This window comes from Hemitrygon akajei, chromosome 1 (genome assembly GCF_048418815.1).
Source record: "Hemitrygon akajei chromosome 1, sHemAka1.3, whole genome shotgun sequence".
In the NCBI taxonomy this organism is placed as follows: Eukaryota; Metazoa; Chordata; class Chondrichthyes; order Myliobatiformes; family Dasyatidae; genus Hemitrygon; species Hemitrygon akajei.
The window spans coordinates 24,199,778-24,486,401 of NC_133124.1; the positions used below are offsets into that span (position 1 = coordinate 24,199,778).

Below are 286,624 nucleotides of genomic sequence, written 5' to 3' on the forward strand. Positions count from 1 at the left end.
TGTGAGAATGCACAAAAAATCTCTTTCCAGGAATGTTGATTAGGGGCTAAGTACCAACCAGGATAATTCCTTAACTGAAGTGAGAAATTGGAATTGAAATTATTTCAAATAAACACAACAAAAAGCTCAGCAAGTCAACTTCAAGTGTAACCATTTAGGAAGTAGATTTACTCAGTTCACACAGATGATTGTGCTCTTCTTCTGTCTGATGTTGAGTAATCAACCGAAGAGTCCGCACATTGTCGAATAGTCCCGTTTACCTGCATTTGGACCATAAACCCTTTCCTAAACACATACCAGTCCAAGTATCTTGTAAATGTTTTTATTGTATCTGTCTCAACCACATCCTCTGGCAACTTGTTTCATACACTGACCACCCTCTCACCTCAAACCTGTGCCCTCGAGTTTTTTGATCCCCTTTCCCTGTGGATACATCTTATCCATATCCATGCACTTCTATAAAGTAACCTGAAGTTTCCTGCGCTCCAGTAAATAACATCCTAGCCTACCCACTCTCTCTTCATAACTCGGGTTCTCAAGCTCTCACTACTTTATCACAAATCTTCATTGTGCTCTTACCAACTTACTTACGTCTTTCTTATAACAGGGTAGTCAAAACTGTACAATAGGTATTGTCTCACCAATGCCTGGTAAAACTGAAAGACCATATGACCATAAGACAATAGAGCACAATTAGGCCGTTCGGCTCCGCCACTCAATCATGGCTGATTTATGGTTCCTCTCAACCTCATTCTCCTGCCTTCTCCCCATAACTTTTGATGCCCTTACTAATCAAGAACCTATCAACCTTAAATATACTCAACTTGATCTCCAAAGCTACCTGTGGCAATAAGTCCCACAGATTCACCACCCTCTAGTGAAAGAAATTCCTCCTCATCTCTTTCTAAAGGGATGACCTTCTATCCTGAGGACATGTTTTCTGGTCCTAGACCACCCCCCACCCCCAAATAAGAATCATCTCCTCCATGTCCACTCTATCTAGGACTTTCAAAATACTCGATAGGTTTTAATGAGATTCCCTCCTTCATTCCTCTAAACGCCAGCGAGTACAGGCCCAAAACCATCAAACACTCCTCATATGTTACCTGTTTTATTCCTGGGATCATTTTTGTGAACCTCCTCTGGACCCTCTCCAATGCCAGCACATAAGGACCCAAAACTGTTCACAATACTCTAAGTGCAACCTGGCCAATGCTTATAAAGCCTTAGCATTATATCCTTGAAACATAACGTTCCTTAAACTCGTGGCCTGACGAGTCAACATGTCAAGGGCAATGCGCCAAATGCCTTCTTCACTTCCTTGTCTACCTCTGATGTCACTTTCAGGGAACAATGTATCTCTTCTTCTGGGTCCCTCAATTCTATAACATTTTCCATGGCCCTATTGTTTGTGAAAGTCCTACCCTGCTTTGACTTCTCAAAATGCAATATCTCACATCTACATGGATTGAAGGCCATTTGCTATGCCTCAACCCACTTAACTGGCTGACCAAGATTTCCCAGTAATTTTTGATAATCTTATTCACTATTTATATACCACATATCATCTGCAAACTTACTATCTACGCCTCATACATTCACATCTGAATCATTTATATTAATGATGAACAACCTTCTATTCCTGGAGCTGGATAAAAAGGTAAGAGGGAAAACATTGAGTGAACAAGGGCTTTTCTCTTTGGAGAAGAGGAGGATGAGAGGTGACTTGATAGAGGTATTCAAAATGACAAGAGGCATAGATCGAGTGGATAGCCAGAGACTTTTTTTGCAGGGCAGAAGTGACTAATATGAGGGGGCAAAATTGTAAGGTGATTGGAGGAAAGTATAAGAAAGATGTCAGAGGTAAGTTTTTTTACACAGAGAATGGTGATGACATGGAACGCCCTGCAGGATGGTGGTAGAGACAAATACATTAGGAGCATTTAAGAAATCCTTAGATAGGCTCATGGATGATAGACAAATGGAGGGCTCTGTAGGAGGGAAGGGTTAGATTGATCTTGCGGTAGGATAAAAGGTCAGCACAAACATGATGAGCTGAATGGCCTGTACTGTGCAATAATATCAAACCACAAGCAAGAGAAAATCTGTGATGCCATGTCTATCCATGGCCTCCTGAACTGTCGTTATGAGGCCACACTTAGGGTGGAGGAACACCACCTTATATTCCACTTGGGTAGCCTCCAATATGATGGCATGAACTTTCGGTAATGTCCCCCAATCACCCCTCTCACCTCTCCATTTCGCATCCCCTTTTCCCTTTCTCACCAATCAACTTCCCAGCTCTTTACTTCATCCCTCCCCCTTCAGGTTTCACCTATCACCTGGTGGTTCCTTCTACTCTCCCCACCACCTTTTAAATCTTTACTCAGCTTTTCTTCTCCAGTCCTGCTGAAGGGTTTCAACCCGCAATGTTGACTGTACTTTTTCCCATAGATGCTGCCTGGCCTGCTGAGTTCCTCCAGCATTTTGTGTGTGTTGCCGTGCTATAATATTCTATGCCCTAGGTATCCAGGACATCTTCAAGGAGTGGTGCCTCAAAAAGGCCGTGCCCATCATTAAAGAACCACATCACCCATATCCTCTTCTCATTGTTACCATCAGGAAAGAGGTACAGAAGCTTGAAGGCACACACTCAATAATTCAGGAACGGCTTCTACCCTTCTGCTGTCCAATTTCTGAATGGACATCCAACGTATGAACACGACCTTGCTGCTTTTTTATTTCCATTTTTTTGTGATAAACTTACTGCAATTTACAGACTTTTTCTCTATCGCTATGTATTACATTGTACTGCTGCCACAAAGTTAACAAATTTCATGACATATGCTGGTGTTATTAAACTGATTCTAGATACTAAAACAAGTTGAGGTAATAGTATGGATGACTGATACAGAGAGGGAAATCAAGATATCCGAAGTTGTGTAAGTCAATGTTGAGTCCAGACGGCTGCGATACGCCCAGCTGGAAAACGTGGTGCTTATTTCTCAGTCTTGCTTTGGGCCTCATGAGGAGTACAGGAGCCATGGGCAGGGTAAGTCCAGGCCCTGTGATCTAAACATGTGTTCAGCAAAGCGATCACCCAATCTGCACTTGGTTTCCCTGATATAGAGGATAGCACATTGTGAGCTTCAAATGCAGTGTACAGGAATGGTATTTTCAATTTCATGCTTATCTCAGTCTCCAAGTTCATTCTCAAGGTTCCACTGATAGTTTGTAAATTTCAAATCCGTTTTTAAATTCATCAAACTTCACCTTATCACTGCAGATTTACCAGTACAAGGCTTCACTCCATAAAGATAAAACTAGTCAAACCAGAGAATCTTGTCTTTTCTAACATTAATATAATAGAATCACAAGTAGGCCGTTCAGCCCCTCATTCCTCTTCACCCATTCAATAGATCATGGCTGATCAGTGCCATTTTCATGCACTGACCTCATATCATTTGCTCCCCTTTAATACCCCTCATTGTGTTCCTGTTGGCATGAGTAACCTTGACTGAACTTCATCCGAATGGCAAGTTGTTTAAAACATGATAGTATCGGCTTGCTAAAATGGATACCTGGATTGGCGAATCAGTGTCATAGCTGAGACATTTTTTTATTTACAGATACAACCGTAGCCTATTCATGCAACAATTTACAATGGCCAATTAGCCTACTCATTGATACTGTGGGAGGAAACCAACAGGACTCCTTACAGAGTTCTGACTAACTCAGACAGGAGAGCTCCAAACACTGTGGTCCAAGTGGTCCCGCCCAGACTTTCAGACTAAAAAGTCTTAACACTTATGTAAGTTTAATTAAAGCAATTAAATGGCTTGACTATTCAGCAACTAATTTCTCCTGCATATCAGGAAAGTCAAAAAACAAGAGCAAGTGAACAGCGTTCCCCAAAGCACAGCTTCCAAACAGGATATCGAAATCAGAAGTACCCTGATAGTCACTTTTCAAACTACGGCCTGCTTTTGGACGTCTCTTTTTCTTCTGGACATTCCCAGTTCATTGGTATGTCCGAGCGCAGTGAACATCAGTGAGAAGTTGCTCCTAAAGTTAGTGACTGCTTCAGTGGCAGAATAACTTTGACAGCTGGTGAGGCCCTGACCCTGGGCTTTAAATTGTCAAAACTTCCACTGTTACTGAACGTCTGCTCAGCCACTGATGTTCACAAACTTTCAAAATCATTTGGAACCAGCTAAAAATAAAATTAGTGTAATAAAAGATAAGATTAGCTGGCAGACTTCTCATCACCAGTCAAGGTGACGTCCTCATTGTCCAGCTGTTGGTGTTTCTCTCTGGGAGTGCTCAGAGTGAAACACCAACAGCTGTGCACTGAGGACGTCACCTCCACTGGTGATGGAATGTCTACAAGCCAATTGCCAAGCTCGGCAAACACAGCAACATCAAATGCCTCAACCCGAGCTGCAATATTCACCACCATCCTAAGATAAGATTACGCAAATATCCTCAAAAAATATACAAGCACTCTCACACACACTCAAATTATAGATGCTTATGTTCGTTTAATTGAAACAGGTAAGTGGTTCAACTACTCAATGTCCAATTTCTCTCTCTCATTTTGATGGACTTGCTGCGCTGGATCTAGGTTAGCCTGACATGGACTGAGCTGCCAGTTCTCCCCATCCAGGAGCTTAAAAACCTACAAAGGCTGGTGTTGACCTGATGTGTTCAGCAGTGCGCTGCAGGTATCACCGAGGATTTGCTCTGCTAGGCAGGGAACCGAGAAGCCTGTTTGCAGATTGTGATCAAGAAGAGCTCAGTTACAGCCTTACCTGCTCATGGATCCAGAGAGATCTCAGTGAAAGATTTCTGACTGAGGTGTCAAAATGGGGAAAGGAATGGGGAAAGGTCAAAGAAAATTTCTTGGGACAGGATGTAGAGATGGGCTGAGAAGTGGCAGATGGAGTTCAACCCAGAAAATTGTGAAGTGATTCATTTTGACCATAAAACCACAAGAGATAAGAGCTGAAGTGGGTCATTTGGTCCATTGAGTCTTCTCCCTGTTATCCCTTCTCACCCTGACTAATCAAGAATCTATCAACCTCTGCCTTAAATATACCCAATGACTTGGCCTCCACAGACACCTGTGGCAACAAATATCCACAGATTCACTACTCTCTGGCTAAAGTAATTCCTCCTCATCTCCATTCTAAAAGAACACCCTCTATTATGAGGCTGTGTCCTCTAGTCCTAGACTCCCCCATCCATCTCCACATCCACTCTATGGAGGCCCTTCAACTTTTGATAGGTTTCAAAGAGGTTACCCATCAATCTTCTGAATTCCAGTGAGTACAGAGCACAGAGTCATAAAATGCTCTTCATATAACAAGCCTGAAATCTGGAATTTGGGAGGCAGAATACAGGGTTAATGGTAGGATTCTTGGTAATGTGGAGGAACAGGCATCTTGGGATCCATGTACATAGATCCCTCAAAGTTGCCACATGAGTTGATAGGGTTTAAGGAATGTGTATGGTGTGTTGGCCTTCATTAGTCATGGGATTGAGTTCAAGAGCCGCAAGGCAATTTTTTGCAGGTCTTTTGTATCCCAGTTAGGCCACTCTTGGAGTACTGGTGACCAGTTCTGGTCACCTCAATATAGGAAAGATGTGGAAGCTTTAGAGAAGGCGCAGAAGAGACTTACCAAGATGCTGCCTGAACGTGAAGGCATGTCTTGTGAAGACTGATATGTGAGAAAGGGAGCAACAAGAGAACAAGAGTGAAAGATGACTTGATAGAGGAGTTTCAGATAATAAGAGGCATAGATCGAATGGATCTTTGCTCCAGGCTGGAGATGACTGATTGAAGGGCCTGTAATGTTAGGGTGACTGGAGGGAAGAATGGGGGGGGGGGATATCAGAGGTAAGTTCTTTACACAGAGAGTGATGGGTGCATGGGAAGCCCTGCCAGGGGTGGTGGTAGAGGCATTAGGGACATTTAAGAAACTCTTAGATAGACACATGGATGTTAGAAAAATGGAGGGCTATATGAGAGGGAAGGTCTAAATTGATCTTAGAGTAGGTTTAAAGATTGGCACAACATCTTGGGGTGAAGGGCCTGTACTGTACGGTAATGTCTGTGTTCTAGATTTTAAAGTACGTAAATGTCACCATGAGATGAATTCTCTTGCAGGCATTCACAGGAAAATGAGGAAGTACAATGAAACACCATGCACAAATAAAGACTGACAAATAACAAATGTGCAAATGAAGACAAATTGTGCAAATAAATTCTATATAAATAACACAGAGTATGTGAGTTTCAGTGTCCTTGGGAATTCTATGGAATTGGGTCAGAGTTGAGGTGAGTGAAGTTATTTGTGCTGGTTCAGGAGCCTGATGGTTGAACTGTTTCTGAACCTGGTGGTCTGGGGCCTCAGATGCCGGCACCTCCTTACTGATGGTCGTAGCATGAAGCAAACGTGGCCTGGGTAGTTGGAGTACTTGATGGATGCTGCTTTCTAATGACAGTGCTGCACATGAGCATGCTCAATGGTGGAGAGTGCTTTGCCTGTGATGGATGATAGTTAATGGAGCATTTGTGTTTCCAATAGTAATTACATTCTGTCATCTCTAAACAGTGCCAGAACTTTGACACTACAGCTTGACAGTCCAAAAATTGTTAATTCAATTCCAGATTGTTTAATATCATTTCCTGTACACAAGTGTAAAGGAGAATGAAATAATTGTTACTCTGGATCTGATGCAGCATAAAAAAAGCACAGAAGATATAAAAAGCACATAAGATAGCTTATATACATAGATTAATTGTATGTCCATAAAGTGACACTAACATGTACATAAGGTTGGGTACGTAACCCAATTTCCCTCGGGATGAATAAAGTATGTCTGTCTGTCTGTTGACAAACAGAAAATAATAAAGTCGTGGTGGAGTTAGTGGGTTTGATATTTGACATGTTGTTCATTTCATGTTTGCTGTAAGCTAATGCTGCACTTTATCTCTTATGTAATTTTTTCTGAGATTACAGAGGCTTGGACTGATTTTCCAAGCCAACATTGTTCAGGATCTATACCTGTTGTCAATACCTGCTCAGCTTCCATCTGGAGACAGAGCTAACCTCAAAATCTATGACTGCAAGCCCAGGGAAGCAGGGGCCTTAGATCTCATCCGAAGATAAAGGAAGTTAACAGTGAGAGTGGCTGGTGTGAGGCTGAGGTCAGCCATGGGTCATCCTGAGGAGCATACGTGCATTGTGAATGCTCATTTGTCAGAAGCAATGGGGACCACCACCTTGTAGCCAACGTACAGGAGTGACCTGCTTCTTGAACAGTGAAGGTGTTTGTCAAGGACAGTTTACACACACACACACACACACACACACACACACACACACACACACACACACACACACACACACACACACACACACACACACACACACACACACACACACACACACACACACACACACACACACACACACACACACACACACACACACACACACCACCACCACCACCACCACCACCAAACAATTGCCAAATTACAAAGGTTGCCTTTAGATACATGGGTCGATTATTCATGACCAGTGTGAGCAAACATGGCAGAATACAAAAACTACTGTTAAAACATCTAAAGACATTGTCTGCTGGTTACAGTTTTCTATGTTAACCTGGTACCAAATGTTGTCCCAGCAAATGAGTCTATCACAAGTGCATGTATGAGAGGGCTCTGGGTCTCAATAGGGCTTTTGTTTATCCAAACAACTCGAATATAATTGGAGTCATTCAAACTGGCAGAGGGCAGGTCCAGAGATAAATAAGGCAAACTGTTCAGCTGTAGAATGGGAACAAAGTTCTTTCTTTGATTTCTTTTTGACCACATTAGGGTACAAGACAAAATCAGGTAAAGCTGCAGAATATTCTGATAAGGAGATTGCTAGCTTGTTTTAAGGTTGTTGAACTAACCAGTGCCCTAATTCAGGAGTAATCATCTCCTGTTTTAAACGCAACATGAAAGTGGCCCTGTGACTCTCTGCCCAAAAGGATCAGGGTGGACTGGCTCTGTGCCCTGCAGTCACAAACGACACCGTACTAAATTGAACTGAACTAAGCTAAACTGACCATTTCAATGAACTTGTTGTTTGATATTTTATATTATGTATTTTTCATTTGTTTTTTTTTGCTGTTTGCACTATCTGTTCTTTTTTTTGTGTGCGTTGGGTGTTTGATGTTTTCTTTGAACTGGTTCCATGATGCTTCTTTGTTCCATGGCTGCCAGTGGGAAGATGAATCTCAGGGTTGTATACTGTGTACATACTTTGATAGTGAATGTACTTCGTATCTTTGTATTACCTCGTTGTATTGACGTGATGAAATTATCTGTTTGAATGCCATTCAAAATATTTCTCAATGAAAGTCAGTGCATGCAACAATAACAATAAAGACTACTGATTTAATAAACAAACTAATGGCATTTCGGTTGATTTTTTCAGTTATAGATGAGGAATTCCCAGAAAATTGTTTCTTCTGAGGAGACGAGGAAAAGGAAAGGCATTATTTCACTGGTTGGGTCAGGTAGTGATGTTATAATTTCTTTCAGTCCATAGGCAGTCCCTTGGGGTCAGGGATGACCTGTTTCCATTCTGGTTTTGTGGGTTGTGAAGTGGCCATTAAGGCCAGTGTTGGATCTCCAGGTTCTTCTAAAGAGGTAACTGACAGGAATGTTGTCATTTTACCTGCCTCTACCATTTCCAACAGCAGCTTATTCTATATACAGAATGGCAGGGAGGCCAATCATAAGGCTTAGGAAAATAAAATCCAAATCATGTGGGATCGAGGATAACATCCCAATCACCATCAGTATAACTTACCCTGATCGATACTGTTTACATTAATCTGCATAGAACAAAGAGCTGTAGAAAGGATATTTTTCTATATCTAGTGGAATTCAACCCACTTAATGATTTAGCACAACTTTCTTTCTCTTGTTCATGTTTCACTTCCAATTTTTTTCTGGTTCTGCTGATTAACGTGTGTTTTACAAAATAGAGATTTTTTTTAAAAATTGTAGTTTTGATTTATTGTGGCATAATGTTTGAAAAATTGCTTTTATTTGATGACCTCATAATTCAAATTGTTGGCACAGAGTTCAGAATTTGTTTGATTATTTACTTATTTTAATTGGAAATTATTTAGAAATTCAAGAATTCAATGGCAAGCAGCCATTGTTATAATAACTTATGAACTAATGACAATCTATTGTTATTCAATGCTGGCTTTCCCTTCTAAAAATCTAGTGAAAAATCATCTACAATAGGGGTCTGTAGACAGCCCCTGAGAACTGGACAGGAACAGCACAAGGTAACCAATTTTCCCTGTGATGTTGTTCCTGGTTACTTCATACAGGTTACCATGTGTCCTTGCACAGGGCAGTTCATGGAGAGTGAAGAGTTGGCACATGGGGGTGGGGAGTGCAGGAGTGAGGTTAGGGGAGAGGAAAAATGCACAGAGGCACCCGATGCACAAGATTGTAAACTACTGCAGAAGGTTGTAATCTCAAACTGCTCCATCATGGACACCAGCCTCCCCACCATCAAAGCCATATTCTAAAGGCAATCCAATCCCTCAGAAAGGCAGGACCCATTACTAAGCACCCTCACCACCCAGCACATGCCCTCTCCTCACTGCTATCATCAGGTAGGAGGTGAAGAGGCAAACACAGGTTACTGGCATCTTAAAAGCAGTTGCATTGGGCTATACCCACTCACAGGGAAAGATTCAGGAGTGAACCCTGAATGAAAAATCTGGAGCTGGAGTCCCTAAGACAGGCCTATGATGAGCTGAACACTGACCTGCAACTTCTGCAATGCTGCTGGTGCCAAACTGTATCGGTCTCTGCCGGAAAAAAGGAGAAAAGCTTCAAAAAGGCAGCACCCTTCATTAAGGACTCCCATCACCCAGGTCATGCCTTGTTTCCATCAGGAAGGAGGTACAGGACACACTTAACAATTCAGGAATAGCCTCTTCCCCTCTGCCATCTGATTTCTGAATGAACATTGAACCCATGAACACTACCTCACTACTTTTTTCTTTATATTTTTGCACTACTTATTTAGTTGAACTATTTAATTGTATGTGTGTGTATATATATATATATATATATATACATACACTTACTGTAATTCATGTTTGTTTCTATTATTATGCATCTTATGGTGCTGCTGCCACAAAGATAACTAATTTCATGACTTATTGCAGTGATACTAAACCAGATTCTGATTCTGATTATTGTTACTCAGAAAAGAGTCTGCAAGGATATTTGTGCCATAACTGATACCCAGGACTGATGGACTAACAATGCCTAAACTGTTTTGTTTGCGAGGGAGAATGTCTGCAGCAGAACATCTGGAATTACTCATTCCCAATAATTCTCCCTCAACCACAAGTGGTATCTGGGAATGTTTTATTAGTTGGCAACACCAGTGTTTAAATTTGGAAAACAATTAGGAACTTGGGTGTAAAAGCCTTAAATAAACTTTGTTTTAGATATGGTGATTGCATTCTTCCCTCTTCAGACAAATTCATCACTGCCAAAGCAATTGCGGTGACAGTCGAGCATGATCATTAACCAATAACGAAGTGCCAATCAGACAGGCAGACAAAACATAAACTGCTCAGGCAAGACCAACCAGAGTGCATGCTCACCCCAAGCTAACCCATGCTCTATGGGATCGTCAAATGTGACTCTCTTGGTAATGCTTAATGATGCTGCTGTCCCTAACGACAGTCTGCTTCAGGAGCACAGACTACGCGAAGGGCAGTATGTTAGCGGAGCATTTAGTTTAACGCTGTTCCAGCGCCAGCGAACTGGCTTGTACGTTTTCCCCTCGATCACATGGGTTTCCTCTGGGTGCCCTGGTTTCCTCCCACGTCGCAGATTAGTAGAGTAATTGGTAACTGGATGGCACGGAGTCATTGGACTGGAAGGCCCTATCACCATGCTGCATCTCTAAATAATAAATAATTACACACAGCTGGACCACATTAATGGGATTTGTTAGGGCCAGGTATGTATCAAAAAATGGATTGTGGAATGCCTCAGGGTTGCTTGCAATTGCTTTTACTGCTTTGTCACGACCACAATGGGAAGCTCGTCCAAGTATGCAAAAAGTCCAAAATAAACACCACTGATTTCGGTCAGCAAAGTGCTACCAGGTCTAAGGCATTTCAGAATCAGAATCAGCTTTAATATCTCCAGCGTATATTGTGAAATTTGTTAACAAGCAGTACAATGACATACATCATAAATATAGAGAAAAAAACTGTGTACATTAAGTATATATATATATCTATAAAATAGTTAAATTAGAATATGTAGTGCAAAAATAACAGAAATAAAAAAAGTAGAGAGGTAGTGTTCGTGGGTTCAATGTCCATTTATGAATTGTATTGCAGAGCGGAGGAAGCTGTTCCTGAATCAGTAAATGTGTGTCTTCAGGCTTCTGTACCTCCTACCTGATGGTAATAGTGTGAAGAGGGCATGTCCTGGATGGAGGGGAACCTTTTAATGATGGACGCCACCTTCCTAAGGCACTGTCCCTTGAAGATATCTTGGATACTGCGGAGGCTGGTAAGCATGATGGAGCTGTCTAGTTTTACAAGTTTCTGTAACTTACTTCGATCTTGTGCAGTAGTCCCCACCCTCCCCACTATACCAGATAGTGATGCAGCCAGTCATTGCCTATAATTAATTACCAGCAGAAACAGAATTAAATGCTTGTTAGGAAACGTAAATTATAATGAGCAATTCACATTCATTTCAATTAAAAAAAATTGTATTTGTAATGAAATAATATTTGAACTATTCATGTTGCAATTTGACTATGAACTATAACTTTTCCATTGAATTATTCTGTAGATTTCAGTCCTAAGTGTATGTCAATTGTATGTCATTTAGTAAGAATGACATAAAAGTAGAAATTAAGTCTTTATTTCTATTGGTTTCATTTTTCTAATGTTACATGCATACTTTAGGATTTTACTACATGGAGTAGGAGACGTGACTCTACGATACACAACAGTTGTCTCAGAAGCATAAGACTTCATGGAGCTAATCTAAAGTCTATGATTTAGGGGAATTCAATGTAGGAAAGTTTGAAGTTTATGTTGAGGTAGTGCTAATCACTATCACTTTTCTTTAAAACCTCAGTCGGAGGAGTCTTGGAGCAAAGTTTGACTAGCCATAAAATCTTATCAGATTCAGTTTGAGGCCCAGATCATTTGAGGTGCCGAGATCTATTTTCATTTGATTGGCTGAATGGAATTGGGTCAGGAATGGGAGTCATTTTTAATGTGGATTTCCGCTTGGGCGACCTGAATCCCATGAAACCTGAACACATCTACTACAGGTCTTGCAACTGCTTGAGGGTTACCACTGAGTCACTGAGGGATCAGTCTCCCCCAGGCCTTCCTTTCCTCATGCGTCTCTGGAAGAGCCAGGGACAAGAAAAGATTCCTAGTTTTCAGACCCGAGAAATAAATTCCCGTTCCCACACCAGACATGCATGGGGAGAGGTGGTGACAGTCAAATTCCAGAAGCAATAATCCAGAATCTGGTTGAAAAATAGAATCTCTTCCTTGGCCAGTAAAGCTAAGTGCAGTTCTCTGCACCTTCCTTTCTCCCATCAACCCCAGGCCCCAGCCTTCCTTCGCAGTCGTCAAAATGGCGTCCATGAGTCAATGCAGCCTTCTGTGTTCCAGTGCCCAGAGAATTCTAGAAACTTAAGTTTTGCCTACAACCCATGTGGAGTGCCAGACTCCTGAAGGAGAAAGTCTCCCTGGTCAAGTTGCAGATTGAATAGTTTTGGACTTTATTCCTTGGAGCGTAGAAGATTGAGGGGAAATTTGATAGAGTTATAGAAAGTAATGAGGGGTACAGATAGGTTAAATGCAGGCAGGCTTTTTCCACTGACAACACACACTAAATGCTGGAGGAACTCAATAGGACAGGCAGCACCAATGGAAAAAAGTACAGTTGACATTTCAGGCCAAAACCCTTCAGCAGGACTGGGGTTGGGTGGGACTACAACCGGAGGTCATGGGTTAAAGGCGAAAGTTGAAAAGTTTAAGGGGCTGATGAGGGAAACCCTCTTCACTTAGAGGGTCTTGAGAGTGTGAAGTAAGCTGCCAGCACATGCAAGCTCGATGTCAATGTTTAAGAGAAGTTTGGTTAGGTTCATGAATGGGAGAGGTATGGAGGATTATGATCTGGGTGCAGATTGATGGGATGAGGCAGTTTGAGTGGTTCAGCATGGTACAGATTGGCCAAAGAGCCTTTCTCTCTGTGCTGTAATTTTCTGCCACTCCATGACTACAGAACATTTCAACTTTGAAGTTAGGACAAAGAAGGTGGAATTCTTTGAGCATGAAATGCTGAAAAGGAACTGATAGGTCATGACTGGTTTAGGTAAGTAACTGGAGGGAGACCGCTGCTATTAGCCATAGCACAATGGATAGGAGACACAGACTCTAAATCTGGGGCACACATACAAGGAGCATATTACAAAAACTCCTTTACTCAGAACAATGAAAATCTGTAATCCATGGCCTGTTAAGGTCGTAGGCACATTATCTTCAAAAGAGAAATGGAAGGATGCTTGTGACAGCATAATTTGGAGTGAAATGGAAGTGATGGGAGCTGACAAGCACTGAATGAGCCCAATGGCTTCCTTCAATACTGTCACTATTTCGTGAGTTTACCTTTACTTTTTCATGAGTTTTATGAGTACATCGTATGGTTAAGGAACCGTGCCAACAACTGAGGCAATAGTTGAGTGAAACACCTTATGCAAATAGAAGGGAGAGTAGAATTGCAGTAAACCAGAGTGCCACCTATGAGGAGAAAATAGGAATAACAAAATAATTCATTTGTTTTGTGCCATGACATATGATGTGGGTGATCACGATCTCCATAACCAGGATTGTTCTTGGCCAATTTTTTGACAGAAGTGTTTGCCATTGCCTTCTACTGGACAGTGTCTTTACAAGACGGGTGACCCCAACCATTATCAATACACTTCAAAGATTATCCACCTGGCGTCAGTGGTCACATATCCAGGACGTGATATGCAGCAGCTGCTTTATACAACCATCCACCAACTGCGCCCATGGCTTCACATCACCCTGATCGGGGCGGTCAAATTTCCAAAATTTTATACCATGCAAAAACAGTGGCTGCTACTTATGTTATTAATTTATGGAATGCAAATAAAATTTCAACAATATACGAGAATGTTCACAATTAGAAGCAACTTTTCAATATGGGTTGGTAATTGGTTGGGAGGTAAGGTTTAGGGTTAGAATGTTCTCTGACGGTCTTTGACAATATTGGTAACTTGCTATAGATGTCGGAATGGAAAGCTGGATGTGTAAGTTCTTCTGGCTCTTCTGGTCCAACATCTAGCAATCCACCTATTTTGCTGTGAAACGGAGACTCTTCTTTCTCCCTTATTAGGGAGAGGGAGAGCCTGGAGTATGTCGAATGTCGGGTGAACAAGTAGTCTTTGGGGTAACTGCAAGTCTGTGTCTTTGCTGTTGCTTTGTTCACGGTTGAATACTCGGTGGTGGGCGCCAATGCTTTTTTGCTGGTGGGGGGGGAGAGGGTTTGTTGCTCACTGCCACTCTCATGCAGGAGGGAGGGTAGCTGGGGGGGTACCTTGGGGTTCTAACTTTAGCTGTCTTTCATTCTTTGGGGCCACTCTGTCTTTTGGGGATGTTACAAAGAAAAAGCATTTCAGGTTGTATATTCTATACATTTCTCTGACATTAAGTGTACCTTTGAAACCTTTGATTTAACTGGCTCTAGCCTAATCACAGGACAATTTACAATGAGCAATTAACGTACTGACTGGTATGTCTTTGGACTATGGGAAGAAACTGGAAAACCCAGTCTCATGGCGAGAACGGACAAACTCCTTACACATAGCACCAGAATTGCACTCGGATCACTGACGCCCCAAGCTTTAATAGTGTCACACTACCCACTACACTACTGTGGTGGTCAAAATTGCAATTCTATGGCAGGCTGTAACAAGTAAGGTCTTAGCTCCATCTGCTTTCACTCATCATATTCATTCCGGAGTCATCTTGTCCAAGAGACTCATCTCCTGCTCTCTCTTAGCTCAGTTCCTGCAAACTGATGACAACCTATGCGGTGGCACTATTCTCATTCAGTCCTCTCACCTTCATTACTGTTCTCCCTCCATTTCAAATCCTCCTTCTTAAAACAAACCTCCTGTATGCCATGCCTTATCTTCATTCTCTCTCTTCCTGCCAAAGCAAATGTACTGTTGACCTTGAGCTCAGAGCATATTTTTCCAGAACTTTCTCTCTGCATCTCTCCCACCATGTTTTTGTCTTTGTCATTCTGCTGAAGTGGACCTCAGGAAAGTTACTTTATGACTGTGATCATAAACTATCCCTTCTTTCTTCATCTGCCTATATTCTTTGACACAGTTGACCACAGCACGAGTGTTCATTCTTCTGCCGAGCTTGCTGGCTCCATTTGTCTCGATTTCCTCTCTTTGTACCCTGGGTGCATTACACTAGAACCTGGTGGCTCTCATTTTTCTCATCAATCTCCTTCCACGTTGCAGGCAGAAAGTATGCTGGATTTCACCTGTAAGCTGACAAGACTCAGCACTACCTTAGCACCTTCCATTTCTCAGATTTATCACACTAGATATCCAACATGAACAGAAATTTCCTCCAGGTAAAAACTAGACAGGGAATTAAAAAACAACTGTATTTCATCTCCCAACACAAACTCGCTTAAATTTCCACCATCTCCAGTCTTCATTCGGCAACTGTATAAAGTTAAACAGAAACCATTTGCATCCTTGACGTTACTTTTGATCCCTGGATAAGATTTGACGATGTATATACTTGAACACCAAGACCGACATTGCCTCTGCCTTAGCTCACACGCTGCTTGTTCATGCTTGTATTGCCTCTGGATTTGAAGTATTTTGTTCTCCTGCTGGGTCTCAATCTTCTGTCCCTCACCTACCGGACTTCCTCCAAAACTTTGTGGCTCTTTTCGCAAGTTTCAAAATCTCACTTATGTTTACACTCCCATCTTTGCTCACCTTCACTAGATCCCAGTCTGGCGACAGGTAGGCTTTGACATCTTCATCTTTGTCCGCAGCTCCTCCAAGGATAGGAGGATTGCCTTGGAAGGGGGTGGTGTACAAGTTCCTGTCTATACCAACGCTGTTTAGATTGAGACAATAGACAATAGGTGCAGAAGTAGACCAGTTGGCCCTTCAAGCCTGCACCGCCATTCTGAGATCATGGCTGATCATCTACTATCAATACCCGGTTCCTGCCTTGTCCCCATATCCCTTGATTCCCCTATCCATAAGATACCTATCTAGCTCCTTCTTGAAAGCATCCAGAGAACTGGCCTCCACTGCCTTCCAAGGCAGTGCAGTCCAGACCCCCACAATTCTCTGGGAGAAGAAGTTTTTCCTTAACTCTGTCCTTATTCTCAAACCATGCCCTCTGGTACTGGACTCTCCCAGCATCTGGAACATATTTCCTGCCTCTATCTTGTCCAATCCCTTAATAATCTTATATGTTTCAATCAGATCCCCTCTCAATCTCCTTAATTCCAGCGTGTACAAGCCCAGTCTCTCTAACTTCTCTGCGTAAGACAGTCCGGACATCCCAGGAATTAACCTTGTGAATCTACACTGCACTTCCTCTACAGCCAGGATGTCCTTCCTTAACCCTGGAGACCAAAACTGTACACAATACTCCAGGTGTGGTCTCACCAGGGCCCTGTACAAATGCAAAAGGATTTCCTTGCTCTTGTACTCAACTCCCTTTGTAATAAAGGCCAACATTCCATTAGCCTTCTTCACTGCCTGCTGCACTTGCTCATTCACCTTCAGTGACTGATGAACAAGGACTCCTAGATCTCTTTGTATTTCTCCCTTACCTAACTCTACACCGTTCAGATAATAATCTGCCTTCCTGTTCTTACTCCCAAAGTGGAGTTACTTACTCCCAAAGAACCGTCCCAAAGACAGTTGAAAGCTTCAAGTTCCCAGGAGTGAGCATCACCAGAAGCCTGTCCTGATCTAGCTACATAGACACTACGGCCAAGAAAGCGTACTTACACCTCTTGAGGCCAAAGAAATTTGGCATGACCCATCAACCCTTATCAGTTTTCATCATTGCACCTCAGAAAGCCATCCTAACTGGTTGCCATGGCAACTGCTCTACATATAACTTCAAGAAACTGCAGAGTGGCGGAAACATCTCAGCATATCATGGAAATCAACCTTCCCTCTACTATCTACAGTTCTCACTGCCTCAGTAAAGCAGCCAGCATAGTGAAAACCCCACCCTGCCCAGATACTATCACTTCTCTGCCCTCCCATAGGGCAGAGGATATAAAAGCCTCACTACCAAGCTCATGGACAGCTTTATCTCACTGTTGTAAAACTATTAACTTGTTCTCTAGTCCAATAAGATAAATTCTTGACCTCACAATCAACCTCGTTATAATCTTGCACCAATATTTTCTTGCACTACACTTTCTCTGTAGCTGTTACACTCTATTCCGCGTTGTTATTGTTTTACCTTGTTCTCCCTCAATGCACTGTGTAATGATCTGATCTGTATGGGCAGCTTTTCACTGTACATGTAGCATTAATAAACCAGCGCCAATACCAATTCCTTACCTCTGCAACGACCTCCAGCTCTGTAGCCCTCCAAGGTCACTTCTTCTTCTTCTTGGACCCTTAGCTCCCCGTAGACCATAGAACATTAATAAACTCCCATCTCCATTGTCCAAACTTGATGGTAAAAATCAGAATCAGGTTTATTATCACCGGCATGGGACGTGAAATTTGTTAACTTAGCAGTAGCAGTTCAATGCGATACATAATCTAACAGTGAAATAATAATAGTAATAAATAAAACATAATAATAAATAAACAAGTAAATCAATTACGTATATTGAATAGATTAAAAAACAGAAATACTGTATAATTTTTAAAAAAGTGAGGTAGTGTCCAAAGGTTCAGTGTCCATTTAGGAATCAGATGGCATAGGGGACAAAGCTGTTCCTGAATCACTGAGTGTGTGCCTTCAGGATTCTGTGCCTCCTGCCTGATGGTAACAGTGAGAAAAGGGCATGTCAATAATGTGCAGGAGGTCCTTAATAATGGACGCTGCCTTTCTGAGACACCGCTCCCTGAAGATGTCCTGGGTACTCTGTAGGCTAGTACCCAAGATGGAGCTGACTAGATTTACAGCCTCCTGCAGCTTCTTTCAGTCCTGTGCAGTAGCCCCTCCATACCAGACAGTGATGCAGCCTGTCAGAATGCTCTCCACAGTACAACTATAGAAGTTTTTGAGTGTATTTCTTGACATGCCAAATCTCTTCAAATTTCTAATAAAGTATAGCCACTGTCTTGCCTTCTTTATAACTACATCGATATGTTGGGACCAGGTTAGATCCTCAGACATCTTGACACCCAGGAACTTGAAGCTGCTCTCTCTCTCCACTTCTGATCCCTCTATGAGGATTGGTATGTGTTCCTTCATCTTACCCTTCCTGAAGTCCACAATCAGCTCTTTCGTCTTACTGACGTTGAGTGCCAGGTTGTTGCTGCAAAGCCACTCCACTAGTTGGCATATCTCACTCCTGTACACCCTCTCCTCACCACCGGAGATTCTGCCAACAATGATTGTATTATCTGCAAATTTATAGATGGTATTTGAGCTATGCCTAGCCACACAGTCATGGGTATATCGAGAGTAGAACAGTGGGCTAAGCACACACCCCTGAGGTGCACCAGTGTTGATCGTCTCCAAGGAGGAGATGTTATCACCAAACCACACAGATTGTGGTCTTCTGGTTAGGAAGTCAAGATCCAATAGCAGAAGGAGGTACAGAGGCCCAGGTTCTGCAATTTCTCAATCAGGATTGTGGGAATGATGGTATTAAATGCTGAGCTATAGTCGATGAACAGCATCCTGACATAGGTGTATGTGTTGGCCAGGTGGTCTAAAGCTGTGTGAAGAACCATTGAGATTGCGTCTGCCATTGACCTGTTGTGGCGATAGGCAAACTGCAAAGGGTCCAGGTCCTTGCTGAGGCAGGAGTTTAGTCTAGTCATGACTAAACTCTCAAAGCACTGTCGATGTGAGTGAATAATAGAAGCAAGAAATAATAGAAGAGCAGATTATTATTTAAATGGTGAAAGATTGCAGCATGCTGTTGTGCAGAGTGACTTGGGAGTGCTTGTGCATGAATCGCAAAAAGTTGGCTTGCAGGTGCGACAGGTTATTAAGAAGGCAAACCGAATGTTGGCCATTGCTAGAGGGATTGAATTCATAGAAACATAGAATCTAGATCATAAGAGCATAAGGCATAGGAGCAGAATTAGGTCATTGAGTCTGCTGCACCATTCCATCATGGCTGATTTATTATCCCTCTTAACCCCAATCTCCTGCCTTCTCCCCATAACTTTTGATGTCCTTGATTCAAGTGCTCATCCAGTAACTTTCTAAAACATTGAGAGCCTTTGCCTTCACCACTCTCTCATGCAATAATTTTAATGTTATTATTTTAATTCCCACAATCCTGATTGAGAAGTTAGGATCCCTCTGCAGTTGGATCCTCGACTTCCTAACCGGAAGACCACAGTCTGTGCGGATTGGTGATAACATATCCTCCTCACTGACGATCAACACTGGCACACCTCAGGGGTGTGTGCTTAGCCCACTGCTCTACTCTCTATATACACATGACTGTGTGACTAGGCATAGCTCAAATACCATCTACAAATTTGCTGACGATACAACCATTGTTGGTAGAATCTCAGGTGGTGACGAGAGGATGTACAGGACTGAGATATGCCAACTAGTGGAATGGTGCTGCAGCAACAACCTGGCACTCAACGTCAGTAAGACAAAAGAGCTGATTGTGGACTTCAGGAAGGGTAAGATGAAGGAACACAGACCAATCCTCATAAAGGGAACAGAAGTGGAGATAGTGAGCAGTTTCAAGTTCCTGGGTGTCAAGATCTCTGAGGATCTAACCTGGTCCCTACATATCAATGTAGTTACAAAGAAGGCAAGATAGTGACTATACTTAATTAGCAGTTTGAAGAGATTTGGCATGTCAAGAAATACACTCAAAAACTTCTATAGTTGTACTGTCGAGAGCATTCTGACAGGCTGCATCACTGTCTGGTATGGAGGGGCTACTGCACAGGACTGAAAGAAGCTGCAGAAGGTTGTAAATCTAGTCAGCTCCATCTTGGGCACCAGCTTACAAAGACATCTTTAGGGAGCGGTTTCTCAGAAAGCCAGCGTCCATTATTAAAGACCTCCAGCACCCAGGGCATGCCCTTTTCTCACTGTTACCATCAGGCAGGAGATACAGAAGTCTGAAGGCACACACTCAGCGATTCAGGAACAGCTTCTTCCCCTCTGCCATCCAATTCCTTAATGGACTTTGAAGCTTTTGACACTACCTCATTTTTTTAATATACAGTATTTCTGTTTTTGCACATTTTTAAAATCTATTCAATATATGTAATTGATTTACTTGTTTATTTATTATTATGTTTTATTTTTTTTCACTCTCTGCTGGATTATATATTGCATTGAACTGCTGTTGCTAAGTTAACAACTTTCATGTCACATGCCAGTGATAATAAACCTGATTCTGATAGATTTGGCCTCTAATTTGGCCTGGATGTTTATCATTTCTGCAGAAAGGGTTTTCATGAAAGTTAGAGTGAGACAGCAGTTCTGTCCAAGGACAGTATTACAATGCTACACAAGAGCTACACTAGAAAAATAGGGAAGAATATAAAACTGACAAAAAAAAGTGAGAAAATGGACGAAAATCAAAGGCACAGATAGATTGGAAGCAAAATGAAAGGGACCCAAAGATCCCCCAAAAGCATAAATCAGTAAAAGTTCTGTACAATTGGGATTGAATAAGTATCAAATTGATGATTTGTTGATGAAGGCAAATAGCACACAAAAGCAAACGAATTAGAAGGTATACAAGGAAAAAAACTTGATGCTATGCATTTGCAAAGCACTGCCTGTTAACGTGGTGGTAGCAGGGTTCATTAGTAGATTTTGACGGAATTGGAAAAACACTCCAAGAGAGAAAAAAAAAATTGCAGGGCATGCGGAAACACACAGAGTCAAATTAGTTCTATTCAAAAACAAATTACTGGAAACCTGATATAAAAATTAAACCAGAAAATGTTCCCTGGGTCAGGCATCATCTGGGAGATGAGAAACAGTGTCAACTTTTCAAGTTGATGACAATTCATCAAAACCAGATTGCTTTCTGAGGGAGCTGCTACAAAAACAATGGGCTGACTGATTGTGCTCAGCACAGCAGAACTTTCCTCTCTACACTTTGCACGTCCATTAAAATTACATTTCATTTCATAGTGGATTCCTATGTCAACATTGCTTTAATAAAAAGAATCCATTATTTGCTCCATGTACGTTTATTGTTTACTTCATCTCATTGCTGCTTTCTTTTATTATTCAAATAATAGATTAGGTCAGTAACTATTCTAAAATAGTGCAGGTAGACAGTTTTTGATAGCTATCAGACTGAAAGGTAATCAAATAATGTGACAGGTAGCAGTGTTGATCAAGTTTTGTTTGTGAATGGCGCCATTGCACTGACATTATAAGTTAACACTTAACAGGCCACATGCAAGAGAAGGGCAGAAGAATAGACAATCCTTCCCGGCGTCAAGTGAAAATCTTGAGAAAAGAACATTTTCACAGAAACATTTTACTCAAAAGAAATGGTGACAGCAAATGAAATTAACTTAAACTGTTGTACTTTGCTTCTAAAGCACATTTTCCCCAGGTTAAAAAAAGAGCTTAAATCTTTCCATTCCCAAAATGCAATGCAAAAATGAACTATTAACCTTGACGTGCCCACTTTAAAGTTGACACATCATCATTGGAGTTTCAACAAAAAAAATCAATAATGCTGATTTAAGGATTTGTGGGAGCTTTTAACATAACCTATGAGAAACAAACAAATGACCTCCAGAAAAAGTTAATAAGTAACATATTTATCAAATTTTATAGCCATGGGGTTATACCAAATCAATAGTCATTCTACAAATACCTGAGTGGTGTTGGTATTAAACTTTAAAGGGTCAGTAAAGTTGCTTTTCCAAAAATAAGAAAATAAAGTAGCTCTGATAAGAATGTTTTATATCGTAGTTTGTATTGGCTTTTCTCTGTGCCCTCAATAATATATTATGCATATCTTTAAAATGATATTATGTTCATATACACCTTTATGAAATTCAAAGTTTACAAATAGTTAGGCATCGAAGCCAACAATAAAATAAAAAATATTGTACAGAAGATTTATTGCCATAAGATCTATGTTTTCTGCCTTAATATTTTAAAAGATTATTTATGAAGCTTCTGATTTCCAAGTTTGTTCATTTTTGTGAATGTTAGACATATAATATAAAGGTACAAGAAGGTGTCAAACTCGGTGCTGTTTCCTCCACAGTGGAAAAGATTTCTCTGTCCCCTGTTGTTAAATTCACTTAACTTGAGCAACCTTGCTCATTATATTTAACTGAAGGATTAGCTACATGTGAAAATGCATGTCCATACTATTTCCATTATGCTGTGCAATCTCTGAAAGTTATACCTTGCCAACAGGAGATAAGGCATTAGTTAATTTTAAACATGTGGCAATAATACTTGATTAAACCCTTCAGCGTTTCCTATGACAGTTGCCAAATTGCTTTAAGGTAAAAGCCATGTGATACTGACTTCAGCTTCGAGAAGGTTATGAGACGAGTGGTCCACATTACTGTTACAGTGCCCATGGAAGTCAAGAAAAACACATCGAAAATGGAGCCCAAATTGAACTTTTTAAAATGTTATACATTCAATTCCACAAACATTTGCTCTCACTTCCACCCCGTGGTTGATTAAGATTCAACATTGTTAGTATACGAGTGTAAAGAAGATAAAAATTATTGTTATCCTGGATCCAAAGCAGCATAAGAAATACAATAAGCCCAAAGGACACAATAGAAAATTGAAAATAGATATAAAAGCAATCCAATTTCTGAATGAACATTGAACCCATGAACTACTTCTTTAACTTCTATTTTTGCACTACTTATTTAACTATTTAATATATAGATACTTTCTGTAATTCATGTTTTTTCTCTATTATTATGTATTATTGTGTACTGCTGAGGCAAAGTCAAGTTTCATAACGTATTCTGATGGTACCGAACCTGATTCTGAATATACAATATAACTGCTAAATCGATCCTTTCTATTCTTCCTCCTCCTCCTCCCTTGCTCTCCCATTCAAGGATCAAGGATCAACTTGATTAGCATCTATGTGTATTAGGAATTTGCTGGGGTGTGTTGGTGTGCGACATGCAACAAAAACAGTAAGATTCAACAGTTATAAAGAATAAAGAATTATATAAAATGTATTTAAAACACTAGGGATTAAAGTATGGATATTAAATTAAATGTGCACAAATACATAAATACCAGTGTAAGCAGCATTATAAAAAGTGGTTTAAAGTGTTTGCACCGCAGTGACTGAAGTGACTGATAGGGGACGTGGTAGCTAGAGTGGTTGATGAGACTAACTGACCAGAAGTTTTTAAGATGGCGTCAAGTTTTAGGTTTAATAGCCCTATAGCACTTTCCAGAGGGAAGCTTTTGCCAAAGGCAATTTGCAGGATGGCTAGTGTCTGTAATGATTTTTCCCGTCCACTGCATTGTCCTGGACACATGCAAGTCCTGCGGTGATGGTAGACAGCAGCCAATGACCTTTTCTGCTGACCTGACAGATCTTCATGCTCCCTAAGGCTTACGTTGGCTTTGGTCACTGTAAAACTAAGACTTAAATCAAAATAAGGGCACTGTTCACCAGTAACAACCCTTATTTGGCAGCACCGATATGTAATACAATCTCAACACACACTCTTTTTTTTAAACAGCTCCTGTTTAGAAATCTTACTGAACAGGCTTATGAAATGGGCACAGAGTGAAAAATTAATTAAGGGAAGCGACAGAATTTCCCCACAATCTTTATGCTAAGGATCTGGAATCAAAGGTGAACCTGTTAGTGTAGAGCACAGACAAGACTGAAAGTCTGGAAGTTCACAGCAGGAAAGCAGAATGCAACGTCTTAGTATTCAGGTCCAATAAAGATAAGAATGATAACAGCAACTTGCTAGCTTATACTGCATAATAGCAAACTATCAACTGAACTCTGAGCAACCATGGTGAACCTTGATGAAAATTTCACCTATATTAACCTTGGTTTCCAAATGCCTGAAGGCAATGAACCAACCTGTCCATCACCCTTCAGCATCAAATATTACCTGATAGTGTATAGGAACTAAAATTATAGAATGAGGAATGGTCTCACCTCTAAGTTAATTAACTCATTAATCTGTAAAATTTGACATCTCACGAGGGGTGATTGATAAGTTCATGGCCTAAGGTAGAAGGAGTCAATTTTAGAAAACGTAGCACATTTATTTTTCAACGTAGTCCCCTCCTACATTTACACACTTAGTCCAGCAGTTGTGGAGCATACGGATCTTGGACCTCCAGGAAGTGTCCACAGCAGGGGTGATTGATAAGTTTGTGGCCTAAGGTAGAAGGAGATGAGTTATTAACTTCAAACTTTCTGCATTTTCACTCAAAGAGTTGAACTGCATGTGCATATAACAAGAGCTGTATAACTCATCTCCTTCTACCTTAGGCCATGAACCTATCAATCACCCATCTGTGGAAAATTCCTGGAGGTCCAAGATCCGTATGCTCCACGACCGCAGGACTAAGTGTGTAAATGTAGGAGGGGACTATGTTGAAAAATAAATGTGCTAGGTTTTTCTAAAATTGACGCCTTCTGCCTTAGGCCACAAACTTATCAATCATCCCTTGTACCTTGGCCAAAGATTGCAAATTTAAAATAGAACTCTGAACCTGGAGTTGAAAAGGAATATTTTATATCCATGAGTTGAATAAGAGAATCAACTCCCTGAAGTTAGATGTCTGGGTAGATTCTCTGGTCTATAACGTGATAATATAAAGGGGTGCCACAGTGGAGTAGTCGTTAGCAGAACTCTTTACGGCATCAGCAACCTGGGTTCAATTCCCACCGCTCATTCCAATCTGTTAGATTTACAGAAATTAGCATTCCTGTTTATTTTACTAATTTCCATTGTGGACATAATTAATTTTCATTTTATTTACCTCTCCTTGCTGTGTCCTTCAGCATTCATGTCAAATTGACTCTTTTGATATAAAGCATCATGAAAATTACAAGTTCAATTGTCATTCAAATGAAACAGTGTTCCTCTGGGGCCTAGGTACAAAACACACCACCAGCAGTCACACACAGCACATATGGTTATGATAGCAGAAAACATACAGTCACAACAAAACATAACCCAATCCCTGAGTGACGTGTCCTGAAGATTGATGATGCATGGGATGCTGGCCCGGAGCCACTTTTCTGTAAGAGCAAGCGTGCAGCCGTTCCTTATCATGTGCTAACGAAGCCACAAATGAGCACAAACTCCGAAGGGCAGCAGCATTGAGAGGAGGCAGTCTCCAGTCCAGCACGGACTCCGGCACACCCGCTACGCCTCTGCTCTCTCCGGGGCAGCTGCAACAGGTGACACCCGTGAGGGCGTGGTCCGCACATCAGCTGAGGCTGAGCAGCTCGCCCGCTGTTGGTCTCGTCAGTGAATCAATGAATCGGACTCGTAATGTCCAACAGGGCCTTGCGATCACAAGAGAAACATCCAGAACAACCACTTGCACCAGCCCTGAAGCCTCCTTCCCGGGTGACTGTAGCGGACATAACAAGCCCTGCACAGCTCCACACTTATCCAGAAACTCACTAGTGGGGTAGACCTGCAGTTCTCAAATCCAGCAGGGTCTTGGCAATCGTAAGGAAAACGCAAAGGATGAACAATTTGCAATGCTGGATAGATCCACTTTCCATGAGCCCTCTCAAAGTTTATGGAGAGCATTGGCTCTAACCTGCAGAAACAGTACGAAAAATGGCAGCCAAGGGTGGCTTTTCAGTCCTGTGAATATGTTTAGCTGATTGGTGTGAAAAAACAAAAATCAAAAAAAGAAACCTGCAGATGCTGGGAATCCGAAATAAAGACGCTAGAAATGCTCAGGCAGCATCTGTGGAGAGAGCAGTTATTTACAGATCCTGCCCGACCTGCCGAGTTTTCCCACCATTTTCTATTTTTATTTATGGTTTTACTGAACGTGCTTTAAAAGTTAGAGTGCAGAAATGAAAGTTAATTTCTGCTAAATGAAAATGAATGTTTCATGAAGCAGGCATGCCACTACTGTATTTTCTGCATATCTGAAAGTTACCGGAGTGTGATGTTCTTGAGAAGCCTGTAACACATGCTACCAGAAAATACAAAAACTGATTTTTAATCTTTGTATTTTCGTGCTTGATTTCACAAATATTTGCATCATTCCGCTATATCCTGTTTCCAATGCAGAATTCCTTTCCTTTTGTTTCCAGGCATATACATTTTGTTTGCTTGCTTAAAAACTGGGGTTGAGAAGGATAATCAAAGTTCAAAGTATATTTATTATCAAAGTACGTATGCAGTATACCACCCTGAGATTTGTCTTCTCCACACAGCCACGAAACAAAGAAAACCATGGAAGCTGCCCAAAGAAAAACATCACCCCTCCCATGCATAAACAAAAATAAATTGCACAAACAATACCAAGAACATCATACCCCCACGTACAAATCAGCCATGGTGGAATGGTGGACCATTTGATGGGCCAAATGGACTAATTCTGCTCCTAAGCCTTATGGTCTAGTTACACCATCAGCTGGACCAGGAGAGACCACTGAAACCAAACACCTCACTACCTTACCAGATCTACAGTACGGTATATCCAGCGACGTCAAATAATACCAGCCAGGCTTGCTTATATCATTGATTGATCAGCAGAACATCACTGTAAGTTATTCAACAAATATATGAAAATAATTATACATTATTCAAATTGTAGAGACTATTAATGGAAAATAAAATATTCTGTTTTAGTTTCAAAAAAACATTTTGAGGGCTCTTAATGAGATCTACTTTGAATGAATGCATTATTTATCAAATCTATAAAAAACATCTGAGCCACTTTTATTAATTTCCCTAGCTACTTCATGTATGTGCATCTGTCCAAACTTCAGCGGAAAGCATTTGGTAAATTGGTTTATTATAGTGACGTGTATTGGGAAAACTTGTCTTGCACACTGCCCATACAGATCAATTCATTACAGCGGTGCACTGAGCTAGTACAAGGTAAAACAATAGGAGAGTGCAGAATAAAGTGTTACAGTACAAAGAAAGTGCAGTGCAGATAGACAGTAAGAAAGGCGTTCTTTAAGAATATGAAGAATTCAACCTCAAGTCTCATCACTTCTGAACTGGTTGCAGACTTAATACCCAACATCTCTCAGCAGTTTCATAATGGGAGTGTTTCGCAGAGTCACTATCACTGTTTGTTCTGTGTTTAGCCATCAAGTTCCATAATACAAAAGCAGACATTGAACTGTAATTTATGTCTTTGCCCAAGAAGGATTGCGCAGGATTGCAAAGTGCCCCATCTAGTGGTCAAACAGAGAACTGCTAAAGCTCATGGACTGATCACTGAATTCACAGGCAGGTTATTCTTCAGGTCTTAGTACATTCATCTGGAAAAACCTTACCCAAATTTCACATCTCGTTTGCTTTTTGTTCATCAAAGGTTTCCTGCTGTTGGTGTAAAGGAACAGTGTCCTTACCACTCCTGTGTCCTGTGGCATTTGTTCCATTTGACTTTTAATGATACAGTCGTAATTCTGAATTATATTCTAGGCTGACCAAACACAATTTCATTTGCTAGTATTGGTATATGTTATTTCAATAAGATTTCAGACAAATAGCCAGTTTTAACAAATTGACAATTGAATGTAGTCCTATGAAGGTGCAAGAAACTTTCCAGCAAATGCTTTTTGTTCAGGTACAGTGTTTTAGTACAGGCTTTCAATTTTAATAATTGCAAATTATATGAATAAGCAGCCAAGTGTAATTTGGGCAGGTGTTTGATGGGTCAAGTTGGAAACAGCCTTTTGCCTTTTATCTCGATAACGTAACTAGTCTCCTCAATTGTCTCTGAGTTCACAGGCTGAGGAAAATTTCACCACTTACACTGGCAAAAAAATTTTTGGAAGTGCTGCTTCCTCAGAATTTTTTTTGTTTATGATTCTCCTATTGAAGCTGAATAGAAATACAACTTCAGACTACTTGTATCTTGGAGAAACAAGAAATTAACTTTTATTGAATATAATGCGTTTAATTGCATAAAAGTGCTGATGCTTTGCAATAGTTCAACTAAGCTAAGAATGTTTTGTTGATGATTTTCATTTGTACTCAGTGTCTGATGCTTCTCACTCAAGTGGCCAATAATGATCAGCCAGCATTGATGGATTCCAGTTGCCCTGATTCCGTTTCTTCATGACCACAATGTCCTGGTGAAACCGTTCACCATTCTCATCACTGACGGTGCCAAGATTTGCAGGGAAGAAGTCCAAATGGGAATGTAAAAAATGAATCATTAGTGACATGTTGCACTTCATGATTTTGTATGCTTTTGTCAACCAGCTGCATGTAGTTTGACCAAGAAAATTTTCAACAACATCTTTGAATGCCTTCCATGCAATTTTCTTCGGTCCCACGAGAAATACTTCAAATTACCTGTCATTCATGACCTGTTTGATATGTAGAGCAACAAAAATGGCTTTTTTAATCTTGGCATCAGTTATTCTGACTTGAATTATGAATTGTAGTAACAGATTTAGGTGATTTCAAAACATGGTGTGTAATAGGGAATTACATGGTGATTTTCATGAACAGCAGCGCAAAGTCCAGAAGATACACCCAGAAGTATTCAGGAAACAAAATCTTTGTCGTTCGCTGTTATAATTTCATAGACCAGAAAAACTATCCAGACAGCTAACTCCAGGAAGAATTGTATGTTTTGTTTATTTGGGTCATTGAGATCTCTACAACAGCTCTGACTGAGCAGTTTTTGACTCTTGGAAGCCCATTTTCCACAGAGCATAGGATGAATCTTTCTCTCTATCTCTCTTCAGAGCATACGCATTCACAGAGCCCAGGTTATCTAAGAGCAGATTCAGAATCAGAATCGGGTTTATTATCACTGGCATGTGACATGAAGTTTGTTAACTTCGCAGCAGCAGTTCAATGCAATACATAATCTAGCAGAGAAAATAATAATAAATAAAATAAAAATAATAAACAAACAAGTAAGTCAATTATGTATATTGAATAGATTAAAAAAACATGCAAAAACAGAAATACTGTTTATTAAAAAAAGTGAGGTTGTGTCCAAAAATTCAATGTCCATTTAGGAATCGGATGGCAGAAGCTATTCCTGAATCGCTGAGTGGGTGCCTTCAGGCTTCTGTACCTCCTACCTGATGGTAACAGTGAGAAAAGGGCATGCCCTGGGTGCTGGAGGTCCTTAATAATGGACGTTGCCTTTCTGAGACACCACTTCCTGAAGATGTCCTGGGTACTTTGTAGGCTAGTACCCAAGTTGGAGCTGACTAGATTTACAACCCTATACAGCTTCTTTCGGTCCTGTGCAGTAGCCCCTCCATACCAGACAGTGATGCAGCCTGTCAGAACACTCTCCACGGTACAAATATAGAAGTTTTTAAGCGTATTTGTTGACGTGCCAACTCTCCTCATACTCCTAATAAAGTACAGCCGCTGTCTTGCCTTCTTTATAACAACATCGATACATTGGGATCAGGTTAGATCCAGGCAGAGTAAGGTATTACAACAATTTTGGTCGATTTCTGGAATTGTGGAGCACAAGCTGTGTCTTATTGTGCAGGCACCCTGAGATTCACCCATCCCAGTTCACATTGGTGCAGCCATCCATTCTTCTAGCAAGTATCGCTACACTTGTGCTGTCAGTGTTGGTGAGACCGCACTGTGCAGAAAATGACGGTTATGTTCACCAAGATCAAAATGACTATGTAGTATGCTAGTACAGCACCCGTTGCAGTATCGTCCCAGTTTTTCTGTTCTAATTCTGTTCTTTCTTGGATAATTTTGTATAATTTATGTTTGATTTTTGCTTTTCTGGTAAATGTGGTGTCTCTGATCCTAGGTGATGTAAGTATGTTGGCAGCACAGTTGTACAGAGGCTGCACAGTAGTACAGCAGTTCCCACAGCACTTTACAGAGCCAGCTGTAAGTTCAGGCTTCGATTCCTGCCTCTATCTGTAAGGAGTTCACATGTCCTCCTCATGACTGTGGGTTAACCCCCGGGTGTCTGGCTTCCCCCCACATTTCTCAGATGTATTATTAGTGTTACTGAGCTACGGGCATGCTCTGCTGGTGTGGAGAACATGCAAACTCCTTACGGACCGTGGCCAGAATCACGGAGACTCAAAGAACATTTATTATCAAAGTATGTATGCCCTGAGATTCGTCTTCCCCATGGACAGTCAGAAAACAAAGCAACGCCGTGGAACACTTGCAAAGAAGTACACCAGCCACCCACCCCCACGGCAACAAAAAAAGAGAGTGAAAAACACAGCACTTCAAACACAAAATCGAAAAAAAGTCCAGGTATATTCAGTTCGGCTCAGTGCTCGTCATCTGCCGGCTGGCCTGATCAAAACTGCCCAAAACAGCGACAAAAAAAAGCAGCCAGAAATGCATCATAATGCGAACCATACAGTCCACCCACAAGCCGCACTGGGTAAACCTTGCTCAAGATCCAGAGGCCTGGCACCATCATCTGATAACATCAAGGGAGAGGGAGAGAGATCATTCGAACGCAGGGACCTTCCTTCGAGAGTAGCGAGGGAGAGGGACAGAGAAACCTTCACATGCAGACACCTTAATCGCAGGCCGCCGTAAGATCAAAGCCCAATCTTACAGCTGGTCCTGTAAATGCTGCTCTGACCGCTATGCTACCATCTATCTGCCCTTTAGGATCCATATCATTATACTTTAATATCTATATCATTAATACATAGTGTTACAAAAGCAAGGAATGAAGCATTGAATCCCACTGATCATTGGCCTCCCAGTTACAAACACCCATCAATCATAACTCTTCTTCTTACCATTGAACCAAATTTGGATCCAATTTGCACTTTCCTTCAATACTATTTTGAACAGATTGCCATGTGGAACCTAACTAAAAGCCTTACTAAAGTCCATGTAGACAATGTTAAACCCACTGCTTTTATATATGTCTTAGTAGCTTCCCAAAAACATACAATCACATTAGTCAGACACAGCCTCCCCTCTACAGAAGCCTGAAGGCACACACTCAGCGATTCAGGAACAGCTTCTTCCCCTCTGCCATCCAATTTCTAAATAGATATTGAACCCATGAACACCACCTCATTTTTAAATTATTTCTGTTTTGCACTATTTTTAATTTAACTATTTAATATACATATATATTTCTACTGTAAATGATTTACTTATTTATCTTTTTTCGAAATGATCATGTATTGCATTGTACTGCTGCTGCCACGTTAACAAATTTCACGACATATGCCAGTGATATTAAACCTGATTCTGATTTGGATTCTGACTTATTCTGATTAAGCTGTGTGCTTCTGAATTAATATTTAAAATGTCTCTTAAAATGGATTCAAAAAGTTTGCTAACCACCAACCTTTCTGCTAATATTTTTTTACAGCTGGGCGGATCAACGATTGCTCTGAGCAGAAAATTTGTAAACAGCCTGAAAACGGCACGGCACTTTAAATATTTTTTTTGTAATATTCAAACCGTGAATATTTAGCATGAAAATTGAGAAATCAGATACTTTTGATTTTACTTATTAATTGAAGGATATTTTGAAATACAGTAAAACAAAGAAAATCTTTCATGTTTCATAAACTTTTTCTGGTCTATCTTTACTCCAGCTGCACGCCAACAGGGGCTTCCGCGTGGGAGCATTTCAATTACTGTGCAGCCACACACCCACGCCGCTCAGCGGGAACCGTGCTAACCACCTAAGTTTTGGGGTTCGCCTGAACAAAATATAAATGACCTTCACATTCATTCTGATTGCCAGTTTAACTTTTCCTGCAAAAAAGTTGTTTACCATTGCTTGAGACATTCCTTAAGCATTTGTCTACATCTAGGCATTAGACTTCTTCTCATAGTATCACCTCAAGTTATTCAGTGTCACATTTTATTTGGAAACACTCCTGTAAAACATTGAAATTTCTGTCACGTTGAAAGTGCCGATAAGTGTAAAACTGCTTCATCCTTGTTAATAACTCTTATATCTGTTCAAATTTGTCTATTAACAATCTTAACTTTTATAACTTTCATTCATAAATAGATTTTACAGTGTTTTGAGCACTCACATGTTCAAAATGAAGATTTACAAAACTAACCAGGAACTAAACCAAACTTTGGGGAATGAAGCAGTGGAACTGAATTTCAGCTGCAAAAGCAAACTTTTTTTTGTATCAGCCTTCATGGTCGAATTAGCAACAACTGTTCTGGACAATAATAACAATGGACAATGAAGACAGAATCCAAAAGATGATCAATCAAGAATACGTGCATTTGATAAAAGAAATTCCTGACTGGAGACTGTGTAATCAGAGACAGAAGAAACCACCACAACCCCTGGAATTAGGTTCACCTAGGGTCGGAGATAAAAATTGCTTTCATTTCCTGCTCCCAGAGTTTCCCAAGCAATATGAAGGGCAACCAGGCCAAGGAATAAGGAAAGAACTGCCAACTCTAGGCCAGGAAAAGAGGTGTGGCCATTCTGAAAAGTCTTCAATTTGTCCTGTCAACTCTCAGGTTGTCTTCCTGGGCCATGGGTCTCACAAGTGAGCTTTCCTAAAAAACTTCCAGGAAAGACAACCGACGGATCCGGAGGAATTGCTTGTGTTGAGGGCTCAGGAAGCACTCATTGTTTTTCCAGGACTCTTATCTGGTATAAATTTCTACTAAATAACCAGTATTGAAATCGTGCACAATTAACTACTTTACTTTTAGGATTGAGTGTCAGAACACGGGAGTGAAGAGAGTGTATGTGACATGGCTGGCTGTCGTCTTTGTGGATGGAATAAGAGATGCTGTTGCCTGTTCGCATCACAGCAGAGCAATTTATAAACTGACCAAAACAAATTAGAAAGTCACTTACTTAAATCAATTCTGTTTTACGATGAGAATTTCATGATGATTTCTATTTAGAAGTGCAGAAGTATGCAATTGAAAGTGTCATTAAATTTCAAGCTGCTAACAGACACAGATGAATTTTCCAGACCATCGCTGTTTAAGTCCAGTCAAGGTAAAACAGTTAGAGTTTAAATAAATCAGAGGCTCAAGGGGAGTGATGTGTGTGTCAATACAAGACACATCCACTCACTATAGTGAAAATATCAGACATGCTCTAACACTAAATCAGTTCTTAAGTCCAGCATCTTATAGAAAATGCTATTAAAGAAAGGCTGTCTTAACATGTTGCATTGTGCCAGGAGTTACATAATATTAAAATACAGTACTGTGCAAAATTCTTAGGCACATATATATAGCTAGAGTGCCCAAGACTTTTGCACAGTGAATGGTGGCATCCATCGGTCTTGAGAGACCATGGATCTGCGCCTGGAGTTTCCAGGGTGCAGGCCTGGGCAGGGTTGTATGGGAGACCGGCAGCTGCCCAAGCTGCAGGCCTTCCCCTCTCCTCGCCACCGATGTTGTCCAAGGGAAGGGCACTAGGACCCATGCAGCTTGGCACCGGTGACGTCGCAGAGCAATGTGTTGTTAAGTGCCTTGCTCAAGGACACATCGTGTTGTCTCAGCTGAGGCTCGAACCAGTGACCTTCAAGTCACTAGTCTGATGCCTTGCCCACTAGGCCACGCGCCAACACAGTAATTTTATATATGACACTGTACCATTGCTGCAAAATATTTCATGACATATGTGAGTGATGATAAACTTGATTTTGATATGGGTCTCGGTTGTGGACTGAGAGTGGAAAGGGGGCAGGGAGAGGGGAATCATGGCTGGGAAAAGGAGAAGCAGGAGGGCTGGGAGCAGGCAGCACCAGCGAGCCATTCTGTAACGTTCAATAAACCAACTGTCTGGAATGAAATGAACTTGCCTGGGATCTCAGGCTGGTCTGGGTATGTTTGCACCCAGGCCATCCCTCCCCCAGCACTTCCTCTGCTACCTGTCCCCACAACCCTCCTACGAAGCTCCAACCTCACCACTTCCATCAGATTCACAAACTCCCTCTCTGCTCCATGTTGATAAATACAGCAAATAGGTCAAGAGGTTGAGAATACAAGAGCACGGCTGTGATGCTGAGGCTTTATAAGGTACTGGTGAGGCTTCACTTGAGTATTGTGAACAGTTTTGGGGTTCTCATCTGAGAAAAGATGTACTGGCAATGGAGAGAGTTCAGAAGAGGTTCACATGGATGAAATGAAAGGGCTACCATACGAGGAATGTTCAATAGGTCTGGGTCGGTACTCTCCGGAATTTGGAAGGATGGGGGGTGGTGGAATCTCATTGAAACTTTTTGAATGTTGAAAGGCCTAGACAGAGTAGATGTGGAAAGGATGTTTCCCATGGTGGGGGAGTCCAGGACGAGAGGGATAGAGGGCGTACGTTTAAAACAGAGATGTGGAGAGATTTCTTTAGCCAGTGGGTGGTGAATTTGTGAAATTTATTACCACAGGCAGCTGTGGAGGCCAGGTCGCTGGGGTATACTTACAGCAGAGCTTGATTAGGTTCTTGATTGGACATGGTATCAAATGTTACAGGGAGAGGGCCGGGGAGTGGGGCTGAGGAGAGGAAAATTGGATCAGCCATGATGAAATGGCAGAGCAGGCTCAATGGGCCAAATGGCCTAATTCTGCTCCTATGTCTTTCGGTCTATGGCCAAAATACAAAAAAGTCTTAGGCATTCTTGCTATATATGTCTCATGGCTGAAAAGTCGAATGGCGCCACCAGTTCTAGGCTGCCATTTGTCAGGTTTCTTCTGCACTTCCTCATCCCCTACCATCAGGATATCCTGCGGCCCCTTACTGCCTGATTTACTTCCCGACTCACTTTAACTGTAACTATTTGCTGCAACAACTCCATATCCAGTGAATTATATTCTTAATCAAAATAAACAATTTTCATAATAAAAAATCATTTACGGGAATAAACTGTGTAATGCCTTTTCATTCTTACATTTGCAGACAATACGTTAAGTAGTATCCTGTTACATTTCTTAACACCAGCACTTTTGCCTCTCGCTGGGCTGATACATGGCTACAATAATTCAGGGGCTTCCTCACCCATCCCAGCCAAATCCCTGTTAGTTAAAGAAATTTGTCCTAATTGCATTATAGTGTGTCACTACACATATATTTATCTATGAGTCTTTATTCTGAATTCTCTTACAAGTTGCAATGTTTCAATTCTTCACTTTTATGATGTTATCAATGTAAAGTCATCCTCCATTCTTCCCATTTATAATCTCCCAAACCTGTTCAATCTTTCCTGATGGTTATAACCTCCCCTTTGTTGCATAATGTTTATCGATCAATCAATATGCTGAAACACTACAGGTGATTAGTTCTTTCTTTGTAAAGACGATAGGCATTGTAATCTGCCTATCTACTTCTGTGTATGCACAGAAAATATATTGAACGCTGTCAGAGTTAGTTAGTGGTCAGGACATTTCTAGGCTTTATGTAGCCTCCAAGCTGAGATGCAGTGTTACATATTTAATAAATTTACTATGTAGCACTACATTGGTGTTAATCCCATATAGGTTCACATTTATAATAGTTAAGATAATGGCTTATTCATAATTAGCTTATGCTTTAAATGTTTTTTCTGTCAAAGCTCAGTCCCCACATCACTTGGTGACTTTGATATCGGAATATCACCCTTTTTTTTTCATGTAAACACGAGAAAATCTGCCGATGTTGGAAATCCAAATCAACACACACAAAATGCTGGAGGAACTCAGCAGGTCGGGTAGCATTATGGAAAAGAGTGAACTGTTTCAGGCTGAGACCCTTCATCATTTTTCTTGAGCCGTATCTGTGCAGCGTGTAGCATTTTAGAATCAGAATCAGGTTTATTAACAACAACAAACATCACGGCCAGTGATAATAAACCTGATTCTCATTTTCATTCTGATTGCCCACAAAACTTGGTGACGTTGACCAAACCGGTTTTGGTAACAGTGCCATGGCTATCTGCATCCAGAAACATGCATTAAGAAGGGCTGGGGATGGCTCCTCATACAATTAAGCACGTAAGGAAATAGTTAAAGGCACACTTGCCTGGCAGGCAGATAGCTGGGACAAACAATATATTAAAGCTGCAATGGAGAGAGAGAAGGAGGAGAGAGAGGAGTGGAGGGGGGTGGAGAGAGGGGAAGAGAGGAAAGATGGCGATCAAAATCCTCCTGGCAAAGACAGAGGCATATAAAGAGCATAGCAGGAGCTGGCCAGAATAACTACCTCAACGAGTGAGATCCCTCAACAGAAGAGCAAGTTGAGAAGCAATTTCATGATCTCACAAGAAGATAGGGGAGCTTCAAACCAAAAGAAATGCTGATCTCTCATTATGCTACTACTCAGGCACCAATAATGATAGCATTATTAACACGCCACCAATAACTTCGACATTAGAGTCTTAACAACTCTCATACAAAGGTCATGCTTCCGTCCAAGTCTTCTACCTCCTCCATTTAGGCAAAGACAGGCCATTTGCCTTTGAGGATTCCCTTGTGAATTCAGTGCTCATTCATATAAGTCCATAAGACAAAGGACCAGAATTAAGCCATTCAGCCGATCAAGCCTGCTCCCTCAATCCATCATGGTCTTTCAGTTTGAGAGGTTTCAATGTGATCGTTTCCCCCCCATTCTTCTAAACTCCAGCAAGTACAGGCCCAGAGACATAAAGTGCTCCTCCTATGTTAAGCCTTTAATTCCCGGAATCGGTCTCATCAATTTCCTTTGAATTCCCTCCAATGCCAGCACATCTTTTCATAGATAAGGTGCCCAAAACTGCTGGCAATACTCCAAGTGTGGTCTGGTCAATGCCTTATCAGAATCAGAATCAGAATCAGACTTTAATCGCCAAGTACCTGTGCACATACAAGGAATTTACTTCCGGCAGATGTTGTCTGTCTGCTCATAACAATAATAATGATAAATATAAATGAAAATATAGATTATACATACAGGTAGTGCAATCCAAGTAATAGTTAGCCGACAGTTAACCGGCAGTTAACTGTTCAGCAAAGTGACCGCAGTAGGGAAAAAACTTCTCCAGTGCCTATTAGTCTTAGTCTGGAGGGATCTGAAGCGCCTACCAGACGGAAGCAGATCAAACAGTCCGTGCGCAGGATGGGAGGAGTCCTTTATGATGTTCCCCGCCCTCTTCTTCAACCTGGAAGAGTACAGGTCCACAATAGAGGGCAGGGAGGCTCCAATGATGCGCTCGGCAGTCCTCACTGTGCGCTGTAGTCTGGTTCTATCCTGCTTGGTGGCAGCTCCAAACCACACAATGATGGAGGTGCACAGGACAGACTCAATGACTCAGTATTATAAAGACTCAGTATTACATCCTTGCTCTTGTATTCAATCAGTGAGAGGGAGTACGTAAACACAGCTACCTTTTCCATCGGGTCCACAATCAAGGTCTAGAAGGCTGTGCTTCGGGGCAGTTTCTCCGAGTTAGACTGTGACCAGTCAACGAGAGGGATTCATTTGACAGGGTGAGGTGCAAATGAGGTGGCCATTCTTTAGAGTGGGCCATTCTTTAGAGTGGCTTTGGCTCATCAGCCCTAGGTGAGAGCAGAATCAGGTTTATTATCACCGGCCTGTGACGTGAAATTTGTTAACTTAGCAGCAACAGTTCAATGCAATACATAATATAGAAAAAAAAATAATAAATAAGTAAATCTTATTCACTATACTTTATACAGTATATGTATATTGAATAGATTAAAACTCATGCAAAAAACAGAAAAACTATATATCAAAAAAGGTGAGGTAGTGTTCAAGAGTTCAAAGTCCATTTAGGATTCGGATGGCAGAGGGGAAGAAGCTGTTCCTGAATCATTGAGTGTGTGCCTTCAGGCTTCTGTACCTCCTACCTGATGGTAACAGTGAGAAAAGGACATGTCCTGGGTGCTGGAGGTCCTTAATAATGGACGCTGGCTTTCTGAGACAGCGCTCCCTGCAGATGAGTCTTCAGCTTCCGCTTGATCAGGCTGGAGCAAGGTAAAGTATTTGTTAAGTTTCTTTTTGTTCTAATTTGTTCATTCTTCGTTTGTTAGGGCATAGTAGATTAGTGAGAGTGGCTCCAGGGGCAGTGTTTTGTCCTGTGTGTGGGAGATGAGGGAAGTCTGAGAGACCTTCAGCCTCCCAGATACCCACATCTGCACCTTGGTGCACCTCCTGAGAGAATGTATTACGGAACTGGAGCTGCAGCTCGATGACCTTCAGGAGAATGAGCAGGTGATAGACAGGAGCTACAGGGAGGTAGTCACCCCTAGAATGCTGGAGGCAGGTAACTGGGTGACCGTCAGGAAAAGGAGGGAAAATGCACAGCCAGTGCAGGGTATACCTGTGGCCATTCCCCACGATACTGTTCCCCTGGGTGCAGGAGGTCCTTAATAATGGATGCTGCCTTTCTGAGACACCATCCTTGAAGATGACCTGGGTACTTTGTAGGCTAGTACCCAAGATGGAGCTGACTAGATTTACAACCCTCTGCAGCTTCTTTCGGTCCTGTGCAGTAGCCCCTCCAAACCAGACAGTGATGCAGCCTGTCAGAATGCTCTCCAGGGTACATCTATAGAAGTTTTTGAGTGTATTTGTTAATATAGCAAATCTCTTCAAACTCCTAATGAAGTATAGTCACTATTTTGCCTTCTTTATAACTGCATCGATACATTGGGACCAGGTTAGATCCTCAGAGATCTTGACACCCAGGAACTTGAAACTGCTCACTATCTCCACTTCTGATCCCTCTATGAGGATTGGTATGTGTTCCTTCGTCTTACCCTTCCACAATCAGCTCTTTCATCTTACTGACGTTGAGTGCCAGGTTGTTGCTGCGGCACCACTCCACTAGTTGGCATATCTCACTCCTGTACACCCTCTTGTCACCACATGAGATTCGACCAACAATGGTTCTATCGTCAGCAAATTTACAGATAGTACTTGAGCTATGCATAGCCACACAGTCATGTGTATATAAAGAGTAGAGCAGTGGGCTAAGCACAGACCCCTGAGTTGCACCAGTGTAGTTTGTCAGCGAGGAGGATATGTTATCACCAATCTGCACAGATTGTGGTCTTCCGGTTAGGAAGTTGAGGATCCAATTGCAGAGGGAGGTGTAGAGGCCCAGGTTCTGCAACTTCTCAATCAGAATTGTGGGAATGATGGTATTAAATGCTGCGCTATGGTCGACGTACAGCATCCTGACATAAGCGTTTGTGTTGTCCAGGTGGTCTAAAGCCATGTGAAGAGCCATTGAGATTGCATCTGCCATTGACTTATTGTGGCAATAGGCAAATTGCAATGGGTCCAGGTCCTTGCTGTGTTCAGTCTAGTCATGACCAGCCTCTCAAAGCATTTCATCACTGTCGATGTGAGTGCTACCAGTCAATAGTCAGTAAGGCAGCTCACAGTATTCTTCTTAGGCACTAGTATAATTGTTGCCTTTTTCAAGCAAGTGGGAACTTCCACCCGTAGCAGTGAGAGGTTGAAAGTGTCCTTGAATACTCCCGCCAGTTGGTTGCACAGGTTTTCAGAGCCTTACCAAATACTCCATCAGGACCTTCTGCCTTGTGAGGGTTCACTCTCTTTTAAGGCAGCCTAACATCGGCCTTTGAGACAGAGATCACAGGGTTATCAGGTGCAGCAGGGATCTTCACAGCTGTAGTTATATTCTCCCTTTCAAAGTGGGCATAGAAGGCGTTGAGTTAATCTGGTAGAGGAATGTTGAGACTTTATAAAGCACCAGTGAGGCCTCATTTGGAGTATTGTGAGCAGTTTTTGGTCCCTTATCTTAGAAAGGATGTGTCGACACTGGAGAAGGTTCAAAAGAGGTTCACAAAAATGATTCAAGGATTGAAAGGCTTTTCATTTGAAGAGTGTTTGATGGCTCTGGGGCTGTACTCACTGGAATTCAGAAGAATGAGGGGTGACCTAATTAAAGTCTATCAAATGTTGAAAGGCCTTGATTGAGTGGATGTGGAGAGAAATTTCCTGTGGTGGGAGAGACTGGGACCAGAAGACACAGCCTCAGAATAGAGCGGCAACCTATCACAATGGAGATGAGGAAGAATTTCTTTAGCCAGAGAGTGGTGAATCTGTGGAATTTGTTGCCACAGGCAGTTGTGGAGACCACGTCTTTACGTATATTTAAGACAGAGTCTAGGTTTCTTCTCCCGTGGGAGTTGAGGGGTAGGGGGGTTGGGGGTATACCCCCTGAATGTAAATATGAAAGAACAAAGTGCCACATGGGTGGCAAAACTTTTGAACTTTGAAAATGTAAAGACAGTAATGGTACCAACTGTAAAGAATTGAAAGTCTTTGAATGGTTATTGTATATAATTTTATTTTTGAATAAAGTATATTTTGTTTAATAAAAAAAAAATTTAAGACAGAGGTTGATAGATTCTCCATTTGTCAGGACATGAAGAGATGTGGAGAGAAGACTGGAGACCGGAGCTGAGAGAGAAAATGGATCAGCGATGATGAAACGGCAGAACAGACTTGATGGGCCAAATGGTCTAATTCTGCTCCTATATCTTATGGTCCTATGGTCTACACTCTAGTTCTCTCAAAATGAATGTTATTATAGTATTTGCCTTCCTTGCCACCGACTCAACCTGACGGTAAAGTGTGCAACAGTAGTTTAAATAGAATTCTGGTGCACTTACTGGACAGCAGCCAATTACACCGGACACAATTGATGTCAGCAACGTCAACCAGACAAATTGATTACCAAATCTGACAAAAGATCTTTGAGTAACTGTAAATATTATGGACTTGAAGTTAGTTTGCCTTATTCCAAAGAGTTACCAATAATTCATGACCTTGGATAGCAATGTGGAAGTAAGCTGCAGAAAGTTATGAACTCAGTCAGCTCCATCACGGGCACTGGCCTCCCCAGCATCCTGGACATAGAACACAGAAAACCTACAGCACAATACAGGCCCTTCAGCCCACAAAGCTGTGCCGAACAGGTCCTTACCTGAGAAATTACCTAGGGTTATCCATAGCCCTCTATTTCTTTGAGCTCCGTGTACCTGTCCAGGAGTCTCTTAAAAAGACCCTATCGTATCCGCCTCCACCACCGTCGCCGGCTGCCCATTCCACGCACTCACCACTCTCTGCGTAAAAACTTACCCCTCTCTGCATAAAAACTTACCCCTGACATCTCCTCTGTGCCTACTTCCAAGTGCCTTAAAGCTATGCCCTCCTGTGCGAGCCACTTCAGCCCTGGGAAAAAGCCTCTAACTAACCACACGATCAATGCCTCTCATCATCTTATACACTCCTATCAGGTCACCCTTCATCCTCCGTTGCTCCAAGGAGAAAAGACTGAGTTCATTCAACCGATTCTCATAAGGCATGCTCCCCAATCCAAGCAACATCCTTGTACATCTCCTCTGCACCCTTTCTATGGTTTCCACATCCTTCCTATAGTAAGACGACCAAAACTGAGCATAGTACTTCAAATGGGGTCTGACCAGGGTCCTATATAGCTGCAACATTACCTCTCAGCTCCTAAACTCAATCCCACGACTGATGAAGGCCAATGTACCGTATGTCTTCTTAACCAGAGTCAATCCACGCAGCAGCTTTGAGTGTCCTATGGACTCGGACCCCAAGATCCCTCTGATCCTCCATACTGCCAAGAGTCTTACCATTAATACTATATTCTACCATCATATTTGACCTACCAAAATGAACCACCTCATACTTATCTGGGTTGAACTCCATCTGCCACTTCTCAGCCCAGTTTTGCATCCTATCAATGTCCCGCTGTAACCTCTGACAGCCCTCTACACTATCCACAACACCTCCAACCTTGGTGTTATCAGCAAATTTACTAACCCATCCCTCCACTTCCTCATCCAGGTCATTTATAAAAATCACAAAGAGTAGAGGTTCTATTCTTTCTCATGGCCCCTTCTAGCTCTCCTAATTTCTTTCTTAAGCTCCTTCCTGCTAGCCTTATAATCATCTAGATCTCCATCATTACCTAGTTTTTTGCCCCTTTCATAAGCTCTTCTTTTCTTCTTGACTAGATTTACAACTAGATTTATCATGGTTCCTGTACCCTACCATCTTTTCCCTGTCTCATTGGAATGTACCTATGCAGAACTCCACACAAATATCCCTTAAATATTTGCCACATTTCTGCTGTACATTTCCCTGAGAACATCTTTTCCCAATTTATGCTTTCAAGTTCTTGCCTGATAGCCTCATATTTCCCCTTACTCCAATTAAACGCTTTCCTAACTTGTCTGTTCCTATCCCTCTCTAATACTATGGTAAAGGAGATAGAATTGTGATCACTATCTCCAAAATGCTCTTCCACTGAGAGACCTGACACCTGATCAGGTTCATTTCCCAATACCGGATCAAGTACAGCCTCTCCTCTTATAGGCTTGTCTACATATTGTGTCAAGATTCTTTTTTGAACACACCTAACAAACTCCACCCCATCAAAAACCCTCGCTCTAGGGACATGCCAATTGATATTTGGGAAATTAAAATCTCCCACCACAACAACCCTGTTATTATTACTCCTTTCCAGAGTCTGTCTCCCTATCTGCTCCTTGATGTCCCTGTTACTATTGAGTGGTCTATAAAAAACACCCAATAGAGTTATTGACCCCTTCCTGTTCCTAACTTCTACCCACAGGGACTCCGTAGACAATCCCTCCATGTCTTCCTCCTTTTCTGCAGCCATGACACTATCTCTGATCAACAGTGCCACTCCCCCACTTCTTTTGCCTCACTCCCTGTCCTTCCTGAAACATCTAAAGCCTGGCACTCGAAGTAACCATTCCTGCCCCTGAGTCATCCAAATCTCTGTACTGGCCACAACATCATAGCTCCAAGTACTGATCCACGCTCTAAGCTCGTTCACTTTGATAATGATGCTTCTTGCATTAAAATAGACACATCTCAAACCATCGGTATGAGGGCATCCCTTCTCTATCACCTGCCTATCCTCCCCCCACACCGTCTCCAAGCTTTCTCTATTTGTGAGCCAACTGCCTCTTCCTCCATCTCTTCAGTTTGGTCCCACTTCCCAGCAATCCTAGTTTGAACTCTCCCCAGTAGGCTTAGCAAACCTCCCCACCAGGATATTGGTCACCCTGGGATTCAAGTGCAACCCGTCCTTTTTGTACAGGTCACTCCTGCTCCAAAAGAGGTCCCAATGATCCAGAAATCTGAATCCCTACTCCCGCTCCAATCCCTCGGTCACACATTTATCCTCCACCTCATTCTATTCCTATACTCACTGTCGCGTGGCACAGGCAGTAATCCTGAGATTACTACCTTTGTGGTCCTGCTTCTCAACTTCCTTCCTAACTCACTGTAGTCTACTTTCAGGACCTCCTCCCTTTTCCTACCTATGTCATTGGTACCAATATGTACCACGACCTCTGGCTGTTCTCCCTCCCACTTTAGGATATCATGAACGCGATCAGAAACATCCCGGATCCTGGCACCTGGGAGGCAGACTACCATTTCTCTCATGCGTCCACAGAATCGCCTGTCTGACCCCCTAACTGTAGAGTTCCCTATCACTGCTGCCATCCTCTTCCTTTCCCTACCCTTCTGAGCCAAGGGACAGGTTCGATATCAGAGGCACGACCATTGTTGATTCTCCCAGGGAGGCCGTCTCCCCCAACAGTACTCAAGCAGGAGCTTTTATTGTCAAGGCGTACAGCCACTGGGGTACTCTCTAGTGTCTGACTCCTGCCCTTCCCTCTCCTGACTGTTACCCACTTATCTGTCTCCCCAGGCTCCAGCCTCCTCTTCAAGGAGTGATTCTTCAAAAGGGCACCATCCATCATTAAGGACCCCCATCACACAGGACGTGCCCCCTTCTCAATCCTACCATCAGGAAGGTACAGGAGCCTGAAGGCACACACTCAACAATTCAGGAGCAACTTTCCCCCCCATCAACAGATTCCTGAATGGACATTGAGCCCACAGACACTACCTCACTCCATTTCTGCACTACATATTTAATTCAACTTCTTTGTGTGTGTATATATGTATAATGTATTGCGATGTCCTGCTGTCACATAACAACAAGTTTCATAACATATGCCAGTGATATTAAACCAGTTTCAGATTAAATATAATCCCAGTGGACTAAGTTTAAAGACAGGTCAAACTGACTCTGAATGGGGATAACTTAGCTTCTCTTCTGCATTTTAGTTAGTCCGTGGAGTAATAAGTAATTAGGATTCTACAATTTCCCAGCAAGTGTTTTGACTTCTGTTGTGATGTAATCAGTTACTTTCTAGAACCATAGAACATTACAGCACAGAGACAGGCACTTCTGCCCTTCTTGGCTGTGCCGAACCATTTTTCTGTCTAGTCCCACTGACCTGCACCTGGACCATATCCCTCCATACCCCTCTCATCCATATACCTGTCCAAGTTTTTACTTAAATGTTAAAATTGAGCCTGCATTTACCACTTCATCTGGCAGCTCATTCCACACTCCCACCACTCTCTGTGTGAAGAAGGTGTGAATTCTCTGTGCGAATTCTGTCCGAAATTTTTAAACATCACGTATATTTGCAAGATACAGAGACAGTCCCAGTGCTTTTCTGGTAAAGCGATCAATCTGTTTGCTAAATATCAAATTCCCGGTTTCTCATTACTAATCCACAGGTATGACAGCAGGTGCTGGCACAATTAGGGAATCTCTGGAATTCTCTACCTCGTAGCTAATCTAGTTCTGCTGAGGGGTCTAGGCCCAAGACATCGACTGTTCCTCCAGCATTTCGTGTGTGTGCTGCTCAAGATCTTATGCAGAATCTTTTCTATCTACCTATTTCCAGTGTCTGCAGAATCTTTTCTATCTCTAAGAGAGCTGTGCTGACTACTCAAAGTACATTCAAAACAGAGGTTGATAGATCTTCAGGTATTAAAACAAGCAAGGAATATGGGGTTAGTGCAGCCCTGCTGTGATGAGGTAAAATATCAGCCATGATCTTAATAAAGAGCCCAGAGGCATGATGGGGGCAACTACCATTCTATTATTTCTTCCTCTCAGGCCCTTAGCTCTCAGTGGAGCACAGACCATTGATGATCTCTGGTCTCCATCATCCAAAGTCAATGGTTGGAGTTCAATGTTTCTGTAATCCATTGTATTCACTATACTAGGGACTGGCCCAAAAGCTTCAACAGAACCCTGTTGGCCAGCCTTACGCATTTCCACCTCTCACGATGGGGGATGTGGGGTTGGACTTTGAGAGGCATTCTACTATTTCCTGTGCTCTTATTCTGAAAATGGTGCAATTTGTTAGCGGCTTAGGTACAGCCTGTACGTCAACCAAATTTCACTTGTCCCTGCATTGCCGTATTTAGGTGAGGTCTGCCAAAGGGTTAACCTACTTTAGGAGTTCTGACACCAGTTCATCCTCAGTGCAAACTGAATGTTATAATGCATAGTCAGAGTCCTGAACCTGTCCGCTGCATGCTTTGTCTGTCCAGCCACTGTGACAGTAGGTTTTACGCAAGGCTTTCCTGGAGCTAACAGAGGGTCAGAGTCACCTGCTGTAAATTCATAAGTCATCGCACATTATATAACCTTCATTCCACCATACATCTAATATCAGTTCCTTGGATAGTGGTAAGTTGGGTTAACAACTTCTATTGTAGGTAGCATCAAGCTTTCATCGAGGTGTCTTCTTATAACCATATAACAATTACAGCACAGAAACAGGCCATCTCGGCCCTACTAGTCCGTGCCTTCTTCTAAGCTTTTGAAAGTATACCAGGTTTTAAAAATTGGAGAGCAACTTATCTTCAAAGTCATTCTGGAGAAAATGAAAGGAAAAGCTATTATAATTGGACATATTTATCTGTGTATAAGATGATGAGAGGCATTGATCATTTGGATAGTCAGAGGCTTTTTCCCAGGGCTGAAATGGTTGCCACAAGAGGACACAGGTTTCAGGTGCTGGGGAGTAGGTACAGAGGAGATATCAGGGGTAAGTTTTTAACTCAGAGAGTGGTGACTGCGTGGAATGGGCTGCCAGCATTGGTGGTGGAGGTGGATACGATAGGGTCTTTTAAGAGTCTTTTAGATAGGTACATGGAGCTTAGTAAAATAGAGGGATTCAGGTAAGCCTAGTAATTTCTAAGGCAGGGACATGTTCGGCAGAACTTTGTGGGCCAAAGGGTGTGCTGTAGGCTTTCTATGTTTTCTGTGTTTCTATATAACCTCAGTCAACTGACCTGGAACAAAGATGGTCCTTGCATATATTTGATGTCTCCATTTAAAACATCACTTTAGGAATTTCTGAGATTTAACCATTTCACGAAACACAATGGAGCTGCAAAGCTGCAATCTTTTACTGCTTTAAAAAAGCCCATCGAATCATGTTAATGTATAATTAAAAGATGAGACAATGAATTGATTAGAACACTTAGCACCTAAATTTAAAACGTCAACTCGACCAGTAGTGAATACCTTCAAAGGACACCGTTTTTTAACAAGAGGAACTTTAACAAAAGATATACATAAATCAGATAAATGAATCTGAGACTAGCCATATGCATTTTTACATATAATTGCCAGTTCCTATGTTTTATTTTTTTTTATTGAGATACAGCGTGGAATAGGCCCTTCCCCAGTTTACTTCCAGCCTCATCATGGCACAATTTACAATGATCAATTAACCTAACAACTGGTATGTTTTTGGACCATGAGAGGAAACTCAAAATGTACAAATTCCTTACAAGCGGCGGGAATTGAACCCCAGTCACTGGAATTGTAAAGTGTTATGCTAACCACAGTGCTATTGTGCGGACCTTTTAAGCTCTTATAGAACATAAGCAAAAAAATAATTTTCATTATGTTCTGGAATGAATTGTGCAAGCTTATCATCCAAAGGAGAAGTTATTTACAGTGATTTTAAATTAATGTTGTTATTTTGGTTTCACTTTTCTCCTTCAATGCTTCTGGAGTTTGTTTTTGTCTGAAAGCTGGAGAGGATAGTTCTCTTTGACACAGTTCAGACAACTAATCTGTGCTTGTTTGAAAATTATACTTGTAGAAGATGTATACTTATGTCCCTTTCTCCAACCCCAACAGTGAACTGGTAAGTTGCAGGTAATAGTAATTAGCTGTTTGGAACTTTGTGGTGTGCACAGGATTTTGGACATAACATGAAATACAGGTGACATCTGTCCTGTAATCAGGTCCAATGATCATAAAATAAAGTCCAAAGCTGCTTTAGATCTAATAAGCTCATCTCAGCATATTTTTAAATAATCAAGTTTAATGAACAAATTCTTCTTGGGCTTCTAGCCTGTTACTGGTATCAATTTTAACCAACATTTCGATGACAAACTCTGCCATCTTCATCACGGACGATGCCTGGGCATGTCTGGTCCAGTGGTATTTATACCCCCATAGTCCGTCCCTCCTGACTGGTTAGTTCTCATCCAATCAGGTTTTTGCTGTCCCACCTTTCTTACAATCGAATTCCAGTTCTTAATTAGAGCGAGACATTCATCTTTGTTAAAAAGACTATTTCAAACCCAGAGAGTCTCCATGAGGAAATAAGCCGATTACACACAATGTTCATACAGAATGGCTACAAGGTGTAGGAAAGGAATCGGGCCCTTTAAAGGGCTGACAGAAAAACCAGGAAACCTAACAATTGCCTGTCTTCCCTACATTTCCATATTTCTGGAAGGATTGCCAGGATCCTGAAGATATAATGGATTAATACCATCCACAAACCCATGAGGAAGCTCAAATCACAGCTTATGCGGGTCCATAAGACCATAAAAATTAGGGGGCAGAATTAGGCCATTCAGCCCTTTGAGTCTGCTCTGCCAATCCATCATGGCTGATCCAGGATCCCACTCAGCTCCATACATCTCCTTTCTCGCCATATCCATTAATGCCGAAAATGAAAATATCAACTTCTGCCTTAAATATACGCATGGACTTGGCCTCCACCACAGTCCGTAGCAGAGCATTTCACAGATTCACTCTTCTCTAGCTAAAAAAAATTCTCCTTACTCCTGTTCTAAAGGGTTGCCCCTCAATTTTGAGACTGTGCCCTTTAGTTCTGGATACCCCCACCATAGGAAACATCCTCTCCACATCTACCCTATCTAGTCCTTTCAACATTCGGTAGGTTTCAATGGGATCCCCACGCACTCTTCTAACTTCCAGTGAGTACAGGCCCAAAGCTGCCAAGTGTTCCTCATATGTTAACCCCTTCATTCCCGGAATCATCCTCATGAACCTCCTCTGAACTCTCTCCAATGACAATACATCCTTTCTCAGGTATGCGGCCCAAAACTGTTGATAATACTCCAAGTGCAGCCTGACTAGTGACTTATAAAGGCTTTGCATTATCTCCTTGCTTTTATATTCTATTCCCCCTGAAATAAATGCCATTATTGCATTCCTTACCACAGTATCAACCTGTAAATTAACTTCTGGGAGCCTTACATGAGGACTCCTAAATCCTTCAAGCACCTCTGAAGTTTGAACCTTGTTCCTATTTAGATAACAGTCTGCACTATTGTCCTTTTTAGCAAAATGCATTATTATACGTTTCCCAACACTATTCCATCTGCCACTTTTTTGCCCATTCTTCCAATTTGTCTAAATCCTGCTGCAATCACATTGCTTCCTCAGCACTACCTACCCTTTCATCTATCTTTGTAACATCTGCAACTTTGCCACAAAGCCGTCAATTCTATTACCTGAATCATTGACAAACAATGTGAAAAGCAACGGTCCCAATATTGATCCCCAAGGAACACCACTTAGTCACCAGCAGTCAACCAGAAAAGGCGCCCTTTATTCCCACTCACTGCCCCCTGCCTGTCAACAAATCCTCTATCCATGCCAGGATTTTATCTTGTTAATCAGCCTCATGTGTGGCACCTTATCAAATGCTTCTGAAAATCCAAGTAAATGACATCCACTGCCTCTCCCTTGTCCACCCTGCTTGTTATTTCCTCGAAGAACTCTAACAGATTAGTCAGGCAAGATTTCCCTTCACAGAAACCATGCTGACTTTGGCTTATTTTATCATTTGTCTCCAAGTACCACAAAATTTCCTCCTTAACAATAGACTCCAACACTTTCCCAAACACTGAGTTTAGGCTAACTGGCCTATAATTTCCTTTCTTTTGCCTTCCTCTCTTCTTAAAGTCAAAGGACAGCTGGTGTTCTGTGAATGCATAGCGGCCTTCGGGATGCACGGTGGAAACTTACATCAAGGAGCACAGGAGGTGTATCTGCTTGGGTTACTCAGAGAAACAGAACATTGCATACACAATGGCCACAGGATTGACTTCAATGGTACAAAACTACTGGGCCACGCCAATGGGTTTAGGGTCTGCCTGGTGAAGGAAACCATTGAAATAAATCTAGAGGGAAAGAATTTTAACAAAAATGAAGCAACACACACAAAATGCTGGTGGAACGCAGCAGGCCAGGTAGCAACTATAGGGAGAAGTACAGTCAACGTTTCAGGCCGAGACCCTTCATCAGGACTAACTGAAAGAAGAGATAGTAAGAGATTTGAAAGTGGGAGGGGGAGGGGAGATACGAAATGATAGGAGAGACAGGAGGGGGAGGGATGAAGTTAAGAGCTAGAAAGTTGATTGGCAAAAGGGATACAGAGCTGGAGAAGGGAAAGGATCATGGGACGGGAGGCCTAGGGAGAAAGAAAGGGGGAGGGGAGCACCAGAGGGAGATGGAGAACAGGCAAGGAATGATTTGAGAGGGACAGAGAGAGAAAAAAGAAAGAAAAAAAGGGGGGGAAATAGTAAATAAATAAATACATAAGGGATGGGGTAAGAAGGGAAGGGGGGCATTAATGGAAGTTAGAGAAATCAATGTTCATTCCATCAGGTTGGAGGATACCCAGGTGGTATATAAGGTGTTGTTCCTCCAACCTGAGTGTGGCTTCATCTTGACAGTAGAGGAGGCCATGGATAGACATATCAGAATGGGAATGGGACGTGGAATTAAAATGTGTGGCCACTGGGAGATACTGCTTTCTCTGGTGGACAGCGAAACGGTCTCCTCGTGTTTTAACAAAAATTAAATCTCTTTCCAAGGAGGAACTGGAATTGGATTGTAACCAAGGTGGGACAGCGGAAACTTGATCGGATGAGGACTAACCAACCAGGAGGGACGGATTACAGGGGTATCAATATCACCGGACTAACCATGCCCAGGCATCGTCCCTGATAAAGGTGACAGAGTTTGGCATTGAAACATAAAATCAATATCTGTATCTGAATGGAAGCCAGAGAAGAGTTTATTCATCATATGTGCCAGGAAAGCACTAGATCCTTTTTCAATCAAGCTTAAGTCATAGCCAAAAAATCATAAACGCAAGTAATTGTGCAGATGCCGGCAATCCAGAGACAAAATGCCGGAGGAACTCAACAAGTCAGGCAGCATCTATGGGGAGGAATAATCAGTCAACGTTTCAGGCCAAAACCTTTCATCAGCACTGACCTCAGCCTGAAACGTCAACTGATTATTCACGAACACCACCACCCCCCACCCCCATAGAGGCTGCCTGCTGAGTTCCTCCAGCAGCTTGTGTGCAAAACTAAGTGATAGACAGGTCTTTATTGTTATCCTACTGCACATGGAACAAAAGCCTTTACTGCCATCATGTGGAATCCACAGTAACGTATTGAATTAGAAGAACAAGTGACTGAGATATATGACAAGTACTTGGCATCCAGTGCTGTGAGGCCAGCTGGCTTTCAATTACACGTGACTATTAAGTTGTTAATCAATTCTTCAATGAGGTATTGTCAGGAGAGCCAAATTGGGAATAAAATGCTGCAACAATTATCAGCATTTATTACACTAAATAAATTAGATAAATTTTACTTTTTAAAAAAGTTCTTCTTAACAATTAAATGTGCATAATTAATTAGGTGATATTTTATAGCCACAGACACAAGTTTAAGTCCTGTTTTGCAAAAGGCAGGAAAGCCACTTCTAGACCTCCAGCAATTTAGCTTTTTATGTCATAAACCCAAGAGATTCTGCAGATGCTGGAAATCCAGGGCAATACACGCACACAAAATGCTGGAGGAATTCAGCAGGTCAGCCAGAATCTATGGTAAAGAATAAACATGCAACATTTCAGGCAGAGACCCTTCATCCAAGAAAGGTCTTGGCCCAAAAAGTCACCTCTTTATTCCTCTCCATAGATGCTGCCTGACCTGCTGAGTTCCTCCAGCATTTTGTGTATGTGGTTTTGTCAGTCATCACAGGGGCTTGGGAGAACGTGGCTTGGAACGTCTCTCCTGGATTTGCTCCCTCTGCCATGAAGGCCTTTTCTATATCAAGACTCCCTCAGAAAGCAAATAAAATGCACAAATTTTCAAAATCACTAACACATATGACTTTTGCATTTGACTAAATTAGTCAATACCTGATGGGTTTGGATAAATTCCCTAATTAACTTATCAATTCAAGGAGTGCGAAGAGCACAAGTGTAAGTGGAATATGAAGTAGGGAACAATGCTACAGACAAGGACTGTACCAGGTTGAACGTCCATTCTGCCATTGTTATGCCAATATCGGCAGTTAGTGTTACAAAGCCAGGCCCTCTGTGGCCACATTCTCAGTTTCTTTGCTTTAAATCACTTCTCTAAGCAGCCTATCCATCTTACTATTTGTAGACATGGGCCCTTTCATGTTTGCACATTGGCTGCATTAAGTGCACCATGAATTTCTTGTGACTAGATGTGTCATCTGTGTAGAGCAATCTATCCAAAAAAGGACAGAATTGCACATAAATGAATTAATTCATGTAATTAAACTTGATCTCCCAATCGACACTATTGCACCCCTTTATGTATCTACGCTCTCTGTAACTGTGACACCATATTCGTCACTCTGTCCTTTCTTTTAACTACGTTGTCATATGTCATAATCTGACTGGTGCACAACCAGAAGGTTTTCGACTGTATCCTGTTACATGTGACCAGAGTAAACAAATACAAGTCCGGAATTTGAATCAGATTCACCTAATTCAAAAAGTACAAATAGTTCTTCCAGAAGAATACAAAATAAAAAATTATTTCTCCAGTTTTTTTTTGACTACATCTACGTGATCTTAATAAGTCTTCAAATCTTATTCAAATGGTATGAGTCTCTCCTTCACTCTCCTAGCCATAAATTGGAGATAATTCCTGACCCACTTCCCCTATCCAACACAGCCAGAACCTGCAGTCAAAATTAGTTTTCTTTAAGATCTACAGCAACAGACTTCCTACACTATCGTACGGACAGGCTGGTAGGCAGAATTGGTGGGATGGCTCTGTTGGTAACAAAATTAAATCAACTCCTAGAAAGGGGTAACATAGGATCAGAAGATGTAGAAACCTTGTGGGTAGGTTTAAAAAACTGCAAGAGTAAAAAGACCCTGATGGGAGTTAGATACAGGCCTTTAAATTGTGGTCGGGATGTAGGATACAAATTGCAACAGGAGATAGAAAAGACAAGTAAAAAGGGGAAAGTTACAATAGTCACAGGGAATTTCAATATGCAGCTAGATTGGGAAAATTAGGTTGATGCTGGATCCCGAGAGAAGGAATTTGTAGAATGCCTAACAGATGGCTTTTTGGAGCAGCTTGTGGTTGAGACTACCAGGGGAAAAGCAATTCTGGATTGGGTGTTGTGGTAATGAACCAGATTTGATCAAGGAGCTTAAGGTAATGGATCACTTAAGAGGCAGTGATCATAATATAAGAATTTACCTTTCAATTTGAGATGGAGAAGATGAAGTTAGATGTATCAGTGTTACAATGGAGTAAAGAGAATTACAGAGGCATGAGAGAGGAGTTGGCCAAAATTAATTGGAGGGGAACACAGGCGGGGTGATGGCAGAACAGCAATGTCTGGAGTTTCTGGGGCAATTCAGAAGGGGCGGGATAGATACATGCCCAAAATGTTCTAAATGGTGGATGAGTGCAACCGTGGCTAACAAAGGAAGTCAAAGGCAGCATAAAAGAAAAAGAGAGGGCATATAATGTAGCAAAAATTTGTGGAAATTAGATGATTGGGAAACTTCCGAAAAACAATAGAAGGTAACCAAATTTCTTTAGCCAGAAGATAATGAATCTGTGGAATTCATTACCACAGATGGCTGTGGAGGCCAAGTCATTGAGTATAACTAAAGCAGAGATTGATAGGTTCTTGATTAGTCAGAGCATCAATGGTTATGGGTAGGGTGGGAAGGCAAGGGAATAGGATTGCGATGGGTAATAAATATGCCACGATGGAATGGCAGAGCAGTCAATGGACCGAATGGCCTAATTCTGCTCTTTCATCTCGTGGCCTTTTACCTATCTGGTGATCATTTGTTCAGAGCCTCTGGAATGAGAACTTTCCTGCTCAATCTCATCATTTCAGTGCTTCAGCAGTGCAGAGTTTACAAATGTCTCCAAGCTTCCTGTTTGGTAGCCACTCTTTCATGCTAAAATGCAGTACTTAAAAGTACCTGTTTTTCTTTAAAAATTTGCAGTATTAATCAAAAGCTAGAAAGGTGACAGTTTTCTGCGTAGCAACAAACTGGCATGTTAGTATTACTGATTTCAATAGCATGTCAGAACAAATTGCCTACACAATCCAGTTTTAAAATAGCTCACTGAAAATGAAGTCGAGTCTTTTATGAAAGATATAATAAGATGCTACTTTTTCCTCATGTTTTCTCTTTACACCAGCTGATACTCTGTGAGCTAGGGAAAAAGAAATTGCTTCCAAACTTTCTGTTGTTGTTGGTCTTGAAGACAATACCTTTTCCTGAAAGCCAGCAGAAATCCAGTTCAAATTTTATCAAGTTATTCGTAGCTAAGCCGAGAATGACTTACAAATAATGTTCCAGAAAAAGATGGTGGTGAAAATATACCAATACCTTTGAGTTAAAATTAGTCCAAATGATTGTTAAATAAATGCTGCCTTTGCAGAATAATTTGTCCATTAACATTAACTGTAATGTAAATGAGTGTTGGCACGTGGCCAAGTGGTTAAGGTGTCGGTCTAGTGATCTGAAGGTTGCTAGTTCGAGCCTTGGCTGGGGCTACGTGTGTGTCCTTGAGCAAGGCACTCAACCTTGCTTAATGCGTAACCTCAGTTTAGAGGGACGTCCCTTTAGAACTGAGTTGAGGAGGAATTTGTTCAGTTAGAGGATGGTGAATCTGTAGAATTCACTGACACAGATGGCTGTGAGTGCCCAGTCACTGGGTATATTTCAAGCAGATGTTGAGAGTTTCTTGATTAGTAAGGGTATCAAAGGTTATGGGGAGAAAGCAGGAGAATGAGGTTGAAAGTCAGTCACGATCGAATGGCAGAGCAGACTCAATCAGCCAAATGAACTAATTCCACTCTGATGTCTTGGGGCATAGCTGTAACTTCAGATTTTTTTTTCTCTCTCTCACACATTATGCTGGCAGCAATTCACTACTTTAGCCAGCCGGTAGTGTAGTGGCCTCCACACCGGACTTTGAGGCGAGTGGTCCCTGGTTCAAATCTGGCTGGCTCTTTGTACACCTCACCTGTGCTGGGCTGAGCGTGGAGACAGCAGCTTGGCCTCGTATAAAAAAGCAGAAAACAGCTAAAGAAACGGCAAGGTTGCCTCCCAATGCACCACCAGGCACGGAGAGGAATAAATTCTCTCTAGTTTCGCCAAATGTGTTCAAATGCTGGAGACGCCACGGGAGCAGATTGTGGAGGATCCACACTTAAAGGTGCTACAGCAGGGTGGATGTGACATAATAAAGAGTGCATTTATTTCAGTGAAACAGAACAAGGGATATTGGGAAGTCATAGTTTATGTATTTTTAATAATACAAGACATTTGGTTTTAAAAGCTTATTTAACAATTTTTCCATTGTTCTGAACACATTTTACATTTATTTCAATGCCCAATTCATGCAATTTTTAATAGTTCTGTTTCAAAAGCAAACTTGCTTTAGCTAGCTGTCGATTTTTTTCTGTTTTGCTGCCTTGGGTTTGTTTGCTTCTCCCAGCACGATCTGGATCTAGTACAGAGGTGCCTCATTGACTCGCACACTCAAAACTTCCACTGGGAGGATCACTTTGGGTTTTTTTTGAAGTACGCAATGCATATGTTTAGCAAAAGCTCATCAAATTCTGGTTCATTATGATCTAACAAACCCCATTAATCCAGAATCCATTCACTTTCAGAATAGCATACATTACAAACATTCATAGCTTTGGTAGGAAAACCGGGGAGTAATCAGCACATCACAAACATGAGGAGACCTGCAGATGCAAGAAGTCTGAAACAACACACACAAAATGCTGGACGAACTCAGCAGGTCAGGCAAAATCTATGGGAAAGAGTCAACATTTGGCGTTTCAGGCTGAGACCTTTACGAAGAGTCTGAGCCCTTAAGAAGGCTCTGGTCTGAAACATCGACTGTTTACTCTTTTCCATAGATGCTGCCTGACCTGCTGAGTTAGTGGGCGAGTTACAATGTTGGTAACAAGTGATCCAGAGGAATGAACTGAAATCCCATGGCAGCTGGGGAAGTTAAGGCTGGCTTATCTCAGTAACAATATCCATGAATCCGTGAGATTATTGTCCGCCACGGAAGGAGACCTGCCACTTTGCCTAGTTTGGCCTACAGGTGATTCCAGACCAACCAGTGTGGTGGATTCTTAATCACCACCTCACTTTGCGAGCCAATGAATGTTGGTGTTAGACATGCCAAGATCCAGTGAACGAATAAATGTCAATACAAACAAAACCCTGGAGTTCTGCTGAAGAGGAGTGCATGAAATCGGCCTCCTCACTTTCCAAATGCCATCTGATCAATTGTACATGTCCAGCAATTTTTTGTGTCGAGTCCTTGTCTTACAGCCAAACCTATTTCACTCTGTATATACAGTATGTGCAAAAGCCTTAGGCACATATATGTAGCTAGGGCTTCTCAGACCTTTGCACAGTATGTAGCAATTTTATGTATTGCATTGTACAGCTATCGCTAAAAATCACATTTCATGAGATATGTGAGTGATAATAAACCTGATTCTGATATGCGTGAGTGGGAAGGGATCAGGGACAGGGGAATCAGCATTGAGAAAAGGGAAATTGTGCAGGGGGGTAGAGGGAAGCATCAGAGAGACATTCTGTAATGATCAATAAACCAATTGTTTGGGATCAAATGGCATAGCCTGTTGTCTCAGGGCTGGGTGTGTCTGCACCTGCTACTCCTTCCCTGCCACCTGCTCCACACCCCTCCGGCAGTGATTCACCCTCACCATTCCCGACATCCTTTGTCTCCGCCAGGCTTACAAGTTCACTCTCTGCTCCACTTTGACAAATATAGTACTGTGCAAAAGTCTTAGGCGCCCTAGCTATATACATGTGCCAAAGACTTTTGCAGAGAATTGCAGTTTATTTTATATTTTTTAAGCCGTGACTTCATATTTTTATAGTATCAACAAGATAGCCGGTGCTGAGGAACTAAATATAACCATATAACAATCACAGCACGGAAACAGGCCATTCCGGCCCTCCTAGTCCATGCCGAACTCTTAATCTCACCTAGTCCCACCTACCCGCACTCAGCCCATAACCCTCCACTCCTTTCCTGTCCATATACCTATCCAATTTTACCTTAAATGACACAACTGAACTGGCCTCTACTACTTCTACAGGAAGCTCATTCCACACAGCTATCACTCTCTGAGTAAAGAAATACCCCCTCGTGTTTCCCTTAAACTTTTGCCCCCTAACTCTCAAATCATGTCCTCTTGTTTGAATCTCCCCTACTCTCAATGGAAACAGCCTATTCACGTCAACTCTATCTATCCCTCTCAACATTTTAAATACCTCGATCAAATCCCCCCTCAACCTCCTACGCTCCAATGAATAGAGACCTAACTTGTTCAACCTTTCTCTGTAACTTAAGTGCTGAAACCCAGGTAACATTCTAGTAAATCGTCTCTGCACTCTCTCTAATTTATTGATATCTTTCCTATAATTCGGTGACCAGAACTGTACACAATATTTCAAATTTGGCCTTACCAATGCCTTGTACAATTTTAACATTACATTCCAACTTCTGTACTCATTGCTCTGATTTATAAAGGCCAGCGTTCCAAAAGCCTTCTTCACCACCCTATCTACATGAGACTCCATCTTCAGGGAAATATGCACTGTTATTCCTAGATCTCTCTGTTCCACTGCATTCCTCAATGCCCTACCATTTACCCTGTATGTTCTATTTGGATTATTCCAGCCAAAATGTAGAACCTCACACTTCTCAGCATTAAACTCCATCTGCCAACGACCAGCCCATTCTTCTAACCGGCATAAATCTCCCTGCAAGCTTTGAAAACCCACCTCATTATCCACAACACCTCCTACCTTAGTATCATCGGCATACTTACTAATCCAATTTGCCACTCCATCATCCAGATCATTTATGTATATTACAAGCAACATTGGGCCCAAAACAGATCCCTGAGGCACCCCGCTAGTCACCAGCCTCCATCCCGATAAACAATTATCCACCACTACTCTCTGGCATCTCCCATCTAGCCACTGTTGAATCCATTTTATTACTCCAGCATTAATACCTAATGACTGAAACTTCTTAACTAACCTTCCATGTGGAACTTTGTCAAAGGCCTTGCTGAAGCCCATATAGACTACATCCACTGCCTTACCCTCATCAACATTCCTCGTAACTTCTTCAAAAAATTCAATAAGGTTTGTCAAACATAACCTTCCACGCACAAATCCATGCTGGCTACTCCTAATCAGATCCTGTCTATCCAGATAATTATAAATACTATTTCTAAGAATACTGTCCATTAATTTACCCACCACTGATGTCAAACTGACAGGTCTATAATTGCTAGGCTTACTTCTAGAACCCTTTTTAAACAATGGAACCACATGAGCAATACGCCAATCCTCCGGCACAATCCCCGTTTTTAATGACATCTGAAAGATCTCCGTCAGAGCTCCTGCTATCTCTACACAAACTTCCCTCAAGGTCCTGGGGAATATCCTGTCAGGACCTGGAGATTTATCCACTTTTAAATTTCTTAAAAGCGCCAGTACTTCCACCTCTTTAATTGTCATAGGTTCCATAACTTCCTTACTTGTTTCCTACACCTTACACAATTCAATATCCTTCTCCTTAGTGAATACCGAAGAGAAGAAATCGTTCAAAATCTCTCCCATCTCCCTCGGCTCCACACATAGCTGACCACCCTGATTCTCTAAGGGACCAATTTTATCCCTCATTATCCTTTTGCTTTTAATATAACTGTAGAAACCTTTCGGATTTACTTCCACCTTATTTGCCAAACCAAACTCGTATCTTCTTTTAGCTTTTCTAATCTCTTTCTTAAGATTCCTTTTACATTCTTTATATTCCTCGAGTTTTTCTCCCATATTTGCTCCCATATGGGAGCTAAGTTTTGCTCCCATATTCTCTTTAACATACCAGGGCTCCTGTTCCTGCACATTCTATAAAGTCACTGATGTGCATTTCACATTTTGGGCACTGGATCCCAGACTTCCTTTAACGCACCGGGGCCTCAACTGCCACCACTCCTGCCAAATCACTAAGGCCCTGGTTCCTGTGCTCTTTCCACTCACCAGGCCTTGGTTGCTAAGCTTCCCTTAATCGCACCTCAGTGTGTCCTAAACTCCTGTGAAACTTAGTGGGATCACTGTAAATTTTATTACACCATTGTACTGTGAAACGTTTGAGAAGAATTAAAAGTGGTTTGGCATTAGTGTCAGATTAATGGAGCTTTACCATATCTGCAAACATCTGAGTTTTAGCCACCCCATTTGTCTAAATCATGGATAGAGAAAAGCAATAAATCATGCCAAGGGAAGAGGGAGCAGGGAAAGCTGACACAAGTTGAGAAGAGAGCAAGTGACCCGAAATAGTTGACATTACAGGCGCTCAGATGGAGGACAAGCTGTTCACATGTACTCTGAGCCTTGCCGGCTCAGTAGGCACACACATGCAGGAAGATCGTGATGGTGATGGCAAGGATAATTCTCTGTTAAATTATCAATCAAAAGCATTTCTTTTTCCATATACATACCTCCTTCATCCTGTGCAACTGGAAATATCGTTATTGCTCCTTCCCAAAATTGAATGAGGGGCTGTTCAGCCAACTATGTTAACAGTATTGCTTTCCATAGATGCTGCCTGACCGGCCTGCTGAGCGTATTCAGCATGGATCTCATACAGCCTTCTGCAGAGATTTGTCACATCAGGACTGTCAGTTTTCAGCAGCACACACACTTGGGTGGAAGCTCAGAGACCTTGGTCTTCACCCTGCCTGGTGTAGCTGGATCCTGGACCTCATGTCAGATCACCAGCAGATGGTAAGAGTGGGTTCCCTCACCTCTGCCCCTCTGACCCTCAACACAGGTGCCCCTCAGGACTGTGTGCTAAGCCCCCTCCTTTATTCTCTATATACCCATGACTGTGTCACCACCCACAGCTCCAATCTGCTAATTAAATTTGCTGACGACACTATAGACAGACAGCAAGTCATCACCCTGACACAGTGGTGTCAAGAGAACAACCTCTCCCTAAATGTCACAAAAACAGGAGCTGGTTGTGGACTACAGGAGGAATGGAGACAGGCTGGCCCCTATAGACATCAGTTGCTACCATCTGGGAAACAGTACTGCAGTATAAAGGGCAGGACCAACAGGCTCCAGGACAGCTTCTTCCACCAGGCCATCAGACTGTTTAATTCATGCTAACACCACTGTATTTCTATGTTATATTGGCTATCCTGCTGTACATAATATTTATTATAACTTACTATAATTGCACATTGCACACTTGAATGGAGAAATAACGTAAAGATTTTTACTCCTCATGTATTTTGAAGGATGTAAGTAATAAAGTCAATTCAATTCATTTTAACTGGAGCAGTGGGCTAAATTAGTTGCTATCAGGTTAAGATACCACTAGTTAGGCTGTGAGTCCATGCATTGTTTACCTGCAGTTTATATGTATGGCAGAAAAGGTTGTGGGAATGGAGAAGTGATCATCATTTCACTTGGCCCATAAATCACTGCCCATAGATAATAACTTCTGCCCAATTCTGATGGAAATGAAATTGAGGCCATCTAATAGCAGGCAAGCTATTCAGCGTGCTAATTTATTCATAATCTGAATATTAAAAAACACAAGTCTGCAGATGGAACTAAATTACTTCGACTTATTAAGCGTTAGAAACGTTCATAAGGATTTCCCCTCCCATTCCTCCTTATCTTTTGCCAGTCATCTTGAATGGTCTCAAACCACCTACTAGTGGCAAATGCTTCTATTCATTAAAATGCTGGTCAAACTTTTAAAGACGTGGTTGAACATCCTTTTGATTTCGTATTTCATTCTGGTCTGAGGCAGCCAGCATGGAATATGAAAACAGATGAGAAGGCTTTTACATCCTTGTAAAAACAAAGACAGCTACCAAACCAATCTTGCTTCCTTCACAACTCAGGCAGTAGAAATTTAAAATGGCTAATGTGAAAATGAAGATTGTCTTCCAGTTTAAAAAAACACAAATAGTATACAAAAATAATAAATCAAATGTATGATGTGAGTATCTGGCATAATGGAATGAAAAAATACTGGATGATAGGAACTAAAATGATTGATTATAAATTCCCTGGATATAACCTTCATCCTGAGCTTAACCCTACAGAATTTCCGAGATCTGGAAAAGTTCAAAGTAAAAGAAATGAGCCTATTACTGATATTCAAGTTGGGAAAAGCAGCACAGTTAACCAGGTGTGTACAATCAAGTTCAAAATAAATTTATTATCAAATTACATGTATATCACCATATACTATACCATATACCTGAGACTCATTTTCCTGCAGGCAGTCACTGTAGAACGAGGAAGTACAATAGAATCAATGAAAGGTGTGTGTTGCCATTCAATACTTCGTAAACTAGGCACCACAAAACTGTGTGCTTAGCCTCCTGCTCTGCTTGCCTTACACTTATGACTATGTGGCTAAGCACTGCTCCAATGCCATATTCAAGTTTGCTGGTGACTCCACTGTCATTGGCAAAATCAAAAGTGGTGATGAATCGGCATATAGGAAGAAGATTGAAAATCTAGCTGAGTCATAGCATACCAACAACCTTTCATTCAATGTCAGAAAGAGCAAGGAAATGATTATAGACTTTAGGAGAGGGAAACCAGAGATCCATGAGCCAGTCCTCATCAGAGGGTTAGCAACTTTAAATTCCTGGGTGTTGCTATTTCAGAGGACCTGTCCTGGACGCAGTATGTAATTGCAATTGCCAAGAAAGCATGGCAATGCCTATACTTTCTTAGGAGTTTTCAAAGATGACATCTAAAACTTTGACAAACTTCTATAGATGGGTAGTGCAGAGTATATTGACCGGCTGCATCACAGCTTGGTGTAGAAATACCAAAGCCTTTGACAGAAATTCCTACAAAAAAATTAGTAGACTCGGCCCAGTACATCATGGATAAAGTCCTCCCAAGCATTGAGCCCATCTACATAAACCACTGTCATAGGAAGGCAACATCCATCATCAGAGATTCCCCACCACACAGGACATGATCTATTTTCTCTGTTGCCATCAGGTAAAAGGTACACCAGCCTCAGGACTCGCACCACCAGGTTCAAGAAGTTACTATCCCTCAACCAACAGGCTCTTGAATAAAAGGGGATAACTATACTCAGCTTCACTTGTCCCATCATTGGAATATATCCACAATTATCTCACTTTCCATGACCAGCTCACCATCTAATGTTTTTGTCATTTATTTATATTTGCAATTGCACAATTTGTTGTATTCTGCACACTAGCCGATTTTTCATTGATCCTGTTATAATTACTATCAAATAGATTTCCTGAGTATGCTCACAGCTAATGAATTTCAGTGTTGTATATGCTGACATAATGTACTTTGATAATAAGTTTACTTTGAATTTTTAAGAAGTTGCAATTATGATGCTTGAAGAGGAAACTCCGGGTTTGACAAGAAAAGTTTTTGATGATGTTACTTGCAAAGTGGACATGATTGGGGAGCACAGAAAGGGAGAAAGCAGTGGATGCTGCTAGATTACTTAAAAGGCATTCAATGGAGAAATCCACATCATAAAGACTCAGGCTGGGTTTTGCCAGAGGTGCTGCTAGAAAACTGGTTAATAGAACTTAGACAAAATAAATCAGAATACATAGGCCCTTTTAGCGATAGGTAGAGACCGAGGTCTCAGCAATGGTTCTCAATAATTAAATAAAGTGAACCACTACTTAAATAAATCAGAATCAGGTTTATTATCATCGGTATATGATGGGAAATTTATTAACTTAGCACCCCACAATGCAATACATAATCTAGCAGAGAGAAAAAAATCAAAATAAAACATAATAATAAATAACAAGCAAATCAATTACATATATTGAATAGATTGAAAAACCTTACAAAAACAGAAATACTGTACAGTATATTAAAAAAGTGAAGTAGTGTCCAAAGCTTCAATGTCCATTTAGGAGTCAGATGGCAGAGGGGAAGAAGCTGTTCCTGAATCGCTGAGTGTGTGCCTTCAGGCTTCTGTACCTCCTACCTGATGGTAACAGTGAGAAAAGGGCATGCCCTGGGTGCTGGAGGTCTTTAATAGTGGACACTGCCTTTCTGAGACACCACTCCCTGAAGATACCCCGGGCACCCTGTAGGCTAGAGCCCAGGATGGAGCCGACTGGATTTACAACCTTCTGCAGCTTCTTTCGGTCCTGTGCGGTAGCCCCTCCATACCAGACAGTGATGCAGCCTGTCAGAACACTCTCCACGGTACAACCATAGAAGTTTTTGAGTGTATTTGTTGACCTTCAAAATCTCCCCAAACTTCCAACAAACAATTATGATTACAAATTGAGCAAAAACAGTCAAAGTGTGAGGCAGAAAGGTGGCAAAGTGTGTATAATGAGAAGGAGACATGTTATTTCCTCTGTTATAAAGTATAGAAAAATAATAATATTAATTGCAGTTTAATTGACCAAAGAGATTAGGATACCTATGTAAATAAAATCACATTTATATACAGGCACAGAGTGGTAAATCTGTGGAATTCTCTGCCCAATGAAGCAGTGGAGGCTGCCTCAGTAAATATATTTAAGACAAGGTTGGATAGATTTTTGCATCCTAGGAGAATTGAGGGTTATGGGGAAAGGGCAGGTAGGTGGCGATGAGTCGATGGCCAGATCAGCCATGATCTTATTGAATGGCGGAGCAGGCTCGACAGGCCAGATGGCCGACTCCTGCTCCTATTTCTTATGAAATGTTGGCTTTTATTACAAAGGCCTTGGAGGACACGATGAACAACATTTTACTTTGCAGGCTTTAGTGAGATCATATTCATGTACTTTGTGCAGTTTTGATCTCAGTCAGAATCCAGAAGTCATGGTCCATATTGGTTATCAATGACATAGGTAGGAAAAGAGAGGAAATTGTCAAGAGATAATATAGGGAGTTAGATTAAAAAGCTGAAAAGCAGAACCTCCAGGGTAGTAATCTTTGGATTACTGCCAGTGAGGGTAAGAATAGGATGATTTAGCAGGTTAACGTTTGGCTGAGGAATTGTGCAAGCGTCAGGGATTCAAATTTCTGGGGACCTCGTGACCTGTTCTGAAAGGACTGGTTACACCTAAACCCAAGAAGGTCCAATATCCTTGCAGGTTTGCTAGAGTTGCTGGGGCCGGCTTAAACTAATTGACAGGGGGATGAGAACTGGAGTGATAGGGATGAGGAGGGGGCAGTTGGTATACAAGTAGATGCGGATTGTAGTGAAACTGAGAGGAAAGACAGGCAGTTGATTGAGCAAAATTGCAGTCAGTGGAATGAGTTGAAATGTAACATGGGTGCAAAATCTGAAAGGGTGACGAAACGGGACTGAATGTGTTACATTTTGAATTCATGCAGTATGTGGAATAAGACAGATGATTTTGCAGTGCAGTTAAAAAATTGGCAGGTATGATCTTTTGGGCATCACTGAGTCATGGCTCAAAGATCATACTGGGGAGCATAACATCCAAGGATACACATTATATCAAAAAGACAGGCAGGTAGACAAAGGTGGTTTTGTTGATAAAAAACAAAGTCAAATGCTTAGGTAGAGGTGACAAAGGATCAGAAGATGTAGAAACCTTGTGGATAGAGTTAAGAAATTGCAAGGGTGAAAAGGAGTTATGTACAGGTATCTGAACAGGAGCCAGGATGTGGGTAAGTATTACAACAGATTAAAAAGGAATGTAAAATGGGCAATGTTACGATAGTCATGGAGGATTTCATTATGGAGTAGATTGGAAAATCAGGTTGATGCTGGATCACAAGAGAGGGAATTTGTAGAATGCCTGTCAGATTTTTTTTAGAGCGGCCATTAGAGGAAAGGCTATTCTGGACTGGATGTTGTGTAATGAATCAGATTTGATTAGAGAGCTTAAGGTAAAACAAAATCCCTTGGGAGGCGGATATGATATAATTCACCTTGCAATTTGAGATTGAATTACAAAGGAATGAGAGAGGAGCTGGCCAAAGTTAGTTGGAAGGGGACACTATCAGGAATGATGGCAGAACAGAAATGGCTGGAGTTTCTGGGGGCAATTCAAATAGATACAACCCAAAAATGAAATAGTATTCCAAAGGGTAGATGAGGCAACCATGGCTGACTAGGGAAGTCAGACGGGATATAAGGAAAAGAAATGGCCAAACAGTATGGCAAAAATTAGTGGAAAGTTAGAAGATTGAGAAGCTTTTAAAAACCAGTGGAACACAGCTGAACCAACCACAAGGAGAGAAAAGACAGAATATGAAGGTAGGGTAGGCAATGATATAAAAGAGAATAATAAAAGTATTTCAGATATATAAAGAGTTAGAGAGGTGAGAGTGGATACCAAACCACTGGAAATGAAGCTGTAGTAGTAATGGGGGGGGGGGGGGTGGGACAGGAGTGTGATGATGTGGACTGTGCCTTTAAAAGAGAGAGAGGATAAGAAAACCAACTGCAGAACTGTTGCCTGCTTCTGGGTTGCCATGGTGAAGAGAGATGGAGTTCTTTGATGGTCAATGAATGTTATGGTTCCTCTGCAGCTTTTTTACTTTTTACAAGGACAGTCTTAGACACACAGTCAGAGTCAAGATGGTTTCAGTCAATGAAAGACACCAGTGAGTCGGTCACTAGTTTAAACTTTCAGTAGCCTAAAGGGGTGAGTTGAGATCGATCCACAATGACTCTCACAAGTGCTGCAACTAGAAGTTTGCAGAGAGAGGAGAGGAGAGGAAGGTTTGAAACAGAAGAAACCTAGTGACAAAGAGATCACTGTTTGGATTCTCTCTCCAAGTAGCCTGTGAGGGTGAGCTTGTTTCCATTCAACTACCAAAGTGTGTTTGTCACAGAGTTAATCTGCAGGAGTGCGTTCTCTGGTGAGGGTATGAATACCACGTGTGTGTTTACGCTTTGTCTGGGTGTGGTAGTTCACTGAAGAAAGGCACCCCTGTGGTAAATCACTGTTGGAGTTATTTTGTATGTCGTGAAACTGGATAAGTGGCTATCACATTGTGTGTGATTGGGTAACCTTGTGGAATCTACCGGTGTGTCGACCCTTGCCTGGGTGGTGGTTCCCTTGAAGATGGTCCCCTTTGTGATAAGCTACTGTTGGTGATACTTCGTGTGAGGATTCGGAGGACAACGGGAAGATCGACAACACCTGTTTGTTTGGATTACAAATATCTCGCATTAACCTGAGGATTGAACTGAACTTTCTTACATACCATCGTAAGACTGTAACTCTTGCCACCCGAGCTTGAATGAGTTTGGGAATTATATTTACACAAATATATGCGTATAACATTGCTAACTTTTGATTTACCTGGTTTAAGTTACTATATTACGTAGTTACTAATAAAATAGTGATTGTTAAAAGCAAAACTAGACTCCAGGTGCGTTCTATTGCTGCTGATACGTTTACCGGGTTGTGTGTATGTGACAGGGAGAAGAACAAAGAAATAGCGGATGTACTCAGTATGTATTTTGGGTCAGTCATCACTGTGGAAGACACTAGCAATATACCTGAAATTCGAGTGTCAGGGAGCAGAAGTGAGTGTAGTTGCTGTTACCACCAAGACTGTGCTTGGGAAGCTGAAAGTTCTTAATGGAGCTAAGTTGCCTGGAACAGATGGACTATACCCCAGTGTTCTGAAAGAGGTAGAAGAGATTGTGGAGGCACTAGTAACGATCTTTCAAGAATCACTAGATTCTGGAATGGTTCCAACAGAGTGGAAATTTGCAAATGTCACTCCACTCTTTGTGAAGGCAGAAGAAAGGAAATTATAAGCCAGCTAGCCTGGCTTCAGAGATTGGGAAAATATTCGGAGTCTAATTTAAGGATGAGGCTTTGGGATACTTAGAGGTACATGATAAAATAGGCCAAAGTCAGCATGGTTTCCTTAAGATGAAATCTTGTCTGACAAATCTGTTGGAATTCTCTAGAAATAACAAGCAACATAGACCAGGGGTTCCCAACCTGAGGTGCGAGATGGAATTTCAGGGGGTGCGACAAAGAGTGGCTTGTGTCCTTGAGTGATGAGTCACGAGTTATCACTCAGACAGCTGCCAGTGTGCCTTGAGAAGTGGTAGTAACGTTTGTCCCAAGCACACTCCAGTCTCCCGCTGCCCGAGTTGAGAGAGACGTAAACTCACTCCAGTCTCCCGCTGCCCGAGTCAGCGTTGAGGATTCTCATCAGTGCTACCTGGGAAGTTACACCTCAGAATTGAGGAGTCTCATCAGTGTTACCTGGGAATTGCACCTCCGAGTTGAGGAGTCTCATCAATGTTAGCTAGAAGGTTACATCTCAGAGTTAAAAGTCATCTCATAATGCCAAAATCTTTATACATCCTGAATCAACCATCGAGTAACTTCACGTTAAAACCAAACCCGCAGACAGTAGGTAAATTATTCAATTATAAAATTTTAAAAAGCCACATTTTGATAAAAAACAGCTGAAGTCATTCATTCGTATTTGTCTCAATGCATTAAAGAAGTTTCTGAATTTCAAAGGTTTTTTTTCTCTTAAAAGTTTTTTTTTCTTGAATCGTTGATAATTTTGAATTGTGTTAGTTGAGGAGGTATCACGGTTAGCACCAAGGACTTTGAATCGTGTGATGGGAGTTCATATCTCCAGTAATCATCGGAAATAGGTGTGTAAATTCAGTACAGAGTAGCCTAATAAGTTGCGTCACGTCCCCTTAGCATTTCCACCTGACGATTTATCTTGGCGTAACCGCAGATAATATCGTAATATAATATTTGAAAGCATATTCCTCGCGATACTTTTCTATAGGCGTGTCTGGTTGAGTAAAGCAGTCGTCCCTGACTTAGTCAAATAGTTTTACTCATATTAGCTCATATTTTTCTCTTTATCCTTAACCCTTCATCATGTCAAAAAGAAGGAAATGGAATGATGACTATGTGTGCTTTGGTTTCACTTGCACAACAGGAAATGATGGCTTGCAAAAACCCCAGAGCATTCTTTGTAGCATTGTGCTTTCCAACTCAAATCTGAAGCCATCCAAGCTTCAAGAGCACTTCAAGAACAAACATGGCAGATCTGATGTTGAAGGACATGATGCTGGGTCATTGAAAATCAAAAGAGCTCGTTTTGATTCACAAGGAACTCTTACAAAATTAGGTTTTGTTTCTGTTGAAAAACCACTACTTCTTGCTTCATACCAAGTGGCATATAAAGTGGCCAAATCCAAGAAGCCCCATACAATTGCGGAAGATCTCATCAAGCCATGTGCACTGGAAATGGCAACAATTATCCTGGGCAAAGAAGCAAGAAAAAAATTTGAACAGGTGCCCCTATCAAATAATGTCATTCACAACCAAACCAGTGATTTGAGTGAAGATATTTTGGACCAAGTCATCTCAGATGTCAGAGCTAGTCCTCTTAAAATCTCCATTCAGTTGGATGAGTCAACTGATGTCTCCAGTTGTAGTCAACTCATCACATTAGTGAGGTATGTCAATGATGGTGCTGTGAAGGAAGATTTCCTGTTTTGTAAAGATCTGAAAACAAAAAAAACTGCAAAGGATGTGATGGAACTGGTGAAAGATCTTTGCCAAACATGATTTAGATATCAAAGTCATTGGATCTATGTGCACTGATGGGGCACCTGCAATGCTTGGAAATAAATCTGGCTTTTCTGTATTGATGAAAAAGGAGATTTCAGACTTGCAAATTACCCATTGTTTTCTTCATTGGCATGCTTTGGCATCAAAAACATTGCCTCCAAATTTGAAGAAAGTCCTTGATACTTGTGTGAAGACCATCAACTGGATCGGGGGGTGTGCTTTGAACCATTGCATCTTCAAATCATTTTGTGAGGATCTGGGAAGTGAGCATTCAGTTTTGTTTTTCTACACAGAAGTCCGTTGGTTGCCACGAGGACAAGCTTTAACCCGCTTCTTTGAACTGCGGGAAGAAATCAAAGTTTATCTGGAGGAGCGTGAATGTGATCTAGTTGGGGCAATGGAATCACAAGAATTCGCCCAAATGCTGGCTTACTTAGCTGACATTTTCACTCGTATGAATGACCTGAGTGTTTCTCTTCAAGGAAAAGGGATAAACATATTGAAGGCTTGTGAAAAGTTGAATGCCTTCAAAGAAAAGTTACGTCTTTGGCGTCAAAGGATGGAAAGAGGCAGTCTCTCTAATTTTCCTTCACTAGAAGAGATGGTTGATGATGCTGGATCCGTAACTCCTACTGTGCGTGAAGAAATTATGGCTCATTTAGAAATGCCTTCAGAATTGTTTGATGGATATTTTGCTGCTGGAGACCTGAAGATTTCAGAAGAATGGATCATGAATCCATATTCCTACAATTTGGAGAAAATGTCAGATGATGAGGAGCTGAAGGAAGATTTTATTGATTTGCGGACAAATCAAGCTCTTGAAATGCAATTTGAAAGCAAGACTTTGGAGGAGTTTTGGTGTGCAACACTGGATATGTTTCCAAGACTTGGTGGAAAAGCACTCTGTGTCCTCATTCCATTTGCAACAACATACTTGTGTGAATCTGGATTCAGTTCTCTTTTGTCAATCAAGACAAAATCTAGGAATCACCTGAATCCACAGGCAGACCTGTGGATCACAGTCAGCAAGAAAGTTCCACGTTTTGACAAAATCATGAATGAGAAGCAGGAGCAAAGTCGTCATTGAATTTTATGTTCACAATTGGGATTGATTTTGCTGTTTACAATTTTTTCTGAATAAATTAGAATCAAACTGCTCAATTTATATTTGCATTTTATACACTGAGTTAAAAGCTTATTTTTTTTAAAGTTCAATTTGTTCACCTACAGTATTGTATGTGGTTCAAAAATTAGAAATTAGACTTCTTCATTTCAAATGTGATATTACTTTTGTAGGGGTTGCGAACATTAATCAAATATTTCCTAGGGGTGTGGGGCATAGAAAAGGGTGGGAACCACTGACATAGACAAAGGAGGTCAATGGATTTTGTGTACTTTTTCCAGAAGGCCTTTGACAAGGTGCCACATGAAGCTGCTTAACAAGAGCCCATGGCATTACAGGAAATATATATGCATGAATAGAAACACACACAAAATGTTCCTCCAACATTTTGAGTGTGTTGCTTGGATTTCCAGCATCTACAGATTTTCTTGTTTGTGCATGAATAGAAAATTAGCTAACTGGCAGGAACCAAAGAGTAGGAATAAAGGGAACCATTCCCTGGGTGGTTGCTGGTGATTAGTGGTGTTCTAATGTGTCATGTTGGGACTGCTCTTTCTGTCAACAATTTGGATGGAATCCTCCACCATCAACACTGCGCTCACCTGCATCGCTTCCATTTTGCTCACATCTGCCTTCACCCCATCCTCCTACCACCCCACTAGCCTCCACATCCTGCACATAACTTTCTGTAACTTTCACCATCTCCACTGGGACCCAAACAAGCATATCTTCCCCCCCATCCCACCACTTTCCACAGGAATTGCTCCCTAAACAACTTCAATTCAACACAACCCCCTTATCCATTCATCCCTCCCCACTGATCTCCCTCCTAGTACTTATCCTTGCACGTGGAACAAGTGGCACACCTGCCTCTACACCTCCCCCTTCAGAGCCCAAAAATATCCTTCCAGTTGAGGCGACACTTCATCTGTGAGTCTGTTGGGGTCATATACTGTGTTCGGTGCTTCTGGTGTGGCCTCCTGTATAATCAGTGAGACCCGATGTAGATTGGGTAACTGCTTTGCTGTGCATCTTCATTCTGTCAGCCAGAAAAAGCAGGATCTCCCAGTGGGTACTTATTTCAACTTTACTTCCCATATCCATGGCCAATTCTAGTGCTGTGATGATGTCACACTCAGGTTGGAGGAGCAACACCTTACATTCCATCTGCGTAGCCACCAACCTGATGATATGAACAGTGAGTTTTCAAACTTCTGGTAATTGCCCCCCCCCCCCCCCACCTCCTTCACCGTTTCTCTCTCACTTTATCTGTTTATCTGCCCTCTGGTTCTCTTCCCCTTCTCTTTCTTCCATGGTCTTCTGTCCTCTCTTATTGGATTTCCCCTTCTCCAACCATTTATCTCTTTCACCAATCAACTTCCCAGCTCTTTACTTCACCTTCTCCCCCGGTTTCACCTATCACCTGCCACCTTGTACTTTTTACTCTTAGTCTGACTTCTTACCCCTTCTTTTCCAGTTCTGATGAAGGCTCTCAGCCCTGTTCCATAGACACTGCCTGACCTGATGAGTTTCTGCAGCATTTTGTGTGTGTTGCTATTCATAATTGCATTCCATTTGAAATTAAACATAATTTGCCTCAATGTAATGCTCTTCAATAGTATGTATTTCTTCTGTTTTAAGTGATCTGCAAGACCATTTACTAATCCTAAATGGTGAATGATGGATAAGTGTTGTGTCCAAGTTATGATTCAAATATTCTCCCTCGTTGGATTTTAAAAATCAGGCAGGTTAACCAAAAGATATAAATGAAATTTTATTTCTAAAGCTTTGACCTGGTTGTGCAATTTTCATTAAGAAGCACAGTTTCAGACACTAAACAACATAGCAAAAAAAAAAATGAGCAGTGAGGCAGTTTGGTCAGAATGTACCTCATAGAAGGGGAAGTTCTTTAATTCCCACTCCTAACCCACTACATTAATGTTGCAAGGAATAAGACAGAGGAAATTTAATTCATGAAGGAAACACTGCTTTAAAAGCAGACAAATTTCTTTTCAAAACAGAGACAAACAAGGCAGTTAACAAAAGGGTAGAAATAAATTCAAAATGTCAACTTATCCATTAGTAATTAGTTTTAAATGTTTAAATATTTGGCAAAAACACGTATTTTCAGGCAATTTGCATGAATGTTACAAAAACATTATTACTATACATAACATAATCAATAGGCAGTAAGTTAATGACTTAACAACTTTACACGCAAGTTCATTCTATCACAAAATTAATGTTAAGTAGATAATCATGTATGAAATTCCAAAGTATAAGCAACTAACACAAAAAAAACTACAGCATCAAATCCTTAGGCAAAATTCTAAATGATCACAGAGCAGTTATTCTTATTCCTTGGTGTATTTCACTGCTAGTAGATAGCTTATGAGGCAAAGCAAACCTGCAATTGCAATCAGTACAGCTTAAGTTGCAGAGTAGAAAATGAACACAATTTACAGTTGTGAAGTACGTTTCACCTAAGTGTGAAGTTACTTGACAATCTTTTTGTAAGAAACAGAACCCCTTGACTTCCATCACTCCAGTTCCACTTGGGCATACTAGGAACACTGATTTTAATCAATCAAAAACATATTCAAGTAGTGTGAATAATTGTTGAAATGCTATATTATTTGATAACTTTCAATGACAATAAAGGCAGAACTGTAATCAAGAGATATTTACAGATTAAACACAGTGGTTTTCTGATCTTTAAGCTAACAAGCAGAGCTAAGAGTCAAGAACTGAAATTTGGAATCATTCATTTTAATTATGAATTGCAGTTAGACAAATAAATTCTTGTGCAAACCTTTCAATTTTTTTTCAAAAAACATTTTAAATTCAATATATTTGTACAATTTAATGAAGTGAAATAGTTAAATCATTCAACCATTCTGAAAATCAATTATGAGTTGTAATGAAGTATAATCCTAAAAACTGTTTAAAAAAAACTTCATCATGCAGGCTGCAAATTTCTCAGAAATGACACAGCAGTGAAAATAGTTTTACCAAGACACAGGAGGCACAAATAACCAAATAATGAAATAGGCTTCCCTGTACATTTTCAAACATAGGAACACTGAAACTATTCGATTTGATGATAGGTATTCAACTGGCATTCACAATTGCTACTGCGGATGGAGGAAGCCAGAAACTTTGCTGGATTTGTTTTATCAATGTGCCAGTGCCATGATTTACTAGAAATACACGATAGAGACTTGCATATTCCAGAAATTTCAAAATAGAAATTATTTAGCAATTGTGTATTTATCTATCAATGTAATTGTAAATAATTTCAATGCTGGTTCAAAAGCTGTTACTGATCCAGATCCCTCACATTTCCTTCATCAAAGCTATTTTAATTCAAATCTATGCTGGAATTGGAACTTCAGAATTACTTTGTTCCATATAATAAAATTTAGCTCATTGTATTGAATCTCCAAGATGCAATATTCATTTCTACAGAAAGATGGTGCCAACAGTATTATAGCAGCTTCTCTTTGCAAATTATAACTGCATTTAAGACAATGGATAGCTGGTGCAATTATGCACTGTAGAAGGACAGACAGCATATTCAGTTGATTTGGAGCTAAAATGTTTAAATGGCATCAACATACAAAATTCAAGAGAACAAGTTTGTGGGTATCAATAAACCACCTTAAAACTAATTTTGCACAACATGTTCCTTCAAAAATTCCCTTTCTTTAAAAGCATCAGACCCATAACATAACTAACAACATATAAGATAGTTTGTAATTAAAAGCTAATCTATATTTCAGCAATCCAGCAATGCAAATATAATCAGTGTATGCATTAGAGCACAGTTCAAATTTTTTTGAGATGTGAGCTGCTACCAAGTGCAGAGGCTGTCGCTCAAAGAAAATATGATTTTTTATACATCTTTATGTGCCTGAACCCTGTAAAAATACCAATATTTAAATGATTCAATGAAGATCATGATTACAATTGGAACTAGTGTATACCAATATGTCCAAACATGCAAAAATATAGAATCACTTGCTTCCCAAATTAACAATATATTAACAATTAACAATTTCAACTAGTTTATAAACATAATGTTAATTTCTGTCAGTACAAGGCCCAAACCATTTAAAACTTATATCACTGAATGGCAAGGTTTCATCTGCCTTTTACCTATCAATTACTATAAACCTCAGATTCCACCCCCCCCCCCCCCCCCCCAAAATCACCTTTTGCAGTACAAACCAAACATAATTGGTTTTGGCCTTTATTTAAAACACTACTATTTTAACATTTCCACAAAATTTGATAAATGATAATTTACCAAAGGTGCTACTAAAATAAGACATCCTAATCATGCTCTTCCAGTGGATAGACCCTGCAAATTAAAGGGGATTTTTATAATGGATGCCAGTTTTATGGAGAAAAAAGGTGAGAATTCTGCAGTATTAAAATTAGACAGCATAACAAGGTACATTTTAACAACTTAAAATTCCCAATCCTACTTAGGATAGCACCCTATTAATTGCTGAGGTATTATTCTCCTTAAAATAGCACGTTTTAAACACCTGTATTCCAGATAAAATAGATTAACTGGATCGCAAATTTTAAACAGATTTACAGTTTAATTTCATGTCTTTTTTTAAGATGGATTACTGAGTTGCAGATGATAATTTCCAGAAAATTAGCCTCTGCTGAATTAAGCACATCTGTAACAGAAATGTTTGCAAACCTAAACACATTTAAGAATTTGTGCATATACTGTGAATTTGTTAAAACAAATTTTAAAAACCATCAAGAAAATCTTTTCAGTACTCAGAAGTTATATCTTGTTCTTGATCAGACAAAAAAATTGCTATTTTCCTACTGTAGCCAACAGCATTTTTAAAAAAAAAAATATCAACTGCAGGAATACAATTGGAGCTAGGTTGAGAGCTGATACCAACCATACAAACCAACTCAACATGTCACTTTGATGACTGCTTATAAAGAAATGTGCATATAAATTGTCAAGTTCCCATAGTGTAACATTATAACATAGAAAAGGCTACAGACTTTATGATCCATCCATGATACTACAAACAAAAGGGCTACCAAAAATAATTTACTCTGGACTATGATACAGGTGTAGTGCTCCGTGTTCTGTACTCAGACAATACTTTCTCAGTTTAATACAGTAAAATCCTGCGTTCTATGGCTTTGCGGCAGATAGGACATTCACTCATTCGATCACCACAAAGCTGACATGTCCCATGTCCACAGAGGAAAATCATGTTCTTCAAACGATCCAGGCAAACAGGGCACATAGTCTGAAACAAATTACAAATCAAACACTGTTAACTACATGTTCTGCTGCACATCAAATACAATTCATTTTAGCAGGAAAGCACGGTAATGTCTTGTTTTCACATAGATGTTTTATTGACATGTACTGGCATTCCACCAAAATGAATGTGCCCAACAGGAATTTTGTCGCATGCAAATACTAATCACGAAGGCTGTATCAGGTAATCATCCAAGGTTTGAACTTAGTACCTTCCACAATTTCATATTTTCACAGAACTAAATAAATTAACTTCATTTTATATGCAATTTAAATGCACTGCACAGGAAGAAACAAAGATGTAACCACATAAAGAGTCAAGGTATTTTCAGCAAGCTAAATTAATTGCAAATAATTTGTAACCATGTTGGTAGAACCCACTTCCCCATATGTAGCTGGATTTACCTTGTATCAGAATTTAAGGGGAACAATAAGTAAGATTTTGCTGCAATCACTCCAAATCTAAACTTACTTAATCTGAATACAAATGACTATTTGACTATAAGGACCTTTCATACCAGCAAAAATAGGGCCCTGAGCCATGGGAGGGCCTTCTCTGTGACACAATGGAGAAACCCTACCTGAAACCCCACTGTCAGCTTTAGTAAGAGTCAGCTGTAAAAGCTATTGGGGCTTTCCTTTAAAACAGTTTGGAATGCTTCCAACATTATAAAATATTTAGAAATTAAGAAATAGAACCAATTATATATTTCAAGATTAATGCTTTTAAGAATGAGGAATATCTAAAAATAATAAGTTATTAAAGACAAAGACCAGAAAGGAACTTGCATTCAAACCCTCCCCTTTAACTCACTCAGTGAGTTAAATTCCAGACCTCCAAATCTGATTATGTATGCACAAATGTTATAAATTTGATGGCTTTTACCAACAAAATCTTATTCTTACTTTATATCACAGCAGCTTAAAACCCTGAATAATATACAAGAGTCAGTGAGAAATACTGAATAAGACACACATTATGAGACATACATTACCTCAGAAATGCAATCCTCTTCACAAATTTTGGAATCAGTGGAGTTATTTCATTCAGATTTGATAAAAATGCACAGGGATACAGCTAGAGGCATTACTTAAACATAGAGATGTATTTGCTAGTCATTCATTAATAATTTGAGTGCAAGTGTTCCAGTTTTAAAATTCTGTAACTCATTTCTTGGTCAACTAGTTTAAACAGTACTATAACCCAGTGAAGTCAAATGTTTTTTTCTATAAATCCATGTCACAAATTCAGTGTTACCCACCTCCCCAACTCCCAATAAGGTTACCAAATTAGAACAGTAATCTGTAGAAATCTTTAAGAACTATTATTTAAAAAAAAGAAAAAGATCTAAGATTAACTTGGAATGGACACCAGTTGTTTGTATTAATCATTTCTGAAAGCAGAACTTATTAATTTAGACTGCACTGCATTTAAAAATTAAGCATTAAATGTTTGGATTCTGGCTTTTGAAACTAGAAATTACAATGAAATCCAATTTTACCTGCTCCTTGATATCCTGCAACTGTTGTTGGAGTTTCTGTACATCAGCATTGACATTGGTATTGTCCTTGTCTCGCTGAAGAGGAGTAATATTTCCACTGCCTGCAATACAAGAGTCCATTTTTAATGATAAAAACACAGAAGTGAGCATTTTACTGAATTATATCATTTTTGCATTATTGTAAAGGAGTTAGGTCAACTGCATTTATGGTTTCACTCATTTTCAAGTTGTTATGCTATGTAGTTCAATTTTTGTGGTGATAAAGAATCTCTGTCACATGTTCAAAATCCTTATAAACTCACCAGCTATCATGCCACATTAAACAAAATAAAAAAAGTCTAATGAAAGCTTTCTGCTGTTTCAACTCACCATTATAGCCATAGAGCACTAAGCGCATAGCTACAGGTCCTTTGGTGTATCTAGTTTGTGCCCAATTCTGCCTAGACTCACCAAGCCCTTGCTGCTTGATAGACCTCCATAACCCTTCCACCTATGTACTTATCAAAATAACCATTATAATGTTATTTTACAAGCATTACAGAGACATTTTAAGATACTATACCTAAATATATTTCTGAATTATTACTAACATCTGGCTGTAGCAATAGTCAACATTTCTCACAAATTATTCCAATTGCTGACTACTCTTCACCACAAGTGCAAGTTATATAGTAATCCTTCTCTGAAATTTCAAGATGCATTCTTAAGAACAGTGTGTCAATTTCATTAAATATAAAGGGATAATAAGACCATAAGACAAAGGAGCAGATTTAGGTCATTTGGCCCTTTGAGTCTGCTCCACTGATTTATTATCCTTCTCAACCCCATTCTTCTGCCTTCAGACATCTTCGATGTTCTTGTTAATTGAGAACCTATAAACGTCTACCTTAAATATACCAAATGACCTGGCCTCCACCGCTATCTGAGGCAAAGAATTCCATAAATTCACTACCCACTGCATAAAGACATTTTTTCTCATCTCTGTTCTAAATGGACATCCCTCAGTTCTAAGGCTGTGTCCTCTGGCCCTAGGCTCCCCCACTATCGTAAACATTCTCTCCACATCCACTCTATCTAGACTTTCAATATCCGATAGGTTTTAATGAGATCACCCCTTATTCTTCTAAACTCCAGCAAATACAGTCCCAAAACAGTCAAATGCTCCTCATATGTTTACCTTTTCATTCCTGGGATCATTCTCCTGAACCTCCTCTGGGCTCTCTCCAATGCCAGCACATCCTTTCTTAGTTTTCATCCACATCCACAACTACTCACAATACTCCAAGTGAGGCCTCACCCGTGCCATATAAAATTTCGGTATTACATTCTTACTTTTATATGTTAGTGCTCTCAAAATGACTACTAACATTGCATTTGCCTTCCTTACCACCAACTCAACCTGCAAATGAACTTTAGGTAATCCTGCATGAGGACTCTCAAGACCCTCTGCACTTCAGATCAGCAAATTTGTGGATAACGCCAAGAATGGGGATGTAATGGACAGCGAGGAAGGTTATCATGGCTTGCAGTGGGATCTGCACCAGCTAGAAAAATGGGCTGAAATATGGCAGATGGAATTTAATGCAGACAAGTTTGAGATGTTGCACAACATCTCAACAAGGGTAGGTCTTACACAGTGAACAGTGGTGCACTGAGGAGTATGGTAGAACACAGGAATCTGGAAATATAGGCCCATAATTTATTAAAGGGCTTCACAGGTAGATAGGGTCATAAAGAAAGCTTTTGGCACATTGGCCTTCATAAATCAAAGTATTTAGTATAGGAGATGAGATGTTATAATGAAGTTGTACAAGACATTGGTGAGGCCTAATTTGGAGTAATGTGTGCAATTTTGGTCACCACCTCCAGGAAAGATGTCAATAAGATTGGAAGAGTACAGGGAAAATTTTCAAGGATGTTACTGGGTCTGGAAGACCTGAGTTATAGGGAAAGATTGAATAGGTTAGGGCTTTATTCTTTGCAATGTCGAGAGGAGACTTGATAGAGGCATGCAAAATTATGAGGGTTATAGATAGGGTAAATGCAAGCAGGCTTTTTCCACTGACGTTGGATGGGACTACAACCAGAGGTCATGGGTTAAGGGTGACAGCTGAAAAGTTGAACAAGAAAGGAAATTTCTTCACTCAGAGAGTCATGAGAGGGTGGAACAAGTGGAGCATGCAAGCATGATTTCAACGTTTAAGACAAGTTTGGATGTACATGGATGGTAGTGGTATGGCAGGTTATGGTCCCGATGCAAGTTGATGGGATTAGGCAGAGCGTTGTGCACTTGATCTGAGACATTCCTGACCCTGGCACCTGGGAGGCAATGTACCATCTGGGTGTCTCCTTCACATCAACGGAAACTGATTCTTGCTCCTCTATTAATATATCCTTAATCACCACTGCACTCCACTTCTCTCCCCTTCCTTTCTGAATCACAGAACCTGACTTGGTGCCAGAGACCTGGCAGGTCATCTCCCCTCAACAGTATCCTAAGCGGTATACTTATTATTGAAGGGAATGGCCAAAGGGGTGCACTGGCTGCCAATTCCCTTTCCCTCTCCTGACGTCACCCAAGATTTAAGAAAGAAACTAACTAAGTTGTATGCACAAACAAGCTTATTGTCAATACCAAATCCCTCATCTAAATTGCAACTGATTTCATTTACACAGTTAAGATTACAGTCCATTGGTGTAGATCATTCTATGATGTCACACTGGTGAAAATGGAATAAAGTTTAAATACAACAGATTCTGCAGATGCTGGAAATCCAAAGTAACAGACAAGATGCTGGAAGAACTCAGGAGATTCAGGCAGCATCTACGAAAAGAAATAAATAGTCCATGTTTTGGCTGAGACCCTTTCAGATTCAGCCTCATTTATATATCATATACATATCAAGATTTAAATGCAAAGGAGATCCAAAGAAAATAAAAAATGGATTGTGTTAAGAATTGACTCACTAAGATCATCATTGGAATCTTCCGTACCTTTCCCACCACAACACATGATAAAAGGCACTCTTCGTTCCACAACTGCTCGACATTGCACACATTTTTTCATCAGGCTTGCACAATCTGAGAAAGTTTTAAAAAATGATCCATTCAACAATTTTCATATATAATTACCATTTATAAATACTTACAAAATTGCAATTAGTTTAAAAATGCATGTGTTAACAGCAGGTGAACAAGACAACACCAGCTTGTGATCATTTTAAAAATGGCTCTTAAATAGATACTAGACCCTTATCAATATACTTTTCAGCCGATTATTCATTCTACTGGACTCTCCAACAGTGGTGTCTGAACAGAGGATGCTGTCCAAGTTGCATGCCATCTTGGACAATGTCTCCCATCCACTCCATAATGTACTGGTTAGGCACAGGAGTACATTCAGCCAGAGACTCATTCCACCGAGATGCAACACTGAGCATCATAGGAAGTCATTCCTGCCTGTGGCCATCAAACTTTACAACTCCTCCCTCGGAGTATCAGACACCCTGAGCCAATAGGCTAGTCCTGGACTAATTTCCACATGACATAATTTACTTATTATTATTTAATTATTTATGGTTTTATATTGCTATATTTCTACACTATTCTTGATTGGTGCGACTGTAACGAAACCTAATTTCCCTCGGGATCAATAAAGTACGTCTGTCTATCTGTACACAGTTATTTGAGACTTAGTTCGTGTCAAATTTATTGTCCCAAATCCCACCACCAATCAAGTTTCAGTATATAACTAAGCTACTTAAAAGATGAGCTCCAGGTGAGGTCAGCTTCAGTGGTGTTTGAAGGGTGGATCACACTGTCCTTAGATTTTATACCTCTAAATGGGGTAAACACACTAATTTCTACCCTGGCCCACTGACAGAGTACTCTAAACTATGATATTAGTAATATTAATAATATTGACATGACCTTTCAAGTTCAGAATCTTTATTGTAAAATAGCTGCTTCAGTTTGAGTACTTACAGGCCTTACCAGCAACTTAAAAACTTTGGCTCAATTGAAATCTAACTTCTGAATATAACAGGAAGTAATCCTGTGATGCAGAAGTAGCATTCATAACTTACACAAAAGGAGACCACAATGATGAGTAATTGAGAGATGGCAACATTATAACTACATCACCCTAAGGACATAGGTAAAAGGTCTTAGTGAATTTGCATAGATTGTCTCTGTGTCTTCAAATGAAGTGGCAAGGAACACAATGAAATAGTATGAATGAAGGGTGACATTATTTACTGCCTCCCTTCTCCTCCTGCTGCCACAGAAGGCAATGATTTTTGTAAATGATAGATAATGAAATGTACAACAGTCAAAGCTGCCTAAAGCAGAGGTGCTAGCTAAAGTTTTTCAGCAATTTCATGTGTGGACCATATTTGGATATGCCTTTCACCACGTGTAAAACCCCAACTTATTGCTGATCTTCATAAGGTCCAAATTCAATGGGAGGAAATTAAAACTGAGTGCCACAGTAGGCAGTGGCTAGCACAATGTTATCACCGGTTAGGGTGTCGGAGTTCAATTCAGACATCATCTGTAAGGCATTTGTACATTCTCTGTGTGGAATGTGTGGATTTTCTCTGGTTTCCTCCCACAATCTAAAGATGTACCAGTCAGTAGGTTAAAGATCACTGCAAATTGTCCCGTGAGTAAGTTTAGAGTTAAATTGAGGGGTGCTGGGCAGTGGGGCTCAAAGGGCCAGAAAGGCCTATACTGCACATCATCTCTAAATAAACAAATTAGATAGTCATGCACATGTAATCAATTCCCAAATGGCCGCAGCAGGAGTGTTCAAGCAGCTGCACCGAGAATCTTTCAGACTGATACTTCAAACATTATTCAAGTTTGGTTAAATGACACATGAACAAGCAGACAATTTTCATCAGAGCTTGGGGAAACAAGAACTTACAATAAAAACACATGCATTGAAAAAATAAACATATTTTCATTGCTTCACTCAAGACCACCTGTGGTTTGGAATTCATTGTGCACAGTTACATTAGATTAAATGCTCTATATCACAACTCCACAAAGATACAAGTGTAAAAAAAAAATTGAGTCACATTTTGGGGGGAATGAAACTTCCTTTATAGCACTGGGTCTTGCAGTTTTTATTTTGTTCACACTTTGGATTACTTCCTACTGTGCTGACCTTATGGTATTGATGAAAGTTCAAAGTCTGCAGGACTGCAGGGCTGGAGAAACAATAGAACTAGAGTTTGCAAATTAGATATCAAGGCAGATTCTAGGTGGTACAGTCAGGATTAGAGCACTTAAGTAAGAAATTAGAAGGGCTAAAAGAACACATCAGGTTTAACTGGCAGACAAGGTGAAGGAAAATTCTAAGGGATTCTATAGATGTGGAAGAGCAAAAGGATTGCAAGGGACAAAATTAGTCATCTGGAAGATTAGAATGGTAATCTTTACGTGGAGCCAAAAGAAACAGGGGAGTTATTAAATGGCGTTTTTTGCATCTTTATTTACTCAGGAGACTGACAGAGCCTATAGAAGTGAGGTAAGCAGCAGTGAGGTTATAGATCCTGTTCAAATTACAGAGGAGGAGATGTTTGCTGTCTTGAGGAAAATCAGGGTGGATAAATCCCCAGGGCCTGACAAGGTGTTCCATTGGATGCTGTGGGAGACAAGTGCAAAATTTGTAAGGGCCCCTTACAGAGATATTTAAATCATCCTTAGCGACAGGTGAGGTACCAGAGGATTGGAGGAGGCTAATGTTGTTCTACTATTTAAGAAAGGCTCTTAGAATAAACCAAGAAATTATTGGCCAGTGATCCTGACATCAGTAGTGAGAAAGTTACTGGAAGGTATCCTAAGGAACTGGATATACGAGTATTTGGACAGACAGAGCCTAATTAGGAATAGTCATATCTAACCAATCTTATGGAGTTTTTTTTAAGGAAGTTACCAGTGTAACACGCTGTAAGGTTTCACTGCTAATGTAATGACCCCTCTGCAATGCTTCAGTGCTAATGTGATGGATTCCCTGTAGCAGCAATGCTTGGGTTATGACTAGAGACAACAGGGCTTTGGAATGTATGTTATCCAACGGGAGAAATGTTGTTCTTTCTTATGAGCCTGGAAGACAGATTTTCGCGGTCTTTTGTCGGCGAGAGAAGGAGGAATACGCATTTGGAAAAAGCTGGTAGACCACCAGACAGAGTGGACTGGGAGCCAGGATCCGAAGTTGATGAAGGCAAGGCAGTGGATGTTGGTCAAGAAGGTTCAGCCATTTGGCATTCAGGATGAGGTAGTAAACAGCATTAGACATTGAGTTTGTGGAAGAAGCTAGGAGTGGTAATACGTGGTTACCTCTCTGACTGGAGGCCTGTTACTAGTGGAGTACCGCAGGGATGTCAGGTCTGCTGTTGTTTGTCATCTAGATCAATGATCTGTATGATAGAAACATAGAAAACCTACAGCACAATACAAGCCGTTCAGCCTACAATGCTGTGCTGAACATGTACTTACTTTAGAAATTACCTAGGGTTACCCATATCCCTCTATTTTTGATAATGTGGTAAACTGGATCAGCAAATTTGCAGATGACACCAAGACTGGGGTGTAGTGGGCAGCGAGGATCTGGACTAACTGGAAAAATGGGATGAAAAATGGCAGATATAATTAATGTAGACAAGTGTGAGGTGTAGCACTTTGGGAGGACCTGCCAGGTAGATCTTACACAGTGAGCAGTAGGGCATTGAGGAGTGTGGCAGAACAAAGGGATCTGAGAATACATGTCCATAATCCACTGAAAGTAACATCATGGGTAGACAGGGTCGTAAAGTAGCTTCAGCCTTCAATGATCAAAGTATTGAGTACAGGAGTTAGGATGTTATGTTGACGTTGTACAAGATGTTGGTGAGGCCTATTTCGAAGTACTGTGGGCAGCTTTAGTCACCTACATACAGAAAAGATATAAACAAAAGTTGAAAGAGTACAGAGAAAATTTACAAGGATGTTGCCAGGTCTGGAAGATTTTAGTTATACAGAAACAATGAATAGGTTGGAACATTATTGCCTAGAACATAGAAGATTGAAGGGAGATTTGATAGAGGTTTACAAAATTATGAGGGGTATGTGCTGTTTGATCGTTGTTTCCGATATTAACGTTGAAACCTGTGCGAAAGGAGTTTTATAGTGAAAAAGCCATTGCACTGGGGCAGCTCCACTCTCTCGGCCTCAAAACTCTTGGTCCAATAGTACGAAAAATTGTCACAACTGGAGATTTCCTTGGCTGCAGTGGATAGCCATGACACCTTCTGTGTCTTATCATGCTCTTCACTCTCCACAAAGTGTTGCAGTACCATCTTCTTGGCCATTGTATCTTGTAGTTGATCTCATCCGCCCAGTCTGCTGGAACTGGCTTCACATGCTGGGATAGGCATATCCCTATTGGAGGTACCTGGCTAACCTCACCTGCCTGTTGAAGCGGTGTACCGGGGTGTGGCCACTGTCGCATGCAAACTGTTACTTGGAAGGTTATAAATAGGGTAAATACAAGCAGGCATTTTTCCACTAAGGTCGGGTGCGACTACAAAAAGAGGTTATTGGTTAAGAGTAAAAGGCAAAATATTTAAGGGGAACATGAGGGGAAACGTCTTCACTCAGAGGGTGATGAGTGTGGAACAAGCTGACAGTGCAAGTGGTGGATGCGATTTTGATTTCAAAGTTTGAGAGAAGTTTGGATAGATACATGGATGAAAGGGGTACAGAGGGCTATGGCCAAGATGTAGTTCAATGGGACAAGGCAGCTAAAACGGCTTGGCAAGCACTATATGGGCTGAAGAGACTGTTATTGTGCTGTAGTTTTCTATGACTGACTCTAAAAGCAGCATGTCAAAATAATATTTTTTTCACTTTACATGCAATGGCGATTATTTATCAAATGTATTGCGATAAAAAACTAATCTCTCTTTTATAAACTTATTTTTAAATTATCTACAAGAAGACATTTTCTTTGAAATTCCACATAGGGGACAACTCCTAATGGGCACATGGAATACTTGTTACCATTATGTTCTGTCATTTCCATTGAATTAACCGCATTAACATTTACATACAGTCAGGCAGATAGAGCAGTCATCAAATCAAAAATAGGTATTAGAAAAATCAAAACTTAAGAGAGAAGACAGACAAAAAACTGGTTTCCACATCTAAAAATATGTAAATGGAGAAAAAATACATTTACAGAAATGCCAATTAGAGTAATCATACTCACTTTCACAGGCGCACATGTGACCACAAGGTTGGAATAGCACTGCTGCCTTCTTATCAGAACATACCACGCATTCCTCAATCTGTGGGCAAATGGATTAGCTTCATGTCAGTCTGCAAATTAATATCTAAATCATCACACTTTTGCATTATACAATGTTTTTTTCCCTGCAGTTTTAATGTTTGCATCATATATATTAAGAAAAGCTCTAATATAGTAGAGTAAGAATATGTATTCTTTATCAATACGTAATAATTTCATCAAGTATTTAAATAAAAGAAAAACAAAAACTGCAATTAGGCCATATAAAATTACAGCAAGTCAAAGCCTGATCTAGCATTCTCAACGTCACCATATTTCCACGTTTCACTTCAATCACAAAAATCATCTGTACACTAAACTGAAGGAAAGGAAGTGAAGGAAAACACTAAAATGAAAAATTTCATGAAACAGTTGAGAAATATCAATCCATTCACTTAAATGTTCATTTAAATTTATGGAACTTCCTATTTGTAGTATATTGTGTTGTTGCTGCAAACAGCTAAATTTCATGATATTTCTAACTCGGGTACTTAAGACAATAAACTTAAATCTGAACCCATACAATAACTACTCACAACCTGACCATCTCTGTGAATGAGCCCAAAATCAGAAGAGGTCTGCTAAAACGTTTTAGGTTTTGGACCCGTGAAAGTAGGCAATTTAGAGTGGAGAGGGGGAACAAAAGTACACTCTACTCGAGATCCAAATTAACTGACTTGCACAGGAAAAATCCATATTCATAAAGAGACTCTCTTACCTTTGTTCGAGACTGAACTTGGTCTTTACAGATCAGGCATTTTTTAACACGTGGTGAGCAAAGGGAGCAAGTAGCAATGTGTCCACAAGGTCCAAACAAGGTGTCACGTTTCATATCTGAACAAACCATGCACTCTTCCAAAGTTTCTGTATCATTGTTAATCATAGAAGGACTACGTGATCCCACTTGTCCACTGAAGTAAGGAAGAAAATAATTAATTTTCATATAATTGCATCAACTACAATTCAAGTCAAATCAAAAACAAAATTAAAGGATGGGTGTGTTTAAGCAAGCTGTAAACCTTTCTTCCAATGCCACAAGGTAGTTGCCTCTAGGGAGGCAGGATTCTAAGGTTACATTTACTTTCAGATACTTTTCTAAATAAGATAGAATGGCACAGTGGAAATTCTGGTTGCTAATTAAAAGTAGCACTTCTGGTATCTGCCAAGATTAACTGCATCTGCACAGATCTGGGACATGTGGAGACTAGACAGCTTAGCTTAAAATTAAGAGACCTCTAGGAAGTATTAGGTACATATTTATTTTAAAAAAAAATCAGTGTTTCCATTCCTTGGTCTCTATGGCTGTACATCCTTTGTGGTTTAGTCATTCAAAATTGCTACTGATACCAGTAATTTCAAGTATTTGAAATATTATCTGCACCCTGTTCTGTTTGGCTGAAACCATGCTTAGTGTGGCCAGGAGGGTTTTGTATATCTCATGTGAAATTTAGAAGCCTCGACCAATTCAGGAAGCCAAATCCACCAGGTCAGCTGTTGCTGGATCCTATGACAGAAGAGCTCAATCTTGACAGAAATCCCCAGTATAAAGCCTTGTCAAGGCTACAATGGACTCTTCTACAGTGGACTGGTGGATTAAAGAATATTCCTGAGATTATTTGCAATGTCTCAACAATTCTTGGTGAAATAGGTTAAAACTACATTGGTTTGGAAATGCAATTTTGTTCTCTCAGTTACTTGTGAAGCAGGGGAAGCATATTTCCATATTGGGTCAGATTGCGTTGACATGAACTCTCCACCAGACCAGACAAGACGTAGGATCCAAAAATTCCTTGGAGTTTAGTGGTCACAGATTTATGCATCAGGGAGTTAAATAAAATGAATAAAGCAATATAATCATCTCAAAATATTGTTAATAAAAATCCAAGGTAATTAAATTTCCTTACATTTTAATAGTTAAATATCTCTTAACATTAAGAGATATCTGCAAATTATTGGCTGTGTGTGTGGTAGGCCATATCTAAGGAATTTTTCAGAGATTTTCAAGGAGGTTACCAGGAAAGTTGATGAACAAAAGGCAGTGTGTGTGTCTACATGCATTTCAACAAGGTCCCATATTCAGATTCAGATTCAGTTTATTGTCATTTAGAAACCACAAATGCAATGCAGTTAAAAAATGAGACAATGTTCCTCCAGAATGATATTACAAAAGCACATGACAAAACAGACTACACCAGAAGATCCACATAACGTTTGGCAATCCCCAATCCAGAGTCCGGAGAGGCTGCTGCGTATTAATATCGCGCTACCATCTTAGCGCATTCCCTGGAAAGGAGCTCCAATCCCACCAGACAAAACAAGACCAAAAACTAAAGCTACAAGACCTGCACAAACCACATAGTTACAACATATAGTTACAAAAGTGCAAACAATAGCATAATTGATAAAAAAAAACAGACCATGGGCACAGTAAAAATAGTCCAAAGATGTTAAAAGACTATAAGTTCAAAAGAAACCACCACACAGTTTCCACAAGTCCTCAGGGTCCCGAAAGACTCGTCATCCCATGCCGGCGGCAGAAGGGAATACCTCCACTATGGACTTCCACGGCGCCGCCTGACTTAGCCTCGCAGACACAGCACACACTGAAAGCGCTCAGACAGCAGCGGACTCCCGAGTCCATTGAACTTCCGAGCCTCCGACCATCCCCTCCGGCACAGCTTCTCCGAGCACCATCCTCTGCCGAGCGTATTAAGACACCCCCGCCAACGGCCATTGGCAACGCGACCCCAAGGACTAGGGGCCTGTTCTTCCCAGCAGAGACCCGGACCTCACAGCAGCAGCAGCAATGAAGGTCTTCCTGGAGATTTCCAGATGTTCCTCCGTGCTCCCACATCCGTTTTTCATCTGATTATGATTGCGCACGACACCCCGCTTCACATATAATCAGCTCCCGAGTGGCCGCTGCAAGCTGCGTCGCGCCGCCATCTTGGAAGTACATATGGGAGGCTAGTCAAAAAAGTTCAGTTGCTTTGCATTCAGGATGAGGTGGTAAATTGGATTTGACATTGGCTTCATGGGAGCCAGTGAACCAAGAGTGGTAGTGATAGTCACCTCTCATATTAGAGGCCTGTGACTGGTGCTGTGCTGCAGGGATCGGTACAGGGAGAAAACAAATCTTATCGCGAGTCACAGTTCTCTTGCAGACTGCATCAGGTTTTCATCCAGGATTTCCCCCTACTGTAAGCCTTCCAGGGGTACTGCAGTAAAGTATCCCTAAAGCATGATGCAGCTACCACCATGCTTCATGATAGGAATGGTGCATTTTTGATGATGTGCGGAGTTTGGCTTATGCCAAACACAACTCTTTCAGAGTTGCCATAGATCTCTTGGTGGGTTCCCTCACTATTCCCCTTCTTGCATGGTCATTCACTTTTTGGGGACTGCCTGCTCTAGGCAGATTTACAGCAGTGCCATATTCTTTCCATTTCTTGATGATTGACTTAACTGTACTCCAAGGGATATGCTGTGACTTGAAAATTTTCTCATATTTATCTCCAAACTTGTGCTTTCCAATAAACTTTTTGCGGAGTTGCTTGGAGTGTTCTTTTGTCTTCATGGTGTAGTTTTTAACCAGGATATTGACTCATCAGCAGTTGGATCTTCCAAATACAGGTATTTTTTCTTCAAGCTATTGAAACACCTTGACTGCACACAGGTGATCTCCATTGAATTAATTATGTGACTTCTAAAGCCAATTGACTGCATCAGTAATTACTTGGTGTGCCATATTAAAGAGGGTGAATAGTTATGCAATCAAATATTTCTAACATAGAAAACCTACAGCACAATACAGGCCCTTTGGCCCACAAAGCTGTGCTGAACATGTCTGTACCTGAGAAACTAACTAGGGTTACCCATAGCCATCTATTTTTCTGAGCTCCATATTTTTGTGAGCATAATTTTCTGAGCACCTGTCCAGGAGTCTCTTAAAAGACCCTATCGTATCTGCCTCCAATACCGTTGCCGGCAGCCTATTCCATGCACTCACCACTTTCTGCGTAAAAAACTTACCCCTGACATCTCCTCTGTACCTACTTCCAAGCACCTTAAAACTGTGCCCTCTAATGTTAGCCATTTCAGACCTGGGAAAAAGCCTCTGACTATCCACACAATCAATGCCTCTCATCATCTTATACACCTCTCATATACAACATCAGGTCACCTCTCATCCTCTGTCACTCCAAGGAAAAAAGGCCGAGTTCACTCAACCTAATTTCATAAGGCATGCTCCCCAATCCAGGCAACATCCTTGTAGATCTCCTCTGCAACCTTTCAATGGTTTCCAAATCCTTCCTATAGTGAGGCAACCAGAACTGAGCACAGTACTCCAAGTGGGTCTGACCAATGTCCTATATATCTGCAACATTACCTCTCGGCTCCTAAACTCAACCCCACGATTGTTTCTGTTTTATATCTGTAATTAATTCAGATCACTTTGTAGAGATCTGTTTTCATTTTGATGTGAAAATCTTTTTCCGTTGATCAGAAAATTTACAAGGATGTTGCCAGGACACGAGAACCTGATTATAGGGAAAGGTTCAACAGGTTAGGACTTTATTCCCTGAAGCCTAGGAAAATGAGGGAAGATTTGATGGAGCTATTGAGAGGTTTAGATAAGGTAAATACAAACAGACATTTTCCACTGAGGTCAGGTGAGACTAGAACTAGAGGTTATAAAGGAGAAATATTTAAGGGAAACATGAGGGGGAACTTCTTCACTCAGAGGGTGCTGAGCTGCCAGCATAAGTGGTGAATGCAGGTTCAATTTCAACATTTAAGAGAAGTTCAGTTAAGTATATGAATGGGGGCGGGGGGGGGGGGAATCAATAGGACTAGGCAGAATAATAATTTGGCGTGGACTAGATGGGCCAAAGGGCCTGGTTCTTTGCCCCCGTGCTCTATGACTCTATTAAAATCACTTGGTTTTGACAAAAGGCAAAGAGGTCTGTTACCAGCTTTGCCTTGTCAGCATTGTCAGGACAGGGTCTCTACACTGTGCCTTCTGACGCTCAGGGACACACAGTTATTCGCTGCTAAACTCCAGAACGTAAAAGAGGAGTTCTCCACATCTGGCCAAGGTTAGTATGGTGTAGAGGGCCAATGGGCATTGATACCATGCTGAAGGTTGTGAGATGTTTCAGGGTTTAAGGAACAAGAGGGAGAGAGTTTGGTTAGTGCAACCTGGTCCAATTTGCCATCCTTGCACTACTTCAAATATTTCAAAGAAAAACACAGCAATCTGTATTTCTGCAGTAATCCGAATTTCTGTAGCCAAATGTAACATACATTTTTGCTCTATGGAGATGCTTTTCAATGCTTTATATATGATACTTGAAAACTTCTACAAAAAAAATCATTTGTGTAAAATGTTATTACTGTAGAGGGATACCAATTTGTACTATTTATTGATCTTTATTATTAAATCTCCTTCTGGTATTTTCAAAGATTTGCTGGGCGTCTGAACAAGTTATAAGCTTACAATTAAGAAGGACAATGCCAAATAATTAGAGATTAAACTTTTGAAAATATTGGAAATCAGCACACACCACTGACACATTTACAATTCACTTACATTTACAACAATGATAAATAAATATGGGCAGACAAACCTGACTTTCTCTTTGTGACACTTGGCCAGGACCTTACAGAGGTTTGGATCTGGGCATAGATCAAGTGGTGACTGTCCTTTTTTATTCCGAATAGCAAGATCAGCTCCATTTGCAGCTAGAAAGCAAGCAATAGAGGCAGCACTCTTTTTATCTGCTCCTTGTGTCCCAAGGCCCATAAGCAACTGAAAGGAAGAATTATCAATTTTAACATAACATGTCTCCATGATTAAATATCCTAAGGACCATTTAGATTTGTAAAAAGCATTGAAGAACAAAAATTATAACTTGCTGAACTATTTTCAGAAATCGTGTCAGCACAGATATTGTATTTTACAGTTATATAGAGTGTTCTCAGATTAATTTCATTTCATTGGCACAATTTCAAAGGAGCAGTCTCTTTATTCAGTTTTACTAAAAATTACTAGGAAATCTACAGCACCCACTAATGGCTTTCCAACAAGTTTTCAATTTTTCGTCTCCAAAATGGAGATAACTTCACCGCATACATATTTTTCCCAATTTCCCTCTGAAACTACCCTTTTAACCATTTCTTTCAGTTCAGTTAAGTGCTTGGTTCTCTCACACTGATCGATCATTTCGTTGAGACTGCTTGTGACATCAACACCAGAGACAACAGTATGCAGAAAATTTAAAGAAAAACTTCTGAAATTTGGCGGCTTGCGATGTCTAGTGTCAAAAAAAGCTAATTATCGAAAACATATAAACATGCAAAAATGCTGGTGGAACTCAGCAGGTCAGGCAACATCTATGAAAATGAATAAACTGTTGACATTTCGGGCCAAGACCCTTCATCAGGACTGGAAAGTAAGGGGTGTGATGATATGTGAAGCCAGGTGGGTGAGAAAGGCAAAGGGCTGGAGAAGAAGGAATCTAATAGGAGAGGAGAGTGGACCATGGGAGAAAGAGAAGAAAAAGGTGATAGGCAGGTGAGGAGAAGAGGTAAGAGGCCAGAGTGAAGAATATAGAAGAGGAAGGGGAAGGGAAAAGAAATAAAAAAGAGAAAAAACAGAAGGAGAAATCAACGTTCATGCAGTCAAGTTGGAGGCTACCTAGACGGAATAGGAGATGTTGCTCCTCCAACATGAGAGTGGCCTTACGGCAGAAGAGGAGGCCACGTGCCAACATATTGGAACGGGAATGAGGATAGGAATTAAAATGGTTAGCCACTAAGAAATTCCGATTTTGGTAGATGGAGCGGAGGTGCCCAACAAAGCAGTCCCCCAATTTGCGCAGGTCTCACCATGTGGAGGAGGCTACATCAGGAGCATTGGATACAATAGACAATCCAATAGATTCACAGGTGAAGATTCACAGAGGAGGACAGTTTTGGGCCCTGAATGGAGGTGATGGGAAAGGTGAACGAGCAGATGTAGCATTCCAGTTACTTGCGGGGATATGTGCCAGGAGGGAGATTAGGGGGAAAAGGCGAATAGACAAGAGAATTCTTGTGGAAAACAGAGAATGGGTGGGTGTGTGGGGGCAGCAGTAAAAATGTGTTTAGTAGGATCCTGTTGAAGGTGGCAGAAGTCATGGAGAATGGTATGTTGGATGTGGAAGCTCATGGGGTTGCTGGTGAGAAAAGCCTCTTCCTGGGAACAGATGCAGTGGAGACAAAGGAACAGAGAAAAGGGAATAGCATTTTTTAAGGAGACAGGGTAGTAAGAGGTGTAGTCAAGATAGCCGTGGGAATCATTAGGTTTATGAAATAAAAAAAAGTCTGTAGACAGTTTGTCTCCAGAGATGGAGACAGATTAATTATTGAAAATAGAAGTTCTTTGCTCAATAATTAGGCAACTTAAAACATATGCAGTCTCAGCATATTCACATCTCAGCCATCACTAGGTCTATCTGCACTATATTCCACTAATATATCATCCTTGTAGCTACTCACCTACATCATTTTAAATAGGTTTTCAAAGTTAAAATAATTTTATATCTATTCATGGCCTCGCCTGTCCCCCTCACAGTAATGCACAACAAAATTATTCCCGGCTTTGTCATTTGTATAGGCCCAGTAACTCCATAAAACTTTCCAATTCACTACCTTCCTCGCATCTGCTATCTTGTTTTATAAACATGTTATTAATTCTTGTCTGATTACATTTCTGTGAAATGCCTTAAAATATTTGTCAATCTGTAAACTAAAAAGTTGTTGAATGCTTATGTAAACCTATTATCAAGATAACTGCATCTAGTTTATTTAGATGAAGTAACTAAAATTTTCATGTTTTGCAGCTATCTCATTTTCAATTGCTGTATATGCAAAACATTGAGATTGTTTCTCTGAAGGTGACATTAAGTAAGGGCTTTAACGTAAGCAATCAAAAGCAACTAAATAAAAAAAGGTTTTCAGGAATACAGTATCATCAGCCTTCAATTCAGTCAATATTCCATGCTTTGGCAACTAAATTTAAAGAATGCTTCTGCTTGTGATGTAGTCTCTAAAACAACAAGCATATTGAAACGTAATTTTTTTTTACACTTAAGTTTTAACTCGAGACTACAAATCTTTCTTTTGGACTCATGCCAGCTTAAAGATGCATTAACTGTGCTTTCTCAGAAACTGACCTGACCCCTCTTCCCTAGTCAGACTAAGACAAGATCAATCAATATGCAATCACCAATACAAACTGAGATTTCACATAAAAGGTACAGAGGATGGAAACAAGTCCATTAGCTCACAGTTTTCTTAAAAAAATCAGCCATGGTTTTCATTTTAAGACTCTCTTAGCCCATTATGTTTATCTATATTCCCATCAGAACCCCTAAAGTTCTATTATTCACTTAAAAAACTAAGCACAAATTAGAGTGACCAGCTACCAACTTGCATATTTTTGGGATGTGCCAGGATACTGGAGTCCCTGTAGGAAGCCCATGCACTTGCATAACATCAATTTGCACCAAATTTATAATAATAATGCACATAATAATTAACAATGTTAAAAAACAGATTTAAAAAAATGTTTGCATTGTACCTTTGATTTGAGTACTGATTGATTGCGGCTGCTAAACTTGTTCAAATTCTGCACATTGTTTCATTTAAAAGAACTGGTTATGGAACCAAATTATCCATGACAAACGTCTCAGAATTTGGTACATTTAAATCAATGGTAGTATCTTTAAATGTTCTTTTGGCATACTGTTCTGAAAGATGTCCTCCACAGGAGCATGCAATAAGGGCACCTTAATGTTTTCTAGACAGAAAAATTAATTTTATAACTAGAACAACCTGAATTAAAATAATCTAACCTTTAATCATAGATGCAAGGAAAAGTCATGTCTCCCCATTTTAGACTACAAAACTCTTGATTTTATCAAATTGATTTCACAAAAAATATGACAGGAGTTAATGATTCAAGGAAAATAAAGAATAGGTAATTATGCGGATGCTTCCCTTTTGTATTACCTGCACAGGATTTTAAAGCACTCAAGTTCAAAGCCTCTGATAGTTTACAAAAAATATTGCTTTCCCAGTACTTGCATGCTTAATTGTGCATTACTTCTCGCAATAAAAGAATAAACCCAAAAATTTTATGCTACTTTATTTTGCTCCTATGTAGATCAAATCTAAGAATTCATATTTTGAAATGAAATGAGTAAACAAGGCATAACATTCTTCCCAGGCATTTATACATTGAATTTTATAAAGGTAAATTAAATTTTGAGAAAATTCGACTGGTATCAAAAGTACTCCAATTGACCTAATATATTTCACGTCATAAATGTGAACTCTTCCATGGTGTCAGGATCTGGTAAAGCACTGAAAAGCTGAGCCAAACAAACTGGTAGGAGTGTTCAAGGACATCTTCAATCTCTCACTGCTGCAGTCAGAGGCTCCTACCTGCTTCATAAGGGCAACAATCATAGCAGTGCCCAAGAGCAGGGTGAGCTGCATCAATGGCTATCACCCAGTTGTACTCACATTTATTGTGAGGAAGTGGTTTGAGAGGTTGGTCCTGGCCAGAATCAACTTCTAACTAAGCAAGGACCTGGACCTGTGATCACCACAATTGGTTAACAGCAGATGCAATCTCACTGGCTCAGGCTGCTGTTTATTGATTACAGCTCAGTGTTCCTCTGTATTACTGAGGACAACTCATCATGTCCTCAGTACTAATCAACAAGCTCCAAAACCTGGGCCTCTACTTACCTCTGCAACTGGATTCTTTGCTTCTTCATTGGGAGAATATAGTCAGTGTAAATTGGAAGTAACGCTTCCTCCTTGCTGACAATTAACACTGGCACACATCAAGGATGCGTGCTTAGCCCACTGCTCTACTCTCTCTACATCCCAAACTGTGTGGCTAGACACAGCTCAAACACCATATATAAATCAAGTCAAGTCAAGTCACTTTTATTGTCATTTCGACCATAACTGCTGGTATAGTAAATAGTAAAAATGAGACAATGTTTTTCAGGACCATGGTGTTACATGACACAGTACAAAAACTAGACTGAACTACGTAAAAAAAAACAGAGAAAGCTACACTAGACTACAGACCTACACAGGACTGCATAAAGTGCACAAAAACAGTGCAGGCATTACAATAAATAAACAGGACAATAGGGCAAGGTGTCAGTCCAGACTTCGGATATTGGGGAGTCTGATAGCTTGGGGGAAGAAACTGTTACATAGTCTGGTCGTGAGAGCCCGAATGCTTCAGTGCCTTTTCCCAGACGGCAGGAGGGAGAAGAGATTGTATGAGGGGTGCATGGGGTCCTTCATAATGCTGTTTCCTTTGCGGATGCAGCGTGTAGTGTAAATGTCCGTGATGGCAGGAAGAGAGATCCCGATGATCTTCTCAGCTGACCTCACTATCCACTGCAGGGTCTTGCGATCCGAGATGGTGCAATTTCTGAACCAGGCAGTAATGCAGCTGCTCAGGATGCTCTCAGTACAACCCCTGTAGAATGTGATGAGGATGGGGGGGGGGTGGGAGATGTACTTTCCTCAGCCTTCGCAGAAAGTAGAGACGTTGCTGGGCTTTCTTTGCTATGGAGCTGGTGTTGAGGGACCAGGTGAGATTCTCTGTCAGGTGAACACCAAAAACTTGGTGCTCTTTACGATCTCTACTGAGGAGCCATCGATGTTCAGCGGGGAGTGGTTGCTCCGTGCCCTCCTGACACAATTTGCCTGTGACACAACTATTGTTGGCAGAATTTCAGATGGTGATGAGGAGGCATACAGGAGTGAGATATATCACCTGGCTGAGTGGTGTTGAAACAACAATCTTGCACTCAACATCAGTAAGATCAAGAAATTGAGGAAGCAGACATCAAAGGATTACACACCAGTCCTCATCGAGGGGTCAGCCGTGGAAAAGATGAAGAGTTTCAAGTTATTGGGTGTCAACATCTCTGCAACTGCTGGGCTTCGGACAGATGAGGAAACTTGGCCTGTCACTAAAGAATTTTGCAACTTTCTATAGATATACTGTAGAGAGCATTCTAACTGGTTGCATCACTGTCTGGTATGGAGGGGTCACTGCACAAGATCTGAAAAAGCTGCAGGAAGTGATGCCTCAAAAAGGCAGCACCCTTCTTTAAGGACCCCCATCACCCAGGACATGCCCTCTTCTCATTGCTGCCATCTTGAAGGAGGTATAGGTAGGCCTAGAGACACACAATTCAAAGTTTCAGGAACAGCTTCTTCCTCCTCGCCATCAGATTTCTGAATGGACAATGAAACCATGTAGACTATACATTTCTTTATTGTAATTCATACTTTTGGTTATGTATTGTAATGAACTGCTGCAAAGAACATATTGTATGACATAAGCCAGTGATATTGAACCTAATTCCGTATTCTACTTTTTACCGAAAGGATTTAGTAAGAGACACTAACGCTACCACACTCAAATGCTGGAGGAACTCAGTAGGCCAGGCAGCATCTATGGAAAAGAGTAAACAGTTAATGTTTCAGGCCGAGATCCTTCAACAGGACTGCAAAGGAAGGGGAGAAGTCTGAGTAAGAAGGTGGGGGAGGGAAGGAAGTAGTACAAGGTGGCAGATGATAGGTGTGTGTCAATGATTTGGATGATGGGATCGATGACTTATGGCCAGGTATGTGGACAATACAAAGATAGGTGCAGGGGCAGATAGTGTTGAAGAAGCAGGGAGGCTGCAGAAGGACTTGGACAAATTAGGAGAATGGGCAAATTAAGTGGCAATTGGAATTGCAAGGAAAACGAATCAGCCGTGATGAAACCGTGCAGCAGACTTAATGGGCCAAATGGCCTAAATCTGCTCCAATGTCTCAAGGTCTTATTTATTATTATTATTATTCCTTTTCTTTCTTTTTGTATTTGCCCAGTTTGTCATCTTTTGCACACTGGTAGACCTGTTGGTGCTGTTTTTCATTGATTCTATTATGGTTACTGGGTTTACTGAGTATGCCCACAAGAAAATGAATGTCAGGGTTGTATACGGTGACATATCGGTACTTTGATAATAAATTTATTTTGAACTTTGGTTGGCCTCATCAGCAAAATGATAAGTTGGCATACAGAGAGGAAGTAGAGATGCTTGCCAAATGGTGCGAGAACAACAATCCGAGTCTCAACGTTAACAAGACTTACCATAAATTCCAGTGTATAAGCCGACCCCCATTTTCAAGGTTAAAAAAGTGAATTTTTCATGTTATCTTGTACAAGCCAACCCCTATTGTAGAGGTTTTTGATTTAACCAGAAAAGATCACAAGATCTCACATGCAGGTACTCAGCTTTGCCGGATCTGGAATCTGGAAATTTTGTGAACTATTACCTGTTAAGAAAATAGGCCTACACATTGTAGAACGTTATAAGCAAACTCTTAATAAATAAATCAGGGAGGGAAGTTTTGGATTAGGTTCCAAATGGTAAAAAATCCTCTGAAATGTAACCCCTGTGAAACCATTTAACGCCCATCATAATCATAAACGGTAGCGTGTGACGTCATCAGCTCCGCCGTTGCTAAGCTTCAGACACAACACCCTGAGGCACTGGTGTTAATTACAGGGGACTTCAACCATGTGACTTTGGACAAGACACTACCTGCTTTCTCCCAGTACGTGGATTGTTACACCAGGGGTAACAGGACTATTGACCTGCTGTATGCAAACGTACAAGATGCATATAGTGCATCCCCGCTGCCTGCACTGGGGAAAGCTGATCACAACCTGGTTTTGTTACAGTCAAGATATAAATCAATTGTGATGAGGCATCCCACTACCACACGCTCTTTTAGAAAGTGGACTCCTGAAGCTGAACAGGCCCTGAGAGATTGCTTCGGTACTACTAACTGGGATGTACTGCAAGGGGGGCTCTGTGGGGGCGTTGAGGAGGTCACTGAATGCACAACGGACTATATTAATTTTTGTGTGGATGCGGTTGTTCCTGTTAGAACTGTTCGCTGCTATCCCAATAATAAGCCCTGGATCACTAGTCACATCAAAGGCCTCCTAAACCAGAAGAAGAGGGCCTTTAAAGATGGTGATCGGTTGGAGCTTAAAAGAGTTCAGAAGGAACTCAGAGTACAGATAAGGGGGGCAAAGGAGCAGTATAGGAGAAAGTTAGAACAAAAGCTGCAGGAAAAAAGCATGAAGGAGGTGTGGGTTGGGATGAAGATCATCACCGGATGTGGTGCAAAGCGGGGGGCAAACATAAGTGGAGATGTGGAGAAAGCGAACCAGCTGAACAACTTCTTCAATAGGTTCGACAGCACAATCTCACCCTCACTGCAGAACTCCACACCAGGCTTACTTCCCTCACAGGAAAATATCCACTCACAGGAGACCTGGCCCACGCCCAGGTTTACGGCTGCACAGGTGGAAGGTCAACTGAGGAAGATCTGTACCAGCAAGGCGGCTGGACCGGATGGAGTTTCCCCACGATTACTGAGGGCCTGTGCGACTGAACTGGGAGAACCACTACAGCGCATCTTCAACATGAGTCTAGATCAGAGAAGAGTACCCAGACAGTGGAAAACATCTTGTATTGTCCCGGTACCGAAGAAACCACAACCAAAGGAGTTGAATGACTTCAGACCTGTTGCCTTGACGTCGCACGTGATGAAGACCATGGAGCGGCTGATAATACAGAATCTGAGGCCACAAACCAGGCACGCCCGGGATCCGCTTCAGTTTGCGTATAAGGAGAAGGTGGGAGTGGAGGATGCTATCACGTATTTGCTGCACAAATCACTCTCTCACCTAGATGGGGTCAGTTGTGCTGTGAGGATTACATTCCTTGACTTCTCTAGTGCCTTTAACACCATCCAGCCCAAGATCTTAAAGCACAAACTAACGGAGATGGGAGTAGACTCTCACATGGTGGATTGGATAGTGGACTACTTGACAGATAGACCTCAGTATGTGCGGTTGGGAGACTGTAGGTCTGACACAGTGGTCAGCAGCACAGGAGCGCCACAGGGAACCGTACTCTCTCCGGTCCTGTTCACCCTGTACACATCTGACTTCCAATATAACTCGGAGTCCTGCCATGTGCAGAAGTTCGCTGATGACACGGCCATAGTGGGGTGTGTCAGGAATGGACAGGAGGAGGAGTATAGGAAACTGATACAGGACTTTGTGATATGGTGCAACTCAAACTACCTGCGTCTCAATGTCACCAAGACCAAGGAGATGGTGGTGGACTTTAGGAGATCTAGGCCTCATATGGAGCCAGTGATCATTAATGGAGAATGTGTGGAGCAGGTTAAGACCTACAAGTATCTGGGAGTACAGTTGGACGAGAAGCTAGACTGGACTGCCAACACAGATGCCTTGTGCAGGAAGGCACAGAGTCGACTGTACTTCCTTAGAAGGTTGGCGTCATTCAATGTCTGCAGTGAGATGCTGAAGATGTTCTATAGGTCAGTTGTTGAGAGCGCCCTCTTCTTTGTGGTGGCGTGTTGGGGAGGAAGCATTAAGAAGAAGGACGCCTCACGTCTTAATAAGCTGATAAGGAAGGCGGGCTCTGTCGTGGGCAAAGTACTGGAGAGTTTAACATCGGTAGCTGAGCGGAAGGCGCTGAGTAGGCTACGGTCAATTATGGAAAACCCTGAACATCCTCTACATAGCACCATCCAGAGACAGAGAAGCAGTTTCAGCGACAGGTTACTGTCGATGCAATGCTCCTCAGACAGGATGAAGAGGTCAATACTCCCCAATGCCATTAGGCTTTACAATTCAACTGCCAGGACTTAAGAACTTTTTTAAAGCTATTATTAATGCTTTTTGAGTTAGTGATTTAGATGCATATCATATTATTACTGAGTTAAGTATTGTATGTAATGAGTTTTTGCTACAACAAGTGTATGGGACATTGGAAAAAATGTTGAATTTCCCCATGGGGATGAATAAAGTATCTATCTATCTATCTATCTCGTTATAACATAACATGGGGTGGCGGGATCAATACACGTACTCAGTATTGAGTTTACGACCACCATGTACAGAAGATTAAAACGAATGCAATATGATGCTGGCTTCATGCTGAAGGTCGTTGATTTTGTAAAGGAACAAATAATTCTGCAGCTGCTAAGAAGTTTAGTGTAAACAAGAAACCCAAGTGAGAGAGTGGAGAAAGGCAGAGGACATGCTGAGGGAAATGCCAAAGACAAAATGTGCAAACCACAGGAAAACATGCCAGTGGCCAGAACTGGAAGAAAATGTTTTAGAGTGGGTGAATCACCAGTGATCATCTGGATACACTGTTACCAGAGAAATGGTTCGAGTTCAAGCGTTGAAATGGGCTGAAAAACACCGTGAGGTCAGCGAAAATTTCAAAGCTACGCCAAGTTGGTGCACCCGATTTATGAATAGACTTGATCTTGTGTTGAGATAAAAAATAAAGATTGCTCAGAAAATTCCCATGGGGTGCTGTTTACGTTCAAGAACGCTGCTGGATGGACGAAGTGGGTTGCTTGAAGTGGGTTAAGGAGATGTGCCATCGACGTCCCGAAAGTTTCAGGAAGGAAAAGTCGCTACTTGTCTGGGACATGTTCAAAGCGCACTTGTCAGGTGAGACAAAAGCAGCATTGAAAGCTGAAAATGCAGACATTGCAGTCATCCCTGGTGGTTTGATGTCTGTACTCCAGCCACTAGATGTGAGTTTAAACCATTCAAAGAATTCATGCGTCGACAGTGGAACCAATTTGACTCAAAAACAGCCAATAAATGCAACCTGTCTTCCGTGTATTTGTTTTTCCAAAGTTGGCACCCTCTGTATAAGTCAACCCCCTAATTTTAGGGCCAAATTTAGGGTCAAATTCTCAGCGTATACACCGGAATTTATGGTAAGAGATGATTGCAGACTCTAGGAAGGCAGAGATTTGACCATTCTTCATTGCAAATTAATGGCTCTGGCATGGAGAGAGTGAAGAGCACAACGGTCCTTGGACCCACAATACCTCCTCACAAGTCAAGAAGGCATAGCAGCATCTAAATTTTCAGAGATTGATGTATGCAAACTCTGCCTCCACTCCATCAACTTTCCATCAGTGTCCTATCTGGCTGCATCACCGTATGGTACAGAAGTTGCAAATCATCATACCGCAAGATCCAACAAAGGATAGTTAGAACCATTGAGAGGATCAATGGAGTCTCCCCTTCTTTCCCAATTTATGACACTTACCAGGAGCGTTGCAAACAAATGACCCAAAGCATTGTTGAGGATCCTTACGGCCCATCCCACAATATCTTTGATCCATCACCATCAGGAAGGAGGACTGCCAGACAGGGTAACAGCTTCTTACACCAGTCTGTGAGACTAACGAAAACCCTGCCACCACTGAGGTCTTGTCACAATGACAGCAAACTATATACATATACTGTACTGTTTATCTGTGCTACACACTACAAGCATTTTGAATCATATTTTATTTACTTACTTGTGGTAATATTTTGCTTTAAGTTCTGTGCGTGATATATGTATTGTGGGTGCACCATGATCCAGAGGAAATTTGTTTCATTTGTTTGTGCATATTTACTGTCAGATGATGATAAACTTGAACTTGATGCTCTATTCTTCTGGATTCTACACAGGAAACACTTCTCTATGTCTACCTATTTTAATCCATTGAATAAATTAGATGATTTCAATCAGATTATGACTCAACTTTCTAAACTCCATGCAAATAGCCGTCATAGCGTTGTTCTATTGACACTATACTGCATATAACCTTTTTCTCACACATTATCCTCCTTAATTAATATATAAAATACGTATTTGGCATGGAACTTTAACATCAATAAATTAAACTCACTGTGTTTTTGGAGGGTTCCCAGCCACTATCTACTTTCCCCACATCCTGCATATCCTGTAGTTGACGAAGCTGGCACAAAGTATGATGGCGCAGGGCTTCATGAAGAGGCGTATCACCATCCTTATCCTGGATGTCCAACTTCGCACCAGCACGAACCAAGAGCTTAATAATTAATTAGAATTCACAGTTATAATGTTCTCTTAAAGGCACACCTGTTTCAACCATATATTTACTGAACTCTAAATTGGATGACTATATATCTTAATCTTAATAAAAACGAGGCTGGTAATTTTAATTCTAGATTTTAGTCGAACTATTATTGAATTAGAAAATTGTTACAAATTGTATGACACAAAAAGAGTGAACACTTCCCATAAATACATAAACAATGGAATCCCAAGACAAGTGCAAAATACTTAAAAAATGCTGTTCAAGTTGAAATACCTTTTGACATTTAGTCCATGGAACATTAGAGACAGGGGACATGGTTTAAAGATTCAATAACCTTATTTCATCAGAAAATGATAATTAAACTCAAAATAATGGAATTAATAGTATTATTAAAAACCTTTATTCAAAATGGTGGTTGATGCTTTTGAGCTTATTATAAAGAAATCTCCTGACTGGGGAGAATAATGAAGAGGGACAGAAAGAGAGACAGTAACTTACATCACCTCCAACTATGATCCCAGAAAGACCATAGGATCTAGCTGTTTGTTTTTAACTAAATGTTTTTTTATGCTCGACCCAAGGTTGATAGGACTAAACCCTTGAGAAGAGCCGCTGATGAGACCTGCACCTTGGTCATCTCCGAAGCTGAGGTACGTAGAACAGTCGAATGTGTCAACATCCGCAAGGCAGCGGAGCTGGATGGCATCCCAGGGCACATTCTTAAAGTGTTTGCTGAACAGCTGGCTGGTGTGTTTATGGACATTTTAAATTTCTCCCTCTACCAGTGTGTAGTGCCCTCGTTTCAAATCGTCCATCATTGTCATTGGACCTAAGAAAACCAAGGTAGCATGCCTGAACGATTGGCGTCCTGTCATACTCACCTTGGTTATAAGCAAATGCTTTGAGAGGCTGGTCAAGGACTATATCTGGAGCATGCTACCACCCACACTGGACCCCCTACAATTCGCCTATAGATGGAACCGCTCTACCAATGATGCCATAGCCACAGCACTACACACCATCCTCACTCACCTGGAGCAGAGGGATGCATATGTTAGAATGCTGTTCCAGGACTACAGCTCAGCATTTAACACCATAATTCCCTCCAGACTTGACAGGAAGCTCAGAGACCTTGGCCTGTACCTCACCTTGTGCAGCTGGATCCAAGACTTCCTATTGGATTGCTGACAGGTGGTAAGGATGGGCTCCCTCACTTCTGCCCCTCTGACCCTCAACACAGGGGATCCCAAGGTTGTGTCCTGAGTCCCTTTCTCTACTCCCTTTACACCCACGACTGTACTGCCACACACAGCTCCAATCTGCTGATCAACTTTGGAGATGACTTGACTTTGATTGGCCATGTTTCTAGCAGTGACGAGACAACCTACAGAGGAGAGGTTAACACCCTGTCACAGTGGTGCCAAGATCACAACCTCTCCCTCAATGTCCCAAAAACAAAAGAGCTGATTGCAGATTGCAGGAGGAACGGAGACAGGCTCGGCCCAATCAACATCAATGGATCTGCAGCTGAGAAGGCAAGTAGCTTCAAGTTCCTTGGTATATACATCACCAATTATCTCACCTAGACTGTACACACTGGCTTTGTGGCAAGAAAAGAAGCACAACAGCATCTATTTCACTTCAGGTGACTGAAGAAGTTTCGCATGGACCCCCAAATCCTCAAGACCTTCTACAGGAACACCATTGGGAGCATCCTGACTGGCTGTATCACTGCCTGGTATGGGAACTGCACCAACCTTGATCGCTGGGCACTGCACAAAAAGGGACGGACAGCCCAGTGCATCTGTGGATATGAACTTCTCTCCACTGAGGCCATTTACAGCAGCAGGTGCAGAAAGAAGGCCTGGAAGATCATCGGGGACACCAGTCACCCCAACCATAAATTATTCCAGCTATTTCTGTCTGGCAAACACTACTGCAGCATTAAAGCCAGGACCAACAGGCTACAGGACAGCTTCTTTCCACAAGCCATTAGACTTTTAAATTCTCATGTCTGTACACTGCAACAGAGTCATAACGCAAAGGTTTTTACTCATTCACGTTGTGGGATGGATGAAAGATTTGAAATAAATTCTAAATTCATATAAGAAACAGAGACTGCCAGTTTCCAGCAGTGCCATTACTGATTGTTCTAGCCAGGAAGCAACCTGAAGTCTCACATCTCAATGCCAAGTGACTAAACCAACACTTAGGCTCAAATGCAGTCTTCTCCACACCATTTCATGGGCTTATTTATTATTACAGGGATGCCACAAGAAGGTGGAGGATGCATTAGTGCTCTCGTTTCTGGAATGCACCCTGAGCATTAAACAGATATCAATGAACTGTTTAATCTTGAAACATAATACAGCATGAGTTGAAAGACTGATCACTTTATACAAAACAAGAATTAGTACAACTCAAAAGTATAAGTGCACATCGATGCCAATTCTGCTTCTCAAAGCAAAATCTACGCAGTTAAATAAATAATAATAGTCCTACAAGATATTTGAGGTCAATTCTGTATCACAGTAATTGCTGAGTACAGGAATACCAAGTATCAATGCCATATAAGCATTTTGATGCAAACTTACACAAGTACAGTATTTTAGAGTCCATTTTTTTCAATAATCAATTTCCACAAATGGCTATTTACATTTCGGATTTTACCTTACCCGAACAATTTGAGTATGCTGGCGCTCAACAGCTAAATGTAATGCAGTTTGCTGGTTCACATTCTGGATATCCAGGTTAGCACTGCCCTGAAAAAAAGAACCCAAAGGAACTTTGTGATTTAAGTGACACAGCCATTTTTCCAACTACACAATGCAGACCAACCCCACGTAACAAGTAAGTTTTGTTTTTACAGATGTCCATGTTGATTTTGGTCACAAATCAGAAAAAAACACATAACTCTGATGAGTAAAACATTTACTAAAAGATAGTAGTTCTGCCCTTTGTAGGAATGAATGGTTGTACTCAAGTCAACTCGTTGATACGTAGGATTGTCAGAATCAGAATCAGGTTTATTAACACCGGCATGTGTCATGAAATTTGTTAACTCAGCAGCAGCAGTTCAATGCAATACATAATATTGAAGAAAAATACAAAATAAAATAATAAATAAGTAAATTAATTACAGTATACGTATATTGAATAGATTAATAATCATGCAAAAAACAGAAATAATATATATTAGAAAAGTGAGGTAGTGTCCAAGGGTTCAATGCCCATTTAGGAATCAGATGGTACAGGGGAAGAAGCTGTTCCTGAATGCAAGTTGGTGCTTGTAATCCTGGAATGGCCCATACTCCCAGCTATATTTAAGTATTAGAAATTTATTATTGTGATCGTTCTAGTTTTCTCATGTAGTTTATTTAGAGATACAGTATGGAAGAGGCCTTTCCAGGCCTTCAAGCCATGTCTGCCAATTTAACCCTAGCCTAACCACAGGACAATTTACAATGACCAATTAGCTTACTAACCAGTACACCTTTGGATTGTGGGAGGAAACTGGAGCACCCGGTGGAAGCACACGGGAAGAAACATACAGAGGGCGCTGGAATGGAACTCTGACACCACGAGCCGTAATAGTGTTGCACTAACCACTACACTACCATGTTGCAATAATTAGTTGTAATTTAAATAAATATATTACGTTAATTCCAGAGTTAATCAGTCAGAACTATATAGTACAGAAATGGGTGATGAGCTCACTCTGTTCAATGTGGCCATTTATATCAATTTCTTGTTGTTATTCCTCTCTGCACCCTGTTTGACATTGGGCAGCAACCTTGTCATTTCTTTAGCATTTTGTCTGATTTTTAAAAATATATGAGGCCAAGTTGCTAGCTCGATGCTCAACCAAGCACAGATGGAAAGTGTTCAAGGAGCTAACCACATTCAAACCCAGGATCACTCACCTCGTAGTCTAGTGGTGATGCCACTACATTTATACCCGGATGGCATTTATACCCAATTACACTAAATTAGCCTGTATTAGGACCATAAATGTAATATCTATTTAAGTGCCTAAATTACTTCTAAGATAGATAGATAGATAGATACTTTATTCATCCCCATGGGGAAATTCAACTTTTTTTCCAATGTCCCATACACTTGTTGTAGCAGAACTAATTACATACAATACTTAACTCAGTAAAAAAAAATATGATATGCATCTAAATCACTATCTCAAAAAGCATTAATAATAGCTTTTAAAAAGTTCTTAAGGCCTGGCGGTTGAATTGTAAAGCCTAATGGCATTGGGGAGTATTGACCTCTTCATCCTGTCTGAGGAGCATTGCAACTATGGCATAAGATTCTGATTATCTACCCTATCTATGCCTCTCCCCTTACCATTTTATGAATCATGGAATAACGTATGCTTCAAATGCACTATGAGCAACCAAAGATTCAAATAATTCATGCTCAATACAATAATTCATCTCATAAAGGTACACATTATGAGATAAGTGGGTCTTCAAACAATTTATTAGTCAGTACATCTTAAGTGGTGGCCTACTTCATTAACATATCAAAAACCCTATATCCATGATTAACAGATCAAGGTATTACCAAATGTCAATAAAACATGGCTATTTTCAGGGACTGCCAGATTCCAACAGGTTCACCTTGGTATTCACTACTCTTCCACTACTTACTAATAGCATGAGGAGGAAAGGAATTAAGCTTTCAATGTATGACCCGCATGCCACCATTCTTCAGGAATTATGCAGATTCTACATTGTACCCTGGTACATGCATTCATCAGGCATCACTCCAATATCCTAGCAAACATGAGGAAATCTGCAGATGCTGGAAATTCAAGCAACACAAACAAAATGCTGGTGGAACACAGCAGGCCAGGCAGCATCTATAGGAAGAAGCAGTGTCGACATTTTGGGCCGAGGCCCTTTGTCAGGACGGACCTGATGAAGGGTCTCGGCCCGAAACGTCGACAGTGCTTCTTCCTATAGATGCTGCCTGGCCTGCTGTGTTCCACCAGCATTTTGTGTGTGTTACTCCAATATCCTACCGATGTTTTAATTGGGAGCTAGATGTTCAGTAATAGCAATTAAGTGTCAGTGCCTCCTTGTTGTTGCCATGTCTGTTGACACCTTATTAATGTCCAAGACCATTTCCCCCACTTGTCCCCTCTTCAATATTAAATGAAGAGAAGCTCAAATTGCTAGATGAAACAGGCAAGTACTTTTCCAGTAATTCTTGTGGGCTGAGAGAATGCAGATCTTCTTCTTGGATCATAGATCTACAAGTTATTCAGGAATCATCCATGCATCCCATGATCCTAAGAACTAACACCCTATTCAACCTGCATTATTCTCAACAGCGAAATAAGATCTTTTCTCCTCCTCCTCCTCCAATTGCATCCTGACCAACATCACTGCAATTTGGTTCTGCCAGACTTGATGGCAGAATGAATGAATGAATGAAATTAATTTATTTATTGTACAAACATAACAAAAAGCATCACTTACAATGATGATTTCATAGGACAAAATTACAACAAAAAAACAGATATTCTTTAAAACAGACCGAAAGATTTAAATTTTGGAATATATATCCTGGCTGAAGATTGAGAGCTTAGCTGTTGGATATATAGGAGCACAACAAAATATAATGGTTGGTTGACAGAAAATATGCAAATACTGTACACACTTAAATTGTATTAAAAAGGCATGTAAATATGTATTTACAGATTTTCTGTCTACCATACCAATTGTGCAACATCTCAATCAAACCATCTCCAATTCCCCAATGACACAGCTTCCTGGTAAATGTAGGCTGGAAAATTATGAAAGACTTCTTCAATAGCAATTAGATCTTCGCCTGCTACACATACCTTGAATAATTTGTCTGCATATTGAGAAAAAAATGCACAAAGTCTGCACCAACTGAATTAAACACTGTTAAAGGGAGAACTCCAGGAACTCGTGGATGAAAGAAATCAGTACAACAAGCAGCTCTTTAAGTCAACAGCCTATTGTAGAACAACATTTTCAGAAAACAATCTAAGCAAATGTTTTAGTCTTTGCTACAGCAGTTCTACATTAATTCACCATCGTGTACATTAGAAGAGCACCCACAGTCCAATTTTCCAGATTCTAATTCTCCAGTTGAAAAATTCTCTTTTCTACTAAACTCTTTGGATACTATACTTCTAAATATCTCTCTCCTCCTCACCCCACTGATCATTCTTGCTGCAATGTGCACTACTCCTGTATGTACCCATACCTAATCTGTTACCATGATTTCAAAAAAAGATGCTAATTTTTGCATATTACCACTGTTGAAATTATAGTTAATAGATCTTGTCATGAAATGTTTTCAATTTCCATAATGTAAACTTTTTGAGCACAAAGTCATACCTGATGAACCAATAATTCTGCCACTTCAACGTGATTGTTCAGTGCTGCCAAATGTAAAGCAGTATATCCATCATCCTTTTTCTCATCCACAATCCATGGCCTTGGAAGTTTGGAAAGTAATACACGCATGGCACTGTGGTAACAAAAGATGTCAAATGTTAATTTCATCGGACCTTTTTCTCAAATACTCCATCCAAGTCAAAGCTCAAGTACAGCACCCAATGTTTTTCAACTCATGAAAGGAATAGCAATATAGAAAGCCCTCATAAAAAATATAAAAGAATTCTGCTCGTTTTTGGTTTAAGTTCACTTAATATTTCAGTGAGTATATCTACAAAGCAGTGCAAGGAACATGAAGTTTCTAAATTATAGTTACTAATACACAGTCAATTAGTTGATATGAGCCAAGTAAACTGCAGGGAGATCTATAATTAGCATTGATAAATACCAACGTTGAAGGGAATAAAAACAGAAATCATTAAGGCTGTTGAAGGGGAAAGGATTGTGAGGGATAATAATTAGTATATAGAGATATGGATTGTGCTAATATGTTAATAGGGAACTGCAATAGACAACAGGTGCAGGAGTAGGTCATTCGGCCCTTCGAGCCAGCAGTGCCATTCAATGTGATCATGGCTGATCATCCACAGTCAGTACCCTGTTCCTGCCTTCTCCCCATATCCCTTGACTCCACTATCTTTAAGAGCTTTATCTAACTCTTTCTTGAAAGCATCCAGAGAATTGGCCTCCACTGCCTTCTGAGGCAGAGCATTCCATAGATCCATAACTCTCTGGATGAAAAAGTTTTTCCTCAACTTCGTTCTAATTGGCTTACCCCTTATTCTTAAACTGTGGCCTCTGGTTCTGGACTCCCCCAACATCAGGCACATGTTTCCTGCCTCTAACGTGTCCAATCTCTTAATAATCTTATATGTTTCAATCAGATCCCCTCTCATCCTTCTAAATTCCAGTGTATACAAGCCCAGTCGCTCCAATCTTTCAACATATGACAGTCCCACCATCCCAGGAATTAACCTCGTGAACCTATGTTGCACTCCCTCAATAGCAAGAATGTCCTTCCTCAAATTTGGAGACCAAAACTGCACACAATACTCCAGGTGTGTTCTTACCAGGGCCCCGTACAACTGCAGAAGGACCTCTTTGCTCCTATACTCAACTCCCCTTGTTATGAAGGCCAACATGCCATTAGCTTTCTTCACTGCCTGCTGTACCTGCATGCTTACTTTCAGTGACTGATGTACAAGAACACCTAGATCTTGTTGTACTTCCCCTTTTCCTAACTTGACACCATTCAGATAGTAAACTGCCTTCCTGTTCTTGCCACCAAAGTGGATAACCTCACATTTATCCATATTAAAGTGCATCTGCCATGCATCTGCCCATTCACCCAACCTGTCAAGTCACCCTGCATTCTCCTAACATCCTCCTCATATTTCACAGTGCCACCCAGCTTTGTGTCATCTGCAAATTTGCTAATGCTACTTTTAATCCCTTCATCTAAATGGTAAATGGTAGGGCATTGAAGAATGCAGTAGAACAGAGTGATCTAGGAATAATGGTGCATAGTTCCCTGAAGGTGTAATCTCATGTGGATAGGGTGCTGAAGAAAGCTTTTGCTATGCTGGCCTTTATAAATCAGAGCATTGAGTATAGGAGTTGAGATGTAATGCTAAAATTGTACAAGGCATTGGTAAGGCCGAATTTGGAGTATTGTGTACAGTTCTGGTCACCGAATTATAGGAAAGATATCAACAAAATTGAGAGAGTACAGAGAAGATTTACTAGAATGTTACCTGGGTTTCAGCACCTAAGTTACAGGGAAAGGCTGAACAAGTTAGGTCTTTATTCTTTGGAGCGTAGAAGGTTGAGGGGGAACTTGATAGAGGTATTTAAAATTATGAGGGGGATAGATCGAGTTGACGTGGATAGGCTTTTTCCATTGAAGAGTAGGGGAGATTCAAACAAGAGGACATGATTTGAGAGTTAGGGGGCAAAAGGGCCGAGATGGCCTGTTTCCGTGCTGTAATTATTACATGGTTATAAATCATTAATGTATATTGTAAATAGCTGCGGTCCCAGCACCGAGCCTTGCGATACCCCACTAGTTACTGCCTGCCATTCTGAAAAGGACCCGTTAATCTTTACTCTTCGTTTCCTGTCTGCCAACCAATTTTCTATCCATGTTAGTACCCTATCCCCAATACCATGTGCTCTAATTTTGCCCAATAATCTCCTATTGTGGGACCTTATCAAAGGCTTTCTGAAAGTCCAGGTACACTACATCCACTGGCTCTCCCTTGTCCATTTTCATAGTTACATCCTCAAAAAATTCCAGAAGATTAGTCAAGCATGATTTCCCCTTCGTAAATCCATGCTGACTCGGACTGATCTTGTTACTGCTATCCAAATGTGCCGCTATTTCATCTTTTATAATTGACTCCAGCACCTTCCCCACAACTGATATCAGGCTAACTGGTCTATAATTCCCTGTTTTCTCTCTCCCTCCTTTCTTAAAATTGCAGACAAAAGTACAGACACGGAACGCAGCAGTGACGACACCCAAGTATCAGGAATTTCACTAATTCTCTTCTAGCATATACCCATTGTAATAGAAAATTGGATTTACTATAAAGCCTATGGATAATCATTTTATTCTCTAATCAGGACCTAGTTTGTTACTTAATTATGTCTTCCTGTTGTTACGCCTGCAGCCCCCTCCTTTTTGAGAATCGCAGGATCACTATTTATTTGGGTCAGGAGACCCAGGAAATGAGAGAGAGATGTTTGGAATGTCTTGACCCCCCGGCGATATAAAACTACGGGAAACGGCCATTGTCTCTTGGAGACAGAATTGTGTATTAAAATACTGTGCTTCGTGGAAGCCCTCAAGCAAAGTGGGCTGGTTGGTGGAGGGATTGCATCATCCCAACCTGATTGACATCTGAGACCCTGTGAGTCAGGATAAAAGAGGGTCTGTGGGAACAGCCCCTCAGACGCACCAGAAGAAACGCTAGCGACTCCGTACTAGCGAAAGCCGGTGGGAAGGCCACGTGCGTCCTTTTCCATTTGCCCCGGAATCGGTGGGCCTTTACCACAGAAGAGCGGTTTTTAGCTAACAATGGGGAAATCAACTCCCAACGACTCTCGAAGGATTGACATCATAAAAGGAATGGGCAAATTTTAACCCGTCTTTCTCTCCAACCAAAAAGCTGCAGCTTGAATGAACTACAGTGACTTTTATATTTCCATCGGACAATACATTATCCCCATAGACCAGGGGTGTCAAACTCATTTTAGGTCACGGGCCGGATTGAGCAAAATGCAGCTTCATGTGGGCCGGATCAGTTGGACGCGTGCGAACGCAGCTTTCGTTGCCTCTGTTTTTTCAGCCTGCTCTCATGTGTCTCAGTCTCTGCTATAACTACAAAGTGTTTCACTTTACAAATTCCGTTTTTTATGAAGAAGACTGCCGAGCAAGACTGCCGAATAAACACTAAAAACCCTGAAAACCTGGTACCTGAATAAACTCAGCATTAGCCATATCATACGCCACGCTTCGATTACTGGGGCCAGCTTTAATAGTAATTAGATATTATCTCGCGGGCCAAAGATAATTCCACCGCGGGCCTTGAGTTTGATATATATGCCCTAGACAACGATAGAGCTATTCCTTATTATTATCATACCCGCGCTTTTAGATTTAGTATTGACGACGTATATTGTCTGTATGTTTGCATTGATATTATTTTTGTGTATTTTTATCAATAAATACTGTTAAAAATAGTACCATCAGACTTCAACGGACCTCTCTATCTTTGCTGGTAAGTGACCCAGTTACGGGGTACGTAACACTGTAGCCATTATTCTGTTATCAAAATGTAGTTTTACTAGTAATCTCATCAACTGAGTGTAAAAGCTGTACCATTCCATACTCAGGTAGTTCAGCTTTGGCTTGTCTTCAGGTGCACACCAGTTTTTAGTAAATTACCTGTTATTCAAATACAAACGCCATGTGATCTTTCAGTTTGCTTCTACAGGCTCTTACAATTGCCTGTGGGAATTATGCAAGCATGAAGAACTAGAGGTTTGAGTAAGGCACCAGAGGACTGTGTGAAATTTAAGCATTACATTACAAAATAGACATTAACTGCATGTATTCACCAAAAAGATGGCTGGGATGAGAAGATATCATTTCATGGAGAGAATAGCAAAACAGTTTTCTGTGAAGCTGAGAATATCAGGAATGACAGAAAATATCAAACTTATGAAAACAGAGTATGGTTTACGATTTAGATAGCCAATGCAAACTTGTATGTAGACATGATTACAAATGTACCTATTCTACTCACTCCTATCAATACAACTTACTAGAACTTTGGTTGCTTGAGAACGGCATAAAGCTTGACTGTAAAACTCTCCACCAGGAACAGGTCCATTGCCACTCACAGCTCATACATGTGGAATTGTTACTTGGCCAATAGCACCAATAAATGCTACCTCCTACGAAGATCAGGATATGTATGTAAAAAAACTGACAAAAAATTCAAAAGTGAAAATTCAAAATAAATTTTCTCCAAAATTCCTTGTTTAGTTAATCTTAAACACAGCCCACACAGCTGGCTGGTGGCGTAGCAGTATCCACACCAGAATTCGAGGAGAGTGGTCCCGGGTTCGAATTCCATCCATGCTGGGTTGAGCATTGAGCTAGCAACTCTGTCTCATAAAAAACAGACAAAATGCTAAAGAAACAGCTAGGTTGCCGCCTTGAGGCGATACGGTATGTCACCGAAGGCATTTGCTAATTTCCACTGATGTACCGTGGAGAGCATTCTAACTGGCTGCGTCACTGTTTGTTATGGGGGGGAGGGTGCACTGCAAAGTAAACTGCAGAGAGTTGTAAACTTCATCAGTTCCATCAGAGGAACTAGCCTCCATAGCATCCAGAACATCTTCAAGGAATGATGGCTCAAAAAGATTAATGACTCCCATCACTCAGGCCATATCCTGTTCTCATTGCTTCCATCAGGAAAGAGGTATAGAAGCCTGAAGCCACACACTCAATGATTTGGGAAAAGCTTCTTTCCCTCTACTATTTGATTTCTGAACGGACATTGAACCTATGAACACTACCTCACTACTTTTTTTTATTTTTTGCACTATGTGCATATATACACACATACATAGTTTCTTTTTCTATATTATGTATTGCATTGTGCTGCTGCCACAAAGACAACAAAATTATGACATATGCTGGTGATATTAAACCTATTTGTGATTCTGTATAACAATGAGAGAGCTCATGTACTTGTGCCCAATAATAGCTCAAATGATTAAATTGCTCAAATGATTATAGCCCTGAATGGATTAAAAACCTAAAAAACTTTGACAAACAATTGCCATGTAACAGTTATTTGCAGGACTGTCAAACCAACTCTTTAAGATATTGGAATCTGCCAAATACACCTTCATGATGACCACGTTCAACATGTAAACACAGACAGCCACATACGTCCCACGGTACTAAACTGTATCACAGGCTTCTTCACCGCTGTGGATTATACACTTTCTGACAAAAATCTTCATATCTCATTATGAGCTGTAATAGAATGTATTCCATTGACTAGATGTTTTCTTCATTTTAAAATCAATCTACATTTAATTGGTTACCTTGGTATAAAATGTTGTATCTATTAACCATTTCTATCTACTCTAAGTTCATCATTTATGCTTGGCCCAGATATTCTGATTAGAAACAGGCAATTGCCTTTATTGAAGCTTGCTTTAACCTACTTGGCAGAAGTTCAGGACTCCCGAACACAAGCAAAACTTGAACTTCAGCTCAAATGATTGTTAATCTCAGGCAACTCTCCCCTGAAGCCCAGTTGCACAGCATAAATTTCAGCACATTTCCCTGCCCTTGAGCAGATTAACCAGGCACAAATCCAGCACACCCACTGATTTCAATAGTAACAAGCTGTGAACAGAGGGAATAGGTATAAGGCATTTATTTTACATATTTAATTCAGTTGATTTAAATGTTAATTGTTTTGCATTGCTCTCATGTTTTTAATGTTTTCTATGTAGTGTGAAATTTGTATTATTCTTCTTATTTTAAAAAAAGCATGAACACTTTGGAACATTTTTGAACACCAGGAACAATCAAATGTTAAAATGTTCATCATTAAAAGAATGTTTTTGATAGCAGGTTAAACAGCATCCTGATCTGCTGGCTACCCACAACAATTTCTGTTTTATTTCAGATTTCCTGCATCTGAAGTTTTGATTTATATTCAATTATTAACAGCTTTGCCAACTAGTAATCTTAGGGTCTGTCAAGTTTTTTGAGAGCACTGGGGCAGTGATTGCATGGGGTGTCAGTTGGAGGTATTGCACTGTTTTGTGCAGGGCCTTGCAGATCAGCTGGGACCCAGCTTCCGGGCTGAAGACCAAGTCAAAACATGCTTCGTGGGGAAGTAAGCTGTGACCTTGGACAGTTCTACAGTACTGTGAACTCTGGGCCACAGTGTTTATTCCAGCCCGAGACAGGAGTAAACACAGGTGTTCATCAAATGGCATCTTAATGAGGTTCAATGAATGCAAGAACAGCTACAAGTTGATTTCACCTTATTAATCAGTAGTAAATGCAAAAAAGTCTGAGTTACAGATTTTATTACTCTTGGGTTTCCATTTCTTGTATAATTTTAAATGTAGTTTAGTGCTAAGATCTTATATTAAAAGAATCATAAGTTGATTAATTTACTAAAAATATCGAACTGATTGATATGTAATATACAGTGTGGGCATGCAATGTTGGTGCTGGAACCAATGTGACACTTGTGGGCTGTCGCCAGCACAATCCTCATTGATTTGGTTTAATGAAAAAGATGCATTTCACTGTACACATGACAGATAAAGCTATCTTTAAAAATTATAAATGTGCTAGAAATCTCTTACTCTTTTCACACAAAGTTAACCAATTAAAAATAAACTAAGAGGAGTCTCAACTCTATCAAACACAATCAGGAATACTCTTTTTGTAGAGGCAATGACTAAGCTACGAATCAGATGGATGTTCAAATTATGAAGCAAATTCAGAGCTAAAAATATATTTGCATATTTTTGCAAAAATAGGAATTTACTTAATATCAAAGTGAGCTGCTCTATCACATGTAGGTTACATTAAGCTTGCATGGATCTGGTTTCTCTAAACTATAAAAATCACCAGAAACAGAAAACATGTAAAAATAATTCCCAGCTTGTTGAAATTCACTTAAGTAGACAGATTGAGTGCAAATAGAATCATGATTCTAGAGCAGATTTTATTATATTTTTATAGAAATCTTAAGCACTACTGCAGCACATTTCTGAGAAAATGAGCACTCAAAACTTCCTCAGGAAGTATGGTTAATAGGTTTAATAAAAATTATTTTAAACATTATAACAATCACATGCTTTCTCCCTTAAATATTTAAGTAGCACAAACCACTTGAGAATTTAAATCCAGCAATAACACAAAAATCTAATGTTAGTTATTAAAAATTTCAAAACAGGTGGAAATAATTTGATACTGAAAAGACCATGAAGATATAACACATCCCTTGTGAGCCACACAAGTGTCACAGACAAGTGCAAGAGTCATTGTCACACATTAAAATAGGAATCAGCTGTCTACCAAGTCAGCTGGGGATCTGGGTACAATAACCAGAGCCCAATTCATGCAAGTGAAGGTTATTTCAATGTCATAGAAATTTTAAAAAAAGATCATAACCAGGAACAGAATCACCAACATAATTATCAAAAAAACTCTATACTTCAAAGAACATTATAACAAATAAAGGGAGTTGAACACATTTATATTAAATAGCCAGTCTTACAGAAGGTACTGTGTGTAGGGATGAAGGCAATTTTCAGAGAAGCAAAGCAGCTCCAGCTACTGTGATTCAAAGATGCCAAGATACCAACAGAGTTGTACATAACATGACTGGCTATCTCAGTGAACACTGGAAAACAACAAAATGCAGGGTAAAACTTCCTGCAGTATTTCATGCTGTGTAGATTACACAATTTTTATATACCAACAATTAAACCATCAGAGATTTAAATACCAGTATTTTAATCTCTTACCACACAGAAAACATTCTAAGTACTTTTACTTAGAACCAGAATAGATGATTTCATGCTAATCCACAACTAATTCCATTTACCACTGCTTTGCCCACTCCTTTGTAATCTCTCATAAGCACAATACACTGGACGTCCTATCTTGACTTCAATCAAAAAACTTCCAGAAATCACTGTTTCCACATTTATCGATATATAGTGAAAACCTGAAGCTGAAATTCAGATGTACTGATATCATTATCAGATCTTGCGCATCCCACTGGCTTTTACCATTTAATAAATGTTTGATTGTAAAATGGATCAATATTCCTTATAAGCATACTTACTTCAGTTGATAACACCCTTGGAGCATTTTTGAACAGATCAGAAATGTGAACAAGACAAACTTTAAAAATTATTATTTTTTTTACAAATTCAGAAGTTTGCATTCAAGTTCCTTTCTAGCACAAGCACGTAGTCTAGGATGACAATTCAGTAACAGATCTGGTGGGCAAAAGGGCCGTTTCCATGTTGTAACTCTTTTGACTCCATGAGATGTTAAGCCAAAGTTCCATCTACCCACTCAGGTGAATGCAAAACAATTTCTTCCAAAGCTCTTATGAAAATACAATCACACACTGTAATTAATTCTTTATTTTACTGATTCTTATGGGTAAATTGGTTATTGGAATTTCATTTAAGTTGGTGTCTAAATTTTGAGTAACTGAGTATAAACCACCTCAGAACACAAGGGGGTCATTAGTGATCATTCTCTATCTCCTAAATTACATAGTTTCAAATTCAGACCATAAGACATTGGAGCAGAATTAGGTCATTCAGCCTATTGAGAGTGTTCCACCATTCCATCATAGCTGATTTATTATCCCTCTCAACCCCATTCTCCTGACTTCTACGCATAACCTTTGACACCCTTACTAATCAAGGACCTACTGACCTCCACTTTAAATATACCTAATGACTTGCATTCCACAGATGGACTCCACAGATTTTGTCACCCTCTGGCTAAAGAAATTTCTCCTCATCTCTGTTCTTTCAGGGACATCCTTCTACTCTGAGGCTGTGCCTTCTGGTCCTAGACTATCACACTATAGGAACATCCTCTCCACATCCACTCTATCTCAGCCTTTCAATAGTTAATAGGCTTCAAGTTAATTCTCAATCCTTTGGAACTCCGTCAGTAATATAAAGATACATCATATCCTGATACAGGGGATTGAACTCATAAAAAAACAACTACCAATCATCTTTGTATTGCCCATAAGCTTACCAAACAGTTGAGAAGGCTAATGGAACTGAGTGGTCTACTCCTATTTCTAATCTATACATTTGCCTTCATAGCTTGTAATGGTAAAATTTAAAATTCACTTTCATGTGTTCAAATTGTTCCATGAGCTTGTCTTTCCATATTTTTGTAATCATCTCCAGATCTGTGTCCCACTTCTCACACAAACTAGTTTCCTTTGTTCCAACACCAGCCATCACCACTTTGACTTGTTTACACACACTGGCCATCACTTGTTTACACACAGGAATTTTATTTGAATAATTAAACACTCACTGACAAGGCTCCAAAAACATCTCATTTTCATGGGGAAACCCAGCACATCTGTCCAAAAGAGAAAGATAGAACACTTGCAAGATCTTCAGCTAGAACTGCCAAGTGGATGATCCACCCAATCTTCCTCATGTGATTTCTTACATGACATATGCCAGTTGTCATTCATTGTGAATGTTAAGGAACTGCTAAATATATTGGATACAGCTAAGGCAACTGACCCTGACAACATTCCAGCAATAGTACTGAAGACTCGTGCTTCAGACTTGCCTCACCCTTGGCCAAGCTATTCCAGTAAAGTTACAAAACAGGTATCCACCCAACAATGTGGAAAATTGCCCAGGAATGTTCTGTCCACAAGAAGCAGGACAGATACAACAATGCCAATTACCATCCCATTCCTCTACTGCCGCAAAGAGATAGGAGCAATAAGCAATAGTACTACCAAGCAGCACTTGCATAATAAGAACCTGCTCCCAAAAATGCAGAACCTGCCAAACTCACTCAGCTCCTGACCTATTACAGACTTCTCCAAATATGGACAAAAGGAATTCAGAGGTGAAGTGAGCGTAACTGCGTGTGACATCAGGGTATTATTTGGTTTAGTATGGCATCAAGAAGCCCTGGCTAAAATGGAGTCAATTGGAATCAAGAGAAAACTCAAGTTTTTGATTGCTTCAAAATAGCAATCATACTGATGCCCAAGAAAAGCTGCCACAATGACCATCACCTGGTAGTCTTTGAGAGGTTAATTATAGCTAGAATTAGTTCCTGAGCAAGGACATGGACCTGCTGAAATTGGCCTACAGCTGCAGCACACACAATTTCACTGGCACAGTCCTCTGTTTTGGAGTGCCTAGACAACACCAAAACATACATCAGACCTCTGTTTATTGATTACAGCTCCATGACCAATACCATCAACTCCTCAGTATTAATCACCAAGCTTCTATACCTGGGCCTCTGTACCTCTATCAGCAACTGGCTACTCAGCTTCTCATCAGCAGACCATAATCAGTACAGATCAGCAATAACATCACCTCCAAGCTGAGAAACAACACAGGTACACCTCAAGAATGTGTGCTTAGCCAGCATCCTTGGAAGTAATGGAAGTTACAAGGAAATAATGCAATATAACTGTGCCAGCAAGCAGCTGTATTTTGGTATAGAAAGAAAAAATAAATCAATTACAGTAAATATATGTATATTAGATTAAAAATAGTACAAAAGAGAAAAATACATACACATATCCTGGGTAATAAGGGTCCTTAATAATGGACACCACCTTTCTGAGGCACCAAAACTTGAAGATGTCTTGGTTACTATGGAGGCTAGTACCGAAGATGGAGCTGACTAATTTTACAACTTTCTGTAGCCTCTTTCAGTCCTGTGCAGTAACCCCTGCCCTCCACCAGGCAGTGATGCAGCTTGTCAGAATGCTCTCCACGTTACATCTATAGAAGTTTGAGTGTTTGAGGTAACAAATCAAATCTCTGCAAATTCCTAATGAAATATAACTGCTGTCTTGCCTTCCTTATAGCTGCATTGATATGTTGGGATCAGGTTAGATCCTCAGTGATGCTGACACCCAGAGAACTTGAAATTGTTCACTCTCTCCACCTCTGATCTCTCTATGAGGATTGGTTCGTGTTCCCTCGTTTTACGCTTCCTGAAGTTCACAATCAGCTTTTTCGTCTTACTGACACTGAGTGCAAGGTTGTTGCTGTGACACCACTCAACTAGCTGGCATATCTTGCTCCTGTAGGCCCTCTCATCTCCATCTGAGATTCTACCAACAATGGTTGTATCATTAGCAAGTTTATAGATGGCATTTCAGCTACACCTAGCCACACAGTCATGGGTACAGAGAGGGTAGAGCAGTGGGCAAAACACACACTCGAGGTCTGCCAGTGTTGATGATCAGCAAGGAGGAGGCATTATCAGCGAGGAATGCAACAGGTCAGGCAGCATCTATGGAAAAGAACAAACAGTCGATGTTTCTGGCCATGAGCCTTCATCCGAACTGGAAAGGAAGGGGGAAGACGTTTGAATAATGAGCTTGGGGGAGGGAAAGTAGTACAAGCTGGAAGGTGGTAGGTGAAGCCAGGTGGCAACAGAGAAAAGGGAATGGCTTTTTACAAGAGACGACGGGAAGAGATATAGCCATGGCAACTGGTAGATTTATAAAAGGTATCAGTAGATAGCTTGTCTCCAGCGATGGAGACAGGAGATATCAAGAAAGAGGAGAGAGGTGTCAGAAATGGACCATGTGTATTTAAGGGCTGGGCAGAATTCAAAGGCAAAGTTGATGGAGTTGACAAGCTCAGCGTGGGTGCATGAAGCAGCACCAATGCAGTGCACAAAGAGTTAGGGAGCATTTCCAAGCAACATGGACTGTTTCACATGGCCAATAAAAAGGCAGGCATAGCTAGAACCCATGCAGGTGGTCACGACTACACCTTCAGTTTGGACGAAGTGGGAAGAGCTGAAGAAAAGTTGTTGAGGATGAGGACCAGTTCTGCCAGACAGAGCAAGGTGGTAGTGGAGTGGAACTGGTCCAGTCTGTTGACAACAGAAATGCAGAGCTTTAAGGCCTTCTTGATGGGACATAGAAGTGTACAGGCACTGGACATCCATGGTGAAAATGAAGCAATCAGAGTCAGGGAATTGAAAGTTATTGAGGAGATTGTGAGCACGTGAAATGTAGTGGACGTTGGTGGGATGGGTCTGAAATAAGGAAAGTGTGGTTTTTCTCTGAGTCTTCTACTTTCCTTCCACAGTCCAAAGTCATACCAGGTAGGTTAACTGGTCATGGTAATCAAGGTTCTGGAGTTGCTGCTGCAGTGTGGCTCGAAGGGCCGACTCTGCACTGGATCACTAAAATAAGACGATTCTGTGGACGCAGGAAAGACACTCCGATGGTAGTTTGCCTCCCAGGTGCCAGGGTCCGGGATGCTTCTGATCGTGTCCAGGATATCCTGAAGTGGGATGGTAAACAGCCAGAGGTTGTGGTACATATTGGTACCAACGACATAGGTAGGAAAAGGGAGGAGGTCCTGAAGACATACTACAGGGAGTTAGGAAGGAAGTTGAGAAGCAGGACCTCAAAGATAGTAATCTCGGGATTACTGCCTGTGCCACGTGACAGTGAGAATAGGAATAAAGTGAGGTGGAAGATAAATGTATGGCTGAGGGTTTGCAGCGGGGGGGAGGGATTCAGATTTCTGGATCATTGGGACCTCTTTTGGGACAGGCATGACCTGTACAAAAAGGACGGGTTGCACTTGAATCAGAGGGGGACCAACATCCTAGCAGGGAGGTTTGCTAAGGTTATTGGGCAGAGTTTAAACTAGAATTGCTGGGAGGTGGGAACTGAACCAAAAAGACAGAGAAAGGGGTTGTTGGCTCACAAATAGGGAGAGTGCGAGAGGGAGGATAGGCAGGAGAGAAAGCTCAGACCGATGGTTTGAGATGTGGCTTATTTTAATGCAAGAAGCATCATGAACAAAGCAGATGAGCTTAGAGCGTGGATCAGTACTTGGAGCTACGATGCTGAGGCCATTACAGAGACTTAGATGGCTCAGAGGCAGGAATGATTACTTAGAATGCCAGGCTTTAGATGTTTCAGAAAGGACAGGGAAGGAGGCAAAAGAGGTGGGGGCATGGTACTGCTGATCAGAGATAGTCTCATGGCTGCAGAAAAGGAGGAAGTCATGGAGGGATTGTCTACAGAGTCTCTGTGGGTGGAAGTTAGGAACAGGAAAGCGCCAATAACTCTACTCAGTGTTTTTATAGATCACAGGGACATAATAACATAACAGGGTTGTCGTGGTGGGAGATTTTAATTTCCCAAATATTGATTGGCATCTCCTTAGAGCAAGGGGTTTAGATGGGGTGGAGTTTGTCAGGTGTGCTCAGGAACGTTTTCTTACATAATATGTAGATAAGACTACAAGAGGAGAGGCTGTACTTGAAAAATGAATTGAAAAATTGGGAAATGAACCTGATCAGGTGTCATGTCTCTCAGTGGGAGAGCATTTTGGAGATAGTGATCACAATTCTATCCCCTTTACCACAGCAATGGAGAGGGATAGGAACAGGCAAGTTAGTAAAGTGTTTAATTAGAGAAAGGGGAAATATGAGGCTATCAGGCAGGAACTTGGAAGCATAAATTGGGAACAGATGTCCTCAGAAAAATGTACGTCAGTAAAGTGGCAAATGTTCAGGGGATATTTTCGTGGCATTCTGCATATGTATGTTCCAGTGAGACAGGGAAAGGATGGTCGGGTACAAGAACCGTGGTGTAAAAAGGCTGTTGAAAATCTTGTCAAGAAGAAAAGCTCACGAAAGGTTCAAAAAACTAGATAATGACAGAGATCTAGAAGATTATAAGGCTAGCAGGAAGGAGCTTAAGAATGAAATTAGGAGAGCCAGAAGGGGCCATGAGAAGGCTTTGGCGAGCAGGATTAAAGAAAACCCCAAGGTATTCTACAAGTATGTGAAGTGCAAGTGATTAAGATCTGAGAGAATAGGACCAATCAAGTGTGACAGTTGAAAAGTGTGTATGGAACCGGAGGAGATAGCAGAGATACTTAATGAAAACTTTGTTTCAGTATTCACTACGGAAAAGGATCTTGGCAATTGTAGGGATGACTTACAGTGGACTGAAAAGCTTGAGTATATAGACATTAAGAAAGAGGATGTGCTGGATCTTTTGGAAAACATCAAGTTGGATAAGTCTCTGGGACTGGATGAGATATAACCCAGGCTACTGTGGGAGACGAGGGAGGAGATTACTGAGCCTCTGGCAATTATCTTTGCATCATCAATTGGGAGAGGTTCCAGAGGATTGGAGGGTTGCGGATGCTGTTCCTTTATTCAAGAAAATTAAAATTAAAGAAAAATTAAATTAAATTCAAGAAATTATAGACCAGTGAGTCTTACTTCAGTGGTTGGTAAGTTGATGGAAAAGATCCTGGGAGGCAGGATTTATGAACATTTGGAGAGGCATAATATGATTAGGAATAGTCAGCATGGCTTTGTCAAAAAGCAGGTCGTGCCTTACAAGCCTGATTGAATTTTTTGAGGATGTGACTAAACACATTGATGAAGGTAGAGCAGTAGATGTGGTGTATATGGATTTCAGCAAGCCTTTTGATAAGGCACCCCATGCAAGGCTTATTGAGAAAGTAAGGAGGCATGGGATCTAAAAGGACCTTGCTTTGTGGATCCAGAATTGACTTGCCAAAAAAGGCAAAGAGTGGTTGTAAATGGGTCATATTCTGCATGGAGGTCGGTGACCAGTGGTGTGCCTCAGGGATCTGTTCTTGGACTCCCACTCTTTGTGATTTTTATAAATGACCTGGACGAGTCAGTGGAGAGATGGGATAGTAAATTTGCTGATGACACAAACATTGGGGGTGTTGTGGATGGTGTGGAGGGATATCAGAGGTTACAACAGGACATTGATAAGATGCAAAACTGGGCTGAGAAGTGGCAGATGGAGTTCAACCCAGGTAAGTGTGAAGTGGTTCATTTTGGTAGTTCAAATAAGATGGCTGAATATAGTATTAATTGTAAGACTCTTGGCAGTGTGAAAGATCAGAGGGATCTTGGGGTCCAAGTCCACAGGACACTCAAACCTGCTGTGCAGGTTAACTCTCTGGTCAAGAAGCCATACGGTGTATTGACCTTCATCAACTGTGGGTTTGTTTAAGAGCCGAGAGGTAATGTTGCAGCTATATAGGACTTGGAGCTTACCTTTTGAATGTACTCAAATGCAATTGTTGCCTAATTTCAAAGGCTGTGGTTCTGGAGTAAAAAAATAAGTAGAGTATTTTCCCACTAAAGACTAGTGTCACCCCAGTAGAAAGCCTCTCGATCAGTAATTCCCAACCTGGGGTCCTTGGACCCTTTGGTGAATAGTAGGGGTCCATACCATAAAATAAAAGGTTGGGAACCTCTGCTCTACATGGACAAATATTCATGCAATGATTCAAGCAGCAGCTTTTTCACCTTTTGTTAATTAACTCTTTCATCTCCTGATGCGCATTAAACTAATCTTTGGTAGATGAACCAAGAGTCTTTTCACTGTAGTTAATTATTGTGTGGCTTCAGGACATTTCAGATGCTGAAAGTGCTCTGCTGCTCTTGCTGGTAAGGAGCTGTTTGTGAGTTACTGCCTGAGTAGAGCTGTATTACCAGGCTCCTTCAGATACTCATTAAAAGCCTCTGACTATCCACATGATCAATGCCTCTCATTATCTTGTACACCTCTATCAGGTTACCTCTCATCATCCATCGCTCCAAGGAGAAAAGGCCAAGTTCACTCAACCTATTCTCATAAGGCATGCTCCCAATCCAGGCAACATACTTATAAATCTCCTCTGCACCATTTCTATAGTTTCCACATCCTTCCTGTAGTGAGGTGACCAGAACTGAGCACAGTACTCCAAGTGGGGTCTGACCAGGGTCCGATATAGCTGTAACATTACCTCTCGGCTCTTGAACTTAATCCCACGGTTGATGAAGGCCATCGGACTCCTCTTTACCACAGAGTCATTTGACCAGTGTTTAATTGTCTCCAAGACAACCCTGTTAAAGGCCATTGTGCATTTGGGAGACAAGGTTGGTGATATGCCTATTATACTTTACTCACCTCTTAAGTCATTGTCATGGAATGATAAAGCATGGAAAAAGCCTCTTCCTGTAGTGAGGTGACCAGAACTGAGCAAAGTACTCCAGGTGGCATCTGAACAGGGTCCTATGTAGCTGCAACATTACCTCTCCGCTCTTAAACTCAAACCCACAGTTGATGAAGGCCAATGCACCGTATGCCTTCTTAACCGCAGAGTCAACCTGCGTAACAGCTTTGAGTGTCCTATGGACTTGGACCCCAATATCCCTCTGATTCTCCACACTACCAAGAGTCTTACCATTAATACTAAATTCTGCCATCATATTAGTCCTACCAAATTGAACCACTTCACACTGGGTTGAACTCCATCTGCCATTTCTCAGCCCAGTTTTGCATCCTATCAATATCCCACTGTAACCTCTGACAGCCCTCCACTCTATCCACCACACCCCCAATCTTAGTGTCATGATCAATTAGTTCACCTAAACTAACTATGGAATTAACAGACATCTGCAAAACTCACACACCCTTTACTATCTCCTGGGAATCCCTGGGTTTTGACTGGTTAAAATGGATAAGGCTGTGGAATGCCAGGATAAATTGATGAATGGAAGAAGCATGTATCATTTCTTAATTTATTCATCTGTCAGTGCCTTCCACCACATGTGGCATGCTCCTAAGATCCCACTCTTGCATTTAAACAAGGGAGAAGCAAGTTATCCTTGATCCCAAGGGAGGCTAAACTATTTGGAGGAAGTTAAAGTGCACAAATTAGCACGTTTTCCATGTAATAATAGTCACTGTACTTCAGAAGTACAATTGACACAGAGGTCTGGTGATGGCTTGAGATCACAAAAGAACCTAGATAAATGGAGGTTGCTGCTTCATTTGGAGAAAAGGTCAAGGATTCGTGCACCAGAACTAGAATTTAATTCTGAGTCTGATGGTTTGTCTGCAAAATGTTTTAAGAATGACTTTAATAAGTTGAAATGAAAGGTATAAAATTAGAGAGCAAGTGAGAGTTGTGAATCAAACACCAGAGATAATTCAATGGTCCATCATTGCTGATAGGATAAAGTACAGAAACAGAAAAGGATGACTAAGTAACTGAAGCATGTATAGAAAATCACTGCTCTCTCAGGCCTCTAACACCTTCTGAAAGGGTCTGATCTTTCAAATAAGAACAAGAAAAATAAATACAGAAAAAATTTTACAAGATGTTGCCAGGATTTGAGGACCTGAGTTATAAGAAAAGGTTGAGATCATAGGTTAAGGGTGAAAGGTGAAATATTTATGGGGAACCTGAGGGGCGAGCTTCTTCACTCAGAGGGTGGTGCAAATGTAGAAATAGCTTGTCAGCAGAAATGACGAATGCGAATTCAATTGTAATATTTAATATTTAACAGTTTGAATAAGGGGTATGCAGGGCTATGTTCCAGGTGCTAGTTGATGTGACAAAGCAGAGTGACAGTTTTGCACAAACTAGATGGGACAAAGGGTCTATTTCTCTGCTGTAGTGCACTTTAACAAGTATGAACAACTGCAGCATTTTTATATTACCTGTACTGATTTACTTGAATTTATTGAGGTGATTTGCTACAGTAAACCTCAACACTTCAAATCTCTTGGGATTATTTATGACACATTGTTAGTGTTTAATTTAAAGGAAAAGTAGCAAATAGTTACTTACTAACTGCTAGGTAAAAATATGCATTAAAAAAACTTATTTGGTGAAGGATTAAGAGGTTATTATCTATTTTTCCATTCCTCATCTCCCAGACATATATGGCCTGTATGCAGGTCTAGACAAATTTCCCAGTTCTTTCAGAGTAAACATATTGATTCTATTTATCCATTGACCATCAATTTCTTAATTCTGATTTGCTAAGGGAAAGAATATTTTCAACTGCTCTAGACAGTAAAGGATTTGCCCAATTGTAATCCCAGTGTTTAACTTGGGTCTTAAATATCCATAGGATATTAGATTTGGTATCATTCAAAAGACACAATGAGACATCAGTAGATGAATCAACCTTCAGGATGTAAGAATGATCTTCAGCACAGATTAGTTTAGCCCTCACAGTGAACTATTGTATATAAATAAACTTGCAATAAAAAGTTAATGATAAAATATCTGATGCAATGTCATTCAGCTGATTTTATAATTCAAAAATAATATTAAACAATTATGAAATGTTTTGCTCTTAATAGCCAAATCGTGAAATTTTCTGCAAAATAAATTAGTTGAGAAACTTGTGATGGCAAAAGACTTGGTATGCTTCCTGCAATACTACCTCTACACTAGCCACATTTTTCTCAGTAATTTATATTACAAATGAGATCAAGTTACACAATCTATTTTCCTTCCCACTTTCCCTTGGTTCTCTGCAGTGCTTCTAAGTATAGTGCAGATTGCATCAGACTCTACCATGTGCAGTATAGGAACACCAAAAAGCTATGAAATATTAGTAGAAACATGAGAGACTGCTTTATTTGGTTCAACTAAAAATAGAAGCCAAATGGCACAGCCTTGTCAGGGATCTGCAGGAGAAGCAATCAATAGGCTGATCGTACGATAGAACTCCCCAGCTCTTGGATCGACAGCTGAAAGGCTATTTTTTGCTATGGTTGACTAAATATGGTCAGGGAGGGAGCGATACTGAAGAGCTTCGTTGCCTGGTAATGCATGTTTCAAATGCTTAGCTGACTATAAAGCTAGCACAGTTTAGTTTTTCCTTCCGAGTTTAAAATGTATCCAACAGCTTTTCGAGTGCGGAAACCCTGACCTCAGCAGCAGACCTGACCTTTGAAGAAGCATAGTAGTCTCCAACAGATGTTCAATCTATACGTAAAGCCAGAAGTGAGAAGTGACGCAGTGCAGCGTCGAAGCAGGCAGAAGATCCATCTTTCCACCTAAAGTGCCGAACATTTCTCAGCATCCTTCTCTCTCCCTCTTTATCTTTCTGCTTCTCAGCTTCTGCTTATCACCTGAGCAACAACCCTGCTGTGTTCAACTTCTGGCAGGGCAAGCATAAGGTATTTGTTTCCCACTAATGTAGGCCAATCTTGTTTGTTTCTTTCATTTTTTTGAGAAACGAAAGCTGCTAAGGTTTGTACTAGCTGCCCATTTAAGACTTCTTTAAATTTCCCCATAAACCTTAACAATAGAATCATGCTGTCATTTAAGAAAAATATTTTTTTCAGTGCGGTGTCTGTTTCAGTTATCTGTGTAGCCTTCCCAGGAAAAAGTGGGATGATTTAGCTACTGCAGCAAATAGTTTTGCCTGAATGACTGCAGTCTCAAGGTTGTTAATTTAATTGAAAATTTACTGCATGTTTTTAACAAACTTATTTTGCTTATGAGAAGGTTAATGTGCTGCTGTCAATGCCAGCTGTTAGCAATATGCATGTGTCCCACAAATTATCAACCAAGTTTAAAAAAAATTAAAGCTGTAATTTCAATTGTACGAGATTTGGACTGACCTTAAAGCATTGCTCAATAGAATCCCAATGACAAAAGACAACAGTAGCAATTGTCTTCAAAAATTGAGCAAAAGACATGGATTCCTGCTTGCCTTCTAACTAGTTTTCAATATAGCTAGTTTTAAAAACTACGAGTTTACCTGCATGAAACTAGTAGAAATTGCTGCGACAATAACCTATTTTAAATATGCAGCCTGCCTGCTTGATATTTTTTCAAATGCTGCAGTGCTTCTGTTTGCCCTGCTTCTGCTCTAACTGCAACTCTAAATGTTTTCAACCTCTCAATATTTTTTAAAATATTGTGCTTCAAGAATTTACAATGCTTATCCTGTTGTTTAACACTGAAATTCCTGAATACAAATGTGCAGAGAACACGTTTATGGAAATAATACAGCTAAAAGTACCGCGCCATACTCAAAGCACTTTCACAGTTAAATTGTTCATAAATCTCAAGAATCCTTAATCAACCTATCCAAACAGCAACTTTAACTGTGTAGTTTTTTTTTTAACTGCACTATTTTCTTTGCATAATCAATTGGAAACAAGCAATTTTCCTTCTAAGGCAGTAATTACTTGTGGAATCCAGGAAAGGGGGGAGGGTGGAAGAAAAAGAGTCATTAATCGCAAACAGTTATATTTCACGTATGTACTGTCTATATTGATGAGAAAGCTTGAACAGATTTGTCGTTCTTCCCTGCTCTGGAAGAATCAAGTGCACAAAGAAAATGCTATATTAAAGAAATGCTTTATGATCATGTTTCCTTGCAAAATATAATTTGATTGTACTTTATACTACACACAACAGCTCAACATTTTGAGAAATAATTTTCAAGTTCATCAGAACTTTAATTAGGTAGCAGAGCATCAAGGATACTAGTTAGAAGTGTCAAATGAGTAAAGACGAACCTAAGCGAACTGGGCTCCAAAACGAAAATGACTGATGCCCTTAATGTTCTGCATGCAAACAAAAATACTGCAAGAAACTTCGGTTCTCAAAAATAATAATTCCAAATAATGATTAAGAAATCTTTGTGCACACAAAGAACAGATCATGAACAGAAATTTGAAATGTGCTCAGAAGCATCAACGTAATTTCTGCAGGTAAAGGAAAAGTGGATAGAGAACAGAAAAAGAAGTGCATCTGCTGGTATTTGATGAAAGATTTGGTGAAAGATTAACTTCCAGCTGACAAAAGTGATTAAGACGGCATTTTCTGCAATATTTCTAATATGCAAGTTCAACCTTGCAATACTGCTAATACTGCGGGAAGAACGTTTCAACCACAGATGAATCTTATAGCAAAATACATCATTTTAGAGCAGTTATATTCAAGAGAGATGATCTGCATATGTTTTCCCTGCCTGGAACACATACTTCTTTATATGCCCATATGAACTTAAACAACTATGGAATGTAAAGAAGTATGTATTTCTGGTAGGCAATGAGCAACTGAGAAGAACACAAGCACCTAAAGTGTGGGCAAAAACATACAATAGAAAACAAATAAAACTGTTAGATACATATTGCCTAAAGATGCCAATGATTTCTCTTTTATTGTTGAACACAAATACAGGTAACAAATTTGGTTGTAAAGCAATAAAAGCCACTAAGCAATATGTGTTGCCTGACTTTACACCTTTATATAAAGCTTAAAGGAAAATGCACATCTGAGTATTTTGCTTAATACAGCCGTTTGTTAAATATGCATCCTGCATTTATTTTTAAATATTCAAACAGCGCAACTTATTAAAGACCAGCTTAAATGACAAGTTATCAAACTGAAGCTTAATTTGTAGAAGTCATCCAATATAACTGAAGATGTAGAAAGAACAAATTTGAAATAATTTTCATTAAAACATGTCAAACAACATGAAGTATCTAAGTGCAATAAATACAGCTCCTGAATAAAACAGCAAGCATTACACTACTGGCCAAAGTATGACGTTGGGTTTTCTTTGTAGAATTCACAGAACATTCAATATAAATATGAAACACAGCAGAACAGAACTCTTACCAATAAAGCCATTGGAAAATTAAAATACACTACTGGTGATTTATAGAAAAAGTTTTGATAAAACATAAAAACAGTATTCCTGGTCTTCTGAACTAATTAAATTTTATTGTTTGTCCAATAAATTGAGAATTCTGCTTTTAACACACCTAGTACAAAAGACACGAACTTGAGGCAATGTCACACAAAATGGGGAACCAAAGCAAATAATTTATAAGAATCATTGAGCACTACAGCACAGAAGCAGGCTCTTGGGCCCATCTAGTCTGTGCGTAACAATTAACCTGCCTAGTCCTACTGGCCAGCACCCAGACCATAGGCCTCCATACCCCTCTCATCCAAGTACCTATCCAAATTTCTCTTAAATGTTGAAATCACCAGAATCCACCACTTCCACTGGCAACTTGTTGCACACTCATCACCCTCTGAATGAAGTTGTTCCCCCTCATGTTCCCCTTAAACAGTTCCCTTCTAACCCTTAACACTCAGGACCTGTAATTCTAGTCTCACACAGCCTCAGCAAAATAAGCCTGTTTGCATTTATCCTATATTACCCTATTTACCTGTATACCCCTCATAATTGTGTACACCACTTTTAAATCTCCCCTCATTCTTCTATGCTCTAGAGAATAAAATCCTAACCTATACAACCTTTTCCTCTTACTCAGGCCCTTGAGTCCTGGCAACATCCTTGTAAATTTTCACTGGACTCTTTCAATCTTATTGATATCTTTCTTGTAGGCAGGTGACCAGTGCCCAAAATACTCCAAATCAGTCCTCATCAACATCTTATCCAATTTCAATGCAACAGTCAAACTTCTGTAGTCAAACTTCTGTACTTTAATCTATGAAGGCCAATATGCCAAAGGCTCTCTTTACAACCCTATCTACTTGTGACACCGCTGTCAAAGAATTGTGAATCTGTATTCCCAGATCCAAGTTCTACCACATTCCTCTGTGCCCTACAGGTCACTGTGCAAGGCCTACTCTGGTATGTCCTCCCAAATTGTAACACCTCATACTTGTCTGCATTAAGTTCCATCTGCCATTTTTTCAGCTGGTCCAAATTCCACTAAAAGTTCGGATAGCCTTTCTTGCTGTCTACATCCCCTCCAATTTTAGAATTATCCACAACTTTGCTGATCCAGTTTACTACAATTATTATCCACATCATGGTAGACGACAAAATGGTAACAGACCTTGCAACGATCCCCGAGGCATACTAGTGTCACTAGTCACAGGCCTCCAGGTCAGAGGAGCAACCGTCTACTACCACTCTCTGGGATCTCCCACAAAGCCAATGTCTAATCCAATTTACTAACTCATCCTGCATATCAAATGAATGAGCTTCCTTGACCAACCTCCCATGTGGGACCTTGTCAAAGGTTTTGCTAAAACTTGAAAAGGTTGCTTAGACTTGACTTACCATACACAAAGTCATGTTGACTATTCCTAATCAGTCCCTGTCTAACCAAATATCCAGTCCCATTTAAAAAACTTCCAATAACTGACCTGCTACTGATGTCAGTAGCATTCTTAGTGAACAGTAAATCACTTCTGGTTTAAATTAATATTAGAGCTACAACAATATTAGCAGCTTAAGTTACTTTTAAATATAAAGGTTCATTGGCACACAAAGGTTCAATGATTTGACTAATTTGGAATACCAAAACAGAACACCCCTTAGGTTGATTCTTCTGTGACTTTTTTTTTAAAAAAAGCATTACAAATGTAAAGTCAAGCTTATTAAATGTGAGACAGAGCATTTTAAATAAGGTGCAGCACAGCTAGAAAATAACAATATTAAATATTAACATTTCAGTCTCTGAATTCTGTTCATAAAAAATAACAAAAACCTTCAAAATGCACCAATAGTTAAATCTTGAAGAAAGCACTGGTAAAACAGCCGTAACACCCAACACTTTAATACCTTAGTATATCTTCTGATTAGGAACATGCAATTCCTGAAGGCTGAACTAATAATGTGCTCGTTCCAGTGAGTGTCTCCAATCAAATTTACATAAACAAAGTCCCTTTACAGCCTACTGATGGAAATTAATTGTAGATTCTGAAAATTTAAATAGAAGTTGATAACTAATTAATTCAATCAAAATATTGGCAGCTATTTGGAGAGATTCATAATTCCGCTCTTCCCTTCTGTTACATTTTTCATCATGCTACAGCAACTACAATTTAAGCACTTAATTGGCTCTGAAGTGTTCTGGGACATTCTAAAATGGTCCTACCTACCTTCTACAAAGGTCCTAGTTACACAGTTCCTCCACAACCTATGTCACAATTTATTCTCAGACACCTCCTCTTACTTAGCTCTTAAAAATGACCCCACTCAAAAGCATCAGGATATTGTCTCCAGCAACATCACAAACCTCATCAATTTTGGGAACCTCCCATTCACCATCACCAATCTCATAATTAATTTACCCTACACTACACAAATCTGACTGTCTTGGTAGACCCAGTGTTTCTGCCTGCGCCTGCCCCATTGAACTCATGTCCACATATCTCGACTTCATGTTGTCCCCCTTGCTTTAGTCCCTTGCAAACTTTCTCCACGACACTTCACACACTCCCGATCTCTTCAGCAACTTTCAATTCCCTGGCCCTGATCATCTCATTTTCACCTTGGATGCCCAGTCCTTATACACTTATATCCCCCATCAAGGCAGCCTTAAAGCTCTCCACTTCTTTCTCAGCAATAGACCCAATCCCTCCAACACCACCCTCAGTCTGGCGGAACTGGTCTTCACCCTCAACAATTTCTCTTCCAGCTCCTCCCACGTTTCTCCAAATGTAAGATGTAGCCATGAGTACCTGCAAGAACCCCAGCTATGCCTCCCTTTTCACTGGCTACATGGAAGAATGCACGTTCCAAGCCTTCCCTGATACTACTCTCCAACTCCTTCTGTGCTACACTGACAACCACTTTGGTGTTGCTTCACACACCCATGCTGAACTTGTCAATTTCATCAACTTTGCCTCAAACTACCACCTAGCCCTTAGATTTGCCAGGCCCATTTCAACACCCTTCTCCCCATTCTCAATTCCCCAATTTGATAATTTCTATAGATGATGCCTAAACTGCCGAGTTCCTCCAACTTATTCTGTGTGTTGCTTTGTAATTCCAACATCTGCTTAATCTCAAACAAGAGAAAATCTGCAGATGCTGGAAATCCAAGCAACACACACAAAAAAACTGGAGAACACAGTAAGCCAGGCAGCATCTAAGGAAAAGAGTAAACAGTTCAAAGTTTTGGGCCAAGAGGCTGCGGGGGGGGGGGGGGGGGGGGGGGGGAAGGTGGGGAGGGGAGGCTGCGGGGAGAGGTGGGAGGAGAGGCTGCGGGGGGCGGGGAGGTGGTGAGGAGGGAAGAGGTAGTCCATTATCTCCACAAGGTGCCTACACTGATTTTGTTTCTTTACAGCCAATCAGCAGAACACAGCAACATACACAGGATTTGTTGATAACTATTAGGAGCTAACAGTTTTATAATACTGGAATAGTATTTGTAGTGTTCTAATTTGTTCAGTATTTCACTTAAATACATCAGTTGTTACTCCATTAAAAAGTGATTAGTCTTTCTTTATACCTTTTTAACTGTTTTATAAAACTTTGTCTAATCAGGGCAGCCACTTCACTGGGCCAAAATAAATTGGTCCTGATATGTTCAAATTAACTGGAATTCACTGTACTCCTATTCTTAATTCAATAACGATCAGAGAAAAACAAAACACAATTTTCTTTTCTCACTGCTGCACCAGAAGTCAAAATATCATACGGTTCATATTCAAGGAGCTCTGTTTTGCATTACTTTAATCAAATCTACTTAGGACCTTCCAGTACCCAAAGTAACAAACACTGGCAACATACAAATTAAAAATACACATTGCTTTGAGAAATTTCATTTACCTTTCGAATCAGACACATTTCAAGAACAGAAGGAAGGTCACTGTTAATACAATAACAGGGGAACACTTCCTTTTTATAGTAATATACATCTTTTCCAATCACTAAAGTCACACCTTTCAAACTGACTACCTCAGATCATACAGAAACTTGAGCATTTGCTGATTGTACATTAAAATTTCCAAGCATCTGCCTTACACACAGTAAACAGATATTGATATTATTTAGCATTAAAGCATCAAAATCACAGAGCTAGAAGAGAAACTGCAGTCTCTGTTCCAGATCTGAACTGTGCCAGTGGATGTGACTTGACCAATGGCTCTGCACAGATGTGTTCAATTTTCTCTCTCAATCTTCAAGTTATTGTTGTACAACAGTCCAATGAAGTGAAAGAGAACAAAAATCTGCCTGCAGCACCACACGCAGACATTCACAACTTAACTTAGTTCAAATACATTTACTTTTATCTGTACAAGTAACTTTGCAGTCACAAGAAACTGCAGACGCTGGGACGTGGATGACAAGCACTTGCTGGAGGAACTCAGTGGGTTGAATCACATCTCTGAGGCATGAGGGAAAAGAATGTGGATATTGCAGGTTGAAACCCCACAGACCTGATGAGATCTGATGCAAGGATTTAACTTAAAATGTCAACAGTTCCTCCACCACCTCTCACCCTACAGATGTTACTCAACCCATTGAGTTCCTCCAGTTAAGTATTGCTTGTTAATTTTAATCTGTATTTTTTTAAACTTGCATTTCTTTAGTATTTCCTGGATATTTTTGAATGCTTGTGAATAACAGATCTGACAGGCACTGCGCTTGGGCCTCAATGACTACCAAGGCACTTTAGGAAGTACAGCTGACCACGTGGAAGGCATCCTGTAATGTGGTATGCTGTGTTGGGCCTATGAGACAGCCTTCCAGAAACCAAATGCATCCCGATAGGAAGAATATGGTCCTAGGACCAGCAACTGACATGCGAAAGCACAATGCTCTTCAACCAGCCATCCAAACGCATTTTATTGCTTTATTGTGAACTCAATTTACAGCTAACTTTGTCACTACTGTTCCACCATATGACACTTTAATAAAATGGCAGTGATGTGGTGCTAGAAGCGGCAATGAGCAGAACAACCAATTACTAAACACAATGTGACATTAGTCATAATAATTCATCCAGTGGAACATTCTGAACAAATCAACCCTGTTCAAACAGGTGTTCAAGGACAAAACTGCTAAAGTTTAAAGCAAAAGATGTAGAAACAAATAACATCAACAGTTTTACTGAGGAAGGGGAAGCTGGCAAACTGAGAACATAAAAAAATACTTTTCTCAATAGCCAATGCTTTACTAAAGCCAGTAAAATGAACGCTGATCTTTTTTTTCTCCAGCCCTACTGAGTTCCTCCAGCATTTTGAATGTGTTGCTTGCATTTCCAACATCTGCAGATTGAAAATGGAACCAAATCTACTTTTCAATGGATTTGGTCCCCTTCAACCAGCTATTGTTATGCATTAATCACAACAGGAGCAAGAGTGAAAACAGTATTCACTTTCCATCCATACATTTGACAAAGTCATTCTATGAACATTAATTTAATAACTGGTTTTCAAATATTCTAATTCAGGTTTACTTTTTATAGAAAGGAAAAACTAAATACTATTCTCCAAAGATGGGGAAAATCTTCAGATGCTGGAAATCCAAAGCAACACACACAAAATGCCAAAGTCCTGATGAAGGATCTCGGTCCAAAATGTTGACTGTTTACTTACTCTTTTCCATACATGCTGCCTGGTCTGCTGATTTCTCTAGCATTTTGTGTGTGTTGCTATTCTCTAAATGCAATTTGAAGCTATTTGTTTATTTACACTGAAACTGTGGAGTGTTCTAAATGAAAAGAACAAATTTAAAACTTATCTGAGCTATGGTTATGAGTGGCATTTGGCAGACAGTTCATTTTTGCTGCATCAGTAAAGATGAACAAACTAAAATCCGTACAAGTTAAAATGTAAGGTTAAGGGTGGTATTAGAATATTTACCATTGCCAGGAAGTACAATACCACTAAGAAAGCAAAGACATTAAAGGGGTACCCAAATTGTTGGATTCAGAGCAAATTATTGGTAGAAGATATTCTTTAAAGTGGTGGTCAATTTTGAAACAATGCCATGGCATTACAATTGTTTGATTGATTGTGAAAAATTATACAAAGGTCGCAAAACACTCATTTGGATTCACATATACATGTTAGTATGTACTGAAATATTTGTGAATTTAACACCACATTCATTGTCTATTTCAGTTAAAATATGTACCTATGATTTTGCTATATTATCAGATATATTATATGACACACCAAACATCTACTACATAAAGCTGGTCTCATTGCTGTATCTTATGAGCTTTCCTAGCAAATAAATACGTTTAGATTTAAAATACTCAGTTCAACAGTTTTAAGTCTTTTATAAGACTGCAAAAAGACAAGATGCACAGCCAAGGTATCTGGAAATCAGAGATAACTAAAATGTTTTTTGCTAATTTGTTCATGGTTTTACAGCAGTATCCTTGAGCATCCTTTTGTCACCTTCACAGAGGTAGATCCAGACATCTGCAATGCAGTTACAGATACTGACTGACACAAGTTGAAAGGCACATTCAGTACTTGGGATAAAGACTAAATAAAACACATTAAGAAATCAGATGTACACTGACAATAAGTAGGCAGCAAGATTATATATAAACTTATGCAAAATCAAGTAAAACATATGCATGATGACAATATCACTGGTATTTATTTAAAAAGTGTGGGTGGAGGGAGGGAGGGAGGTGTTGAACAAAGGAATACTAAATAGAAACTCAAAATAATTTTATTTTACTTGATTAACAATGAATAACATCCATAATATGTTTAGGAGGAGAAAACTGTGCTTAAATCAATCTCCTTCATAAATATCCCAGGTTAACTGTTAAGACTCTCTGAAGGACTATTGGCTATTGGCCAAATTCAGATTGAGCCGAAAATAAATGGCAAAGAAAAATATGCACTTTCTTAGCATACCCTGGATTACTCAGAAAATCAATGACCCTAGTTAACTTTGCAGAGGAAATTCAGAGTAGCAGCAAAATTGAAATATTACAATGCTGATAAATGAAAAGAACAGAAAAAAATAATACTGTGCCTAGTAAAAGTATTCAAAACCCAACCCTTTGCTCACACGAGTATTACAACTAGGGATTTTGATCAATTTAACTGAGAATTTTGATTTGTGAATCACATGCTCCTTCCCCCCACCCCCACCACAGTGGAGTTCAAAAAGCAGAAGAAATTGTAAAGCATGAAAAACTAAAATTCAAAAACTGGATGTCAGCAGTTCAAAACTAACTATCCCCCTTTGCTGAGTACTTAGTTGAACCACCTCTCACAGCTAGTAACATTTTTCTACTAAGTCTTTACTAGCTTTGCACATGTGAAGGAGCAAGATTTGTCCGTTCTTCCTTGCTCAATTGCTCAAGCTGTGCTGGGTTAGTCGGGGAGTGGCAATGGACAGCAATCTTCAAAGTTCAAAGTACATTTATGATCAAAGTAGGTATATTATACAACCTTGCGATTCATCTCTATACATGCAGCCACAAAACAATGAAACTGAAAAGAACGCACTTAAACAAATACTGTCAAACACCCAATGTGCAGAAAGGAAAAATAAACAAATTGCGCAAACAATAAAAGTAAGCAAATAGTATTCAGAACTGAAGTTTTACGAAAGACAAGAAGCCAGGCATCAGTGCAGAAGGAGCAGGCCACAGCTTCAATTCAGCGCAGAGCCAAGTAATAGTCGCAGAACAGCCAGCAGAACCGGCCATCCTTCAACTCTTGAGGTCTTGCCAGAGATGCTCGATCAGGTTAATGTCAGAACTCTGACTGGGCCACGTAAAGACGTCAATTTCCTTCAACTGAAGCCACTCCATGGTTGCCCTGGCAGTGTGCATTGGGTCATTGTCCCTCTGAAAGGCGAACTTCCTCCCCAGTTTAAGCTTTCTAGCAGAGGCTAGCAAGTTTTTAATCCAGGATCTCTCTGTATTTAGCAGCATTCGTCTTCCCATCAATCCTGAGCAGATTTCTAGTCCCTGCTGCTGAAAAGCATCCCCATGGCATGATGCTACCTTCACCATACTTCACAATAGGGATGGTGTTACCTGGCTGATGAACAGTACTAGGTTTACACTTTACTATTGAGACCAAGAAGTTCCACTTTAGTCTCATCCGACTATAAAACCTTCTTCCACATCATTACAGTATATTCTAAGTGGCACATTGCAAAGCCTTTATGGGCAAGGGTATGTTTTTTCTTTTTAAAATCCAGGGCTTCTTCCTTGCCACTCTTCCATAAATAACATTTTTGTGCAAGGCCTTAGAAATTGCAGAGCCATGAACTTCATCTCCAGTTGCAGCCATTGACTTCTGAAGCTCATTCAGGTGACTGTTGGGTTCACAGTAACCTCTCTTACAAGTGTTACTTTTCTCCAAGTTTAGACGGGCAGCCTGACCTAGGCAGTGTGGCTATGCTGTCGCATATTACCCACCTCTTCATGATGGACTATACTGAACTCCAGAAATATGTTCAGTGCCTTTGAGATGGTCTTGTACCCTTCCGCAGTTTTGTGTTTCTCTATTATAATTTCCCTGACTTGCCTTGAATGCAACTTTTTACAAATGTAAGGTGGACAGCATTCTAACTGGCTGCATCACTGTATGGTATGGGGGTAGGGGGGCTAATGCACAGGATCGAAGTAAGCTCTAAAGAGTTGTAAACTTTGTCAGCTCCATCATGAGCACTAGCCTACAAAGTATCCAGGTCATCTTCAAGGAGTGATAACTCAAAAAAGTGGCGTCCATTATTAAGGACTCCACCAAATTCCTGGAATCACTCTTGTGAATCTTCTCTGAACTCTCTCCAATGTCAATATATCCTTTCTAAAATAAGGAGCCCAAACTGCACACAAACTGTGGTCTCATGAGTGCCTTATAGAGCCTCAACATCACATCGCTGCTCTTATATTCTACACCTCTAGAAATGAATGCCGACATTGCATTCACCTTCTTCACCACCGACTCAACCTGGAGGTTAACCTTTAGGGTATCCTGCACATTTCTGCATTTTGAGTTCTCGCCGCATCTAAATAAAAGTCTGCCCATTTATTTCTTCCACCAAAGTGCATGACCATACACTTTCCATCATTATATTTCATCTGCCACTTCCTTGCCCATTCCCCAAAACTATCTAAGACTCTCTGCAGGCTCTCTGTTTCCTCAACACTACCCACTCCTCCACCTATCTTTGTATCATCAACAAATTTAGTCACAAATCCATTCATCCCATAGTCCAAATCATTGACATAACTCGTAAAAAGCAGCGGTCCCGACACTGACCCCCTGTGAAACTGCACTGGTAACCAGCCAGAATAGGATTCCTTTATTCTCACTCTCTGTTTTCTGCCGATCAGCCAATGCTCCCCCATGCTAGTAACTTCCTGTAATTCCACGGGCTCTTATCTTGCTAAACAACCTCATGTACAGCACCTTGTCAAAGACCGTCTGAAAATCCAAGTACACGACATCTACTGCATCTCCTTGGTCTACACCCTGGTTGTAATTTCCTCAAAAAAATTGCAGTAGGTTGGTCAGGCAGGATTTTCCTTTCAGGAAACCATGCTGGTTTTGGCCTATCTTGTCATATGCCTCCAGGTACTCTGTAATCTCATCCCTAACAATTGATTCCAACAACTTCCCCACCACAGATGTCAGGCTAACAGGTCTATAGTTTCCTTTCTGCTGCCTCCCACCCTTCTTAAATAGCGGAGTAACATTTGCAATTTTCCAGTCATCCGGTATGATACCAGAATCTATCGATTCTTGAAAGAACATTGTTAATGCCTCTGCAATCTCTTCAGCTACTTCCTTCAGAACCTGAAGGGGCATTCCATCAGATCCAGGAGATTTATTCACCCTCAGACCATTACACTTCCTGAGCACCTTCTCTGTCATAATTTTCACTGCAGATACTTCACTTCTCTTACACTCTTGATTGTCTGGTATACTGTAGATGTCTTCCGCTGTGAAGACTGATGCAAAATACACATTCAGTTCCTCTGCCATCTCTGCATCTCTCATTACAATATCTCCAGCGTCATTTTCTATTGGTCCTATATCTACCCTCGACTCTCTTTTACCCTTTATATACTTAAAGCTTTTAGTATCACCTTTGATATTAGGTGCCAGTTTCCTTTCATAATTCATCTTTTCCTTCCTAATGACCTTCTTAGTTTCTTTCTGCAAGTTCCTTCAGAGGTAAGTTTTTCACCCCCCAAAACAGAGAGTGGTGAGTGTGTGGAATGGGCTGCCAGCAACGGTGGTGGAGGCTGATACAATATAATCTTTTAAGAGACTCCTGGATAGGTACATGGAGCTTAGAAAAATAGAGGGCTATAGGTAACCCTAGGTAATTTCTACAGTGTGTACATGTTCAGCACAGCATTGTGGGCCAAAGGGCCTGTATTATGCTGTAGGTTTTCTAAGTTTATAAAAGCTTCCCAATCCTCTAGCTTCCCACTAGTTTTGGCTTCCTTGTATGCCCTCTCTTTTGCTTATACTTTGGCTCTGACTTCACTTGTCAGCTACGGTAGTATCCTTCTTCTTCACTTAACAATGACATATTTTTAAATGCAGTCTCTATTGCAATAGATGCAAACATAGCAGACAGTTTTTATACAGAATTTAGACCAAACATTAAATTTTATTCAAGTTCGCTGGGAGCCAAGTGTTGACCAAACTCCTTGATTTCCTATCAATTAGAGTTGGGACCTCTATTTAGCAAGCTACCTGAAAAAGTGTGCAAGGAAATGCCAGCCTTGATTCATTACCTTAAATCTTTGACCCTTTGGCTCCATATCAGCCATGTTCTTCATAAACTGGAATTTATATAAGAGAAAGCTGAGAACAGGAATCAAATCTACACAATAATCATGAACTTATAGAAAGCCTTTAACTCAGTAGGAATGTATCTATAAGATTGGGCTTAAATTTGGCTATGGCGTTTTATTATTAACAAGAAAACAAAGACAACGGTGGATGGCACAATATGAGCCTATAAAGGTGGGGTGTATAAGTTTTACTGGCAGCTCGCTCTACAGAACCTACTCTTCCCATGGCTGTACAAGGGCTGCAAAGAAAAAAGCCTTCAGAACTGTCTTAGAGGCTGCTAAATGAGCCTCCTGATGGCTGTGGATCAAGAACTGTGACCGTGGACCAATGCTGCTGGGACACAAACTGGAGCCTGATCAACGCTGGTTGGGTCGTCTGGGCAAGAGTGTTGTTGAAAGACCTGAAACACCTGATGATCTCAGATTATATTACTCATGATGTGTCTCAGTGCATCCTAGGATGTACCTCAGCATCAGAACATAGAAAATAAATGAGATTTGACACACTGACGGGATTTATCAAGGTCTGAAAAAATTCAATATTCCTAATAGCTAGAAGAACCTTGACAGCAAATCCTTAGTCTAGCAATGTCAAGTTGGTGCAGTCACCATGAAGAGCCAAAGATCTGGCCTGAGGTTCAAAGGCAAACAGGATATGCTCCACTTTCCATTTGGCAAAAAAAAACTGTAGCCACCATAGAAAGTTCTGTCACTCGCACATCAAACTCACACTGCACTGTCAAACATAACTGACTGAATTTTCCATAGCTTTTATTTATCAAGATGTTGACTGAGTACCATCCTTCTGACTACATCAAGGCTGGATTGTACAAAAGAGAAAATTACCAGCATTAACAAAAAGCATCAACATTATTCAAAGAATAACTAACGAAAATAATGAAATCATTTTTAGCTGTGAAGCTAATGATCCTAGTTAGATTAAGATTTTACTTCCCCCACACTCACTGAGAGTGTCTGAAATGATGGTGGAGGCAGAACCCATCACAGGTTTAAAAAAATATCTGGATAGTCCTTGAGTAACCATAATCTACAGGGCAATGCAATGCAAACAAGGAAATGGGAATGAGCTGAAGCATCATATCCAGTTGACATTACAACAATGAATTCCTTCTGTGCTGTAAATTTCTAATAATTCCTCCAAATAGTTTACACATTCTTAGCTGGTATTTTCTTTTTATTGTGTAACACCCTGGGAAAGGGTTCAACTGCTAATGTAATGGTCTTTCTGTAGAAGCAGTGTTTGGGTTATGGTTAGAGATAAGGAGTGCTTTGGAATGCAAGCCATCCAATGAGGGGAGTGTGTTTTCGTGCTGTGTGCCTGACACTGAGAAGATCTGGTTCCTTTGTTCAGCGGGAGATGGAGAGAGAAGACGTCAGAAAGGAGAGGTTGTAGACATGGAGTGGGGCCGGGAGTCAATGAAGCCCAGGGAAATTGATGGAGGATCGGCGAAAGGAAAACCATGAGCTCCAACTTGTGCACAATAGATTGTTTCATTAAAATGTGCCCTTTTCTTTTTGTCTTTCTTGACTAATCCTTTAGTCAAATTAAGAATTATAAAGTTAAATCGTTTAACTGCATATGGTGTACTGTCTGTTATTTCATGGTTCTGATTTGTAACAGGGTAACAAGTCACAAACAGGTTTTGGACCTCAATTTCACATGTTTGGTAGGGCTGTGGATCATCTTCCTTAGACCTACGCAGCCCGCAGAACCTGAGGGTTACAATTAAATCAACTTACTTTTCAAATGCTATGTACAGCAAGACATTTACAGTTCCAGAGTCATTTGACATAAAAGGCTATTGTAGAAGATAACAGCACATTGGGTTGGTCACAATATATCAAGTGGTTAAATGGAGTGAGACTACAAAATCTTGCAGTAAAGTGGGGATCCTGGAGCATGAAACATTACTTCATGTATCTACATGCTAACAATTAGGGTCTTAATGGAACAGTGTCCATTAGGGAATGGAATATAGTAGCTGGAGGTGCTGATGAAACAGTTTTTAGTCATATTTAAGTATAAACTTGCATACGAAACAGTGGAGGGAAGATTCACTGGGTTAATTCCCTGGAATAAGGAATTTACACTTGAAAAATGGTCAAATAAGTTGGATCTATATTCAATGAAGTATGGAAGAATGAGAAATCTTCTCAAAACACCAGGTTTGAGAGAGCTTTGACAGGTGAGTGCTTTCATACATATGAGTTATTGCCAACAGAAGGATGGTACTGCAACAGAACTGCTCAGCTACTTAATGGAAAAGCTTCTAATCCCATGTTTTGTTCTTGCAGGACATATCATACTGACCTCATGTTTACTTATTGAATAATAGTTTTATTCAAGTTATCTTAAAATAGAAAGTCACTCATTAAAATTTGCTTTAGATAGGCATGAAATGGCATAAAAGTTGAGTAACTAAATAATCTATAATCAGCGAGTCTGGTATCAGTGAACAGAAATCAATCTACTCCAAGTTCACAGTTACTCCTCTCTGCACCTTGTGGCGCATCAGGCGGCAAAGATGCCACTTCTTCAGCATTTTGTGTTTTTTAAAAAAATGAGCAATGCTCCCTCTTAAGGTGTGCATTTGTGCGCAAGTACACACCTTTTGCTACTAGTGCACAACGGGATTTTAAATATACACAACAGGTTGTCTTCCTTTACCTTGTTGGCGTGTTAAGTATATTTCATGATCATAAACAATCACGTTTTCTTTTCTGGTTTCTGATGAGGACTGTGTTGACAAAGTGGAGTTTGCAATGATTTGTCTGGAGATTTTAGAAGTAGCTTATTTATACTGTTTTTATTGCAGAACTTATTCAGAACACAAATAATGTCGTCACTAGGCAAAAAAATTGCACAGCAAAGATTTTAGTGCACTCAAGGCTGAGTTGTTAACTCAACACTATAAGGAGCCACCCAGATTTGAACTCGGGACCATTCACCTCAAAGTCCGGTGCTGATGCCGCTATACCACTAGCCCATTAAGTTCATATTTACCGTTTGTTTAACATGAGCTATTGTTTATTGTGTTGCTCTTTCCACACTGTTCATATCAATAAACGTAACATTTTAAAGCAATTGCTGTTTCTAATACATCTGTACCAGTTATGCTTCTTGCAGTACAATCGGTTTTCAGCCACTATAACTAATTTTTGTTTACATGGGTTCTCCATAATTTATTATGTTTAAAATTACAGAATTAATTGACTAGCCATATTGATAAATATAAACTGTTTCCTGCTTTAAATATTACAATTTGAATTTTTATTGCAGTTTTATATATCCACAAAATTTCTAAAGATCAAGGTTTATAGTACATAAAAGCAGAGTTCACATTATTTAAATTTGTTTTGGATGAATGACTCAAAATTAGTCGTAACTTGTGCCATGTGAGAGGCAACATTTTCTCCCTTGCCTGCCCCAATCCTTGTCTGGGCCACCTGAATTACCCATTGCCCACAATATTATATTTCCTCCAAACTTGTACTCCATTTCTTTCACTTACTCTTGAAGCATATACAACGATACAAATGTAAAGCTATTCTGACATAAGCTGAGAGAAATGTCAGGCTGTTGTGCAAGATCATCAGCATGTCTCATTTTTGCCCCAACTGATTTACAGTGTGTAAGTAGCATTCAAATTGCTCAAATTTTCTTTCAGGTTCAAACTTCCTCATCTGTAGAGTATTGTTTAGTACACAAGACAATTATTATTTAAGATTCCAGTCAGTGCACCTTACCAGGAATATCTTGAATATTCCTTCTTTACAACACTTTCCATCCCTACATTATCCAAAATGTATATTCTCAGTTTAGTCACTTCTTCATGATACTTTGTTACTTCAGTCTGTGATCCTCTTTGCTACGCATCAATTTTAAAATCACAATGGATTTTGGTTAATCGCAACACATTAGGACAAATACATTTTGGCTCAACTAAACAGCTGCCCCAATTAGCCAAAGTTTCATGGAAAAGTTTCATTACAAAAGAAATTAAAAAAGGACAAACTGCTGTTTAAATTGAGCAACAAATTATTTATTTAAATGAAATACAGAACAAATTAGAATACTATCAAAAGTACTGGTGTGTATCTGCCATATCCGATGATGACAGGAAACCTGCATGGGAGTGTTTTTAAAGAGGAAAATCCATTAGACTGGGACAGTCCACTCTCTTGACCTTGGAATGTGTGGTAGGGATAGACATCAAAACTGGGGTCTTCCCTGGTTGCAGTGGATGACTGTGGTTTCTTCTGAGCCTAGTCTTGCCCTTTGCTCTCCACGGAGCATTGCAGAACTGTCTTCCTGGCCATTGGATCTCACTGTACATCTCATCCGCCCAGACCAGCAGAGATGACTTTGCATGTTAGGACATACATGTCCCTAACTCACCAGGATATGAAACAGCAGCTAACCTCACCCAGTTTGGCCCGCTCGTCAAAACGCTGGACTGGGCTGTGGCTGCTGTCGCATGCAAACAGCTTCTTGGAGTCAAAGATGAGAGCTGTGTACAGTGGAGTCCAAAGGTAACATTCAATATGATTGACGATAACTTCTTCATAGGTCCTAACTTAAAGTAGTGAAATAATTTCATTTTCCCTTCCGCCTGTTTCTGGCATTTCCAAGTCTGAATACTTGAAACAGCAGAGAGCAAAACAGCTCTGAATTCTTACTGCTGATATCTCACCAAAAATCATAGCTTTTCTCCAAATTTCCTTTTACTTTACTTTAAATCAGCCCCATTGATGAGACAATCAGTCAAACACTTCATTAATGTCAAAGGCAGTGACTTTAACCTTTGGAATTAAGCACGTCTGTTCATGCACTGACCAAGACTGAACTGAGGTCTGGAGCAGTGTACTTGCGCAGAACTCAAGCAACATCAGTGAACAAGTTATTGGTTAATTGACAACATTGTGAATGATACCATCAACTTCAGAGCAATATTCTGTCTCAGGAAAAAGTTCTTTGAAAATCAAGACCTCAACCCAGCACATAACTCTGGGCAGCAGTGATCCCTGCCTTCCTATTTTCCTCAAGATACAAACTACCTGTATCAGGCACTTGAAGCAACTGCAGAGGTAACACCACATGACAAAATACTTCAAATCCACTTGCAAGATAAGCAAACCAGTGTCACTATCCTATCCCAGGCCAAGTTCCCAGCACTGAGCTCCCAAGTCATTTACAGCCCTTGACACTTCTGAGATCTGTCATGGAAAAGATTACTAGATGGGGAGCGTAAAAGAATTAAAAATGTTTTAAAAATATCCTTGAAAGAATTGCTACAACCCCTGGAAACACCCAGGTTGTAACTAAACAAAGAGAAGGAACATTTAAAGTGATACCATGAACCAAGTTCATCCTTCCTCACTACAGGAAGGACGTGGAAACCATAGAAAGGGTGCAGAGGAGACTTACAAGGATGCTAAACACAAAGTACACTTCAGATGCTGGGGTCAAAGCAACATGCTGGAGGAACTCAGGAGGTCGGGCAGTATCCATGGAAATGAGCAGTCAACTTTTCGGACCAAACCCTTCGTCAGGACTGAAGAGGGAGGGGGCAGAGGCCCTATAAAGAAGGTGGGGGGAGGGTGGGAAGGAGAAGGCTGGTGGGTGTCGGGTTAAAAACCAATCAGAGGAAAGATCAAGGGGTGGGGAAGGAGAAAGCAGGGAGGGATAGGCAGGAAAGGGGAAGAAGGAATGTAAGGTGAAAGCACTGTGTAGTAGAAGGCAGAATCATGAGAGAGGTGATAGGCAGCTGAAGGAGGAGGCAGAGTGGAACTGGGATGGGTGAAGGGAGAGGGAGGGAATTACCAGAAGTTGGAGAATTTAATGTTCACGCCAAGGGGCTGGAGACTACCCAGACGGTATATGAGATGTTGCTCCTCCAACCTGAGTTTGGCCTCATCATGGCAGTAGAGGAGGCCATGTATGGACATATCCGAATGGGCAAGTGAAGCAGAGTTGAAGTGGGTGGCAACCAGGAGACCCTGTCTATTGTGGCGGACAGAGTGGAGGTACTCAATGAAGCGGTCCCCCAATCTGCGTCGGGTCTCGTCAATGTAGAGGAGGCCATACCTGGAGCACTGGATGCAATAGATGACCCCAACAGACTCACAAGTGAAGTGTTGCCTCACCTGGAAGGACTGTTTGGGGGCCTGAATGGTGGTAAGAGAGGAGGTGTAGGGACAGGTGTAGCACTTGCGCTTACAGGGATAAGTACCAGGCGGGAGATCTCTGGGGAGGAACGTGTGGACCAGGGAGTAGCAGAGGGAACAATCCCTGCAGAAAGCGGAGAGGGGTAGAGTGGGAAAGATGTGCTTAGTGGTGGGATCCTGTTGAAGGTGGCGGAAGTTGCAGAGGATAATATGCTGGATCCAGAGGCTGGTGGGGTGGTAGGTGAGGACAAGGGGAACTCGGTCCCTGTTGTGGTGACGGGAGGATGGGGTGAGGGCCGAAGTGCGGGAAATGGAGGAGATTCGAATGAGGGCATCATTGATGACGGTAAAAGGGAAATCACGATCCTTAAAGAAAGAGGACATTTGAGATGTCCTTGAACGGAAAGCCTCATCCTGGGAGCAGATGCGGCGGAGACAGAGGAACTGGGAATAGGGAATAGCATTTTTGCATTTGGCAGGGTGGGAAGAGGTACAGTCGAGGTAGTTATGAGAGTCAGTGGGTTTATAGAAGATGTCAGTGGGCAGTCTGTCTCCAGAGATGAGACTGAGAGATCAAAAAAGGGAGAGAAGTATCCGAGATGGACCAAATGAATTTGAGGGCTGGGTGGAAGTTAGAGGCAAAGTTGATGAAATTGACGACCTCAGCATGGGTGCAGGAAGCAACACCAATGTAGTCGTCAGTGTAGCTAAGGAAAAGTTGGGGAGCAGTACCAGTATAGACTTGGAGCATAGATTGTTCCACATAACCAATGAAGAGGCAGCCATAACTGGGGCCCATGTGAGTGCCCATAGCTACACCCTTGGTCTGAGGAAAGTGGGAAGAGCCAAAAGAGAAGTTATTGAGTGTGAGTACCAGTTCTGCCAACGGGAGAAGTGTGGTGGTGTTGGGGAACTGGTGAGGTCTATTGTCAAGAAAGTAGCGGAGGGCTTTGAGGCCTTCTTGATGGGGAATCGAAGTGTATAAGGATTGGACATCCATAGTGAAAATGAAGTGGTCGGGACCAGGGAACCGGAAGTGAAGACAACATTTCACTTATGAGTCTGTTGGGGTCATCGATTGCATACAGTGCTCCTGGTGCAGCCTCCTCTACATCGGCGAGACCCGATGCAGATTGGGGGACCGCTTTGTCGAGCACCTCCGCTCCTTCCGCCACAACAGACAGGATCTCACTTCACGATCTCACGAATGGCTTCACATTCCCATTCGGATATGTCCATACATGGCCTCCTCTACTGCCATGATGAGGCCAAACTCAGGTTGGAGGAGCAACACCTCATATACTGTCTGGGTAGTCTCCAGCCCCTTGGCGTGAACATTAAATTCTCCAACTTCTGGTAATTCCCTCCCTCTCCCTTCACCCATCCCAGTTCCACTCTGCCTCCTCCTTCAGCTGCCTATCACCTCTCTCATGATTCTGCCTTCTTCTACTACACAGTGCTTTCACCTCATATTCCTTCACCTTTCCTGCCCATCTCTTCCCTGCTTCCCCTTCCCCACCCCTTGATCTTTCCTCTGATTGGTTTTTAACCTGGCACCCTTCCTCCCACCTTCTTTATAGGGTCTCTGCCCCCTCCCTCTTCAGTCCTGACAAAGGGTTTGGCCCGAAACGTTGACTGCTTGTTTCCACGGAAGCTGCCTGACCTGCTGAGTTCCTCCAGCTTGTTGTACGTGTTACAAGGATGTTGCCTGGATTGAGGAGCATGCCTTATGAGAATAGGTTGAGTGAACTCGGCCTTTTCTCCTTGGAGTGAAGGAGGATGAGAGGTGACCTGACAGAGGTGTATAAGATGATGTGGATAGATCATATGGATAGTCAGAGGCTTTTTCCCAGGGCTAGCATGAGAGGGCACAGTTTTAAGGTGCTTGGAAGCAGGTACAGAGGAGATATCAGGGGCAAGTTTTTTTTTTATCCAGAGAGCAGTGAGCGCATGGAATGGGCTACCGACGACAGTGGTGGAGGCGGATACAATAGGGTCTTTTAAAAGACTCCTGGATAGGTACATGGAGCTTAGAAAAATAGAGGGCTATGGGTAATTCTAGGTAATTTCTAAGGTAAGGACATGTTTGGCACAGCTTTGTGGGCTGAAGGGCCTCTATTGTGCTGTAGATTTCCTATGTTTTTAAGTTCTATGCATGAAGACCATACAGAAGATCAGCATAGAGGGCAAAAGTGATACACTGCCTCCCAAATCATCCACCCACCTGACCTACAAAGCATTTTCTGCAGCAAAATCTACAAGTCAATCCTATCTATTGTCCCCTCAAAACCAATGGACCTACAGTGGAAGCCAGCAAATCTAATTCAAAAATCACTGTCTAAGATGAGAATGAGAAGAGTACTAATTGGACAAATTGGATTTGTTATCCTATTTCTGAATAGAACTTGCCTAGGCAATTTTCCACATTGTCTGTTAAATAGCAGTACTGCAGTGTACTGGAACAGTTTCCAGCCAGATTCTGGACTGCAAGTCTTCAGTACTTCAGGACACCTTGATGGCTTCCCAGGGTAGACAGGCAGCGGATGCCACAGTAGCATAGCAGTTAGCTCGGGGCAGAGTTCAGAGTTCAATCCAGGCATCCTCTGTAACGAGTCTCTGTATATCCTCCCCATAGAATGCATGGTTTTTCTGCAGGTCCTCTGGTTTTCTCCCACCTTCCAAAGACATACCCGGCTAAATGGTTATTGTAAATTGTCCCGTGATTAGGTTAGGGTTAAATCACAGCTTTCAAGGGTTGCTGGGCAGTGCAGCTCAAAAGGTCATTAGGGCATATTCTGCACAGCATCTCTAAATAAATGTTTTAAAATCCTGCACATCCAGTCAATTTTTTATACTGTGTAGGCCAAATACAAATTGTTTGAACAGTGGTTTCAGAGATGATACAAACGAGTTAGAATTCATTTCATAATTCCAGTTGAAAATGGTTGAAAGCTTTCAAATTGACCTTCTATATTCATCCAATGAATTCCACTTTGACAGAAAGGAGATACAGAGCCATCTTTTACTAATGGTTTACAATCCACCACAATTTACAACTGATGTAACTGGATGACAGTACATTGAGTTGATACACAAGTTTTGTTTCTAGTTTTATGCCTATATTATTGTTCACAACCTTCAGGTTTTGTTTTGCCACAGCTGTTTCTTCCCATATCCTACTAGTTCTAAATAGCGCAACAAAAATCAATACAGAATAATTCTATTGTTCTCTCATTCACAAGTGCATTATACTTTAATGTCTCAAATGATCTTATACACCTACAAAAGTAGGTGGAGAAAAAAAAATTAAGGCACGTCATTTAACATTTGTTTCTAATACAATCATGAATCAGTAATGGTGGCAAGACTTTGAACGAGTTTACAAAGTCATTTAAAATAGGCAATGAGCTGCCCAAGTACGAGAAAAGAGCAGATAAGAGAGAAAAAAAAAAATGGGGGTTACAAATTTAATTAATTAAAAGTGGTAATCACAACCCACCAGCTTTTTTAGCTGAAGTGGAGCTTCAGAAACAAGTTCTACACAGATACTGTAAATTTAGTACATGCACATTCTAATTCCCACCAGATTTTGTCATCATTAACAAACTGGGTGATACCACACATCAAACTATGTGACAAATTAATCATGGTACATTATTTGCTTAAAAAAATTTACAAGCAGAGCAGATAAATATGGCTGTTATAAAAGCTTTTCATAACATGGGAGTGACTTCAAAGAATTCCAATAAAACACACTCCCAACATAATAAGTGACAAAGAACACTGGAAAATTATATCAAGTAACAAATTATATAGCATTTTCCAGGAACTTAAATTAATAATATTTGATATGAACCATACCTAGGATTCCCTCGCAGAGCAGCATGATGAAGAGCATTGAAACCGTTGTTGTTAGTGATCGTTACATCTGCTCCTGATTCAAGCAGCACCGAAAGCATATCGTCCCTTTTTTTGCTTATTGCATCATGAAGAGGTGTGTCACCTTCAGAGTCCTGTAGAAATATTAAGAGAGCTTTGTATTCAATATTTACAGGTGCTTTGGAGGCAAAGCAGAAACAAGATCATAGAAACCGTACAAGTACATCTCTGTAAAGATATTATCTTCAAAGTATACTTAAATGTGTTAAAAATATAGAATGTTTTTCCTCATAAAAATAATAAAAATACATACTTTTCAATGTAGTTTATAATGCTTGAGAACATAGAACTATCGAAAATTTATTAAGTGACATCTCTTTACTTTTAACTGCATTTTGCTGAATAATGTCTCAGAAGTCAATATATTCAAAAGCAATTTGTTCACAAAATTCCCCAAATATAAACTAAATGTTTCACGATCACCTAATTCTCAATAAATTGTCAAATTAGAGAATTATAGAATTTTTTCCAGTGGTATCATGAAAGCATTTACTATAATTTAAAAATGTAAAATAAACTTCCAATGCAGCCATGCAATTTTCATTTATATTCAGAGACTGCTTAAGTGAAAAATGAAGTTAAAACTAATGCAAGGGTAGACAAAGTGTAAAATCGAACTTAATATACCTACAACTTGCTTCTATATAAAATGACAGAATAAATTGAAGTCCCATATGAGGATTAAACAAATGCTTATAAAGAATTTCACTTTTAATTTCTCTGTGGATAACATTTCTGGCCATAACCAGTCAATACTATTTTTGATCAGCAGTTATAAATAATGATAATGAATGTTTTAAAATCTACTAAAACTTTTACTTTTTTTAAAGATCAACATTAGTTTTAGTATTATTGACTAATTGTAATAGCTCCACCATAAATACCAAGAGGTGAAATAAAATGGTACATTGTAAATTTTTAAACATCTATTTGAACACTTAGACAATAGAATGAATTTCTTACCTGAAGGCTTGGGTGACATCCAAGATCTAGCAAAGTTTTAACAACTTGCAAATGACCTTTATTTACAGCAATGTGCAATGGAGTCTGTCTCCGCTTGTTCCGAGCATTGAGATCTGCTCCTCCTCTATGTAAAACATCAATAACAGCCCCTTCATCACCAAATGATGCATGATGAACAGCTCTGTCTCCATCTTTATCCTTGAATTAAAAAACACAATAAACAATACAAAGAAGCTCTTTACTGTACTGCCAAAAGAACCTCTAAAACACTGCAATTGATACTTCAATCGTTATACATTCTGTCCTTTTGTTGAGTGTTCCTCCAACATTTCCAAAAGGTGACACTTAGTCATTTGCGACTAAAGCAAAAAAAAAAAATTCATGATTGTTCTGGATAGATGTTCTTAATGGAGTTTATAGGTAAAACTATAATAAGATCTGGATCTCTGCAATACACCCAACTTAGTTTATTCTATCAATGCCTTCTTTCAAAAGAAAGGAAAATTAATTAAACAACAAGTTTATTACCCTGTATACATTTTTTAATTTACTTATGGATTGAGCCAATGAAATAAAGCATACGGAAGTATAGTGCATCCTCTTAAAGACTATCTAATAGCTTAAATTAAAAGAACATATGCAAGCTCAAAGTTCGAAATAATTGGGTAATTAGTGACACATATTACCATTTCCATGAGGCAAAATGTGGATGGAATTTGGCAAGCAGTAAACGGAGGAGTTTGTGTGATACCTTCAAAAAACTTCTGAATCAATATAAAGCAGCAATATGAACACAGAAAAAAGGACCAATTTTCTTGTTAGCTTTATTGATTGGAAAGGGGGAAATAAACAAATGATACAAAGGGAAAAAATGTTGATTAAATTTAGCTAACTACGGAAGAAACATGGCTTACACAGAATAATTTAGAGAAAAACATTAAGTGAAACATTGGTGGCAAGAAGTATACTGACCAGTTTGGACCAATAAAATGAAAAAAGATTTTGCTTCATAAATTTTATGATTAGGGATTAAATCTGGTAAGAATAGATACATACCACTGAAAATAAGGCATAAACATGTGTCATTGTCTTCATGAGCAGACAGGTTAAAATACAAAGCTTTGGGGTTCAGATTCAAAACCAGTGCCTATAAAAAGCATTCACTCCATTTGGAAGTTTACATATATTACTGTTATACAAAATTGAATCACAGTGCATTTAATTTGGCTTTTTTGACACTGATGAACAGGGAAAGACTCGTGTCAAAGAGAAAACAAATTTCTACAAATTAGTAGAAATTCATTACAATTTTTAAACACAAAATAATTGATTGCATAATTACTCACCTCCTTCAAGTCGGTATTTAGTAGATGCCCCTTTGGCAGCAATTACAGCCTTGAATCTGTGTGGATAGGTTTCTATCAGCATTGCACATCTGGACACTGCAATTTCCCCCCATTCTTCTTTACAAAACTGCTCAACCTTGGTCAGATTGCATGGGGATAGAGAGTGAACAACCCTTTTCAAGTCCAGCCACAAATTCTCAATTGGATTGAGGTCTAGACTCTGATTTGGCCACTCCAGGGCATTAACTTTGTTGTTTTTCAGCTATTCCTGTGTAGCTTTGGCTTTATGCTTGGGGCCATTGTCTTGCTGGAAAACAAATCTTCTTCCAAGTCACAGTTCTCTTGCAGACAGCATTAGGTTTTCCTTCACAATTTCCCCATATTTTGCAGCATTCATTTTACCCTCTCCTTCACGTGCTTTCCAGGGCCTGCTGCAGTGAAGTATCCCCACAGCATGATGCAGCCACCTCCATGCTTCGCGGTAGGTATGGTGGATTTTTGATGATATGCTGTGTTTGGCTTATGCCAAACATTGCATTTGGTCTGATGACCAAAAAGCTCAATTTTGGTTTCATCAGACCATAGAAACTTCTTCCAGCTGAATTCAGAGGCCTTCTGGCAAACTCTAGCCAAGATTCCATGTGAGGTTTTTATCCCCCCAACAACAGCTTTCATTTTGCCACTCTCCCATAAAGCTGGAAATGGTGAAGCATCCAGGCAACAGTTGTTCTATGCCCATCTCAGCCACTAAAGCTTGTAACTCCTCCAGAGTTGTCATAGGTCTCTTGGTGGCCTCCCCTTCCTTGCATGGTCACTCAGTTTTTGAGGACAGACTGCTCCAGGCAGAGTTACAGCTGTACCATATTATTTTCATTTCTTGATGATTGTACTCCAAGTGATATTCAGTGACTTGGAAATTTTCTTGTATTCATCTCTGGATGTGTTTTTTCAATAACCTTTTTGTGGAGTTGCTTGGATGTTCTTTTGTCTTCAAGATCTAGTTTTTGCCAGGATACTGACTCACCAGCAATTGGACCTTTCAGAGACAGGTGTATTTTTACTACATTCAATTGAAACACATTGACTGCACACAGATCTCAAAAAATAGATCACCATTTAATTAATTATGTGACTTCTAAAACCAATTGGCTGCACCAGTGATGATCTGGTATGTCATATCAAAGGGAGTGAATACTTATGCAATTAATTATTTTGTGTTTTATATTTGTAGAGATATGTTTTCCCATTGACACCAAAGTCTTTTTCTGTTGATCAGTGTCAAAAAAGCTGAAGTAAATCCACTGTGATTCAATGTTGTAAAACAATAAAATATTGAAACTTCCAAGGGGGTGTGAATACTTTTTATGGGTATTGTATGAAGCACACACTTAATGGGCCAAATGGCCTCCGATCATGTGCTTTTCATGAGGATAAAATGTCTATAGGATTTCTGCATAATTACTTCAAAAGTGCCAATTAAAATGGTTACTGACTGTATACAGTAGTTATTGTACTTTTGACTCAAGTCAGAAACAGCACTGTACCGTGTGGTCACGTACATTGGATATGTTAAAACTACAATCTCCATTACTACTCTTCCAAACCTCTGTGTCCTTAATGCCTGTTCACCATTGTCTCTGCCTCTAGTACTCAGACCAACAGGAATGTCATATATGATTTCCTTAAGCAAGCCACTTGTCCACTGGCTCTAGCCATCTGAGTCCTGCCAAAGAGCCTTGGCCCAAAATGTTAATTATACTTTTTACCCCCATAGATGCTGCCTGGCCTGCTGAGATCCTCTAGCATTTTGTGTGTGTTGTTTGGATTTCCTGCATCTGTAGATTATCTCTTGTTGGGGTTCTATAACTATCATCTTTGGTCAAATAGCGCTATCCAAGGTCAGTGCATTTCATGCACAAATGTCATCTTTGCTGTACTTCAGCAGTACCTCTTGCCACTGGTGGGGTACCACACATATAGCTCTCACTGAAGGATCTTGCTGAGATTTTACATATTTTCTTGATGCTGCATTAGCAATCAAATAAAATTAATTTGAATTTTGCAATAAACTGACATAGCATTTAAAACAAGTGCTTTGTAAATATTCCTTGCATAAAAAATTGTCCTAACTTCTCTCCAGACATTGTTTTTAAGCTTAAATGTCCTTGTTCTGTACAGCCTCAGGAACACAAGAAAGCTTTTATCCAAACATAATTTAGTTTTTCCAAAAGTGTATACTATCACCTCAGATTCAAAGGAACACAAACGTAATTTATGTATTCTCTCATCCTAACGGAAGCTGGCAAAATTCTGGTAAATCTCAGATGGATTTCTTCCAGCTGAGATGCCAGAATGGTGAACAATTCTTGCTGTGATCCAATTATCACTTTATCGGAAAAGCTCCTGTTAATCTTTCAGGTCTCCAGATAAAAAGGCTGATACCCCATCACTTTTTAAAAAAAAAAGTAATTAACTATCACATAACAGTAACTTCACCCAATCATCACACTTTCTCTCAGTTCACCATTTAAAAAATCATCAACATTTTGCCAGTCCAAACTGATCCAGACTTATTTGCATTTAAGTACATCCATGATCTGTCAAACAACTCATGATTCTTAAAAATTTTATACATTTATTCACAGGTTGCCACAAACCTTGGCACAATTACAAGATTGGAGTTGCAGACCTGCACTGTTTCCCAACTTATTGATACTCACCGATCTTTTCTGAGAAATTGGAGCAGGAAGGAACTATCTGGCCCTTTCACCCCATTACTTAAATCTGGGTTCTTCAAACTTCATGCCTATTTTCTGCATTGTTCCCTTATTACTCAGTTCTCAATATACAGAGATCTATAGAACATACGACATTACAGCACAGTACTATCCATTTAACCTACTATAAGAAATCTAACCCTTCTCTTCCACATAACCCTCCATTTTACTTTCATCCATGTGCCAATCTAAGAGTCTTTTAAATGATCCTAATGTATATGCTTCTACCACCAAACCAGGCAGTACAGTCCTTGAAGTTATCACTCTGTGTGTAAGTTACCACTTTACTTCTGACATCCACCCTATACTTCCTTCCAATCACCTTAAAATTATGCCCCCTTATATTAGGCATTGCAGCCCTGGAAGAAAGGCACTAGCTTACCATTCAATCTATTCTTCTTACCATCTTAACACCTCAAAACCATAAGACATAGGTGCAGAATTAGGCTATTTGGCTGATCAGGTCTGCACCATCACTCCACCATGGCTGATTTATTTTCCCTCTCAACCTCATTCACCTGACTTGTCCCCACAATTTTTGACACCTTGACTAATCCAAAACCTGTCAACTTTACTTTAAATATACCCAATGACTTGGCAAACAGACTCCCCTACTAAAGAAAACATCCTCTCCACATCCACTCTATCTCAGCCTTTCAATATTTGATCGGTTTCAATTAAATCTCACCTCATTATTCTCAACTCCAACAAGTACAGGACCTGAGCTATCAAACATGCCTCATTGTTAACTCTTTTATGCCTGGGATCATTCTCATGAATCTCCCCTGGACCCTCTCCAATGCCAGCACATCCTTTCTTAGACAAAAGTACCCAAAACGGTTCACAATACTCCAAGTGCAAGTTAACCAATGCCTCATAAAGCATCAGCATTACATCCTCGCTTTTATATTCTAGTCCTCTTGAAATGCATGAAAACATTGCATTTGCCTTTCTTACCATCAACTCAACCTGCATGTTAACCATAGAACATTACAGCACAGAAACAGGCCTTTTGGCCCTTCTTGGCTGTGCCGAACCATTTTTCTGTCTAGTCCCACTGACCTGCACCTGGCCCACATCCCTCCAAACCCCTCTCATCCATATACCTGTCCAAGTTCTTCTTAAATGTCAAAAGTGAGCCCGCATTCACCACTTCATCTGGCAACTCATTCCACACTCCCACCACTCTGTGTGAAGAAGCCCCCCCCTAATTTTCCCTTTAAACTTTTCCCCCCTTCACCCTCAACCCATGTCTGGTTTTTTTTTCTCCCACAGCCTCAGTGGAAAAAGCCTGCTTGCATTCATTCTATCTATACCCATCATAATTTTATACACCTCTATCAAATCACCCCTCATTCTCCTATGCTCCAGGGAATAAAGTCCTAACCTATTCAACCTTTCTCTGTAACTCAGTTTCTCAAGTCCCAGCAACATCCTTGTAAACCTTCTCTGCACTCTTTCAACCTTATTAATATCCTTCCTGTAATTAGGTGACCAAAACTGCACACAATACTCCAAATTCGGTCTCACCAATGTCTTATACAACCTCACCATTACATTCCAACTCTTATACTCAATACTTTGATTTATAAAGGCCAATGTACCAAAAGCTCTCTTTACAACCCTATCCACCTGTGACACCACTTTTAGGGAATTATGTATCTGCACTTCCAAATCCCTCTGTTCTACTCCACTCCTCAGTGTCCTACCATTTACTTTGTATGTTCTACCTTGGTTTGATCTTCCGAAGTGCAATACCTCACACTTGTCCGCATTAAACTCCATCTGCCATTTTTTCAGCCCATTCCTCCAACTGGTCCAAATCCCTCCACAAGCTTTGAAAACCTTTCTCACTGTCCACTACACCTCCAATCTTTGTATCATCAGCAAATTTGCTGATCCAATTTGCCACATTATCATCCAGATCATTGATATAGATAACAAATAACAATGTACTCAGCACTGATCCCTATGGCACACCACTAGTCACAAGCCTCCACTACTACTCTTTGGCTTCTTTCATTGAGCCAATGTCTATTCCAATTTACCCATGCGGGACCTTGTCAAAGGCCTTACTGAGTTCCATGTAAACAACATCCACTGCCTTCCCTTCATCCACTTTCCTGGTAACTTCCTCGAAAAACTCTTAATAGATTGGTTAAACATGACCTACCACGCACAAAGCCATGCTGACTTTTTCTGATAAGTCGCTGTCTATCCAAATACTTGTAGATCCTATCTCTTAGTATTCCTTCCAATAATTTACCTACTACCGACGTCAAACTTACTGGCCTATAATTTCCCGGCTTACTTTTTGAGCCTTTTTTAAACAACAAACTACATGAGCTATCCTCCAATCCTCCGGCACCTGACCAATGGATATCGACATTTCCGAGTGTTACTTTTATGCAGGGACAACCAGTCATTGATTTGAACAGGCTGCAGATCTTACTGAAAGTGCCAGTAATGCAACTTGTTTTACCTGACTACATCTTCACTGATCTTAATCTTATAGAGAAATTATTTATAAATTGAACAATTTACTTAATAATTAAAATATTTACATAGAAACATAGAAAACCCACAGCACAATACAGGCCCTTTGGGCCACAATGCTGGGCCGAACATGTACTTACTTAGAAATTACCTCGGGTTACCCATAGCCCTCTATTTTTCTAAGCACCATGTACCTATCCAGAAGTTTCTTAAAAGACCCTGTTGCATCCGCCTCCACACCGTCACCAGCAGCCCATTCCACAAACTCACCACTCTCTGCGTCAAACACTGACCCCTGACATCTTCTCTGTCCCCACTTCCAAGCACCTTACAACTGTTCCCTCTCATGTTAACATTTCAGCCCTGGGAAAAAGCCTCTGACTATCCACAAGATCAATGCCTCTCATCATTTTGTACACCTCTATCAGGCACCTCTCATCCTCCGTCGCTCCAAGGAGAAAGGGCCAAGTTCACTCAACCTATTCTCTTAAGGCATGCTCCCCAATCCAGGCAACATCCTTGTAAATCTCCTCTGCACCCTTTCTATAGTTTCCACATCCTCCCTGTAGTGAGGCGACCAGAACTGAGCACAGTACTCCAAGTGGGGTCTGACTAGGGTCCGATATAGCTGTAACATTACCTCTCGGCTCTTGAACTTAATCCCATGGTTGATGAAGGCCATCGGACTCTTCTTTACCACAGAGTCATTTGACCAGTGTTTAATCGTCTCCAAGACATGCAGCATCCTTTAACAAGCTGTTAAAGGCCATTGTGCATTTGGGAGACAGGATTGGTGATATGCCTGTTACACTTTTAGTCACCTCTTAAGTCATTGTCACCGAGTGATAAAGCACGGAAAAAGTTATCAGCTCACCAAATCAATAATAAATATACTGATTGACAACAACTTGATCACAAGCTATTATTTGTTTTTGGAAAAGTATCCCCATATTGCTATCAATGTACCCAAAGTCTCCAACTCACCTACACATGAGCAGTAATAACCTACTGACCTACACATCTTTGAGATCTAGAGGCTATCAAATGAAGCTGGAAACAAATTGAACCTGGAGGTGTTAGATGACAGGTTTATCAGCTGTTTTACTGTGCTACCAGCTCTACTTTAAGGAGCACCCACTTCTTTGGTGAAGAGGTCAGCAAAATCGGTTCTCCGTATCTGGAAGAGCTACATCCAAGCAAGTGGACAGCAACTGTGGTCAACAAAACAATTCCAGCAAATCTGGCCCAATATATCACTTGAATAATAAATTCTACCACTATAGTTTTCACGCCAAATAACTGACCCTTTGACTTTGTAAATGATAGTGATCTAATGAACAAGACAAATTTAATCTTAAAATACAAAAAACAAAAAAAATGGAACAGCAGCTTCCTAGTTGTTCAAAGCAGAACAAATGGATTAGTGTATTCCCATCAATTCATGCCTCTAAACACACTACCACTTTTTGCTATGTTCTAAAATCAATAGAAACATTTTCATAGATCTGTAAACCTCTGACAATTATACCCACATTCACTGCTCGTTTCTACTTGTGCCCAAGGAGGCAATAATTTCTCCTTCAGCACCAGTGCCCATGTGTTGCACAGCAGTTAAGTTTGGGAACTAACTTCATGGTACATGCTAGAATATAATATGAACAATGTTATATTTGAGAACAATTTCTATAATCCACAAAAAATAAACTTACCTCAACTTCTAAGTCAACACTGTGTTTGAGAAGCAGCTTCAGGACATCCACATGTCCATTCTGGCTTGCAGCCTGCATTGCAGTGTGTCCTGCACACTGACCATTCACCTGCAAGATTGAAACAGAATAAATAATTTAAGACCATAAACACTGTTCTGTCCAAATTCTAAATTAACACTTCTAAGTTGCAAAAAATTCAAACATATATTTCATCAAGAAATATGAAGTTCTAGAACTGACATTTGAACTAACCATTGAGAAAGTAGAATTGAGAAATCTTTTTGAAAATTCATTTTTTGATAATTATGTATTCAAACAATACATAGTTAAGATTCAGTACAAGAATCATACTCAATTACAAATTGTTAGTCTAGATTAATTAAGTTAACATCAAGGAAACAACAGCCACAAGGCAGCAGGGCTAGACAGCATCCCAGTGCAAGTACTCAAATTGTGTATGGCACAACTGGCTGGAACATTCAGACATTTTTAATCTTTCCCTCTCCCAGTACCCTTTTGCTTCAAAACATCCATGCTTGTCCCTGTACCAAAGAAATTAAAGATAACATTACTGTATGATTGGTGTCCTGTCGCACTCACCTCAATCATAAGCAAATGCTTTGAGAAACTGGTCAAGGACTACATCTGTAGCATTGCTACTATCTACAATGGAGCCCCGACAATAGCCTCAACACTACACACTGTCCTCACTCACCTAGAGAAGAGGGATGCTTATGTTAGAATGCTGTTCCTGGACTATATTTCAGCATTCAACAACATAATTCTCCCCAGGCTCGACAAGAAGCTCAGAGACCTTGGCCTGCACCCCAACTTGTGCAGCTGGATCCTGGACTTCCTGTTGGATCGCTGGCAGGTGGCAAGGATGGGCACCCTCACCTCTGCCCCTCAACAAAGGAACCCCTGCCTCTCCTCCCTATACACCCACAACTGCGTTGCCACACACAGCTCCAATCTGCTGATCAAATTTGCAGATGACATGACATTGATCGGCCTTATTTCCAACAATGAGACAGCCTACAAAGAAATCAACGCCTGAACAGAGGTGCCAAGTAAACAATGTCGAAAAAACAGAGGAGTTGATCGTGGATTACAGGAGGAACGGAGACAGGCTGGCCCCTATTGACATCGATGGGACTGTAGTGAAGAAGGTGAGTAGTTTCAAGTTCCTTGGTATACACATCACCAAGGATCTCACCTGGACTGTACATACAGGCTGTGGTGAAAAAAAGCACAACATTGCCTCTTTCATCTCAGAGAACTGATAAGTTTGACATGAGTCTCCAAATACTCAGGACTTTCTACCGGCCACCATAGAGAGCATCCTGACAGGCTGTGTCACCACCTGGTACAGCAACTGTACTACCCTCAATTGCAGAGCACTGCAGAAAAATGGTACAGACAGCCCAACACATCTGTGGACATGAACTTTCCTCTATTCAGGACATTTTCAGCAGTAGGTGCATAAAAAGGACTGGAGGATCAGTGGGGGCTCCAGCCACCCCAATCACAAACTATTTCAGCTGCTTCTGTCTGGCAAACAGTACCACAGCATAAAGGCCAGAACCAACAGGCCAAGGGACAGCTTCTTTCACCAGGCCATCAGATTTATTAATACACATTAATCTGATTGCATATCTGACTGTACATACATGTATATAAAACAATTATGTACCAAATGTATTATGTGTTGCGTGTTTAGGCAATGTCCTCCCACATTTTCCTTCCTTATTGCTTGTACATAGCGATGGAGACGCAACAAAGATTTTTACTCCCTCATGTTGAGATGAATGTAAAAAATAAAATTCTAGTTCTCATTCTAATTAATGTGTAAACTTCCTGCAGAAGAACCAAGAGTTTCAATGAAGATGATGTATTTATATAATCCACGGGGATTAAAGCATTTTTCAAGATGGCAAACTGATCAGTAAACTGATCTGGAATACGAGTGAAAGTGTTAAGTTACACCAAAACTTAAGTGGCTCAATAACTAGACTCAGTGGCTTATATGCAAGATTAAATTTAGTGACCCAAAAGCTGCTTTCAAAAGATATTCTACACTGTTAAATACCTTGCTTTTCTGTGGATGCAAATAAATGATTTAAATCAAAATACAGGGAACATTACAAAGTTAGTAGAGAACACAAAATTGGACATGTAGTACAGAAGCTGTAACCTACAGAAAGATATCTGACTAATCAGATCAGTGGAAAAGTAGAAAATGGAATTAATTTCAAGGAATTGTGGGATTTTTGCAATCTGACAATTGTACTGCCAGTGATGTTTCTCCTGCAGGTCATCTTCCACATCTGTTTGTTCAAACTGGAAGTCAAGTACTGGTGTAAAATATACCAAAGTCAGCATTGTTCCCTTAAGGCAAAATATTGCTTGACAAATCTGTTGGAATTCTTTAAGGAAATAACAGGCAGGTTAAACAAAGAACAGTCAGTAAATATCGTGTAATTGAATTTTCAGAAGGCATTTGACAAGGTACCATACAGGAGGCTGCTTAGCAAGGTAAGACCCCACGGCAATACAGGAAAGATACTAGCATGGATAAAAGATTGACTGATCGGCAGGAGGTAAAGAGTACAAATAATGAGAGCCTTTGCTGGTGGCTGTCAGTGACTAGTGGTGTTCCACGTGGTTCGGTGTAGGAGCTGCTTCTTTTTACGTTGTACGTCAATGATTTGGATAAGAGAATTGATGGCTTTGTGGCCAAGTTTGCGGACGATACAAAAACAAGTGAAGGGGCAGGTGTTTTGAGGATGCAGGGAGTTTGCAGAAGGACAATAGACAACAGGTGCAGGAGTAGGCCATTCAGCCCTTCAAGCCAGCACTGCCATTCAATGCAATCATGGCTGATCATCCACAATCAATACCCCATTCCTGCCTTCTCCCCATATCCTTTGCCTCCGCTATCTTTAAGAGCTCTATCTAACTCTTTCTTGAAAGCATCCAGAGAATTGGCCTCCACTGCCTTCTGAAGCAGAGCATTCCACAGATCCACAACTCTCTGGGTGAAAAAGTTTTTCCTCAACTCTGTTCTAAATGGCCTACCCCTTATTCTTAAACTGTGACCTCTGGTTCTGGACTCCCCCAACATCGGGAACATGTTTCCTGCCTCTAGCGTGTCCAATCCCTTAATAATCTTACATGTTTCAATCAGATCCCCTCTCATCCTTCTAAATTCCAGTGTGTACAAGCCCAGTCACTCCAATGTTTCAACATATGACAGTCCCACCATCCCGGGAATTAACCTCGTGAACCTACGCTGCACTCCTTCAATAGCATTTTCCTCAAATTTGGAGACCAAAACTGCACACAATAAGGACTTGGACAGATTTAGAGAATGGGCAAAGAAGTGGCAAATGAAGTAGTGTTGGGAAGTGTATGGTCATACACTTTGGTAGAAGGAATAAAAGCATAGTCTATTTTATAAACATGGAGAAAATTCAAAAATCTGAGGTGCAAAGGGATTTTGGAGTCCTTGTACAGAATTCCCAAAAGGTTAACTTGAAGATTGAGTTAGTGGTGAGGAAAGCAAATGCAATGTTGGTATTCATTTCAAGAGGACTAGAATATAAAAGCAAGCATTAATGCTAAAGCTTTATAAGGTATTGATAAGACCTCACGGAGTATTGACAGCAGCTTTGAGCACCTTATCTAAAGAAGGATATGTCGACACTGGAGAGGGTTCAGAGGAGGTTCATGAGAATAATTTCAGAAATGAAAGGGTTATTGGCTCGAGCCCTATACTTGCTGAAATTTAGAAGAATGGGGAGGGGGTGGAAGAGTCTCATTGAAACCTGTTGAATACTAAAAGGCTTGGATGGAGGTGATGTGGAGAGGATGCTTCCTATAGTGGGGGAGTCTAGGACCAGTGGGCACAGCCTCAGAATAAAGGAACAACCATTTAAAATGGTGATGAAGAGGAATTGTTTTTGTCAGGTGGTGGTGAATCTGCGGAATTTGTTGCCATAGGTGGCTGTGGAGGGCAGGTCATTGGGTGTATATAAGGTAGAGGTTGATAAGTTCTTAATTAGTCAGGGTGTGAAAGGTTACAGGAACAAAGCAAGAGAACAAGGTTGAGAGGGAAAATGAATCAGCCATGATGAAATGGCAGAGCAGACACAATGGGCCAAATAATCTAATTCTACTCCAATGTCTTAAGGTAACCAATATTCTGCTACATTGATCCAGCAATGAAACAGAAGTCGTTTGACTTTCCATTTACGTGATCATGAGGTTACATCTTGATTAAAAAGGCATGTCACATTCCTTCTTTTCACTTACCTTATGCTTTAAATTCATTTCTATCAAGTCAAGGCATTTCACTTAATTCTTCTATTTAAAACAATTTTTCTATTTCTACATGAACGGTTTAAGTGCCTCTGATTATCATACATTATAAAACAATTAAGATGCAGGATGATGGTGACCTGTCAAAGCTAAAAGGAATTCCAGAGCAGGGGCTCAGGATCTACTGTCATATCTGTCAAAGATGTAGGAAACATAACTGGACTGTAATGACTTCGATTCATTACAAATTTTTAGCTAGTTTCAATTCAACACTTAAAATCTCACAAGTTTATTTTGTTGAAGCGAATAATATTAAAAATTGGTTTATATGCAATAATACATTTGATTTGTACATGTACAAAAAAAAATCAGTCAAAACACAGATAGCTGATGATGCCTGAATAAAAGGACACCAAACAATATATTTGGTTTCACAAGGAGTAAATTACTTCGGGAAAAAACAATACATTATATCACTCTCCTAAATAAAGCAACCTGTGAAACACTGCTCTTTTTAGAAAAATTACTACAGTATCAAAAGCAATAGGATATCCTCTGAGTACTAATAAGTACCACCACATTGTGGTCCTGTATACAGGAACATCTTTTCCATAGAAACTTGAAAGCAAAAATTAACAGATATCAGTTTTAAATCCCAACAGAAATCCATTGGACATTTTGACTTGTGTTAAAGAAATGATTTATCTTAGATGTGGCTTTGACACTTCTCAATTTCCACAAAAATACATGAGTCTGCTGGCAGAAATGGTATTGAAAACACTCACATCAACATCTGGCCTTGCCATTATTTCTTCCACTTTTGCAACATCACCATTGGCTGCAGCTTTAACAAGTTCTTCATTGATGTCCCCAGACTCTTGTGTTTCAAATAGTTTTTTTAATAATTGGGATAAACGCTCTGATGAAACAAAAAATCAGGAATAAAAAAAAAGTAACAGCATTTAGCCTTCAACCTAATAAAAATAAACACTCGTTAACTTAACTCATTAACCTCCTCTTGATGTAGCTCAAGAGTTAAAAGCAGCAGCTCAGGTGAGGGCAAGCTATAACAAAATAAATAATTGTTTGCAACTGAAAGACCAAAACTGATAAAAGCAGTTATCATGTTGTCAGAGTCAAATGGAGGAAGGAACAAATGAGTAAAGTCATCTCACTGAAGCTTGGGAATTAAAAGCTAAAATCATAGTGAACAGTGGTGCTCGAAAATTTGTGAACCCTGTAGAATTTTCTCTACTTCTGCATAAGTATGACCAAAAATGTGATCAGATCTTCACACAAGTCAAGTTTTAACTAGCTAAAGAGAGCCCAATTAAATAACAAAAAAATTATACTTGTTTATTTATTTATTTATTGGGGGGGAAAGATCCAATATTACATGTGTAACCCTCAGGTTCGGCCAGCGGCATTAGTCTAGGGAAGACTGTCTCTGGCCCTGCCAAACATGTGAACTCTGAGGTGCAAAACCTCTTGTTTGTGTGGATGCTATGTGATGAGTTCCCCTGTTACAAATCAGTACCACAAAATAACAAACAGTACACCATATGCAATTTAACAATTGAACTTTATAATTCTTAATTTGATAGAGGGTAAGTAAAGTTAACAAAAAGAAAAGGGCCCATTTTAATGAAACCGCCACATTGGAGCTCACAGTTTCCCATCCGTTAGTTCTACATCGATTTCCCCCCCCCCCCCCCCGGGTGTCGTTGACACCTGGCCCCATTCCAAGTCCACTATGTCCCACAGTCCTGGACCTCTACGTTCCAGCATCGTCTCTCTCCATCTTCCACCGAACAAAAGACCACAAATCCCTCGCTCTCAACCACACAAGAAATAAAACACTCCCCTCTTTGGACCGTGCACATTTCAAAGCCCCCGTTATCTCTAGTCATAACCCAAACACTGCTGCTACAGAGAAACCATTACACTAGCAGTGGAACATTTCCCAGGGTGTTACACATTGGGGAAAGTATGTGAACCTCTGGGATAATGCCTTCTATTATTTGGAATCAGGTGTTCCAATCAATGAGATGAGATTGGAGGTGTGGGTTGTAGAAGTGTCCTACCCTATAAAAAGTCATACAAAGTCAGGTTACTAATAGAGCACCACCCAGGAGCAAAACAACTTTCAGAAGATCTTAGAAGAAGAATTGTAGAAATGCATGAATCTAGAAACGGCTACAAAAGCATTTTATCAGTAAGTGAAATTGTCTACAAATGGAGGAAACTCAGTACTGTAGCTACTCTCCCTAGTAGTGGGCATCCTGTAAAGATCACGCTAAGCATAACGTGCAATGCCGAAAGAGCTGAGAAAGAACCCAAAGGTAACAGCAAAGGATCTGCAGAAATATCTAGAACTTTGCAAAATCTCTGTTCATGTCCACCATAAGAAAAACATTGAACAAGAATGGTGTTCACGGAAAGACACCACAGAGGAAACAACTGCTCTGTAAAAAAACATTGCTGCAAATGTCAAGTTTGCAAAAGAGCACATGGACGTTCTACAACACTTCTGGGACAATGTTCTGGGGACAGATGAGAGAAGAACTGAACTTTTTCACAGAAATGCACATTGCACACCAACAAAACCTGCCATCCTGATTGTCTTTGAATGTGTTTTCTTGCATTTCATGTATTCAAGTTCGTCATTTGTTCCTTTCTGCGTATTCCTGCTATACACCTCCTCCTTCTAAACCAAGGCCAAAATATCTCTCAAAAACCAAGGTTCCCAAATCTGTTAGCCTTGCTTTTTATTGACAGAGACATACAAAACTCTTTACTCTTAAAATTTCACTTTTGAAAGCCTTCCACTTTCCAAGCCTGCCTTTGCGAGGAAACAACTTGTCCCAATCTACACATGCCAGATCCTACCCTTCCCCACAATCATCTTGAAACACACTGAATTAGGATCACTAGATCCAAAATGATCCCTTACACACTCTTCTGTCACCTGCCCTGACTCATTCCCTAATAGGGGATCCAGTACCACACATTCTCTCTAATTGGGACTTCAGTATATTGATTAAGGAAACTTCCCTGAACACAATTGATGAAATATCGCATCTGGTCCTTTCACAGTATAGGAGTTCCAGTCAATATGTGGAAAGTTAAAATCACTTTCGATCTCAACCTTGTGTTTATTGCAACAGTCTGTAATCTCTCTACAAATACGATCTTCTAAATCCCACTGACTATTGTGTGATCTATAATATAATCCCATTACATGCTCACCTCTTTCTTATTCTTCAGTTCCACTCATACAGCCTCAGTAGACAAGCTCTCCATTCTGTCCTGTCTCAGCATTACCATGACATTTTTCCTGACTAGTAATGCCACCCCTTGCTCTTTATTGCCTCCCACTCTAACATGTTTAAAACATCTAATGTAATTAGATGAGTTTTAGATTGCGTCTTGTCTCAGCCAAAAAGCAATACTCCATCTGTCCAAAATTTCACTGATATGAAACATTTATTCAATCTTAATAAACGTAGATGATATGCTGCATCTACAGACCCTCCTCACCAGCTCCTCAAAAAAAATCTGGACACAACTCATTCTCTTCCCAAACACATCAATTTGACTGGCCTTAATTAAGACCATAAAACATAGGAGCAGATTTAGGCCATTTGACCCATTGAGTTTGCTCCACCATTTCAACATGGCCAATCCAATTTTCTTCTCAGCCCCAATCCCCTGCCTTTTCCCCATTTTCCTTCATGCCTGGACCAATCAAGAATCTATCAACCTCTCTCTTAAATATACATAAAGACTTGGCCTCCAGAGCTGCCTGTGGTAAAGAATTCCACTGATTCAACACTTTCTGGCTAAAGAAACTCGTCCTCATCTTTGTTCTTAAAGGACACCCCTCTATTCTGAGCCATTATCAGAACTGGGAGTCTATGTCACGAAACTGCAAATCCATTTCTTTTTCCATGGATGCTGCCTGTCCTGCAAACTTCAAGCACCTAAACCTCATCTTAAATCTCGCCTTAAATCCAAATACTCTGATCAGGGACACTTCTGTCACTGGGAAGTTTCTCATTATCCAAACCTCTCAATTTTGTATATGGTCTCCACTGAACTTCATCTGCTCCAAGGAGAACAAATCCAACTTATCCAGTCTCTTCTCAGAACACAACCATTCCTTTTCAGACAACATCCTCATGAATCTCCCCCACAGTCTCTCAGGTGCAACTACATCCTTCCTATCATGAGGCAACAAAAACAACATACAATATTCAAGCTATGTCCTCATCCATGTTTTGTGGTTGTATCAATCTCTCCATTCTATGCCCACATTTGACTTTCAGCTTACTTGTGATGTGCTAAGTGAAACATCAATGTTGACTGAAAGCAAGCTCAAGTTTCACTTAAGCTTCCATCTTGCTTTCAGTGAAGGCAACAAATTGAATACGAAAGAAATCTTTTTTTAAGCGTCTTGTTCAATGTAAAAAGGAAAAGTTTTGTAACAGAGGTCAAAAGAATAATATTTGCATAGAAGTTTATACGCACCACCCGAAGCATTGCTCACAGCAGATCCAGCTGATGCCACTTTAGTAACAGCCGCAGGGTTGTAAGTCCAAGATGTCCCACACACTTCTACTTTCAGATCACTATCAGAGTAAATCTGCTGCACACGCCCAACTTTCCCCAATGTCTATATTAAAACAAAAGAAAAATGCATATGCATTTTGCTGGGACTGCAAATAATCTATGTCTTTATTTCTTCTACCAAAATGTATAACTGTACACTTCCCTACACTGTATCCCATCTACTGCTTCTTTGACTATTCTCCTAATCTGTCCAAGTCCTTCCTCAACACTACTACATGGCTCTCCACCTACCTTTAACCATCTGCAAACTTGGTCACAAAAGTATCAATTCCATCATCCAGATCACTAATATACAAGATGAAAAGTAGAGGACCCATCATTGACTTTTGCAGACATCACTAGTCACTGACAGCCAACAAGTACTCTTTTATTCCCACACTTTGCCTTCTGCCAGTCAGCCTTTGTTCTATCCATGCTAGTATCTCTACGTTCTTTTCCCACATCCACCAGTCCAACCTGATTCTCCCTCCCACCTCTTCCACACCTGGCTCCATCTGATCATTATTTCTCTTCTCCACCTACCCCCAACATTTGGTTCCACTCACCAGCTCATGTCCCACTCCTCCCGTGAATATTTGAGCCATCTTTCTTCTACTACCCACCAACCTCAGTCCTGATACAGGGTCTTGACTCAAAATGCAATACATCTCTTTTCCATCTACAGATACTGTTTGACCTGCTGAGTTTTTTTTTGCTAACATTTCAGATCAACTGTCTTTCAACAGACTTGATGCTCTGCAAGATTACATAAATGGACATTATCCTGAACATTAGATATATATACTACCTATTTGCTGCCTTTTGTTTTAATTTCACATTTCTCACATACACAAATAGTCATTTTTGCATTTGCAAAGTCTTATTTTTAAGGAATCACTCAATTTAGATCAGGTTGAAGACACTGAAGTTAGCAGCCAAAATATTGGAAACTACACCAAAAGTCATAGTACAAGAACACTTCAAAACGTAGCTTAAAGGACAAGAACCTTCACTTACAGGAAGCATAGCTTCAGCCCATTCTCCATGGCCACGCTGAAGAAGTTTGATTCGCTCCAGGTCATAACAAATCTGAACCAGGTCACCAACATTAAAAGGTGACGACCCACCTTCCGCTCCCTGTACTACATCTCCACTTCTAACCACATTAGCTTTGGTCAGAACTGCAGGATTGAACGTCCACCTACAGAAGAAGGATTGCAAAGAACTTTAAGAACCAAAGAGACACGAACTTGAGTCTTATTTCTTACATGTCATTTTTTGCATTTCTCTTCGGAGCTTTTGGCCACATACCTGTTCCCACTCGGATACTGTACGACAATGTCATGATCTTCATCAATGCCACAGACTGTGCCGGTGGTAGTTAATGTCTCAAACATACCATCTGTCCAACCACCATGCCCATGTTGTAATGACTGAACAATTTCTAGATCCAGATCTATATTTACAAGATCACCAATCTGTAGGCCACCAGGGTTCCGACTCCCATTTTGTTCACCTAGTGACATTTATTACCAAAATGGAAAAAGTCAAATATGAATGATCATTTCATTATCTTGAAAATAATATATTAATAAATCAATAGGCTGGATTTGGCAGCCGGCAATGAAACAATTAGCATTCCCAAGCTTTGAAATTTATCAATCTCAAAACCAATGTATTTCCCCATGGTATTATCTTCATTTCTAGTAATCTCTGGTATACAGCAACATCTAATATCACCAAATAGGCAGAGTAGCCAATTACTCTAAAAAAAATTACTCTAAAAAATTTTCATCTAGCAAATTAGAAATAAAAAAAAACAAGTTTCATTAACTTTTCAAATACTTTGTACATTAAATAAAGACTGGGATATGCACAAGCTGAAATGTGAATATTTGTACAAAAGGATTTTGAAGCTAAAAAATTTGATTCACTGTAGTCATTATTCAGTTTATTATCTTAAAAAGTGTATATCTCACTAATAAAGGAATATTTACTCAAGTTATTTTTAATTATCCAGCAGAGTTTAAAAAGTTAAAAGCTCTTGATACTTAATTCATTTCCAAATCCATAAGCTACAGAGTAGCAAACCACTGACATAAACCCTGGATCTCTCTGACTAATTGCACATTGACACTTGGAAAGTTATTCGAGTTACTCCACTGTTACATTAAGTAGTGATAGCTTCACCATGTACCCATAGCAAATTAAACAACAGTCTTCAGAGTACAATAAAATTAATTTTATCATATAAGATAGAAAATTGTCTATTGAAAATTAAGATGACACCTGGTGGACAAAATTATTAATCCAAACCTATAAAGATTCATTCATTAAACATACAAATGATTTGTTCTCCTTTCAGATGAGTATCCTTATCCTATAGCTTCAGTTAAAGACTTTAAAAATCAGATGTACAACTTTCTTAAACAAAAACACCGATATTCCTCCTCGCTCAGTTTTTTTTTCTATTTATATAGCATATAGATAGAAATTTAACTACCACACCACACATTTACTACAAATTTCTTTTAAGATATTAACTTAAAGTCAGAGTATAGATACAGCATAGAAACCTGCCCAATTTGCCCATAACAGTTGCCTATATGAAATATTTAAATCATCCTGAGCAACAGGAGAGGCACCAGAGGATTGGAGGACAGCCAGTGGTGTTCCACCGTTTAAGAAAGGTTCTGAACATATACCAGGAAATTATAGACTAGTGGGTCTGACATCAGTTGTGGGAAAGTTACTGGAAGGTATTCTAAGGGACCACATATATGAGTATTTGGATAGATATGGATTAATTAGGGATAGACTGCATGGCTTTGTGCATTGTAGGTCATGTCTAATGAATTTTACAGTTTTTCAAGAAGTTACCATGAAAGTGGATAAAGCAAGGCAGTGGATGGTGTCTACATGGACTTTAGCAAGGCATTTGACAAGGCCCCGCATAGGAGGCTGGTCAAGGTAGTTCAGTTTCTCGGCACTCAAGATGAAGTAGTAAATTGGATTAGACGTTGGCTTTGTGAAAGAAGCCAAGAATGGTAGTAGAAGGTTGCCTCTCTGGCTGGAGTCCTGCAGCGATCGCTGCTGGGTCCATTAACGTTTGTCATCTGTATCAACAATGTAATGATAATATGGATCAGTAAGTTTGAGGATGTCACCAAGATTGGGGGTATAGTGGACAGCAAAGGTGGGTATCATGGCTTGCAGGGGGATCTGGATCAGCTGGAAAAATAGGCTAAGAAATGGCAGATAGAATATAATGCAAAAAAGAACAAGGTGCATTCGGTAGGACTAACCAGGCTACACAGCAAACAGCAGGGAGCTGAAAATCTGGGAATATAGGTCCATGATTCATTGAAAGTGTGATCACATTGGTCTTCATAAATCAATGCATTGAGTACAGGAGATGGGATGTTATGTTGAAGTTGTATAAGACATTAGTGAGGCATAATTAGGAGTACTGTGTGCAGTTTTGGTCACCTACCTACAGGAAAGATGTAAATAAGTTTGAAAGAGTACAGAGAAAACTTACAAGGATGTTGCCAGGTCTGGAGGTCTTAGAACCTATGTTCAAAGGTTCAGACTTTATTCCTTGGAACGTAGAAGATTGAGAGGTGATTTGATACAGGTATTCAAATTATGAGCAGTATAGATAAGGTAAATGTAAGCAGGCTTTTTCCACTGAAGTGGGTGGGACTACAACTAGAGGTCATGGGTTAAGGGTGAAAGGTGGAAAGTTTAAGGGGAAACTTCTTGATTCAGAGGGTCGTAAGAGTGTGGAACGAGCTGCCATCACGAGTAGTGCATGTGAGCTTGATTTCAACGTTTCAGCTAAGTTTGGATAGGTACATGGATGGGAGGGTTATGGAGTGCTATGGTCCCAGTGCAGGTGGTTGGGAGTGTGAGCGGCATCTGTTAGTCTCGTGAGACCATGAATCTGCGCCCTCTCCAGGGCGCAGGCCTGGGCAAGGTTGTGTGGAAGACCGGCAGTTGCCCATGCAGTGAGTCTCCCCTCTCCACGCCACTGATGTTGTCCAAGGGAAGGGCAAGGGCCAATACAGCTTGGTACCAGTATCATCGCAGGAGTTGCCAGAACGAGGTTGAAGGCAACATCGGACTGCCTTAGGGACTCCAGCTCCGGATTTGGCCTCAGGGTTTACTCCCTAAGCCTTTCCCATGAGTGGGTATGGTAAGGCAGCAGAGGTTTGAAATCAGAGTTTTCCCTCTCTTAGATGGACTGCCTTCCCAGGCTGATGAGCTCCATCTACCCGAGGATGGGAGTAGGCAGTTTAAAAGAGTTTGACATGGACGAGCTGAGCCAAGGAGCCTAATTTCTGTACTGTACTTTTCTATGACTCTTGAGAAAATTTCATTTGCCTGTTTTTATCCATATCCCTCCAAACCTTTCCTTATTTTTTTCTGGCTACACATTTAATAGGTCAAGATTAATATGATAAGGAAATAATGAGCTTGCATAAATAAACAACAAAATACACTTCAGAGTAAAATACTCTTGAAGATGCACTTATTTTAGCAAATTCAGGATTTGACTATCATTGATTTTGTCATTATGAACCACCAGTTACTTCAATCTCTCTTCAGCAACAACAATCAATGCTATGGCTTCTTTTCTTAGAATACTGTCACAGTCTTGACCGTTAATTCTCCATTTTCTCCTAATTCCCTTTGATGACAGCACACCTGGTTTTCATCAAGACCTGCAGCATAAAAACTCCTGCTTTGCACCCACTCGTTGCCAGATCGTTGGTTTCGCTAGTGTGGTAATTAACGCTTCCCGGCCGTTTAGGATTGTGTGTCCCAAGTTTTGCTGCAGTATCAAGATTTATCTGTGAAACTCAGTCTCTCTGTGTCAAGATAAATTCTGCCTATCTCCTGCCTTTCTGCTCTCCCTCCTGTTTGCCGTTCAACGCTCACGCCTGTGTCTGCATCCTAACTAAATCTCCGTGCCGGTGTCCTGCACTTGGGTCATTGCAACAGAACAATCTGGCCACTATGGACCCAGCAGACACGAATACCCTTCAACAAGCCCTCACCAGCCAGGGTTCCCTCCTGGGTCTGCACAACAAACTCCTCCAGGTCATGGAGAACCTCCGTTCCATGTCTTCTGACGTAATGAAGATCGGTGACCAGGTGGACCGTGTATCTACTCATTTTACCCCATCCACTCCCGGAACCCTGTCTAACCAACCCAGACAGCCTGTAGTGGCAACTCCTTATGTGTCAGCAACACGCAAGGCCAAGAGAGACTCGTGTACCTGAACCAGAGCACTACACTGGGGATTTGGGGAAGTGCCGGGCCTTCCTTCTTCAGTGCTCCTTGGTGTTTCAACAGCAGTCGTCCACGTACTCCACGGACAAATCAAAGATTGCTTATATCGTGGGGTTGTTGTGAGGAAGTGCCTTAGCGTGGGCCACAGCTGTAACCAACCTGATATCTGCTCTTCTTTCACCACCTTTATTGCGGAAATGAGAAAGATCTTTGACCACCCCATCCGTGGTAAAGACACCACCAAGTGTCCACTCACTCTCAGTCAGGGCTCACGCAGTATTGCCCAATATTCCGTGGAGTTTCGGACGTTAGCGGCGGGCTCAGGGTGTAACGATGAGGCACTCTAAGGGGTATTTCAGAATGGTCTCAACGACATAGTGAAAGATGAGTTGGCGGCAAGAGATGACACTGACAGCCTGGATTCCTTGATCTCCCTAGCCACCAGGTTGGACAATTGTCTCCGAGAATGCCATAGAGTAAGAACTGGTCATCCACCACCTTTGGCCACTCCATGGCACTCATTTCCGCCTCCCGCAAGAACAAGCCTTTCTCCTCCTCCTGCTACTAGAGTAGCTCCCAGCCCGGCCATTTACAAAGCCCCGGGAGAGGAAACTATGTAGTTGGGACGGAACTGCCTTCCCCCACAGAACAACTACGGTGATTGACAGCGGGTGAGTGTCTATATTGCATCCAGTCCAGCCACTTCTGTGCTACCTGTCCCCTTCAGCCAAAAATGGAAGGCTCACCAGTAGAAAGGGGGACCCTGATGAGCCAGACAACATTCTCTTCTGTTCGCCAAACCCAGATGCAGCTTTAAGCTTCTTTACGTTACAACCAACAGTCCCTGCCTTTGTAAGCACTAGTATACTCCGGCGCTGAGGTAAATCTTTTGGATGAAGACTTAGCTTTCCGGGCCGGAATGAGCAGTTGAGTGCCCCCCTGGAAGCTCAGGCACTGGATGGTAGACTACTGGCCTGAGTCACACACTGTCTCTCCTTCTCTCCGGGAACCATCGGGAGCAGGTACGATTCAATTTAATTTCTTCTCCTCAAGCTCCTATAGTTCTTGGGCACCCCTGGTTAAGCCGTCATAACCCCCACATTGACTGGTCTACCGGGAGGATAGTCAGCTGGAGTCCATTCTGTCACTCCACATCTCTTTCCCCAGTGGAAGTCACTGCGACCTCATCTGCCTCTGAACCCCCGACTTATCCAAGGTTCCAGCAGAGTATCACGATCTGGGAGAAGTGTTTAGCAAACAACAGGCTCTTTCCCTGCCTCCACACCACCCTTATGATTGCACAATTGACCTTCTCCCCACAGCCCCTTTACCCACCAGTCGGCTGTATAACCTGTCCCAACCAGAAAGGGAAGCAATGGAGGCTTACCTAAATGACTCTCTTGCAGCTGGCATTATCCGACCCTCATCTTCCCCTGTAGGTGCAGGTTTCTTCTTTGTGGGGAAGAAAGACAGCTCACTGTGCCCCTGCATTGACTACTGCCGCCTGAATAGCATCACCATAAAGAATAAGTATCCACTGCCCCTTATCAACTCTGCTTTCAAGCCCTTTCATGGAGCCACAATTTTCTCTAAGTTGGACCAGCGGAATGCCTATCACCTGGTCAGGATAAAGCAGGAAGATGAGTGGAAAACAGCTTTTAACATCCCTCTTCGTCATTTCGAATACCTGGTCATGCCATTCGGTCTCACCAATGCCCCCGCCGTCTTCCAAGCCCTGGTAAACAATGTCCTCAGGGACTTTATTAACCGTTTTGCTTATTTGGACGACATCCTAATCTTCACCTGCAGTCTTCAGGAACACACCCACCATGTCCGTCAGGTTCTTCAGAGGCTTTTGGAGAACAAGCTATTCGTTAAGAAGTGCGAGTTCCATGTCCCTTCTGTCAGTTTCCTGGGATACATCATTGAGAGCGGGCAAGTGAGGGGGATCCCGAAAAGATCTGGGCGGTGGCGGAGTGGCCAAAACCCACGATGCTCAGGCAACTCCAGCAATTTCGGGGGTTTGCAAACTTCCACCGTCATTTCATCAGGGATTACAGCCGGGTGGCAGTGCCCCTTACTCAACTCACTTCTCCTGCGACCCCTTTTCACTGGATCCCTGAAGTGGACTCAGCCTTCTCGGAGCTAAAGAGGCATTTCACCTCTGCTCCCATCCGGACCCAACCTGATCACTCTCGCCAATTCATTGTGGAAGCCGACACCTCCGACTCTGGGAAAGGAGCGGTCCTCTCCCAACGCTCCAGCCCAGACCAAAAGCTCCATCCCTGCGCCTTCTTCATTCGTATATCCCCCGCCGAACAGAACTACAACATTGGGAACCGGGAGTTACTGGCCATCAAACTCGCTTTGAAGGAGTGGAGGCACTGGCTGGAGGGAGCTGAACATCCATTCATCGTCTGAACGGACCACAAGAACTTCGCATACATCCAAACCGCCAGATGCCAGAACTCCCACCAAGCCCGTTGGGCATTTTTTTTGGCCGTTTCAGATTCACACTCACCTATCGTCCTAGCTCCAAGAACGGGAAGCCTGATGCTTTCTCTCATCAATACGTCTCCGAGGAGTGCCTTCCCAAACAGAACAAGCAAACCAGGATTTGGAAGAAGCACTGCACTGCATAACCGACAACAACCCGTCATCCTGGAGCATCCATCTCACTTGGGTAGAGTACGCCCACAATTCCCTGGTCAGCACTGCCACCGGAATGTCTCCCTTCGAATGCTCCCTTGGTTACCAACACTCTCAGCTTCCTGCACATGAAGACGACATTGCTGGGCTTTCAGTTCAGGCCCATCTCTGCCAGTGCTGCAAGATCTGGAAGGATACATGTGCAGCACTGCTCCGCTCAGCTGACCGCAAACGGAGGATTGCCAATCGCCATTGAATTATCGGCCTGGTCAGAAGGTTTGGCTCTCTTCTAAAGACATCCCCCTCAAGAATGAATCCAAGAAACTCGCCCCTCACTTGCTCGGGCCATTCGAGATTGAGAGCATTATCAACCCCTCAGTGGTCAGAATCAAACTGCCCAGATCCATGCAAATTCATCCCACGTTCCACATCTCCCAATTGAAACCTGTGTCTGTCAGCCCTTTGTGTCCATCTGCTGAACCTCTTCCACCTGCCCGGATCATTGATCATGACCCAGTGTACACTGTCTGGCGAATACTGAATGTATGCCACCGGGGCAAGGGTCTCCAGTACCTAGTCGCTGGGGGGGGGGGGGGGGGAAGAGGAGGGGGAGATACGGCCCTGAGGAGCGCACCTGGATTCCCCACTCCTTCATCCTGGACCCTTCCTCATCTGTGATTTCCATCCAGACAATCTGGACAAGCCTGGTGGAGGCTCCCGTTGGGCTGGGTGGTGGGGGGGTACTATCACAGTCCCGACCGTTAATTCCCCATTTTCTCCTACTTCCCTTTGATGACAACACACCTGGTTTTCATCAAAACCTGGCAGCACAAGAACTCCAGCTTTGCACCCAATAGTTGCCAGATCGTTGGTTTTGCCAGTGTGGTAATTAACGCTTCTCATCCGCTTAGGATTGTGCGTCCTAAGTTTTGCTTCACAGATTTATCTGTGAAACTCAGACTCTCTGTGTCAAGATCAGTTTTCTAAGTTGTACTCCAGTTCGGAGGTTTACCTGTGAAATCCAGCCTCTCTGTGTCAAGATAAATTCTGCCTGTCTCCTGCCTTCCTGCTCTCCCGCTCTCCCTCCTGTTTGCCGTTCAAACACTCACGCTTGTGCCTGCATCATAACTAAATCTCCGTGCCTGTGTCCTGTGCTTGGGTTCACCTCATTCACTGCAACAAATATACCAACTTAACACGATTACTGTCCAACTTTCAAATACAACTTATCTCACGCAGCATTTAAAAACAGATAAACTAGATTGACCGTATAGAATTTCTATATAGATTTCTAGAAGAGATTTAATGATGAGAGACTGTTGCGAAGGAAAAAAGTACATTTAGTTTTAAAATCACATTGCTAGGAAGAACCTTATGTACAATATACTGTGTATGTTATTCAAAATGGCTTCTTTGTTTTGTTAGGAGTAGGAATGCTTCTTTGTATGATAAGTGCTTTCTCTCACAGTTGTTTAGCTTTAGACTTGCTGATATCGAGATTGTATTCATTTGTTAACCAATGGGGGAATGTTATTTTGTCTTGTGGGGCGGAGAGCTTGGGGGTTTTCGTGGTCTTTTCAGGAGTCGGGAAGTAGACGCCTAAGAAGGTGAACGTGCGCTGCACTGCTCGGTCAACCACCAAGGTGGTCCTAGGTGCAAGGACGTGGAGGTCGGAGGAAAGTGACAAGGGGTCGAATGGTTCGATGGTTAAGCTCCAAAGATGTGCACTAAACTGACTGAACTTTGATAAGTTGGCGCCTTTTACTTTATTTTCTTTTCCTTCATATATACTGTATTGCATAGTACTCTTTTAGTTTTAGTAAAATCTTTAAAGTGTATTCCATAACGGTATTTGGTGTGAGCTTGATATTGTGTGTGTGCGTGCAGCATAAACTTGATTCTCACGGCACCTGCGCGTACGGGAGGTGGGGTTGGTGAGTGGCTGGATCTCCTTTTCCCCTAGACATATACCAGCCTGTTGGGTAAGTGTTACACTTAAATTAAGAAAATAAAAGCAGGAACATGCAGAGGACAAAGTCAGAGCCGATATCAGATCATTGACTTTCAATCTAACAAAGACAAACTGAAATATCTGTTAAGGGCGACAGGAGTTAAGAAAAAAAGGACAAGCACATACACATCAGATAAACAAATCACTAAAGGCATTGAAATTCCAATTAGGAAGTGATATTTCAGTTGTACCAATGCAGCCTTCAGAAACGTAATACAAGGCAAACACGACCCAACAAACCAAACAACAACCTTATCAAATTATAGTGCAGATTGTCATTTGGTTTGTTAACCAACCTCAAACTATCTTCAGTACAAAATTCCCATATCCCTTGAACACCAATTCAACATCACTAAGGCTTATATAATCTTTACAAGAGATTTAATACCAGATTCCACATGGTAAAGAAAGAAACTATTTCAACTGAATTAGGAATCCAGAGCAAGAAGACACATGGTTTATTTCGTCACATTTACAATATGATATTTGGGAAAATAATAATTCTCTTCATTGGTCTCTTTAAAAAAGTTGCTTTTTTTCTATTATTTCAAATCCTTTTTGCACATTTTTCAATGCTTCTAGATCAATTTCATAGTAACAAATGTGGCTTCACCAAGGTCTTATTAGTTTCATACAATCTCAGATGCATAAATTCAGGAGATTTGTTTTTATTTTCAATTGATTTCGTCCAGCTTTTAATAATTTGTGATCCAGATCATTAGCTTGCTGTGTTTTTGTATTGTATTTAGTTTCTAGGGTGTTTTGCTATCTTCATTTGTCCTACCTAACTATACCACCTCATATTTACAATAAGATTTATTCATCAGTTAATAAATGTCACATTTGGAAGAGATCTGATGATCAGATTTGCCAATTTTCTTTAATGGTATCATAAGAATTTTTTTTATTTAGCAAGTTTCTATATCTTCTTGATAACGAAGCATTGCCAGGTATTGACTGCTAATCAAATATATTGTTTGTCTGATGTCATTCCTTGCCTTTCACAGCAGGAGTATTTGTGTGGGTGTTGTTTAAACATTTAAAATCATTATGATAAACTTAGTTAAATTAAAATAACACTGTCTAGAAACTATGTACAAAAAGTGCCTTAAAAATGAGTGTACTGTGCTTTTGGATTTATCATCTTAATAAACTAAATGTTTGTAATATGCTTTATTTCTCTGCCCAATTTTAAAAGTTTTCTATATACTTTCACTCCTCTCATTAAAAGCTGCTTACTGAATTGTCTGAAAAGTAACAACGTGAATGCACTTAGGCCCTAATATAAGTAAGATTTACTACTATTAGATTTACTACTATATATACTACAAAGTTTTGCATTTTCTATTTGCAAATTATTCTAAAAAGATTGTAAGAAATATGAAAAATTCTTTATAGTAAATCTGCATTTCAAACTGCAGTGAAAAAGGAAGCTGAAGTTATTAAGACAACTGTTACACTCAGCCAACCTTAACAAGGTGCAATGACATTTATCCTTGTAATTAGTGCAGCTCAGTAAGCTGTGAATAATGAATAAACAAAGCAGCTTCTACCTGAAATAAAGCAAATACTTATAATACTTACAAACTATTGTGCAATTAATAGCTATCAATATTCTGTATAGTTAAGTAACCAACCATTTTAAATATGGATGTTTTACAGGCGGGACTATAGCAGTAAAATTATTAAGGGAGCAGAGGATATTTCAATGCTTTCCTACTGTAGGTGCAAATGACAATGTGGCTTACTGGTTGTTACCAATTACCAGAAGCTTGGATTAACGACCCAATAACCACCATTCAGTGATCCAGAGTTCAAACACCACCAAGGCAGCTAAAAATAAATTTAGTTAATTTTAAATTAAAAAGAGAACTAGCAGGCCTGACTATAATCTGACTATATCCTTAAAATACTCTATTTTTCTAATGGCATCCTTACCCACACGAGTTTACATACAGTTGCTTCATCAATGCCCTCTTATATGGTCTGGCAAGTCACACAGAAGAATTAGGGACGGGCAATAAATGGCCTGCCAGCAAAGCCAAAATCCTAAAACCTACATTTTAAGAGAAGAGCTACTTGCTTCAGAAAAATTGCAGAATAACTAGCCATGGCCAAAGAATAGCTAAGTTCTCATTCATACTGATAATGAACCCTTGAGTGACTAGTTAAATTCAACTTCTGACTGTCAGAAAGTCAACTGCAGGCCATTTTGTAATTTCAAGGAAAGATAGCAATTCAGCAGAAGATTAGTCTCTTTCCAAATTGTCTCTCTCTCATATTAATACTCATCAGGTCAAGTATCCTGAATCCTGCTGAACATAGCAATATATTGCTTTATTACCAGTCCAGAATTTAGTTCAATCAGCAGTGAAGCTTCCTTCATGGAAAGCGGCCAATTATGCAACTGGACACAGCTGAATTTGTAACACTCAAATCATGAGATAGTCACTTTAATCTCCATTTTTCCTGATTCTCCACCTCTGCCTGCATGAAGTTCCAATAATGTACAAAATGAGCTTGTGTAATAACATCTCACATTCTTGTTTGGGAAAATACAGCTTTCCAGATACAACAATTTCAGAGAGAGTAATTGAACCACTTTTATTCCAGCTTTTTACCATTCCAAGCTCTTTCATATTTTCAGATAAATGTTCTGCATTTTTGACTCCCCAAGGGCTATTACCAACATAATCAGTTCTATTGTCATTTCTCTTCTTTTCCATCAATCATAAATATTTTTTGTTCTCTACACCTTTTAGCCATACAATCCAAACCACATCCTAAAACTTTTCAAGTATTCCAAGTTTTAATTAAAAAAATCATCAACCTGAACTTTACCCCTGTTCCTCTCTCCACTGACACCACCAAAATAAATGTGTGTTTAAGCATTTTCAAATTTTCTTTCTTACTTCCAGCATCTACAGGAATGTGCATGAATCAAGCCCCAGTAAAATATCTACTGCCTAATCCTGGAAAGATATAACTGGCCTCCAACAATGACATAATAATTGAATAATTATTTGAGGAGTTTTCTTTGCAATCAATATTGATGAATTAGTTCTGTGGTACCATATTTAACCAAAAGCCACCTTCAGGTTTTTATCAAGTTTTTTTGGCAGAGAAGTTATCACCTTATATTTGCCATTAAATAGTCCAAGGTGATATGGAAATGCCAATGTGTCACTTGAAGAGGGTAGTGTATCCCTTGATGAAATATTATCAAAAGGCAATGGATTAATCCTTGGATTGATCACAAACTATGATACAGCTGCAACACAAATTCAACAAAGGGCAAAAAAGGAGATTTGCATTTCTTAAGAGTCATCATGATGCTATTATGATCAAAATGCAGCAGCCTTTTAAGCTCAGATGATTATTGATAGAGAACAATGATAGAAATAAACCCAGAATCCTGAATAATTACATGCTAAAATCCCTATTTTCATCCATCTAGTCAGTTGGCTTCATAAAAAATGGTTGCAGTTACATACCGAGAACAGGGCAATGATCTCTGTAAAAGGAACCGCCTTTTGCATCTTGCACACATTTCAGGTCAGACTGGTTACAAAAATAGGGAAAAAGAAAGAATATTACTGCTGTTACACAATATACTTTTCTTACAAAAGCACAAGGAACAAACAATTCACTTTAATAAAGATTTCACTCAAATACCAAGTAAAACAAAAAAATAAATTTTAACTTTACAAATGGTTTAACGACTTTTGTTTCTATATAATCAATCAAAACAGATTATAGATTGGATTTGACTGTTCTGTTGTGCAGTTGAACAATTAATTGCTTGTATTTCATATAACTACTTATGAATGGTAATTGATAAATTCGTGGCCTAAGGTAGGAGTCAATTTTAGAAAACCTAGCACATTTATTTTTCAACATAGTCCCCTCCTACATTTACACACTTAGTCCAGTGGTCACGGAGCATATGGATCCCTTCTTTGTAGAAGTCAGCATTTTGGGCCTCCAGAAAGTGCTCTACAGCAGGGGTGATTGATAAGATTGTGGCCTAAGGTAGAATGAGATGAGTTAACTCCAAACTTTCTGCATAATCACTCAAAGAGTTGAACTGCACGTGCATGTAACAAGAGCTGTATAACTCATCTCCTTCTGCCTCAGGCCACGACCACTTTCTGGAGGCCCAAGATGTCAACTTCTACAAAGAAGGGATCTGTATGCTCCACAACCGCTGAACTAAGTGTTTAAACATAGGAGGGGACTATGTTGAATAATTTTCTAAAACTGCCTTCTACCTTAGGCCATGAACTTATCAATCACCCCTTGTACTGCTTAGTGTGCTTCCAAGTGGCCACAGTATGCATATTCAATTGTTTAAAAAAAATTTTTTAATTGAATTTTCAAATAGGTTACAGAAAGAAAAAAAAATTGTCAACCCTTCCCCCCTCCCCTTAACCCCTTCCTCCAAACATATCCCTATAGAAAAAAAAGAAAGAAAGAAAGAAAGAAAGAATGCCTGGATATCGGAAGATCCCCACATGCTCCATGGAGTTCATAATAGCTTTAATATGTATATTTAATTCTTTCCCCAGATAACCAATAATTTTATCTTCAGAGCACCTATATATTTAATCCTATCTTTTGTAAATAAGGGCACCAAATTTTCAGAAATATTTCATATTTATCTCTTAAATTATAAGTAATTTTTTCAAGTGGAATGCAGCTAAAAATTTCATTCTTCCAACGATCTATACTTAAGTATGAATCTGATTTCCAAGTAACTGCAATAGCCTTTTTGGCTACTGCCAATGCAATTTTTATGAATTCTTTCTGATATTTATTCAATTTGGATTTTGATTTTATCCCTTCAATATCGCCTAGTAGAAATAATGTTGGATTATGTGGAAGTTGTATTCCAATAATTTGTTCCAGTAAAACTCTTAAATTTGTCCAAAAAGGTTGAATTTTAAAACAAGACCAAGTAGAGTGTAAAAAAGTACCAATTTCTTGATTACATCAAAAACACTGATCAGATAAATTTGAGTTTAATCTATTTATTTTTTGTGGTGTAATATATATTTGATGTAAAAAGTTATATTGTACTAATCTTAGTCAAACATTTATTGTATTTGTCATACTGTCAATTCATAATCTTGACCAACTTGTTTCATCAATTTTAATATTCAAATCAGTTTCCCATTTTTGTCTTGACTTATGAATTCCTTGTTTAATTGCCTGTTTTTGAATCAAATTATACATACCAGAAATAATTTTTTTAAATTTTTCCTTTATGAATTAAAGTTTCTATTTCATTAGGTTTCGGCAATAACATTGTTTGACCCAGTTTATCTCTTAAATAAACCCTTAATTGGAAGTAACAGAAAAGAGTGTTATTTGATATTTTATATTTATTCTTTAATTGGTCAAATGACATTAATATACCTCCTTCAAAACAGTCTCCTATATATCTAATCCCTTTGTGAAACCAGTTATATAAAAGTTGATTATCCATTGTAAAAGGGATAAGTTTATTTTGAATTAAAGGTCTCTTTGCTAATAAAGATTTCTTTATCTCATCATCAACATTTATCTTATTCCATAAATCAATCAAATGTTTTAGTATAAGAGATTCTTTCTTTTCCCGTATCCATTTAGATTCCCATTTATATATAAAATCTTCTGGTATATTTTCTCCTATTTTATCTAATTCTATTCTAATCCATGCCGGTTTATCTTCATCAAAAAAAGATGCAATAAATCTAAGTTGATTTGCTTTGTAATAATTCTTAAAATTTGGTAATTGTAACCCTCCTAGGTCAAATTTCCATGTCAATTTTTCCAACGATATTCTTGACATCTTACCTTTCCAAAGGAATTTCCTCACACATTTATTTAACTCTTGAAAGAATTTCTGCGGTAATTGTATTGGTAATGTTTGGAATAAATATTGTAATCTAGGGAATATATTCATTTTTACAGCATTGACTCTACCTATTAATGTTATTGGTAACATCATTCATTTATCAAGGTCCTCTTGAATTTTTTTTCAAAAATGGCAAATAATTTAGTTTATATAAATTCTTTATATCATTATCAATTCTTATACCTAAATACTTTATACCATTTATCGGCCATCTAAATTGAGCTATTAATTAACATTGACTATAATCTCCTTTAGTAAGGGGTAAAATTTCACTTTTATCCCAATTTATTTTGTACCCTGATATTTTCCCATATTCTTCCAATCTAGAAGATAATTTACGCAACGAATCCAATGGGTTAGTTAGATAAATCAGAACATCATCAGCAAATAAGTTAATCATATATTCCTCCTGATTAACTCTGAAACCCATAATATGAGTCAGTTCTAATTAATTCAGCTAATGGTTCTATCACCAACACAAATAAAGCAGGTGATAATGGACAACCTTGTCTAGTTGACCTTGTTAACTGAAATGATGCTGAAATTTGGCCATTTGTCACCACTTTAGCTTTGGGGTTAGTATTTAAGGTTTTAATCCATTTTATAAAAGATACTCCTAATCTATATTTTTCCAATACCTTAAATAAAAAAATCCCATTCCAATCTATCAAATGCTTTTTCTGCATCCAAAGCAACTGCCACACTCATTTCTTCCCTTTTTTGTGCTAATTGAATTATGCTAAGTAACCGAGTTACATCATCTGCTGATTGTCTATTTTTAATAAATCCTGTTTGGTCCATGTGTATTAATTTTGGCAAGTATTTAGATAATCTATTAGATAAAATCTTTGCTATTATTTTATAGTCTGTGTTCAACAAAGAAATAGGTCTATATGATGTTGGCTTTAAAAGATCTCTGTCTTTTTTTGGCAATGCTATTAAAATAGCTGTCGAAAAAGAATCTGGAAGTTTATGCGTTCTTTCCGCTTGGTGTATTAGCTCCATAAAAGGAGGAATTAATAAATCTTTAAACTTTTTGTAAAATTCAGGCAGAAAACCATCTTCTCCTGGAGATTTATTACTCTGGTGATCCTAGAGCTTCTTCGACCTCTTTTAATGTAAAAGGCACATCTAATCCCTTCTGTTCTTCCGAATTCAATTTTGGGAGTTATTTGTGATAAAAACCTTTCTATCTCAACAATATCATTTTGTGATTCTGATTGATACAGTTCAGAATAAATTTTTTTTAAAGTTTCATTGATTTCTAAAGGTTTATAAGTAATTTTATTTACACTTGTTCTAATTGCATTTATCGTTTTGGAAGCCTGGTCTGTTTTTAACTGCCAAGGAAGAATCTTGTGTGATCTTTCACCTAGTTCATAATATCTCTCTGTTTAGCTCTCATAATTGCATTTTCTGTTCGGTATGTCTGAAGTGTATTATATTGTAGCTTCTTATTAACAAGTTGTCTTTGTTTTTCTTCTGTCATATATCTTTCGAGATTCTTTTTCTAATTTTATAATCTCTTTTTCCAATTGATCTATTTCTACCATATATTCCTTCTTAATTTTAGAAGTATAACTTATTATCTGGCCTCTCAAATATGCCTTCATCGCTTCCCATAATATAAATTTATCATCAACTGAATGTGAGTTTGTATCTAAAAAAAACTGAATCTGTTTTTTCATAAAAATCACAAAAATCTTGACGTTTTAATAATATTGAATTAAATCTCCATCTGTAAATCGATTCCTCCTTATCCATCATTATCATTGTCATTATCAAGGGGGAATGATCTGACAATATTCTTGCTTTATATTCCATATTTTTTATTCTGTCTTGAATATTTGCTGATAGTAGGAAAAAATCTATCCTTATGTCTATTTGAATAAAATGAATAATCTCTTTCTCTTGGATTAATTCCTCTCCATATATCAAATTTAAATCTTTCATCAATGATAAAGTTAATTTTGCTACTTTTGGTTTTTTAACAACCTTTGTTGACCTATCTAAAACTGGGTCTAGACAAAAGTTAAAGTCTCCACCTATTAATATTTTAGCGTGTCTGTCAGCCAAATTCAAAAAAGCCTCTTGTATAAATTTTACATCGTTTTAATTTGGTGCATAAATATTCATAAGAGTCCATAGTTCTGAAAAGATTTGACAATGTATAATTACATATCTTCCCGCAGAATCAATTAATACATTTTGTATTTTAATTGGTAAAATTTTGTTGACCAAAATTGTAACTCCCCTCGCTTTTGAATTAAATGAAGCTGCTATAACATTTCTGACCCAGTCTCTTTTTAATTTCTGATGTTCTTATCTCTGTTAAATGTGTTTCTTGTATAAAAGCTATATCTATTTTCATTTTCTTAATGTATGTTAAAAGTCTTTTTCTTTTCACCGGTCCATTAAGCCCATTAACATTAAAACTTTAAAAATTCAGTAAATTAGTCATTATTTTTAACAGGGTTACTTCCAAACTATAATAATACATAATATTTCAACTCTCATAGTACCTTGGGGAATTATTTTAAAATTCTCCATGTTGCTATGTGTCTCCCCTTCGATCATCCAGGCAAAGAAAGAAAGATAAAAGAAAAATAGATTATAAAGAAAAAAAACAAAAAACCCCGCTGCTAATGTTGTGAATGAAAAAAAAAACATTATTACCCCCCTCCGTTGTGCGGGTCATGGCAAACGCCATGATTACACACGTGAATCCCGTAGCGATCGATCTGAAGTTCCCCCAGCTCCCCCGTAATATGAAAAAAGTATATATAAGAGAAGAAAAAGTAATACCACTACTCTCAATTAATATTTCTCAAATTTTTACCTTTCTCCCCTGTATCATATAATTAAAAGTATATTTAAATATTCTTCTGTCCTTAATGTCCATCAATTCACTTCACTGTCCCCGTCTTCATCTTTAATCTGTTTCACTTTTAAATCTTTACTGTGTCTAGCGAATATTTGGGAGTTCTTGCGCAAACTCCTCTGCATCCCGATGATCAGTAAAAAATCTTCTTTTTCCGTCATCCAAAAAAATTATCAGTGTTGCCAGGTGGCGCAATATAAATTTATAACCCTTTTCCTATAAAAGTTTTTTCACTGGATTAAATTCCTTCTTTCTCTTCAAAAGGTCATAACTTATATCAGGATGGAAAAGAACTGCTTTCCCTTCTATCATCAATGGCTCATTTCTCTTTCTGGCACATTGGGCAGTCGCCTTCAGGATCTTTTCTTTATCTTGATATCTTAAGCATTTTATCAAGATTGGTCATGGGTTTTGATCAGGTTGAGGTTTTGGTCTTAAGGCTCTGTGGACCCTTTCGATTTCAATCAACTGGGTTCCCTCTTCCATTTCCAAATTTTCCGGGATCCATTTTTGAAAAATTTTTAATTGGATCCTCTCCCTCTATCCCTTCTTTAAGGCCAACAATTTTAATATTATTTCGTCTACTAAAATTTTCAAGCACGTCTATTTTTTCCAACAGTCGTTTTCTTTCTGATGTCCAGGCAAGAATATTATCTTACATTTTATTCACTCTATCAATAGCGTCTCCCGTTATTTCTTCCAGCTTTTTAAACTTTCTTGTCCATTTTCTCCTGTTTTTTCACCATTTTATCAAACATAGTCTTCATGTTTTTTAATATTTTCTTTTATTATTTTTAATGTTTTTAATTCTTTTAATTCATGCATTATTTGCGCCAAAGCTTCTCTTATGTCTCCAGTATATCTTCCACCTCCAACCTCTTCCTGTTGTTCTTCTTTTACCTCCTCATCTTCATCTGTATGTTCCAGAGAATCCGAATCCACCTCGGGTTCATTTTCACTTCCACTTCCAATCGTAGCTGGGATTTGTAGTTCAAATTGCTCATGTTTGCGCATGCCCTTTCCTTTGCGCACGCGCAGTTCCTGTTGTTCCTTCTTGGAGACTGTTGATGTTGCCGCCGATTCCTGTTCTGTATTGCCAGAGGTGAGATGCACTTGAGTCCGAGGCTTCTTCATGGCGGCGGGCCCAGCTTGTACTATCTTCAAAGTAGCAGTTTTCTTCTTTGTCTGTTTAGGAGGCATATCTAAGGAAAATCCTGAGTAGTTTAGACGTAGTTTTTAGAAAATATTTACTAACTTTTCTTCACTTAAACATTAATTTATTAGTTTTTTTTACAGGAGAGCTGGATTTCCACGTCTCGATCCTACGTCATCACATGACGTCCCCTTTCAATTGTTCAGTGTGTTCCCTGGTGGTTACATTTGAATGTTTTTGGATAGCGTTGGAAGCTTCTCTTTGGATTGCATTATTTGAATAGAAGCTTCCCAGTTGGCAGACTCTTGCTGGAAAACAAATCATTTCCCAAATCACAATTCTCTCACAGACTGCATCAGGTTTTCCTCCAGGATTTCACTATATTTTGCTGCACACATTTTACTGACTACCTTCATAAGCCCATCCAGGGCTTACTACAGTAAACGTCTCACAGTATGATGTAGCCACCACCATGCTTCATGGTAGGGATAGTGCGTTTTTGATTATGTAAATTATTTGGCTTATACCAAACATAGCCTGTAGTCTGAAGGCCAAAAAGCTCAATTTTGGCTTCATCAGACAATAGAGCTTTCTTCCAGCTGACTTCAGTCTCCTACATGCTTTATGGCAAGCTCTAGTTGAGATTTCATGAGAGTTTTTTTTAAAACAGTGGCTTTTTCTTTGCCACTCTCCCATGAAGCTGCGACTTGTGAAGCACCCAGGCAACAGTTGTTGTACTCCTCCAGAGTTGTCATAGGTCTCTTGGTGGTCTCCCTCACTAGTCCCCTTCTTGCATAGACACTCAGTTTTTGAGGAAGGCCTGCTCTAGGCAGATTTACAGCTGTGCCATGTTCTTTCCATTTCTTGATGACTGAATTAACTGTATTCCAAGGGAAATTTTCTTGTATCCATCTCCTGACTTGTGCTTTTCACCTTTCTGCATAGTTGCAAGGTGTGTTCTTATGTCTTCATGGTGTAGTTTTTGACATGATACTGCTCACCAGCAGTTGGGCCTACAAGATGCAGGTGTATTTTTACTATAATCAATTAAACCATCTTGACTGCACTCGGTGATCTCCATTTAACTAATTATGTGACTTCCAAAACCAATTGGCTACACCACTGATTAGATTAGGTTCAACTTTATTGTCATTATGCCGAGTACAGATACAAAGCCAAATGAACTGCAGTTAGCATCTAACCAGAAAGGCAAAGAATAGTGTTATTTACAAAACAACTGTGAATAAAAAGTGCTACAGTACACAAATATAAAAGGACTGAGACAGTACAATATGGGTGCAATACTGCTTAGTGCTGTGATGGGAGGTTCAGCACGGTCACAGCCTCAGGGGAGAAGCTGGTGTTTGCTGGTGCGGGAGCGGATGCTCCTGTAGCGCGCATACCAGATGGGAGGAGAGTAAAAAGTCCACGGTTAGGGTGAGATGCATCCTTGATAATGCTTTTTGCCCTGCCCAGGCAGTGTTTATTGTAGATGTTCTCAATGGTGGGCAATTGGGTGCCGATAATCCACTGGGCAGCCTTCACCACACGCTGGAGTGCTTTGCGGTCCGATACAGAACAATTGCCATAACACACTGAGATGCAGCTGGTGAGTATGCTCTCAATGGTACAGCGGTAAAAGTCCGTCAGTATCCTGGGACACAGGTGAGCTTTCTTGATGCTCCGCAGGCAATAAAGGCCCTGCTGCGCCTTTGTGATCAGGATGGAGGAGTTCAGGGACCAGGTGAGATCCTCGGAAATGTGGACACCAAGGAATTTGAAGCTTGATACATTTGGTGTGTTATATTAAAGGGGGTGAATACTTATGCAATTATTTTGTGTTTTATATTTGTTAATTATAAGTTGCTAGCTTGACACTCAACCCAGAAGGGATCAAAAGTGTGCAAGGAGCCAGCCGGATCCAAACCCTGGACCTCTTGTTCTTAAGTCCGAGTATGGATACGACACCATTGGCACAGACAAAGGAGATAGGATTCTCCCTTAATCCATTGTTTGTTGCCAATATTGTGTTTTCCATACATGATTTAAATCTGAAGTCTTTTTTTCTAATTTATATTTTCTATTCTTCAGCCATAGGTTTCAATTTCATCTTAAACCTCTTTTGAGAGCACTGCACTGGAAAAGATGCTGGATAACAGCAATACTGTAGATCTTTTGCTGTTGACGGCAAGATACGAGTCAGCCTGTGTTATTTCTGTGTTTAATTATCCAATCATGACATAAAAGAACTACTTTAAGGATATAATAGTGGTGTGCCAGACTGGAATCTGAAATCAATGGGAACCAGAAATTCCAGTCACTCAAAGGTGAGAGAAACAAACAATTTCAAAGTCAAGGTCAAAACACCTGTTTGCTTTGTTTGCAAAGTAACTTTAAAACATAAACAAGGAATGAGAACTGGTCATCCAAATTTTACTGGCACAGAATATAATGCAAGTTATACTTCAGTGATCTTTATGAAGATCAATCTTTGCCTTGGTGTACACACATAACCTTTTCCCATCTATAAACTTAAATACTGCACATGCCACGAAAAAATTATAAGCTCAGACTTACAATACCTAATCTCTTTACTTTGAAAGTAAAACATTACATCACTTACCATGCCTTCAAACCCCACTCTGTACAAATTCTTGGCTCCATTGTCCCACAAAACATATGCTGCACTATGAGGACTAGAAGCACTCCAATCTTGAATTTCAGTCACCTAGAAAAAAGGACATTCAAATCATTATAGCAATGTCAGAAAATCTAGGTACAGGTTGGAGGCAGTAAAGAGTTGTAAAAGAAAGGAAAACTACCATAAGGTCTATGGAAAGCATCAAAAGAACAGCAGTGAATAAGAATGGAAAAGCATCAAAACTTGGCAGGTGTGATAACATATATCAGCAGAGGCCGCAGAAGATAAAGCAACTTCAGAAGGATATGCTTCAACATTCTGTGTGCAGCAAACAATTACTCACTTCCTTGTCACAGTGGAAGGATTGATCTCGTTTGCACACATAATATTTCATAAGTTTTGGTTTTTAACTCCTCTTGGAGGAACAATGGCTGACAGGAACCAGCAACAATAATGAAAAACTAGCTTAGGACAAAAAGAAATGAGCTTAAAGCAGAGCAGTGGGAGTTACACGTTAAAATTAGTAGCGAAGGAGTCAATTTTAGAAAACCTAGCACATTTATTTTTCAACATAGTCCCCTCCTACATTTACACACTTAGTCCAGCAGTCATGGAGCATATGATCTTGGGACCTCCAGAATGTGTCCACAGATGGGTGATTGATAGGTTTGTGGCCTAAGGTAGAAGGAGATGAGTTATACAGCTCTCGTTACATGTACATGCAGGTCAACTCTCTGAGTGATTAGGCAGAAAGTTTGAAGTTAATAACTCATCTCCTTCTACCTTAGGCCATAAACTTATAAATCACCCCGATGAGTTATTAACTTCAAACTTTCTGCATAATCACTCAAAGAGTTGAACTGCATGTGCATATAACGAGAGCTGTATAACTCATCTCCTTCTACCTTAGGCCATGAACTTATCAATCACCCTTGCTGTGAACACTTTCTGGAGGTCCAAGATCCGTATGCTCCACAACTGCTGGACAAAGTGTGTAAATGTAGGAGGGGACTATGTTGAAAAATAAATGTGCTAGGTTTTCTAAAACTGACTCCTTCTACCTTAGGCCATGAACTTATCAATCACCCCTGAACTTCTTTTGCTACTTTTACAGGCTACTTAATTAATAACTTAAGTAATTTATCACAGCCATCACTATTATACACAGCATTTTCTTTATTGGCATTGATGGATTCTGATCTTAGAGAAAAATGTCCAAATGTAGTACTTATTTTCACCAAGCATGCATCCTTCAGTTTTAAACCAATGCTTTGTCCAGCAGCTTTCCCCCTCAATTGGTGACATCATTTAATATCATGTTCCCATGACTCAATAAATGTCATCTCACTTTCCACTTATCCGTAATGTTGCTCCTTTCATAGCCGTCACTCCTGCATTGCATTATTATATCAAATTGAAAATGGAAGTCAAAAATATTGAAGACGCCTGCTTACATCTTGCATAAATTAAATTAATATAGTTTTCTGTAACAGCATCCTCTGCAAGAATTCAAAATATTTCCAATTAAATTTGTTTATTCTTCATATAATGTAATACAGTTCAAAAGCCTTACTATTTGTTTTAAAAAATTATAATTTAAATGTCTTGACCAGTTTGCTTTGCATGAAATTGTTTCTCAAAATAAGTTTGTCTGAAATAATGTTTAGTAGTTTGTCCTCTCCAATGTATGCACATTAACGAGGAAATCTACAACTACACAAAATGTAATGTTGCCATTGATTGAAAAATTTTCCCCTCAATCTTGTATTTTTGGTTGAGTGTCATGAAACAGCACCAAGACTAAGTGCAGAGACCAGTAAGAAATATAGGAGCAACAGAAAAGGCGTACTGATTTTTTGAGAGTTATTTTTATATGATTTTACATTTTATTTATTCTTTTTAAAACAAATTATATATTTTATTTTTTTCTGTTGTGCTTGAGGTACAGTGAAATCCTTCATGAGAAGGGAAAATGCTAGACACATTCCATAGTTAAGCAATTTTCAGTAAACCTATCAGCTTTACCAGACTTCCAATTTTAAAGACCAAGCAGCATTTAAACATTTCAACAATGCAGACAATGGAAAAAAAAATTCCACTATTTTTTGGTCAGAAATATTAGCATTAGAAATCATACCTTACCACACAATTAAAATAACCAAACAGTTATGTATAAAGGAGCAATGAAATTCAGTTCATGATTATTTTAAGTATGGATATCTATTCAACCCACTGCAGTATCAAGTTAATTGATATACAATGCTAAGGCCAAAAGTATTGAAATTCAACTATATACCCATTCAGATACTGTAGTTGTTAAAATCTGAAGCAACACGGCCATCTGCTGGAGGAACTCAGTCCTGATGCAGGGCTTCAGCACGAAGCACTAACAATTTCTTTCCTCCCACCAATGTTACTCAATCTGTTGAGTTCCTCCAACAGATTGCGTGCTGTGCTGTATTCAATTATATTAACAATTTTATATTGTTTGTGGATATGCATCCATTATTAATTGGAGCCCATATCCTTCTATCTAACTTGTATGTGCTCACCCAGAACTCAGATTAATAGAGTTCTCTTTATCAAGCGAATCAAAGGTTTTGAGGACAACATAGGAAAGTAACATTAAAATACTGATCAGCTATGATCTCAATCAAAGACAGTGCAGTTCAAAAGGCCAGATGGCCTCCACCTGCTCTGAACTACGTTTTTTTTCCAATCCTGACTTTTTCTGTTAGTGAGCTGCAACTCAATCTGTGCTTGTTTATTATTGCCAACCCATGACCCTTATCTTGAGTGATAATCTTTTATGTGGCATCTTATCAAATGCCATATGGGTACCCAAGGGTGGTTCCTCTTCATCTACCTGTTTATTATATCTTCAAAGAACTCTCATAAATGTGCCAAACACAACTTCCCTTTCATAAAACCATGATTACCCTGATTGTTTTGCACCTTTCTACAATGGCAGCTATTCTTCCTCAATAATGTTACCAGTGTTTCCTATTGACTGATGATAGGCTAACTGGTTCACTTTAACAACTTCTGACATACTACTTTCTTGAACAGTGACACTGAATTTGTGATTATCTAATCCTCTGGTACCCTGCCAGAATCTAGGGAATGTTTTGAGGGAGGGGGTCATTTTCAATGGATAAACCAAATGCAGATGTCTCAGAACACCTCCATTTTGTCCACTAAAAGGACACCAATCTTCAGAATCCTCAGATACCCTTCACTTCAACTGTCTGACCCTCTGCCTTTGATACTTCACACTTTTCCAACAAAGGTGAACCTAATCTAAGCAGTAGCATCAAAATCCACAATGAGGCGTTATACAACTCTCAGGACTTACACCTCGAGTTTGGATCAATTGGAAGAACCAAAAGAGTAATTGTTGAGAGCGAGGACCAGTTCTGCCAGATGGAGGAGGGCGGTGGTGGAGGAGAACTGGTTGGGTCTGTTGTCGAAGAAAGAAACGACGAGGTTTCTCGCAGGTCAGCAACGTTTGTTTGAAAGGAGAGCTTCGCAGGCGTTCAGGCTCATTCTGGTGGTCCAATCAGTGGCAGCAGCAGGCCACAGCATTGAGCTTTCTCGCAGGTCGGCAACACTCGTTTAAAAGTACAGAAGGGTCAAACCAGGTGGTCATTGTTGGGAGCATGTCAGTGTTGAGAGTAGGAGTGTCAGGCTTTGGCTCAAAGGAGGCTCCGGCTTGAAAGAGGCGTTGGCTCTGGGTAAGCTTCTGTTAAGGTTCCATTTTTGTTTTCTCTCTTACTGTACCTAGTGTAGTGAATGGCTGTTGTGTGTTCTTCATGCCAGATGTTAAAGGTGTGGGAAACCCAGAGTCTCCCAGGGAACTACATCTGCGTGAAGTGCATCCAGCTGCAGCTCCTTGAACACCATGTTAGGGATCTGGATGACCTTCAACTTGTACGGGAGAGCGTGAGATAATCAGAGTTACAGGGAAGCAGTCACCCATAAATTGCAGGACTCATGTAGCTGGGTGACTGTCAGGAGAAATGGAAATGTGAATAGGTAGTTAGCGCAGAGCATCCCTGTGACCATTTGTTTCAAAAACAAGTATATCACTTTAAATACTGTTGTGGGGGGATGGCCTCCCAGGGGAATGCCAGAGACCAGGTTACTGGCACTGAGCATAGGCCCATAGTGCAGAAGGGAAAGGGGAAGAAGAGGTAAGTGACAATGATAGGGGACTCAATACTCAGGGGAACAGACACCATGAATAAGACACCGGAATGGTATGTTGCCTCTCTGGGGCCAGGGTCAGGGATGTTTCGGATCACGTCCACAGCATTTTGGAGAGGGAGGGAGAGCAGCCAGATGTCTTGGTACATCTTGGTACCAATGACATAGGAAGAAAAAGCAATGAGGTCCTGAAAAGAAAATTTAGAGAGCTAGGTAGAAAGCTGAGAAGCAGGATCCCCAGGGTAGTAATTTCTGGATTGCTGCCTGTGCCACACACTCCAATAAGGGTAGAAACAGGATGATCTGGAAGAATAATGTATGGCTGAGAAGCTGGTGCAAGGGCAGGGCTTCAGGTTCTTGAATCATTGGGATCTCTTCTGGGAGAGGTATGACCTATATAAAAGGGACAAGATACACCTGAACCCGAGAGGAACCCATATTCACACCGGTAGGTTTGTTAGGAGCTGTTGAGGAGGTTTCAAACTAATTTGGCAGAGGAGTAGGAATGGAGTGAAGGGACACAGGATAGAACGAATGGAAAAAAGCAAAGATAGCTTGCAGTCAGACTGCCAAGATGGGCAGGCAAATGCTATAACAAAATTGCAGCCAGCAGGATGAATATCAGTTCATTAGGGATGCAGAATCAAAAACGGTAGCAAATACAGTAGACAATGAGTTATATCTCAATGCTTGAAGTATACGAAATAGGTAGATGATCTTGTTGCACTATTACAGATCGTCAGGTATGATATACTGGTCATCACTGAATCATGGTTGAAGAATGATTGTAGCTGGAAGCTGAATGTCCAAGGTTACATGTTGTATCAGAGGGATAGAAGGGTAGGCAGAAGGGGTGGTGTGGCTCTGTTGGTAAAGAATGGCATCAAATCAGTAGAAAAATGTGACATAAGATCAGAAGATGTTGAATTATTGTGGGTTGAGTTAAGAAACTGCAAGGGTAAAAGGACCCTGATGGCAGTTATATACAGGCTTCCAAACAGTAACTAGGATGTGGACTATAGATTACAACAGGAAATAGAAAAGGCATGTCAAAAGGGCAATCTTATGATAGTCATGGGAGATTTCAACATGCACATAGATTGGGAAAATAAAGTTGGAAATGGATCTCGAGAGAATGAGTTTGTTGACTGCCTACGAGAAGGCTTTTTAGAGTAGTTTGTCATTGAGTCTACTAGAGGATCAGCTGCACTGGATTGGGTGTAATGTAATGAACCAGAGGTGATTAGGGATCTTGCAATAAAAGAACCCTAGGAGACAATAATCAGAATATGATTTGAGTTCAAACTGAAAACTGATTTGGAGAAAATAAAGTCTGATGTAGTGTTACGAATGTGCCACAACTGAGGGGCCGAAGGGTACAAAGTAGCCCCCTCCTTTTTGAGAATCACAAGATCGCTATTAATTCAGGTCTGGGGACCCAGGAAATGAGAGAGAGAATCCTCAAGGGTTTGGAATGTGTGTCCTGCCCTCAGCGAGACAAAGCCACGGATACCGGCCATTGTCTCTTGGAGACGGAATTGTGTATTGAGTACTGTACTATTCATTGAAGCCCTCAGGGAATGACCAGAGTGGGCTGGTTGAGGGATTGCATCATCCCAACCTGATTGACATCTGAGACCCCGTGAGTAAGGATAAAAAAGGGTCTGGGGAACAACCCCTTTAGATGCACCAGGAGAAACGCTAGAAATCCCGTGACAGCGGTTAATAGCGACAGCCAGTGGGGGGCCCGCGTGCGTCCTTTTCCATTTGCCTCGGAATTGGCGGGCCTTACCATGGAAGACGGTTTAGCTAAAGAACAGACCACCACCAACGAAATTTCAAAGGATCGACATCATAAAAAGGAAAAGCTGGCAAGTTTCAAAAATCCCTCTCTTGACTCCAACCAAAAGCTGCAGCCTGAATGAACTAAAGTGACTTTTATATTTCCATCGGACAATACATTATCCCCTAGACAACGATAGAGCTTATTTCTTATTGATTATGATTATACCCACACTTTTAGAGTTAGTATTGACAACGTATATTATCTGTATGTTTGCATTGATATTATTTTTGTGTATTTTTACCAATAAATACTGTTAAAAATAGTACCATCAGACTTCAACGGACCTCTCTATCTTTGCTGGTAAGTGACCCAGTTACGGGGTATGTAACAGTAGCAGTATTTAAGTGGAGTGAAGGAAATTACAGTGGTATGAGAGAGAAGCAGACCAAAGTAAGGCGATGCTGGCAGGGATGACAGTTGATCAGCAATGGCTTGAGTTTTGGGGAAAAAATGAGGAAGGTGCAGGATGAATGTATACCAAAAACAAAGATTGGTCAAATAGAACAACCATGGCTGACCAAGTCAAAGCAAATGTACAACAAAGCAAAAATTAGCAGGAAATTGGAGGATTGGGAAGCTTTCAATAGACAATAGATAGTAGGTGCAGGAGTAGGCTATTTGGCCCTTCTAGCCAGCACTGCCATTCACTGTGATCATGGCTGATCATACACAATCAGTACCCCGTTCCTGCCCTCTCCCCATATCCCTTGACCCCACTATCTATAAGAGCTCTATCTAACTCTCTCTTGAAAGCATCCAGAGACTTGGCCTCCACTGCCTTCTGGGGCAGAGCATTCCACATAACCACCACTCTCTGGGTGAAAAAGTTTTTCCACATCTCTGTTCTAAATGGCCTACCCCTTATTCTTAAACTGTGGCCTCCGACTGGACTCACCCATCAGTGGGAACATGTTTCCTGCCTCCAGCGTGGCCAATCCCTTAATAATCTTATATGTTTCAATCAGATCCCCTCTCATCCTTCTAAATTCCAGTGTATACAAGCCCAGTCGCTCCAATCTTTCAACATATGACAGTCCCGCCATTCCGGGAATTAACCTTGTGAACCTACACTGCACTCCCTCAATAGCAAGAATGTCCTTCCTCAAATTTGGAGACCAAAACTGCACACAATACTCCAGGTGGGGTCTCACCAGGGCCCTGTACAGCTGCAAAAGGACCTCTTTACTCCTATACTCAATTCCTCTTGTTATAAAGGCCAGCATGCCATTAGCTTTTTTAACCCTACAGAGAGCAACTAAGGAGGGAAAAGATGAAATATGAAACCAAGCTAGCAGACAATATCAAAGTGGATAGTAAAAGTTTTCTTAAGTATATAAAAGATGAAAGTCGATATAGCACAGCTAGAAAATAAGGCCGGAGAAATAGTAACAGATGACAAGGAGATGGCAGAAGAATTAAATCAGTATTTTGCATCAGTCTTCACTGTGGAAGACACTAGCAGTGTTCCAGATGTTGAAGGGTGTGGGGGAAGAAAAGTTACTATTACAAGGAAGAAAGTGTTAAAAATGCTGTAAGACCCAAGCGTAACACAAGTCATCCGGGCCAGATGAAGCGCACCCTAGGGTTCTGAAAGAGGTAGTGGTAAAGATTGTGGAGACATTAGAGGGGTGTTCATTTCAAACAGATGTGGAGAAATTTCTTTAGCTAGAGGGTGGCGAATTTGTGAAATTTATTATCACAGACAGCTGTGGAGGCCAGGTATGGTGGGTGTATTTAAGGCATAACTTGATGGGTTCTTGATTGCCCATGGCATCAAAAGTTACAGGGAGAAGGCCGGGGAGTGGGGCTGAAGAGGGAAAAAAGTATCAGCCATGATTGAATGGCGGAGCAGACTCGATGGGCCAAATAGCCTAATTCTGCTCCTATGTCTTATGGTAAGCAGAGAGCTTAAAGATCTTCTTGATGGAGGATAGAAGTGCCTAGGGACTGGAGATCTATAATGAAAATGGAGTGATCAGGACCAGGGAACTGAAAGTTGCTGAAGCGATCGAGAGCATGATAAGTGGTGTGGATGTAGGTGGGAAGGGAATGAACAAAGGGGGATAAAATGGAGTTGAGGTATGTGGACAGGAAACCATATGGTTTACCCAGTGTAAGGTTGTTTGGTGTTAATTCTGAAAATGAATAACATCCATCTTAGATCAGCTCTGCCAAATAACTAATTTTAATATTGAACAAGTCCCAAACATCCAATAAATTGCTCACCTTTCCTCTACGTCCATTGCCCCCATCTTGGTCCTCCCACTGCCAATCCACTCCACGTACTACCCTTGCACCAGCAAAAATGCCTCTCGCTGTAATCTTCTTTGACTTGCGTCTAGACTCCAGCAAAACTCTAATAGAAAGAAAACAAAAATTGTGTGATTAGCAAAAATTAGATTTAATTTACATTTCCATTCAATGTGGTCAGGTGACTGTTTCTTTTTCCTCCCAAACATCAATAAACTGTCTTTTCTGCAGGTATCCCTGGATTAGGGATAACAGAGATCTGCTGAGGTAAAATTAAAATCCAATATGACCACAACCACAGCCGAGCAATCCAAACATGATACATTACAAAGAACAACAATTTTTTTGATAAAACAACTCAAACTAAACAGGCAGATGGTTCACCAGGCTCAAATCAGAGAGCAGGAAGCTAGGCTTTTGCCTCAAAATCACTTGTGGAATTATCAGGATCTACCGTAAATTAGTGCTATCTGGTAACTGGAATTTTGCCTCAGTTTTAGTTTCACATCCTGCTCATCTTGTGAAAGCACAATCTCATGTCAGGCTCGGAGAAGCAAATGCAGAGTAGAGCTGAGTAGGTTATAAGAGAGTAGGTTGTGTATCGAAGGATGCCCACTCTTCCTAACATCACCTTACATAGGTAGGATATCTCCTGCATTGTCCACCAGACTACATTTTGCAGAGGGACCTCAAACTTTAGACAATACTAGTTTAGTCCAATGCTACTAATCTGTTAGAACTTATTTTCAGAGCTTCCAACACTGGCCTGCACAGACCAGCCTCACAATAAATGAAAATGGAGCATTATCAGAAAAACCAGATAGTCGACCTTCACTAATCCGACTACCTGCAATCCAGTTCCTTCGATAATCTGGCACTGTTTTCAAATTTTCCGCGCAACTGTGATTTCAAATTTCCCAGGCCACCGTACCAATCTGCTGCGCATTGTTTTGGTTGCGCTAGATCTGTTCACGTGTTGGCGTGCTCTCGTAAGCACAGACAGGCGATTCCTGCTTGTTTACCTGCATTTATTAATATCATTTGCGTGAGGCACGGCTGCCCGGCACCCGCCAGCAGCAGGGGGAGTTGGCGTGCGCTGGGCAAGTCCGCCTTCTCGCCTGCCAGCAGTCGCACATTGCCCTCCGGCGTTGCCCGGCCAGTGCTCTGTTCTCTTCTGCTTACAACCTCAGATCAGACGTGGCTACCCGCTGAATTTAAGCAAATTGCTAAGCGGAGGAAAAGAAACTAATGAGGATTCCCTCAATAACTGTAAGTGAAGAGGGAAGAGCCCAGCGTTGAGTTCCCGGCTGCCTGGTGGTCGCATGAAATGTGTCGTATAGAAGACCTCCTTTCTCCAACTTCTGCTTCTGCTCACCCAGATGTGCTGCCACTAACATCAACAGTTTTTGAAGAAACTGTTGTGTCAGTTTCAGCACCAGTTCCTGATGTTTCACTCATTTTTCAAGATAAAGATGTTGATGATCCTGACAACCCCACACTTGCAAACATGTAACTTTGCCTGAAGGTATATTAAATGTCTCACTTTAGAAGTGGAAGTGCTCAACTGTTCTGTATAAGTTAATTCCTGTACATTTACCTGTACGCTTTATTTTATCTGCGCCTGTATAGTATATTACTTTATTAAAATTTCACTTGCTACTCATTTAATATTTGTTTCATTATTATCTAACTTGCACTGATTTACATGATATTTTAAAGGTATGATGAGGTGGTTAGCTATTGCTTAATGAGATCCTTCTGTAATTCAGCATTTTCACTAATCCAGCACTCTGCAGGTCCCAATGGTACCGGATTAGTGAAGGTCGACCTGTACATATACATGTTCATCACTCAATGCCATTCCTCAAATGGACCAGATTGGAAGGAGGCAGCTTAAAGATGGGGCCTGTTGCTATACCAATCTGAATTACAAAGGACTTTCAGACAGACAGACAGACATACTTTATTGATCCCGAGGGAAATTGGGTTTCGTTACAGTCGCACCAACCAAGAATAGGTAGAAATATAGCAATATAAAAACCATAAATAATTAAATAATAATAAGCAAATTATGCCAAGTGGAAATTAGTCCAGGACCAGGCTCAAGGTGTCTAACACTCCGAGGGAGGAGTTGTAAAGTTTGATGGCCACAGGCAGGAATGACTTCCTATGACGCTCAGTGTTGCATCTCGGTGGAATGAGTCTCTGGCTGAATGTACTCCTGTGCCTAACCAGTACATTATGGAGTGGATGGGAGACATTGTCCAAGATGGCATGCAACTTGGAAAGCATCCTCTTTTCAGACACCACCGTCAGAGAGTCCAGGTCAAATGAAACATCTGATTTTATTTCACAAAGGTTTTTGATTTAATTCAACTTTTTAATATAAACAAATGATAGATCTCTTAGAATGATGTCAAAAGGTGGCAATTAATACATTAATTTATAAAAAGCTGTCCCAGTCTAACCCAAGCCCATGTTATTTAGATATTAAACCCAATCTCATCAAGGAGTTGCCATACTATATGATCAGGTTATGATAGGGCTGTCTAACCCAAATGGATATTCAGTGGGCAAAAAAAACAACAAATAATTGCACTTTTCCACAAAATCAAAATTTTAATATTCATTTTGGTGAAAACGCATGGCTTGAAAAATCAAAACAATAAAATAGGGTATTCTGGATATTTATAAATAGAACTCCATTGACTGTGTTGTCTGATTTACTCTTGCCCTATGATTCTTAAGTCAATAGCAGGAAGACCAGATATCACTATTACCTTCAGATACAAGATAATCTGAATTTAATACATTATACCTGACACTAATTCTGACCCAGCATATTTTATCATGCTAACTTCAAGCCTCAATTGGCATCAACCAAGATCCAAAGTATTCAATTCCATCCTGGGTCAGCAGAAGTTTCTACCTGGCAATAGCGGAATTGAATAACAGTAAAACTAATCTGGCAGCCTCAGGATTTTGGTGGCACTGGATGCACAGATTTAACGAACTTGATGTCATTTATTTAATATGCAAAATAATGTCATTTCAAAATTTTACTAAACAAAATATGCTGCACAATACTATAGTATTTTTTTCAGTTAACCTCATGAGTAATGGGAGTGGGAAACTGAGCCCTAGTAAATGTAAGAGTGGATAACAGAACTCTGAGTTTCAGTTAGTATTTTCAACAAATCAAGGTTAAACAAACACACACTCTGGAATCGTATTTCAGCTACACATCTGATTTACTGTATGATATCTGGCCATATTTTGAAATCCAGAGAAATGCACACATAAAATGCTGGAGGAGCTCAACAGGTCAAGCAGCATCTATGGAAATGAAAATGCAGTTGACGTTTCGGGCAGAGACTCTTCTTCAGGATTAGAAAGAAAGGGGGAAGATGGCTGAATAAATAGATGGGGGGAGGAGGAGGAGGACTAGCTAGAAGGCGATAGGTCATGCCAGGAAATTGGGAAACGTAAAGGGCTGGAGAAGAAGGAATCTAATAAGAAAGTAGACCATGGGACAAAGGGAATGAGAGGCACCAGGGGGAAGTGAGAAGAGGCAGAGGCAGAAAAGTTAACCAGAAGCAGAAATCAATGTTCAGGCCATCATGATGGAGGCTACCTAGACAGAATATGAGGTATTGCTTCTCCATCCTGACAGTGGCCTCATTGTGATAAAGGAAGAGGCCATGGACCAACATGTCAGAACAGGAATGGAGAGAGGAATTAAAATGGTTGGCCACCAGGAAATTCCGCTTTATCCAGATGGAGTGGAGGTGCTTGATAAAGTGGTCCCCCAATAAATTCATAGCTTAAGTATTGCCTCACTTGGAAGGACTGTTTGGAGTCCTGAATGAAAGTGAGAGAGGAACTGTCTAAACCTCAAACTTACTTACTTTCACAGTGAGCCAGATGCTGATCACCAGTTATTTCCAAACAACCATGTTATCAGAATATTGTACAATTAATGCAATCTGTAGAGATGGTACAATTTTGGAAAATAATTAATAATAAAGAAAATTTAATTCCTTTATTAAAAAAAAGGCAGTTTGAATGAATTCAAGAGTAACACAGCAGCCTGTTGAACTGGACACTAAAATCTGGGAATAGGAACTGAATTGGAGAAACAACGAAAAATTAAATTCTGCCGGTGAACAGCTTTGAATTCCACATCATCTGGTACACCAGGATATTACAGAGGTAAATGTTAACCAGTAAATGGAACGTTTATCAACAAAGAATAACCAAAGCAGATAGCAGTAACTCTTCCATCAATCTAAATTGAATTTGCTAACTTTGCAAGATTTGAAATTGAAATTGGGTCCTTCTAGGCCTATACAACTCAGCCACTTACTGACAGGTTCAACAAGCTTTTATTAAAACCAGTAGCATTAAATGAAAAATTATTCTAGAATGTTAAAATATTACATGGTAGGATATAGGTCAACAAAATAAGAACATCAAAAGCATTGTAAAATTTTCTTCATTCTTACCTTTCACTTCCAGGAATAGTGATTCTATAGAATCTATGCCTCAGGTGGTGCTTATCCCCATGGTAACAAACAGTGCAAAGGTCATAATTGGTACACTCTGCACATTTCCACCGGATGCCAATAATTGGCTGCTGACGACATGTATCACACATAGTTCCATCGTGCTTGATTCCTTTAAAAATATCCAACAAAAGAAAAAAACTCATTGTTCCATTTGGATTGAAAGTACGGACAGCTTTCATAATACATGTTCGCTGGCCCCAATGACTCACTACCCAAAAGTCAAAATTTGACTCTTTAGCTCATCAAATTAGTTCTGCCATTCAAACAAATCATGGGTGATCCATCAATTTGGCCTTGTGTTTTTTTGTGTGGAAAACTCCTACGCTGCTACTCAACACGTGAAGAAGTCTCCCTGATAGTTGTGAACATTCCAGCTTAAATGTTAAAATTGTATTCTGGCCATTTTCTATTAGCATTTAACTGATTTTTGTACTCACAATTTTAGTTACTTCTGTATTTGTACCGTGAACAGTCCTGCGTCCTCAAAGTCTTAGTTTTTGTTTAAAAATTCTTGTTATTTACTTTTAAAATGCATCCTCCTGCATGTTCCCTAGTGTATCCAGCTCAATTTTGTACATTCAGTTTATATTTGCAACAATGCTTCTGTTCTTTTGCACATTACATACTATGTGTCAATTGATTTAATAAAGTCAGAGATAATTTACTCGTTCACACAAGATTCTCATCAAAACAACTTTGAATTCCGCATCATCTGTTTAAAATATATTTTTACATAAAACATTGTTGAAATCCCAAAGTAGATAAAGCTAGAAATAATCAACAACTCAGAATTGTTCTGTGGAGAAAGAAACATTTACCATTACAAGTTGATATCCTTTCCTTAGAACAAAGAATAAATTACAAGTGTTGCAAAAAAAGCAAGATAAAAGAAAATACACATAACATCTATGATTGGAGATCACAATAGACTAAGGGAATGGTGCCAACTGAGGGATAGCCAGGAGGCTTTACAAATCTATCTTCGGTATATTTTAGTTCTTTTTTTCTCAGCTGACTTTAAAATGTTAACCGTTCCCTCTCCCCCATATATCTTGTTTGAGCCGAATACTTGCATTTTTTTGTTATTTCAGTTTTGCAGCGTCTTCAATTACTGGCAGCACTTCAAAGTCTAAATTAGGACAGTGATATTAAACCTATGTCAAGAAATTTGTTGTCTGTGGCAGCAGTACATTGTAAAACAATCTTAATAAACCTCTAATTACACAAAGTATATATTTTTTTAAAAATGAAATGCGTGTAAAAAGAGCAAGAAAAATTAAAAAGTGACATTCTGTACATGAGTTTATTGCCCATTCAGAAATACAATAGTGGAGGAGAAGAAGCTGTTCCTGTATTGCTGAGTGTGTCTTTAGGCTCCTATAGGACAGTAGCAATGAAAACAGTACATCTCCTGGGTGATGTGGGAAAGCCACAATGGCACCACATTTGCCTGGCCTGTGCTAGTATTAAAATAACTAGTTATACCAACAAAAGAAAGATTAAACTATGTTTGTTGGACATTGCAGCCTAGAAATTAACTTTTTTTGTCTTGACATTTTGTCTGTGTCCTAAACAGATGAAAGTAAGTTAACTAATGTTTTAAGACTGTGTTAATGATCATTCTCTGGTGAAATTATGCCATCAAGAGTCATTTGTACAGTATTCACCTTGGCACACCTAATATTTTACTGGAATCAGACACTACGCAAAAAGCTATGAATATTCATGTTCATCCTTCCTCTACATGAAGTGAAGCATTGTGCCTATTTAAAAGGGGCACTCTACAGAAATCAGATTCCTGATTGAGCAGCTTCACAATTCAGTGCAAGCCACTCTAGCATGCCATAACTGGTGTGCCAAAACCAATGGCATGTTTTCTCTTGCATCTAACTGCTGACATTTCCATTCATTGGACGCTTCAGTGATGATATTACTGGCAGTTCTCCATTATTAGCCTTTTTATTCAGATATACAAAGGTGCTTACAACAATGCTAACAGTAACCACATCTATGCAAAACAAAGGATGCAGATAAATTGTGTGATTTGGTGCTTGGAAGTAGATACAGAGATGGCAGGGGAAACTTTTTTATAAAAACGCAGAGAGTGGTGACTGCAGGGAATGGGGCTGCCGGCAGTGGAGGGGGAAACAATAGGGTCTTAAAGAGACTCTTGGATGGCTACGTGGAGCTTAGAAAAATACAGGGCTATGGGCAAAGCCTAGGTAGTTCTAAGGTAGGGACATCTTTGGCACATCTTTGTGGGCCAAAGGGCCTCTATTGTGCTGTATGTTTTCTATGTTTCAATGAAGGTATAACTTAATGAAGCTTCTGATAAAAACTGTTTAACAAACAAAAAGATGCAAAAACACTGAAATAATTACAATAGGCTGTTCTGCCTGTCCAATGATGCCAGACCACCATGTTGGACCCCTCCATGGTCTTAGTTGGCTGCCATGAAGAGCACCATTTGTTAGGGTTAATACTCCTATTTCACTGGCATACACCAGATGCACAGAACTGAGTGTAATCCTGCGAGGAACTTCACTCATACCAATTTTCTGTACGTGCCTTAATGCAACTCTGACTGCTTTTTTTTTAATTTGCAGGAAGCTGACTCAGCAATAGTGTAGAATAACACATTTTTAATGAGCCAACTGAGTAAAACTCATTTTCTATGGTGATTTCCTGTACAGATGCACAGGTCACTTGTTCATCAACTCTTTTTGTCAAACTGCTAAATCATGTTAACCCCAGTAATTTGATTATACTAATTCCACAAATTATGTTATTCTATATTTTTGTAGTTTCTCCCTGTTAGATCCCCAATGTGACACTCACTTTTGATGATTAAATCCTTCATTGGAGTATTTGTTTGATGTTTTTCTCAGTGGCCACTTTATTTGGTACACCAACTTCATTAATGCTAATAACTAATCAGCCAATCAATTGGCAGCAACTCAATGCAAAAAAGCATGTATTGTTAAGAGGTTCAGTTGTTGTTCAGACCAAACATTGGAGTGAGGAAGAATTGTGATCCAAGTAACTTTGTCTGCGGAACAATTGTTGGTACCAGACTGGGTGGTCTGAGTATCTCAGAAACTACTGATCAACTGGGATTTTCACGCACAACAGTCTTGAGTTCACAAAGAATGGTGCGAGAAACAAAAGTAAAAAATCCAGTGATCAACAGTTCTGTAGGCAAAAATGCCTTTTTACAAGAGAGATCAGAGGAGAATGCCAGACTGGTTCAAGTTGACACAAAGTAATAGTAACTCAAATAATCATGCATTACAACAATGGTGTGCAGGGCAGCATCTCTGAATGCACGTGTTGAACATTGAAGTGTATTCAAGTGTAGTCAGCAGAAGGCCACGAACATACACTCAGCGACCACTTTATTAGGTACAAGAACAGAGTGGAAGAAACTTGAGGACTACGAACAGAAGCTGATGAAACTAAATGTTACAGCAAAATTTTCAAAGTATTTTAGATTTCAAAACTGCTAAACCCCATTTCTTACATACAGTCGGCCTTCCTTATCCGCAGGAGATTGGTTCTGAAACCCCTCGCGGATACCAAAACACGTGGATGCTCAAGACCCTTATTTAACCTGTCTCAGTGCGGTGGTTTTTAGGACCCAGCGGAACCCCAGACTTTATTTAACATGTCTCAGTGCGGTGGACATTAGGACCCAGTGCAGCTCTGAATCTGCAGTGTTTCTGTTCATGAAAATAATCACGATTGAAAATAAGGTGGAAGTAATAAAGTGATTGGAAAGAGGTGAAATGCCATCGGTCATTGGAAAAGCATTAGGCTACAGTCGGTCAACGATCGGAACAATTTTAATGGAGCATATGAAAGGCCTTGCCCCGATGAAAGCTACGATTATTACTAAACAACACAGTGGTTTAATTATTGAAATACGTATGTTTCTTAAGTGCATAGTTTCTTATATGCATAGAAAGGTAAAATATGTACCATATACCAAGAAAAACGTTTTACTAACTGACGCTAATACCGGATGTACCTATTCGGACTTCAAAACGAACTTAGGAATGGAACTCATTCATAACCCAGGGACCGCCTGTACTTTTAAGTCATTTCTAGATTACTTATAATACCTAATACAAAGTAAATGCTATGTAAATAGTTGTTATACTGTATTGCTTAGGGAATAATAACAAGAAAAAATAGTCTGTACATGCTCAAACGAGTGCTGGAGAGAGAACTTCCGGGTTTTCTCAACCTGTGGTTGGTTGAATCCGCGCATGCGGAATCCGCGGATAAGGAGGGCTGACTGTATAAGCATCTTGAGGCCCTCTGTTTGTCTGTGTAGCATCCCAGCTGTTGATGTGATACGCAAGCCAGGGCAGTATGGTTTGGAGAACAAGCTGTTGCTCATGTACCAGGCTCCCCCTCTTCAAGCAGCTGATGAATTCAAAGGAACGGTAGAGACCGATACAGTTTGGTACCACTGGCGTTGCAGGAGGTGCCAGTCAGCATCGAACTCAATGTAGGACTGCCTTAGGCATTCCAACTCTGGAGTTTTCCTCAGGATTTACTCCCGAAGCCTTCCTCATGAATGGGTTAGCTGCAAGGCAGCAGAGGTTTGAGATCAAAGTTTTCCTCTTCTAGATAAGCTGCCAACCACAGCTGATGAGCCCCATCTGCCCAAAGCAACTGGTTTTAAGGTGCCAGTGATCCACCTTTGCTCCACCTCCTGTCAGTAGAAACTGTTCCAGCAGGCTTAGTAACTAAGCCACATGTATTGCTAGGAGCTGGACTTGTTTGTCAGAGACTATTTGAGATGCACACCCATTGGATGTACTTAATAGGTAGTGGGAGCTTATCCCTATTACCATCCCCGGCTATAACAATTTCAAGGAATCATAAATACCCGCAAACATAAAAAGGGTGGTACACTAACATATTGGTTAGTGCATAACCTGCTGCAGTCCGCAAGATTGTATGTTCTCTCTGTGAACATGTGGGTTTCCTCTGGGTGCTCCAGTTTCCTCCCACTTTTCAAAGATGCATGGGTTAGTAGGTTAATTGTTCATATGGTAGTAATTGGGCAGCATAGGCTTCTTGGGCAGGAAGGGCCTGTTATCATGCTGCATCTCTAAATAAATAAAATCTACCACCATAAATGAGTGCTGCATAGTTCACAAAAGACAACTTTCACAGGAGCACTTCACTTTGATGCCCTCTAGAAAATCATCTATAAAATTGAAAAACTTGTAATAGGTAGAGATCAAGTAAAGTAAGCCGAGTAAATGGAAATCTAAGCAGATATTTTAATTGTCAATGGGAGATGGGGGGGGGGGGGGACAAATGCAAATGAAATCAGGATTGGAAAGGGGGTGGTACCATGACACAGCAAGTAGACCTGATGGCTTACAGCTCCAACAACCCAAGCTTAACCCTGATCTCCAGTGCTGATAGTATGGAATTTGCACATTCTCTTACATACATACTCTAGTTCAAATAGAACCTGGACTAGTTGATGGGAATGCAGGAGAATAAAAAAGTCATTACTGTAAAATTAGAATAAATGGGTGCTTGATGGTTTGCATGGACATAGATGTCTGAAGGGCATATATTCTATATCATTTTGCAACATACCAGATATTCTTCTATTCCAATATACTACACCACTAATAATGAAAAAGAGAGACCCACATGCTTCAAATCAGTCACCATCATCTTTGTACCAAAGAATTCTGTACTTTCGCACCTAAATGCCCTGTGCCACTGATACTAATCAACATGAAGTGCTTTGAACAGGTAATAGCACATATCAAAAACACCATTCCTGCCACACTGCTTACCATCTTACATACTGCATACACTGCATACAATATGCTTACCATCAAAACCATTCTACGACAGTTACCACAGCATCTGTCATGCGCCTGGTGCTGAGGCACCCAAGAACAAGGACAATTGTCAGAATACTGTTTCTGGGTATCAGTTCAGCATTCAACATTATTTTCCCACAGACCTTGCTGAACAAACTTTTACTCCTCAGTCTAAATACACCACGGTGCAACTGGGTGTTGGACTTCCTAACCAACAGGCTGCAGTCAGGAAACACAAACGCTCATGCCTCCCCATCATCAACACGGGTGCCCCCCCCCGCAAGGCTGTGTGCTAAGCCCATTGCTGTGCATTCTGCTCACACATGACTGCACAGCCAAACACACGAATAATCACGTTGTCAAGTTCGGCAATGACACAACAGTGATATGCCTCACCACCAACAATGATGAGACGAGCCAGAGACGAAGTGGAAGAGCTAGAGACCTGGTGTCAGGCAAATAATCTCTTCCTCAACATCAACAAAACAAAGACTTAACGACTTCAGAATTTGACCTACTCACGTCCCCTTACATCAGCAGCACAGCAGTGGAAACTGTGACAAGTTTCAAACTCCTGTGAGTGCACATCTCACACAACCCCTCATGGTCGCAGGACACATTCTACACAATTAGGAAAGCTCAGCAACACTTCTACTTTCTGAGGAGACTGGACAGAGCTGGACTACCGGTACTCATATCCTTCTACAGGTGCACAGTCGGGAGCATCCTAACATGCTGCATTATTACCTGGTACAGAATCTGCACTGCAGTGGGTAAAAAGTCTCTAAGAGTACTCAAAACTGCCCAACCCTATAGTATTTGACTCCAAGGGTAAGCCCCTGACTATATGCCCTACCTATATCTCTCATAATTTTATATATTTAATCAGGTTGTCCCTCAGCCGTCAACACTCCAGAGCAGACATTTCCAGGTTGTCTAACCTCGCCTTTAGTTAATATTCTCCAGTCCAGGAAATAAACTGGCGAATCTCTTCTGCAACCTCTCGAAAGCCGCCACATCCTTCCCATACTGTGGCAACCAGAACTGCAAACTATACTTCAGAGGAGGACAAACTAAAGTTTTATACAGCTGCAACACGACGTACCAACTTGTGCTGTCACTTTCAGGGAGCTATGGACTTGCATGGTAACACTGTTATTGTCAATAACAATGTCAAAGGAACCTAAAAGTCCTAGGTTGACCTGAAACGAAAAATACATTTACTGGCACAAGGGTAATATGCAAGTGTGTCTAAAAATAATCAAAGAAAACAAGCACATGCCAAAAAGATGAAATACAAGCAAAAACACTAGAACCACCAGAGTCTACGCAATGCTTGAGGATGGAGTCATGAAGTTAACATTTCAGATCACAAACATTTTGTTTGATGTTAGCTGTATTTCACATTCCCTGTTTAACATAACATATAACAGTATAGCAGAGTACTGGCTCTTCAGCCCACAATGTTGTGCCGACCAATATATATATCCCCTCCACAATCAATCTAACCCTCCCCTCATACACAGCCCATAGGACCTCATTTTCCTGAACCCATTTGCCAATCTAAGTCTTTCAGACAGACCTATTGTATCAGCCTCTACCACCACAACCAGACATGTATTCCAGGCACTCACTACTCTGTGTAAAAAGTTCTACCTCTGACATTGTCCTTAAACTTTCCTTCACCCACCTTAAAACAGATGTCCTCTGGTATTAGCCATTGCTGTCCTGGGAAAAAAAGGTGCCAGCTGTTCACTCTATCTTTGCCTCTCATATACACCTCAATTAATACGCCTCACATCCTCTGTCATGTACTCCAAAAGTCTCTTAAAAGACCCTATCATATCCACCTCCACCACCATTGCCAGCAGCCCATTCCACGCACTCACCATCTCATCTCAGTCATTTATAAAAATCACAAAGAGTAGGGGTCACTTCTGGGCAGAACACACTCCACCTACTACCACCTTCTGCCTTCTGTGGGGCAAGCCAATTCCACAGAAATTCTACTTCCTTGGAAAACACAAATAGGCTCGCAAGGGACAATCTGCCCCTCATAAAGCCATGCTGACTATCCCCAACAGGACTGCTTCTCCAAATGCTCATAAATCCTGGCTGTAGAATCCTCTACAGCTGTAGCTTACCCACCACTAATATTAAAACTCACTGATGTTTCCAAGATTATCTCTATTAATTTTCTTGAACAATGGAACAATATCCACCCTCCAATCCTCTGGTACCATTCCTGTGGCCAAGGAGGATGTCAACACCTTAGCCATCACTTCCCAAAATAACCTGGGCCAAAGAAAACTGGGGTATATCCTGTCCTTCCTGGGGACTTATCTATCTGAATGTTTTTCAGAAGCTCCAAAACTACCTCTTTCTTACTCTCAAGATGCTCCAGCACATTAGCCTGTTCTATGTTGGCCCTGGTGAATACAGAGGCAAAGTATTCATTGAAGACCCTCCAGCCTCCAGGGATATGTTTCCCCTTTTATCGACAAGAAGTCTACCATCATCTTCCTGTTCTTCAAGTACATGTAGAACAATCTAGGACTTTTCCTTGACCCCACTTGCCAACACCTCATGTACACTTCTAGCCATATGTAAGCTGCTTCTTCAGCTGCTACCTAAAATTTTTTGAACCATTCTGTCGTTGATTTACTCTTGTGCTTCAGATCATTGTCTTGTTGCATCATCCAACTTCTACTAAACGGTAGATGGACCGCTACTTTGACATTTTCCTGTAAAATGTCTTGATACAATTTTGAATTCTTTGTTCCCTCAATGACTGCAAGCTGAAGGGTCCTGAGGCAGCAAAGCAGCCCCAAACCATGGCACTCCTTCTATCATGCTTTAGAATTATGATGAGGTTTTGGTGTTGGTGTGCAGTGCCCTTTTTCCTCCAAACATAGTGGCGTGCATTTCTGCCAAAAATTTAAACTTTTATCTCATCTGTCCATAGAACACTGTCCCAGAAGCATTGTGGAACATGGCCTTTTGCAAACTTGTGACATGCAACAATTTTTTTGGATAGCAGTGGTTTCCTCCATGGTGTCCATCCATGCACACTATTCTTACTCAATGTTTTTCTTATAATGGACAGATGAACAGAGACCATAGCAAATTCTAGAGATTTCCGCAGGTCTTTTGCTGTGACCCTTGGGTTCTTTTTCACCTCCTTCAACATTGCATGTTGTGCTCTTGGAGTGATCTTTACAGGATGTTCAATCCTAGGGAGAGTAGCAACAGTACTGAAATATCCCTACATTTGCAGTCAATTTCTCTTACTGTGGACTAATGAACATGTAGGTCTGTAGATATGCTTTTGTAGCCTTTTCCAGCTGCATTCACCTCTACAATTCTTCTCCTCAGATCCTCTTGAAAGTTGTTTCAATTGAGGCATGGTGCACATGAACAGATCTTTCTTAAGAGCAAACTCTGTCAGTAACCTGACTTTGTGTGTCTTTCTTTAATATATAGGACAGGGCACATCTACAACCCACACCTCCAATCTCATCTCATTGACTGGAACACACACAAAATGCTGGTGGAACGCAGCAGGCCAAGCAGCATCTACAGGAAGAAGTACAGACTACGTTTCGGGCCGAGACCCTTCATCAGGACTAAATGAAAGAAAAGATTTGAAAGTAGAGGGGGAAGGGGGAAATCCAAAATGATAGGAGAAGACAGGAGGGGGAGGGGTGAAGCTAAGCTGGAAAGGTGATTGGCAAAAGGGATACAAGGCTGGAGAAGGGAGAGGATCATGGGACGGGAGGCCTAGGGAGAAAGAAAGGGGGAGGGGAGCACCAGAGGGAGATGGAGAACAGACAAAGAATGATTGTGAGAGGGGCAGAGAGAGAAAAAAAGGAGGGGGGTAAATAAATAAATAATGGACGGGGTAAGAAGGGGAGGGGGGGCATTAACAGAAGTTAGAGAAATCAATGTTCATGCCATCAGATTGGAGGCTGCCCAGACGGAATATAAGGTGTTGTTCCTCCAACCTGAGTGTGGCTTCATTGACTGGAACACCTGAATCCAAATAGCTTTTGCAGAAGTCACCCCTTATTCTTCTGAACTGTAGTGAATACAGGCCCAGAGCCATCAAACACTCTTCATACATCAAGCTGTTCAATCCTGAAATCATTTTCATGAACCCTCTCCATTTTTAGCTTGTCCTTTCTAAGGGGCCCAAAACTGCTCACAATACTCCAACTGTGGCCTCACCAGAACTTTATAAAGTCTCAATATCATATCCTTGCTTTTATATTCTCGTCCTCTTGAAATGAATGCTAACATTGCATTTGTCTTCCTCAACATAGACTCAACCAGCAAATTAACCTTCAGGGAATCCTGCACAAGGACTTTCAAGTCCCTTTGTGCTTCAGCTTTTTGTATTTTCTGTCCATTTAGAAAATAGTCAACTCTTTCATTTCTTACACTGAAGTGCATTGCCATACACTTCCCTACAGTATCTCCTATCTGCCACTTCTTTGCCCATTCTCCTAATCAGTCTAAGTCCTTCTGTAGCCTCTCTGCTTCTTCTAATTTTTCTTGGTACATAGACAATGCTGGTACCATAACTTACTGGACACTTCAGTTTTCCGGTTGTGGACTTTATCAAACAGTAATGGTTATGTTGCTTGCCCTTAACAACGGTAAATAAAGATATCCAATATATTAACACTGTGACAATAGACCAAACTTTCAACACGAGATGTGCAGCTGATGCTCCCATTAACACTGTTCAGGACTATTATAAAACAGTGCAAAATGCTGTTACAGAAACTTCGTTGAGGAACTGCAATGTTAATTGTATCCAAAGTGACTACATTGACAGAGGTGGCAATCAAATCTGTTTTGTTACGGGTGGAGATGAAATTCATTAGATTTTGCAAATATACTCATCTGGGCAATCAGCAAATATTTTATCACCTTCCTGATTGGATCTTCATTGATAGGGTAGAATGAATGCAGCACAACTGAGAATAGGCCCTTTTTCCCCTATATCTGCTCCACTATTCAATAATGGTGATCTTCTCTTCTCATTATCACTTTCATACACACACAGACTTCATATCTCTAACTTCACCTAATATTAAAAAATCTATTGATTTTTATCAACAACCAAGTCTCCACAACCCATTGATTAGAGAATTCCAAGGATTTACTTTCCTCTACATGAAGAAACTGCCTCTCACATCCGTTCTAAATATTGGCACCCTTAATCTAAAACCCCTGATTCTCAACAGCCCAGCTAGATGAAACATCAACAGACCTGATGAAGCATATTGGCCCGAAATGTCAACTGTTTACTTTTTTTTCCCCAAAGATACTGCCTAGCCTGCCAAGTTCCTCCAGAATTTTGTGTGTGTTGCTTTGGATTTCCAGTATCTGCAGATTTTCTAATATTTGTGAAGCATCAACTCTGTCTACCCCATCAAGCTTCTTAACCATTTTGTACATTTCAGTGAAATCATCTTATTACATGCAGGCCATTTAATCTCTTCTTATATGATAAAGCATCATGCAAAAAATTAATCTATTGAACTTTCAAAAATATATCCTTCTGTCAGTAGACCAGACATGTATTTAACATTCCAAACTGCAGAGTCACCAGAGCAGAATCCTCCACTCTTCTGCCTTTTGCCAAAGAGGCTAAAATACAACTTGCCTTCCTCAGTGATTTGAGTGTAAGGACACCAAGATCCCCCTGAAGAGTAACACTCTTCTGTCCCTCAATATTTAAAAACTACTTGACGTTTATAACCTTTCTACATTATACTTGCCTCGCTTATTCATTTTACTCTGCTGTATTTTCTAAAACTAACAAAAGGCAAGCCATGGCCATTGCTTTACAACTGCAATGCTGATAAAGTCCATAATTTCAAGCAACAACCCATCATTGGTAACCCATCAAGTGGCAATTGTGAAAACAATATTATTGGTAATGCTACTGAAGCTGACATTCCTCTATATTCCAAGTACACTCGGTTGAAAGCTTATTATGTCTTCATTCTTCCCTTTTCTACAAGACTTCAGAGAAAATCCATATTCAGTCTCCACAACCCAAACCAAAGCAGTTAAATACACAGGCAAGCACACATTTTCTATATGCAATATCTTATGCCAATTTTGCCATTTTTATAATTAGGCAAAAAAATCCACTCAAACCAACAATGTTGTGTGAAACTAGTGCCAAGTGTCAGATAAAGTAGCAAATGCTACCATTGTTATCAAAAGCAACTCTGAATTGCTCATGCAGCAGCTTCATATTAAACAATCTCAAATATTTCAATGACATTGACAGCTTCCTGCCCAATTACAACAAATTTAATGCCTATTTCCCAAGATTCCTTTATTCTTTTTCTGTTTAAAAAAATCTTTAATTACCAACTATCCAAAATCTTCAAAAGTTAGAATTCAAAGACTCAAACTTTCTGAATAAAGAAATTACTCATCAACTTGTATCTGAATTGCCAACCCTTCAATGAATGATTCTGTCCAATGGACTCTATAATAGATGAAAGAGCCTCTCAGCATCTACCTTATCAATCCCTCAAAATCTCTAAAGACTTAATAGGATCGTCACTTGTTCTTTTAAACCCGTGATTATAAACCCATGATGATTCTTCCTTAAAGAATAATCCCCTCATTCAAGAGATTCATTGAACAAACCAAGCACCCTGTATTGCTTTTAAGGTAAGTATATTATTCCTTCGATGTAGAGCTATGCACAGTACTGCAGACACAATCTCACCTATTACTACAGGCCTTTCTTATTCTTGTACTCCAAAGCCTTGTCATGAAAGGTTCAAGATCAGGTTTATCACCACCGGCATGTGTGCTGATAGTTAACATATTATTTCACTTTTAACTGCTTAGCGTTAACTACAGCAAGTCAAGTTTATTGTCATTAACTATACAGGTGTGTATAATGTATATAGAAAAGAGACATTTCTCCGAACCAGGGTGTAAAGCACAGTAGTACACATAATAACTCATGAAGGTAAAGGATAAAATCTACAGATGAATCACACATAAATAACAAACTAAAGTCCATAAATTAAATATTGTAAGATACAGAACAGATAAACCAGTGACACTCCGAAGGCAGTGTGGCAGGAGTTCAGAAGCCTAATGGCCTTAGGGAAGAAACTGTTTCTCATCCTGACTGTTCTTGTTTTTAAGCATCAGAGTTTCCTGCCTGATGGTAGAAAGTCAAAGAGGATGCTGGATGGATGGGTGAGATCCTTGATAATACTAGGGGCACTCCTAGATAATAATATGCAGCACTCCTGATAAATATCCCTGATACATGGTAGGGAGACCCCTATGATCCTCTCAGCTGTTCTCACAGTCTTTTGTAAGGGCTTCCGTTTTGCCGCTTGGTTGCTCCCATACTAGATGGAGATGCAGCTTGTCAGGACGCGCTCAATGGTGCTCCCGTAAAATGCAGTTAGTTCCTATGTGCCAAGTAAAAGCACAATCAAGACCACCAAGCAACTGTTCATTGTTCTATTCTTTCTATTAAAATAAACATGGCAATTTCCAAAATAACAAGTCATGAGCCATTGTCTTAAGATACGTCATATGTAAACTGTTGACATCTTCCTCATCAGTTCACTTTACCACATATTGATATAATTACTTTGCTCTCTCACCAAGGCTATGAACTTAAAGATTGTAAAGAGCCAAGGACCCAGTACTTGGTCCTAGCTGTATCATTTTTTGAGCAGATGGGGCTCGTTAGCCGTGGTTGGCAGCTCATCTGGGAGAACGAAATCTCTGATCTCAAACCTCTGCTGTCTTGCGTCTATACCCATTCATGGGGAGGGCTATGGAGGTAAACACAGAGAGAAAAATCTGGAGCTGGAGTCTAAGGCAGTCCTACATTGAGTTAATGCTGACTGGCAACTCCTGCGATGCTGCTGGTGCCAAACTATATCGGGTTCATCAGATGCACGAAGAGGGCAACAGTTTGATCTCCATATTGTACTGCCCTGGCTTGTGTATCCAGATAGCTAGGACATAACATCCATGGTCGACTCTGACCAGCAGAGGCTCATCATCATCACCAATGTGCCATTATAGTAACAGTTTAACAAAATGAAATAACACCAATATTCTTGCTCATAACACTAAAATTTCTACCAGTAATAGCCATTGACTTACTGCACATAGAAACCCAAATGATGACTCAACTTGATTCTGAAAATACGTACTTTCCCTAAAAGTTATTACACCTGCTCCAAATAACCCACCAGAATTACAGATTCAAAACAATAACTGTTTCTGACAACCATCTCAGATAAAAGCTGGATTAACAATGGATGACAGCTCAAAACAGGTACACAAAATGGAAATCCTTCACACTGACCATACAAAAAGCTTTGCAGATATTTCAGACTCAACGATATGATGTGCTATAATAACAAAACACTTGAGGGACTGATGTTGGGTGGGACTACAAGTAGATATAATGGGTTAAGGGTGCAAGGTGAAAAATTTAAGGAAACATGAGGGGAAACTTTTGAAATAGAGGGTCCCAAGAGTGTGGAATGAGCTGCAGCACAAGTAATGCATGTGAGGACAATTTCAAACTTGGAGAAGTTTGGATATGTACATGGATAGCTGGGTTATGGAGGGCTATGGTCCTAGTACAGGTCGATGGTAGTAGGAGGTTTAAATGGTTTAGCATGAACTAGATGGACAGAATGACCTGCTTCTGTGCTGTTCTCTTCTATGACAGTTTGCAAATCTTTTCCATGATGTAATCTATACTTTCTTTATACAATAAGACTGAAGCTGCATGGGGGGAGGGGGGGGGGTAGGTGAAGCGTCATAATCCATTTTCATTCAAAAAAAAGGTCATTCAAAGGTAGTGGTTAATTTTGAAGCTCTATTTACAGTAAGTAGTCAGCTCTAACTACAACACAGATTGTTTTAACAACCGAATGAATTGCTCTCAACTAACACAAAACAATTTCGTGAAAAGTAAAGCTGAGAGTGAAGAAAGCATTAAATCCCGAAAGAGTAATGTTTAGTTGCACTACTCCAGCAAAGAATCTATATATCTTTTTTTAAAATCGCCCAATTCTACATAAATTTATTTTTGGGCGATCATAGGCAATTCAACGTCAGTAATTACTCTCAGATCCTCATTTGCAGCAGTACATTAATGTTTTCCTGCTTCAATTGCTATTTTTCGGAGTTAACTGTAATTCATATCCATTGTTAATGAGGACATTTTTAAAGAGTATTTAAAATTGTGTTGTGTCCAATGAAGGTTCTCGGCCTCGCCGCGGCGCGGCCTGCACCGTACAGATTTTTGGACAGTCAACAATGAAGAGCCCCTGGCCCGGCCTCCGTTCCCTTACCTGTCGGTGCGCTGTCGAGAATGCGCAGGTCGTAGGCCCCGGAGCAGCGGTAGTTGGCGGCGGTGCCGTTATCCCAAACCACCACCACCTCCTCGGGGCTCTCAAAGCTCCTGACGGTACCCACATGCCCCTCTCCTCCGTCCTGCTTGCCCCATTTCCAGTCGGGGCCCCGCACCACTCGGGCCCCAACTCCCTCCATCATCACCCGATTGTTCCTGGCGCCGCTCATTGCCGAGCCCCGGGACTTAGCTCGGTGCCGGCGACGGCAGCGGAGCGCGAGGACAACACGGGCGGGCGCGCGCGCTTCCGCGGGCACCCGACCGAACGGTTTTTTTTTGTTGTCGGGAGATCCGGGACCTCAGCAGGATGGAAAGGCGAGAGCCGGGCAAGGCGACGCGTGCGCGATCGCCCTCTACTCGCCACTAGGTCGCCGCCATGTTTCATACGGGCATCGAGCTCCTTCAATTTGTCCCGGGGTAAGGAGGTAGTTCTTGCCCGGTACGTGCGATAAGTTAAAAGGTAGTGAAGCAGAATGGGGAGCAGAGATAATAATGTCAAGCTTGCACTCTTAGGGTGAGTATCACCGAGGCTGGTTCTCCAGTGACGGACTGATGGAGCCCTGCAATGTTGCTAGTTGTCTTTTCCATTAAACACTCTGCGGGACTTCCCACCCGTTGGGCGTAAAAGACACTACTTCAGAGAAGAGTAATAGAGTTAGCTCGGACTAACTGTCATATTTTTCTTAGGGAGCCGACCCAGATTTTGTTTGGACTGTTTAATATTTTTTGGGAGGGTGTGGGCATCGCATATTTTTACCGTCCCTATTTGCCCTCGAGGGGTTGATGAAGTACTTTCTTGAACTACCGTGCTTCTTCTTTGACATGTATTCGCACAGTGTGTTGGTGGGCGGGAAGTTCCAGAATTTAGACCAAGGTACGATGAAAGAATAGATGCTGCAGGCATTTTGTGTGTTACGAGAGTAACTACGATGTATTTCTATTTCAGGGTTGGAATGACGCGGCACGGAAAGGAGAATCCACAATAAAAGGTGTTCCTGAGTTTTTAATGCCCTTATCCTTGGTGGTTGAGATTATGTATTTGGAGGCTACTGTTAGACCAGTATCAGCAACGTACTTTGTAGAGGATCCTCATTGTGGTCGCTGTGTGCAAGTGGTAGAGAATGAATGTTTAGGGTGGCAACACACACAAAATGCTGGTGGAACACAGCAGGCCAGGCAGCATCTATAGGAGAAGTACTGTCGACGTTTCGGGCGGAGACCCTTCGTCAGGACTAACTGAAAGAAGAGATACTAAGAGATTTGAAAGTAGTGGGGGGAGGGGGAAATTGGAAATGATAGGAGAAGACCGGAGGGGGTGAGATGAAGCTAAGAGCTGGAAAGGTGATTGGCGAAAGTGATACAGAGCTGGAGAAGGGAAAGGATCATGGGACGGGAGGCCTCGGGAGAAAGAAAGGGGGAGGGGGGGGGATTTAGGGTGGCGGATTGATCTTTATTGCTTATGTAACTGTTCTCATGGAGAATATAATATGACTTCGGGGTATGAGAAGGTGAGTTAAATTATACTTTACCTCTGATTTGTAGGTTCAATCTACTGGCTGATCATTGGCAACTCCGTAATGTTGTTCGATCCCTCACTCATCAACATTATGAGATCACAACTGATCAGATATTTAATCAGCAATTAACAAATAGCAAGATTGTTAATTTCAAGGTTGAGTGTTTTGCCGTCCGCCAGGCTCTTAAATTTGAAATTAGTCTGTAATCAGCCAATGTTTGCGTGTTGCCTAAGTCGTCTTTGGAGCGTTTAGTTTATTGAGGGACCATGAAGGAAGTTCAACGTTTTACAACGATCAGAACTTTCTGCTCTAATGAGTGAAGGTCATCAATGAAGTAGCTCAGGACGGTTAGGCCTAGGAATTCCTGCAGTGATGCTCTGAGGTGAAGTAACAAGGGCACAGCAGCGAAGCAGTTAGTGACACACTATTACAGCACCAGTGACCTGGGTTCAATTCCAGCCTCTGCCTGTAAGTCTAGAATTGTAGGTTCCGCCTGTAACTGTGTGGGTTTCCTCGGGGTGCTCTGGTTTCCTCCCACATTCCAAAGATGTAATGGTTGGTAGGTTAATTGATCACATGGGGGTAATTGGGCAGAGCGGGCACTCTGGGCCGGGAGGGCGTATTACTCTGCTATATCTCTAAAAATAAAACAATTTCCTATGTGCAAGATGATTCAGTCAATGGAGTTATTTCTTCCCTTAGTAAAATTGCTGGATTTATTTGATGCATGCACAGTCCCTAATAACAAGTATATGTATGTTTGTGTATTTGGAGCCTACAGCCTTCCTTCACGGGGGAAAAAGTGCAAGCCTGAGAGTGTGTGCAGGCACAAATTCAAAATTTAGGTTATTATTTATTTATTGAGATAGAGTGCAGAATAATCACTCTGAGATACACCACCCACAATCCCCCAGTTTAACCCTTGCCTAGTTATGGGACAATTTACAATAACCAATTAACCTACCAGCCAGTGCATGTTTCTGCTGTGGGAGGAAGCCCATGTGGTCATGGGGAGAATGTATAAACTTCTTACAGGCAGCGCAGGATCCTTTTAATTCTCAATCAAATCACAGGCCCTCCAGATATGCAAATACTTACCTTTGTTTCAATATCACTTTGATATAAAACAAAATCTGTCATTATTATTGTATTCTTGAGAGATTGCGTGTGAACATTGGCTACCCTGTTTCATACCCTGAGAAGGAACAGGAGTACCTCTGTCTTAAAATATATAAAAAATGTTGACTTCAGTGTGCAATGGAGAAGAATGTAACTGGACTCCTGGCATGAAAATTCTGTGTCGCCTGTCTTAAATAAGTGCTATTTATTTTCAATGATCCATCGTCACTGATGCCACTTATTCTAGATTCACTCACAGCATAAATCATTCTCTTAACTTCCAATCTATCAAGATCCTTAAAGATCTTCTATACTTTAGACTGGTGCTTTCTTTTTCTGAACTCCAGCTATTCCAAGCCCAGATTGTCCAGCTTCTCCATCTGAACAATCCGGCTGGTAGCAGTCTTGTAAATCTCAAAACTGCTTCCAAGTCATTTGCATTCTTTTGTAAATAAGGGCTCCAGCATTGTACATGATATTCCTGATCTACTAACCCAACCCGCCCTTCCTCTTATTTCTTTGCACCAGCTATCTTCCCTCAGAGTTCTCAAACTGGGGTCCACAAACCCCTTGGTTAATGGCAGGGATCCATGATATAACAAAGGTTAGGAACCCCTGATCAACACTCTCAGAACTGATTCAGTTCATGACCTGAAACATTAACTGTCCCTTTCCTTCCACAGACACTTCACCAACACTCCACTGTATGTTTTAATTTTGTTTTATTGTAGAATGTTCAAGTACATTTGCTATCAAAGTACAAAAAGACCATAAGACATAGGCTAGATGGCCTAATTCTGCTCCTATTGAGTCTGTTCTGCCATTCAATCATGGCTGTTTTTTTTTTTACCCCCTCCTCAGCCCCACTCTTCTGCCTTCTCCCCGTAACATTTGATGCTGTGGCCAATCAAAAACTTATGAATCTCTGCTTGAATTACACCCAGTGACCTGGCCTCCACAGCTGCCTGTGGTAAAAAGAATTCCACAAATTCACTACCCTCTGGCTAAAGAAATTTCTCTGCATCTCTGTTTTAAATGGATGCCCTTCTATCCTGAGGCTGTATCTTCTTGTCCTAGACTGCCCCACCATGGGAAACATCCTTTCCACACCTACTCTGGCTAGGCCTTTAATATTCAAAAGGTTTCAATGAGATCCACACTCATCCTTCCAAATTTCTGCATGTCCAGGCCCAGAGCCATCAAATGTTCCTCATATGATAACCCTTTCATTCCCTGAAACATCCTTGTGAACTTCCTCCAAACCCTTTCCTTAAGCACATCTTTTCTTAAATAAGGAGCCCAGAACTGTTCACAATACTGAAGGTGAGGCCTCACCAATGCTTTATAAAGCCTCAGCATCACATCCCTGCTCTTGTATTCTAGTCCTCTTGAAATGAATGCTAACATTGCATTGCCTTCTTCACCACCAACTCTCTCTGCAAATTAACCTTTAGGGTGTTCTGCACAAGGACTCCCAAGTCCCTTTGCATCTCAGATTTCTGGGTTTTCTCCCTATTTAGAAAATAGTCTGCACATTTATTTCTTCTACCAAAGTGCATGACCATGCATTTTCCAACATTGTATTTCATTTGCCACTCTCCTGCCCATTCTCCTAATCTGTCGAAGTCCTTCTGCAGCCTACCTGTTTTCTCAACACTACCTCCACCAATCTTCATATCATACCATCTGCAAATTTGGCAAGAAAGCCATCTATTCCATCATCTAAGTCATAAAAAGAAGTAGTCACAACACCGACCCCCGCGGTACACCACTAGTCACTGGCAACCAACCAGAAAAGGATCCTTTTATTCCCACTCACTGCCTCCTATCAATCAACCAATGCTCTAACCATGCTACTAACTTTACTGTAATACCATGGGCTCTTAACTTGGTAAGCAGCCTCATGTGTGGATTCTTGTCAGGCCTTCTCAAAATTCAAACATAAAACATCCACCACATCCTCTTTATCTATCCTACTTGTAATTTCCTCAAAGAATTCCAACAGGTTCATCAGGTAAGATTTTCCCTGAAGGAAACCATGCTGACTTTGTCCTATCTTGTCCTGTGTCACCAAGTACTCCATAACCTCATCCTTAACAATTGATTCCAACATCTTCCCAACCACCGAGGTCGGACTAACAGGTCTGTAATTTTCTTTCTGGTGCCTTCCTCCTTTCTTAAATAGCAGAGTGACATCTGCAATTTTCCATTCCTCTAGAACCACGCCAGAGTCCAATGATTCTTGAAAGATCATCACTAATGCCTCCACAATCCCTTTATGCTACTTCTTTCAGAACCCTAGAGTGCAGTGGACTGGGTGACCTGTGCATCTTTAATTCTTTTAGCCTTTTGAGCGGCTTCTCCTTTGTAATAGTAACTGCACTCACTTCTCTTCCCTCACACCCTCGCACCTAGCACACTGCTAGTGTCTACCAGAGTGAAGACTGATGTAAAATATTTATTTATTTCATCTGCCAGCTCCTTGTCCCCCATTGTTATTTCTCTGGCCTAATTTTCTAGTGGTTCTATATCCACTCTCTTTCATTTTTTAAATACTTGTAAAAGCTTTTACTATCCAGTTTGATACTGTTTGCTAGCTTGCTTTCATATTTCACCTTTTCCCTCTGAATGATTCTTTTAGTTGCTCTCAACTAAAATCATAATCATATTGAAATCAATCATATTGTGATCACTACCTCCTAAGGGGTCCTTTGCCTAAAGCTCCCTAATCGCCTTCAGTTCATTACATAACACCCAATGCAATATAGCTGATCCCCTATTAGGCTAAACAACAAGCTATTCTAAAAAGCGATCTCGTAGGCTTTCAACAAACTCACTCTCTTGAGATCCATTACCAACATGATTTTCCCAATCTACCTGCATGTGAAAATCTCATGACTATCATAAGATTGCCCTTTTGACACACCTTTTCTATTTCCTTTTGTAATCCGTAGTCCACATCCCAGCTACTGTTTGGAGGCCTGTATATAACTGCCATCAGGGTACTTTTACCCTTGCAGTTTCTTAACTCAACCCACAAGGATTCAACATCTTCCAATCCTATATCACATCTTTCTACTGATTTGATGCCATTCTTTACCAGCAGAGCCAGGCCACCTCCTCTGCCTACTTTCCTAACCCTCCGATACAATGTGTAACCTTCGACATTTAGCTTCCAACTACAACCATCCTTCAGCCATGATTCAGTGATGGCCACAATATCATACCCGACGATCTGTAATAGTGCAACAAGATAATCTTATTTCTTATACTCCGTGCATAGAGATATAACACTTGAACTGCTGCATTCACTGCCCTTTCTGATTCTGCATCCATAACACACTGATACTCACTCTGCTGCCTGCAATTATGTCCTATTTTCTGCCTGCCCTTCCTGACAGTCCGACTGCACACTATCTTTGCTTTTTTCTTTTACCATCTGTCCTGTCCTGAGTTCCATCACTCCAGTTTCCATCCCCTTACCAAGTAAGTTTAAACCCTCCACAGAATCTTCTGTCTGTTCCTCTGACTACTAGGTCCCCTATCACTACCACTCCCTTCTTCCCCTTCTGCGCCATAGACCCATGCTCAGTGCCAGTAACCTGGTCTCTGCGGCATTCCCTTGGGAGGTCATCCCCCACAACAGTATATCCAAAACGGTATACTTATTATTGAGAGGAATGGCCACGGGATGCTCTACGCTAACTACCTAATCACATTTCCATTTCTCCTGACAGTCACCCAGCTACTCGCCTCCTGCAACTTAGGGGTGACTCCAATCGATGATCTCCGCACTCTCCGTTACAAGCTGAAGGTTATCCCAGCTGCTGCTCCTGATCCCTAACACGATCCACAAGGAGCTCCAGCCGGATGCACTTCACGCAGGACCCCAACATCCGGCATGAAGAACACACAATGGCCATTTAAATTACACTCAGTACCCCTGACACAGTAAGAAAAAAGGGACACGGAACAGAAACTTACCTGTACGATTTACGGGGAATCAACGCCTCTTCCGAGCTGTAGCCTCCTTTGAGCCAAAGCCTGACTCTCCCACTCCGAAGTATGGCTGCTCTGCTCTGCCAAACATTACATGGATTTTCTGGTGTAGTCTGTTTTGTCATGTGCTTTTGTGATATCATTCTGGAGGAACGTTGTCTCATTTTTTAACTGCATTGCATTTGTGGTTTCTAAATGACAATAATCTGAATCTGAATCTGATCTGAATGTAAACACACAAAATGCTGGCAGAACTCAGCAGGCCAGACAGCATCTATGGGAGGAGGTAGTGACGACGTTTCGGGCTGAAACCCTTCATCAGGAGTGAAGTAACATGGGATGGTGGAGAGGGGATAAGAAGTGGGGGGAGGGATGAAGTAGAGAGCTGGGAAGTGATAGGCTGGAGGGAAATGGGCTGAGGGAAGGTGGAGAATTATGGGAAATAAAAGAGAAAGAAAGGTAGGGCTGGGGGGAGATTATAGTGAGGGGGGAAAAGAGAGAGAAAGAGAACCAGACTAAAATAATAGGGATGGGGGTAAGGGTGGTGGGCAGGGGTATCAACGGAGGTCTGTGAGTTGAATGTTCATGCCGGCAGGTAGGAGGCTACCTAGGCGGGAGATAAGGTATTGCTCCATCAACCTGCGTGTGGCCTCATCTTGACGGTAGAGGAGGCCATGGACAGACATGTCGGAGTGGGAGTGGTCTGTGGAATTGAAGTGTGTGGCCACAAGGAGATCCCGCCACTGCTGGAGGACTGAGCGCCGGTGTTCGGCGAAATGGTCTCCCAGTCTGCAGCGGGTCTCTCCAATGTATAAATGGCCACATCGGGAGTACCGGATACAGTATATCACCCCAGTTGACTCACAGGTGAAGTGGTGCCTCACCTGAAAGGACTGTCTGGGGCCTGGGATGGTGGTGAGGGAAGAAGTGTGGGGGCAGGTGTAGCACTTCTTCCGTTTGCAGGGATGAGTGCCCGGAGGGAGGTCGGTGGGGAGGGATGGGGGGTATGAATGGACAAGGGAGTCGCGTAGGGAGCGATCCCCGTGGAAAGCCGAGAGTTGGGGGGAGGGGAAGATGTGGTTGGTGGTGGGATCACGTAGGAGGTGGCGGAAGTTACGGAGGATTATACGTTGGATCTGTAGGCTGGTAGGGTGATAGGTGAGGACCAGGGGGACTCTATCCCTGGTGGGCTGGCAGGGGGATGGGGTGAGGGCAGAGGTGCGTGAAATACGGGAGACGCGATGGAGGGCAGAGTTGATAGTGGACGAAGGGAAGCCCCTTTCTTTAAAAAAGGAAGACATCTCCTTTGTCCTAGAATGAAAGGCCTCATCCTGAGAGCAGATGCGGTGGAGGCGGAGGAATTGAGAGAAAGGGATAGCATTTTTGCGGGAGACAGGGTGGGAGGAGGAATAGTCTAGGTAGCTGTGGGAGTTAGTAGGTTTGTAGTAGACGTCGGTGGATAGGCTGTCTCCGGAGATAGAAACAGAAAGATCTAGAAAGGGGAGGGAGGTGTCGGAAATAGACCAGGTGAATTTGAGGGTGGGGTGAAAGTTGGAGGCGAAATTAATGAAGTCGACGAGCTCAGCATGTGTGCAGGAAGCAGCGCCGATGCAGTCGTCGATATAACGCAAGAAAAGAGGATGACAGACACCGGTGTAGGCTTGGAACATAGATTGCTCCACATGGCCGACAAAAAGGCAGGCATAGCTAGGACCCATGTGGGTGCCCATGGCTACACCTTTAGTTTGGAGGAAGTGGGAGGAGCCAAAGGAGAAATTGTTAAGGGTGAGGACTAATTCCGCAAGGCGGAGAAGAGTGGTGGTAGAGGGTGACTGGCTGGGTCTGGAATCCAGAAAGAAACGGAGAGCTTGGAGACCTTCCTGGTGGGGGGTAGAGGTATATAGGGACTGGACGTCCATGGTGAAAATGAGGCGGTGAGGGCCAGGGAACTTAAAATCTTTGAAGAGATGTAAAGCATGGGAAGTATCACGGACATAGGTGGGAAGGGATTGAACAAGGGGAGATAAAACGGAGTCGAGATAGGCAGAAATGAGTTCAGTGGGGCAGGAGCAAGCAGAGACAATGGGTCTGCCTGGACAGGCAGGTTTGTGAATCTTAGGTAGGAGGTAGAAATGGGAAGTGCGGAGTGTGGGAACTATTAAGTTTGGTGGCCGTGGATGGGAGATCTCCCGAGCTGATGAGATTGGAAATGGTTTGGGAGACAATGGATAGTTTTTCATTAATTCTTATGTATTTCTTTATTTTGCTGTGAATGTCAGTGCGAAAATGAATCTCAAGGTAGTATATTGTAGCATATACATACTTTGATAATAAATTTACTTTGGTTTCTTTTTTCTCACAACCACTTCTCCAGACTCAATTGCTCTGTTAGCCCTTTTCCTCTTTACATGCTGATGAAGACTTTTCCTATAAGATAGTTAGTTCCCTCCTGATTTTTTCCCTTCTGGTAGTCATTGGTTTAGCCATGAATGATGGTGTTTCTCCTTGGAATTTTTCTTTCATGTTGAAGTTCTAAGTTTTCTAATAAATCCCTTTCAAATTCATCTAATTTCATGTCTTCATAATTGCATAATTTAAGTTTAAAATTCTCTTCTTAGATCCATTAAAAATTCAATCATATCATGTCTGTTTTCTTAGAATGCTTTAACTCTGAGATATTTTTGGAGAATGCCAGGACGAGTGTGGGCTGCTGTTGGAAATCAGAAATTGCAGTTACTGGAAATTTGAAAATAAAGATAGAAAATGCTGGAACGGACACAAGGCCAGACAACATCTACGGAAAGAAAAAATGGATTTAACACTCAAGATTGAACATGTAACAACACATCTGCAGAATCTGCTGAGTGTTTCTGAGTATCAATAGTGTTAGGTACCCGTAACGGTTTAAATGAGCCAACAGCAGTCGACCTCGCCTGGAGTCTGGTTTTGATGTTAAAACCACTATCTTTATTAGTAGCTACTTAATATAGCAACTTAAACAAGAATAATCAAAAGTTAACAGTGTTATGGGTAAATATAATTCCCAAACTATTCAGCTCAGGGGCACCAGGCTTAAAATCTTGAGATGGTGAGGTATGAAAGTTCAGTTCATCCACGGCTTAAATGATGTGAGAGAGATATTTGTAATCCAAGGTGAAGGTTGAGAGAAGGCACTTATGTCATATTCCACAGGTTCCACGGTGATAAAACAGGATAACCTACAATCGCTGTAGGTTTTATCTGTCATTGTTCCATATCCACTTACGAATTATCACCAATAGGAGCTTATCACAGAGGTACTGTCTTCAAAGGGAACTACCACCAAGGGTTAACACATAGGTAGATTCCACAAGGTTGCCCCAATCACACAGTGATAACCACTTATCGATGTGCTGGGTCAATGCTCAACCCACCCCTGTGGGCACTCGAAAGTTTGAACCAGTGACCCCTTAGTCACTGGCTTTCTTACATTGTCCGACTCCAACTGCAACTGACTGTGTGTGAGTGAGTGTCCTTGCTTAAATCAAAACAAGCTGCAGAGTCAAATAGTTCTGCCCCTCTCTCTTTCTTAGTAGGAATCAAACAGGAGCCAAGAAAGCTGGCGGTTGACGTCACTCAGGCACTCTCTCTCAACATGACAGTCCATGGCAAGATAAACCTAGGGGTTCATCACAACAACCAAAAACATTAATCCAAAATGTTAACATTCTCCTCTCTCCACAAATGCTGCCTGACTTATTGAGTATTCCAGTAATTGCCAATTTTATTTCACATTTCCAGCATCCACAGATTTAACTTTGCAAAACAAATCATTTCTGTAAAGAGTGAACAAGCGGCATCCCAATTACAGACATGATTTGTACACAGAAATAGTACGTGTACAGGTTCCAAAGAATCAGAATCAGGTTTAATACACAGGTATATGTTGTGAAATTTGTTGTCTTGCAGCCGCAGTAGAATGCAATACATAATAAAAAAGCATGAATTACAGTAAATAACTATAAAATAGTTTAAATAAGTAGTGCAAATATAGAAATAAAAAAAGTAGTGAGTTAGTGTTCATGGGTTCAATGTCCATTCAGAAAATAGATGGCAGAGGGGGAGAAGCTGTTCCTGAATTGCTGCGTGTGTGCCTTCATATTTCGGCAATGAGAACCAGTTGAATATAATACCAAATTAAAATATCAGATCCAAATTTCCCTCACTCCCTTTCTCCCTATTCTGATTTTTAATTTTATTTCTGACTGTGAAGTATTTTTGCTATTTCTTCTTATGCTCCTTGATAATTTAACCCTTGTAACTTTTTATTGATTTCCCAGTTTTTTTTTAGATCTGTTTCTAAAAATTTTCATTTGTTTATTATCCTATCCTTTGTTGTTCATATAATTTTTGTATGTTTCTTTACTTACAATTTGACCATTTTGTTTTAAATCCATCTTTGCTGTATTACTGCTGGCTGGTTAATGATTAGTGTCATGTATTTCTTCTGGACTCTAATGAACACTGAAACATTTTCAGGCAATTGTCATTTTTTTATTAGTCAGCATATACTTTTTCATTTAATTTTCCTAGTTCCAATCTCTTCTTCCTAAAATCTGCTTTTGACCAGCAATTAACTTGCATCTGTGTCTGGCACATGTTCATTTCAATTCTTGACTTAAGTTCAGACTTATGGATTAGAAATGTCAAGCCATTAATAACTTTGCAGCAACAGATGGACCTTGTATTGTTCTATTCACATCTATTGAAACATCTCCAGCATGTCTGGCAAATTATTCAATTCCCATTCTGCCACGATTATTATGAAAGCATCAAAAGGATCAATTGTCCTTGCAGGGCAGGCAGGCACCAAGATTTCAAGGTTCAAAGTAAACACATTGTCAATGTACATTTATGTCACCATATACGAACCTGAGATTCACTTCCTTGCGGGCATACTCAGTAAATCCAAGAACCATGTTAGACTCAATGGAAGACCACACACAACAGGGTGGACAAACAAGCAATGTGCAAAAGAGAACAGAAAATATAAAAGAGAAAAATAATAATAATAAAAATGAAATAAGCAATAAATATTGAGAACATGAGATGAAGAGCCCTTGAAAGTGAATCCATAGGTCTGGGAACATTTCAGTAATGGGGCAAGTGAAGTTGAGTGAAGTTATCCCCACTGGTTCAAAATCCTGATGGCTGAGGGATAATAACTGTTCCTGAACTTGATGGTGCGAGACCTGAGGCTCCTGTGCCCGCATAATATTTGCAAACAAAATAATGCTCAAGCAAACTTTATTTCCTCTGTGAATTAAAGCAAACTGATAAAGAATCAAAAAGATCCCAAAACTTGAAATTAGGAATCAAAATAGAAAGGTAAGATTGGTTTGTAAGAAAATGAATCGCAAGACACTGTTGATGCCCAAGCCATTAACCTTGTTGTTCTCTTTTCTGATGTTGAGATTGATTTTATGATTGATTTATTGATTTTATGACAGTATTCACAATTAACGAGAGCTTTATATATATATATATATATATATATATATATCTAAAATCTCCAGTCACAAATTGACTATAACCAACAATATTCTTTCTCTGTAAGTGGCAAAAAGTAGAGAAGGGACATCACAATGATTTAATGAAGGAGAATGAGCAGACAAATTTCAGAGTTGTTGAAGTACAACTTTGGTTTTCTTGAATTTGTTTTTAACTGAGAATTGGACCTGGATCATGCATTATTCATTTTACAAATAAATGTAAATTTGCATGACCATTCCATGTTGCAAACCTCAAACAGCTACAAGTGGTTAGTCACAGTTATTGATCCAATTATTTTAAATTTCTGTGGGTAAAATAAAAACTTCTGTCAAGCTAGATTGAAACATACAGTGAAATGTATTGTTTGTGCCAAATCAAATCAGTAAGGATTGTGTCCACATGTGCTGCCATGCTTCCAATGCCAACATAGCATGCTTAAAACTCCAACCCTAATCATAAGTCAAAAAATTTAATTATAATTATTTTAGTGTTCACATATAAAAATATGATTTTATATCATATTCGGTACATAGTTTGGCACGACGTGTTTGTTTCTCAGGTGCTTTTGAAGTAACTAGTTCCCTGCATTGAACTAGCAAAAACAATCAATTCAAAGGCACAATTCCTTCTTCCTTTGAATGTCAATAAAGTTCACAATCCTACAGTTGATTGTAAGCACAATGGTATTTACTTTGGAAAAAAAAGTTAAAACAGTTCATTATGTCAAATAAAGTAACTTGAATCAAGCCTTTGACATAATCATTTTAAACTGGAGCGATCCTATTTATCTTGGAACACACACAAAATGATGGTGGAACGCAGCAGGTCAGGCAGCATCTATAGGAAGAAGCACTGTCGATGTTTCGGGCCTGACGAAGGGTCTCAGCCCGATACGTCACTAGTGCTTCTCCCTATAGATGTTGTCAGACCTGCTGCGTTCCACCAGCATTTTGTGTGTGTTGCTTGAATTTCCAGCATCGGCAAATTTCCTCATGTTTGCTATTTATCTTGGCTTTTGTTTGTACTACACTTTGGAGCAGAATCCTTTGCATTAACAGCAGTCACAATATTCATTTTACTTTTTGACCAATAAACTTTGAAGAAAGGTAAGAAAGGTCTCTATTTTCCAGTAATGTGATAATCACACAGATATTTCACTTATTCAGACGAAATATTTAGCCTGCCAGTGCAAAAGGTGACAGACAGTCAAGGGAGCGACCGTGAAGTAACACTCTTACTTAACTTACGGTAGATTGGTTTGTTCAATAAATTGTGCACCACACCCCAGTCATGTGTGGACTTTAGCAATATGTATCTGTAGTTTACTTGCATCTTTAGAGGTATTAAATTTGTGCCTAGGTCATTATTACTTAGTTAATTTTGCATAATCCACTTTTCACATTCTTTTTCCTTCATTGTTGGACTTCAATAGCATGCCTTCATCATTATCCAATATCTTAATTTCCTTGCCATCAATTTTCCAGACTCAATTAATCCAAATACCAAAGTAGACTTCCTTAACAGTAATTACCTGTCTTCCACCACATCCTGTCCTTTCCAAGGTCTTTTGTCTTACCATACCACCTGGTGTCAACATCACATTTCGCTTCCTTGCTTTTAAATCTCATCATTGTTCCAGTAGGATGGCAGCTGCCTCTCAAAGGTGTCATTGTTCGTTCTCTACATCTTTTTTATGATCACAAGACACTGCAGTATGTTAAGAACATAAGGTACATACAGACAGACATACTTTATTGATCCCGAGGGAAATTGGGTACTGTAGGTCTCCCTCATCAATGAGTTGCTCGATAGCGGTGGAGCTGGATTTGTTGTGCAGCAATCCAAGCAGGAAGGCATCAGAGGCGACATGCACTCCCCCCCAAAAAAGTGTAAATGATTGTCTTGGACATTTTTCTGGTGTTTGGAAGACCCTGTTGGACGTTGGTAATGTAGAATACTGGACGCCCAGTTCACTGGTTCATTGGCAAGAGAGCTGCGTGACCTCAGCTGTTGCAGCCACCCAGGGGAGGAGACGCTGGAGATGGTGTGGCACGGCGAGCATCCGTGCTTGTTTAGGGGCTGGACCCTACCATCAGTGCTGCCTTCTAGTGTTCGCTCAGTGGAGGACAAGTTGGATTGCAGTCGGCTGCAGCCGCACTAGTGCGAGATGAGGAACTGCTGCTTGTTCTTGCACATAACGTGGCTCCAGGACAACATCCCAGAACCATCAATCTACAGGGACTTGAGTATATTATTACCATATTTTTGTGACTGTATGTTTGACCGCCATCGTAATTATACGTGCTACATGTGCCTTGTGCTGAGTGTGACTGTTGATGCTCCTTGACCTCAGAGGAAAGCTGTTTGGTTTGGCTGTATTCATACGTATGGTTGAATGACAATTAAACTTGAACTTGTAATATTCAGAAGTCTTGATCCACACCTACCAAATTTTATCCTGCCCTGTTAAAGACGGAATTGCACACTTCCAAGAGTTGCAAATGAAATTGAACGTCACCGAAGACATCTAGTTCTTAATACTGATGAAACAGTAGCAAATGTTGGGCTGAAGTCATTTCTTAACAGCCTTGTCTAGCAAAGTTCTGTGGGTGCAGTTACTGGATCTTGAGCACCATCACAATCCTTCTCCGTGTTAGACATCGCGCAAGCTGTTTGAAGCTCATTTCTTTTCGCCTCTCCACTTACCAGTATCGTAAATGTTTTCATATGTTGCCACGATGACGAGGGCAAACAGTTCATTTTCCTTGATAGCATCCTAATGCAGAATTTTGAGAATGTGATAAAAATAGAAAATATTGGAGACCCTCAGGATCTAGCTGTGGAAGAGAGAAATAAAAGTTCACACTTCAGGTGAATAATACCCAAAACAAGCATGAGGAAGGCAATATTGATTTTGTGCATAATTTTGCCATAATTGGGATGAGGTTTGGGTACATCAGTTATAAGTTTTTCTTCCCTACACTTTGTGGATTTGATGAATAGTGTCCCTGATGATGACACAACTGCAAAAAGTGTCTCCAGATGCAGCTTCTAACCATCCGTATTAAGGAGTAGGAGTTGGTACTGGATGAACTCCAGAGCATTTGGGAGGCTGGAAGGGTGATAGATCAGACATATAGAGAGGAAGTTGCACCCAAAGTGCATGACAGCCAGGAAGGGGAAGGGTTTAAGGAGCCAGTGCAGAGAACCCCCGCACTGCACTCGAGTTACAGGGGGATGGGAACCAGAGTGCCAGAACAGATGGTGGAGAGGTTGTGGAGGCAGATGTTGGTAAAACCTCAAACAAAGTCAGGAATCAAAAGATTGAGCATGCTATGACTGGTGTCCTAAGCTGCCTATATTTCTTTACAAGAAGTATCACAGGACAGGCAGATACTAAGGATGAGGTAACTGGTTTACAAATAGAAGCACTGTGTAGTTAGGAGAGGCTGTTGATAGGGATAAAATGCAGTCAACAGTATGAATTGCAATGTAAAAGGTGGACAGAACTGAAAAGGGTGAATACAGGACTGAAGATGTTATATTTGAATGAGCACAGTATACAGAATAAGGTGGATGAACTTGCAGCACAGTTACAGATTGGCAGGTATGCTATTGTAGGTATCACTGAATCATGGCTGGAAGAAAATTATAGCTGGGAGCTTAATGTCCAAGGATACACATTGCATTGAAAGGACAGGAAGGAATTCAGAGTGGGCGGCATTGCTCTGTTGGTAGAAAATGAAATCAAATCTTTAGAAAGAGGTGACATAGGATCAGAAGGTGTTGAATCATTGTGGATAGAGCTAAGAAACTGCAAGGTAAAAAGACCCTGATGGAAATTGTATACAGACCCCCAAACAGTAGTAAGGTTGCAACCTATGAATTACAATGGGAGATAGAAAATCCATGCCAAAAGGGCAATGTTGCAATAGTCACGGTGGACTTCAATATGCAGGTAGATTGGGAAAATTAGGTTTGTGCTGGATTCCAAGAGGGGGAATTTCTAGAGTGCCTATAAGATGGCTTTTTAGAGCAGTTTGTGGTTGAGCCTACTGGGGGATTTGCTATTTGGATTAGGTGTTGTGCAATGAACCAGAATTGATTAGAGAGCTTAAGGTAAAAAAAACCCCTAAGTTGGTTACTTGGGGAAAGAAAGAAATATATATACTAAAGTTATTAAGAACTCCATGGAGCATGTGGAGATCTTCCAACAACCAGGCACTCTTTCTTTTTTTTTCTTTCTTACTTTCTCTTTTTTTTATATAGGGAAGTTAGGGGGGAGGGGGGGAAGGGATATATACTTTTTTTTTCCACACTTGTAATTACTTAAAAACGCAATTAAATAAATTTTTTTAAAAAAACCCCTAAGGAGAAAGTGATCATAATATGATCAAATTCTCCCTGAAATTTAAGAAGAGAAGCTGAAGTCAGATGTATTACAGTGGAGTAAAGGGAATTATAGAGACATGAGAGAGCAGTTGGTCAGAATTGATTGTTAAAGAACACCAGCAGGGATAATGGTAGAGCAGCAATGGCTGGAATTTCTGGAAGCAATTCAGAAGGCACAGGGTATATACGTACCAAAGAAGAAGTATTCTAAAGGAAAGATGACACAACTGTGGCTAACAAGAGCAGTCAAAGCCAACATAAAAGTCAAAAAGAGGGCGTATATCCTCGAACTTTTCACTAATTTTTGCTCTATTATATGCCCCATCTTTTGCTTTTATTGAAAGATAGTATTTTAAAATGTTAACGTGGTTAAATAAATTAGACTGCAGTCTCAAATCAAACTAGTGAAGAATGCTTTGGGATGATTGTCAGAAAATTCTTCAGAACATAAAGAGTGACAAAATGTAGAACAACTTTCTGTGAAGAAAGTAGACAAAGGGTCTGGATAAGTTCATAAATCAATGAGGTGCTATACTGGTGGACTATTGCCAAGCCTCTGGCCGAGTGAAATAAGATGGCTAAATGATCTTCCTATCTTCAATCACATTTTTAATTTCACTCCTCTGATTCAATATGGTTTATTATTGTAGTTCCTATAGTCACTGCGTGTTCATGCACAGGCACTTCCATTATTTTTGTGGATGTATGGTTTTTGGAAATAAATGTTTTCTCCCTAAAGCGTATATTGAGTAAATGCATTACTCGCATACTACTACATTATTCAGATCAGAAAGTTCTCAGAGTTGATCTCTCATTTATATAAAATTAGATGATCACAGTTTGGATAGAAGTAGCTGCTTACAATTTGCCTTAGGCGAGAAGTAAAGAAATACAAGCCAGCAACCACATGTTTCATCTTAATTCCATGTTCCGTTTGTCACGGCTCATTTGCAGTCATTCTTTTGATGCCGTCTGCCACTTTCACTATCTATAATGGGCAGGAATACTGATTTACTGTGACTTTACACTATCATCTGTCAGAAACTTGAACTATGGGCTTCAATAGGAGCTGAACAAGTGCCAGCCATCACCATTCTTCAACCTGTTTTGGTTCTCTACCTGCTCTAGAACCCCACACTAGATCTCTACCTGCTCTAGATACCCTACTCTGGATCTCTCCCAGCTCTGGAACTCTGCCTGCTCTAGACACCCCACTCTGGATACCTGCCTGCTCTAGACACCCCACTCCAGATCTCTACCTGCTCTAGACACCCTACCCTGGATTTCTACCTGCCCTAGAACCCCACTCTGGGTCTCTACCTGCTCTAGACACCCCACTCTGGATCTCTACCTGTTCTAAATATTCTATCTGGACTATTACACTGGATCTTTTCATCTCGAATTGAATTGGCTTTATTCCTTCAGATACATGAGGAGTAAAAATCTTTACATCTACATTCAAATGTGCAATTATAGTAATTTATTATAAATATTATGTAGAACAGGATTGTCAATATAACATAGAAATACAGTAGTATCTGAATTAAACAGTCTGATGGCCTGCTGGATGAAGCTGTCCCGGAGCCCATTGGTCCTGGCTATTATGCTGCAGTACCGTTTCCCAGATGGTAGCAACTGCAACAGTTTGTGGAGATTCATGAGAGTGATCCCGGTAGTAAAAGCATAAATGTATGAAGAGTATTTAATGGCTCTAAGCCTGTATTTGCTGGAATTTAGAAGAACAAGGGGGAATCTCATTGAAACCTGTCGAATATTGAAAGATCTAGAGTGGATGTGGAAAAGATGTCTCTTACAGTGGGTAAGTCTGGGATCAGAGGGCACAGCCTCAGAATACAAGAACAGTATAAGGACAGGTGGAGGGGCAGGTTGTGGTGAAGAAGCACAGAGTCTGCAGAAAGACTTAGACAGATTGGGAGAATGGGTAAAGAAATGGGAGATGGAATTTAGTGTAGGGATGTGTATGGATTTGCACTTTAATAGAAGAAATAAAGGCATAAATTATTTTTTAAATGGGGTTAAAATTCAAAAATCAGAGATAAAAAGGAATTTGATAGTGTTTGTGCTGCTGTTTAGAAGAATAAGGGGGGAATCTCTTTGAAACCTATTGAATATTGAAAAGCCGAGATGGAAAGGATATTTCCTATAGTGAGTGGAGGGGTCTAGAACCACTGGGCACAGCCTTAGAATAGAGGGATGTCCATTTAAAACAGAGATGAGAAAGTATTTCTTTAACCAGAGGGTGGTGAATTTGTGGAATTCCTTGTCACGATGGCCATGGAGGCCAAGGCATTGGGTATATTTAAAGCAGAGGTTGATCGATCCTTATTTTGTCAAGGCATCAAAGTTAAATAATTAATGGGAGTAGCAAGTTTCAAGAACATCCCCATACACTATGGTGGCAGGGTCTTCTGTGGGAGCACCACAGGTAGTACTGAAACATTTCTACCACAAGAATGATCCCAGGAAATAAAGGGATACATGAGGAGTGTTTTGTGTCTCTGGGCCTGTGCTTGCTGAAGTTTAAAAGAATGAAGGGGTAAATAAAAACACAAAATGCTAGCAGAACTCAGCAGGCCAGACAGCATCTATAGGAGGAGGTAGTGACGATGTTTCGGGCCAAAACCCTTCATCAAGAATGAAGAGGTAATCTCATTGAAGCCTATTGTATATTGAAAGGCCTAGATAGAGTGGACATTGAGAGGATGTTTCCAAATAGTAGAGGAGTCTAGGACCAGAGGGCACAGCCTCAGAATACAAGGAGGACCCTTTAGAACAGAAATGAGGAGGGATTTATTTAGCCAGTGGGTGGTGAATCTGTGTAATTCATTGCCTCAGATGGCTGTGGAAGCCAAGTCATTGGATATATTTAAAGCTGAGGTTGATAGTCTCTTGATTGGAGGGGTGTCAGACATTACAGGAAGAAGATATGGGAATGGAGTTGAGAGGGATAATATATCAGCCATGATTGATTGGTGGAGCAAGCTAGATGGGCCAGATGGCCTAATTTTGCTCGTATGTCTCATGGTGTTGAGTGGACAATCAGTCTTGGCTTCCTCCTGAGATCCCCCCAAATTATTTGTAGTGGTTATTTGAAAGCAAATCAAAACCACTGAGAGACTGACCATGGGAGCTGACTGTGTATGATGCACTTCCAGAATAACTTTCCAAGTGGAAAAAAGTACATTCGAACCTTTATAATGAAACCAGCAAAGGTGAACTCTCAACTAAACTAAACTGACAAACTGCAGCAAAGCGTGAATACGTAACTATACTCATTTACTTCTACTGCACCCCAACCCACATGACAGATTACCCATAGTAAACCTGCAACACAAAATACAACAGTCAGACAGAAAACAGATACCTGGCTCCTACAATTATGGAAGCTAGTCTTCACATAATTCAGTTTATTCCACACGATATCAAAACATAACTGAAGCACTGAATACAGCAAAGGCTATGGGAAATAGAAAAACCCTGGCAGTGGTACTGAACATGAAGTCCATAATTCGTTGCATCTGTAGCCTTTTACTGTACTGACACCCTACCGTTTCAATCCATCTGGCCCAGTGTTTAAATCATCCAACTATCCGGTCATTCCTCGCTCAAAGACCAGGGGCCTGTCATGTTGATATGCTCCGCGCCTGGACCCTGCCGCCACATTTCGGCCCGTACTGGACCTTTCCAAATTGGCCCAGTGCTTAGATTAATCAAATCTCGCTCTCGATTTAGGTGGTTGGGCCCTGAATCTGCCTCTCCTCTGCTCCAACTTTGCTCCGCTCTGCTCACTCCAACTCTGACCACTTCTCCTCGAACATGCACAACCCTCGAGTCAGCCTTGCCTTCATTCACCTCTTCATTTTGCGGTAATTATTTAACCATAATTTATTCTTACAGAAAGAGTGTTATTAATAAAGTATTTAGTTGTAATTCTTGCTTTGGGAACCACCAGTAAGTTGTTGCCCACCTTCAGCAGTGCCACCTTAAACTAGAACCACGTTTCTTGTGGGCAATACATGCTGGTCTTGCTAGTCACATCTATAGTTTTGGAAATAAATACATAAAAAAACAAAGTCTCTAAAATGTCAAGAAATAAAAAATAAAATATTCGGGCAAGAATAGTTAATATGATCTTTTTATTTGTCTCCCTTGGAGCACCATTTCCTTAGATCATATTTTACATCAAGAAGTGATGGAATGTCATTCGAACAAATTTGAATTTGTTAACAAGATTATTTATCTAGAGTAATATTCAAACCCAAGAAAAGTCAGTGACTAACAAGATCTTTACATAATTCATTAATGTAATTGAATTGAAGATTAGTTGCATGAGCTATAGTTTCTAATAGTGATCATAATGGTGCCGATGAGGTCCAGCAGGTAACGGATTTTAATTGCTTTATGCATCTTTTATTCTGTAAGTTTATTGAAATGTCATTCATGTTATTTATTTAGAAATACAGCATGGAACAGGCCCTTCAGCCTATCGAGCCACTAGCAGCCAACAACTAGCCCAATCACAGGACAATTTACAATAACCAATTTGCCTACTCACTGGTACATCTTTGGACTGTGGGAGGAAGCCAGAGCACCCAGAGGGGACCCACGCGTTCACAGGGAGAATGTCCAAACTCCTTGCAGACAGTGCTGGAATTGAACTAACTCCAGAACGCCTCGCGCTGTAATAGGGCCACACTAACCCCAATGCTACCGGAGCCAAAAGTGTTATGAAGCACTTAGCACCTGATAATCAGGTGCCACTTTGAGATCAACTCCATCGTTTTGTAGTTGGCCCATCTGAATATGAGTTATTTAAAATAGCACATTTCATGATTGGACTCACTTTGTTATTTTGTTCTTTATAGATTGGTTTGAAGAATTCCTGAGTGTTTTCCTCCAAGCTTTGCACTTACTGGCTTGGATACATTTCTAACATGATGATAAATGTGATTAATCACTTTTTTCACAAATTATCTCCACTTCTCAATGAATCCTCTTATTTACTTTGGGTAGCCATACACCAAAGCCCATAACAATGTTCATGCAGCCAGCAGAATTCTTCATGATCAGTTATTTTAAACAACATGAAGATTTTTATGGTCCAAAGACATATAATGTGAGACACACATGTGCATTAGACACTGGGTTAAAACAGTAGCCTTGTTTTTCCAGTCTTAAGCTAGGTGAAACTATTGGTATTTGCTGTTTATACTTTATGCAACTGAAATTATCTTTGGGATTTTTGAGCTATTCAATGCAGGAATCCCAAATTTGTTGTTCGTGATCCAGCAGATCTTCCTCAAGATTGTTCACTTTTCAGTACACAAGGTTAAAGGAGACCAAAAGGATTGTTACTCTGGATGTGTTGCAGCAAAATAAAAAATCACAACAAACATATAGAACACAATTAAGAAATAAAAACACACAATAAATATAAAAGCAATCTTATTAGACACAATGTGCAGCAAAGTGCTCTATACATTGATTGTATGTTTATAAAGTGATGCTAGGTGACGTGTGAGGGGTGGTGGGATGGGTTAACGAGCAGTGGTGGTGTTTATCAGCCTGATGGCTTGAGGGAACTAACTGTTTATAAGTCTAGTGGTCCTCACATGGTCATTGTGTATCCTCTTTCCTGATGGGAATGGGGCCAGCAATCCATAGGCAGGGTGAGTTTTCCATTGAAATCAACCTGAAATCCCGTGAACTAACACAGATTTAACTGCTTATGGACAGATGAATTTAATGGCAAGTCACATGGAGCTTGAATCTGCTGGAAAGTGCCAGGACTACTCTGTGAAGTGCTGTCATTTGCCTCATGCAAGTGTCAACAAGAGTGTGAGAATACTCACCTGAACTTGCTGGAATACTGAACTTACTGGACTCTCATATGGAATCTTTAATGTCTAGGTACAACTTATTTCATTGTACATCAAGCAGTAGGAATTTTGAGCATTGCACCCGGCATAGAATTGTTGAGGCCATTCACTTGAATGGAAATTTTACAGCTAAAAGCACAACATGTAGATGACCTTTTTATTTGAAATATTTGCATTTGTTAAATGAATCCAATTGCTCACAAGCATTTTTAACTTGGAAATTTTAAGTAATAGTTTTTCAAATCTCCTGTATGTCTCTTAATGCCCATGTTTTGCATGAGACCTCAACTTGTATAGCTTTTCTGCAATTTAGCACCACAGTTTAAAGTGGTTAAATCATCATTTTGAAAGTATACAATTTTGCTGATTGAAATTCATTCAGAGCAGGAATGGACTGAATTAAGCCTGGTCAAGAATGAAGATGTCTCTTCGCTATACAGGTTATTTTGAAATAGTTGTAATATAAAAAAAAATGGTTGTTCTCTTTAGAACAGAGCAACACACTCTTCCCAAAAAGCAGCATTTCATTCTGCTTGTGAGGTGGTTAGTTGTGTAAACTGATGGGATGGTTTCATGAGATGACTGTCACGCTGACAAGACTAGCATTTATTGTCCTTGAAAATGCGATGTTGATCCCCAGCAGTTCACTTACTGGAGGAATTCCTGATGTCCATCATTAAAGCCCTCCTCCACCCAGGACATGTCCTCTTCTCATTGCTCACATCAGGAAGAAAATGCAGAAGCCCGAAGGCACACACTCAACAATTCTGGAACAGCTTTGCCATCAGGTTTTCGAATGGATATTAAACCCATGAACACTACCTCACTATGTTTTTATTTCCTTTCTTTCGCACTACTTATTTAACTTAACTATCTACTGTACTTACTGTATTTCATATACTTACTGTAATTCATATTTTCTTTTTTGTATCATTATTATGTATTGTACTGCTGCCGCAAAGTTAACAAATTTCACGATATGTGCTGCAGATATTAAACCTCATTCTGATTCCCAGTTGCAATGAAGCAATGGCAGTGTTTCCATGTCAGTTCGGAGTGCACCATAAACGGGACCTCATATGCTGCTCCTGACTTTCAAAGTGGCAGAGATTACAGTTTAGCAAATGCTGTTGAGAAGTTTTGATGTGTTGATGCACTGCTTCAGAATCAGAATCAGGTTTACTATCACTGACATGTGTTGTGAAATCTGTTGTTTTGTGGCAGCAGTGCAATTACTATAAAGTACAATATAGAGGTAATTCCAATATCTACAGTAGTATAAAAAGAGGGCAAAAGGGTGAGGTAGGAGGTATTGGAAGGCATCATTGGGAGGGAGGCTAGTGCCCATGGTCAAAGTTAATTGTGTTATTATCAAAGTACATATATGTCACCATGTACAACCCTGAGATTCAGTTTCTTGTGGACAGACTCAACAAATCCAGAGAATAATGATTATAACAGAATCAATGAAAGACCAACCAACTAGGGTGATCAGCCAGAGAGCAGAAGGCAACAAACTGTGCAAATGCAAAGAGAAGAAACAATAGGTATAAATAAATAAGCAATAAATATTGAGAACTTGGGATGAAGATTCCTTGAAAGTGTGCCCATTGATTTTGGGAACATCTCAATGATGGGGCAAGTGAAGATGAGTGTAGTTATCCCCCTTGGTTCAAGACCCTGATGGTTGAGTAATTGTAGCTGATCTTGAACCTGGTGGTGCAGGTCCAGAGGCTCTTGTACCTTCTTCGTGATGGTAGCAGCAAGAAGAGAGCATGGCCTTGGTGGTAGGGGTCCCTGATGATGGATGCTGCCTTCCTACAAAAGTGTTTCATGTAGATATGTTCAATGGTTTGGAGGGTTTGGCCATATTCACTGCTTTTTTGTAGGAATTTCCATTCAAAGACATTGGTGCTTCCATACCAGGCCATGATGCGGCCAATCAATATACTCTCCACTACACATCTTTTGAAGTTTGTCCAAGTTTTAGATGACATTACTGAATCTACTGAAGTCCTAAGGAAGCTGCCATGCTTTTATCTTAATTGTACTTCTGTACTGGGCCTAGGACATGTCCTCTGAAATGATAAGACCAAGGAATTTAAAGTTGCTGACCCTCTCCACCTCTGATGAAAAGGATGGGCTTATGCACCACTGGTGAAGAAATCGAGGATTAAATTACTCAAGGAGATAATGAGGCCAAGGGGTTGGAGCTTATTTACATATCAAATCTCATCAAACTCCGACTGAAATATAGCTGCAAGTATGAGTTCTTTGTAATTCGGTCAATATGTTGGGCTCAGGAAAGATCTTCAGAGTCGAATAGATTGTGCAGCCGTTGCAGAGTGTTTTGGGAAGAATGGTCAGTTAGTATGGTGCATGGTGTGACAATCTAGGGACTTGCTTTGTCTGGCATGAGTTTGAGCTTCTAGAAATCTGTTGGATGGTGTATCCAGTTAAGCTGCGAGCCGATTTGGCTCATTATGTATGGATGGTTGAAAGATTGTGGAGAGGGAGATGTTAAGTCACTTATCACAACATCACCAGCCACTGACCAACTCTTGTGGATTTAGTATTCATGTGGTTGCTCTATCTGAATTGCTAGTTAAAGATGAGTTACTGAGAGAAGAATTAACCTTGTGTATATTGAAAGAAAGTTTAAATAACGCAGGTTAATTTCACCAACTCCAGAGAGGCACTATTCAATGTTATTTTTCTTTCTACTCATTTGCAAGTTCCATCACCCTTTTATTTTCAAATAGTTTATTTGCCATGGTATCATAGCAAAGTTAACACTTACATACATTATCTGGTAATTTTATAGATATTCCCACGGAATCAATAACACATTTCACAGTTTGCAAACAACCAAATTATGAATGCAATTGTTCCAACGGTCACAATAACAGCCTAACATTCAGAACTGTTGTGAATTTGATATTAAAGTAATATTTAAATAATCTTGTATATATGTTGTTTGATTGAGCATTCTTGTTTGTTTAAACAATTAATTATGGGTTATATGTAAAGTTCCGTTAATTGCATGCATCATCCCGCTACCACATGATATGGAGCAAGACATTTGAAGTAAACAAAACGGCTTAGCATAGCCCAGCATGTATAGAGACAGTCTTTGGAAGGGAAGACATGACCAAGTTTTTTAAAAAGTTGATAATGGAAGAATTCAGGGTTCATGAAGATTGAGTGCTGGGTAATATAATCATTTTTTTTAAAAAAATCAGAAATGGCTGGCTACATTGGAAAATTTGACAAGTTTGATTACACAACAGGTACTAGGCTCATGCATATTGAGCTATTGGAACAGTATTTTGAAGCAAATGAAATAGCCAATGAGAAGCAAGCAGCAATTTTGCTGAGTTCACTTTTAAAGGCTTATAGTTTGCTTTATAAGTTTGACTGCTCCAACCAAACCATGAGAAATAACCTTTTGCTGCTATTGTAAAAGTAATAGAGGAACACTTAGAACCAAAGCCATTGTTGATTGCTAAACAATTTAGGTTTCGTAAGTGGAATAAAACAGAAGGGCAGTCCATTTCAGCATATGTGGCCGAATTGAAGAGATTGTCTGAGCATTGTCAGTTCAATAATGGTCTGAAAAATACACTAAGAGATTGTTTAGTTTGTGGACTTTGAACTGAAAGGTTTTTTCAGTTATATAAAAAATAAAAGGGAGGTGAGAGTTAATATTGGAGCACTGGAAAATGATGCTGGGGAGGTAGTAATAGGGGGCAAAGAAATGGTAGATGAACTTAACGAGTACTTTGCTTCATTCTTTACTGTGGAAGACACTAGCAGTGTGCCAGAGGTCCGTGCGTGGCAGGGAGTGTCAAGGAGTGAGTGCCATTGCTATTACAAAGGAAAAAGTGCCGGCATACTCAAAGGTCTTAAGATGATAAATCACCTGGACCAGATGGACTACATCCCAGAGTCCTGAGAGAGGTTGCTGAAGAGATAACAGATGTGTTAGTCATGATTTTCAAGAATCACTTGATTTTGGCATGGTTCCAGAGGGCTGGAAAATTGCAAATGTCACTCCATTCTTTAAGAAGGGGGGAAAGCAAAAGAAAGAAAATTATAGGCCAGTTAGCCTAACCTCAGTGGTTGGGAAAGTGTTGGAGTCCATTATTAAGGACAAGGTTTCAGGGTACTGGGAGACTAATGATAAAATATGTCAAAGTCTGCATGGTTTCTGTGAAGGGAAATCTTGCCTGACAAATCTACTAGAATTCTTTGAGGAAGTAACAAGCAGGGTGAACAAAGGAGAAACGGTGGGTGTCATTTACTTAGACTTTCAGAAAGCATTTGATAAAGTGCCTCACATGTGACTGCTTAACAAGATAAAATCCTATGGTGTTACAGGAAAGATACTGGCATGGATAGAAGAGGCAGTGAGTGGGAATAAAGGGGCCTTTTCTGGTTGGCTGCCAGTGACTGGTGGTGTTCCTCAAGGGTCAGTATTGGGACCACTATTTTTCACATTGTGTTACGAATGTGAAGCAACTCTGAGGGGCCGAAGGGTACAAAGTCGCCCCCTCCTTTTTGAGAATCGCAAGATCGCTATTAATTCGGGTCTGGGACCCAGGAAATGAGAGAGAATCCACAAGGTTTGGAATGTGTCCTGGCCTCAGCGAAACAAAACCCCTGATAACGGCTATTGTCTCTTGGAGACGGAATTGTGTATTGAGTACTGTACTATTCATTGAAGCCCCTCAGGGGACGACCAGAGTGGGCTGGTTGAGGGATTGCATCATCCCAACCTGATTGACATCTGAGACCCCGTGAGTAAGGATAAAAGAGGGGTCTGGGGAACAACCCCTTTAGACGCACCAGGAGAAACACTGGAAATCCCGTGACAGCGTTTAATAGCGAAAGCCGGTGAGAGCTCGTGTGCGTCCTCCCTTGCCGGGGTGGCGGGCTCATCACGGAAGAACGGTTTAGTGAACGGTCAAGTGAACGGCCACGACAACGAGACTCCTGACGGATCGAAATCATAAAGGAAAGCCGACAAGTTTTTCTCCAAATCTCTCTCTCTCTCTCCAACAATTCCAACACAGCGGTCCCCAACAGCTGCAGCCTGCATGAACTGAGTGACTTTTATATTTCCATCGGACAATACATTATCCCCTAGACAACAATAGAGCTTATTTCTTACTGATTATTATTATACCCGCACTTTTAGATTTAGTATTGACGACGTATATTATCTGTGTATTTGCATTGATATTATTTTTGTGTATTTTTACTAATAAATACTGTTAAAAATAGTATCATCAGACTTCAACGGACGTCTCTATCTTTGCTGGTAAGTGACCCAGTTACGGGGTTCGTAACAATTGTTTGTCAATGAATTGGATAATGGAATTAATGGCTTTGTGGCAAAGTTTGCAGATGATATGAAGATAGGTGGAGGGGTAGGTAGTGCTGAGGAAACAATGCCATTGTAGCAGGACTTGGACAAATTAGAAAAATGAGCAAAACAGTGTTGAGAAATGTATGATAATGCATTTTGGTAAAAGGAAGAGTATTGCAGACTATTATCTAAATGGGGAGAAAGTTCAAACATCAAAGATGCAAAGGGACTTATGCAAGACTCCCAGAAGGTTAATTTACAGGTTCGAGTCTGTGGTAAAGAAGACAAATGCAATGTTGGCATTTATTTCAAGGGGAATAGAACATAAAAACAAGGAGATAATGCTGAAGATTTATAAGACACTAGTCAGGCTGCACGGAGTATTGTCAAGAGTTTTGGGCCCCTCATCTCAGAAAGGATGTACTGTCATTGGAGAGAGCCCAGAGGAGATTAGCAAGGATGATCCCAGGATTGAAGGGGTTAACATATGAGGAGAGTTTGGCAGCTTTGTGCCTGTACTCACTGGAATGCAGAAGAATGTGTGGGGATCTAATTGAAACTAATCGAATGTTGAAAGGACTAGATAGGACAGATGCAGAGAGGATGTTCCTTCTGGTGGAGGTATCCAGAATTAGAGGGCACAGCCTCAGAATTGAAGGGCGACCTTTTAGAACAGAGGTAAGGAGAGAATGTGTTAGACAGAGAGTAGCGAATCTGTAGAATGCTCCACAGCAGACTACAGCGGAAGCCAAGTCTGTGGGTATATTGAAAGCAGCAGTTGATAGATTCTTGATTGGTTGGGGCATCAAAGGATATGGTGACAGGGCAGATGACTGGAGTTGAATGGGATCCGGGATCAGCCATGATGAAATGGCAGAACAGACTCAATGGGCTGAATGGCCTAATTCTGCTCCTACATCACTTCGCCTAATGGTCAAAAGGAACGCATTCAGGAATGGCTAACTGAAGCACAGCTTACATTCAAACAAGCAGTGGAATTCGCTTCTTCAAAGGAAACTGCAGACAGAGACGCAATTGAGTTGCAGTCGGGAATGGAAGTGAACATGAACAAAATTGGATTGTCTGAACAGAAACCAGCCTGGCCAAACAAATTGTGTTATCATTGTGGCAGGGGCTCGTATACACCAAACAAATGCAGATTTAAAACTGAAACTTGCAGAAAATGCAACAAAGTAGGACAGATACAAACGGAATGTTGGGTAAAAAAATAAATTCAACGAAGAGAGAAATGCACTGTACAGAGAAGAGAAAAAATAAAAAGTCAGGTTGCAGCTTCAAAAACAGCACTAATACGCACACTGTTGATGAAAAATCTAATAACAATGAGATTGACACAGGACTGTGTAGCCTTAAAATTTACAGTCCAAAAATTAACAATAAACAATATGGCTTATACCAGAAGTGAACAGAAAATTAATTAAAATGGAACTGGACACTGGTTCAGCTGTTCCAGTCATTCTACAAATTTAGTTTGAGAAGCATTTCCAAAATACTAAACTGAAGCCTGCATACATCCAACTAAGAACTTATACTGGGAAAAAGATAACTCTTGTTGCAATGTCATTTGTGACAGTGAAATACAACAACCACCAGGTCACAGTGAGCTTGTATGTGGTTAACAAAAAGGGGATGGCATTGTTGGGATGTGACTAGCTGAGACAACTACAATTTGATTGGAGATCCATCCACAATTTGCATGCCACATCCCCTGCAATGAGCTATCTAAAAGCTTATTCAGAAAGATACTGGATGATGACACAACTGTCTCCATGTTGAACATCACAGACCGTCGCCCAACAGAGAACAAACAGGTGTCAGTGCCAACCTCTGTGCCTCTAGTTGGGAAGCTTACTGGACCTTGGAAAGACCATGCTGCTCAGAGAAAGGGTGAAATTGATGAAAGCAGTGACCCAACTACAAGAGCTTTCATAGGGAACGTATCTGAGAACGTTTCTGATATGCTAATCAGGCAGTTATTTGCAAAATGTGGATTGGTTTTAAGCTGGAAGAGAGTCCAAGGAGCTTCAGGAAAGTTGCAAGCATTTGGCTTTTTTGAGTATAAAGAACCAGAATCTATTCTGTGTGCATTGAGGTTGTTGCATGAACTTCAAGTGGGAGACAAAAAGCTGCTTGTAAAAGTAGGTGCAAAGATCAAAGCTCAGCTAGGTGAATGAAAGGCCAAAAAGAAAGGAGGCAATAGACATACGAAAACAGAGGATTTGTCACATGATATTGTGAATGAGAAAACCAAGAGGAGAGGTCAGATCATAAAAGGAGCAACGGAAGGATTAACAAGAGAATACGCCAGTGAATAAAATGCACCTTCATAAGGTCAAGGTGCACAAATTGGAAGAATAAAAAGGAAGAAGAAGAAAAGTAGCTACCACTGGCAGCACCACTTCATGTAGTCTCAGAGTCAACTCCTACAACCACGATGGAGAAGGCCCCAGAACCTGAGATTGTTTCACAGCCAGAAGCCTCCGCTGCCAAGCAAGGTGACCCTCCTTGACAGGAAAGACATAATCCCACAAGAATACAAAATCTTCGATTTTACTTCAATCTTTAGTCCTCAATGGGACAATTTAAAATGTACTATGCTGTGGATCTCAGTATATAGTAATAGTATTACATAACATATTGTGTATTTGGTTGAGATGCATTCTCTGTTGAGTTGGAGGTTATGGCTAAGCCGAGAGGAGTGTTGTGTATTTAATATTCAAGTAATATTTGAGTAATTTTGTGTATGTATATATTAGTTGATTAAGCATTCTTGTTCATTTAAATAATTAATTATGGGTTATATGTAAAATATGTTATATGCATATGTCATTACGCTACCATATGATATGAGCATACCTCGCTGGGAGTTGAAGTTACACCCATATTTCAGACTCCCTGTGTCTTCATTTGAATTAGCTTAATGTTTTGAAGTTACAAAACATAACAAGAACAGTGACAAATGCAGCAAGCTTCTTGGAATGCATGAGTCGGGGGTAACACCTGTGAGCTGCCCCCAGCACATCCTTGTTAATGCAAACGACACAGTTGACTGTTGGTTTCGATGTGCAGGTGATAAATAAATGAATCTGAATCTGATTTTGTCAGTGAACACTAATAATTGAAGACCAGAAAGACTACAGGATGGTACTGACAAAGCAAAATTTTAGTCTTAGCATTCTAATTTAAACAGTGATTATAAAATACCCTATAAAAATAATTAGTGTGACCCTCTCACCAGGGCTCATACACTAACTTGGCTCGTTAACTGACTCTGGTGACAGCCACGTGACTCAGTGGTGAGAATGCCACCTTTCATAAACAGTACACATCCAAGGTCGGTATGATGTGGGGCTCAACCAAACAGGAACGCCGTGATGTTCCGATGAAAGGAACCTCGATTTGAGCGAATGCTGTGTAAATGCTGCCCATTCACAGTTATCGGTAACCCAGAAATGACAGATCATGTATCAGGATAAAATTATACAGAAAGTATAATTACCAATTTTCAACTTTATCCAACAGTTAACAGATTAATAAAAAGATAAAAGGTCCCATTACAGTTAACCAGTCTAAATATACACATAAACGTTGGAGATCGTTTACTCACAGCGCTGAATTCTCCTCACCAACCACAGGTAGAACTTCCCTTCTTGGAATTCTCCACCTCACAAAGCACTCCTTCAATAGGGTCACCCTTTCCGATGGGATCCTCCATGTGTCTTCCTGGTGCTCTTTTCTCCGCGCCTCCCGTCAAAACACCCCAAACCAGACTACGGTCCTTCAGAAAACTCTTCCCACCCAGTTCTTGAGAATCTTCCATGCCATCCCACTGTTGATTGACTGAAACAATGTTCCTAAGTTGAACAACAAGGCTCTTTATCTTTAACTAAAGCCAAAACACTCTTACCAGCAGGACACACCAATTTTACAGAAAACCGCTAAAATACCTCACAGCATAGCAGTAGAAATCTTAACCAAAGCATTCCATTAGCTATGGTGGGCAAGTTGACTAAAAGCATATGCAGTTTTTGTCTGTTTTGCAGAGCTGCATTCATCTTCTAGTATTTTAGGTCCATCTACAACAGGACCATACCAAAGAGAGGTTCTCTGCAGTGATGCCAGGAATTTTCAGACCAAGGGTGGAAATATGGATAGTTCTCTAGATTCATCACACTGAGCAGAACCATGAATTTGGGCTTCTGAATTCTCACTGATGCCTTGTGGCCTGCCTCTGGACTTTATAAGGAGCAAAAAGTCAAAGGGGATGGAAGGAAGGCACTGCATGTAGTAAAAAGCAAATGTAACAACGAAACAACCACATTCCTCCCTTAAAAGCTTTTATTTCTGGCATTGCTAGAATTTATGTTTTTATTGTGTCTTTGAAAAATCCATTCAGTTCCATGAGACCATAAGACAAAGGAGCAGAATTAAGACAATTAGCCCATCGAGTCTGCTTCACCATTCCATCGTGGCTGATTTAGTATCCCTCTCAACCCCATTCTCTTGTCTTCTCCCTGTAACCTGCAATACCCTTACTAGTCAAGTACCTATCAACCGCTGCTTTAAATTCACCCAATGATTTGGAGGAGCTCTCAAAGCCATTGGAGAAGCACGTCAGGGACATTTTAAAGAGGCTTCTAGACTATGGACTTTATGTCAAGTTGGAGAAGTCAGAGTTTCATCATCTCCAAAGGCAATCTCAAGATGGACCCTACCAAGACCCAGGCAGTCAGAGACTGGCCATCACCATCCAGTATCACCAAGTCCAATGATTCCTGGGGTTTGCTAAATTCTACCAGAAGTTCATCAGGAACTTCAGCTCAGTGGCAGCTCCGCTGATGGCGCTAACTAAGAAATCCACGGGCTCTTTTGTCTGGACGATTGAAGCAGAGGCTGCTTTTGCAGAGGTTATGCAGCGGTTCATAACAGTTCTTATCTTGGTTTCTCCTAACCTGAACCTTCCCTTCATCATGGAAGTGGACGCCTCTGACATCGGAGTGGGTCCGATCTTGTCCCAATGACCACCTTGGGATGGTAAACTGCACCCTTGTGCATTCGTCTCCATGGGGCTATCCCAGCAGAGAGGAACTATGACATCGGGATCGGGAGCTTCTTGCAATTAAGTTGCCTTGGAGTAATGGTGTCACTGGCTAGAAGGGGCCAAGAACGCTTTTACCATATGAACTGACCACAAGAATCTGGCTTATATTCAGGAACCAAGAGATAGAATTCCAGGCAGGCCAGTTGGGCTTTGTTCTTTACTGTATGAATTCATCCTGACCTACCGACTGGGGTCGAAAAACCAGAAGCCAGATGCCAGGTCCCATCAGTTTGATGAACCAGAACATGAGGAGCAGCCTACCACAATTTTGCCCCAAGCCAGGGTGGTAGTATCAATTCATTGGTGTATTGACACTCTTGTTAACAAGGTCCATGCGCAAGGGGAGATTCCTAGGAATGGTCCTCCGGGTAGGCTGCTCATCCCAATTTCTGTCAGGTCCCAGGTAGTCCATTGGGGACATTCATTGAGAATGACCGCACAACCAGGGATTGCCAAGACCCTCGAATGTATCAAGAGAAGGTATTGGTGGCCTGGAATGATGAAAGAGGTTCGGCCGCAAGTGCAAGCAGGCAAGGTGTGCACTAGAAACAAGAAGCCTGATTTCAAGGGCTCCTCCACTCCCTACCTGTTCTAAAAAGACCTTGGGCACACACTTCCATGGACTTTGTCACGGGTCTCCCGCCATTCAAGGGGAAGTCAGTCATCATGGTAATTGGTGATTGGTTTTCGAAAGCCTACAAGTTCATTACCTTGGAGAAGCTATGGCCGCAGTGGAGACGACTGAGGTCATCCGGGATCAAGTCTTCAGGATTCACATATTTGCGGTGGGCATGGTCTAGGATCATGGTCCACAATTCTCATCACATTTCTGGACGGCAACAGCAAACTTTTCCTCTGAGTTTCACCCACAACCCAATGGCCAGATGGAGCGGACTAACCAGGATTTAGAACGTACCCTAAGATGCCTGACCTCAGAACGACCGGATGAGTGGTCTGACCACTTTATGTGGGCAGAGGTCACCCACAAAACCTAATGGCATTCGGCAAACATGATGTCACCATTTGACTGTCAGTTTGGTTGTCTTCTGTCTCTCCTTCTGGAACGAGAGGCTGAGGTTGGGGTCCCTGCAGCTGAAGATCTCATCCAACACTGCAAACAAAGTTGGATTAGGACAAGAGAGATTTTGCTGTACTCTACCCAGAAAATAGAGACCAAAGCAAACCGAAGAAGTCAGGGACCTGCTTTACAGCTTGGGCATGATTTGCCACTCCATGTGGTACCTAGAAAGTTGGTGTCCAAGTTCATTGGACCCTTTGAACTCCTGAGGAAAGTAAACCTGGTGGCTCACATCTTGAAGCTCCCCAAGACCCTAAAGATCAATCCCACCTTCCACATTTCTAGATTAAAACCTGTCTGCACCAGCTCCTTAGCCTCACCACCGCTGGCCCCACCGCCACCCAGGTTTATCGAGGGGGAACAGGTCTTCACAGTGAGAAGACTTCTGGACTTGCGTTCCGTTTGAGGGGTTTGGCAATACCTCACGGACTGGGAAGGATTCAGACCTGAGGAGAGGAGCTGGGTGCCCAAAAGAGACATCTTGGATCTGGCTCTCATTCACAATTGCCATCACTGCCTCTCCCAGAAGCCAGGGCTGTCAGGGGTCAGCCATAAGGGAGGGAGTTCTGTTACAAGACAGCCCTAATTCCGGAAGCCAGCTTCCAGAATTTAGACACTCAGACTCCCCAGAGTTCAGAGTGCTAACACCGCCTCTGTAAGGGTTCAGATCGGTCCCACTAATTGGTAATCATGTTTCAAGCACCAAGAATTGAGTATTTAAGGAACATCTGAACTGTGGTTTGGTGCTCAATTGTAAGCCTACTCATGATATCATCTAGTGTTTATTTCAAGCTCTGATCCAGGATAAAACCATGCCCTGAAGCTTGCTTCCAATTTCCGGGCATTTGGGTCCAATCCATCCTTGTCAAGGGACTCTCCATCACAGGTTTCAATGAGATTACCCCCTCATTTTTCTAAACTCCCACAAATACAGGTGCAGAGCCATTAAATGCCCCACATACATTAACACTTTCATTACCAGGATATTTCTCATGAACCTCCTTTGGACTCTCTCAAATGCTAGCACACTCTTTCTTAGATAAATTGCATCAACTGGAATAACTCAGAGTTAGATTCATTTATCACATGTACAAACGTTCGTACATCGAAGCATACAGTGAAAGGTGTCATTTATGTTACCAACCAGCACAACCTCTGGATGAGCAGGGGGTAGCCCACTAGTGTTGCTACACATTTCTGGCGCCAACATAGTATGCTTACAATGTCCCGTGAAGGGTTTCAGCCCACAATGTCGACTGTTCTTTTTTTCTTAGATGCTGCCTGGCCTGCTGAGTTACTCTAGCATTTTGTGTGTCACACCATTCGTGGATTGTATTTGAGTGTTCTAAAAAGTAATGTATTGGTGTGAAGCTTTGCAAACCAAAATTATGCTATAATCTTTTTGTGTCAGTCAAATGGTGGCATATCGTGTGGAGTTGCTTGCTTTTCAAAAAGCATTTCACCAGAAATATATCTCCTGGTGTAATCTTAATTTCATATGTTCCTCTGAATTTTCTGAGATGCTGTTTTCATTGGTTTTGTCAAGCTGATACAGATGTTGGCCATCCATCTTGTGGAGCCTAGCAGGTGAAAAATGTTTGCAAAGTAATTGTAGGCAGCAGCATTCATAACATTTAATACTTTGTTGGCCTGTAATTTTGTGAAAAGTGATAAGGTTCTTGCTTTCATGATTTGCCTTTGGGATAAGGAGAATGCGAGACATTCTTTAATGTTTGTATAAATCTCCCCACTTCCCCACTTAAGGACACGCATGCATACAAATGATCTCCCATTAATATCATTAACGAGGACCAATCTGGAAAAGAAACATTTATTGGTAATAAGTGTAAACAGACACCACTGTCTCTTCAGAATCACAGTCTGTCAGTTGTACCGCATGAGGCCTTTAAGAGAGTAGCTTTGGAAATTGACAAGTGATTGCTTCCATTGATGGGTGTGCAATGATTAAAGCAGGTAGCATGAGACATTTGCAATGATTAAACTATGTCACATGAGACATACTGATTCTGCACCACTGCATCTGGTTAGGGTGTTGGCACATGGCCAAGTGGTTAAGGCGTTTGTCTAGTGATCTGAAGGTCACTAGTTCGAGCCTTGGCTGAGGCTGCATGTGTGTCCTTGAGCAAGGCACTTAACCGCACATTGCTCTGTGATGACACCGGTGCCAAGCTGTATGGGTCCTAATGCTTTTCCTGTGGACAACATCGGTGGCATGGAGAGGGGAGACTTGCAGCTTGGGCAACTGCCGGTCTTCCATAAAAAAAACCTTGCCCAAACTTTCCAAAGGCACAAATCCATAGTCTATCGAGACTAACAGAGGCCTACATCTGGTCAGAGAAAGTCAATAAATAAATGCTCATAATCATTGGTACTCATCAATGATGCAGCCTGTCCGACACTGTCTGGTGTGGAGGGGAGACTGCGCAGGACTGAAAGAAGCTTCAGAAGGTTGTACATCTAGTCAGCTCCATCTTGGGTAGTAGCCTACCAGGACATCTTCAGGGAGCAGTGTCTCAGAAAGGCAGCGTCCATTATTAAAGACCTCCAGCACCCACGGCATGCCCTTTTCTCACTGTTACCATCAGGTAGGAGGTACAGAAGCCTGAAGACACACACTCAGCGATTCAGGAACAGCTTCTTCCCCTCTGCCATCCAATTCCTAAATGGACCTTGAATCTTTGGACACTACCTCACTTTTTAAAAAATATACAATATTTCTGTTTTTGCATGTTTTTAAAAATCTATTCAATATACATAATTGATTTACTTGTTTATTTATTATTATTTTAAACATTTTATTTATTATTATTACTTTTCTCTGCTCGATTATGTATTGCATTGAACTGCTGCTGCTAAGTTAACAAATTTCATGTCACATGCCAGTGATAATAAATCTGATTCTGATTCTCATCAACGTCATTTATTATGTAGTGCCCTGGTTGATATTTTTTACTGTTATACTGAATGTATTTCATTTTGTGCTGTTCTGTGAGAGCTGCTTTTTTTCAGCTGATGATTGAGTTATTGTTGAAGATCAGAGAGAAGAGAAATGTGTGCCATCCAATTAGGATGGTCTGATTAAGGGGAGGTTTCTCTGGTGAAGGACACTAAGGTTGGGCTTGGAGCTTTTGTTCGAGAGGAGATGAAGAGAGAAGACGCTGGGGAGAACCGGTCGTAGCGTACGATCCGGTGGGAGACCCGTTTGTTTGCGATGGATTGCGAGCTACGTTCGGAAGGCGGTGTGGGCTTTCACGCTGACCGAGGGCCCAGCGTGTGAGTGACAGAGAAGTTCAAGATGAGCTCCAACTTGTGCACTTTTGACTGTTTAATTAGATTGGGCCCTTTTCTTTTTGTTATTCTTTACTAACCCTTTAGTTAAAATTCATAAATGTAATTCCTTTAATCGTACGTCTGTTATTTTGTGGCATTAATTTGTAACGGGGTAGCAAATGGTACAGCAATCACACAAACCGGGGTTTGGGTGGGATCGAGCGCGTCCCAATCTCACAAGTTTAGCGGGACCGGAGGTTGTCTTCCCTAGACTTACGCAGCCAAGGAAAGAAACCAGGGTTTTCATTTACAATACTGAAGAGGTATAATTCCCATATCTAGTGATTTTGTGTATTTTCTGATTTACAGACTAATTTGGCTTAAGGACATCTATAAAAACAGAACCTGTTCATAACCTGGGACCAGCCTGTAATATGAGATTTTGTGGAGAATGAAAACTAAGTTGGATACACACCCCCTTAGGTCATCTCCATTGTTTGTTCACTATCCTTCCTCTGTTTGCGGACATAATTAAGTTTTGAATTAGTAACAGATTTATCTAGAACTGAGAATTTTAATTACTGGCATCAAGAGTAACAATTGAATTATCAAATCAGAAGGCAACTATGAAAGCAATAAAGAGAGAAAAGATGAAATATGAATGTAAGCTAGCCAATAATATAAAACACTTTTTCAAATGTATGAAGTGTAAAAGAGAGGTGAGAATGGATGTCATTCTGCCGGAAAATGTCGCTGGAGATGTAGCAATGGGGAACAAAGAAATGGTGAATGAACTTAATAAGTACTTTGTGTCAGTCTTCACTGTGGAAGACACCAGCAGTATATCAGAAATTGGCGAGTGTCAGGGGCAGAAGTGTATGTAGTTGCTGTTACTCAAAAGAAAGTGCTTGGGAAGCTGAATGGACCAGATGGGCCGAATGGTCCAATTCTGCTCCTATGTCTCATTGATTATGAGAACAGGATACCCTCAAGTGATAAAATACTATGTTCTTCACATAAGTATTATTTCCCCTTCGAACTAGCAGCATGCCAGAAATCTGAAAGTGTCAGGGGGCAGAAGTGAGCGTAGTTGCTGTTACTAAGGAGAAAGTGCTTGGGAAGCTGAAAGGACTGAAAGCAGAAAAGTCATGTGGATCAGTGGGACTACTCCTCAGGCTTCAGAAAGTGATAGATGAAGAGGTTATGGAAACATTAGTAGTGATCTTTCAAGAATCACTAGATTCTGGAATGGTTGCGGAGGACTGGAATATTGCAAGTGACACACCGCTCTTTAAGAAGGGAGGGAGGCAAAAAGAAAAGAAATGATAGGCCAGTTAGCCTGAGTTCAGTGATTGGGAAGGTGTCGGGAGTCATTTTTAAGGATGAGGTTTTGGAGTACATGGAGGCACATGATAAAATAGGCCAAAATCAGCATGGTTTCCATAAGGGGAAATCTTGCCTATCAATTTTTTTGGAATTCTTTTAAGAAACAACAGGCAGGATAAATAAAGGAGGGTCCATGGGTTCATCTGTGAGCCAGTAGGGTTGGTTGGTACCATCTGAGGGGAATAATGCTCATTGTGATTTTTGGCAAGGTATACATCTCTAGAGTTAGAAAATATGTGATAGCATGGACGATGAGGCTAATTAGACTATTTTTGTTACTGACTTTGGTCAGGAAGCTCCTCCACTGCCTCACCATCTGTGTGCCTGTGATACCATGACCAGTCTCTTCACCCCGTAGAGATCTTTCTCTATTTTTGATAGAGTTCTCCTTGTATGTGTCGAACACAACATCTATTCTGCTACTCTGACTGCCTTCCCTCAGAGCCATACCCAGAATTGTTGTGGCAACATCTCTGAAAGTGACTTGATCACCTTTCACTCTTTGGACCATTCCGTCAACCACTGTAGCAGAGTTTCCTGGGAGTTGCTCTTCTACTGCTACATTTTTCTGCAAGGTTGTGGCTAAAGTAGCTTTATTTGTCTTTCTCAGCAATCCTTCTGGTGCGGACAGGGCCCAGGGCAATGGTCCAAGGGGATGAGAAAGGATATGCTCCATACGTAGACTGCGCCCTTGTGCCATCACTCTGATGCATCCAAACGAAGACCTGTCTGCTTTCAAGATGATCGCCCTCCCATTTGATTTCACTTCTCTCTTCTTACACATATCACTGAGTGTTTTCAGCTTGTTGGTTTTCATTGGGTCATGGGATTTCTTTGCTGGTGGGTCTTCCTCTAGTCTCTCATCCTTGAAGGTTGCATAGCATTGCTCACCAATCTAATATGCCTTCATCAGGTTGGAGGCAATGTCCTTGGGGGCTGCCTTTACCGTAGAGATGCTGATGAGTTTCCGCTTCTCTGCAAATGGGTTGACCCATTCATGTATGAGGCTAACCACAGCTGAAACTGCTTCCTCATCTTTCTGGATTCTTTGCCGCTGTAGCTCCGCATGACAAAGCTCTGATTTGTTGCCTTGCACCATCTCCCTTAACTGTCCCAGGAATGCACTGGATAGCTCCAGCATTCAGGCTGAACCGTGATGTGCCTCCAGGAGCCTGTGTGTCTTTGTTCACTGTGGCTTTGATAGCCTGGTCCACCGGGATCTGCCCCAAGGGGCTGTTACTTGACAGCTGCACTGAGAATTGGCCTGTCTTGAAGGCCTCATACACAGAAGGATTCTTCTCTGTGAGGTTCATCATCTGAGCAAAGTAAGGCGACAGGTACCTGGCAAAATTCATCTTATCATAGGCAAAGCACCATGGGATCATGGTCTTTAAAGCATGGAGGTGCAACTCCCAGTCCCCCTCATGAGAGGCACGCAGACGCCCAAGCACTACGTTCTCTACCATGTCAACGTATGATATCCAGAATACGGATAGCTCTCCATTGTTGTGACAGAGGTGTTTCAGAAGGTCTGTCCACAGGGTTATCAGCTCAGCTAAGAGTGGACCTTGCAGCAGATTGTTCAACTTCTGTCGGTTCAAGTCACTGGCCATGTTGTTCACATGGTCTAAGAACGATTTGAAGAAGCTACTACCGCTGCAGTGCTCTCGCATATTTCCTAGCACTGGGGGTGTATACCTTGCCAAAAATCACTATAAGAATTATTCCCGGCTTCTAATCTTCTCCAAACTTAGACATGACATAATGGAGGAAAACCAATAGGAAACAGTAGGCGAGTTAGATTCTTTCCAGTGTAGCAAAATAGCTCTCCTAGCCAGTAAAGTTGAAAAAGCTATCACATGTTGGGCGGAAGCAGACACTTTGATACATCCTTTGATTTTGAACAAGTCTGGCGATCCTTTATTCAATATTTTCACATGATTTAATTTATCTTTATTTATTTATTTTTCTTTATTCTCTTTGGAGAATATCCTTATCCATGAAGGTTCGGAGATGACTGGAAGGATGTGTTTTTTTTTCTCTCTTTTTTTTAAAAAAGTTTATCCTCAATTGGACTGCCCAATCTTTCTTTTTCTGTCTTTTTTTTTCTTTCTTTTTTTTGTTTCAGTTTAGTTAGTGGGGTTTTTCTTTCTCTATCAATAAAAGTAATAGAAGTAATATAGATTTAGAGTATTTTCTAAACGGGGAAAATTCAGGAATCAGAGTTGCAAAGGGTTTGGGAGTACTTGTACAGGATTCCTTAAAGGTTAACTTGCAGGTTGATTTGGTGGTAAAGAAGGCAAATGCATTCATTTTGAGAGGACTAGAATATAAAAGCCAGGACAACCTGCTGAGGCTTCATAAGGCATTGGTCAGACTGCACTTAAGAATATTATGAGCAGTTTAGGGCCTCCTATCTAAGAAAAGATGTGCTGGCCTGGGAGAGGGTCCAGGGGAGATTCAAAAGAATGAGTCCAGGAATGAAAGGGTTAGTGTATGAGGACCGCTTGATGGCTCTGGGCCTGTACTCACTAGGGTTTAGAAGAATAAGGGGAGATGTGATTGAAGTCTATCAAATATCGAAAGGCCTAGATAAGGTAGAAATTGAGAGGATATTTAAAGGCTTAGATACAGTCGATGTTCAGGGGTTCAAGGACCAGAGGGCATAGCCTCGGAATAGAGGGATGTCCCTTTGGAACATAGATGAGGAGGAATTTCTTCAGCCAAATGGTGGTGAATCTGTGGAATTCATTGCCATCGATGGCTGGGGAGGTCAAGTCATTGGGTATATTTAAAATGGAGATTGATTGGTTCTTAGTAAATGCATCTAAGGTTATGGGGAGAAGGCAAAGGAATGGGATTGAGAGGGATAATAAATCAGTCATGATGGAATGGCGGAGCAGATTCAATTGGTCGAATGGCCCAGTTCTGCTGCTATGTCTTATGGTCAATATCATCACTAGCCTTTTGTTCTTTGAAATCAATACAGTGTAAATCGATAGCTTTTTCAGTAACATGAATATCAGTTCTTGCAGGTCTGTGATCTGTATAATTTAGAGTCACAGAGAACTACAGCACAAACCAGGTCCTTCGGCCCATCTATGTACCTATCCAAACTTGTCTTTAGATGTTGAAATCAAATCTCATTCACCACTTCTGCTGGCAGCTCGTTCCATGCCCTCACAACCCACTGAATGAAGCTCATCGAGTTATAGATGAGTCATGGAACACTACACCACAGAAACAGGCCCTTTGCACCATCTAGTCCCTACCAAACTATTAATATGCCTAGTCCCATTGACCTACACCCAGACCATAGCACTCAGTATGCCTCTCATCCATGTATTGATCCAAATTTCTCATAAACATTAAAATCTAACACATTCACCACTTCTGCTGACAGCTCATTCTACACTCTCACCACCCTTTGAGTGAAGGAGTTCTCCCTCATGTTTCCCTTAAACATTTTACTTTTCACTCTTAACCAATGACCTTTAGTTCTAGTTTTGTCCAACCTCAGTGGAAAATGCCTGCTTTCATTTACCCCTCTTAATTTTGTATACCTCAATCAAATCTCCCCTCATTTTCCTACACTCCAGAGAATAAAGTCCTAACCTATTCAACCTTTCCCTATAACTCAGGACTTCAAGACCCAGCAACATTCCTAATTTGTGTTCAGCAAGATAATCTCTTCCTGGGAATTGTGCTTACTGTTCTAGTTTCATGAGCTCTTAATCTCTTTTTTGAGAAATGTCAATAACATTCAGTTAATGATTGGAAGATAACACCTTGCAGAACAACATCTGAGATAGAGATTATTATGAATTCATCACAAACTTTCTGCCAGTCTGAGGGGCGGGTGTGTGTGTGTGTGTGTGTGTGTGTGTGTGTGTGTGTGTGTGTGTGTGTGTGTGTGTGTGTGTGTGTGTGTGTGTGTGTGTGTGTGTGTGTGTGTGTGTGTGTGTGTGTGTGTGTGTGTGTGTGTGTGTGTGTGTGTGTGTGCGCGCGCGCGCGCGCGCGCGAGAGAGAGAGAGAGATTTCATGAGAGGGTGAAGTTTCCATGACATGTGATACACATGTCATACACAATGAAAAAACAATCACTTGAATCATTAAGCTTCGATTTTGCTCACCTCATCATTCTCAATCATATAACTAATGTGCTGTTCAGGATTTTGTCCCTTCCAGCTAATAAAGTTGGTTGTAAGTATATCCTGATGTAAAAGGTAACCAACAAAATTTAACTTTCTACTGATGAATATCACAATCAATATACTCTTAGAACTTAAGTATTCAACTTTTGATATGTGTGGGGTGCTTGCAGCTAGGACTGTTTAACACATTAATCACTGGCTAATGATTTGTCACAACTTCTGATTTATCCCATAAAGTTACTTATGAAAATGTAAAATGGCCCAGGTGACAGACATTGCTCCCATCTATGACCAATGCTGCTTCATAAACTTGAATGATGTCCTTGCCTTCTTAACAATCAACATTTGATTTGTTTTGTATTTCCATACCACTGACTGGGTTTGTGTGTGAAATCAGATGAATAGCTTTCTCTGGATAATAATAAATAGATGTGCAGATGTGACCAAGTAAACAGTGGGTTTCAGTCTGATCTGTTTGTGTGCTTGATGGCACAGGGAAGCTGAAAACATAGCTAAATCAGGAAAGTCTCAGCAGCAGTAAGCCAAGCAGACTGCAAACCCCATGCATATCGATAGAACTTGTCGCACTGTATGTATCCAGACACCATCACTGTTGACAGTACATCACAGAATTCATTCCTCTGCTCTTTGAATAAACGTCTACCTGTATTCATTGTGAAATTGCAATCTTAAAGTCAAGGTGAGCAAATTCAAGTTCCTGCATGTCACTGTCTCTGAGGATCTAACCCGGTCCCAATTTATATGCAGCCATGAAGAAGGCAAGACAGCAGTGATGCACCATCAATAACTCTCGGAGACGGGAGGCGAACGATAGGCTTTTATCAGCAGCAAGAGACCACCACACAACATCTTGGAGACTGAGGGAGGAGCAGTGCCTCCAATCGCCTTTATACAGGGGTCTGTGGGAGGAGCCACAGGAGCAGTCAGCAGAGGGGGTGCGTGTCCAGACAGGTATATGTAGTTCACCACAAGCAGCTATATTTCAGCAGGAGTTTGAGGAGATTTGGTTTGTCACCTAAAACACTTGAAAACTTTTACAGATGGACCATGGAGAACATTCTGACAGGCTGCATCACTGTCTGGTATGGTGGGGGGGGGGGGGGGGGGGGCGCTACTGCACAGGACCGAAATAAGCTATAGAAAGTTATGTAGAAACATAGAAAACCTACAGCACAATACAGGCCCCTTGGCCCACAAAGTTGTGCCGAACATGTCCTTACTTCAGAAATTACTAGGCTTACCTATAGCCCTCTATTTTACTGAACTCCATTGTATCTAACTAAAAGTCTCTTAAAAGACCCTATTCTATCTGCCTCCATCACCATTGCTGGCAGCCCATCCCAAGCACTCACCACCAATCATTTCAGAGGCAGCATAGCCTAAGGGAGCAGGGATCAACAGCAAGCAGGGAGGTCACAAGAGTCAAGCAGGAGCAGCAATCAGCCCTGGGAAAAAGCCTCTGGACTATTCACACAATCAATGCCTCTCATCATCTTATACACCTCTATCAGGGTCATCTCTCATCCTCTGTCGCTCCAAGGAAAAAAGGCCGAGTTCTCTCAACCTATTCTCATAAGGCATGCTCCTCAATCCAGGCAACATCCTTGTAAATCTCCTCTGCACCCTTTCTATGGCTTCCACATCCTTCCTGTAGTGAGGCAACCAGAACTGAGCACAGTACTCCAAGTGGGGTCTGACCAGGGTCCTATATAGCTGCAACATTGCCTCTCGGCTCCTAAATTCAGTTAAAAAAAAACTCAGCTCCATCATTGGTACAGGACTCCATAGCATCCAGAACATCTTCAAGGAGCCTCAGGAAGGCAGAGTCCATTATTAAGGACCCCCATTACCCAGAACAAACCTGCTTCTCATTGTCACCATCAGGAAGGAGGTATAGAATCCTGAAGGTACACACTCAGTGATTTGGGAACAACTTCTTCCTCTCTGCCATTCAATTTCTAAATGGCCATTGAACCCATGAGCACCACCTCACTTTTTGTATTATTTCTGCTTTTGCACTATTATAATGTAACTATTTAATATACATTTGTATACTTCCTGTAATTGATTATTTTTTTTCTTTATTTACATGCATTTTATTATACTGCAGCCACTAAATCAACCAATTTCACAACATATGTGAATGATATTAAACCTGATTCTGAACATGCTTCAAGTCATATTTGGTTCTCATTCTCTTTATGGCAATGCAATAGTATATTAACACTGATTATCTGTGTGTCTCTAAGTCTGAGACACTAGATCGTATGACAACACATCAGCTATTGAGCTTATTCTGAGGTTGAGCCCCTTGTACTTAAAAACTCCAACATGCAGGGGTAATAACTAGGCAGTAAGGTTCCTTTGCAAGTTCAATCTGGTGATTTCAGTATTAATATCTACCTTTGCAAAATGTTTGCAATCATTGACATTTGGGATAAATTCATCATTTGTTGGTGTGACATGATGCTCATGTTTGCTCATCTGATCCAGTGCACATACAGTACAGTGTATCTATATAGGTGCAAATCTTTCTTTGTATTTTTCAGTTTCTTGACAATTTGTACAGGGTAAATCCATGGAATTGGCTCATTTACATTATGATGTTCTTTCTACAGGGTGGAATTTGGAATTGGTTATGCAGTAAGGTCAATATACATCTTCCAATTATTACTTCTCAGCTTTTCAATGCCAACAAAATTATCTGCAAGTGTGATGTGGTTATCATTGAAAGTAATCACAGCATATATATTTATCATGTCAAATCACAGCCACTTGAAATAACTAACACCAAGTTGAAAAACTTGAACAGAAATGCAATAGTGATAAAAATGTTCTCAGAACTGTCATTGCTTATAAGGAAAGAGCTTGGCATTTCCTCATTGAGTTGAAGTAGGACAATAATAGAGACTGCCAAAGATTTGATACTCATTATGTTGCTTGTATCAACCACAATATGAATTCCCAAGTTGCAAATATTTATTCTAATCAGTGATTGAATGTTTGGCTAAGTAAGGTAATTAACATGTATATTCAGGATAATCTCTGAGGATCATCACCTTATCGTGGCGGAGAGATTTGTTAGTTCCTGAGATCCCAAGAGCAATGCCACCTGGACATTAGCTCCTAGCAGTGCCACCCATGGCCGCAAGGTCAAGGGGGAGGTTCCAGGACAAAGAGCTATCCAACCAAGATGTCAACGGTGGAGCTGGCAGCAGAGGATGACACATCACAAAGGCAGTGAAGCAGCAGTGAAGGATCCTCAATCACCTTTCATTCCATGCCACTGGACCCTGACACCAATCTGCCAAGGACCATGCAGTGGCTGCCTGTGCATCAGAAACATAAAAAACCTACAGCATAATACAAGCCCTTCGGCCCACAATGCTGAGCCGAACATGTACTTACTTTAGAAATTACCTAGGGTTATCCATAGCCCTCTATTTTTCTAAGCTCCATGTACCTATGCGGGAGTCTCTTGAAAGACCGTGTCGCATCTCCCTCCATCACCATTGCAGGCAACCCATTCCACGCACTCACCATTCTCTGTGTAAAAAAACTTACCCCTGACATCTCCTCTGTACCTACTTCCAAGCATCTTAAAACTGTGCCCTCTCAAGTTAGCCATTTCAGCCCTAGGAAAAAGCCTCGGACTATCCACACGATCAATGCCTCTCATCATCTTATACACCTCTATCAGGTCACCTCTCATCCTCCGTCGATCCAAGGAAAAAAGGCTGAGTTCTCTCAACCTGTTTTCATCAGGTATGCTCCCCAATCCAGGTAACATCCTTCTAAATCTCCTCTGCATCCTTTCTATAGTTTCCACATCCTTCCTGTAGTGAGGTGACCAGAACTGAGAGTACTCCAAGTGGGGTCTGACCAGGGTCCTCATAGCTGTAACATTACCTCTTGGCTCTTGAACTCAATCCCATGGTTGATGAAGGCCAATGCTCCATATACCTTCTTAACTACAGAGACAACATGCGCAGCAGCTTTGAGTGTCCTATGGAATCGGACCCAAGATCCCTCTGATCCTCCACACTGCCAAGAGTCTTACCATTAATACTAATTCTGCCATCACGTTTCACCTACCAAAATGAACCATCTCACACTTATCTAGGTTAAACTCCATTTGCCTCTTCTCAGCCTAGTTCTGCATCCCATTGATGTCCTGTTGTAAGCTCTGACAGCCCTCCATAGTATCCACAACACCCCCAACCTTTGTGTCATCAGCAAATTTACTAACTCATCTCTCCACTGCCTCATCCAGGTCATTTATAAAAATCACGATGAATAAGGGCCCCAGAACAGATCCCTGAGACACACCACTTGTCACCGACCTCCATGCAGAATATGATCTGTCTACAACCACTCTTTGCCTTCTGTGAGCAAGCCAATTCTGGATCCACAAAGCAATGTCCCCTTGGATCCCATGCTTCCTTACTTTCTCGATAAGCCTTGCATGGAGTACTTTGTTGCCTTGCTGAAATCCATATATGCTACATCTACTGTTCTACCTTCATCAATATTTTTAGACATATTCTCAAAAAATTCAATCAGGCTTGTAAGGCACGACCTGCCTTTGACAAAGCCATGCTGACTATTCCTAATCATATTATACCTCTCCAAATGTTCATAAATCCTGCCTCTCAGGATCTTCTCCATCAACTTACCAGCCACTGAGGTAAGACTCACTGGTCTGCCAGCGGCAGTGGTGGAGGCAGAAACAATAGGGTCTTTTAAGAGACTCCTGGATGGGTACATGGAGCTTAGAAAAATAGAGGGCTACAAGTAAGCCTAGGTAGTTCTAAGGTAAGGACATGTTCGGCTACAGCTTTGAGGGCCAAAGGGCCTGTATTGTGCTGTAGGTTTTCTATGTTTCTATGTCTATAATTCCCCTGGGCTATCTCTACTTCCTTTCTTGAATAAGGGAACAACATCTGCAACCCTCCAATCCTCCAGAATCTCTCCTGTCCCCACTGATGATGCAAGATCATTGCTAGAGGCTCCGCAATCTCCTCCCTTGCCTTCCTCAGTAGCCGGGGGTAGAACTCATCCGGCCCTGGCGACTTATCCAAATTGATGCTTTCCAAAAGTTCCAGCACATCCTCTTCCTTAATAGCTACATGCTACTTTTCAGTCCACTGTAAGTCACCCCTACAATCTCCAAGATCCTTTTCCTTGGTGAATACTGAAGCAAAGTATTCATTAAGTATCTCTGCTATCTCCTCTGGTTCTAGACACATTTTTCCACTGTCACACTTGATTGGTTGTAAACTCTCACATCTTATCCTCTTGCTCTTCACATACTTGTAGAATGCCTTGGGGTTTTCCTTAATCATGCTCACCAAGGGCTTCTCATGGCCCCTTCTGGCTCTCCTAATTTCATTCTTAAGCTCCTTCCTGCTTGCCTTATAATCCTCTAGATCTCTATCATTACCTAGATTTTTGAGCCTTTGGTAAGCTTTTCTTTTCTTCTTGACTAGTTTAACAACAGCTTTTGTACACCATGGTTCCTGTACCCTACCATCCTTTACCTGCCTCATTGGAATGTACCTATGCAGAACGCCATGCAAATATCCCCTGAACATTTGCCACATTTCTGCCATACATTTCCCTGAGAACATCTGTTCCCTAGTTATGCTTCCAAGTTCCTGCCTGATAGCTTCATATTTCCCCTTACTCCAATCAACTACATCCTTGACTGGTCTATTCCTATCCCTCTCCAATGCTATGGTAAAGGAGATAGAATTGTGATCACTATCTCCAAAATGCTCTTCCACTGACAGACCTGACACCTGATCAGGTTCATTTCTTAATACCAGATCAAGTATAGCCTCTCCTCTTGTAGGCTTATCTACATATTGTGTCAGGAAACCTTCCTGAACACAACTAACAAACTCAACCCCATCTAAACCTCTTGTTCTAGGGAGATGCCGATCAATATTTGGGAAGTTAGAATCTTCCACCATGTCAAGCCTGTTATTATTTACACCTTTCCAGAATCTGTCTCCCTATCTGCTCCTTGATGTCCCTGTTACTATTGGGTGGTCTATAAAAAACACCCTGTAGAGTAATTGACCCCTTCCTGTTCCTAACTTCCACCCACAGAGACTCCGTAGACAATCCCTCCATGACTTCCTCCTTTTCTGCAGACATGACACTATCTCTGATCAGCAGTGTCATGCCCCCACCTCTTTTGCCTCCCTCCCTGTCCTTTCTGAAACATCTAAAGCCTGGCATTCTAAGTAACCATTCCTGTCCCTGAGCCACTCAAGTCTCTGTAATAGTCACAACATCATAGCTCCAAGTAATGATTCACAGTGTAAGTTCATCTGCTTTGTTCATGATGCTTCTTGCATTAAAATAGACACATCTCAAACCATCGATCTGAGCGTATCCCTTCTCTATCACCTGCCTATCCTACCTCTCGCACTGTCCCCATGCTTTCTCTATTTGTGAGCCAACAGCCCCCTCTTCCATCTCTTCAGTTTGGATCCCACCCTCCTGCAATTCTAGTTTAAACTCTGCCCGATAGCCTTAGCAAACCTCCCTGCCAGGATATTGGTCCCCCTGGGATTCAAGTGCAACCCATTCTTTTTGTACAGGTCACACCTGCCCCAAAAGTGGTCCCAATGATCCAGAAATCTGAATCCCTGCCCCCCGATCCAATCCCTCAGCCATGCATTTATCCTCCACCTCACTCTATTCCTATACTCACTGTCGCGTGGCACAGGCAGTAATCCTGAGATTAACACCTTTGACATCCTGCTTTTCATCTTCCTTCCTAACTCCCTGTAGTCTGTTTTCAGGACCTCTTCTCTGTTCCTACCTGTGCCATTGGTACCAATATATACCATGACATCTGACTGTTCACCTTCCCACTTCAGGATATCGTGGACGCGATCAGAAACATTCCGGATCCTGGCACCTGGCAGGCAAACAACCATCTGTGTTTCTTTCCTGCGTCCACAGAATCGCTGTCTGACCCCCTAACTATAGAGGCCCCTATTACTGCTGCCTTCTTCCTTTCCCTACCCTTCTGAGCCACGGGGGGGGGGGGGGGGGGAGGAGAGAGAGAGAGAGAGAGAGAGAGAGAGAAATACCTGTGTATTTTACTGACACCATTGCTGCCCCGGACCTCGATGTGAATTCCCACTACTGCATGCTACTGCTCCAGAACCTAGTGCAAATCCTTGCCCTCCACGGGTATTCCTCCAGCAATGAATCACACAGGGCAGAGAGGCTGCCTGTTGGAGCTAGCGTTGGGGTAAGCTGGGTCCAGCAGTGTCGCGGCTCAGCTCAGAGCTGTGCCCTGTCCAGTATGGTGAACATCGGCAGTTGATGTGAATCGGCAGCACCTGCTTTGTGTGTTAGTAGACCACTAGATCCTACAGTCTCTCTCTTCATGTGCTTGAAGCTGCTGAGTCCGTTTGTTGAGCAACACAGCTCATTTATTTCTCTGTGACAGGGGTCCATGTAACCCTTGATTAATGGTATTGGTTCATGACATCAAAAAGGTTTGGAACTGCTGCTCTAGGACAACCTCTGTGGTGTTGTCCAACCACTAACATATCACCTATCTGCCTCAAATAGACTCTTCATCCATAAGTCTTTGAGTACATTCCCAAGGACTCATGCCCCTTTGAGGAGGTGGGGTGGGATGTGGGAACAATCTATCTCTGCCTTTAAAAGGCGAATGAGCTCTTGTCTTGAGGTGATACACCTTTGTTCTAAATTTCTGCATATCCTTTCTACATGCACCATGCCAAAATCCCTCAGGTCCTTAACAAAACAGACTTGCTACAAGTACTACAGCATCCAAAGTGCATCTGTGAAGAAAGAAAAAGAGTCAACAGTTCGGGCCAGTGACGCTTTGTCATGTTGGATCCTGAATGAGGCATAATACTTCTTGCTTACAATCATTACAAGAGCAAAGAAGAAGAAAGGAGAAGAGCATGACAGGAGACAAAGCGAAGAGAATAGGGAAAGGGTGGTGAAGAGAACCAAAGGAAAAGAGCGAAGGGAGAGAGACAAGGCAAAGGTGGTATGGTCTTCTTATACCAGACCACTGATAACACTAAATTCCATTGAAATTCCTTTGATAACATTAGCCAGATTCAAGTTATGAAACTCATCACTGAAACCAGGAAGCAGAAAAATACCGAAACAACTGAAACCATTGACAAACTCAATGAACAATCACATCTATATTTTTTTTATATACAAACAGGCATAAGAAAGTTAAACTACAAGAAAAATAACTATACTACAGCCCAATCCAACATTCAGAACTACTAAGTTCTTGGATGTTTCAATTGGTTATTATGTGTATTTTTATTATTTTAATTTGAGACGTAATTCTTCAAAAATGTTATTTTAATATTTCAGATGCTTGTCTTGTATTTTTAAGTGATTAGTTTTCTCTTGATGTAAATCTTGAGCTCTGGAATGCAGTCAAGAGTTTTGAGATTGAAACTAATTATGATTATTGAAAAGATTGTTTCCATATGGAGGGATATCTGTATTCATCTGTGAATCTCACTGTTGAAATGATTGATGGTAATGGATTAAGTCTTATGTTTTTTTCATGGCATATATTTATCAATCCCATCTATTGTCCTGTATTTCTTCTGAGCAAAAGTATAATACATTTCTGGCATGCTACAATGAACTCCATTCTATGACTTCATCATCTTGATAGAACACTTCTCAGCTAGCTTCAGTGAAGGCTGGTTGTACACCAAAGCGTTGCCTCACTGTATTGGTTTCCTTTGGGAAGACTCTACAAATTGCTCCCAAGCCCAGCTGAAATGTTACTGGTTGTCCTTGCACAAACATTTTTGTTTAAATACATGCAGTGGGTTTTCCTGTTGCAAAATTGTCCTTGTCTGGCATGAGATGTACTTTGTTCAACTTTTTCTCTGAATAGAATCCCTGTACAGCTCATTTCACTGATGGAGGAGTTTCATTGGCTTCCTCATTATGCCCTCCAAGAGTATCACAACCTTCTCATGGTTTGGAGGCTTCTGTGCCTTAATATTCCAGAGAGCTATTGAAAATCCCTCAGGTCCTTAACAAAACAGACTTCTAGAAGTACTACAGCATTCAAAGTGCATCTGTGAAGAAAGAAAAAGAGTCAACAGTTCAGGCCAGTGACGCTTTGTCATGTTGGATCCTGAATGAGGCATAATACTTGTTGCTTACATTAGCCAGATTCAAGTTATGAAACTTGTCACTGAAACCAGGAAGCAGAAAAATACCGAAACAACTGAAACCATTGACAAACTCAATGAACAATCACATCTATATACATGATCAATGCCTCTCATCATCTTATACACCTCTATCAAGTCACCTCTCATCCTCCGTCGCTCCAAGCACTTTTGGTAGGGCTAGACTAAGAGCAGTCCACCAGTCATCCAGGTTTGGGGTTCAGCTTAGGGCTAACGACTCTGACCGGTGAAGCAAAATTGTTACTGAAACATTAATGAAGAATCCTTCTCCATCTGAGTGCAGCAGTATTGCTGAGTCTACACCTAAACACCAGCAGCATAACCAGCAGAAACTTCACTATGTACTGTTTATAGAAATGACTTCTACAGCATTACAAGTCTGCATGCACATTTCCAGAGTAATCTGTCTTGTATTTCCTCAGACTGGATTCAAGGATTCCACAAATAATTTCAAAGGGTTCAAACGTACATTTAATGTCAGAGAAATGTACACAATATACATACAGAAATTCTTTTTCTTTGCAACCATCCACTAAAACAAAGGAGTGCCCCAAAGAATGAATGACAGTTAAATGTTAGAACCCCAAAGCCCCCCAGCTCCCCCTCCCATGCACAAGCAGCAGCAAAGCAACGATTCCCCCTCCCCCACCAGCAAAAAAAGCATGTGATCTCTACTGAGTGAACCTTTCAAATATGCAGCATATGTTAAAAATTTTACCTCTGCTAAGAAACTTACAAAGTATTCTCCGTTTCTGGTAAAGAGATAAGAACTAATTACCATTTCATTTCCTGACTGGTTGCAATGTGCTTGTAAACATCTAATTTATTCTCCAGGATCTCATTTGAAGCTTTGTGTTTTGATACAATTCTCTTCATCTGTAATCTGTGAGATACAATTCTAGCAACACACACAAAATGCTGGGAAAACGCAGCAGGCCAGGCAGCATCTATAGGAAGAAGTACAGTCGATGTTTCCGGTCGAGATCCTTCGTCAGGGCTAATGGAAAATACAGATAGTAAGAGATTTGAAAGTGGAAGGGGGAAGGGGAGACGCGAAATGATAGGAGAGGACAGGAGGGGGAGGGATGAAGCTAAGAGCTGGGAAGGTGATTGGCAAAAGGGATACAAGGCTGGAGAAGGGGGAGTATCATAGGACGGAAGGCCTTGGAAGAAAGAAAGGGGGAGGGGAGCACCAGAGGAAGATGGAAAACAGGCAAGGAGTGATTGTGAGAGAGAAAGAGAGAGGAAAAAAAAATTAAATTAGGGATGGGGTAAGAAGGGGAGGAGGGGCATTAACGGAAGTTAGAGAAATCAATGTTCATGCCATCAGGTTGGATGCTACCCAGAAGAAATATAAATTCTATCTTTGTTTTTGTTCTTTTTATCTGTTCCATCAAGTTCTGCATCAATAAAATTTCATAGCTTGCTGTCTCTCGATGCTCATCTGTGTTGCCTCAACTAGGACAGACCACACAAAGTACTCGGTGCTCTGATTCAGCAGGGCATCTAAATGTCACAGTTGTGCCACACTTCTGATGGCATGTCTCAATATCTTTCTCGGTGACAGTAGTTGGTAATTTAAATGAACATAAAAGGTATTTCACTAATGAAAGAACAGCATTTCTTAATTGTACAGTATTTCTTCCACACACACGAAACCCTCTTAAATGTTTGCACTAAATGTTGTAACAACATTGAGAGCTTTAGTCACATAATTTCAGAGTCAAAGTTCAAAGTAAATTTATTATCGAAGAACATATGTGTCACCATATACAACCCTGAGATTCATTTTCTTCTGGGTATCCACAGCAAATACAAAGAACCAAAAAAAAAAAAACCCTCAATCAGATGAAGAGTCCTTGAAAGTGAATCCATAGGTTGTGCAAACAGTTCAGTGTTGGGGTAAGTGAAGTTATCCCTACTGGTTCAAGAGGGGTAATAACTGTTCCTGAACCTGGTGGTGTGGGTCCTGAGGCTCCTGTACCTCCTATGTGATGGCAGTAGCAAGAAAAGAGCATGGCTTGGATGGCGGGAGTCCTTGATGATGGATACTGCTTCCCCGCAACAGTGTTCCATGTAGATGTGCTCAGTGGTGGGGAGAGCTTTACCCATGAAGGACTGGACTGTATCCACTACTTTTTGTAGGCTTTTCCATTCAAGGGCATTGGTGTTTCCATACCAGGCTGTTATATAACCAGTCAATATACTCTCCAACACACATCAATAGAAGTTTGTCAAAGTTTCAGATGACAGGCCGAATCTTTGCAACTTCTATGAAAGCAGAGGCACTGCCATACTTCCTTTGTAATTGCACATGTGCTGGACACAGAACAGATCTTCTGATTCTTCTATTTGTGCTAAACATGCCTTAATACAATTTAAGGTTGTACATTGGGCTCATATGTCTAAGGATAAACTTGCTCGATTTTATTCTTATGTTCATCCAACCTGTGACAGATGTCATTCTGAAGTTGCTTCATTGACCCACATGTTTTGGTGTTGCCCCTGCTTGCAAAATTATTGGAAAGATATTTTCGGTATTATTTCAAAAGTTCTGAATATTAAATTGCAACCGCATCCTATTACTGCAATTTACCAATGGTGGATAATAGTTGTTTATCCCCCTCAGCTCGGTGGATGATTGCATTTGTTACGTTAATGGCTAGAAGATCTATCCTATTGAATTGGAAAGAAATTAATCCTCCAACCATATTTCAGTGGTTTTCTCAAACTATTTCTTATTTGAGTTTAGAAAAAATTAGAAGTGTTGTTTTTGACCCTTCAATTAAATTTGAAGAAACTTGGAGACCATTTATTCAACATTTTCATATGAGCTAAACTGACTTTTCCTAAACCTTACTTTTATTATCCTTAATTATTTGGATGGAGGTACGGAGTTATTGACGCTGCTGTGTATATTTGACATAATGCAATGGCCCATGTTGGTTAGGTTTTTGTTTGGAGGGTTTTTTTTTTCTTATTTACTCCTTTTTTCATAATCACTATGAGTTTGGGAGGTTATTACATATGGATTATCATCTATTTGTATTTATACTTTAACCTATTAATTATGTATTCTCAAACTCTCTGTATCTATGTTTCTCTTATGTTTGTTTAAAATTAATAAAAAGATATAAAAAGAAAGATCTTCTGAAATGATAACATGAAGGAATTTAAAGTTGCTGACCCTCTCCACCTCTAACCCCCCCCCCCCCCCCAACCTGTCATCAATAACCAGCTCTTTGGTCTTGATGTTGAATGAGAGGTTGTTTTGTGGCACCACTCAGCCAGATTTTCAATCCCCCTCCTATATGCTGATTCATCACCACCTTTTATTCAGCCAATGACAGTGTTGTTGCCAGAAAACTTAAATATGCCATTGGAGCTGTGCTTAGCCTCATAGTCATAAGTGTAGAGCAAGTAGAACAGGGGCACACAGCCTTGTGGTGCACCTGTGCCAATGGAGATTGTGGAGGAGATGCTGTTGCCAATTTGAACTGACTGGGGTCTGAAAGTGAGGAAATGGAGGATCCAGTTGCACAAAGAGGTATTGAGGCTTAGGCCTTGGAGTTATTGATTAGGTTTAAGGCAATGATAGTTTTGAATGCCGAGCTATAGTCAACGAAGAGAGTCCTGATGTATGCATCTTCACTGTCCAGGTGTTCCAGGGTGGAGTGAACAGCCAATGGAATGGCATCTGCTGTTGACCAGTTATGAGGGTAGGCAAATGGGAGTGGAATTAAGTCGCTCTTCAGGCAGGACACACAGAATACTGGAGGAACTCAGCTCAGGCAGGATTTGATATATTTCATCATCAAGCTCTCAAAGCAATTCATCGCTGAGGATGTACGGTCGGTGCAATTGGACTATAGTCATTGAGGCAGGTAACCACATTCTTCCTGTACACCAGTATAATTGAAGCCTGCTTGAAGCAGGTGGGAACCCCAGACCGCCAAAGCAAGAGGTTAAAGATATCAGTGAACAGCTGATCAGCACCTATCTTTAGTACTCGGCCAGGTACCCTGCCTGGATCGGATGCTTTCTGTGGGCTCACCCTTTTGAAGGATGCTTTCACATCAGCCTCAGAGACTGAATGAGATTACAGAGTCTGCTGATGATTGAAATTACTAATTAATTACTTTCTGAAATGCTGGCAAAAATGGGAATCAGGCAATGGAAAGTACTTTTTATGTTGTTCAAGTTCCTTGCAGAACTTTGCCTTCTGATACAGAGGTGGGATCTTTTGCATCACCCAGACCCAAGACACTTGGTGCAGATGCCCTTGAGAGAGGCTTGAATTACAGTCTTCTAGCTCAGTTGCGAGCTACACGTGAGTCAACTAGTTTATTGTCATAACAGAGTAACTCACTTGCACAGGGAGACCTGAAATCCATTCTTGCCTGCATTATATGCAGTGCCTATAAAAAGTATTCACCGCCCACTTGGGAGTTTTCATGTTTTATTGTTTTACAACATTGAATCACAGTGGATTTAATTTGGCTCTTTTGACACTGAAAGAGACTCTTTGGTGTCAAAGTGAACACAAATCTCAACAAAGTGATCTAAATTAATTACAAAAATAAAAACAAAATAATTGATGACATTAAGTATTCACTCCCATTAAGTCAGACCTTAGTAGGTACACCTTTGGCAGCAATTACGGCCTTGAGTCTGTGTGGATGGGTCTCTATTAGCTTTGCACATCTGGAGACTGCAATTTTTCCCCGCTCTTCTTTACAAAACTGCTCAAGCTCTATGAGGTTGCGTGGGGATCATGAGTGAACAGCCCTTTTCAAGTCCAGCCACAAATTCTGAATAGGATTGAGGTCTGGACTCTGACTTGGCCACTCCAGGACATTGACTTTGTTTTTTTAAGCCATTCCTGTGTAGCTTTGGCTTTATGCTTGGGGTCACTGTCTTCTGGAAAACAAGTCTCCCAAGTCGCTATTCTCTTGCTGTTCTCTTCCTCCAGGATTTCCCCGTATTTTGCTGCATTCATTTTACCCTCTACCTTCACAAGCCTTCCAGGACCTGCTGCAGTGAAGCATCCCCACAGCACGATGCAGCCTCCACCATGCTTCAGGGTAGGGATGGTGTGTTTTTGAAGATGTGAAGTGTTTGGCTTACGCCAACTATAGTGTTCAGTCTGATGGCCAAAAAGCTCAATTTTAATCTCATCAGACCATAGAACCTTCTTTCAGCTGACTTAAGAGTCTCCCACATGCCTTTTGGCAAACTCTAGCTGAGATTTCATGTGAGTTCTTTTCAACAGTGGCTTTCTCTTTGCCACTCTCCCATAAGCACCTGGGTAACAGTTGTTGTATGCACAGTCTCTCCCATCTCAGCCACTGAAGCTTGTAATTCCTCCAGAGTTGTCATCGGTCTCTTGGTGGTCTCCCTCACTAGTCCCCTTCTTGCACAGTCACACAGTTTCAGAGGACGGCCTGCTCTAGGCAGGTTTACAGCTGTGTCATGTTCTTTCCATTTCTTGATGAGTGACTTAACTGTACTCTGAGGGATATTTAGTGACTTGGAAATTTTCTTGTATCCATCTCCTGTGCAACCTTTTTGCAGAGTTGCTTGGAGTGTTTCTTTGTCCTGACAGTGTAGTTTTGGTCAGGCTACTGACTCACCAGCAGTTGGCCATTCCAGAACCAGGAGTATCTTTACCATCATCAATTTAAACACCTTGACTGCACACAGGTCTCCAAAAAACAGATCTCCATTTAAATAATTATGTGGCTTCTAAAACAAATTGACTGAACCAGTGATGATTTGATGTGTCATATTGATGGGGGGGGGGGTGAATACTTAAGTAATCAATTATTTTGTTTTCTATATTTGTAATTAATTTACAAAGTAGATCATTTTTGTAGAGATCTGTTTTCACTTTGACACAAAAAAGTCTTTTTCTGTTGATCAGTGTCAAAAAAGCCAAATTAAATCCACTGTGATTCAATGTTGTAAAACAATAAAACATGAAAATTTCCAAGAGAGATGAATATTTTTTTTTGGCACTGCATTTCTTCATTTTTTTGAAAATATAGTTCAAAGTTTACAGTAGAATTAATTATCAGAGTACGCACATGTCACCACATACAAACCTGCATTTCCTTTTCATGAGGCCATACTCAGCAAATCTATAGAGTCGTAACTGTAATGAGAGAGCAAGAGCTAGAAGATGACAATCTGTTGAAATGCAACTATAAAAAGTGATAAATAATGAAAGCATGAAATGACGAGTCATTAAAGTGAGATCATTGGTTGTGGGAACTTCTCAGTAGAGGAGTGTAATTATCCTTTATTGTTCAAGAGCCTGATGGCTGAGGGGTTGTAACTGTTCTTGAACCTGCTGGTACAAGTCTTGTACCTTTTGCCCGATGGCAGTAGTGAGATAAGTGCATGGCCTGTGTGGTGAGGATCTATGATGATAGATGCTGCCTTTCTACGGCAAATTTCATGTAGATGTGCTCAATGGCTGGGAGGGCTTTACCCGTTATGTACTGGGCCGAATTATATACAGTCAGCCCTCCGTAGCCGCGGATTCAACCAACTGCAGATTGAAAATATTCGGGGAAAAAAAATCTCCTGGAAGTTCCAAAAAGCAAAGCTTGAATTTGCTGCACGCCGAGCACTATGCTTAATCCACACGAATGAAATGATGCGTAGGCGTACCCTGCTGTCACCTGAGGGATAACAACATGCCTATAACCACTGCAAGATTTGTTTGATGATGCAAAGAAAAAGAAACAGCTTCCTATAACAATGTTTCTAACTAAAACATCTGCAATTGTGAAGCCTCGACCTTCAACGCTTGAAGATCCTCAGCCCTCAACCTCCACAGATCCTGACTTTAGTAATATTGAGCCTCCTCCAAAGCGTCCTTATTCCCTAAATAATACAGTATAACAATTATTTACATAACATTTATATTGTATTAGGTATTAGAAGTAATCTAGAGATGATTTAAAGTATATGAGAGGATGTGTGTAGGTCATATGCAAATACTACGCCATTTCATATAAGGGACCTGAGCATCCATGGATCTTGGTATCCGCGTGGAACCAATCACCTGCGGATACCGAGGGACGACTGTACTGGGTGTTCCCATACCAGGCCATAATACACTTTCCACTACACATCTATGGAAGTTTGTCCAAGTCTTTGATGTCATGCCTTCTAAGGAAGAGGAGATGCTCTTGTGCTTTCTTTGCAATTACATTTATATGATGGGTCCAGGACAGATCCTTTGTGATAGTGATACCCAGGAATTTAAAGTTATCGACCCTCTCCACTTCCGATCCACCGATGCGGACTGGCTCATGGACCTCTCGTTTCCCTCTCCTGAAGTCTACAATTGGCTCGTAGATCTTGCTGACACTGAGTGAGAGGTTGTTGTTATGACACCCCTCAGCCAAATTTTGAGTCTCCCTCCTGTATGCTGATATAAGTAAATGGATTAAAGGCTCTAAGTTTTAAAATTGGAGCTTAAGTGTGAAGCTGCCTCTGGAAACATACATCTCAATGCAGGAGTCCAGAATACAGAACTTTGGGCACAATAAAGAATTATTCTTTCTAAAGTGGAATTGGAGGCCAACTCACTTTGTACTGGTGAATCCAACCACAATGGCCTATGTTACAAGGATCTACCCTTTAGTGATAATGACCAGGGAGGCACAGAGAGCATCTATGATTACCAAGAAGTACCTTTATTGTCTCAGTGGAGGAACACGTGAATTTATACAGCCAAGTACCTGTGTGCACACCTAATAAGTTTTCCGAGCTCTCCTTGAACAGTCTAAGAATAGAAAAGGTAATACCTGTAAGAAGGAGTCTGCGACGGTCATGGGTTCCTTGTAGTCCCGTTTCGAATCTCCACATTATGTGTGACCATGGGGCACTTCACATCCACGGTAGTTGGTCTCTGGAGAGACATTGCTGCCAGCACACCCAAAGTGTCGGCTTTTATATTCATTTCTTACCAATTCAAATGCTGCATTTCATTGCTATTGGCTACAGGTCACCTGACTGAATTTTAACACCACTTTATTGGTTCTGGTCCAAGCCAGCATCCATTTATTGCCCTTCTTTCTGCAAGTGACAACTGGTAATTTATATCTCTTTGTTATCTTCAGTAGCCACCTCAAATCACCCAGGGCAGGCACAGATCCCAACATTTGTAAACCTGTAACATATTATTTATATCAAAGAACACCTCACAAATAACTTCTTATTTGGAAATTATCTCTAGTCCCGCATATTACCTGGAGCATTATTGTGTCTACTTTGAAACATTGATCAAGCGAGGCAACTTTAGTTCACAAAATAGAGGACGCAGAACAATTTCACTACATCCTCCATCTTCTTTGACCTCATGGCAAGAACAAAGACAATTGGTCTGTCTGCTTCCACTGTCTTTGATTCATTTGAATTCACTGATTTGTAGACTGTGTCTTTCTGGCCAACAGCCAAAATCAGTTTTCAAAGAAAATTACATTATTAAAATACAAAATAGCAGCATGTTCTATTCAATTCAAGTTTAATTGTAATTGAACAATTGAATACTCGTGGATCCACCAAATGAGACAGTGCTACTCCAGGGCCAAGGTGCAAAAGACAGTACCAACCACCACACTTAGCACTTACAAGGTGGAAAGATACAGCCACTCAATAAAAGACTCCAATACAACACCGCCGAAATCTGCAGGTGACCGCATCAGATCTTGTCTTCTGCTGAGTGAACACTGGGGGGCAGCACCGACTCCAGCCTGCACAGTGAGCCACACAGCCCCTGGTAGAGTGCACCAGCTCTGACGCCTGTAAGCAGGCGATACCGCAACCTGAGGTCTAGTCCTTGCACATACAAGACAGCGAACACGTGCAGAATATCAGTAAAATATAACCACACATAAAAAGCCTGGTCCTCGCTACGAGCAAGGTCACGCAGCTCCCTTGCCATCCATCCCACATCCCCACTAATAAATCAGTGAATTGAATTTGCAGCATTCCACATTACCAATGTCCAAAGCGATCACAAGAAAAGCGACCAGGATGGTTGCTTGCTGGTAGATTATATGCCTCCTACAATTCAGGCAGCAGCACGCTGTGCAGCTCCTTCACTTTCTTCACCAGTGAGCAAATCACTGATGGAATGGACTTGCAGTACTTTAAGTTCCTGCGATAATTAAAAATACATTTAGATACGAGAGTAGCACCCTTTGTTGACCCTGTGGAAGCCGCTGTGACCAATTACACTGCCACCTTTCCGGAAATTCACATTGCAATCCGATGAGTTTGATCTGACTGATTTTAGGGAATATAATTAACTTTTAGGAGCTGGAGGTGGCGTTGATCAATAATGCTTGAAGATGTGAAAATACATTAACACGGGATAAAAATCATCTTGGATGCTACATTTCTGAGATTGCTTGGCCATGTGCAACAAAGGCAATAAGCACCAGCAAGTAGATCGTGATGCAATTAGCATGCAATGGGCAGAGAAATAATGACATGCCAGTACAGTTCCTCATTCACGGCTTCCACACAACAACATCCTTAAACTTTTAAAAAAATATTCACACACCAAAGTGTTTCTTATCCAACCCTTTCTCCACCTGATTCTCAGATGCCAAAACACTCCAATTCTAATATCTTCATACAAAGTTATTCACATAAGGTTTTCTGTCACAGTTGTAAAGGACTTATTAATGAGCCACCACATCATTAGCTATATAAATTTTCCACCCCAGAGTTCACAAGATAAATATTTGCTTTGAAATTCTCCAGCTGATCAATTCATGACTTATTTATGAACAATCTATTAAGTTAATGGATAGACCACTAGGAGTGTTTTATGTACCAGTCAGAATAAGGCTGAGTGGAAAAGACTCAGAGGAGAGTTGAAAACTAAAATAAGAAGGAAAAGATAGCGTATGAGAAAAGATTAGTGTAGCAGCAAAGCTAATCCAAAACCGAAACAAAACAATTGCAGCTTGCCTGTGACCGTACAGACTGTTATACCTGTGTGGCTTGCTCACATCTCCAGTGATTGCCCCAAAAGTCAAACCTTATATTCGATCTCTTATTAACAATTAGCAAACATACAATTAGGTGTTGTTGAGCGTTATCTCGGCCGTCAGCAAAAGATACGACCTCCGCCTGTCCCAAGCTACAAACTGCCACGAAATAATCAAGAATATGTAATTTATTCCCTTTGCTTTTACGAAGCCCCCACTCGTGTGACTGGTTACCACAATAAACGTGCAACGCAGAATACAAACCAGATCGAGAGCAGGCACATGGCTCCTACAATTAGCTGACAGTGTTGTGCAGGCATATCAGTAGTAAAAGGGTAGAACATGAAGACACAGATCAGCACTTGTATATGAATACCATGTACTTTGCATCTGCCTTCACTGGGGAAGCAGATGCTCTGGAAGGTAATATTGAAGGAGTTGAGACACTAGGTAGGTCGCCAGGAATCTTTGCGAGAGTACAGGAGGAAATAGCTGGGGGTGAGAAGAGGTGGGGAGGTGGTGGCTGACCCTAATTTCACAATGTTGCTTCAATACAGGAGCTGCTGCCAAAGGAGGAGAGCAAATAATACTCACCTGAGTATGGATACGCCCAGCAATTATTAATCTGGGACAGGATTAATTAATACTTGAAGGAAGACTGGTTAATTAATGATAAAGGTTTGTTAAGTGCAAACTACATTCCATCAATAGAACATTTTAAAGAACTATCAGGTAGAGTTGGTGGGGTTGATATACATGGAAGAACCAATAAACAGAAAATCTGCAGATGCTGGAAATCAAAGTAATGCCCACAAAATGCTGGAGGAACTCAGCAGGCCAGGCAGCATCTGTGGAAAAGAGTAAACAATCGACGTTTCAGGCCGAGACCCTTCATCAGGACCTTCTCCCTCTCCTCCCCCTACCTTCAAACTCTGACATCTGATCTCTTTTTTCCAGTCCTGATGAAGGGTCTTGATCTGAAATGTCGACTGTTTACTCTTTTTCATAGTTGCTGCCTGGCCTGCTGAGTAGCTCCAGCATTTTGTGTGTATTACTATGGTTAGATAGATAGATAGATAGATAGATACTTTATTCATCCCCATGGGGAAATTCAACTTTTTTTTTCCAATGTCCCATACACTTGTTGTAGCAAAACTAATTACATACAATATGATATGCATCTAAATCAATATCTCAAAAAGCATTTATAATAGCTTTTAAAAAGTTCTTAAGTCCTGGCAGTTGAATTGTAAAGCCTAATGGCATTGGGGAGTATTGACCTCTTCATCCTGTCTGAGGAGCATTGCATCGATAGTAACCTGTCGCTGAAACTGCTTCTCTGTCTCTGGATGGTGCTATGTAGAGGATGTTCAGAGTTTTCCATAATTGACCGTAGCCTACTCAGCGCCCTTCGCTCAGCTACCGATGTTAAACTCTCCAGTACTTTGCCCACGACAGAGCCCGCCTTCCTTACCAGCTTATTAAGACATGAGGCGTCCCTCTTCTTAATGCTTCCTCCCCAACACGCCACCACAAAGAAGAGGGCGCTCTCCACAACTGACCTATAGAACATCTTCAGCATCTCACTACAGACATTGAATGACGCCAACCTTCTAAGGAAGTACATGGGTTTACATGGGCTTCCCTACAGCTCCCAGAATATCCTCCTCTCCTGAAATGTAAGTGATGAGATTGTGAATTTGTGAGTGAAGCTCTTCACATTCAGGTTTTAGAATTTCATGGATACTGTCTAATCTCTGGTATGGCCTTCTCAATTTCTCATTGGTAGAACATCAGCCCTAACAGGCTATTTTGGGATAGAGTCCAGGGCATTCTTGGTCATCGCTGAGGTGGTTTTTAAAGTGGTCCTTCCATCAGGTTTTGATTAACCCTCTGTCAAACCAGGATTTGGCCAGTGGGCTATGATTTCCAGACTTCCGATCAATCTTCAGGCTTCAGTGTCGACCCCCAGGCTAGCCAATGATAGGATTCTGGGGCTTGATCTCCAAGAGCGCTGACTGTCTGGCCCTTATGTCTCCTTGTGAGACATAATCACTATACACAATCACTGACCTGGGACAGCCCAACAACCACGAATGTCCTTTGTCCCCATAGCTGGCCTTTCGAGTGTGGAGCGGAGGTCTTGATTCCGCATGTCCCTCGTCACCTGCTCACATCGCCAGTCTTCAAACGTGGAGAGGAGGCATGATCGCTAACCCCTCCAAATCCATGTTCCTAAACCCTAATTTGACCTCTAACTCCCCACATTAACCATCCCTAAACACTAACGTGATCCCTAGTTCCCCTCTCTGTCCACAAAACCATCCCTATAACTTTAAAAAACTGTTAAGTCTGAGTCACAATTTCAACCAAGACTGCATCTTGGCTCCATCTTGAAACTTTCTGCCAGACTCCTGCTTCAGGTGTCTACTGAGCTTTTTCTTTTCACTTCGGGAAAGTGAAACGTCAAATCCAGGAAAACCCTTATGCTTTCAGTTATGTTGCTCCTCAACATCATGGTCGTTCTCATCAAAGCAACCCTGGTTCTTGCTAGAGAATCCAAGAGACTCTTTACAAATGCCAGTTAAGGTGGACCAGTGCAACCCATGAACTACAGATATGTTTTCTACCGCAGTAAACTAGGAGTTTGCTAATCGTTAGGCACTGCCTGTGAAGAACCAACTTTTCATTCGTAACCTCAATATTCATCTCATTGTGACAATACTTCTATCAATACTGTTGATATTTTGGTCTTGGTTCATGGAGATTAGACAGTGAGGGGCCCAACAATTGTCAAAGAGTGGTGAATGCAAATGTTTTTGGAGATCCAGCCAGGTACAGGTATCGATTTTAACCAATGTTTCAGTAACAGACTCTGCCATCTTCATCAGGGATGATGCCTGGGCAAGTCTAGTCCAGTGGTATTTATCCCCCGGTTGTCCATCCCTCCTGACTGGTTAGTTCTCATCCAATCAGGTTTCTGTTCTCCTACCGTGTTTACGATTAAATTCCAGTTCTCACTTAGAGCGAGACCTTCGTCTTTGCTAAAATTCTTTTCCTCAGTGTTATAACGGAGTTTGGAGTGGAAGTGCTCTCTCGTGCTTACCTCTCTGATGAAACAAGGTTTTTAAGACACAATCAGACTCCAAGCATTTTGTCACAAGTAAAATCTCATGAATGCCTCCTTGCCAAATGGCTGTATCCTTTCTGACCCGGTGTTGCAATTTCCTAAAGGTATCAGGTTGCCTTTGCAGACTTCCTTCTCAGTGGAAAAAGGGCTGCAATCCAGAATCGCTGTGCAGATTTCATCCACCCAAGGCACAATGCATATGAATTTCCCCAGATAGTATTTCAAAGGAAAATGCAGGAAGCAGCACAGGCCTTTAAGTATAGCCGTTACCAACCACACCAAATCATTTGATTTCCTCAGTCAGCAGAGAGTGTGGAACGTGCTCATCTGTGTCAACTGCCTGCAGAAGGTCATCTCCCTTTCCTTTCTGCTCCACAACAGTATGCAAGCCATGATGGTAACCAACGGATCTACAACAGAACCAATCTCAGGGAAGTTCCTTGTCAAAGCACTGCCATTGTCCCAACACATTGCTCAGAATTTCATGTTGCCACATTGCATCCCACCTCCAACCCAACAAACTACCGGCTGGATTACAGACCGTTTTCAGCACTTACAGATTACTGTTCTATCTCTGGTCCGTACCCTCCAGAACCAAATTTACCCAAATCTTGGTCAGTAATGGCAATACGCAGGTGATGCTTGTGTTGCACACACCTCTGAGGTCAGGCTGCAAGAGATTGTCAACTTTGTAAACGGGGTGTGCAAGATGCAATGTAGCCTTACACTCAGCATCTGCAAGACAAGCTTCCTTGACCAACCTGCACTACCATCATTCTCACTGCAAATCAAGAATCACTTTAATATATTCTACAGATTTTTGTTCTCTGTTGTCCTCAAAATGACAAATGAAAGCACCACTTCTTCAACATTACAGCAAACCAGATGATCTGCAGGAGAAATTCTACGAGCTCACAGATGGTATTGGCTGCTTGTTCAGTGCTGTAGTGGAGCCCTACGTGAGTGAATGTAGCTAGTCTATATATGCCTCTGGGTATATGCCCAGGGACGATGTTGAAATTCATAAATGCAGTTGTAGAATATAAAGGGGCAATCACTACCTCCCTGAGGCTTATCCTGACAACTTCCTGGCAAACCTTTGACAGGTTAAAGATCTAAGAACGTTCTAGATATTGTCACTTCTGAAATCACAAAGGCACTGTTGAATATTTATAACTGCCAGCATTTTTGTACCGACAAACTGATTTTCAACTAT

General features: G+C 40.7%; 1 protein-coding gene and 2 long non-coding RNA genes across 4 annotated transcripts; 2 read left to right on the top strand and 1 right to left on the bottom strand.

Annotated features, from left to right (window-relative positions):
- Positions 1-71,522: 71,522 nt before the first annotated feature.
- Positions 71,523-220,459, bottom strand: mib1 (MIB E3 ubiquitin protein ligase 1). Of its 2 annotated transcripts, none has more exons than XM_073039296.1 (21): positions 220,083-220,459; positions 204,779-204,950; positions 200,250-200,379; positions 191,954-192,058; positions 182,892-182,958; positions 170,750-170,954; positions 170,456-170,639; positions 169,358-169,502; positions 165,613-165,746; positions 160,508-160,615; positions 152,180-152,377; positions 151,139-151,290; positions 108,360-108,492; positions 104,646-104,732; positions 101,800-101,961; positions 90,534-90,715; positions 85,622-85,814; positions 84,826-84,904; positions 79,566-79,652; positions 76,572-76,672; positions 71,523-75,055 (listed from the first exon to the last, which is right to left on the bottom strand). In XM_073039296.1, exons 1-21 carry the CDS (start codon positions 220,309-220,311, stop codon positions 74,915-74,917), a joined length of 2,994 nt encoding a protein of 997 aa, XP_072895397.1. In that variant the 5' UTR covers positions 220,312-220,459; the 3' UTR covers positions 71,523-74,914. The 2 variants fall into 2 exon arrangements, with proteins under 2 accessions (XP_072895397.1, XP_072895388.1); XM_073039287.1 differs by having other exon boundaries at positions 79,539-79,652.
- LOC140724767 (uncharacterized) lies at positions 127,387-142,687 on the top strand. Its single transcript, XR_012098172.1, has 2 exons — positions 127,387-127,729; positions 142,461-142,687. It is a non-coding gene; the product is annotated as an uncharacterized lncRNA (long non-coding RNA).
- An 18-nt stretch (positions 220,460-220,477) lies between the features above and the next one.
- Positions 220,478-227,067, top strand: LOC140724769 (uncharacterized). The gene is made up of 3 exons (XR_012098173.1): positions 220,478-220,655; positions 221,088-221,130; positions 226,515-227,067. It is a non-coding gene; the product is annotated as an uncharacterized lncRNA (long non-coding RNA).
- Positions 227,068-286,624: the final 59,557 nt, after the last annotated feature.

What these genes read in the sequence shown, in the direction of transcription:
- mib1 (XM_073039287.1), bottom strand. Translation starts at nt 220,311, where the DNA reads ATGAGCGGCGCCAGGAACAATCGGGTGATGATGGAGGGAGTTGGGGCC. An exon ending in TCTCGACAGCGCACCGACAG is followed by an intron (nt 204,951 to 220,082) that starts GTAAGGGAACGG and finishes ATATTTTTAAAG; the next exon opens with GAATCAAGCACGATGGAACT. An exon ending in TGTCACAAAGAGAAAGTCAG is followed by an intron (nt 85,815 to 90,533) that starts GTTTGTCTGCCC and finishes TCCTTACTTCAG; the next exon opens with TGGACAAGTGGGATCACGTA.